Source organism: Vanellus vanellus (assembly GCF_965231255.1).
Source record: "Vanellus vanellus genome assembly, chromosome: 5".
Taxonomy (NCBI): Eukaryota; Metazoa; Chordata; class Aves; order Charadriiformes; family Charadriidae; genus Vanellus; species Vanellus vanellus.
Window position 1 is genome coordinate 56519453 of NC_138910.1, and position 288358 is coordinate 56807810.

The following is a 288358-nucleotide window of genomic DNA, read 5'->3' on the forward strand; positions in this document are numbered from 1 at the left end:
ATTCTTGAGATCCTGAAGAAAAGAGATGCCTCTGAAGAAGAACACAGGAGCTCTGACTTAGCGGAATTCAGTTCTCACCAGTAGCTGGTGATGAATGTCGATGATTTTCAAAGACATTAGAAGGATTTCCACAAATAAAGAGCATACAAGTATAAAACTTGTAAAAAGTACTGGACCCGGACAATTTATCTTAAAATAGAACCCCGTGTGGTAATAAAAATACTGAATATGTAGCCAATAAACAGTTTTATACTATCACAAGGACAGAGAGAACAACAGTGTTGAACTGGAAACATCAGCTTGGACTCTTATCTATTTGGTAACTGGTAATTCTGTTTAAATAAGGCACAAATACTAGCCTTTTTAAAAGATCACTGATAATAAGTGGAAAAAGATTCTGTAATATTACAGAGTTTAAAAAGTACCTACAGTTAAATTCAACATAGATATAAGACTAAATTGTTTCTGAACCCATACAAGGTTCAAAATCAAAAAAGACATACCATTTAATGACTGTAAACACCCTATGGGCTTTATAAATAGTAAGGAAACAATGTGGCATAAGCACAGTAACTAACATTTTGACTGAAATAAAAATAATTCTAAGTTGAACTTTACCTTCTGTCTTTTAGTTCATCTGTTTACTTCTTTTCAGGCTGCATTTTCACTCAGTGAAACAGTGAATTATAACCACAATGCCTCAATTTTGAAAGATTGTACTATTAAACTTTCGATTTTGTGATCCTTATAATAACCTCACATCTTCCATATTTTTTCCACAAAGGTGAGAATGGGACAATCCGTGTGCTAATAGTTCAGTGCCTAACTCTCATGTAAAGCCAGTAAGATTTGTTCTATCACAGAGCCGTTTTTGAAAACCACTTTCTGGCAGCATTCCTGGACTTAGGTGTTTGATGGTTTTGAAAGTAGCGATGGCCATAATTTCTGATTTTTTTCTCTTTTTCTCCTTAAGACATTAATACTGTTTATTAACTTTAATAAATGAAGAAAACAAAACATCATCTTAGATGGAACCGTGGAGAGAACCACCATGTTAGATGCAGAGGAAAAGAAAAGGTAAATCTTGAAATTCTCATCAACAAAATGCAAGGATATGAATGAGAACAAGTGAGAAGCACTACAAAAACACAGACCTTTGTGTTGCCTGTCTTCTCTTAGACACAGCAGCACGATATTTCGGTAATGTTTAGTACCAGCAAAGAAGAATGCCCTCTACCAAGTCATTAAAACCACCTCTAAACAACTATCCATGAGGTTGCTCTATAGCTTTCTCATCTGAACAGCACCTGAGCCACCTGGTCAGACCCACCTGGAAAGCTTATAGTGAAGATCTTAAATAATTTTTATGATACTTTTGGTTTTTAATAGTGTAAAATATTTTGCCAAATAACTTTTTTATGTTATTAAAAAAAATCCACAACATACCATGTTGATACACAAGAAGAAACCAAAGGATAGGTGAGTAGTTTGGAGCACAAATCTCTGGACATAGAACCTCTAACTCCGGAATACTGAGATTCTCCAGCAATGCAGATTGCAGATGCCCTCAGGAATGTTCACGCTTTAATGAGACACAGATATTTCTGTAAGATTTGCACTTTTACAACCTTTTGCCTTCATTGCACTGATTAAAAAAAGTAGTTCTGGAGGCTCATCCTCAATGACAAGTACTGGCCCAGCCCTTCTCATTCTGGAACAAGCTGAAACTTTTGCATTAACAAAGCCAAGGTCTCACCCTACTGCAGCTCTTTGGTCAAGCATCAAACATCGCCTCTGTAACGACATGAATCCATTCCCTTAGGTGAGCTGCCTTGTAACAAAGCAGTCAAAAAAGCCCTTCCCATTTGTGTTAGCTAGGAAAAATCATTCATAAATCTCAGTGTGGCAACTGATACTAAACTTTGCTACAAACTATTAAGATATTCAAGAGCAATGTGATCCAAATACCGACCTCAGTATGAAAGTGCTCACTCAGGCCTATTCTGAGATTAAGACTAACCATTCGTGCCAAAGAGGGAAAGAAAGAAAAAAGGTTTCTGACATGAGTTTAGAAGAGCAGGAGAGCATTCTTCACGGGCACAGTTCATTTTATACCCATGTGTTACTTCTGCCAACTCCATCACAGATTTCCTTCAAAGTTAACAATTCCAATCTGCTGAAATTTACTTCATGCCTTCCCTGTCCTGAGCTATTGTGGAGGACAACGTATGCATGGTAAGGTGGAGAGGTGGAAAAAGAAAAGGGGAGGAAAATTAAAAAAAATATATAAAAAAAATGAAAGAGCTGCTTCATGTAGCAGCAAGAATTTTCATACTTTAAATATCCAAACATTCCTCAGGAGCGCTGCCAGAAGGAGGACAAATGCTTGTTCTAAATGCAATATACATCAAGTCCTTTCATTCTCCTTCACTGAATTTAGAAAGAGATTATTGGTTGTTCAGCTTGGCTAAAATGAGAGTTGGATGTATGCAGTCTCAAGCTGAACCTGTAATTTTACTTTTCTAGTGTTACGAGTAATTTTCAGTCATGACTCTTTAATAATTTAACTAAATATGACTTCTAAGTAACAGCAATTCAATCTACCTTCCAAAAGGTAGCTACTAAAAATGGAAAGAATATACTTCAGAAGAGGCACAAATTAGTTTTCAAACACTATTAAACTGTAGAAAATAAAAAATAACAGAAATCTATCAATTCCACTTACACTTTCCTTTCTGAAAATTTTTAGGTGAAATAGTCTACCTAGGGAAACCGGATAATACGTCTTTAAAGTGTCTTAGTTGTAAACAGAAGTTAATAAACGTCACATTATAATTCAGCACTTCATGTACTTTACAAAAGAGAGAAAAGCATGTGCCATCTTTTCGAAGTCTGGAAGACAGGGCCACAGTTTTAGTTTGGAGTAAGTTCCGAGTTATATTCACAAGAAATTCCTTAATCTAAAAAAAAGTTTCCTTTCCCCCCGCTTTGCTGAAGCAAATTCTTGCCATGGAAAATCATTATTGCTGTTTTGTAGATTTGCATTCATCTTCTAAGATAGTTAAACCTCCTCTCAAAAGATTAAGGCAATTATTATTCATTACAAATATTAACATTTGTACATTTCAGACAAATCAGATTGCTCAGTTCTTTTCATGCTTAACGGGATTAATAGAGTACCTTCAAAACCTGGTTACCTGTTAGGTGATACCTTTCCTGCTGCTTAGAGGAAGCAAACGCTAGGAAGCACCATACACCTGCTGTATTTTTAACACAGACGCTAACTAGTACCTGATTTAAGAGTGCATTCATATATTTAGTTCCATTTTGTGGACCTAACTGCAGCCAACAAATGAACTGGGTAAACATAGAAGCAGATGTCCCAATGGCAGAAAATGCATATGCAACTGAAGAGAATTATTTTTATAATTGAAGACCTCTTATTCCTTTCTCATCTTTTGGTTATCATGTTATATGGAGTTATATGGAGTCCTGAGTAGTCTCCCTTTAACTTCTGATGGGAGTCAAGTTTCTCTTCTCATAGTTTTCTTACGTTTTATTTCCACTGCTACTGCTGGATAAGCTATCCTTTGAAATACTCAAACCATAGTGAAAAGCAGAATTCAGTTTGCACAATGACACCACTTCTTGAAGAAGCCCACCCTCTTCCGGAGTTTCATTTCCTTCCTTCCCATCTTTCTCCCAAGGGACCAGAATGGATGGATGTTGAGCAAGACTTGCTGGGAGCTGATCTTCTGAGGTATTGCTTAGTGTTTCATTCCGCTTTGCATACTTGTAAGGATAGCCTGCTTTGAAACTTTCTAGAGAAGCAAACTGGGCACTTGATTGTACTGGAGATGGGGATGTCATACTACTGGTGTCCACCTTGTTAGTAATAAAGGTTTTGTCACTACTTTCTTCTTCCAGCCTTGAGAGAGATTCTCTATGGCCACCAGAAGAAATTTGCTTTCTTGGCGATGGAGGGAGCTGCTTCCCGTGGAGGACACTGTCATCCTGACCGAGGTTCCACTCCGCTTGATCATTCGCACTGCTGCAGAGCAGGGTAAGGTTGCTCTCACTAGGTGCATTCGACTTGTTCTGAAAGAGAGAACATGTGTTTATAGTTAATGTCAGATGAAAGGTCCTGCACTGGCACTTTTGAAACAAAAATACTGTAATGGATTTTGTGTGTTCCTAAATCATGGATCCCCTTTGGGGTTCAATGTTACAAAACAACAATCCAAGAAACAATGTAAGAACAAGCGCTTTTACACTTCCTTGCCAGAACGCTCTCTTATGCTAAGGATTGCTTTTTGTACAAAGGAAGGATTTCTGTCTCCCCTGTCCATTCAGTCTTTGCACAAGCAGTTTTGACAGTGAACAAAGACACACTTCGCTGGTTTGTACCCATAATACGAGAAGGAGCTGGACTAAAACTAAAACCAGATGGCATTTCCTCTTTGCTTCAGTAATTAATTATACCAGCTTTCAATATTAAATTTTTTAGCCAAACAAACAAAAAAGAGGCATTTTATTAACGTGACCCCTGTGTGACACTCATAATATAAAACTTTACAAGCTTTTTAAACATTCGCATCAGAATTTGCTGTTCCAGCAACGAGTCTTCTACTATAGGATCCCTTTCAGCAAAAGTAAATGGTGGACAGCTGATAGGAGCTGGAATTCAAAACCACGACCGTTTTTTCAGCTAACATCACAGCAGTGCCTTGACGAGGGCTTTAAAGTTGTAGGCAAGCAGTTTGTTTACACTACAGGTCCTGTGCAACTTTACCTAAAAAATGACCAAGAAGCCCTCTTAGAAAGCTCTGGAGTACTGTTCTAGCAGTGTTTCAGGTGCAATTACCACATGGATCCCATGACTTAATCTAAGTGGAAAAATCACGATATCACTATGACCAGTTTAAGGATGCAAGGTGAAAATAGAAATAGGTGCCTTCTAAACCACATTTTAAAAAAAGAAAAGACTAAAATCAGCCTGCGAATACCAGATCGAACAGCTAAATACAATATTAAACCATTTGATTATGTAAATTATTATATTATTCACAGCTCTATACGTGGTTACTGTTATAAGGGAAAAATAATGTTCCAAGATGACAGAGTAAACTGGACAAAGGTGTAACCGATCTCTTGGCTGGTGAAAAACCACCATGCAGCGGCCAGCATGGGTGTACTGTCCTAGGAAGATACACCAGCAATTCTAAGGACTATGCTGCAGTGTCTGAGCTGCATGTTGTTGATCCCACAAGTGCAGGATGCCACTATAAAAGGATTGGGGTTGGTTTTCAAATTAAAGCAGAGCACTAACCGCAGTCTTGTAATCAATGTCATCCATTGACTTAAAGAAATCCAGGCTCTTTGCTCCTGAGAGCTTTCCTTGATCTGAACTGTGTGTGCTCAGCGTGTCCAAAATCTCCCCAAGCAAGTCCATTTCTCCTTGATGCTGAGGAGTTATTCCAGTTTCACCGGAATCATCACTATCATAAAAGTAAGCAGAAGTTTCTTCACTGTCTTCTGATGATAACCTGAAAACAAAAACTTTTTCATCAGCTAAGAACATAAAAAACATTTTATTACAGCCAATTCTGAAAGTAAGTCGGAGAATGCATTCAAAGACCTTTGAAAGGGAATGTTTATTTCTTTCTGCTCAAGAACTTTCTTAAACATACATGTATGATATCTATGGAGATGCTGTTACCATTAGCTGGTTTTTCTGTCTCCTGGCTCTTCCCCAACCACTATAACTGTTACTTCAAGTCACCCTTAATATGGCTTCCCACATCCTCCCTCCAAATTTTACAGTTATTCCAAAATTTGTTCCTCTTTTCCCTTGTCTACACCTTATATTTAGGTCAGTGTCGCTACACCTCTCCAACTGACCCAGCCACATGTTTTGTTCTAGTGGCAAGACTCTCATACCGCAACTCTGCCTCTCTCATATGACCAGATTTACTGGAGTATTGCCTATCTGCAAGTAGAACTGGCGCTTTTGTCTCTTATTTTCTCTTTCATTCATTGCAATACTCTTACCTCTGACCCCCATACTACTGCAGTCTTTCCCTGTCTCTGTCTATTCAGAAGACTACTACAAAGGGTATTTCCATGGCTCACCGTTTTGATTATATCCTTTGAACACTTCTGCAGCTCCCTCTTCCCTACTGCATCATGCTTAAGCTGCCTGACTTTGCTTTCAAGATCCTTCATGGTTTATATTCATACATTCATTTTAAAAAATCATCTCCTGAATTCAATCAGAGAATACTCCAATGTAGCTTAAGCCTCAACTTATGATTTTCCTTTAGTTCACACATATGAAGTTCTTGATATAAAACACACAAGGCAACATTTCTCTTTCAGACCCTTCAGAAAACTTTCCATTGTCATGACCACAACACAAGACTTAAAGAATAGATTAGCTGAGGTCACTGCCCACCATGTTGACAAACATTGTTTCGCTGCTTCTTTGTGTATGTATCTTTTTATCTTGATTCTGTGAAGACTCAGGATTATGTCAAGCTCTTCTAGACACTATAAATAATGAAAATATATAGTAGCCCATCCCTCTTTTTAAAAACAGATTTAATCCTAAAGCACTTGACCTCATTTAGATCAGTAATCAAGCTAGCTGCCTGGACAGGAGAAAAATATGTCACTTGAACTCAACTTTGCTGAATAACACTAGTTACCCTTTCTCTCATACGCACACACACATCCAAACATGCTTCTTACTTGCTCGTTCTCTCCACCTCATCATCATCGTCTTCATCCAAGGTAAAATCCTGGTTACTGAGACGCTGGTTGAAACGAGTCTGGAAGACAGAAAATTAACATTATAATTTTTGTTTATTTTTTCTATATCAGCATTACTTATTTGGAGTCTAGCTGCCACTTTACTCATTAAAACTTCCTGAACACTTGATGAGGAAAACGACATATCGATCAAGTCTTCTAAAAGTTGTTATAAGAGGATGCGAAGTCCTCAAGCATCACCAATTAAAGAGCAAGAGAACCATTTGTCTTCATGGCCTATGGAGGGCCTTATTATTTATGCAAAACCTGGAGTGCCTCGTTATTTATGCAAAGCCTCAATTAGCAGAAGACTAGCCATTGGAGGAAAAGCATCAGTCAAGTTTACTACTTACCCTTTCTTGCAAGTATATCACAAAAAGCACTGTGGTTTACTATTTTCTGATAGAAATATTTGCCAAGTTTTGGTTGATGTGATTTACTGAGCAGGAATAAAAATGGATTTTTGAAGTAGCAAATACAAAAGAAGTCAAGAGTGTCTTTACATAGCTATATTTGTGTCAGGGTGCTAAACAGATATGCAGAGGGAGGAGTATGCCAGCCCAAAAATGGCACTACAAATGCCTTTGTGCAGGATATTTTACTGTAAATTACAGTTAACTCAAAGTTAGCGTACACTCAGAGCATCCCATGGGGAGCTTGCTTAGAGTAGCTGGTGTGCTGTAAATTCACACGCTACTGTACTGAGTACTCACTAATCTGTTATACCACATTATTATTGAGCAAACAGAACCGGGCTAAAGATTTCTATTATACTAGAAAAAAAAAGTCTCTAGCTTGACTGGAACATTAAGTCAGGAATTGCAGTCTCTTGTGCTTCACAAATGACTGTGTTAAGGTCTGTGCATCAAAAACCTAAAAAGTTTAACTATGCAGGCAATCAATCCACTGAAGAGATTCTGAACCTTGGAAAACTGGCCATAATTTAAAGACATATGGATAGAATTTGTGCAAAGGGAAAACAGTGTTAGCTAACTTTAAAGAAAATCATACGCAAGTAAAAAGAAGGGCTACTGCCCACATCTCATCATGCAGTTCACCAAATGCCTAAACTTCCAACAAGCCCCTAATGGGGAAGAAATGTGGCCTTGATTTCAGACTACAAGGAACGTGGAAATCTTGTACTGTGAGGATTTCAGTACGTCCCCTATTATAGATGTTGTCAGTGTTCTACATGTACCAGGACACTCTCTGTAACCTTCTTTCCCATCATTACTGTGAGGAACGTCTCAGTGTTCACTCTTTGCAGACTGACACATTTTTTTTCTTGTTCAACAAGAGCAGATGTCATCAAACCAGCAAGTTTTGATAAAACTTTCCATAGTTCTTTGCCCAGAAAGAGGACACATGGTTCTTAATGTGTTAAACCAAGTAACAGTTGATAGAAAATAAGATAATTATTAGAGTATTAAAAACTATGAAAGAACCCAAACTAAGTTTCATACTGAGCAAAAGTTATAAGATGGAATGCAGAGAAACAAATTATTGATCCTTCTAACTCCTTCCCAGTTTTGCGAGTTCCTTGTGTCATTTCCATCAGTGTTGTAATCAATCATATCCCCACTTGTAACTAAAGGGAGGTTAACCACTCTGTCTTAACTGATATTGTTAATTGGTTATCTCACTGACTACTGCCACAGCCACAACCACAGTTTTCAGTTTAAGAGTTGCTGCTTTAAGTATTTATCTTCACTGGGACAATTAAAATACTTTGTTTCTATAACACTGCTAATTCACTACTTCTCCGAGAAAATTCTGACATGACATTCATTGTAATTACTGGAATGGGCTGCTCAGACAGGTTGCGGAGTCTTCTTCTTTGGAGACATTCAAAACCCACCTGGATGCGATCCTGTCCAACCTGCTCTAAGCGAACCTGCTCTGGCAGGGGGGTTGGACCAGATGATCTCCGACGGTCCCTTCCAACCCCTCCTATTCTGTGATTGTGTAAAGCACTAATCCTGGAACTGACTCTTGGAGGGTAAAACTCCATCTGTCTCACTTTTTTTTGGAATTCGAATCAGAATTAGATACTGCCATCACAGTTACTTCTACTAACGTAAAGACAAGATTTTGCAGGAAAGAAGGTTCATTCAAAGTGTTGAGAAATTAAAAAAAAAAAAAAACAAACCGAACTAAGCCCAACACTTATTCATCTCTAGATGGATTAATCTTGTCAATGGAATAAAATCCCGCAAGATAACACTCACTAATTTGTCAAAATAATAAATAATGTTTCAAAGAGCGTAGATGGCAAGTTAAAAAAAAAAGGAAAAAAGAAAAAAAAAGAAGAAGGTTGTGTCTTTGAAAAACAGGAACTGAACAAAATTAATTAGACTCAGCAGACACCACAGGCATAGCAGTGGCCCCTCAGAGCATCTACAAACAGTATTATGCAAGTGTGTTAGTGAAAGAAGAATAACATAATAAAGGAATATAATAGAGCATATGTTGATAAACCTAAAAAAAATAAAAAAACAACGCAAAACAAGAACTTCTAGTTCCTGATGGTCAGACTCTCTCTTTGAAAAAATAGTTGTGTTACCAATTTAAATGTTTAGGTTACAAAATTACACAGGAAGACTTTCAAAAATTAAAGCAAATAAAATGGGATTTCCATACAAAGAAAAAAAGCAAAAGGGGAAGGAAAGGAAAATATCTGGCTGTAAATAACAACATTCTCCAGAGTTTACAGCTCTGTGCGCTAGCCACAGAGACAACAAGCAACACATGTTTTTGAATAGGTGACTTTCCTCTAGGAGCTGTAATAAAAAAGACGTCAAGGGAGGGGTATGTCCAGACTACTTCGCAAAAAAAGAAAAAGAAAGAAACTCTTAATAAATTCCAAAAGGAGAACCGTAAATCTTTTTCAGTGCTCCACTACGCAAAGTGACATAGTACGTGCACCTGCAAAAGCTGTCAAAGTCATTTAAGAAGTCCTTCCATTACTGACGTACCCTGCTGTTTGCAGTTATTTAAGCTTTTAATTTCTGTCTTTTCTGCATTTTGAAGTGCGTAACCTTTTTTATCCCTTTTTATGAAAAAGGACAGACTTCTGTTTCCTTCCTGATCAGCATTCTAATAACAACCAGACCACTTAAATTTATTACCGCAAGAAATGATATGGTAACACTCCTTTCTTGCTGCACCAGAACTTTATAAAGTCTTAATAGACTGCTGTCATGTTTTTTTTCTATAAAATAAAGCAACAAACTCCTTTAAAGTACTCAATTGTTTTGCTTCTTCCAATTAGTTCTGCTTACGTAATAAATCTATTATTTAATGTATCTATTTGGTATCAAAACATGATTCAACTTTTTTGATTTCAAATTTTTCTCATCTTCAGGCACACTGCCCCGCAAGAACCCATCTCTCATCTCGCTCAGAATGTAAGAGTTCATCTACTTAAACACAACAGGCTCAGGGTCTCCACAAGCCACTGTTGAACCATCAAGCCTGTGTGTAAAGTACGGCACAGGAGCAACTGCAGAGGGCATGAGGATATATACCCTTTTTGTATACGTAGTATACATCCTCTTTCGTTTCTGCCCCACTTCAAAATCGCATTCTGCAAGTGGTCCGCTACCTGTACGCTTGTGGTAAATGCTGATCACTGAAAAAGAAGGTGCTGACAGTATAAATACAGGTAGAACTAAACAAAGTGAGAATAGGTCCTTAAACTGTTCTCCTCTGCTTGCTGGTAGCCTCACAAAATGTACTCCTTTGGCATAAAAATGTAAACAACATACACGAATGCTAAAGGATTTAAATGTAAGATGGTTACATTCTTGATTGGGCATGAAAGTCAATCTTTGAAATGTCAGCTTTTTATTCAACACTAGACCTTTCAGAAGCACAGCTTTCTGGAATGAGCGCTTATTGATCGATACTAAGGCAGGAAGTTTAACAAGACTGCTGCTATTAATTGTCCTCGAAGTGAGAAACAAATACTCTTTTGATAAATGGCAGCACACATATAATTTCACATTTACCGGCTACTCAATACATCAACACGTTTTAAATTTCAAGAAAAGAAAAATATCTACTATGGTTTAAATCTATGAAGTACTCTTTCCTTTTTCTTAAAAATTCAAAGATTATTCATTCAATACAAGAAAGCAAAATAAATACAAGTCCACTATTATTTATGATTCAGTATTTTATTTTACCTACCCTCCTATACAACGCCACGCCATCACAGACATAATTATGGCTTCACCTCCAGTAGGGAGGAAAAAGATCTCTCAATAGTTAAGCACAACCTGTTGCCTTCCTTTCCAGTTAAAGACTAAACTAAAGCAATGGATAATAAAATCACAGGAAAGTACTTCACATTACTCTCCAAAAGAGCTGAGACTGATGGGGGAAAAGGGAAAGAAGAGCACTAAAGTAGTACAGTTTCTAAATTTTCTCTTCTTCAATGCCCTTATTTTTCTGAGACATGGCAGAAACAACCACAAGCTTAAAACAGGACTAGGGATACCAATTAGCTGCATGGACACCAAACCAAGAGAGATGCAAGCAGTAATTCTAGATTAATTTCTAGAAATTATCCCTTCGAAATCACCATTTGTGTGTTTTTGCTTACAGAAAGTAACACAAAGTAACGGTGCCTCACAAAAATAACACTCTGATATCAGAAAAGTTGTCCTGGATATAAATTAGACAGATATTATCTAAGATACCATATTTGTTTTTTTTTTTTTTTTTTTAATTATAACACAGGACTCATGGATAATTTAAAAACTAACGTTAAATAAAAAAAAAAACCTTCATCCTCCCTAGCATAGAAACATTCTCTACTTGAAGAGATTCAGACTTATAGATGATGCATTTAGAAGAACACGAAGTGGTTGGAAACATCCACTGCTTTATGCCACGAGACAAAAGTGTCATCAATTCTGAGATCCTGTTAATTAAAATGACAGGGAAACAGAGATACACAAAAAAATAGGTTTCCAATGACAGAAAGAAATCCTTTTCTGTGACAATTAAGAGCCTGCAAGAGCAGGAAGTCCCCCCAAATCTGTTCAGACACATAGACAACCAGTGTAGATAAGAATATGGGCACAGTACTTTGGAATGACAAGTAACCTGTAAAGCAACAGAGATCTCCACTGACTTCTGTACAGTTAAAGGAACCATTAATATCTGCGCTGCGGTAGGATTTATTGTAAGTAAGGATGATAAATTCATTGAGATACTTAGTCATGGATGCCACGTTATAATTATTTACGTTCTGAATTACTTAGGTGAAAAATTCACAAACTCGAAGCTTCCTAACTTTTATGTACGCTATACTCCTGAACAAAGATAATATCTGAGAATTTTGTAACGCTGCTTTTGATTTTTAAGGATTAATGATGCTTCTGCAAATATTTTTCAGAAATAGTTACGATTTTCTCCAAAACAGCAAATAAACTTCCATTTTTTCTGATGAATTGCAGACTGTTTGTCCCTCGGGAAGCCTGTGCTACCTCCTGTCCGGCCGTTTTCAGCTGACACACTGTGGCACCATGCCACACATCAGTCTAGCTGCAAAGAGTGAACCATCCGAAGGCAGCCTGGCTTCACATTAATTGGCAACAAGCAGAAGCTTTAGTGTTTCAAAATAGGACATGGAGATTCTCAGGGCCATTTGCAACAACTACAGTGAGCAGCTCTTCTGTAAAGAAATATTCTTTACGGAATTTTTTTGGTGGATGATTTTAAGAATCGGATTCACCGGGGAGAATTTCCAGTTACAAAACTAAGAAAAATATCACTTATTTTCCCTTTCTGATGATTATTAATGCCTTAGGTTTACTCAATGATTAGAGGGAAGGGAAATGACAGAATGGAGGGTTGAGGGGGTCAAAGGAGAGAAGAGCAAGAAGATAAGGGGGAACGTGTGTCAGAAGGGAAAAACTAATCGGTGTTCATATGCACAAAGGCATGTGACTGTCCATACGCACAAAGCCAGAAAAGGGAACGTGCTTTTGAGGTAACAGGAAAGTCAAGAGACCCGGAAGTAACTCAAGTGTGTGACTTCAGTGAATCAGAATTGCTGTAAACCCAGTTTGTCTGGCTGGAACACGCTACCTGTTTGATAAAATTCCTAAGCAGGTAAAACACAGATTACTGGTTAATTGATCTTTCCATTAAAATGTGCATCATATCCATAGATCAGCATGGCAAAATCACTGCTGGAAGCACTGTTGGCAGATCGCGTGTGAGTTTTTCAAAGGAAAACTTACCAAAACCACTGAAGTTAAAATGTACAACGTGGATGCGATCCTAAACACAAACATCAAATACCTCTAGACTTCAAGATTTAATAGAAGACACCAAATGTCACAGAAATTGAGATGGATAAAACCTGAGCAGCAGTGAACTCAGACCTATGGACAGTGGAAGAACGTATTTGAGAGAAGCTCTGTATGATGCTTGAAAACAGACTAGTCACATTTGCAAGAAAAGACGACTATGCCCTAGAAACAGAAATACTGATTCCAAGCACATTTCTGTCTAAAGCTCCCGACCAGAAGGATTAGCATGGAGGAGTCCCTCCTCCTGTTTGCACCAGTAGGAGTCTTCTGCTCAACAAAGAAGGTCTTTCCCTGCAAGGTGCTAGGGAACATGGATGGCACTCAGCTTTGGATGCTATTCACTAATTTCAGATATTTTAGAGCCCAAATTAGACAATAAACAGCAGGAGAGAGGCATCATCACGATGCAATCTAGATTTTTAGGTGGGCTGAGTTGCCCTTTGGTCGTGCCCCTCTCTCTCCACTTACTGCAGAAAGAGCTTAGGGCAGCACTGCTGCTAACTTCAGCATTTCAGTCAGTAGTGTCTCAGATTAGATGGGTTGAATCTGGGCTTTCACATTCAGAGACGCCGAGATCCCTGCAGGAAAAGCTTTGCCCTTTTCTTCTATGTCTCCCTCCTTTGGGTCCCAGACAAACTGTATTCTTTAATTGAACTTCTTTATCCATTTTTTTCACTCTTTGGTACAGGACTAGAGAGAGAAAGAAAAGGTTAGGGAACATATAGTACTAGAGCTGAGCTTTAGACATAAGGTTGTGCTCTCCAAACTTTCAAGCCAGAAGGCAAAAGCAACATGGAAGTTGGGACGCAGGTCCCAACCGTTAGATGATGGTTCTTCTGGCTCCCTGCTTTGGCCAGGTGGAGCCAAAACACAACCCAGGGAAGATAGAAGATACACCGCAAACGAAAGCAGAAGATACCACTGTTACATTATCGTGTCAATAAATTCTCCTGATGAAAAAATTAATCTGTTTATTTCAATCAACTGCTAAGGACAGAAAGGTTCATCCAGTTTTGAAGATACTTTGTGAAGTAGCATTTTTCTTTCAGATCCTTCAGAAAAAAAGAAATCTTGGTAGACATACCAGTATGGTTCATTCGTTTGTAGAAGAGAGACCCTCAAAAAGGCTGCCTTTCTATTTGTTAAAAACCCAAAATAGGTGACAACAATAGCCAGAAAAAGCATCTGCAAACTTTTTGCTTGTCTAAATGTCTCTCTCAGGAGGATAAATCAGAAGTAGATGTGATGATGACTTCGACCTGAAAAACCATCATTCCACTAAAAGCCTACAGGGTAACAAAAAATTCCAGAGCGATTTCCTGACCGTTACTTGACCATCTTTCCATTCTTCTTTTTTATTTTTTTAATTGGCACCATGGTAATTAGTGAAGAGATTTCTCAAGTGATGTTTACTGCAAAACTCAAAGAAGAACAGGCAGCCACAAGATTTACGCTGGTTTATGGTTGCAGAATGAATGGCAGAACTCTGCTGTGGAGACTTGCAACAGTCCTTCGCTTAATAACACGGTAAGAAGAGATCGGGGCAGAGAAAAGAGGTCACACTAATAAAAATACTGAAATAATAATAATAAAAAAATCTTTACAAACTTATACTGCTTCTTTTTACTTTAAGTGTGTTCACTGACTAAATTAAAATCAGCCACCGCCACTGTTCAGAGGCACTACCTACTATCTTCTTGCGGGGAGGAGGTTTGAGCAATCTTGTAATTATACCTCTACTTGGTAGTGTACATTCCTGAAAATAAAATTATGCCTGACACATGAAAGCACCTAAATGTTTAAGTCGCACCAAACGCAGATAATCTTTCAGTTAAAAAAAAATAAAGGAAGTACCGCTTGATTTCTAAGAAGTCTTGTGTTGTAAAAAGCAAGGTTTGTAACAAGGCAAAGGATACATGTGTGCCTGTACTGCTTCGGAAAGGCATCAGAGCCACGAGAGGGCACTCTCGTAATCTACAATTTGGATTTTTGCTGCCTGGCTTTTTCATTTTTAATTAAAAGGAAATCTGACTGTTCTGCAGAATGAAGAGATCTTACTTGACACACCAAGACAAAAGATTTTTCTCCAAATTAAAGGAAGCGAATGATATCTACAATATTTTCAAAATGGCACCACATTAGCTAAAGAAATAGAATTTACTAATCGACCAAAGCTTAACTTCAAAACTATATTTTACAGAAACAAAACCTGATTCAAATTAAAAGCTAGCTGTTACCGTTTATGACATCTGTCAATTTGTAATATTTTAGTCAATGAGAGGAGACGATACCTCCAGCTATATAACCAACCAGTATTATCTGTGGATGCTAGGCATAGATGCGATCTCAAGCACATTATCTGAATCCAAATATAGGTAAAAAATCAGAGCTTTTACGTTTCTGAAATTATTGTGGAGTTGTCTGCAGGATTTCTTTTTTTTTTTTTTTTTTTTTTTTTTTTCCTTAAAGGGGTTCAGTCTCCTTGTACAGAATATGTATATTCAGCACTGGATTATCACAAGCATTTCCTCTCCTCTTTTATGTTCCCAGAAGAAAAAGTCTTCAGAATAGCCCAGTCTCACCACCTTTTTCAGGTTAGGAGGGTAATCAGTTACTGGAAGCCCTTTGTAGCTAATGATTATGTCATTTATTTTACCGGGCATTGTAGGGGTATTGATAAATGGGGCACTCCTGAAGGTGAGGTTATTCTGAACACATCTTGCTGCCTGACACTTGCTATCTTTGTTGAACAGAAGCCAAGTATACTTACTGCAAGCTGAATTACATATTGTCTAGTTACTAGGATATACTGCAATAAAAGTCTAAAAGCCACATTTACGATATGCTTTTAAGAAGAATAAAAAATGGTAATTGTTTTCTGTTCGAGAATACCGAGAAAAAAGTTTAGTTTAACTTGGCTCTTACTACCTTATGCAAAAGTATTTTTTAAACCTTCTTAGACACTGTATTTAAATCCTGCAAAGTCATGGGAAGTAGTTCACTTGGTTCCTTCGATATACGACCATTTAAGGTAGGGCTGACACACCGGGATTTCTGGTAAATCCACACTTAGGATCCAAATGCCAAATGCCCAAGTTTCCATTACGGCTGCAAAGCAGTGCATGCCTAAAGGTACAGGTATTACATACATTTCCTTAGAGACAAGGGGGCATTGCTAACTTACTAATTATAAAGTGAACTGGTAGTTCTTACCCGGTATTCTGCAAATCTTCAAGAATGTTTTATTAGCCAGTAAATACTATTGACATCCTGAAATGCTCCATTTTTAATAAGCTACCCCATCACCTGACATAACGGTAAAATTACAAAGATCATATTCATGAAATCGCACAGATCTTCCTTGGCATTCTATCCAGGCTCATAATAAACCCGCTCTCTTTTTAATTATATATTGATTTGGAACAACTTTATAGAGCTCTCACTGCATTTAGGTCCCTGTCTACCCAGAAATCTGCACTACCTGGGAGTATATAATGAAACAGAATTAAAATAGATTATGCAAAAACCGAATGCACAGTAGTCTAATACATGCACTACCGTACCCCACTCATCAATAGTTAAAGGAACTCGGCAATATCGTAGGCAAAACACCGCAGAGTTGAAGCAATCTCACGCTTGCATTAATTTTTATCTCAAAAATTTTAGCAGGTGATTTCTTATATCTTCGACATACCTAATTAATGTAGGAGATAAAACATACCAGAGCCGTATCACTAGATCTAGGCATGAAACAGTTAACAGCAGTGCACATGCCAAGGTTTTAATAAGGCTTAACAACAAAAAGCTTCAATCCTCCACTTTCACTAGATTTTGTTGTTGTGGTTTTCCCTTGCTTAGGGCAATCCATCTGTTAATGTTGACTTGCAATATAGTTAAGCTCGCACACGTATAAAAAGCCTAGAACAGCTAACCTAAGCAAGAGTAAGCTCAAATGAATATTACAGAGATAGAACAATTCATCTTAGGGAAAGATTAATTGTGTGCGCGCGCGCGCGTGCACACAGGCACGTATGAGTGCACTCCCGTTATTTATTATTTTTTTAGGAAAGACTTTCAAAATGCAAATTATAGGAGGGCAAGCTGATCACTATTTTGCAATAACACATTTAATTATTTATCCTCCGATTAGGTTTTGACAGCTATTTTACATGCTATAATTTGTTTTGATTTACTGTTATTTTTTTTTTTTAAGCCTATTGCCAATCTGGCAAAAAAAATATAATAAAACCACTATGACAGCAATGATAAAGCTTAGTAAATATTCATTGTTAAAAACGGCTCTGCACTGTGACCAGTGCTGGTATTCTCCCTGGGCCAAACTGGCCTTGTTTTCAATAAAACCAGAGAAGTATCCTTTCCCTTGAGCCCTGTTAGGCTGAGGCTGCAGTTGGAACTGTCATCTTCACACAAAAGCAAAGGGGTTGGGTTTTACAAACGCAAAGCCTAATTGGGAGATCTTCATGGCTGTACCCTTGACATTTATTAAAGCCTCATCAACAAAACAGGAAATAACTGTACTAATTAGCAGACCCACATACAAACTACTATTTGTTGGGGTAAAAGCAGATTCACTTCCTATTGTAAAGGAAACGTCCGCCCAGGCCCCAAAATCCTGTTATGAACCAATTATGAAAATGATCTTTTACACTGAAGCAAACTTTCATATCATACATAATGTTTTGAAGTAAATATGTTTCACAGCATCTCAGATAACTGCTGGCCAGTATTTGTGTTTAACTGTTTCCAAGAAGTGGAGAACGAAAACCTCAATGCATGAATCTAACATGACATAAAATATAACACCAAATTCATTACATTTACAAGCTTTAAAATGTTTCAGTATGGAAGAAAAGAAATAAAGGACAGAGGTTCCTCTCGTTTGGAAGCAAGATAACCATTAAAAGCAATCTCTCTCTTTTGTTTGTTGTTTTTTCAGGTTTTGGGGGCGATATTCGAATACACATTGCAACTTAGTCAATATATGATCCTTACTTTAAATTTACATCAAAATGCATGAAGTGCACATTAGCACTATCCTTATACTGCTATAGACACTCATGGGCACCATTTTAGAAATCTGGGTGGAAAGGTTCATTTGCAAGATAAAGAGTTACAGGGAAAAAAAACCTAAACCTGACAACAATAGCAATCTGTGAAACTAACTTCTTTGAAATGGCAAATTCGGTACTAGATCAAACATATACACATGCAATTGTGAATACAAATATTTATTTTTATTTGGACGTAAAGCTTAAAATCAGCACTTATTCATAAAGAACTTGCATTTATCTTATCTTATTCACATACTTACCACGATCAAAAATAAAAACCAGAGTAGCAACAGCAGACTATTATTTTTTAGAAATATTTCGGTTGGTTTGTTTTGGGGGATGAGGGAAAAGTGGGAATAGCTTGAGTGAGAGGTGAAGGAAACCGCACAGGACCAGAGTTCTTGGGGAGGCATTACCATTTGCTCCTTCCTGCCCACTGGGCTCAAGTGACATTTGGGACAAGAGCTGGGGAGAAGACACGGGATCTTCTGTCTGCAGCAGAGCAAAACTGCAGGGCTATTAGTTACAAGCTTTGCTAGTAAACAAATCCTATGTACATGTACGTGTATGTGTATGTGTGTGTATACATACATAAACACGTATATGTGCAAAGAAAACTATGGATTGATATGGACTCCTTCTGTCTTGTTTTCAAAACTAAAAGATGACTGGTAGAACCAGCAACAGTGATACTGAAGGATTTAACAGATTTCTTTAATATAAGCAGCCTATAAAAATTCACTGACTATATGGGTACATTCGTGTTTACGCAGATATACAATTCTAAATGTACAAGTATAGAGCTCTAACGTTAATAACATGAATAGTTCTTAAAATATTTGTTTCTAATAGATAACTGTAATTTTAATATATAGCAAATAATTTGATAATGTGAGGAACTAAAATGCTTTTAGTGCAGTATAAGCCAACATTCAGATAAGTGTAGCTGAATCTACAATTGTGTGTGTCTTCTCTTCTGATACTCACTGAAAAAAATAAAATCTACTGTACATGAGTTCCTAAAAGAAGGCAGGCAACATAGTTGCCTGTATATAAAAATATTCTGAGGGTACATAGTTGAACACTTTATCACTGGCTTTAAGAGATCAAGAAAACACGTACAAAGTAAAACCTGCCTAAATAATTAAAGCAGAAAATCTTTGTATTATTTATAACCCTACTAAAAATAATGACTTAATATTAACGTACAATTTCAATGGCGTTTAGCAATAACCTGCATCAGTTCTCTGTTAAGTTTCACTAACTTTCTATTTATTATGGATAAAAACTAATTCAAAATGAAATTGATTAAAGAGACAGTCCAGATTTTTATCATTGCAATATCTAATGTAGAAAACCAAATGTTGTTAGATCAGCTGGACTGAATTTCTATACTTCTTATCTGAGGAAGATACAGGCATTAAAAATCCATACATAAGCATTCATTATGTATATTAAAACCACACAATAACAATTTAATGTAAAAATATATGCCCACACATTAAAATATGTACTTATGCAGGCATTCATTCCCAGAAAATAGTGCTACAAAAACTATTTTATTGCTATCTTTGAAATAAAACTGTCAAAATGAATCCAAAGATACTAAAACACTTGCCAAAGTTGAGACATTACACCTGTTACTTCAAATCAAGACTAGAAAGGATTAGAGAACAAAAGGACAAGAGATTGGCACCGTATTAACTAGCTGACTTATTAATAACATAATAAATCGTAACTATCTGAGCAAGGTTAAAAGCCATACAACTGCCAAATCAATTTATTAGAAATGCAAAATTGATGTGCCCCACTATAAGAAACTAAAAAAAATAGCTTAAAACAGATCTGTGAATAGACCAGAATGTATTTGCTGTGAAAAGCCTTTATCAAAAACAGTATTTAAGAATGAAATCTCAGATTCATACTTATAAATCATCTGTTTTTTCCCCTCTCAACAGGGATGAAATATGAATAGTATTTTTCCTCCATTCAAGCACTATAGCAGTATTTCTATAAGTATAGCCTTCTAATCCCACTATGCAAACACACGGAGTAATCTTACACAGATTCCCTGATGCGTTACGGTAAGTAGCAAAAAATTTTCCTCCTGTGAGTGTGAGGAAGAAGACAAGTTTCAGGTGTCTTACCTGTGCCAGTCTCCGTTTTTCTGAGTTCGCTCTTTTCTCATAATGCAATGTGTAGACAGGACCAGCCTGTCCTGCGCCAGCGCTGCAAGTTCCATACTCTTCCTCATTCTCCTACAACAAACCAGATTTAAATTCCTTTATTTATGATCATTATCTGCAAACGTACCTTCCATATTATGCATGCAGAATGCATTCAAAATTATCTTGCCACAATCTATTACTGTCATGAAAATACCATCTGTAGTAAGAAAATCACGTTTAGCTTTTTAGGAAGCTGAATTATCAACATTGTCATTTAAAAGATGAATTGTTCAAGAGTCTAGGAAATATTTTTGAAAGTTGTCTTAAAATAGCATAAAATAGATCTAAAAAACGGTTCCTTCTCCCTACAGAAAAATCTTAAGTGGAAACAAAATTTTCAATGGGAAAAGCAGCTACAAAATGCCTAGAATATATTTTCTGATATTTCTGCAATATTGCTTTTGCAAAATGAAACTATTCCTTCGTTTTTAAACGTTGCCATTGTCCACATAGCTTACGAAGACAGAACAGACAACTACACCTTCTGAAATACACTGCACTGCAAGACTCTCCCATCTCAAATTCGCAGCTTGAAGCAAAGGCTTCGATTGTGATATCAAAGCAATCAACTTTATGAAAACATACATCCTGTTAATGTATCTTTGAAGACCTCTGTTGTTCTATGATAAAATATGCAAACAATAAAGAGATTATTCAGTGGATGCATAGAATGACAGATAGTTGCCAGAGGGCTCGTTATGAAAAATGTATTGTTGAACAAAGGGCTAAGCATATTTCAAAAGTCATTAAAAACACAAATCTCATGTGATTTGTAAAGTATAAGCTTCAAACTGATACAGGAAGCAAGGTAAGAAAGTAAAAAGTGTACCACATACCTTGTGTTTTAACTTACTCTTCACTTCTCTTATTCCTTGCCTTGCCTGATTTTTTGCCTAGAAAAATAAAAGGACTTAAGTAGCTCTGCAAGACACTGGCTGTAGTCATGAAACATGCTTCAAGATACCATACTTATTTTACCTTTTTTTTAAACACCTGGTGATATCAAGACGGACAGTAACCTTTATCACAAGTTTCATACATGCATTGTCAGCGTATTTAATACATTCATGCTTTGTCTGTTTATTTTAGGATTTTTTTCGGTACATGCATGCCAATGCTATGAAAACACACGTACTCAAAAATTCTCCAATATTACTAAGGACAGGCTGAAAATGGTTGCATGCATCACTCCTTTATTCAAAATGGTCCTTTAAATTTGAAATGGTATTTTAGCAGCGAGGCACGTTGGAAAAATGTTAAGATTTTCAAGATGACTGCTACAGTGTTCCAGTCTGGCAACTTGCAGGGCAACATCAATCTTAAGAAATGAAGTGATTTCATATGCAGATGGAGATTTTGCCCAGTGTTGCTGAACAGCATAGTGCTGCTATTTAGGGGAGAATTCTGTATGTATTAAAATAGGAAGCCAAGGATCACTGTTGCATGGAAAACAGAGCCAAGAATGTTCTTCAATAGAGAAATGAATTATCAATACAGAATACCATGTACTTATGCAGACAGAGACAGAGATAAGGAGGGGGAGTCGAAAAAAGAAAAGATGGAGGGAAGGAGGGGGGACCAAAACCGCTAACCCTAACAGAAGAAAGGGTATTTTTCCTATATGAATATTGGAAAAAACTATGGAAGTTTTCAAGGCTGTCCTGAAAATAGGACTTTTGAGAATATATTTAAAGGGCATAAATATGTGGAAAGCACCTATTTTCTATGGTTTTCTATACATGGAAATTCTGCAAAAAAAAATCATTTTCTTGAATCAAAAGGTCAGACAGTCTTTTTGATCCTTAAATCATACATCTATAAGCTCAATAGCAGCACAATGGGGTGCCGTGTAGCAGATGCTAACCTGAGAGCCACTTTAAACTGTCCAGATCATGCTCACAGCATTTGGATGAATTTTGGAGTGCTTTGTTCTAACTCAGAGGGATGGCACCAAGCACGTTACTCAGGGCTACCAATCAGTTTTCTCACAACTAAGAAACGCATATTTCCTTTCTCTAGTAGTAGGCTCCATAAAGGGCAACAACATTAGAAATTAAATGGGGTATAAATATGAATAGCTTATACACACAGATCCTCACAGAATTAACAGAAGTTCACTTTGAAGAACCTTTATTATCAAGCACATAATTATCAAAATTGAAGGCTGGGAGAAGATCAGGTAACCACAGTCTAAGCTAGTGCAAACTGAAGAAGAAGAATAATTTGCAGATCACCTGATAACGAACCATTTTTTTAAATTATAAATGAGTTCATGAATATAAAGTATATTTATTTACCTGTTTCTCTCCACGACTGCTGTGTTTTTCAACTGATGTAAAATTAGAGATTCTGTTTGAAAAGTTTACTTAAAATATACTAGCTTAGACTGATGTATTGATTTATTCAGGACTACTTATTATGCACCTAGCTAGTGAAACATTTGGAAAAGCAAAAAGGAAGCCAAAAGTCTTTTCCCATATATTAAAAATGCAACGTTAAAATACTTCCCGCTTCATTTTACACTATTGCTTTTTTTTCATACTGCTTGATACCGTATAATTTCACATGCTTTATTGGTTAGGCAGTCTTTTAAAACAAGATCTTCGAAGCTCAGAGGTATAAGCATTAAATCCAGTGCGAGTATTCTAGTATCATCTTTAAAAGAGCAGACGATAGGAAAGTTTTGCTGCACACATTACTGAAGCATTACCACATTTTTTCAATAGCGCAGCACTTAGTGCCAAAGTGAAATTGCATCTGTGTAAGCCAGGACTCCATTTGTCTAGCACGAACTGTATCTGTTCTGAATAGAGGAGACCTCTACATCATCTTAACACTATACTGTGTAACTGTTATTATAACACTGTATTTATATTACACATAAATGTAATATTTACAAACTGCTTTACGCTCATGTTAACTTTGCACTGCCTGTGTTGTGTTACAGCACCTCAGTGTAAATGAGAATTTCTATTTTCAAAGTCCATATTTTAATCATGCCGCCACCAGGCTAGGAAGAGTTTACAGCTGTGTACCAAATATCTAAACGATATTCAAATAAGCTTCTACTATGTATTAGGACTGAAACAAAACCAGCACACCGATGCTTTGAAAATGTCCGTTGTTACGTACAAGCTATCTGGAAGACTCCGAATCAACTCTAAATCCTAGTGCTATGCAAGAAATCAAGCAAAGCTAAAAATGTTCTACAAGCTGAAGTGTTTTTATGCAATGCATTTATAAAATGCTTCGGTTCGTAAGTATTCAGGAAGAATGAGAGGTTGTAGGAAGTTGCGGTATTTTTATGTATTATTTATTTGAAAGAGACGATCTTACAAATTTATATGCTGTTTTCACAGCCGGAGTGGCTTTGGTCATTGCTGTGTTGATCAGTGCACCACCTTTCTGAAATATACAAAAAAGGTACTTTAGTAACATTTTAACACAAGTCAGACCTTAAGACGACAGCACAGAAAAATAACCAGAGTGCCGCAAAGAAAAAGCAATCTTCCTTTTAAATCAGTAAGAATAAGCACAGCTGTGTTTCCTCCCCAACCTGCTGTCTGCAGCTACACAAGGGTTACAGTACGTCATTATCACAGCTGACACATTTATCAATGCATTCTAACAGAATGATGTATTTTCATTCTTCATTCATTGTTACCAGTTCAAAATCAATTTAGAAGTTACGGCTATTTTTCATGTGTTCCTATCATATTTATTATGCAACTTAAAAATACTTTGACCTGACAGAAAGAACTACCTCATTTAATCACAAAAGAATTCTCTTAATCTAAAATAATATATTTTACTAATCCTGCAGAATAACAAGGTTATACCAAGGGTCTTCTGCTAGCCAAACTGCACAAACCCATCTTGACAAAATTGCTATTTACTAGAAGTGATAAACTTTGTACCAAATTGTACTGTCACACCTAATTCACAGTTATGGAATGTAACATGATACAGAAAGCAGTGAAATCCCCGACTATACAGACAGAAAAACCTTGTGCATTTTGGCATTTGTTTTGTGTGTGGATTTGGTTTTTTTTAAATTGTCAAGCAAAAAACCGCAATATTATTGCATATACCATAGACGTGTTATTTATTATAGAATGTACTTATATTTTCTTTGCAAATGAATGAACTCTTACCATTAAATATATGTAAGGAAAAGGAAAAATATTTAAAGAGCAGAATGGCCAGTATAATTACTTAACCAAGTTTATACCTTCACTGTATGCATCCACTGTTGATAAGATCTTGAATTTCCTGAAATAGAAATGTAAAATGTAAGACAAACATAAATTTAACATTTTAAATGTTTCAACCTTCCTCACAATCTGCATTAAAAATTCCCTTAGAGGATTATTCATTAATTTCATTCTTCCCAGACAGGCAAGGAATGTAAAGATAAGAGTATGTGTACACTAAGAGAAAAACCCTAGGTATATCTTATTTCATATTTTCTGTTTTCTTTGTAAAAGCATATCTTTTCACCACACAGAGTTTTTAATTCCAATTGAGGTAGAAAGAGAAATTAGAAATATGATAAGGTAACATACTGCTAAAAAGGCTACAAAGAAAAACAGCAACTCGAAGCAAGGAGCAATATATAATGAACTGCATTCAAGCGTAATGATCCCACTGGGCAAACTTTCAAGTTCAAAAATGATATGGCCTATGGATGGCACCATCCCAAGGAAAAAGAGAAAGAGAAAAGTCTAAAGATTACGGCACAACTATATACTCCTGTGCAGGAAAAATCCTTTTAAATTATGAACTGTATCTACTTTCTTTCACAAAGCAAGTGAGAGCTATTTGGCTTCTGTAGGACTACCGAAGACTACGATGCTGCTAAGTTGGCCACGAAGGACAGAGTTAAATTCTACCGAGCACTTGATGAACAAATGAATACTATTTCCCCGAGGTGCTCCAGCTGAACACCAAAGACTGGGTCCTTGATTCCTGAGGAAGTTTTAGAGCCCATCAGTCACTTGAATACTCTGGACTGTGAGCTGTTACTAACCCCAGACAAGACATTCACATTGACAAGAATGATGGCGTTCCCGAGAATTTATCCATTTTGAAAGGACCATACCGATATATCCTTGACTTTACTGACTTTTAACAGGAGTTCTCAAAACTTCTTAAGCTTTGCAATAATCAATTAACTAAGGCCAGGGTGGAATTATTGCATTAGATAGTGGAAAGCCAAAACATTCTCCTAGAACATGTCTGAGAACTAACTGAATCACTGTAAAAGGCATTCCCAAGGTTCTCAATGAGGTGGAAAAACTGACTTGTTTTTACTCGTGTCGGGCACTTTCACCCATTCCAATAAATTCATTACAAGCAATTTTGAGACAGCCAAACCCTCAGGAATGATGGCACAAGTGAAAGCAATGCTCGCTTAGAAAGTGATGATCACTATGATCCTATCTCCAATAAGAACATCAAAGAGCAACCTAAAGCAAAAATGACTCATTTTTTACTGCTTCGATCTGGCTCCCTGGAACTACCAGAAAAGGCAGCAGGCAAATAACATGTAATAAGGTGAAATTTAGCCACTGGTAGTGTGTTAATGAAATTTCAATGAACCATAAGTACTTGCTCTAACAAGGTCTTCTGGGGACACCTTATAGCAGCCTTCCAGTGCCTAAAGGGGGCCTACTGGAAAGCTGGGGAGGGAATTTTTACAAGGGCATGTAGTGATAGGGTGAGGGGGAATGGCTTTAAACTGGAAGAGGGCAGGGTCAGATTAAACATTAGGAAGAAGTTTTTCACTCTGAGGGTGGTGAGGCACTGGAACAGGTTGCCCAGAGAAGCTGTGGAAGCTCCATCCCTGGAGGTGTTCAAGGCCAAGCTGGACGCGGCCTTGAGCAACCTGGTCTAGTGGGAGGTGTCCCTGCCCACGGCAGGGGGGTTGCAAATAGATGGTCTTCATGGACCCTTCCAACCTAAACCATTCTAAGATTCTACAACATTTCACAACTTCAAATTCTTATCAAAAATATTTATACGTCATCTGGTTTGTGGTGTCCTTAACAGTGACTCTTTCCACATCTGAGCTTTCTCTCTCACAGCCTATGACTTCAATCGCAGCCTATGAGATCAATTACTAGAGACAGTAAATGAGATCATAGAAAATCACCAAGAAGTTTGTCTTCTAGTTGTGTAGGGACCTCAGAGAAGGCAGTAAAGAAAACAGATAAATACTCATCTATAGAAAAGGCTGCATTAACACTGCATACCCTTAGCTAGAGTTGAACCTCCTGAAACTCTAGCAAGAAAATGTTGACTCCTTAAAATAAAATATTATTAAAAGAGGGGTTCAAAGGTTTTCACTTTTTCAGTTTTTCTTATACTACCACCATTGATATTAGACCAACTAAGAAAAAATGACCGCTGTAGTAAAATTCACGTGACTACAAATTACTTCAATGCATATATTCTAAAACAAATGCAGGTGCTAAGCCAATCAATCATCACTACATTCTTGTATTGAAAGTTACATAAAACTCTTGAGAACTAATACTTCCACAGAATAATACCTGTAACAGAAAATACAATTTTAAGTGCAGGCTGTAACAAAGATGGCTGACAGATTTCTTTTCACATGTAGTCACAGGGAAATAAGTTTTGACCACTTTACTGGAAAGAAAAAAAAATCCTAAAAAATAATGAAATTTAAGTTTTATTCTCCAATTTCCAGTTTAGTTTTCTGTGCTGGTTTAGTTACGCTCACGTATGTGGAAAAATGCAAATTAAAAAGACATTACTTAAAGAAACACTTTCCGTTTGATTCAGTAATTTTTAAATTATACTCTCTTTAGCTAAGAATATGTTCACCTGTCCTTTTAACAGCTTGTAGCTTACACTAACTTTCCATGACTTTGCTGAAGGCTGGTTTTCACCTGTTTTTTTGAAAAACCTTGGGCTTCCTGATAAAAGTTGATGGGAGTTAACTCGGCAAAGAGATCATAGTTCTACCCCATTAGTGTCACAAAATGTCACCTTCAATTGCATACATATTGTTAGCCCTGCACTTCATAACGATAATGAGACAGCAGTTATGTAAATACTGAATATGTGCCCTAAGCAATTTGTCCACAACCTGGCAATATACAGCTTGTCTGACTTGAAAAGTAAGCACTCGGTGCAATCTAAGAGAGAATTGCTGGCGAAGCTGAGCATTCCCTCCTGAGCAGAGCCAGGTGAGACATGGTTCACAGGCTGCCAGCGCGCAGCCAAGAAACACGCTTTATCTAACTTCTATTGCAGTTTTATTGCAGCCTCCTGACCCGCTAACTGCAGTCAGCGAATGAACTCGGAATACTGACACCACCTATCTGAATAATGGATGCTCAACGCCTAAAATCTGTTTACAGAGCAGCACAAGTTACCCCCAAAAGGCAGGAAAGACGTAAATCTCTGTATACCTAACCATACTTTAATCAAGAAAAAGAAAAAAGTATGTGACAGATCATAGCACAAGACACAGAGGGCAAGAGAAGGCGGTGAAAATCTCGAACAAAAGGATTTACGTACTCTGAGCATGAAAAAGGTATTTTACAGGAGGTGAAGATGGCTCTCCACAACTCAGTTTCTCTGTGGGGGCCAAATCCCTTCCTCTGTAAATATGCCCATTTAAGGGTAGTCTTGTAAAGGAAGACCGTCTACAGCTGCCAAATGCAACTCAGTGGATTTGCTCAAATCACATAACCTCCATTTACTGAGAAAGCTTCTACACTAAAGACCATAAAACAGTGTTTGTGCTGTGCCATGCACATTTTGATCCAATATTTTGATCACAAATGTGATACCTCAAATAACAGCGTAGCATTAATATTTATTAACAGCATAATAGGAAAGCGGTCAATAATCCTGTGATATTCAGCAATGGGTTCAGCATCCATTATATGGGTTAACTCTGTAAGCTAGCTAATGCGAAAAGTGTTGCCAGTGAATTGCCAGTGAACGTAACAGAGGGAAACAACACACGGAATAACATTTTTATTTATGAAGATGATAAACTTTCAATGTTCCATCTGAGATGATACATAAATTTTAAATTATCTCTCTTTTTTAGAGGAACGCATTTGCTGGAGAAAACAAATTTCTCTAAAAATTCAGGAAACCGCTCTGATTTCTGCACTTCAGAAATAATTAGATGTGAAAAAAGTGAAAGTGCTTATGGAAAACATAACTATCTAGAAAATGTTCAGCAGCACAAATTTTGAAGTTATTTTTAAAATACAGTTTACATGTAATGTATCACATTATCTAAACGTGCAGTTAAAATGTAAATAATATAGCAACACTTCATCATATATTGAAATCTAAGTATTATTTCACTGGATTAAAACAATGTATCCTTCATTCAATATACTGAGATAACTAGATACATAATAGTATGTGTCCCAGCAGTGATTTGTTAAAAGCTTTCCAAGAACGAATGGATACAATGAAGCAATAAGAAGATTCATGACTTCTAAAATTTACAGGACAACCTGAGACATATCATGTTGAACAGCTCCCAAAGAAGCATAATCACTGAGTACACTCAAATTAATTCTGTACCTCCAGAAAAGCCTCCTGCGGTGATTTCTTCTTCAAAAACATCTGAGAATCCTCTTCCTGCATTTAATTTTGATAGCCGGCCATCAATAAACTGAAAATAAAAAAAGTCACACTTTGTCGTGTTGGCCTTTCTATTACTATACAGTGTTATAGTTTGCAGTGTGTACATTATAATGGAATATCGATGTTCAAGAGAACATGCGGCTTATGGATAATAATATATTGCTTTTAGATGGATTTTGCAAGACCAGTTGCAACTATGAGCAGCAGAAATATCAGAGTACTTTATATATATATCAAGTAAATTATATGTATTATGCAAAATTTACAAATAGATTTTTAAATTTTTATAGTCAATGAAATTACATATCAGTTTGTTCAGAAATATTTTAAATGGCTTTCAAGCTCTTCTTGTTTTTCTAATGGCATGAAAATGTATTAACTTATTTCCTTACAAACGGTAACTTTGGATTTGTAATTATAATCAAATAAAGATCACTGAGTCACTCCCTGATGTTCTGTTTCATTATCGTAAGTTTACTTCGTATCCTCAACACAGGAACATAAACAAACTTCCCCATGGTATCCCTTTCCGGGTATACATCAATGGGTCCAAAGTAGAACTCTTTGTGCACAGAAAGTACCTGAACTGGTACTGCAAACATTTCACAACACCCAGTTCAAAGAAATGACAGACCACAATGTCTACGTGAGGCCCATTAAAAGTGTACGTGGTTTACACGAAAAACGACTCTGTAAGGACAGTATGGGGAGGGAAATTGTAGCAAAACCATCCACACTGAAACAGCAGAGGACGGCTGTGGCTTGGTTTCAGAACTGGTGGTAGCAGCAGGCTAGATTTGACTGGCAGCGTGCAAGCTGACTCGAAGGATGTTTAATTTCAGTGTATGGGAACGGGATGCGCAAAGTCCCAAAACAACGTGAGGCACGATGCCACGGCAGAGCCCTAAAACCCTCTCCACCCGACTTGAGCATGGTTCAGGGTTGACACCGCTGTATTTTTAAGTTCCAACGCATCTGCTTACCCTTTTCTTTTTTTTAACCACCAACGCTTATGTAGTTGCATCTACAGATGCATATTGCAACAGCTGTCCTTACGCAGATGTTACAGCTGCACGAGCACATGGATTTGCATCCACATATAAGTGTATATAGAAAGACTGAAATGATCCAAGCACATCAGAAAAAGTCCAACTAAGATAATTAATGATTAAACCTTTCAGAAGGAATGAGAATACATTCTTTTCAGGAATTACCAGGCTCCAAAGACGCACAACGAGCACATTATCTTAAAGGTTTAAAATTCTTTCAAGAAGCAACCCCTCCCTTTTTGTTTTGAAAAGGCTAACTCAAGTCTGAGAGATAAAATGAGAAAGCACTTTTCCAATTATACATGGTTCATCTTGTAGCAAGAATTATGAGTTATTCACTGGTACTAACGAGTACATAGGAACAAAATTAATTATTTGGCTATATCATATTTTACCGCAGATTATTCAAACAGTGTCAGTGACAATCGGATGCTTGTCAATGAACAGACTAGTGACGTCAAACAAATTACTTTCTCAGAGTACAAAAATTCCGGCCGCAAGAACAAGGCAAGCAAAAAGATAACCCTTTCTTTCTCTTTCTTGTCTAAATTCCTTATTTTTTCATTTTACTCCAAGTTGGCTTTTTTTCCAAATAGGTTGGTTCATGGTCAGACCACTATGGGATCACTGGATTATTTCACAGTAAGAAAAAGAGATAAGAGCATCTTTAGCTACTGCTGCGTTGGGGGGGGAACCACCACCGAAAAAACTACTCCCCCCACCTCCAGCCTTTGAACTGTAAGACATTATCTCTTTTGGGAAAGTTATGAATTCATCCCATACTATAAACTAACATAAGATTTATGGACATACTCATCATTTGGTAAAATTCTATCAACAGAAGGCTGAGACACTGACTGAACTTTAGTTTTTAGAGGATCAGTCCAACTGAGTACTTAATGTAAATACTGACAAACTGTTAGCAAAAGATATTGGAGACATTATTTAAAGGAAATTGTAAGTGGTAGTAGTGGTAGTAGTAGTTATTACTTTTGAGTAATTTACTGTTAATGGGTGCGCTTAAATTGCCACATGAAAAGAACAGCACGTGGAACCACACATATGCTTCCTGGTTTTCTTCTCCCATTTTTCAAACCCACACTGTCTCAAAAAATCTAGGCCTTCTATTTCCAGAAACGCATTCATCTTGAGATCCAGAGACCCCTTGATTGACCACCACTTTCAGTGAAAAACTAGTAATTCCAGTGCTATTGTTGGATTTTTAAGATGACTAAAGACAGAACTACCATAATTCTTAAATAATTTTGAATTCTAAAATCAAAATATAGACCATATCCACTTCAGAATATCTTGTTGCATAGGTGATAAAGGATAGAGGACAGGGGAAGAGAGATGTTGTTTCTGACCTAAACCCACTCATTTACTTAGTCAGGAGTAAAAACTCCAAGTCAATTCACTCATTTTTAAAAACAAGAAGTTGGTAGAAGCAAAGACAACATCATAAATATGATTTCCACACAATACCAACTCAATGGCTTGCAAGAAGAGAGCTCGACTCATGAAGCTTGTAAATGAAATTTGAAATTACTAATAATTTTCAAAGACTTATGATTCTTCAAGTCCTGATCCTGCATTCATTATTTATTTCTCTAGTTAGCACTTTCCACCTTTTTAAGAACAAATCCCAATAAATGTTACAGTTTACTTAAACAATTACATCATGTAACGAGATAGTCTGGCATTAGGCTTTATGCTAGTTCTAAGAATGAATTAATATTTTCCCTGGACACTCATCAGAACTATTTTTGACATTTAAGATGCAACTATTAATTGCTTATATTTGCAGCTTGAAACAAAGATTAGCTACCTTCCATGTTACCCTAATTAAAGGGGAGCCTTTCTAAGGCTCAGAAAAAAGCTAACAAATAAATAGCATATATAATAGTACAAATATCAAAGATGTGGGAAAAAAAAAAAAAAAAAAAACAAACAGTAAAAAAAGAAGTAACATAAGTATACAGTCTAAGAGAAAAAGCATCTAATCTGAATAAAATTGTCATATACAGAATATTTAATCAGGAATTAAGAATATTTAATATCTAAATAATAGTTATTTTCTTTTTAAGGAAAATTTTTTTATATGATTAAATATCTTAATAGTGTAAGAATAACAAGAACCAGGGTTCTTAAAATTAAATCCATTCAGGGCAGAAGACGGCTTCAGAAAACTAAAGCCAGTAAACTGCAGCAAATTGAATGTCATCCAGCCCTATAGTTGCGATCCGTATCAGGGCATTCACCATAAATTACTTCTATGAATTCACAGAAAATATATGTTTTGCATAAAGAGCTTGGTGTATTCTGTTTCACAGCAATATAAACAGTCCTTTCAACTTCCAAAAACATGAAGTCATCAACCTGATTTAAAAGACATCTCCATGATCCAGAAGTCCAAGAGAATGGTTTGAGGCTAAAAGAAAATCTAGGCATGGTCCCCACCAAAAATACCCTGTCTCAGTTTTCAGTAAAGACTACAATGCTGAATAAGGGAACAGAAATAAAAGTGTTAATGAAAATGAGGTACACAAATGGACGTTATGATAACTGAGAAATAAAATTTGAGTCAAAAAAAATCTCTGTTACATGACTCTAAGGAAACCAGCACATATAAGCGGAAGCAAAAAAGTTTTTATGAGTCTATCAAGGTAAAGGAAACACAGCTGAAGTGACGAATAACAGTACCATTACTCAGAAAAACCAAAGGTTGTGATAAGTGCTGGTCTGTCAGTTTACCCTTAACAATTTGATGAGGGGGCATTTTGGGTAAAAACGGTAGATGAGTAAATGGAAAGACACAACATGTGAGTTAAAACACTGGTTCTCACAGATTCTTTGACAATTAATTTTTTAGTAAAGGAAATGCAATTTATCTATACTGCAGAAAAGCCTCTTGCGCGTGCCTCAAAATATTAATTTAGATGAACCAAAAGCAGAGTACCTGAACACTACACCTGAACTTCAGGTTGGGTGAGGACCAGCCCGAAAAGGACATAACAGTTTGTAATGAGAGGAAGAGTGTTAGGCTGTAAGTGTCACCGGTCACGGCATTTAAGGGTAAGTGTTGTGACTGATCCTATTTACAGGTTAATGTTTTTGGTACAAAATACTGGCATGTGCTAATACATTTGGGGGTATCATTAACAGAAAGAACATCTAAATGTAATATAAAGCAAAACCAGATGATGTTGAAGATTCAAATAATCTGAATGGGAGTAACACAAAGAATTAATTCCACCATTTATTCCGACAGTGATTTCCTGGTATTTTGGTGAAAAGATACTACAAGTTCCAAACATAAAAGAGTGGTTGAATTAGAGGAACTAACATGTCTTAACGTAGGAGAGAGGGGGAGAAGATTAAAAACCTATGTAGAGAAAAGGACAGAGGAAGGATTTTATAAAATGGCACAAATAAAGCTTACTTGTCAATTATGGCAAAAAGGGTGCATTTAAAGTAGCTCTTTTTTGCTTGGTCTAGGTTTAAGGCTGCTTCTAAGAACTATTTTCTGCTTAAAAGATTTTCCAGAACAGAATAAAATACAGTTTAATCTTTTTGAACACAAACAACTTTGAAAACGGCTCATTTGTCAGTGGAAAAACTGGAGAAGATGCAGCTGGGCTGATGATTAGCTGAAAAAGTAGGAGTAACCTTCACAACAGAAATTACAGGAATGAAAAAACCTCAACTACTGCTACTATTAAACCACAGACATGATCAAAATTGTTACTATTTCCTAATCCTCTAAAATATATTATTTCCTTTAGTTGAAATAAAATTAAAACAAGCTATAAACAAATTGTAAACTGATTCTGTTTAATTGAATACATATTAAAATGTAATGGGTAACTACAGTGCCACACTGACAAGCCCATTCACTTCAGTGAAGTTAAAACTTTTTCTTATAGCTGAAGATCTTGCTTTAGTAGTAGCGTGACAACAATTTAGAAACATTGCTTGTAGGCAGTTTTCTATTAAGAAAGCTTCGTTCCAGCTTATCGCGCTGACATACGCAAATGTAAACAATACTGTTTACTCCGTTACTTCTTTCCATTTCAATCATATGTGCTGGATAATTCCAAAGGTTTCAGATTTCTTCCTTACTATTTTGTTTTTTTATTTACATTTTATTATCGTATAAAATAAAACACAGTAAAATTAAAGGAGCCCAGTTTTATGATCAGTATTTTCTTAACTTTTATACAATTAGGAGAAATATGTTTTCACAAGACTTCTACGAACTATCACCCTTGCATAAATCTTTACTTTAGACACCAGCCTCTGATTAACACCAAGTGTTTTTTTGAAAATGAGAGAATTCTACATATAATGAATTTCCCTTATCTACCATGGTAGTATATCTTCAAAGAAGTCCACCAGATTATTTAAACATGAACTCCCATGCCTCAATTATTCCAGATATTTGCAGGCAAATATATACTTTTATGAGTGTTCCGATTTCATTCAGATTTTCCTTGATTTTCCTAAAAATCTAGTTATAAGTTCCTTAACGCCCTTTTGATGCAATGGGGTCAAGGGATGAAAAGGAGAAAAAAAGAGTTACAGAATAAAATCAAAGAAAAAAATCATTTCAAAGACCGTAAAAAAACTATTACTGAGCTGTGCCAGACATTCAACAATTTGTTCACTATTAGTTCAAAATCTGCATTAACAGATCTCCTAGAATATTCTTCAGGCCACCCCTACAGCTCAGGTTTGTAACATTCTCCGTGTGCGTATTTCAAAAAGCCTAGCAATGAAAACTGCAATTACAGTATGAATCCAGTTTTTAAATAAAGCACCATCGAAGTCCAATTTAAGTAAGCACTATGCTGTTCAGGTTCTTTGGTCATGAGCCAAGAGAGCTGAAAATGAAGTTCAACCATCAAGCTGGGAGATCCATGATGTTTCTTGTTTAGATGAGTTGCTGATTGGCTCTGAAGAGATGCTGCACTGGCTCTGCACCCTGGGGTTATTTTTCTGTTGAGTTTCCCTACCACCGCCACTCTTTTTAACTAAAACTGAGTATTTAAAAATACAACAAAACAGGGATGACTGTCTGTACACAAAGTACTTGAACTTACATTTTATCCAAGAGTTTCATAAGCTGACAGAAAGGAAAACGCAATTAAGTATGGATATGTTTTAAGAGAAAATCATTAAACATGGGTCGTTTACCCTCTCATACCTGTTTAAACAGTTGAAGATTAACAGCAGTTTCCAGGAACTGCTTAGTAGTACTCGAACGATGCTTCACAAAACTATTCTCACAGAAAGTTATAGGCTCTCCCTAAAAAATTTAAACAGAAAAAGTTAGATGGTAACTAGAGTATACAAATATGCTGATTTATTTAAAATCCTCCACTACAAATGTATTTCTTAGTAGTCAATATATAAAAATATTCCCTTTCCAGCAATCTGCATAAACATGCATCCAATTAAACAGACGTAGATAACAACAAAAAAATCCCCAAACCTTTATACAATATTTAAATAGTTCTCAAAACACATGTTGCAATTGAACCTCTGGTTTATGAAGTCAGTCTACAAAATATACATTGCAAGGAAAAAGCAAGTGGTTTACAGTTGGTTCATGTTACCTTTATAGCACTCTTCATTACAAATTTCAAGGAAGTGGTTCAAATTTTGAAGAGCAGGTCTACTGCTTCAAATAATTTAACATGCATTATTGTTCAGTATTACTCCGATTCCATGGCATGCAAAACCGGCAATACTAGTAAACCAAAACTCTAACTCAGTCCAAAATGATGTATCTGCACAAAATTATTTTCATATGTATTCTACAAAAATAGGAGAAGATTGATAAACATACTGCTGATTCAACAGGAAGTTATTGAAATACACATCTATTTTATTCTTACACAAAACAAAAGCTACAAACTTTTTGGAAAATTGTTATGGAGGAAGCTTGAACAGATAAGATAAACATTTAATACAACAGTATTTCCCCAACATGGAAAAAGCACATAGTCTATTGTTACAAAAACCCTGCACCAAAACACTTTGAAAATGAAAGATGATAAACAACTATTCACTGAAAATTAAGTGTGTTGAAAAAATTATCACCGAAAACAGCACTCATTTAAAAATATAATATGCTAATAAGATTATTTATAAACAATCAGATTGACTCCTATGGTGTTCCCCATTTTCATTTAAAATTTGCTGTCTTCAGCATGCACAGACCACTGGACATTTCTGATGAGCATTCTCTCCAATTCTGTTATTCTTACTAATACTTTATGATAAATACTTGAAACTGTTTGACTTAACTGGATAGATACATTACAAACTTTGTGTAGTGATCAAGACACATGAACCGATTTCATCATAAAGCCAAAAGGCCTCTCACCCGAGTTTACAAAACTAAAATAATTACCAGGTTAGAAACAATCACCAAAGGTCTCAAAGACAGAATATTTAAAATCCAACAAAATGCCACACCTAAACGTACCACAGAATATTTTACTACCCAAAAGCTACCTATACAGTGCACTCCCACAACAGAATAAAAGACACCTCAGCCATTCAAAAGAAAAAAAGATCAAAAGCAGCCTCTATATTGATCTTCACAATAGCTCCAACTGTTAGGCACTTTAAAGACAAATTTATTCATGCCCATGATCACCACAGCTTTCTGCTTCTAACCCTGTTTAACTTTAACCGCACATGCTACTTCACATGTTTTCCTATCATTTTAGCTGACTGTGCAGTTATGGGCTTCCAGAATATTACAAACTATTTTCTGCGCATGACCTGGTGAGTTTGGTGGAGTAGCTCAAAATCATTTTCAGCTGCTTTTAACACCTTGCACTTTGTTTTTCACAGAATCACAGAATGGTCAGGGTTGGAAGGGACCTCTGGAGATCATCTAGTCCAACCCTCCTGCCAGAGCAGGGTCACCTACAGCAAGTGGCACAGGACAGCATCCAGGCGGGTTTAGAATGTCTCCATAGTTGGAGACTCCACAACCTCTCTGGGCAGCCCGTTCTAGTGCTCTGCCACCCTCAAAGTAAAGAAGTTCCTCCTCATGTCAAGATGGAACTTCCTATGTTCAATTTTGTGCCTGTTACCGCTTGTCCTGTCACTGGGCACCACTGAAAAAAGACTGTTCCCATACCCCTGACACCCTCCCTTTAAGTATTTAGAAGCATTGATAAGATCCCCCCTCAGTCTTCTTTTCTCTAGACTCAAAAGACCCAAGCCCCTCAGTCTTTCCTCATAAGAGAGTTGTTCTAATCCCCTAATCATCTTCGTAGCCCTTTGCTGGACCCTCTTCAGCAGATCCCTGTCCTTCTAGAACTGGGGAGCCCAGAACTGGACACAGTACTCCAGATGCGGCCTCACCAGGGAAGAGTAGAGGGGGAGGATGACCTCCCTCGACCTGCTGGCCACACTCTTCTTGATGCACTTCAGGATGCCATTGGCCTTTTTGGCCACCAGGGCACATTGCTGGCTCATGGTCATCCTGTTGTTCACCAGGACTCCCAGGTCCCTTTCCACAGAGCTGCTCTCCAGGAGGTCAGCCCCCAACCTGTACTGCTGCATGGGATTATTCCTCCCCAGGTGCAGTACCCTACACTTGCCCTTGTTGAATTTCATAAGGTATCTCTCTGCCCAACTCTTCAGCTTGTCCAGGTCACACTGTATGGTGGCACAGCCTTCTGGCGTGTCAGCCACTCCTCACAGTTTTGTGTCATCAGCAAACTTGCTGATGGTACACTCTCTCCCTTCATCCAGGTCATTGATGAATATATTGAACAGGACTGGAACCAGTACTGACCCCTGAGGGACACTTCTTGTTACTGACTGGAGGTCTAGACTCTGCACCACTAACCACAACCCTCTGAGCTCCATCTGTCAGCCAGTTCTCAATCCACTGCACTGTCCATCCATCTAACCCACACTTCCTAAGCTTGCCTGTGAGGATGATGTGGGAGACAGTGTCGAAAGCCTTGCCGAAGTCAAGGTAGACAACATCCACTGCCCTCCCCTCATCCACCCATCCAGTTGCATTTTTAAATGGTTCAAGTATGATCCAAGGAAACTCTGCAGTAAAAACACCGTGATGTCATTTTAAAATCCTATTCTTGTACTATCACAAGCTCCCCTCTTTTGAGGTCTCTCTTTTAAGAGGTCCAATTCTACTCAGCAAAGTACTTAAGTTCATGTTTAACTTGCTTTTAAGTTTTACATTCTTACTTCTTTATGGAACCTCTGATTTTAGAAATCTCACCGGAAGAGCTAGAATCTATACATTTACCTAACGTAATCCTTCCCATTTCACAGGGTAGCTGGAATGCTGTGATATGCAAACCCATCTCAGTACAATATGTAGCACTGTGTTGATCAAGTCTGCAAGAGAAGCACCCAACTTACTCCACCTACTACTTATCCCAAGATAACTGGTGAACACTGTACAGATGCAGGACATGCTGCAGTTGCCAAACAGCTTGAAATGTTTGTGGTACTTTAAATAGCACTGCCTTCCTGACCCACTTTGCATTAGCTATTCTTGAGCTCCTAAAGACTCTTGTCTTAAGAAGATGACCCCAAGCTACTCAGCAAATTCAAACTGCATCAAAACAAATGAAATAGTCTCCAGTGAGATACAGTGGTACAAGACATCGTGTTCCTGAGGGCAGAGTCTCTTCTCAGTTCTGTTGTTCTTCCGAAAAATTTCCAGGCAGCAAATTGTAACAACTCCTTTATATATATACATACACACACACGCACACACATATTATTTTTATTGTTGTTGTTGTTACACAAGGAAATGATTTCTGGAAATACAGAGGCTTTGTGGGATCGCAGAACTGACTAGATGATGGCTCATGACACACTACGAAACATTAAATTTAGGACCAAAAAGAGAAAATAGTATTTTCAAAATATACTACTTAGAAAAATAAAAACTAAGCTATGCCTCCACTGCCACTTTCCCAATTGCCTTGGGAAAGATGAAAGAGAAAAAGGAGAGTTTATCTCCTAGCAGAAGAGAAAACAGGCATGCTTGCTCTCCCTTCCCCATCAGCCTGGGAAGAGAGAGCAGTCAGATAGTTTTACTTGACGGCACGTCTCCTGCCCAAGCCATGTAACACCAAGAAATGGTAGTTCAATGCACATTTTTAGTGCATGGCTGTAATATTTTCCCAAATACTTTTCTTTAATCACTGGATGCTTCAGATACTTAGTAAGCACTCATGCATTGGTGCATCTGTTCCCTTATCAGTACAGTTCAGAGACAGAATGACCAACGCTATTCCTTAGCTGAAAATTTATTTAGATCTATGAAGAGTTCACATCCAAAAGTCATCTATGTTATTGGAACCTACCGATAGTAAGGTTGCTTTAAAAGTTTGAGCAGGTTTAAGGCTCCTACCTGTTCAGCACATGAAAATGAGAAAATCTGTCGAAACCTGTAGAAACTCCACACTGAAGTTTTCTCAGGGTATCTGCTGTAACTTTACTGAAATAGCATTAAATAATACAATTAACTCCTAGCTCTTTTATTTGTTCAAGGCTCTGAACAACAAAATTGTTTTCTAAATAAAACTTTTCCAAATCCTCAAGATTTTTACTGTAAACACAAAACCTTTTCAAGTGCTACTTAAAAAATAAATTATTGAATCAATATAAACAAAAATAGCTCTAGAAGTTTTTATACATAAAGCTTGTAACATTCTCGTTTCTGCAAATACAACCTGGTACCTTTAGAAACTGAGTTTTGGAGGAATGCTCCACTGATATTTAACTACTAGACCATCAAATGGCCCCTGTCGTATTGATCTACAATGTACTTTCAAAACAAGTTCGATCAAAACCCAGCGGGGACCTTATACTGAAAAGTAGACAGCTAATACTCAGACCAAACAGTCTATGCCCAAACAAGATACCTGTCCTTTTAACAACAGTTGCTGTAGAATTTTATTCCCCTTTCATAGCTTGCCACACAGCAGGAATTTCTTACTCGAAGCTATGTTCACATTTTAAGCAAGCTATTTATACAGACCTCAATGGAACGAGAAAACAGCAAGCTAAAACAGCGTGATCATTTTTAAAAGGAAAAATAATGTAGATTAGAAGGTATGCTTGTGCTTTCTAAATCTAGCGTTATTGAACTTGAATAAGAAGTACAAACATTTTAATTTTTTATTTCAGAAAACATTCATATTTCTCTAGCATAAGATGACTAATACCAACTCTTTGTACTATTGCTATAATTACTATCGTTTCATATGGTAGCTCTTGCTTATTACAGAAAGATTATATGGTACGTAGGTATGGACATAGCTTCTTTGGTTTTGTAGAATTTATTTAAAAAACAAACAGTCAAACAAAATTTTAAAAACCATTTTAGTTTTGATATTAAAATTCCTCTGTTTAAAATCAAGGAAGTACAAATTTCAGCTGTTGTCATGCCATTCGGAGATAAAGGCCAGGGGATAACTGACTATGACCCATGATACTACTCAGGAAGGTGCTATTTAAAATTACAAACAAATCTCTGCAAAATTTGCAAATTTCTTGCAATCTAGCCAAATAAAGATTCAGATGTGCTGATATTTCCTATAGTCACAACTAAAACCTACAACTCCTGTTAATACAATATCGACATTCAATAAAGGACAACTACGGTCTTTAAGACAAACCAAACAATATGGTTTTCAACATGTAAAATAAAATTCTTATGGAAGTCACATTCACAGTAGATATGACCCAGGGAGGGTCTGAATTTGAACACAAATTATGTTGTGGCATTTCGGTACTCTCTGTTTCTGCGCTCTGCTGTATTTTCCATGGCTAACTCTCAGGGGAAAGGTAGACAAGGCAATGCCCCTTTCAAGAGATACCTGTCCTCAAAAGGTTTCAATTTGAAACTCAGTTATAAGCAATCCTTACTTAAGCACGCTCAGGTATTCAGGTGCATTCTGAATCTTAAAATATCTTCCGTTTTTTCCTAATATAACATTTGACTGTGTTATTTTGCTTGATTATGTACTGAATACAATACCTGCATCTGCTGGAGAGCCGATGTCGCTACTTAAAATAGTGTCAATATTGGCCCAAAGCACTTCAGTTAGCATTCAATTAAAGTGAGGTCTGACAGGTTGTGCTATCTTCAAGCTGGAAGTTATCTCGGCACCCCTGGTGTGCTGATGAGACCATGAACTCCTACTGCTGAGCATTCCAGAGCAAGCCATTAGCCTTTGCTCTTCATTTCTTAATTTCTGATGAGTGATGTTACAACCATCATAACTTAAAACAAAGTTATCCTGGGTTTATTTCTTTTGTTGTAACATCAAGAGCTTTGAGGACTTTTTCCCCAAAAGAGGTGATTTTTTTCAACGACTTAAATACTTTGTTAGCTAATTCTTGAAAAAAAGCCAATTTTTCAAAGGCAGACAATACCTTATTGTTGCTTATATTCCATAACCTTTTAACAGATGTGTCATAAACTAAGAGGATTTATTTGAAATACGTTTGAAATGTATTTGTCTTGCCATGATGAATTACCTTTTTAAGAAATAAATAAATAAAAATCCCATCTATATATCCTCCTAATGTTTGCTGCCGAAGAGCAAACAGCTTTTCTGCTCTGCTTATTTTCCTGATGATGTTAAAATTAATCTCTATTAAGGTGAATACTTTTATACTCGTTATTTTTCTGCTCCTTCCTCATTCTCTTGCCTACTTTTCCTTCTCTAGACATAGATTTGTCAGTGGAAATATTGCCTGTTAAAGAATTCTTTACATCATATAGCATTTTATTAACTGACCACGCAATTAATGGAAAAAAAGTACTAGTCTTCGCTTTCATCTGCAAGATTTGCACACGTACAAGTGTAAGGCACATTTTCCCCAGCCACCACAGTGTTGTTGAAATGTTTGACTGGCGTTGCTCTGGCCTGTTATAAGGAAGGATGCCTAAAAATGACCCGTGGAGAATGGGCAAAGTAAAATAGCACTGCACATGCACCAATTAACGAAATGACACAAACTGCACAACTGTAATCTTTGTACCTAACTCCCACCTATGCACGCAATTCTCAAACACGGAACATGCAATCTGATTCCACAATAAATTTCCAAATGCTGGACTGCCTAAAGAAAACAGGAGGACAAAAGGTTCATGGCTATCTTGTGACCACCCAAAGTAAAGATAATTTGGATTTTTATATGCATTTACGTAGTATAAGAAGCACTTATGTCACAACACTGATCACTGCAATGCCTCAGCAGGGTTAGACTCTTGGGATCAAAACTGCTTGTGATCGCTGACATTGCGGATTGCACGACGGTTCATACAGCAGGTGCGAGCCGGGTGACCACTGCCCTCCTCTATGCCAGGGCTCCTTAGAGCAAGAGAGTCTGAATGGCCCCATTGCCACTGCTGTAGGTCTGCACTGCTGGAGACACACCACACACAACCCCTCAAAGTCCATGCACATCATCCTATCAAAATGGATTACAGTCCTCTACGTGAATAGGACTGTATACAAAAACATTCTAATTCGCTATTCCACTGACGACGATTTTGTTCTGGATTATTTTTTGGTCATTCATCAAGTGACAATGAAGTAAAGAAAGATGAAAACCTGCTTTATTTTCTTTTTCTCTTCACTGTGAGAATTTTGGAACGGTGACAAGATAGTAAAAGAGGTTGTATAAAGAATTTTTTCAATCATCCCCATCTACCTCACATTAACTGGATTCCTTCTGGATTAAACTAAACCAGAAGACAAGCTCCAGCTAGTCACGGGTATTCAGTACTCAACACCAAACTGAAATAAGAACCACAATAAAGCTAGAATGCACACTGTGCGGATGTCAAGTCCTTAACACCAACTGTACTGTTTTGCTCTACAGATCCACTCCTATTACGCAATATTTGCTAATGTAAAGTGTAGCATATTACAAAAATACTTTGGGCAGTTATATCCATTTGACTGATTTCTTTAATTCAGTATCCCGATTAAATCAGAAAAAACAACTATTTCCACTTTCCTTGGAAACTTTTACCGGGTTAAGATTTTTATTACCATTTATTACACAAAAAAATGTGATCACCATTATCTATTACATGTCATATTTCCTGTCTGTATTAGAGTAGTCAAATTTTCCATATGGTCTTTCGGAGTCCCGTGAACTCCTTCCAAGACCCCTGAAGTGTCCCATTTTCCCTTTCACCAATCATTTTTTTTCAATAATTGCTAGACGTTTGTTCAAGACATATTGCTACACTGAGGAGAATCTGTCCTAAGCCGAAAACAAACAGTTGCACAGAATGAGTGTTCAGTGTGATGAACAGGGTTTGGAGTGAAGAGAAGTGTTGGATGAGTACAGACACTATCAAAGCTGTTCTTTACTCAAAGTGAATATTAATGACAGTTGTTTCATGTTTCGAGTTGAAATCATACAGAACACACTGTCGCAAGGAAAATAGTTCACTTAAACGTATTTTTCAACTTACAAGCAATCGATAACTATCGAAACACATTATTTTATTTTTCATCAGGATGTTTGCAATCCTAAAAATGGTACGCCAAAACCTCTCAGCTCTTGATTCCGAAAATATGACAAGCTTATTTATAGATAAAGTATTTCAAATCTATATAGAAATTATTCTCATTTAAGTATACCCCTACAAAGTTTCTACATTTCTACATGAATACTACTTGCACTCCTGAAAGAACGTATATAAAGTCCATAGCTGTGGTTTAGATACCCTTATTAGATCTAGCACCATAGACTCCAAAACAAAGGGTAGTATTTTCTTTGCAATAACAATTCACAAGTTTTGACATTCCTCACAAATGGCCTAATGAAGTCAAATGTGATTTGATTTTGTGAACTTCCCAATTCACAATGCATTAAACTGAGTTCAAAAGGCTCATGTAAAATGAGCTGAACAATCATAGGACAACACCTCTTATTTTCTACTAATCCAGAGCAAATTCAGCTTCTAATACATTTTTTTCTATCACAACAAAAATTCTGTAAAATACTAAAATTAGTTGAAACAATATGAACACAGCTCAAAATAACAACTACATTTCTTTCTTTTTTTTTTTTTTTTTTTTTTAAATATGCTTTGTCTTTGGATAAGTTGATGCCTATCCAAGATATGCTGGTATTTGCCAGCAGACTTCTGCCTGTTAAGATATTCTGAAGTAACGTATCTTAAAAAAAAAAAAAAAAAAAAAAACACAAAACCATCAGGCCACAATGGTTTTATAAATATCTTCTTTTATATGCAATCAGTGGAGCCAAAAAAAAAAAAAAAAAAAAAAAGAAAAAACCACGAAAGAAATAAAGCAGAAAGAAAGACTGCAAAGGTCACTTTGACAAATGTTTGCCAGTTGAAATCATGCATGGTGCACTACTTCCAATACAGTGCAAATGTAAATATCTCGGGCACGCCAACAGATAAACTGAAATAAAATGGAAATTGGTTAAAAGGAGAGCTCATTTCAACAGAGATGCTAACCACAACGCTAAAGAACTTGCACACGAAGTTCAACAATCTTCCTAAACCAAAGGACTGACTGGAGCCTATTTCTGGTCAGAACAGAGGTAAGGACATCAACCAGACCAACACAATTCTGTTTGCATATATCAAAAGTAGATTAAGACACTTTTTGACTTAACAGCTCTTACTGCAAGCTGCCACGGTTTGACACAGCCCAGTGTCCTCACCTTTAGACTAAGGGAAAAATTAGATGACCCCTCCAGAAGCAATGTCAGGTAATGCCACTATGGAATAAACGACAACTAGTTGGAACTGTTTGTTTTAATGAAACTAGTACTGCATTGAATTCTAGCAATTTTGAAAACAGGTACAGTCATTTCAATATAGTATACAAACTGGCTTTCCATATCATAAGAAAACTATAATGACTGCTAAACAGAAATACTTGAACTAAACCTTTAAACGCTACTTCATTTCTGCATGGATTACTTTTCATCTCGGTAACAATTGTCGGCAGCGGCACAACAGCCAGCGTGTGAAAAACGCTCACGGCAAAAAACACTACCTGTAAGAGAACCACTTGGGTAGAAGGAAGACCCTGTCATTCTGTGTTTTGGTGTTTCCTCCAGGAAAAGGCCTCATCTGAAATGAATAACTATCCTATCCATTTCCACCAAGGAATATAACATCGCTCCTTACCCAACAACAGAATACGCCACTCTCCTCACCCCCAAACAACCATCCACCCATGCACCCACTCAACCACGAGTTTTACAAACTTGATGCCTCGGTGAAGGATGATTTTCTCCTATCAAATCTCAATATTTATCTGAATCCATCAGACCACCAAACATCATATACTTGGAATCTGATTCAGCCAACATCATCTCAAATGCATGTTATCAAACGGAACTACTATCAGTAGTTTGCAAATATCATAGGAAAAGAATGTGGACTGACAGATGAAATTAATCTCTAAGTCGTTTCTGACAAATGATTTTATCTCCAATAGGCTCGATATGTGCCACCCTTATAAGCTAGAAAGGATGAAAGCCCGTAACACATTAATTACTGAGTACCAGCATCAGAAATACAAATTCTGAAGTTCTGATAGGATGAAATTTCATTTCTCCTAACTTCTCAGTGGAACCAAGATAAGTGTATAATAGAAGAGACATACGTTTGACTCGTATCTGGATTCTGCTAAGAAATAAAAATCTTCTGACCTCAAACACAGCGAAGTCTCTGGACCAGTATAGTGAAAAATGACACCGTCTGAAAGGCACAGCCTCTTCAGTTCTTCTCCACATTAAAGGAGGTGAGCTGTGTGTAAGTAACTTCACTAATCCAATCTGATTTTATATTAAATAAATTACGAAAGTGATACAAATAAGAAAATAGCTGACTTTGGATGAGCACAACTCACCGTCAGGAGGTGGTAGTGTCTTCTAAATTGCCAACGTATCCTTAGCACAGAGTAAGATTTAAAACTTGTTCTTTGAAATGTTTCAGACTGGGATAAAACATTTCATATTTTCCTGTGCTCTTACAAATTAAGGAAAAAAAGAAGTAAAGAAGCAGCCTTACTGGTTTGTATCTTAGTGCATCTCTGTAGGATCCAAACAGTGTTGCCTGTGCCCGAAGAAAGGCCTTGGCTACTCCATCACCCGTAGCTGTAGACTGCTTTTTCAGTTTATTTTTCAAGGCCGAGACCTGCACGACAGAGTGGAACAGTTAAATTAACACCTCAGAAATTGGTACAGCGAGGTATGAACCCAATCAGCAGGCAAACCATGGTGTCTACAGGTCAGCCAAAAATTCATCCTCCTCCTTGATAGCTTATCTTTTTAACTGCAAAGAGCACCTGCTGATCTGTTAATTGAAATGAAAGCAGGGGATGATGGTAGAGTGCTAATGCAAATTGGCTTATGCTCTCTTTTTTTTCCCAAGGCCTCTTGACATAAATAAGCTTAATTATTTTCCAGTAAACTGCATGTGAGCCACTTTTCTGCAGATTTTTTTCTCAATCATAACATGTACCTACTTGTTCTGAATGAAAACCGTTGGATATTTTTTATTTATGCTATGAAGGCTTATTTTTAAGGACTCTTAATGGTAACTCACTATTCAGTTTCAGGGATTTTTTTTTTAAGTCAAATTACTATCTTACATCATTTCTCACTGTCAAATAGTTGAGAAAAGTTTGTGTAAATTCAGTGATGCACTGTCTTTAGGATTTTCCTAGAAGATAAAACATATGAAAGTGGAAACAAATAAGAATGATACTTAGGAGGCACCTGTAGTTTTGTGGTTTTTTTTTTTTTTTTTTTAAAAGACCATTCTTATTTTAGCGCTTGACTTTTTTTTTTTTTTTTTGGAGGTCTTTTCTTACTTGGCAAACAGCAATCACTGATTTTATAGAATTGGGAAAAAAATTAGAAATACTAATTTAGATGACGCTTACTTGGAGATACTATGGAGAAAAATCATATAATCATGGGATTATTTCAGTATTCTTTAAAGATATATAGAATTACACTCGGTTACAGTCTATAGTCTCCTCAGTTTCAACATGAGTGATATCTGGAGAAGTCAACTCAATACATGTTTCCACATCCCTTAGTGTTGCAAAATAAAAAAAGCAATATTTAAGTCACTAAAAAACTATACACAGTAACATTTACAGTTACTCTTTAAACAGAACATTATAAACACAAACTATCACCAAACCAGCTTTTATTTTTATAGAAATACACGCAAGAATTAGTATCTTTTTGTTTCTTTATGCAAGCAGTCCTGACTGCTCTTGTAGATGATGATTGTAATTGAAGTGTCAACCTAATTAACAACTAAACTTTGAATAATGCTAATGAGAACTGAACATGGCATCAGAGAAAAGACCAGCTCTACAGGTGATAAACCTTCACAGTAGTGACATTTTCCAGTGTAAAGTCACAGTTACTGTGATCTGATCAAAGAGAGAGACCCCCATTGGGTCCAATTATAACTATAGTTTTGAAAAAAAAAATTATTGAGTTATGATGTTCATAATCTATGCAGAAAGGCCTTTACAGTATAGGTCTTTTCCCCATAGCTGTGATCTTTTCAATTTATATCCAAGCTCCATAGATCTAGATAAAAGTTTAGAGCCTGATTCGTTTAGCCCATGGAAAGCACACACCAAGGCTCATTTACGTTTTTTCCTCAAAAGAAAAAAAGAAGTACAAGTCCGAGTACAAAAAACAGTTAAGCAGTTCAAGGTTGCAAAAATAAATGAATGTCTGTTTTGGTTTGGTTTTGGTTTTTGTTCAGTACTGCATGATCACATTAAATTTATTAAAAATAAGGTTTATTTCGTTCCAGGGGAAATTACTGTGTATATCCTTTGTATAAGGGAAATGCGCCCATCAACATTAGCTCAATTTCACTAAAACAAAAGTAGTAACATGAGATCAAAAAAAGAATTGTCAACCTTAAAATGTTGTCTCTGTCATGACAGACAAAGCACCTTCTAAATATAAGGCACGGAAAAAGTAGAAAATTCTCTACATTCTTTTAAATCTTCTAAATCATATCTTGTGAGTTTGGGGAAATAATGACAGACGACAAGACAGGGTCAGAGAAAAAAAGGGTAAAGATGATGTAGAGCAGAGGAATTACAGGAATTACAGGGGGTTGGACTAGATGATCTCCAGAGGTCCCTTCCAACCCTATGATTCTATGATTCTATGACAAAGTGGTAAATGTGAAGAAAAATTGTATTTTCTGATTTTCTCAGTTCTGGCAGGCCCCATGTACCCTAACATTAATCGATAAACAGGATGCTTTAGGCAAAAACGTGTTAAAAAGAACAATAGAAAGCAACAAATCTCCTGCTTCACTGTAGTATTGGTACATTATTAGTTCAACAATATTAAGAACATCCCAACGGGCTGGCAGTTTGAAGGCGGATTCTCCAGCAAAAAAAAAATGTATAAGTCAGATGCACAATTTTTGTGCTGCCATCCTGGAGGAAATTCTAGCTTCAAAAAGGCTATGCTGGAGTTCAAAGAAAGTTCTTCCAACTTCTGCTTCTCTCAGGAGGCTATCCTAAAAGGCAGGAAAAGCTCTATTAGAGTATTCTGCAGAAGTACTAGGAGCACAGTGATCTTAAGAAAAAACCTGCAGAGACTGTGTGCACCACAACCCCGATTTCCCAATCGTCACAAGCGGGGTCCTGGCTGAAGCACCCCTGAAACACCCTTGAGACCTGCCTAGGTTTCCCTCAAGCTGAGGTCAGCAAACGTGCATGCAGAGGGACAGTGCTTTCTCAGGGCTTATCCCACCACCGAGCGATGGCAAACCCAAGCTGCACTTTTGGATAGGCTGCTGGCAAATTCTCCCAGTTCCACAGTTTAATCAAAAATAGCACGATAAAGTAGTTATTACAGTCAATACAGTAGGTACAGATAAGAGACTGGGTACTTTGAACTACTGAGAAGGACTTGCTGCACAGCAGGATTGTGATTGCTTAGATCCATGAACCTAAAACCAAGGAAGTGTGAGACCCCATTGGGTGACATCATTAATAGCTCTTAAAATTTCAAAGAAAATCCACGCTTCTGGCAGCAAGCCAAAAACATACCAAGCAGCATCTTTATCAAAAATCTTTTCCTCATATACGCTTTAATCCTTCTGTCTATCTATGATTAAGAATGCCAAACTTTTTTTCTACCCTTCTTTGCATGTCTTAAAGTTTAAAAATAAAGAACTGCAAACAAACCAACCACAGGGGTTAGAATGCTGTTAAAATTTATTTCTGGAAGATACTAGTGATCCGTTTCAGAAATGGTATTATTAATTTACACTAGAAGCAAACTGGTTTTATCTTCTCCTAGCAACGGCTTCTCATAGGAAGGTGACTTCATTGGACTGCTAAACACCACTGATGAAGAGCAATCGGAGCTTCGGGAAGGTTTTAATCAATAGAATAGTTTTTCAGAGATTTAGAAAGTCATGAGATTGATATGTGATTTTTCTTTTGTATGTAAGTAAGTATAACTAAAATGTAGAAACATATTGTGCTGGTCATTAAAAAAAAGTTTTATTTTTTAAAATAGTCACCCTACGTCCTTTCTAAGATTCCTAAAATATAACTATCTGATCAGAAACAAAGCATGACTAATATCTCTTCCATATTCATGCGAGTAGAAGAATAGAACTGCACATAAAGTTAAAAAACAAATTAGTAAAATTAGGTAACTATTAATCAAAGCCTTTGCTCCGGCAAAAACTTAAGCACGCATATAAATTTAAGCACATATGGAAATATTCAAAACCTTTGTCGCCTGAGAAATGCAGAACCATGCACTGGGGCTCCCCATGACTAGTAGATCTCAAAAAAAAAAAAAAAAAAAGATATCCAGGTATTTATCTGGTATCAGTAAAAGCTGCTACGCTTTAAACTATTTTTTGGTGTTCCCCATCCAATCACGTCACTATAAAAGTAAGCCCACTCTCAACAGCAAGAAAGTGAGAGAAGATGGCAGAGGAGAGAAACGAAACCACAAAATGAAATCTGATGCGATTCAAATCAATATTGTTAATGAAAGGGCTTCTACATATTTGATATTATCTACACACACAGGATTTAGGCATCTCAGATAGCCCTCCAGCATTTAATCACAAATACTTGTTTAGACGAAAACAGTTACTTAAATGCAAATGTTTTCAAAACTAGCTGTACTTCTCAATCTCACATTCTAGCTTCTAAAACTATATCGAGGTTCAACACAATCTCAATGCTAAGAATTTATTAAAAATAAATAGTTGCCTCATAACACTGCAAACACTGCTGACTGCTCTGAGTTTCTAAAATATATTAGTAATATTTTTGGCTATTTTCTGATAGGAAGACTTAATAAGTTATGATATTTAGATTTAACAAAAAATCTTTTTAGTTGCACTGTTACATGTTGACCATAACTGCTTTATAAAACTACTAATCATTGTATTTTCAGAAATAATTTGCACTCCCAGTAATTGTTTCATAAAGTAACTATTTAATTTTCGATTTGAATTACAGCCTACTTCTCAAATGCTACTTTTAAAACAGTAGCGTTCACATGCCCAATTTACAGTGTTAAACTCCTGTGACTTTAGGAATCTCGAAACTAAAACTCTAAAAACCCATTTAGATTCTGTATTGCATCATAGTGTGTAGGCACCACACACTACAAAGGCTATGCATCTTTCAACAGCTCCATAGATTTTACGATTAACAATATTTAATGACCACAGAAGATGCTAAAAACCTACAAATCCTATTGTTTTCTGAAGATCATATTTATCAAAGTTCTGCTTAGTCTACAGAGAACCCAGTAAGACTTGGTTGCTAAACGTGATGTCCTCAACTCTCCAAGCTTTTTTTGAAAGTGTTCAAAACGGAGCAAAGGAGTAGTCTTTTTGTCAGAGTTAACTGCAAGCAGGTATTGCAGGATCAGGCCTAATGTTTATAAGTTTGTGTCTATGGTCTCCGCTAATTTCTATACATCACAAATGTTCTTTGTCTAACGTTTTACATTATTAAAGTGGTGATCTAAGTATTTTTGTATTAGGAAATTTACTCCCACAGAAGTAGCTCCTTATATTCTTATTTTTTTTTTTCAATTAAAAAATAACAGACAAATTCACAGTGAAATGATGAAACTGAAAAACAAGTGTTCTTGTCAGAAGAGAGGAAAAAGAGGGTTTTTTTTCCCCCCTCTAAGAAAACAAAGGATTCCTGAAAGTCTTGCACTGATTTATTTTTCCAATTTTAAATACCTTAGGAGTAGCGGAACTGCTACTGGCATGGTAGTATTTCTAACAGTCAATAAATCTAAAATATTATGTGTGAATATTGGAATGAAGCCATTAAGAAGATTACAGCATGCAACGCAGCAGAGGGTCCACATGAAAAAAGGACTGGTAATTCAGGACAACTGTGACCACTGACCTTTGCACAGTCAAGACCACTGGTCAGTTTGACAGAATAATAGAGTTCACATGCATAGAAAGTCACCTAGCCTGTAACTATAATTTAAATGCTTAAGTGAATGATTTAAAAATGCCTTTAAATCTCAGTTAATTTATTATACAGTTTATTAGACAATGCCATATAATAATGTTTTTTTCAATCTTAAATTTATCATGAAAAAAATCACACTCAGAGCATTTTTTAATAGACATATTACTTAAACATGGGTAAACTATTAAATACCTATGCTGTGAGGATATCATCAGGCTTATTGATCAAGAAAATAATTACTCCATTTCCTCTGGACACACAGTTTTAGAAATCTCTTTGAAAATACTGCATTTCTTTTGTTAGGCTGTTAACCAACCTGGAATCGATTTTTTGTAAGGGATAGTAGGACTAGAGCTTCCTATATATTTTCAGTTCTTCGTTCTATATTAACACCCTTCAGAGGTACTCATTGTATTTTTTCCTCAGAAGTTTTAGCTCCTTTGTATGTATGCTTATGCGGTTTATCTATATAGGTTAAAATGCTTCACATATATATGTATCTTTGACATTTGCCTTCATATTTTAAGTCTAACTTATCATTTGGACTCTACACTCCTACATCTTACACTTTTTCACCAAGATGTTAGCGGTCGCACTGCCCCTCATGAATGCAAAACGTGGACAAGCATTTTGTCGTTTTATGAGCCAAACACGGACGTTGTCCGTGCCTTTTGTTTCCAGTTTTTCCAACTATAATTATGTATGTTTTCCGTTAAATTGTTTAAAGTGCTTTACAGATAGTAGAGGAAGAAATGGGAACATTCAAATTAAAAGCTTCATTATAAAATTCTCAAATTCTGCAAGTATATTTTGCATAAAACAGTTGTTCTGATTTGTTCTGTATTAGACACAAATGAAGTATTTTGTCTACTGTATAGTCTACGCACTTGGATAACCTTCATTAACCTTAATAATAGTAAAATGCATATATGCTGGGGGAGAGTACACTTCTAAAAGTATGAAGATCTGTATCCCGATTTTCTTTATGCTAGCCTACTCATTTAGAGATCATTTTGATATGCATCTGTAAAATACATGAGAAGTCCCTCTCATTGCACAAATATTCATTTTTTTTCTGTTGGAAGGACCTCCATCTACAACTCCAGTATCTTACAGAACATGATGCCTAATTCTCTATTCTACATCTAGCTATTATTTGACAAGAGGTATGTACCTCCGTGACATTATAACCTCAACCTTACTCATTGAATGCAAGATCAGTTAAAATTACAGACACACCAGAAAATGACTCATTTTTCACTTAACTTGTTATGCTTTTCAACAGTACAGTCAAAATTACTATATATATATATGTATGTGTGTGTATACTTTTTCATACACTAACGTAAAATCACAAAACGTCAGAATAATTTTTATATCGTCTTTTACATTTCTGAACTATAGTTGATATTGAGTCAAAAGAAAGACTGACCAGATGATCTATAAAAAGTCTAGATTTTAACATCATTAAAATCAAAGGGAACTGACATTAATATAATCATCACGAATTTGATTTCTATTGTACCAAATATATACAAATTACCAAATATATACAAATTACCAACAAAACCAAAAGACATAGTATGTCAGTACAATGCCTTACTTTGATTAAGACAGTTTGTTTTTATGATTTACAATTTCAGAAAATGTAACTCTTTGATTTCACATTTTGATATAAAATTCTTTGTGCTGACAACCATTTGTGATAGCTTGAGCATCTGTAACTAAATAATCAAAACAGTGGTTTCACAATGATATTCTTTTAGAGCTCTACTGGGAAAAACAAGGTAAGTGAATTTTGTGACTATTTAAAATGATATACAGAATATGTTCCCCTATAGGCACTAAGAAAAAAAAGGGGGGGGGGGGGGGACGACACCCTCTGCAAGATCAAAGTCCAGAAAGAACTGGCACTTAATTTATCATCCTTTACAGACAAAAGACAGTTTTCGTCATTTCAAAAGGATCAGATGTCTTTTATGACAAACTGGGTTTGCAGTTTAATTTACAAATAGAATTCTAAGTAAGCAGTCTTTGCTCTGCCAAAGCAAATGACAAACAGTATAGGTTTTCATTCACGCAGCCCTCAGCAGGATAGAAGAGATTAAAATAAAACTGAAATAATTTAGAGAAAACAAATAAATGTTTCAGAAACTTGAAGAAGATCAAAGCCTGAATTTTCTGACCCCAACTGTACAAGCATTTCTTATTATATTGACCAGTGCCATCAGATCATTAATTAAAAGGAAAGCGCTGGCAGGTGGCAGGGAAGCAGAAGCCGATAATTGGCCCCCTTCTTCTTTTTGCCTTCAAAAACTCTCTCGTTCTTTTGCAAGACATGCCACTAGGCAGACAGAAATGCCTACTTTGTAATATAATGATTAAGATGAGATGAAGAGACTCTTGCGTTTAAAGCAGCTATGCCTAATGAATGCAGCTAGCTTTATAATTATGATCCTACTTTTACAATAAGGAATATGTTGTTCCATTCAACATCTCCTCAACTGTCAAAAAGGTAAAAATCTCAAATACAGGGGTCTATACTTGGTGCTTTTCACCCCCTAATTCCTTTTATAGCAGTTAGCAAAACCAGGCAAAAATAACTACTCGTAATTCAAGCATCTATATAAGAAAGAAAGAATGAAATATCTGTAAGACTCACCACTTCACCAGGTAGGTTGTTCAGGTCATTAAAAGGGGTTTCTAGAGTGTTTGTGTCAACATTAAGCAAAACCACATCCTCCAGTGATCTATTTTTTACTCTCTGTTAAAAGAAAAAAAAATATAGCGGAAAAGCATTCTCCTATGGCATTCTCCTGAAGTACACTTTTATTAAAATGTGCTAGAGTAGAAATGATGATTTTACAAAGGACAATAATAGCAAAGACAACATTTTGAGCTTTAGATCTAGGATTTGTGAATTAGGCACAGGATTCAGAGTACCTTTTAAAAACACTTCCTCTTCATCAAACACTAAGGTTATATTAATAATCTCCGATATACAAGCATATACAAGAAAACTTAAAAGCCGAGATTTACACAAAATACAGTTAAATATATTGGAACTATACATATCTTATAACAACATTTCATTCTCTCATATTTGTGAAAGATAGGGTGTTAATCACATAATTAGATTAAAAAAACAGAGAAAACTATGTAATTATTTGCAGATTTATGTAAGACCCCCGTATGTGACACCTACTAGTATTATAGAAGAATGGATGAAACAATTTTTCATCAACAGACTTGATGAGCAGCTATGAATTAAACAATTTGTTCCTTTCAGGATGTCCTGGTATCAGTGGAGACAGATTTCATTTCCCTCCTAGTAGCCGCTGTGGTTTGGACTTAGTATGAGAATAATGTTGATAACACATATTGTTTTAGTTGTTGCTAAATAACGTTTACAGTAAGTCAAGGACTTTTTCAGTTTCCCATAGAAGCTGAGAGGGAGCACAGACAGGACAAGCCGGCCAAAGGAATGTCCCATACCACAGACATCATGCTCAGTATATAAGTGGGGGTTGGCCAGGGGGGGCAGGGATCTGCGATGGCCGCATGGGATGGGATGGGCAATCTATCACCGAGTGGTGAGAGCAATTTGCATTGCATCACTTTATTTTGTATATTATTTTACAATTACTATTATTATTTTCCTCTTCCATTACTGTTCTATTAAGCTGTCTTAATCTCAACCCACAAGGTGGTTTTTTCCCCCTCTTCTCCCTACCCTACTGAGGGCAGGGGGAAATTGAGTGGACGGCTGCATGGTCCTAGTTGCCAGCTGGGGTTAAACCACAACCCAGGAAAAAATGATAGAACTCTTTTCTACATGATCCTACTATAATACATAATAGTGCAGCCCAGGAAATAATTCCAGAAGGAACTGAGTGACTTTTTTTCAGAGCAAGCCCTTCTGTTCCATTATTTTCTGATGGAATAAGGAAGAAGATCCTAGTCAAGATATTACGATCAATGTATGCAGATCAAAGAACTTGATTTGAGAGAACAGAAGGCTATGCCTAGAGTTAAGAAGCGTACATCATAGAAGGCTCTTTTTTGGAAACAAAAAAGTGCGAGTGGCTCAGACTGGGGGAGAACCCACCTCATCAGCTTAGTAAATGTGAATTGATCCTTAGGAACTGCGTTAGCAGAAGTGTAAATCAAATAAACTTCCCAAATCAATGATCTGCTCTGCATGATAATCAGACTACACGTACAGGCTAAACGGTGTCATCAAATGCTTATGGGAAGAGGCAAAGCTATTTATGACCCAGCTATTACTTACTGCTTCGGTGAGTTCTATCGTACTGTTGTGTGTTTAAATCTGAAAAGGCTACCTCTTGTTTTTTGGAAAAAAAAAACCCTCATTTCTAAAATGAATAGTTATGAATATTATGGGATAAATGTTAGACTCAGATTTTCAGCGGGACAGGAACGTAAATTATCTGGGAAATCAGAATGATGCTGAATTTTGATTGATGGCAACTCCAAAATAAATTGTTCTTATTACTGGGAAAAACTGTTGCTGAACCACTAGAAAAGGCAGGGAAAAAAGCTACCACTGAGCTATTAAATAGACACAGAAAAAAATCATGATGTAGCACTTACAGGTCTACATAAAACATTTCAAAACTAAGATTTCAAAGAGGGGCACTTTTTACTTTGTAAAGCATCCGAAGCTTTAATTTTTTAATTCTGTATGCTAAAAAACAGGGGTTATTTCTGAATCACTGTCATTATCATTTATGGCACACACACCTCATGCTTACCAGTATGCAAAAGAGTATAGTAAACTTACCTCTATTAAGCTTAAGTGGACGCCAATTAGATAAGGCATTGGTGCACTGAAGGAAAAGAGTGGAAAAGACCAAATTATTGTTTTAAGTACCAACTACCACAACATTTGTGGAGCAAAATATATATTTAAAATCTTGGCACATACAGTCCCTAGTTAACATTCATCGTTTAAGCCTGTATTAAATGTATACAGTTGCTACTGACATTTTTACTAGACAAAGGAAATTACAGATGTTTTTTTTTTAATCTGCAGTAAAGACAACCACAAAATAAAGGCTGCTGTCCCTAACTATGGAAGTATGAGCGAGAAGACCTGTAAGGCTTGCTAACTGGCTTGCCGTACCCTGTTTCAATAAGCAATCATACTGTACGGCAGAGCTCAGCCTAGCGGATGTTCCAAAAGTGGTCTGTCTCTAGAATTACAAGGGGTTTAAAACACCCTTCCGGAGAATATGGTACCAGTTAGCATCACCCCACTGCAACACAAGCATCATTAATGCCAGTTTCAGTTCTGAATGGGCTTCTGGAAGCTCTATAATATCCTATTTAACTCAAGATAGTAAACTTCTCATTTCCAATTTGAGTAAGTCAAGGAACTATATTCTTAAAATAAAACAAACACACAACGCCTCTGGAGCGAGACCTCCTGCACTATGCAAGCAAGAAACTGAATTAGTCAGGCTAATTTATCATGTTTTCCTATTATCTTCTGTTTCTTCCTCTAGCGCATGTGTTCTGGCACCATCTGACAAAGAATATACTCAGTATCCAGCGCTGAAGGGAAAAAACATCATCACGCTTTTGGGTACTGCAAGATCACTAAAAACATTCACTCCAGAGAAGCGAGCGATAGGTAGGCTGGTTTAAGCAACTCAGTGGGAAACAAAATACTAAGGGAGCAGAGAGAAAAACGAAATAAAAATCATCTCTGAAAAATAAAGGGAAGGTAAAATGACTTATACGAAGTTATACAGATAGCTGACATACAATAATTTCTCCCACTGTATTAATTCAATCGTAGATCTGAGCCACCGGCACCGACTGATTGCCGATTGACTTCCTGAGGTCTGGGGAGAGGCATCAGTTCACGTGGCCACATCAATTTGGTCCCAACTCTGAGAGCAAAAGTAGCAATTCTCACCTGCCTGCGACTGCAGCCAGTTTTAGAAAAATCTGTACGCACTATGGATTAGCCAATTGCTCTCATTAACAACGTCCCACAGGAGAGGATCGATGCCAAAAAGAAAAAACAACAAACAAACAAAAAAACCCCAAAACAACCACCCACCCAAAACCCAGACTGACTGAGGCCAAAACAAGCTTTCATCATGTTTATACCATCAAAATAAAGGTTTGCTGAAACTGCAAACTGTCGTGGCTTAAGGTTTCTGGGCAATGGGGCTTCCGAAAGGGGAAATGAAGACCCCTGTGTCCCCACACATCTTTTTCTTAGCCCAATACTGAAAAACTATAGTACCTCCTGACGACTTCATCCAGGCTAAGGCCTTTATGCCTTTGGGGACTAAACTCAAATTACGTGGAATCATAAATGGGTGTCCCTCCAGAGCAAACACGCATTTATATTCAGTGAGGAATCAGACAGCTTTAAAACACTACAATTTTAAGAACGCTTTATACTACAAAACATATTTAACCAAGCCAATGAGAATGACTGTGACTGACACGTAACTGAGGATTCTTCTGCTGAATATGCAGCAAAATAGATCCTCAGGTTCATCGCATCAGAGTTATCTTAATGTTACAAATAACATGAACTGGAGAAACTTCGGTGAAAAGAAGCGCTGTATCACGCATGTCTTTTATGCACGCTTGTTTTCTTGTACACCGACACTGTTCTAGCAGCTTCACCAGGCCTGTACTGACTTAAAATAGCTGATGATTTGCTCCATTAATAAATCTGTCATTGAGAAGGGTAGTGTGTAGCTCTTTTCTATAGAACAAAGCAACAGCTACACCATTTCAGTTTTGAGAAGTTAACAGAATAAAGGCGCAAAGCTAATTAGATAAGCACATCTTGGAAATGCACCAAATAAAAACTGCAGGTATGGAAAGTCAATTTGATCATTTTCAGCAAAGAATGAATTTTATTACTGCTGGATTCTGAAACCTTAACAGCAGAGGTTTGTAATATGTACGTGAAATTGCTTAGTATGATACTACTGGGAGCCTCTATATAGTTTTTCTCTTGCTTATGCATGTCATTACCAAAAATGTTATTAATCTACAACATCATTGCCAAAAATAATTACTATGTTATGCAAAACATGCAAGTTAATTGGAAAATAATTGTCCCATTCTCACGAAAACAGGCGTGCGTATATCCCAATTCAGAAGAGACCAAATCTCATAAAAAGACATGTTGCAATTGTAACTTGAATTTTCTAATTGCATTATATTCTTAGCAGAGCATCAGTAGAACAGATGCTTTATCATCCACAGACAAAACTGTCATACATTCTTTTATCAGTGACTCAGTTTGCCAAGAAATTACATTGAAATTTGATGAAATTAGCTGTCTCCTTTACAAAAATTAATGTTATTCAAATATAATTACTATATCAATGCTGAAACTTAATTTTTGTAAAAGCGTTCTTGAAAGCCATCCACCTACTGGGCTGAGTGCAACAATACCTTTTTGCTTACTGAATAGTAAAAAAGAAACAAAATCTTAAAAAAATATTCAGAAAACTCAATTTTTTAGTAACTGTGTTTTCTTCCTGTAGAGCTAAGCCAAAAGTTACTTTCACTGCCTAATATTTTGCTATCTTTTAGAAAAAGAGACTTATAATCTCTTCTTTTTTGGATGGTTGTTCCAGTTCTCATATTGGAGTTCCCATAATGGAATTTGAGGCCAAGATAAGCTACGTGGAGGAAATAAACACCCTGAAGTAAATAAATATACAGTATGTTCACACACTGGACCTTGCAAGTACTCATAACCCGGCCAACCCTGACAGCTTTACAGTCCACACTGACGCTCAGTATTGATGGGTTTGGACTACTTTAAGAACATCCATTACGTTATGTCTAAAACCAGTCTGTATATCAGGTTGCCCGATAGAACACAACAGGCTTTTTGATTAAAAAGGCAAGTAGAAGAATTTAAATATTATTTTAATATAAGTCCAACTGTTTTCCTTAAAGATACATTTTTCTTTTTTCATGCCCACAAGATGTACCAGCTAAGCAGTTTTTGTAATTTATCAAATTCTAATCCCCACAGAATTATATCATTTATCTGTATGAAATTTTGAAGATATATAGTCCAACTCATTAAACAAAAAATTGTGGATTTCTCTCAGAATATGTTGGACCATTAACATGTAAAGAAAAGTTGCAGTATCAGGGCCTAAATTTAAACTAGTTGATTCAAATGCATTTTATCTTTCTTTAAAAATGGCCTCACTCCCCTGGAACAAAGAAAATTATCAAACTGATAATCCCCTACTTCATTTATTTGAATATCATTTCAGAACAACACTAAAAAAATGAGAGTTCATAGGAGACATCCCAACAAAGTCCAGGTGAAGCAATGATGATGTAGTTTCTAGGTATGAAAATGCACGTTAAGCTAAAAGCAAAAAAGACACTTTTATAAAAAGAGATTTGTTCTATCAAAATGAAAACATAAAAGAGAATTAGAAAATTATTTTATTAATTTTAAATCGTCATGATCCTCTTGGACCGCACACTTGGTCTGGCCTACTATAAACTTTAACCTTATGAATTCATCAAGGTTTCCTAACTTGATATATTATATACCTATGAGGAAAATATTTATTCACTGTAATTAAGCGAAAACATGAGGAAACCTGAGTATTTATGTGTTTTTACCACACTATTCTAACCTGTCTAACAAAAGAACCATTTAAACCAGACATGAGCAGAGAAATGTAAATGAACGAAATTCTGAGTTAAAAGATCCGAATTATAGTTACTGTGGTAAATTCATCAATTGTGCATTTCCCTTCATGAACTTTATGTTTCCATTTGAACAACTCTAAAAAAGAGAAACTTTTTTTTTTCCCCCCGCTCTGTTGTACTACTGTGAAAAAGAAAAAGGGATATAAATGAGTTTTACAAGGTTAAGAAACTCCATGCTTCTTTTTAATGAGTAAAAAAAAAATCTCAGGTCAAGCCATAATGACCTAGTATCTCAACTATTATCATCACAAGCAGCTGTGTACAGCATCCAACATTATTATTTCTGGAAACATTATCTGTGCTTTGGAGGGGAAATAAAAAAATCTGCTAGTATTCAGGATGCACTCTGCAGGGTACAGCTTGAATAAAGGTGTTGATCTACCATCTGAGAACAGCATTTATGGATGATACTGAAGAAATTACAAAGCTTCTGGCAGTAAGCTCAAGTAATACAAAAACTAAACAAATACATCCAAGCTCTACCCCCATCTTGGTGCATTTTATCAAAGCCAGGAGGAAAAACAATTAGGACAGAGTTTCTTCAAAAGAAAACTATCATGAAAGATGAAAGACTTAGCTATAGTTGAAAGTAAAGGGACGAGTGGGAGAAGAACATTTGATTTCTTCTTAAAAACAATAAATTATATACATATGAACTACCACAGAAAAAGCTGTAATGTGGGCAAATAGTGCAAACTTGAGGAAAAACTATCAAAGTGACTTAAGGAAACATAGTGAGAATTTCTTTGAAAACAAGAAGTTCAATAGAGCATCGATATTTATAGGTTCCAGAAAAAAAAAAAAATAAAAAACCAAGTCCAGCAAACACACAAGCATAATTTATTTCTGTGAAGAAAAACATTAGCAACAGAAACTTAGACTTAGGTTGGTAGGTATCGGACTTGGCATTGGTTTTCATATCCAATAACAATATTCCTGATCTCTAGAATGGCTTTAAACGGTTCATTTTTCCACCACAGATCCATAGGATCTAGTTAAAAAGAAAATCTCCAGGGACGGATGGATACTCCCATTTTAGATGTTTAATGGAAACTCTCATTTGGTATCTCTGGTACTACTATGAATAAAAGAAAGTAGATGTCTTCTTAGCCTGAAATCTTAAAACACAGGCATGGGGAAACATCATCCATTGAAGGATCAGAAGTGACTCCAGAAGTAATTCTTTCTTGTTCAACTTAGAAGTTTGCCAAAACCACGAAGTCAGTCATGTGAGGAGAAACACATGAGGAGAAGCAGAATTCTCACAATAAAACTTTTGGAAGCATCAAAATACATAAGTAGTTAGTGTTTTCCACAGTTAGAATTACAAGACAGGTAAGAATCTCAGAAATGGGGATAACAGGTTAGCTGTCTTACCAGCAGTAGTCCAGAAGATGTGGAGGAAGCACTGGGATGTAAATGTGCTGCCAATACATTGGATATAACAATGCAGCTGACGCATGAACACAAGCAGTTAACTAAAAATAAAAATACATACACAGAATTGGCAAAAAAAATATGAATAAAAAGGAAATACAAAATCTTAAATTAACTTTTAGATACGTAAGAATCTTAACCTCCCCAAACCACCTATTGTAGCATTTCTAAATTAATTTTAACTGCTTAAACACATCTATGAAGGACTCTGATACATGTATACAAATACAACATTTGCAAGAAATCAGACTAACAAGTCAATTAAAAATTAGCCCTGTGCAGCAATTTCCTTGAAAAAAAGAAAATAAACATGCACTATTTGATGTTTATCAAATGAGGGTACTGCCACCAACACACAGAACTTGAGTGCACCCCAGCTGCACTCAGCTCTGCTGAGCGGGAAGGACTCAGGAGCTTTTTGGTCCACACTTCTGCTATTCGGAACAACTGGAATTGATCTCAACTTGCATGAAGCCACAGAAGAGCATTAAACTCAGGAGCAGGATTAATTTCTCTTTGTGTCACTGTCTTGATTTCCAAACTACCTTTAAAAAAAAATCTGAAGTGAATATTCCTTGTGACAGCAAAGCAAGTTTATTACAATTTTCCAAAACTCCCTTCCCAAAGCAGAGACTGGCAAGTCTGGCACTAGCATCACCAGAAAATGAAGGTCTCCTTGCCCAAGAAAGGAGGTGTTACGATCTGCTTACCATTCAAAACATGTTTTTCTAAAGCAAACAAACAAAAAAACACCACAAAGAAACCCCACCCACACCCCCCCAAAAAAATTTGTGGAATCGATTAGAAACGTAGTCTAGCTCACTTCTCAAGTCATCTGCAATGCCTAAAGAATTCAAATTTGATCAATCAAATACCACTTTGCCATCAGGGAGTCACTCAAATTCATTTATTTTATTATGCAGCCACAGAGTTACAACAGAATGAGACAACATCAAGATTGCGTTCAAAATGCGGTAGCCTATATCCACCAAATAAAACACTACAAACCTCATAAGATAAAGTAAAAAAAAAAAAAAATTTAAAAAGGGAATGCTCTACGTAGAAGACACCGAGTTTATGGAAAAAGACAAGACTGTCCTAATGTTTCTATCACAACGGAATTACTATCTGAGGTTAACTTGATAATAGCGCTGTTTATTAGACATGTACTCTTACAGTAACAAAACGAAGAGCTAAAAATAAAATGTAAATCCTGTGTATATAGCAAGCGCTAAAACTTTATGGATTTTAGGGGGGGGGGGGGGACGGGACCCAAACCTCTTTGTGGAAGAGATCAGCAGTTAAGGCTTTCACACCCTGGCTGTCTTAGACATTAAGACTTGTAAATAAAAATTACACTGCAATTTCGTACATGCATTTTTACACTAAAACCGAAAAAAAATTACAAGACTATCGCAGCAGAAATCACGGACAATTACAATTTGTGCAGCATAGTTTGCTCAGCACTCAGATTAATATAACACGATTAAATATGGAAAAGAAGAGGGTCTGAAAGCTCCTGAGGGATATCATTAGGGCAAATTGCCAAAGAATGAAACATGAGCCAGTCAGGAGAGTCTGGAAGCTGCAGTAGTACCAAGGGACTTGCATGTTCGACAGTTGGAGCTTCAGTAATGTGTGAACTGCAGGTTAAGGTATCAGGAGACTCTGTTCACTGACACACAGAATGTCACTATTGACCAGCGAACTGCCCAAGCCTGACAGCTACGCTACAGAAAGCCAAGTATATCATAATTCCGTATTTAAACTCTTCGTTGCAGATTAACACCTCTTTCTTAGCTTCACATCAAACCTCTGCAATCACTCTCATTTTAGACTTACAATAACGGCTATTTTAATAATTACTCCGTTGTTACTAAAATTAATTGATTTGGGGGAAGAAATAAATGGGTATCCTATCCCTTTTTTACACAGTGGGATTTATGAGTTTTATTTCTGTATTATCTCTCTCTGTAGTTAAACTAACACTACTGATAGCGCAGTCAAGCTGAGTATCATGTTTTTTCCTCTTTTACTCAAAATGGATACAGAATTACTATTATGTCCACATACTATTGTACATAGTATATAAATTTCAACTACCTATATAAAAATAAGCATTTCATATATTTCAATCACAGATTGAAATAAAGCTGAGCATACAGTTATACAGGATATCCCCCAATGTATACAGCCTCCTCCTCCTCCTCCTCTTAAAAGGCATTCTTAAATTATGAATTAAAATGACTATACGATTTGCATGAAGAATATTTTCCTATCTTACGTATATGTCTGTGTTATATTTTAGTTTCCACTTTAACAGAGGAAGTGCATAATTCCTTAAAAACATTTGACGTTTTATTAATGCTCTTGTTTTACAATCTATATTTCGGTGTGCACTTAGACTAGATGTTATTTACTTAACATCTGTAATTAAAAAATCTATTACTTTTTAGACATTTCTAGCAGGAAAGTAAAGATTTTATTACTTGCACGTCAAGGTTTTGCTGTGCTGCTCCTAGCTTTTCTATTTACTGGCATCTTAATGTATCATCTTATTTAAACATTTCCATCTATGCTGCTGCAGCAGGTTTCCAAACAGTTCAGTATGGCATGAATATGTTTTATAGTTTCCTGTTGTATACAGCCAGTAATACAAGCAGCTATGGGATTCTGTTGCTCTTCAAACTGTGTGACATTTAAATACTGTGCCAACTCTGCCTTTAAGCAAATACTGATAAGATAATTATGGATTTCATATTAAAAATTGCACACTTTCTGGCAAATTCCCTTTTTGCCTTTTTTACTGTTTCAACAGTGACTGCATTTCTCAAATGCATTAGCTATTTAAATAACTTACCACTTTAACTGACATATTCTTTTAATTCTTCTGAATAGAACGGGGACTACTGCAAATCTTGGAATAATGCTGCACGTCTTAAGTAACCAGACAGTTCAAGAGATCTGCAAAGCTTCCGGGGACCAGGTAGAGCCCAACTACATAGATCAGAACACAGAGGTCTATTAAGGAGACGCTAGATTTGGAGGGGTGTCTGACAGCATCTGCGCTTGGGACCAGAGCCAGGCAGAGCCCCGGCAGGCACCCTGCTGAACGCTGAAGTAGGAGACAGCGAGGCAGAAAGCACAGCAGAAGCTCCCAGATGCAGAAATGAGCATCTGTTGCTTGACCAAGTGGTGAAAACTTTTGCAGAAAACAATTCTTTATGCTATTTAGGGAAAAGGGTATTCGTATGGAGCCTGTCTGTTGATTGCTATCTATTCTAAAAGGAATTATCAAGATACATATTTAAAAATACATATATAAGAGGAGAAATGCCACAGATCAGAAAAATCTCTTTTTCAAGACAGGTAGTCATTATCCTAAATTATCTTGAAGTCATCTTCAAGGCTGTGTACAACCTAACCTGTTTTGCCTGGGACAACTGGAGACTACATCAACTGTGAACTGTGATCCCCTTTACAGATAAGCTTATGTGTATAAGGTAAAAGCATCTGTCCAATACACTGTGCTATATGGTTATGTATACACACAAATATATCATTGCTCAGATCCAGTTTGCTATAAAAATCTTAAATTATAGCAGTACAGTGCAAATCTGATAGTTTATCGCATATTTTGAGGCAACAAATGATGTTGAGACATCCTCCTGTAGTCCACTGCACTAGAAAAGACCTATCAGAGTTGTGATTCTATCCATAATAAAAAAGGTGGTCTGTCTTTAAGTAAAGTGTTGAAAAAGTAAGTAAATTAAGTAAAATGTTGAAACCCCCTTGTCAATATCGAACAGAAGTTTTACTATTTCTGCTTCCAACAATTTTGATTTTTCAGACTGTTTTTCTCCATTTCAAAGAATGTCTTCTAGTTTAAACAACTTCAATTTCAAAAACAAATCTAATTGGGGTTTTAAAATTTGTTTAAATAATGTGGTTTAAAATTACATAAACAACAGGAGTCAATTGACTTGAACTAGTTCAAAAACAACTTTTAACAAAAAAAATTCATTGTTCAACCCTCTAAAAATAGACAAGTTTAATTTGAAATCCCTAGCATTTGCATTGGACATGAAAAGAATTTTCCTGTCCCTTCTATCAGTAATGAAGTTACTAACATTACTGAGTACAACTGAAAGATTCAGTCTGTTTCTGACCTCTCCTGATAAGACACTGCAGCCAGCAACACCAGACAAGCTTTCATCACCCTGCAAGGAAAGTATGGGGTCTTTTCTCCAGAGTTTTGTAGTGATTCGCGTACAATAATTTTCTCTTTGTCTCATGGAAAAAAAAAAAACTAAAATGCTGGAACTATATGCCTGGTGATAATACAGTCTCTCCAAATAGCGGGAGACCATGTTACAAAGTTTGTTAGCAAAATTCATTACTGGGTGATAGTAAATTGATTACTACCAAATCCCCGTGAGACTGAAATAAAGCACAAATTCTAGACAATGATGAGTTACTTTCCACCTTATGGCAATAAGCAGCCACTTGGGAAGACTATCGTTCAAAATCTATGCACTGCTTAACAGAAATAGTCAGGAAAAGTTTTAGTTCAAGACTTGATCAAAGCAGGTTTACCTGCTCCTGGGAACATGAAGAGTGCAGCTCCTCCCTATCCCTTACGTGGATGCAGTAATTCTGATATGTATATCTGCTACCCCAGTGCTCACTGCTATCAATGAACCTTTCTACTATGGATTTCAATAGGGCTGGACCCTTTTCCTTTTCTTTTTTTTTTTTTTTTTTTTCCTAATTTTAGTTTTTGGTAAAACACTACGACATGTCTAGAGCCACACTACTTCGGCTAAAAGATTTTCTTCAGTCTCAAACATTATGCTTATTTGATACCTATTATTCACATAATTTCAATGAGTAACATGAAAATAATTATTCTGTATAACGCACAAAACTTACCTGGCAGTTATTTTCTATCTATATAAATTAATTTCTTCAAAGACTTTTCTATAACCAAAGGTTATAGAAAGAGAGGCAGAGCATAGGTGGCAAGATTTGCACACACAACACACAAACTAGAAAGACAGAAACTGATTAGCAGAATCTTGTCAGAAAGCCAAAAACAGCAACAGAAGTTCAACAAAACGCTGAAGTAAAATTAACCTGTGATACCACACAACCTTTCAAAATCTACTGTATGCAACTAAAGAACTACTGTGATAAAACCATTTCCTGAAAAACCCTCAAACACTGTCAATCTCTGTCAACACCACATCCAGAAATGGGTACTGGTGTGTGCTCTCCCTCCTCCCTCACAGTCCCATTGGGCCAAAGAATTGCTTCCCTCCCACTGCCTTGACCACACATATGTTGAAAGATGCCACAGATTCTCTTTAGTTATCTCTTCTACTTATTAATACCTATAGCAATAAATTGTAGGGGATGGGTCACCATTTCACCACAACTCCAGTAGCTACCATCAACCTGGACCAACTCTTATTGCTGTTACCCCAATAGTCCCAGTTCACGAGAATTACTGAGAAACCACTATCCGCTTCCTGAAAGGGGAACAGTGTACAGGTGAAAGGAAGCCTCTCCTCTATGTAATTACAACTCCTAAGGCTACCAGCTTTGTTAGAGGGGCATTCGTATTTAACTCTTGCTTGACCAGGAATAAGATCAGGTCCCAAACCCATAACAGATACTTAACAGTTGCTAAGACCTACCTTCCCACCCATTTCTTGAATGGGTGGGGAAAGACTGCTGGGGAATAAAAGTGGGAAGGGAGCCCTTGCTTTCACCAGTTTACAAGGGAGTGTAAATCCCTTCCCAGCTTTAAAGAATAAACAGTCAGACTAAATCATAAACTTAGTCCATTCTGCTGGCATTGGTGAGAATTCAGAAGCCACTGATGAAAAAAAAAAAATTCAGCAAAAAAAAAGAGAACAGAATATACTGCCCAAGCCATGATATCCAAAGCCACTTCTTATGTATTTCTTTAATTTAGCTCCTGGCTAATCGTTTGCTATCTGCCATCCCCATAATCTTAAAGAAGAAAAAGAAGCTGGACCTTAAATGAGCCATAATGCATTTTCCTCCAGTCGGCAAGATGAGACCCCCCCCAGCTCTCCTCTCTCACAGAAGGGAGAGAGGGGAACGGAAATATGTTTCCCATCCACAGATGAAAAATTTAACATTTTAACATAATAAAAATTTGCATTGTGAAAATTAAATGTGAAAAAGAAAACACTAATATAAAAAAATTACTGTCTTCTGGGTTTTTAGGGGTTGTCTTTTTTTTTTTTTTTAGTATTATCCACTTCATTTTATCATTTATTTCTAGGGAAAAGAAAGGGAAGAGAAGAGTGTTCTTCATGAATTTGACAGCACTTCATATACAATCAATTTCACTCTTTTCTTGCAATTCTTGATTCACAAAGCAGCATTATGGCATCATTCTTGTGCATTAGTTTGGAAGGGAAAAGAAAAGACTGCAGACATGGTTTGTTCCTTGCCTATGGCTCCAGGAGTGACATGTTTCCCAATAACGGAAGCTGAGCATAAAATCAAATTGAAGTGGTAGTAGACAGGTGAGTGCTCAACAAGGAATACCATTGGCATACTGTGCCTATACCAAGGACCTACACACACTTTTATAGATAATCAGAGATATCTATATAACAAAGTAGGTGTAGGTGGCATAGAAAAAGCCATGTAATTTGATTTAGTTACTCAATTTCTTCATCCCACAAAGATTTTCAGTATTTTTCATAGCTTGAAAATGAAACTTCTGGAAGTTAGCTTTTATCCTTAACACGTTACAGATTAGGTTACAGGTCTTTTCTGATATTTTTTTATCCTATAATAAACTAATTATACTTCTCTATATCATCTCTTCAATAATTTCCATTGCCTCATATTTCTTCATTTCAACTCTGTACATTCTTAAGAATTCGTTTATTCTCATTTTGACATTCATTTATTTCCTAGAGTTCCTTATCTCTTCCTCTCTCACAAAAACACAAAACACCACAAATGTATCCGTCTTTCTGCCCCTTTTCCTGACCATCTCCTGATTCCACCTTTCCTTCCTCCTTTACATTATGACCTGTCTCCATGGAGGAAGAGCTAGCCTCCCATGAAACAAGGGAGTTCTGCAAACTTCTGAAAGAAGAGTTTCCAGGAAAATAATTTTTATTAACATTTCCTCCCCCAGAGTAACTCCATGGTATGTTCTTCTGCCATACACTAATTAAGAAGCAGCAGGGAACAGCTTCCTTGTGAATAGCTGACAGACAACTTATTTACTGTGAGCAAGAGTAGAGATAACCACTGACTCTGTTACAGTTCATCTCGCCATTGGTGAATTTTGGAAAAAGAGTGATAAAGCAACAGTGACCATGAAAAGGGGAAAATCTCGCCACAACTGCACACCAGAACAGAGAGCTGGTATTACACTCATACACCCTTCAGTAACTCATCTTCCCATCTCAAGCTTCACATGATCACCAATTACTTCAGTGGTACTTTTTTTAGGGGGTGAGACAGTTCCGGTCAATAGAATACAGACTCTTTCACTTTCAGTTCTCATACAGCCCAACCACAAAGGACTCAGTACTTAAAGGCTTCTCTTAGATTACATATACTCACAGCAGCACCTGCACTGGCTCTACACAGCATTTTGTTCCGGCACTTTTTACTGAATTGCCAAAGTTTATATGAATTGGAAAAAGTAACAACTTTTGCCCTGGGTTATCTTACTCCTGGATTTGTTCTTTTTCCTGAAAGTGCTAATAAGCAAAAAGATTAATTTTGAAATGAATTTGTAGATCTGTCTTTCTGCCTACACTCTCTTCTTTTACAGCGTGGTTTTCATGTTTTCGTTTGTTTGGGGGTTGGGATTATTTATTTTTTTTTAAATAAAACCCAGTGATACAGGTCTTGATGTTTTACATAGATGGCAGGTAACAGCAATCAGACTTTTTATTGTTTTTTCCCCTCTCTCATTAAAAGAAAAAGAATTGTAATCATTTACTGACCACACATTTCAATTTCTTTTCATAAGTTCTTTCACAATTGCTTCTCCTACTATTATGCTGTGGCAATGGGAAAACTATTCTAAACTTCAAGACTGGGAGAGCTTTCCAGGTCTGGCTGTATTATCCTAACCACATTTTGATTCCATATTGACATTCTGCAGCTTCATTGCTAGAAGTACACTCCCTATGGCTGTCCCAGTGGGACCTTAACTGGACCCAAAACACACACCTCTGCCCAGTTTATCTTAGACTGCTTACACCTGAACTATAAAGAAAAAATAGAATTATTAACCACCACCCCTCATCTACTCCCAGACCAAATGGTCTAATTGACCTAGTATTCCAAAATGAATTTTAATTATGCTTCTGGGAGCTCAGTGAGTATCAGTGGAATATCTGCTCTGCCTTGCAAGTTAATGATAAATTCCTATCCAGTTCTTGTTTTCCAAGAACTAAATTTACCCCTTGCATATTTCCACCCACTATGTACTACGTCAGAGGAATCTGAGATACAAATTACATTTTAAATCTATCATTTTTTAAATTATTGGAACAGTATTATTTACAATGGATCTGCCATACACTTCATAAATACATTTGTAGATAGGATTGGGACTGTACTACAATGCACAATTAAAATAAATTAGGTGCCACAGTTCGTTTAATCAGAACTGGGAGCACCACCCGAGCACAAGGCAATGTGAGGACGTCACTAAGCCCTATGACAGCTCCCAGTGCCACTATTTTCTTCAACATGGAAGGCCTGTATGGAGCCAATTGTTCCACTGTCTTGGATCCTTAGTTTGCACCAGAGAAGCAGCTCCATAAATAGGCAGCTTTGAGCTCAGAAACAGAAAAATACAAAAGAGGAGCTTTCTGTCTTTCCAGGCTCCACGCTAACAAGCACTGTGCTCCAAAACCACATCCCAGCGATCTGGCCTAGTCACAAAGCGCTGCTTGGCAGTTTTTTTAACCAGATCCATGAATCTTCAACATGCAAACTGCAGAGAGATTTAAGTGAAGGGAGAGAAACAGACAACCGCCACAGTTGTTTTCTGATTCAGTTGACGATATTGCTGCTTTGGGACACGTGGATTTTGGAATAAACTCAATGTCGGATTTAGGGTTGGATGCAGGAAGAGCAAAGTGATTCACAAAGACACTGCGTTTCGAGTAAGGGGTGTTTCGCTTTCTCTAGCAGCTGGTGTTACATTCTCCAAGTGGCCTCCACATCTTCCCAGTGCCTGAGCAACCACGGATAGTGCGACCATATCTGAACGAGACAAGGAACACGAAGCCACCACTCACTCCAACTCATCACAGTGACTAAGGGCAACCGCAGAAAGCTCTCTTTGCGTAAGCAATGGTAAAAATGATTCCACAAATGTATGTTTGTGTGTAAATTTATATTCAGTGCTCCTTCACCACAAAAAAAAAAAAAAAAAAAAAAATCGGTATCTTTTATTGATGTACATATTTGTTTTTATAGGGATCACCAAAGAAACCTACAGCCAGTGTAAAGCAGACAGAACTTTGTAACCACCACGCTCTCAGACCCAGCAGACTTGTATTACCTGAAACAAATACTGGTCAAAATGGAGATAACGTTTAGACATTTGCTTTAAAGTGTAGCATCCTTTCCACCTGCCAGTGTAGGCCGCAGAAGATACACTCTAGTTAGCATATTACTGACAGGATGATGAGAAAGCTCCTGTCAGACACTGGCCAGCTGGGTGTTTGAGACAAAACGCACAGCCCCAGCTGACTAGTTAGGGAAAGACTGGTGAGGTACAATTACAGAGGCATATGACAAGCTTTCATGCTTGAGTGACTTGAGAACCGATGACATGGCTTTAAACAGCAATCCTTCCTACCTCCGGTCACAAAACAGCAATAAGTCAACTGATGCACTGTTGTAAAATCATGATTTATTCCTTTGCTTTGAATACATGAGAGTGTGGTATGATGTTCTGGTAGACTACCACAGCAGGTGCACTTGGGGCCGAAACATCTAGGGCCTGCCTCCAGCATGCATAAAATCAATGCTGTAGTTCAGCCTTCCTGGAAAAGCCATCCCCAGCACTTTAATAATTTATAGAAAGACTGAATTAAAAAATTATTTGTACTGAAACACGTAGAGCTCCACACAACTAATAAGAATACATGCAGATGCAGTGACACGTGAGAAAATGGTGCTGTGCGAGAACATACAGCATGACATTTAGGAAAGGTCCTCCTTTTACAGCTAGAGTGAAACAACTAACAGCCACCCCTGTGTATAGATCAATTCCTTTGTTTTATTCATCCTTTCATTTAAGCCAAAGCCATATAATTTGTTTCTCTTTCATAGTTTACTGTTCAAAAGCCAGAAATGGTAATTTTTGCTACAAACAGATCTTACAGAGCATAATCCTCAGGCTGGCTGAATCCATCTCACTCTAACACTAAGCCTGAAGCAAGCTGTGAGGCTGGTGATAATCACGTTATTAAAGTGGTTGGACAGTCAAGCTAATAAAAGAATCAACAGTTAGGGCAAATAATGACCCAGAAGCTACGACAGAAAGGAGTGGTGGGAAGTTTCCGCTTGTATCTTAGTAGTAATTGGTAGGGCAAGTAGACAAAGATCTCCACCAAAGGAGTCTTTAAGGAGGGTAAAACCACAGAAAACAAATTTAAAGAAAGATGCGAAAAATACATAACAATTGCAAAAATCAGAAGATATAAAACAAAGCATGCTTGGTGGAAATAAAATATAAGCTGACAACTGAAACACACCCTCAGGATAAAATGGTACTTATCTTTTTTAAAAAAAAAATTAAAAACTCTACTCAACAGCTTAAAACAGGCAACCTTCTTTCCTCTTTCTCTTTTTTCCCTCCAAAGTAAACCCTCTTTTTAAACACAGCATCATTTTCTCCCTTTCTCCATAACAGGACTGATCCTTTACTTGAGTATAACGAAAGCATGAAATTTATAGGGCAGAAATGCTAGACAAAGAATTCCTGTACATAAGTAAGTGTAGTTTTCCATTCCTGGCCCCCCACAAGAAGGGCAAGGAGAAAGTGAGCAAGGCCTTGAATTATGCCTTTTGTTATCAGTCACTGCCCTGAGATAGTGAACCGAAACAGAGCCGATAACTTGAAGGTGACATCACAACCCAGTCTTCATGAACTGACATAAACACTTGATATTCAGTTAACCCCAAAGATAAGGCACAACTCCCTTAACAGAAAGTTGTACTTGATAGCGCTATTTTTGAACAAATAATCTTTTCAAGTATCACGCTGTAATTTAGGAATATTAAAACATGACCTTTGCAACACGTAGTACCAGTCTGCTGTGTTTTGTACACAATAGTAAAACAGCACAAAAGTAGGAAATGTTAATGTCCAAATACACTCCATTTGATTATTTGTATTATATTTAGCACTCTAACATTTTAAAGAAGAGATATCTTATACCAAAACCACATTTAATCATTCTCGGCAATTCAGTTAAATTCTTACAGGAGACACTGAAAAGTGTTTAATTTACTTTTTAAACTATATTACTGTGTAAAGAAGCAAGCCTCGCATCACTCCTGCCCTGTAAAAGCAAGAGATTAGCAGGTAGCAGTTCTCGCTGAGGTTCCTGATAAGCCAGGTCTTTTTTTTTTTTAAACAGAACTCAGTAGTGCAAGTGAAAGTTAATCCAATCCTGTATCAAAAGTGGATCCAACATGATGTGGCAGTAATTTCATTTAGCTATGACTTAATGTTAGTAGCCTGAAAAAATAACCAGAAGAAAGTGAAATTGATGTGCTATCTCTTTTTGGACTTGATCTGCAATCTTCTATTTACATGCACAGCTTGGGGACGTTCTTCATGATATCATTCAGGACATCCAAACGCCAATACAAATGTCTGCTATTGCTACCTATCCTTGTCCAGGAGAATGATAGAAATTATTTTCAAGTGAGGACACCATCAAGATGACTATTACTTCATGAAAATGTTTGGAATGAACAATTGAATTCCGAACAAAGTTATATACAGCATATAATATTACTTGTTCTGTAATGACTTCCAAAGAGCTTGGAATCTGAACATGGAAATAAGGTGGTCTAGATCAGTGCAGTGTGATTCTGACAACCTCCTCTTCTCTTGTCATATCATAGCAACAGGGATCAGCTGAGATGTTCAGCCTAACAAAAACAAGTCTTAATAGGATCCAAATGTAAGCTGAGAGTGCAATTCAAAATCGTGTTAAGCAGACGGACACGTGTCCACCTGCAGAATGAATCTTCCACAGGCACAGAGCTGCCATCACGATTCCTATGTCCTCTCTACTGAAGCAGTAAAAGAGGTTTGACTGGGGCATCATTGGAACTGAGGTTTTTTTATGGTGGAGGGTTTTTTTTGAGTTTTGGAAGGGTTTTAGTTTGGGTTGGGGTTTTTTGGTTGTTTTGGTTTGGTTTGTTTTTTTGTTTTTTTTTAACTATAGCAAGCTGGGTCCCAGACTGGCAAACTGAAAAAATAAATAAAAAAAAAAAACATTCCATGGTTTTGCTACATCATATGAATTTCCACTAAGCCAGGTTCTTTGAAAGGCCTTTCCCTTCAAATTCTCTTTGACCATTTGGGTGGCCGTATTAGCGTGTTGTAACACCCAAATCTTCCCCTGGCCATTTCAGGGGCAGTGGGGGAAGGATGATGGGAGTGGCAGGGGGAAGGAAAAAGTGTGATAGAATAGGACGATTTCCTAAGATAAATTAAAATCTTTGGTGGTTAAAAAGTATAGCATAGACTAGTAATTTGAAGATTGCTTATATTTATTCACTATTTATTTTTCTGGGTTTCAGTTGTTCATGTGGCCTCTGCTTATATGACTCCACGTTTCCTTTACTCTCCAATCATCATGGACTTACTTAGCTCCATATTCTGCAAACTACTGCTAAAATGCTGTCTTTTGTGCATTTCCCTAACTGCAACGGTGATTGCAGATTCAGGGACCCAACACTGCGGCGTTTAAAAAAAAAAAAAAAGACGACAGTTATATAATTGCTACTACCACCCAGAACTGTAAAACCTGTCAGCCTTTTATGGTGATTCTAAATCTTCTCTATCTTCAATTTAATTTTGACTGAAAAGAATATAAAGGGGTTTTATCCACTATTTCTAATCCAAAATTCTCACTCCTTACATGCACACGTATGTACTGGAAATCAGCACCTGCAAGTCTTTGAAAATATTAATTTTTAGTACTATATCCAACCTTGTACCTATGTGTCGAAAATAGCTGTTCGTTTATTTGGTAGTACAATTAGTGTTCAGGAACATAAAGTTGATTTTCTGCCATAGAAAGCACATTAAACAAAATGTTTTATGCAGTACTGTTGAAAAAAAAAAAGAGGGTATTTTCAATTATATTGCTTAACAGGCTAAATATTCTGCATAACAAATATACTCTATGATGAAAGTTGGTTATAAAGTGACAATCATGTACTAATGTAAAATTAACCTTGGGAATATTTTAAAAATATATGGTATTTTAAAAACTCATAATATTCTGTTAAGAGTAAAACAAAATAACATCTGAATATTTAGGTATACTTTCAAAATTAAACACAACATTCTTTTATTAAGCAGTCTAAGCAGGCATAAGGGGAAGAAAAAAAAACATTTTAATATGGGCAGTAGCCTAAAACCTTTAATAAAAAAAATGCCATTTTGAGTTGTACATTATTATCATCAGTCTGAAGAGCTGCTCCAAATCAGAGCTATTACTGTATGCACTCCCAAACCACTCTAACAAAGATGAATCTACCTATTACCAGGTTAGGATAGCAGCTATTATTATGGACCCTTGATTTCTTTCAAGTAGCTCCAATGGAATAAGCCACAAGTGAATAATAAAGATCTTATAATAGCCCTTAAGAATTCTTTTTAGGTTATAGAAGGCACAGAAATGAACTCAGGAGAGTTAAAGAACTCTCATCTCCTGATAAGAAAAATAATTAACCTGACTTAATGTATCTGAGTAGGTCTTATATAAATCAGACTTTTGTACTTCAAGAGCCAGACTAAAACCATATATCAGAAAAGTATGTAGACATTGTCTTACAAGTACACATGGAACATATCTAAAACCACAAAAGTCTGCAGGTCATTTTGTGAAATGTTCAATATATTCTACTTAAAAGGAGATGTGTGAAGTACTTACAGTGCTTAGTTTGCTAGAGGTAATAATGATTCGTCTCTCATGCAACATACTGGCATAAAGTTGCAGCATGTTGTTCACATCCACAGCAACAAAATATTCAGTGAGGTTTCTCTGTTTAAATAAATAAGATGTTAACAGTAAAGCAACAGTAGTAGCTAGTGGAACATTTTACATATTACGCAAAAAATTTTGTCCAATTACTAGGTGGGGAAAAAAAACCAACTCAAAACTATGAAAGAAATCCCTTTGCATTAAAATTTGTATGCTTTAAGAATAATTGATTGAGTTTTAAAGGCAATGAAAAACTAACTGGTGTAAGTTATTAATATTTTGCTCATTTGATTATCCTTGTGAATTTAGATTTGCCCTTTTTTTTTCATTTGAAAAAAATATGAAATTTGGTACTATATCAGTAGCACCATATGATATTAAGATAACCATTACTTCCAACCCAGGAACTGATCTTCCACCACTGCAATAACTGTTCTTTGTAGCTCCAATAATAAAACCGTGCTATTTTGCCAGGTTCCCCCAAAGTCGACACAGTTTATTCTCCTTCAAGTACAGCAAAACAGCTTATTGAAAAACACCAAGTTTTTGCTTGAGCTGTATGCACCAGGACATCAAACGTCCAGCAGCACTGGCAGAAGGTACTGGGTCCTTCCTGCAGCCACCCTTTTTGCCCCTAATAAGAAATTACCCCTAATAAAAAACCCCTAATTAAACCCTGTGGGGTTTAATGAAAATCAAAATGAAATGAAAAAAAATTAAACCCTGTGGGGTTTAATGAAAATCAAAGTCACTAGCACCTCTTATTCATAGTTCAGACAACACGAAAGTAGGGGGGAAAAAAAGAGAGAAAAAAGTGGATTGGAGGGTGGAGGAGGATCTCTGTGTTCCACAGAACTTAACAGCATTTCTTCATGGCACAGTGCCAGAGACATACAAGTTCTGAATAAGCTAAAACAGCTACCAGCAAAAATGCCTAGGAAAACAGCAAAGTTTTGTAAATGTTAGAGAAAATGTATGAAAATATACTAATACACCCCACAATGTACAAAACGTTTAATTTCACACATTCATTATTGTACCTGCAACCAGAACTCTTAGTCATCTCTTCTCGGGAGCAACACATTACCGATCATTAATGTAGGATGTCTATCAACCACACGCCCCAACCCAAGGATGGAAATCTGAACAGTGGAACTGTTAGACTACACTGGATGTGGCCAACCCATGGCAGCAAGGTAACACACCCCTGAAAAAACAGCTAAGGCAAGACAAGTGGCAAAAGGCTTCAGGGTGTAAAGTCTTCAACGCCTGACTGCCAGCATCCCCCGTCCCCCCAGTGGGGACCAGGACACGGCAGCCGGCTGTGGCCTCTCCAGCTCATGGCTGTCTGCAGCCAGGGACCACGGCGTGGGGCAGAGCTGCTGATCACCAGCTGCTGGTTTACCTCCTTACAGGCTCTACTATATGAAAAGATAACTTTAGTTAAAGCCCAGATGATGATCAGAAGATTGACCTCCTTTTTGGATATACTGCAACGTTTAAAAAAAAAAAAAATGATATTGAAAAGACAAAGATCCAATCGATGATCCAGTTTCATGTAAATTCAGAAATGCATTATTAGTCCAAAGACAAGGAGTATAGAGTTACTCTTGGTCCATGCTGCAGAAAATTTTGGAAGACATAAAACCAAGAGCTTTAAGGCTACAAACACCCCATTTAGAAGGAAACTCTGGTCTTTCAAGTGCAACTTTTAACTGGTCGTCAGAGGCTGATGAACCATGATAATATGAGTCCAATTTACCTCAGACACCCTCTAACACAGGAGTTGATATGGTACACTGATTCTGTGTTGCAAAAGCTGTGGTAAAAAGAGTTTGCAATCGTATACAGACCGATATACCTTTGGGAAACAGCCAGTTATTTCTGCATTACATCTGAAAAGTTACTGCCCCTGAAATGTGTGAACCTTACAACAAAGAATAAGAAAATTCATTTTATTGCTAATTTACTGTAATTACCTCATCTCTTCTCTCCCTGCATGTTCTAAGTCTCCATTAGTACCATACTATTTTGATTCATACTGGAAGGATGAGACTTTTGTAAATGGAGTAAAAAATAATTATAGAAAGGCACCTTGAATATTACTTTTCCTTTCTCCCAACAAATCAGAAAAATAAATCCACAGTGGCACCTTTGCAAGATCCTCCACCAGCCAGAGACCCAGAGTGAACCTTACACACCTTCTAACCTCCAAAGCTACGTTGTATTAGAACCCCAAATAATAAGCTATAACAAGAGAATTCTTTAAAATAGAGGAATTCAACCCGTAGGGTGAAACAGGTGAAAATAAACATCTAAAAAATTAAGTCAAGTCCTGTCCTGCCCAAGGAGCCCTTGCAACAAAGGTCCTCTCTTTTACTCCTCTGTCCAGCAACTGCCTGTAGTTTTCTGGGTTGCGACAAGGGTCACACCATCTCCTCTGGGTCCCTGGTGCAGACTCCATCCTTTCCACCACCACAGAGGTACCCACAGGCCTCCTCGCCACTACGAGCACCCTACAAGCGCTCCTCTCCAGCCTAGCTTTCCTTCCCTCGCCCATCCCACACTGTGGCCCTGGGACACCACGGGCACCACCCTCCCTCCCAGTCACAGTGCGGCGGCAAGAAGCGGGCCAGCGGGACACCGTCCCCACCGCCCCTCGCCAATACACCACCACAGAGGCTGTGAGCACACTTCTGTTGCAGGTTCTGCACAAACACCACAATACCTACCAAGAACAAGTTCTGCGGTATTGCAGGATTTTGTGCTGTGGAGAACTTCCCAACAGCTTAACTTCCAGTTAGTATTTGAAAGTGTAAAACTGCACACCTATACATCCATATTCAATTCCAGATTTAAATGGAAGAGTGGAAAGCAGCAAGTTTCAAAGCTCTTTTATTAGATGTTATCCAGCTAAACACATCATAGAGAATGTGATCTGAGATTTCACATTTGCAATCTACCCACAGCACCATTAAGGATTTAGCATCTACAGATGCAAGTCTTCATAAAAAATAAATAAATAAAAAAAAGAAATAACAACCACCACCACCATTCCTGGTGCCTGGTTACCAGGCATGCCTTCTTCCACAAAAAATAACTGCATATCCTGATAGCTGAATTTGCAGCTTAGCAATGCAGTGCTTAAAAGGCAGATATTCAAATAACATGAGGTGCATAAGTAGAACGTATTTTACATAAATAATCCCAATAAATGCAAACAAGCCAAGTAATTATGAACAAAGGGTGGATACAGCAGTGGTCAAAAATGCCCTGTTAATGCTTTAAAATGGGTTAATGGTGAATGCAACAGTAACTACCGGCTAAAGGTTGTAACAATAGGCATTAATTATATTCTAAAAGCAGTCTTAGAAAAAAAAAATCTCCTATTGATAAAAGCAGAGCTCAGCCCCGCCCACAGAATGAGGTTGATACTTCTCCTAAATATTTAAAAAGGAAACTGCATACTTACGCTTTCAGGGATTGTTGGCAATCCAGTTATATCAGGAGTAATGAAATACGAGTGCTAATCAATGGGGAAAAATAATTAATAATTTATGCACATAGAAACCACAAATTCTTTTTTAAAAAATCCAGCATTTAGGATTTCCAACCCCATCTTTGTTTAAGCAAATAGCTGTTTTTTCAACAGCATTAATACCACTACTAGACAAAGAATTGAGCACATCACGACACAAAATGACAAGCTCTGGTTCAGCACACCACACAAACCAAGGGAACCAAACACTGGGTCAGTTTTGAAATAACACTGAAATTAAGCCAGTTTTAAATGTTGTCACAAGCCTGAAAGGAGCATCGATTAACTTAAGCATTGATTTAAAAATTGCAACCAAAGTGTTAAGGGACAAAATGTGAATTTAGAATGGAAAAGGCAAAATCATTCACGTGAGAAAATTCATTAGAATAGAAATATTATTACTTGATATGCATTCTCTTCTCTTTCCAAACATCCTTGAATCAAAAATGTGCTAACAGAAACGCAAGGTCTGAGAGCTTGAGATTCTGCAATCATTTATGAAATACATTAGCAATTTTATTCATCTTAGTTTGAGGCCTTCTAGGATATAAGTATAAAATGGATTAAACTAAAAACAGATATAATTTAAGTTATTCTCATTAATCCAGTACTTTTAGTCGTTATCAGACATGGATTTAGCTCAGTAATTTTAAGGCATTTTTGCATTAGTCTAAATCTTGAAGGACAAAAAACTTAAAGGGCATACTAAGTAAAAGTGATAATTGTTGACTTTTTAGCTTTTATTTTTAATGAAATTTTGACATTTTTCATAGACTTTGGTTTTATAGTGTACTTTAAAATTATAATTAACAACACAAAGACACGGTTTGTTTTCAAGTCAAACTTGAAAAAGATATACCAAAACATAAAGGAAATCTATAAGATATTAAATGTCTCGTGTTCAAGCAAAAAAAACATAATTATTAATACTATTAACTCTGTGTAGGGGACTTATTAAACCAGCTTGCTACATTTAATAGAAAATTTTCCCCACAGATTAGGTCATTTGGCAATAGTTAAAATTTTAAGAAAAAAAAATTGGCGTAATAAAGGCATCCCATAAACATCATAGCACTTGCACAATAAATAACCCGGGTTATTGTTTTGCATCAACAGCAAAAAAAAAAAAAAAACACTTGAGATTTTTTTTCTCTAGTCAAGAACAGGAAAATATTCAGATTAATGGAATGCCCACATTCTTCAGAAGTATAGCGAGAACAGAAAATTTCTTCCTATATGTAATAAGGTCACAGAATATTTATCAAAAGATTTCTAAGTAATGAAGTTAATAACTTAGAGAAGTAATTATTTATAATTAACAAAGTAATAATATTTCACTCATTAAACAGAAAAGAAAGCGAGAACTATGAGAAGCAAAGACCCATTACTGCAGTCATTAAAAGTCATAAAGCAGGAAAAATAATGTGGTATGGAGTCCTTGCACATCTTTGTGAACTCCCTTAGGAAGATGTACGACCTTGGAAGAGATACTGAATTAATAGTTGCTGTCCTGTATAAAGTTTTCTCTAAAAAGGACACTAGGCAAATGCAAGTTTTGTTCATCAATTTAAAGGGTTGATTTTGGTTGCGTTTTTCACGAAAGGATTATGATGCACTAACACAGAGCTTTGAAGTTAGATTGATTTAAACAGAATAGGTACATTAATATTAGACTGCTCTTTTAGGCTGAAGACAGCAGCAGAATTTCCCAAAGGACAGGTATAAATAAGCCTGAAATCAAAAGAGATATCCTATAGCAAGTAATTATTTCTTTAATTACAATAGGCTTTAGATAGTCAGTGCCTTTTAAACTCACCGATACAAGACAAGGCTGTTTTTTCAAAACTTGCTCACTTGCAAAAATCATCTCTTGGTTCTTATGCAAGATGAGAGAAAGATTGAACAATTGACTTTTTAGTTTTCCAACAAAAAGGCCAAACCTGACTTTAACGCTTGTAATATTCCATGTTTAAAATATGGGCTGAAAATATGTTTTATTCTTTGTATTCCTCCCCCATTTGAATTCAGACTTAGATAGCTTTTCCAACAAAAAAAAAAAAAAAAGGAAAAAAATAAGAAAAATCCCTTTTGTTAGCACTCTATGGGTAAAATAAAAGTGACCCAAATTATATTTAAGGTCAGGTTTCACAAATTTCAGCTGCAGAATATTTGTTACTGGGACCAACAGGCGAGACTACAACTTGGTCCCTAACTGGACCAAGGCATTGTGGTGTCCTCCTGACCAAGAATTACTGGAAACACTTCAATGCCTATAAGCCTTACCCTGCAAGCATACCTGAGTAAATGGGGGATCTTTTTAATTTTGCATCATGAAATGTAAACTAGACTCATCCGGGCACAATGAAAAGCCACCTCATGATGTCATTTCTACAATTATTTTTCCGACTGTAACTTCTTTTGAAGTTTTTTAAGTCTATTCCTACTGACGGTTCCAGTTGAGCTTATTTACCATCTAGGAAGAGCAAGAAAGGAACATCAATGCCAAAGACTAGGCACGCAAAGTTATGAGTTGAAAGTGGCTGTAAACGTTTCCCTGCTCCCTGCAGCACTGAGCATTACGAAAAAAAGAGAGGCGCCTGTAGATCCACCAGGCATTCTGATTCAGGCTAACCTATGCCTTCCTGCTCTGCCCCATCTGAACCCACAATATTTGCTCGACTGTACCTGCAGCCAACCATTTAGCTAATCATTGATCAGCTAAAAAGATTACAAAACTCTTTGACGTACCAAGCTACTGGGAACAAGAGACAATTGAGAAAAAAAAAATAATTCCCAAAGTCGGATAATACTGAAATAAAATCAGCAAGCATCAACTTCTTTGCAAGCAATTTCTCATCCCGGTGTTGCCAGCTGTATTCACCGCAACATCCGTTTCCAGTTCATCATAACGTTCCTTTCGAGGTAGGCAAGTGCTTTGCAAGACTAACTGCAACACCGATAGGAACAGGCAGCACCACTTTTAAAGATATCGTTCCTTGCATTTCTTGCAAACTTCTCTATGCTCCTCTGAAACACAGGAGGATTTTAAAGGACTTTATAAAGCGTTTTAGGCTTGCCAAATTAGAATTGGTTGTAACACTGCAATTAATGACAGCAAACTATTATTTGAGATACAGAGGTATTTTTGGCAAAGGTACTATGAACTGGAAAATAACTTGAAAATATTACACTGACAACAGAAAGAAAAAAAAACTTAGCAACAGAAACAATTGCGACTGCAGCCTCAAAAACCAGAATGTTGCTGTGGTGAAAAACACACAAGACTGGAAGGACTTTCAAATACAGTGGATTAGCACTGTTCAAGGGAAGAAAATATTAGGCCTCTAGAGCCTAGTGAAAAAAGTATAACAAGGAATCTGAAATACGACAAATTGAAATAAAATAAAGGCAGCAGTAGGCTAAGCAGCAAGGGTGAGTGACTACTGGAACAGAAGCGGTAGACTCCATTTCTGTACGCCTCCATCACAGGGCCAGATGCTTTTCTACAGTCTGTGCTTACTTTACTCAAAGTATTGGGCTCAATTCTAAAATAAATGAGTTATAAGTAACAGGAAGTGACACAAATAAGGTCAAGATAAGTAACCGAATGATCTTTCAGTATGTGGGTAAGGAAAGCCTTTACAAAATCACTTCTTTCTGTGCCCTGCAAACTGTAATAGTTCAATCAAGAGTTATTTGCACACAGTTACTTATGCGTGCAGTAATTGTACAGACACTGTGAACATGAACAATTTCTCGGAGACAGCAGAGGCTCTGTATTGGCTTTACATTTCATGCAGGCTCTACAAATGTATTTTAAAATGCGTCCGTTTCTGTTAAAAACTTCAGGAACTGTCACAGCAACAGGCTCCCTTTTCGATGTTTCTGCAGCATCACCACTTTGCCGTACTATCAATGTGCAGTCCCACATCAAAAAAAGTCAGAGCACCAAGGCAAGGTAGGCACGGACACGTTCTGTCACCTAGATGTGCTGAAAGTTTCGTGTAACGCAGTACGCTTCTCCTACCATCTTTCCTACAGCATTTTTGCATGATCAAGCAAAGCTAGGAAGAAGGGGAAGGAAGATGGGAAAGAAGCCAGCTTACACAGATTTTTGCCCAACCCTGCAAGTCTACCTACTCAGACATAAGAGGCAATAAAACAGAGTTAGCGTCTCCTGATTCACAGCAGGAGAAACCAAAATTATCTACATGAAACAGCTGGAAGCACAAAAAAGTAGTTCTAGCACTGCCAGATCCCACTGCAGTTTACTTTCTCATCCATAGAGCAAAACTCAAGTTTCTGCTTCTTTATGACTATGACTTTCAGAGAACAGCATGAGACAAACTCTATTCTGCACAGAGGGGGGAAAAAAAAAAAAAAAAGTTGTCTAAGCCAGTTAATGATGGGAAGCAACATAAGTTTACTCTTTACAAAAGGTAGGGTTTTTTTTGTTTCAACCTTATCTACTATTTTATAGCCAGTAATAGGAGTAGGAGTTAAACAGAGAATACTTACCACACTTAAACTGACTAAAGCGTTCGCCTTTGGCACAGGATGGCTATACAATGATTTTAACAAATCATTTGAGTCATTTTCCTATAGGGAATATTTTTAAAAGGTAATTATTGCATAAAAACAGACTAATTACCATTTACTACACATCAAACTATATATTAACAAAGATACATATATATATTTAATGAGAAAGACAATTGCAATTCAGAGGGAAGTATTTAAATATTAAGTATAAAATTCAGGGCAACTTTGCATCTCAAAAAATTATTGTATCTGCAAGCTAAGTCAGTCTCTTACATATTTCCGCACACACTCCTTAAATGAATCACATTATTTGCAACTGAAAATAGTGTTAACACATCTAGCTGGTCCGTGCATCTTGGACATCATCTTCCTAAAACTGTTAGCCATGATATTTGTCTATTCAAAGTTTTACCAAATACGCAGATACATAGCTATATTATATAATTTAAAAATTATTTATCAGAGCACATAAAACTGTTAATAAGGTTTACTAAAAAGTACATGCATCTACTGGGTTTAACTAGGATCCCCCACCTTGATCTCCGAGAGAGACATTTACTTGGGAAAGAGATGCAGCTGGAGTTTTTGTTTGGTTTAAGGTTTTCATTCAGTTTAGGGGGTTTGTTCATGGAGATTAAATTCTTTTTGTGGTCAAAGTAAAACCAAAAATGTCAGTGACAAGCCAGGGCCAGTTTTTAAACATATTGTCTGAGTCTGCAGGCAGCTTCCACCTCTCCCTGCAAGAATGATGATGTTACTGGATCTCATACTAGTAAACGGGACTTTGGGTCTAGCTCTTGGCAAGACAAAGAGTGCCTAAGACAGGATGGAGCGCTGTCCTCTAACAACCTCCTCAGCAACAGATATGGCACTAGGCAATAAAACAAAATACTGCCGTACACTGCTAAAACTTTCTGACCCACCAAAATAGTTTTCTCAGCACACACGACAACAAACTTGCAACCCAGCAACTTAAACTGGTTGCAGTAATAGCCGCAATGCCAGAACCAGTGATCAAGAAATGCAGAAGATAATCCCTACTCCTTCTGTCAAATACAAACTTAGTAACAATTTTTACAACAACAGTGAAATCAGGACCAAAACCAAAGTCTCATTATACCATTTATAAGACTTAAATGTATTCCACACTACTTTATTTAAACACAGCTAACGCCAAACTTTACTACGTTTTCATTTTACATAAAATATCATCATTCTCTATAGTCCATTTACTGTAATGCACAATAATTACTTATTCTATAGTTCATATATTCTTGAAATGTCAGCTTTTCCAGCTTGCAACATATGGCTATTGATGCTTTTTGTTTTAATTGCAACCTAGTGCACTAATATAGTTAAAGCAGAAAGGTATAGCTTTAATGTTCTCAGTAAAGACAGATGCCAGTATTTCCCTTCCTGCGTAATCCTGGAATATGTCTAATTGCTCATGAATATGCAAACTAAACTATCATGATTCTTCACCAAATGCTGCAAGTAATTTTGTCTTGCTAGCTGAGGTGACAGAATTACAAGAGTTAGTTTTTAGTTAATATAAAGGGTGAAACAGTACATCATATTTTATGCAGTTCTGAAAAAAAGTGTTTGCAACTGATAATCAGATAGTTCCAGAGAGCTACAGTTTACAATCAATACGTCATACAAATCTCCAGCGATGTGACACTTTGCTCACACTTCACCCAGGACTTGTTTATGCTAAGACTGACACTTTATAAAGGTATATTCTCAGCAGCTTTTTAAGATTAATGTGGGATTCAAGCGACAGTGGCAGCTGCATGTTCAAATTCTTTGCATTTCAATATGACGGATGTAAAAACTTACTTCTAAATTCCACTAAAATTTCAAACTTTTAAACAGTATAGAATCACTTTACAGCACTTCAAATGGTGACTATTATTTCAAGGAAAATATTTTACAGAAAGCAACAGAATATCTAAACTTACCTGTTCTTTAGCCAAATAATCTGCCAGCGTATTCAGGAGCTTGTAGTATACCTCAAACCACGGCAGGTAACTAAAACAGGAGGGGAAAAAGCATTTTAATAAAATATCAATGTATTTTTTTCCAGTGCTTATAAAAAATTACTATGAATAATCCAACTTGCATGTTTCTATAATATTCCTACATATAGATAAAATGCATATAAAACTTTTCACCACAAATTTAATGGTAAATCACTGATATATCGCAGCAAAACTACTTTTCTTTAAGCTGGACACCTGCTTGAAGTTCTGTTAAGTGTAGATTAGCTCTTAATACTCTAACTTCTAATTACTTTAAAGGCAGCAAAAAATCATTTGAAACATTGCTAAATCACATTCCCGTTATCTTTAATTATTATGGCTTTCAGGAGTTATGCTATTTGCAATTTTGAAATTCTACGTCCTGTTGTTCCTGGTGGACTACCAGAACTGCTGCTTCCCTGGAGACTGAAAAACAATTTTTCCTGGGCAGAGCAGGTACCCGTATTTGACAAGCGATGCAATGCTATGCAATAGCATAGATGTCACGTTATACGTAAGAACATTGGTCTCCCTCTAAAGTCATTTCTATAGATAGAATTAACTTCTAAAAGTAAGAGAGCATTCATTAATATTGCAAACACACGGCACATTAATACATGAATGCTTAATAGACTTTTAATACATCTGCAGCCCATATGCGTGCAATACTCTCAGTGAATTAAACAATCCAACATAAATAAGACGTAACTGAAGAGCATGAGAAAAGAAACTCAGACACAGTGGCATCAGTTCCATTCTTTTGTCATCCATGTACAGAACAGTTACCTTTAACAGTGACATCATCAGCGACTGCATACTACAGAACTTTCCATAATAACTGTTTAAGCCTATGATACAGATGTAATAAGTCTGGTAAACTAAAGAGTACCAGTACAAATTACTCCCCATTTACAAATTACACACCTTCTCACGTCTGTCAGAATTTTATTTCAAAGAACATTACTAAAATGGTAATAGTATGGTTAATATTAGTTGTTTGAGATTAGAAGGGGGGCTGGTTTTAGTACATTTCATACCCATATGTAACAATACTACACACTTTGTTATTCAGTGCAGTGTAAATCCACAGACATACTTTCAACGCATTTCTTAAAAGCTTTAGTGCGTGTTGCGGACAAACCTTAAATTTTCAAATTCATATATTTCAGGCAACATGCTAACTGCAACCGAAAAAGCCCAGTATGCAGAACCTAAATGTTTTCCCTGACAGGAAGCTGAAACCTGTTAGGAAACCCTGGCTGGTAGAGATGCCAACTCTACTTTTGTCCAGCAAAGGGTTACGTTTTCTTTGTAACACCTCTGTTCTCGGTACTCTTGCCAAGCCAATGAGACGCAGAGTTGATAACTTCTTTTAGAGCCACTGTATTAATGTCTTTAACACACTTTACATACACTGTACTGGCTATTAATCAAAACTACATCAACCTCTTAATGCTCGCGGACATTTCTAATGCTTGGTATTGTTGACAGTAGTTAAGGTGTGACATTATTGCATTTGCTACTCAATATATTCTTATATAATCGTAAAATGTACTTCATTGAACCTATGTAAGGCCACTGACTGCTTACAGGCATGAACACTGCACGCCCTTGTAAAAGACCCATCACTACAGCACCTAAAACATCTGATTTTTGACTTTTCTTCCACCTAAGACTCCTGTTCTATTATCTTCTGAAATCACGTTAACCTGGCTGTACACGTTGCTGAAACGCAGTGGGGATAGGCAAACGAAATCGTTCACCACAGCGTACAGAGGACCTGCCAATGCCAGAGCTATCGAGCAGTTTTACCAGCCTAGAATTACAGCAGGAACACTGTTCTAGCGTTCTGTCCGAGTCAAGGTACGAGGTAGATACATATCACAAAGTATTTTTGTAACACTGGCCACGCAAATGGGTTAGATTACCTAAAAGCTTTGCAGTTTTTTGCTATCACCTCGACATTAGTAGCGCACATCACCCCAGCGCACATCACCCCAGCATATTTAGCTGTAGAATACTCTAAAACCTTATCTGATCATTCGTTTTTCATAGTGAACATTTACGAACCGCATTCTATAAAATTAAATGCTCCTACTTCAATAAAATATTAACCGTATTTCTTTCTTGTATCTATGATCTCAACTCCCCTCTTACTGCGAAAAGAAAAATTAAATGCAATTTTTAAGTCTATGCATAAAAAGGTCAGATTCATTATTTGAAATTAATGAACCTTAGCAGAAAGCTAAGGGAGATTTTTCTTTCATATGGCAAAGCATGTCGACCAGACTACTCATACAAGAATTTCTTCCCTTAGCAAAATCAGGTTGATGATACACTTCCATGTCTTCATGTAACAAAACCGCAAAGAAAAACACTGTAAAAACAGACTACTTGAACACAGTTTAAAAACGCCAATTTCCTTTCTGAGCTGAAAGACTGGAAAAAGAATTGCTTTAAGCCTTACAACCACAGACACGAGGTTAATATAATTTCAGCATGCCTCTAAAACCTGAAAAATTAAGGAAATCAAAACAAGTATTCCATTACATTATATGGCATGAAACCAAAGGTCACCAAGACCTGTCCTCTGTTTCTTTTCCACATAATCTTCAGTTCTTCAAAAGCACAGTTTAATTGCAAAAGTTTTTGTTGGTATTTGTAATTATACTATTCTTACTGCAACAAAACATTACAAAGATCTTTTGGAAAGCAAAAAGGTTCCCTTTATATTTTTCTTTTATGTATTTGCTAATTGCTATTAATTCAGTATAATAAAGAATTGTTACATTTGTTGTTTTCATAAACAATAAAGAATGCATTTGTGTGTGCGCATATACAATGCATTTCTGCTTTCCAAAGGAAGCAAACACCGGCTGCGTTTGTTCCTAATGAAGACAGCTATCTGTTGGTATTTTAGATTCTCAATTCAAAGAGCAAGTATAAGTTCTTTTTATTTTGTAACTTCCTCAAGGCTGTAAAACAACATTTTTGTCCTCATATCACAGGCTGGTTTTGCAAGCACGTGTGTTAATAATCCTATTAATTTATTTGGACTACTCTAGTAAATAGATTTATTCACAGATGAACATCCCATGATATAGGCTTTACATCTTTATCCAGTACATCATATTGGATAAAGCGCTGTATATGGTACTTGTGTGTGCGATAGCTAAAACCCAGAAGCATTGCAGGTAGAAGAATCTTCTTCGTTCGTCCTGTTAGCAAATCTTGCAAAATTATTTAACCTTTGTTTAGCATAGAAGAACTACTCTAGGTACAGAAAAGTCATTCAGTACACAAACGTCCATCGACATCTGTTAGGTTGAGTAATAATTTTTTTTCAAGTCAGTACAGAAATGCACTGTCTGCAAAAAATAGTTTTGAAATGGCTGAATTTAACAGATCTGTAATTTATTACTCCTAACTCAAAACTGTCACACTAATATGTACCTTAACAACAGATAAAATCAAAATTAGTCCATTCTAGTCCATTACTAGGAAGACCTTACTGTCATACTTGTATTCATAAAATTATTTATGAGCAGCGCATTTCATAATTAATTAGCTATCTTACAAAAACGTCAAAAGGTTATCAATGAAGCCCCTTCACAGTAGATAAAACAGAGGAAAAATACAGCTTTAATTTTCAATTTCAACTTATTTAGAAGCCTAAACTTCAAATTAAAATAATTTAGGTTCGTAAACTATGAAACAATTATTGGTTTCTTCTTTATTTTTCTTTAATTGTACACATTGTCTTTGCATTCCTCACGTTACAATCAATAACTGCTTGAGAAACAAACATACAAGACAAACCTACAACAACCTCCAACAACATACAACAATTTCTCTAAAGCTGCTCCAAAATATTTTGCCCATAATAAAGAAAAATATCAAAACATATAGAATGTTGTTTTAATAAATATGCATTCCCTGCTTGAGAATACAGTGGTCTTTATTTAAAGGACAGCCACTGCCTGTCACAAAAGCAAGAGCCCAAGATATTTCATGGTTAATTAAAAACGTACTTAGCATTTTCTTTTAATCCAAATGAGCCACAAGGCAGGAGCTCAGACTTTTACTCAAAGTCAGGCATAACCCTTGTTGCCGTAAGTAGACTTCCACCTCACTGGTGCTCCTACCATAGCTCTGATAAAACTTTTACATTCGTGAGTCAAAGGTTAAATAAAGGAGAGGAAATGTTTTCTGTCAAATAGTCAGGTAACCACTAACAGTCCTGAACTATCAGCAGGAATCTAACTTCTAGTAATCAAATAAAACTAAGGAAACTGCCTTTCCGTAGCTAAATGTCTAATGTCTAGGGGCTACTTTTCTGTCTGGAAAATTGACACAAAATGTGTAAAATTGAAACATTCTGCTTCTAAGGGATTTGCCTAAAGGAAGAGCGAGAAAGCTTCAAGCGTGGTCTGAACTGAAGAACTACAAAGGCTTAGCACATAAACCTGTCTTCCTTATTAGAGCATTTCATTTGGAAATGTAGGTGACAATTTTACAGTCATAAAACTAATGAAATCGAAGACTGAGTATTTTAATGATGCATTTTGCGTTCCTCTGGATACATAAGGTCAAACTCAGATTCCATCAACAGTTTCAAGATTTTTAACAAAACAAATTTCAGTCAAATCATTTGCACTGTGTATTAAAACCGTTCAGGTAACTCAAAAACAATTTCATGTAAACCCAGAAAGTTTGTTCCTACTGCAAACAGCAGTGATATTTAGAAACAATACCCAGAAGAATTAAGTCTCCTTCTATTATTCAAAAGTGAATATTGACATTTCTACTGTTCCACTTCAAATTTCAACTGGCAAAATCACTATTTAAATTAAAATAGAAAAAGTAAAACTAGAAGAAAAGATCCAGTATAGCATATGAATTCAATGAGGTATATTACAATATTCCTACTGTGGTACCCCTCGTTCTTATGAGGCTGCATTAGCTCAACAGTTTGTGGGGAGGAGGAGGTGACACAGTAGGATTCATGAGAGCTTCACAAAGGAGCCGTGCTGTTTAAAGGAAAAACCAACCCAAAACTTGCAAAGGAATCACACAAAACTTCTGGAGAATAGACCAAGATTTATTTTCTCATCTTACTGTGGTTTTGCACTAACTGGCACTTTGAATTTGGCAACTGCAGTCAAGCTCTGCATGATCATTTTAGACAATACTGTATCACAATTAAATTCTTCAACCAAAAATGCCTGAGATAGCTACCTCAGGTAACTTTTATTTCACTGTATAAACATACAGAGAACTCAAACAGAACATTCCGATTAGGGAGAAAATCCTGTTTACACAATTCATATACATGCGTTTATAAAACGTAAAAAAAAACAACATAAAACCATAAAGAATTTTATATGTACAAGTGTATTCTCTGTTTCAAACTATCCAGTTTAAAGCAGGACCACGTGGCTGAAAATTCAGAGATTATTTCCTTTCATTGGTGGTTCAGATGAAGAATGAATGAATTGCAGAGAGAAGTCCCATCAACTAACTACAAGACTTCAATCTTAGAAGCTTCTTTAGGTTGTTGGTGTAAAACCTGAGGACAAGCAGTCTTTTCTTCAGTTTTCGGTTAAGAATCCCATTCAGCAGTTCAAATCCTATCGTTAGCTGCGCTGGCACAGGTTAACACATGGCCTGGTACCATCCACAAAAGACACTGACAAGAGAAAAATTGCTTCCTGTTCCCCAACCATCAGCCTACCCACATTTCTAGAGTATTTCCTTCTCATCACTTTGACTGGCTTGTTCCTGCTCTTCTTTTCAAAGACCCTTACTTAGATTTTAGTTATTTATGACCACTTCATTTAGTTAATTTTTCTGTATTTTACCTTCTCTAGTTGTCTCTGTTAAAGCCCCAGTCAGCGATCCTAATATATTCCTCTCGTTTCAGGTGATATACATGTATGTGCCTATGTAGTTGTGTAGTTAGACGTGGTATTTACATACGCCTCCATTTGTGTGTTTATATAAAAGTCTATGACTATTGTGTGGATATCTGTGACAGACAAGTAGTTTGAATTGCTCATACATCAGAGTCATTATGTGTATATACACACAGAGAATATAAATTTATGCTATTTTGATATAGCAGAAATTTGGAAGAGAGCGGGTGTGAACATGCATACACGCTCTTTATATATAAAGACAGCATTAATTTGTTAAGATTTTTTTTTATTTTGGTTAACTTAAGATCAACAAGCTTGTGCAAGGGAAAGCCAGACAGAATGCCAAAAGAAATCTGCTAGTGAGCCTTCTTTCACTTGGTCACTTCTAATGAATCTTGGGTTCAGAGCAGAAACCAGACTGGATACTAAAACACATCAGATAGAAATACTGATGCAGTCTCTCTGAGCTAAACACAACACACACACAAATCAGAGAGAAACAGACTATCAAGCTAGTAGTACAATGCTATGAAGCCAGTGCTGTTACACATTCAGCTATGCATTGTAAATCTGAAATCATCACAATAAAAACAATAAAGGCAACGCTTTGATTATGGTTTGGTGAAAAATTATAGCTTGCCACTTTTCATTTTTCTAGTTATTTCTACCAAGTAACAGCCTGTTGACTAGTCTTTAGCTGATGTACGTCTGTTGGGAAACATTAAAAGAAATACCCAAGTTTACACCAGCTGAGAATTTGCATCTTTTACTTTGCAGCTCTACATACAGCTTTTAAATGTGTGTACCTGAGTGCGCATAACTGATTAAACACTTGTTATTATAGCATTAGAAGCCAGACAGACAACATTAGGAGTACAAGTAAAAAATTTTGTTTCTAGCTTGATGAGGGAAGCAAAGATTAACTCAAAGAACTAAAAGCACTCACATACATATTCTCTCTTGGCCTTAACAAGATATGTCAACAAAAGGTATCACAGAGAAAAGAGTTAACGCTCCAAAAGCTTAAGAATTACGTATTTCTGAATATTATTAAAAAAGTATTGTCAGGATACAGAAAAATCAATTAATTTCCACAATACAATCTTATCCTTCTGCTATTTTCATTCTGTGGTAGTAAATTATTTCTTTGTAGTATTTATTGCAAATATTTACTTTTAAATTACTTGCCCAAAGAGGTCAACTTTACCGGCTCTCAACACTAGTTTGGAATCCGTTTAAAAGCTGACAGAAATCTTGATGTGATATTTCCTATAATTTTAAGCATTACTCCACAAGTTTCTATCGTTTAGTCTTTTTTTCCCCTCCGCGTGTTCTTTTACTGATATTCTTTCACAAGCCGATGCTGAGTTTGTCTCCCTAACTCATGTCGTCTATCCTAATGACACCTTCCGTGACTGCCTGACTTCCATGTTGTCCAAATACCTGATCTTCTGCTTTTCTCCATAAGCTTCCTAGCTTACTCTCCAAAATTCTCCAACTTGCCCCTCTGCTGCCAATGGGTTTGGGTCTTTTGCAACACATGGCTCCTCTTTCACCTTGTGTTTGGGGAGTCTCACTTTGAAGGCAATTATACTCCAATATTGTTCTTCTCATGTGCTGATGAACTGTGTGTTCCCCTTTCCTCTATGGACATTACGGGCTGCTAGGCTCTTAACTGAAGTGGCAAATTTGCCTTTTAATTAAAGCACTCTGCCTTTTGATTAATTTAATTAAAAGGGGTTTAGGACAGCTAAACAATTGGGTTTTTCATTACCAAAAACAATTATCTTATGGGAAAAGAAAGAAAAAGCAGAGGGAGAAGAAATATTTCGCTGGGGTCAATTTCTCCACCATCAATATCTCTTTTGCAACAAAGCGGCATGCTTTTTATTGAGAATTATCTGGCTCTGGTGTTTCTTGTATTAGATATAGTCTGCCCAAAGAACATGGAAGACACCCAAAAATCATATTTCCAAGGAGATGAATACACAATAGCGCACTTTATTGTTAAATTGACTGGATACTCGTCAAAGATCTCATTAGAAAGGAAAAATATGCACATAATATTCAAAGCCTCTAAAGCTGCGGTGTATTGTTCTCTGCTTTTAAGCAGAGATTTCATGTTATTTAAATAGACTTATTTAGCCTTACACAAAAACACCATCATGTGGGGCTTGGGACCACTTTTCATGTGAAATCAATGGTAACACTGTTTTAAAGAAGTGATACCATGATAGAGAAGTGTAACACATTATCAAAGGATTTGCAAGAGGTATTTTTTTCTTGTATTTTCCTTATATTCACTCCTTGACTCAATTTTTCTTATACCAACTTACCTTAGAATACAGAGGCAGACCTTGCCTCCTGATGTCAAACGGCAAAATCCAAATCTTTGCTTACTTTCAATGTCGGTGAGCACGAAGGTAAAATGCTGTCCTACTTGGTTTTGGGACACCCTGAAAAATTAGATACAGAGCATAAAACCACTAAATCACATAAAACACGAGCATTTAAGTCATTGGTCTCAAGCATTTTCATGCTCAAGCCTCGCTATCCTTCTTTCCCTTCCCACCCTCCAGGCTGCCTCCTGCACCCCAACTCCCTCCCCTCAGCACAGACGAGCCCAGGTCCTTCCTTCAGCCATGGCTCCCACTGCCGCCCTGACCCTGCACTCCAGCTGACGTGCTCCACAGGATCTGGCCCCCAGCCTAAATGAAAAGGGGCATTTTATAAGTCTTTTCCTAAGTATGGCCTAAGCAGAGCCAGTACAAGTCTGCCACAGCTTGTTGGCTTGAAGCACACCTCAACAATGGAAAATGGTAACCAAAACACAGGTTGCAAATTCTACAAATAATTATTAAATATTATAATACAGGCTTGGCTTAAGACAGCCGTTAGAAAATGAGCTTGCTTCCCCCCACCCCCTTCAGAATAGCTTCACTGATTAAACCCGTAGCGTTCCCAAGACCTACATACATCTTCCTCCCTTTTTTGCACTACACATTGCCCAACAAACAACTTTTTGCTAAGTTCATCTTCCAGTGCAAACTTGTTCGATTCTAGAAATGCAAAAGCCAGAAAACATCAATAACGAACACCATGAGAGCTAAAATAATAATTAAGAATATCTTCAAGACAGTATCAAAACATGTACCCACTTGAGACAGAGTAAGTTTACACAAAATGTGTAGATGTGGTGTTGGGGGATATGGTGTAGGGGAGAACTTTGTAGAGTAGGTTAGATGGTTGGACTCGATGATCCCAAGGGTCTCTTCCAACCTAGGCAATTCTATGATTCTAAAATTTCCCTGCCTCATGTTCCGACTCCTCTTAACCTCAAACTCTGCTCAGCCAGCGTTCCCTCAGGAGTGCAGGCTAATCCGTTTTGTTCTCAGTTTCTACCTCCCCACCGGTGTCACCTCTGACTCCTCGTACTCATACCCAGGTCCCAGTCCCAACCTCCATTCCTGACCCCTCCACTTTCTGCTTGACAGTACGAACCTTTTCCCTATTTCTTTTTAAGAAGAAATGGTGTCTTCACTGTCATGACGTGACTTCTCTCCCTTACGCTCTCAAGCCAGGCACCTTTCTCTCTTGTGCAATTTGTCAGCTGCAGACAGAGGATCACTGAGAGCACAGGACGGACCCGCTTTTCAATGTGGCCAAGCTTCAGTAATCTTTATGGGAATTGCAAAATATATTCCACGCAAGCATTTTAGAACACTAATAAACTGTATCTGAAGTTTACTCACAGAAATACCTATTGCACTTTTCCAAAATCTCCTGAAAAGAATCAGCTTTAGGTAGACTTGGCGTTTTCAGCCAGGAGAGGTAACGTGTGGCATAGAATGAATTATAGAATGGTTTGGGCTGGAAGGGACCTTTAAAGATTCAATTAAAAACCAAATGAAAACAAAGTTATGATGGGGAGTTCATGGAGATTTGAAAGCGTAAAATGTAGTGGTTCTGCCTGTAATACTATTGCTCCCTGTTCTTTTCGCGTTCTGACATCATCTTCTACAGCAGAATACCTAAGCACCTGCTAGTAAGCACTATGATTAACATGTGTCATGTGTGGTTCATTCTTAGATGCCAAGCTGAAAATGAATACCTGCAGAAGCTGAGAACCATCACAGATCTCACAGTCCTCCAATCTAAGAGCACAAAATATTTTTTTAATTTATCCCCTGCAATATGGGCTGGGTTTTTTGGTTGTGTTTTTCTTTTTTTAAATCTCTACCAAAATAAAATATTAAAATTTACCCTTAGGAAAGACGAAGGTAGAAGATGATCAACGGGCAAGAAAAGTTACATGGGACACATGGACATTATACTGCTTAATAAGTGCATGACAAATACTTAAAGATTAGTTAAGTGCTACCACTACCCACTCATTTCAATTTGGTCTAGTCCCTCGTGAACATCCAGTGACTAGGCTGAAACAAAAGCCTGTGCTAAGCATATACAACATTACAAGATACCTTTAGTCCAATATAACCATTGGAAACCCATGATAATTAATGGACTTTTTTTAGGTATGCAGTTCAACAAGGCCAAGTGCCAGATCCTGCACTTGGGTCACAACAACCCCATGCAGCACTACAGGATTGGGGCAGAGTGGCTGGAAAGCTGCACAGCAGAAAAGGACCCCGGGGTGTTGGTGGACAGCCGGCTGAATATGAGCCAGCAGTGTGCCCAGGTGGCCAAGGCGGCAAACAGCATCCTGGCCTGTATCAGGAATGGTGTGGTGAGCAGGGCTAGCGAAGTGATCATCCCCCTGTACTCGGCACTGGTGAGGCCCCACCTCGAGTACTGCATTCAGTTTTGGGCCCCTCACTACAAGAAGGACATTGAGGTGTTGGAGCGTGTCCAGCGAAGGGCTACAAAGCTGGTGAGGGGTCTGGAGGACAAATCTTATGAGGAATGACTGAGGGAACTGGAGTTGTTTAGCCTGGAGAAGAAGAGGCTGAGGGGAGACCTTATCACCCTCTACAGCTACCTGAAAGGAGGTTGTAGAGAGGTGGGGGCTGACCTCTTCTCCCTGGTGACAAGTGATAGGACGAGAGGAAATGGGTTTAAGTTATGTCAGGGGAGGTTTAGATTGAATATTAAGAAATGCTTTTTCGCTGAAAGGGTTATTAAACACTGGAATAGGCTGCCCAGGGAGGTCGTGGATTTGCCATCTGCGGAGGTGTTTAAAAAAAGGGTAGATGTGGTACTTAGGGACATGGTTTAGAAGTGGTTTTTGTCAGGTTAGGTTAATGGTTGGACTTGATGATCTTAAAGGTCCCTTCCAACCTCAGCAATTCTATGATTGTATGATTAAAACAAGCATTTTCCTCACTTGTCTTCAATAGACTGGAACAACCTAGTGTGCTCTTTAAACGCAGTAAACACGAAAAACGAAGGGCTGAGTGAAAGCCGTTTTAAGTTCTGGGTAGCTAGCATGCTCCCTCTTTGTTATGCCCGATACAGCAGAGAGCCATCAATAACAATCCGTTATTACTCCCCTGCCAATGATGCAATTTTCTATTTCACATCTTTGCATTTCCCTCTTTATTCCTCAGAGAAGATTGCCACTGAAACCTGCAGTATGGTTTCAATATCCCTGCACACACTGTGGCCGAGGGCTTACACAGTAATCCAGCAGTAGCTGGTCAGTCGGTAACACCGGTAACACACCACCCACAGCGACCTTGGCTGCCTCCTGCTCCCACACCCTCTCTGCTCTGCTGCATCCCACTGTCGGGTTTGGAGCTTTCTGCAGCCACAATCGGCTTTTTCTTACACCGCAAAACACCTGGCACGGCTAGGTTGGGGTCTCTGTGCACTCTCTTGCCCGAAGAGGTCATTGATAATTCACAAACAACAGTTGTTAACAGATGCCCATCTACGCAGGCGTTGCTTTTCATGTACTGCACACACATATGTCAGGCAAATTACCACTCCATGACTGCTCGAAAACAATTCCTTTGCCCAAACACCTCACATCAGTAAGGACCTCTGGCTTTCAGTTATTTGCCTCCTCCCTTCCCAAAACCATGGGATGGGAAAATAACCATTACTGCAATTAAATGATACATAAAAATGTCACTACACAAGACCACTTTAAAAATGAGATTTAAATCCTGATATTCTCTATTAAAAAAAAAAGCCCTGCCAAGTTACGACAGTTCAGTGGGAGGGAATTCCAATGCCATCTCACCACCTCCAACTCAACGTCTTCCTTTTGCTTCTTTAGGAGAGACAACTCCATGTTTCAACAGTCAGTGTAAAAGTGGCCCAGCTTGAAAACTGCTTCCCACAGAGTTTAAAAGGAGATGTAAGCAGCATGCTCCAGATTTTCAAACTGAGAAAACTCCGAGACTAAAACTGAATCTCCACAAAAATCCAAAAGTCAGCATTTGGTCCCATTTGCTCCAAAGGAACAGCTAACTGAAGTCAGTGACCATCCATCTGGATCACGTTTACTGATCAGAGTTTAAAATACTGAATTAATTCTGGGTTTCTAATTTGAGAATTCCACTTAAGATCTGGGGGCGGCAAGGATGCCTGGTTCTGTACTCCTCTTCACAGAACTAAAACTGACTATATGCAAGCCTTGCAGAAACAAAAAAAGGATGATTGGAGATTTTGATAGATAACTACTACGTATTAACCAGACACAAAACATTAAAAAAGTGCTAGCACTACAGTTTTAACACATATATTGCATGTACCATAATATGCCCAAATGTTAGCTATGTGACCTGAGGCTTGTGCCTCTCTGTTTCATTGTAGCACATTCAGGTTGCTCAGAAGTCAAGTCTCACCTTCAGAGGCGAGTGGCAGCTCCTGGCACTGCCACTGAACCATAGCAATGATGCCACTCAAGTTTTCCTTAACGTGAAAAATCAACACAGGTAAAATGCAATTATTACGCACTGGAATTCCCTACACAAGATGTTATCTAGACTTTCTATCAGAGTGCAGGATGATCAACTGGCTGATCCTCAAAAACTTTCTCCAAAATGCTGGTCTGGTCGGCTGCTTGAAGAGAGCGTGATCTCCTCACTTGTGCGGGGAGAGCAGGCACAAATTGATCCCAGCCATCACTGACCTCCTCACTCACTCCTCTGCCTTGCTTTTGACTTGAAAATTTTCAACTCCTGCCTCGTAGGCTTACATTTAATCTTAGTTTAACGATAATAAATCACTAATAGCAAAGAATGTGTGTAAACACTTATTAACCCTGCAGACTACAATGGGTTCTTTCAAGGTTGTTACAGTTCGCTATAGGAATAAAAGTTTTTTTAATTTTCTAAGTACGTATCTACAAAATGCAGAAAAGGCTCTTTGGTGCCCACAGAGTAGGTTAAGAATAATTTTAAAGATTTTTAGTTACACTATAGCCATTGTTCAGGCCTCATTTTAGGGCTGCCTTGAGAGAGCTGATTAAGGCAGGAATTAAATCTCTTCTTCAAATGAAAAACAGCATGTCTAATCATTAAATTTAACCCTTGTTCTCAATAAGAATTGCTCTTCTTCCAAATTAACCTGTTTAGGACACAGATGATGTTTAAAATTATTTTTTCTTCAAATTTTAGGAATTTTTAAATGGTTTTGAATTTCAGAAAGATTTTCCTGAGAGTTCATTTTTTCAGTGAGTTTCAAAAAATGAAAGACTTTTTGCATGGGAATACAGATTTTGATGACTTATTTTTAAAAGAAAACAAAGCAAGTGGTATCATTAATTATAAGGTGTCACATAAATATACTTGACCAATGTAACTGAGTATACAGTTCTGATTAAAGCCTTGGTGGCTGCTACCTAAACCTGAAGATTTCAAATGTATTTCATCTCCCAATCTGATGCTGAAAAGCAAACCCTAACCATCCTAACTCCCCAGATCAGAAAATAGATCAGAAACCCTTTCAAGTAGGAATTTGAAAACCAGATGTTAAGGTAGTAGTAGGAGCTGATGGAGAGACTGGGGAGACAGTAACCCTAGGTTACTGCTACCCCCAAATCTAAGCTTCAGGGCCTATTTTCTCCACCTCCAAGCCCACTCCATGATCCATGACTCCACAGCTCAGGCTCCTTATGCGGAGGGCTCCTCCGCTCCAACTGAGCTACCTGACTTGAGCTCTGCTTCCCAGAAACCCCAAGCTCTTACACATTGGAAAGAAAAGGATCAGGAAGAAAACTGCAGAAGATACGAAAATGTACAAAGCTAGCACCAAATATGGAAATTACCCCAAATAAAAAGCATAGTTAGCTTATAATGGGAATTATGCTTTCAAAACAAGAGAAGCATTAAAAGAAACCACAGCTACTTAGTGAAGAGTCTCATTGGGTGTACTTAAGTCACAGCAGAAGCCTGCTGGGCCCACGGGACCTGGCCACCGTACCCGGCACAGTGTCTCTTGGAGCACACTGTGGCTCCCTCAGCATGCCCAGGTTTCCTCTCAGATGGGTCCATTTCTGCACACGCATAGAAGCCAAATAACCCATGTTCGAAACCAAACGGTGCACAGTTCATGCTAGAACCTGTCCTTACAAAGACACCTTACACATATGTTTTTATATTACATACACACATATCATAACACAATGAGATAAAGGATGGAAAAAACTCAATTGTATAAAACTACTGCTTCATTTTTGAGTTCACAACTCATCTTGCAAACCGACTGGAATGACTGAAGTGTACAGGAAATGCTATAGTTTGTTGATCCTCATCTGTACAGCCTGAAATACATTTTCAGTTATTTACTTTTAATTCTCAACTATTTACTTTGAAGGCAAAAATTTTTGTGTAAGATATCTTATAATTGCCTTTCACAAGATCTCCAAATCAAATGATCTCTGCAGCCATTGTTTTACACTTGTCTTGCTCATAGCTGTGTTCCTGCACAGACTTTTACCAGAAATACCAACAGAAAGAGCATTAGTCACAAACAGGAGAGTGAAAGTGATGTCACTTGTGCCATCATTACTCATTGACTCTAATAGATTATGAGTTAAATAAAACGCACAGTAATTCCCATACTTGAGCAATATTCTGCTGCTAACGAGAAATCTTCTACAGCATCAGCAGGAGAGCCACTTCTTACACTCTAAAATACAACACTTCCCTCTGATCAGGCGAGTGCAGTAGGGGAAATTAGTGAGGTACATAACATTGTCCCCATGCTGATCCCACAGGCAGTTTCCAAGGGTCTTAGCTAAAAAGGGATGCATGCTACACATTCAGCAGAAGAAATGCATCCTGAAAGGGAAAAGACAGGGGAATGGAAGAAGAGAGGGGAAGTATTTGTGGCGGAGATAAATGAGAGAGATTCAAAGCACAGATAAAATTGAGAGGTCAAGCAGTGATGTAGCACAACTTAGGACTGAATTTGAAATTGGTCCAAAAGGAACAAGATGTGAAGTTGCATGCTCGCTAGTCATCAATAACTGATGGATGTAGAGATCGAGGTGTGGGCCCTCTGCAAAGTTATACCTGAGTTTTGGGTTGAGAGTGAAAATACGGAAGACCGCTAAGGGGAAAAAAAAAAAAAAAAAAAAGTGAAGAAAACCATGCAGAATTTCCATAAAGGATTCAAGGAACAAAAAAGAGGACAAGGTGCTTTTCCTGACTTATTAGTATTAGTTTAGCAACCATTAAAAAGAAATTAAAATCTCTACATTCTCAAATGTTAAAGCCTCCTATTGTCTATTAAAAGAAAGGAAGGAATTCTGCAGCAGAGAAAAGCAAACTTATTCATAAATATATACAAGCAGACTTTTAGATTGTTTTACAATTGTGCCATTTATTAAGCCTAAAATCATTTATTCAGACAAAAGAGACACAGGTTCTTGGAGCAAGTGCTCAAGAACTTCTATGACGCAATACATTTCTTAACCCCTTCAAAAGAAAATGTATGCCATAACCAGCAGTAACAAAATTATGTGCTTAGTTGTAATAAAAAATTATATATAAAAGTCAAAGTTTAAGTCATGGTCAAAACATTACACCATTGTGCCTTTTTTGGCTTGACTTTCAGTTTAAATTTAATGGGAGTTACCTATAGATTTTTAATTGCCATTCACAGTATGTATTTTAGATGATTAGAAAGAGTAGTGTACACCTATTTATAACAGCTGCATAAAAGATAAAGTAAGTATGTCTGGTGAGATGATGTAAGCAACATCAAATAATAACAACCAAATCTGGATCTCTGTAGCCAAGTGAATAAAACAAAATCAAATACATGTTCTCATTTCATTCACTTTTCAGTTCATTCACTAATTCATACAGGTGAGGCAGAGGAAAACAGGTGACAATAGTCTTACGTTGTGCTTTAAGAGTGCTTTAACTTTTCTATTTCCTTAATTTGCAGAATATAGATTTCCTACTGCAATGAGTTTTATTTAGCTAGTTCACAGAAAAACTCTCCATTCCCTCCAGCTCTGCTGTACAGTAGGAACCCAGAAGCAATCTATGCAAGAGAGTCACATTTTTTTTATTCTAGGCATCTTGATCAGTGGAAATTATCACTTTTGAACTGGCCGTTTCTAGCTCTTACTAGGATCAGATATTGCTTGAAGCGGTTTATATATGCATAGTACACTTAATACAGGTTGAGAAATTATGCTTGTTAAAGTACAGTATGCTCAATCAACAAATCAGATACTTTGTGTTTCACTTCAAAGCTTTCTGTACAGAAATTGACATCGAAACTGCCTGTAGAATACTTGGAGGTATTAGGTGTACGGTCTGTCATGATCCTCTATCCAAGAAAAAAAAAAAAATATCTATTTTAATACACACATATATTCACCAGACAAGTGAAAAGCACGTTTATAGCTAGACAAAAAAAAAACCAAAATGCTTGTCACACCTTAAGCGTTCATCAGGAAAAAAAAAAAAACCAAACATATAAAAACGAGCTACAGCAGTGTTTTTCTCAATACTTTTCTTTATCAGTCTAAATTTCAAAACAAAACATAAAACTGAGAAAGCAGAAGACAACTGAACAGTTTTCTTTAAAAAAAAAAAAAAAAAGTGGTAATATATGTTTACGCTACAGGAAATGCTTGAACTGAGTAGTAACTGGTACATGCACCGCACAGCTCGTAAGTTGTTCGCACAAATAGCTTGCCAGGAAGCAGTTGCCTGCTTTCTTGAATGAGCTTCCAGTATTTCTGTCCTGTTCCCTACAATAGCTCTGCCCCTCCTCCTTGTCCGTGCTCTTCTATACTCTCAGGATGTCTCATTACCTTTCGTTCTCCCACAAATCCCTAAAACTCAGCTCCCAGCTACACAAGAAGCTGCGAGTACAGTGGCTGATTTTAAAGATACCATGGTACCGCCCGAGCGGTCAGCAGGCCAGACCCAACACGTCAGTTTTGTTCCCCTCGTCAATCTAAGCTTCCGAGAACCTCTCCTTCCTCTGTCCAATTGCCAACTTTCATGAAATTTGTAGAAATTTTGCACCTTTGAGAGCACTGCTTTACAGTTGAGTACGAGGCCAAGAGTCAAAAAAGCACGTCTGGGAGGGAAGCACGAGAGGGTATTAACAGACAAACATAAAACAACCCATAACTTTTTCTTTTCTTTTTATGTTTTTTTTTTTTTCCCCCCTCTCTTTGGCCACTCAGCTAAAATGCATACCAAGCTATGCTATAAATTCATATATTCCCCCAGTTTATTGATGAAGTTTATCCACCTCATATAAGCAACTAAGCGTCTTTTGAATGGTTCAACAGAAATAGTTAACGCCAAGACGAGTTATTTGAAAATAATTATTGCCTGCCACTGATTATCTTCTTGCCACTGGATGGCAGCAACAGTACCTCACCTTTTTCTGTTATCCTCAAATTTTATTTCCATTATTCATCTTCATTACCAATTTTAAACAGAATTCTGTACATATCTTAAGCACATTAAAGACTTTAATGCTTTAAAGCCAACACTGACAACCGTATTAGTTAAGTCATTAAAACAGCTTAAAGGACAGTGAGCTTAACCAGTTCAAAACCCAAACAACTTAATTAAATTCAACTATAAAAGACTAAATGAATCTAGTTTACTTCAGGGAAGATGTGTTTAAGACGACCTTTATTTTGCCAGGGTGTTTTCCTGCAAAGCTGCTCTTCTTTCCTCTCTACACACCCCACCTTTTACTCCACAGATAGTAGCTTCTCACATCCGATAGATGCTTCTCATCTTTGAGTCTCCATCTACAACTGATGCCAACGTTGCTCTGAAACTGGCTCAGCCTGCCCACTACCTGGGTGTATCTTTCATTAATTATGCAAATCAAGCTTCTAATTCAATCTTTGCTGATTTGGACAATGAGTTTTCCAAACCGAGTGAGTACAATTGACTAAATTAATTACCATTAATCATTCTGACAAGCCTAAATAAATATTTTAATGTTTTATAATGTTTTATATTAACAAAAATGTTTTATATTAACAGTTTAAATAACTGTTGGCATTACATTGAAGCCTATAATAACTGATACCAGAAAGGTAAGGGCTAATTAATTATAAATAATGGTCCTGATTCTTCTCTGAGAAAAAAATCAATTTAGTTACTTCCATGCAATTAAAATCTTAATTTCTTTGAACTCAAACAACACGTTTTCAGTACTGCTCGGTGAGTTTTTATATCCTGGTACACCGTAACATTTTTTATGATGCTTGCTGTTTGAAGGATACTATGTTGTATCCTTGTATTAACACAGATGGTGTTTACAACTATAATGGACAAAACCGGGAGCCGAAACGTACCTCTATCTTGAAAGAGATATCCCTAAAATTCTGTAAAGGTTGCATTTTGCTGTGGTATTTTCATACTAGTGATTTCATACTTACTTGAACACAAAAGGACATATTCTTATCATCTGCAGGTGCAAATTTAGGGAGTACAATATGCTTTACTTTTCTTTAAATCTTTCCTTGCAATTATGCTAAATATCATTTCTATGAAATATTTTAAAATAAACAATAGCTAACACATACCTTTCAACGTCAAAAGGAAAGCAGAACTTTGGAACGCTATTCAGCACTTCCTGTAAATACAAGTAAAAGAAATAAAGTTAGGATTTTGAAAAGGCTTTTATCTGTAATTGCTAGCAAGCTAGCTTGCTTTAAAAAAAAAATACTCATAACAAATAATAAATTCAAGGAATATATGATTGCAAAAAATACAGCACACGTTCCTGGACTGAAATAATTGATTATTAAAAAGGAATTAAGTTTGTGCTTTGGCAGATTGCAAAGACAATGCCATAGAAGCCCCAGGAGGGAAAGGCCTGGCCTGAAGGGTATTAACACCCTTCACATCCCCGCTGGGATTCCCTTCAACAAGGCCATATGGATTTTACAAGAAGCACCACACCATATGGGTAAGCCACGTCTGCTGCTACTTGTACCACAGACTAGCCACAGGGACTTCTGACAGATCCTGGCTCAAAAATACAAATGTTGTTTCAATTAAAATGCAGGCAGAGAAAAGGGAATGAAGTTGGCAGCAGAATGAATTACAGAGAGGTATAACAACTCTATACATGTTCCACAGTCAAATGCTGAAAATGATGGAAGTCGTCTGCTGGCCCAAAGGAGAAATTTATATGATTAACCCTTTGGGTTTCACAAGCAAGGCTCGCTATTAATAAAGGGAAGGAGGGGGGAAACCACCGGATCTTCTTTCGTACCAGAATATGAAAGGATAATGTCACTCTTTCTTGCAGAATTTTATTTAAGAAGCTGTTTAGTGGCAAATAAAATGTGTTAATTAAAATATAAAAATGCTCTCAAAGTAGTCAACATTTTTCTTAAAAAAAAAAAAAAAAGTGAACTACCAGAGCAGTTAGCAGCAAATATTAAACAATGACCTTGCAAGATCCCAGAAAAGCAGGTTTTATTTCCTTGCTCCCAACTAGGAAAACAAACCCTCTGTGAAACGCTTCAGCTAAGAAGAGACAGTTGACGTCAACACAGTTGGTCAGCAAAGCTACAGAATTCCCTTTCCGCAGCAGACCAGCGGAGACAGGTATTTGGTATATACACGAGGTATCCCACAAGGTGTGTGTTTTCAGAAAAATGCATATTGATCGCAAATTTCCAGAGCTGCACATTGGGGTTTAAGAACTTGATCTAAGATGTTAGCACTCTCCAGCCTGAACTCTCTGTTTACTGCATATTGAACAGTCAACTCCCATTAGGGGAAATTATGTATTTAAATTCCTATACACCACAATGACTATTTACTTCAAACGTTTGCCTGGCTCAGTGGATAGTGTAAAACACGAAGAACCCATGCAAGTTAATCAGCAAGGGACAAATAGCTCAAGAAAAAGATGCCTCTGAATACAACGTGCATATGTTAGCTGCAGCATTTTAAAGGTATATGATGTGACCCAGTAACAGTACAAAATGGAAGAGTCAATTTTTCTAGAATTTCTAAGTCACGTAAGAGAGTTCAAGAAATCTTTGGCACTTTTAGTTTGTCAGCACCGATAAAGAGGAATCTGAAAGCCAGATATCGTGTCTTGAGAAAGGTTATTAACTTAATTATGAACTATAGCAGTACTTATAATATTTTCCAAAAGAAATTGCACAAGCACCATCCTGACCGCTGGGAGCGGCCACTGTGGAAGCATGAGGCACAACACACAAACAATGCGGGTAAACATTTTCATTTCTGTAGGCAGGAAACAAGCATACGTGATTCTGGTAGCAGTAACAGTAAACTTTAACAAAAGAATGCAAGCGCAACAGGCTAATCAAAAATTTTAAAGCAGGAATTTCCTAAACGTTTCCAATAGAGCTCCTAAAGCTTGTTTTTCCTGTTCCAAAGAAACAGTATTTTACACTATTTAAATTCTCTTTCCAAATCTGCACCTATTCTCACCCTATAGGAAGTCATTTTCTCCTTTAATACCAAGGATTTTAATTGCTGCCTGGCGAGCCTAGCACTGACTCAGAATTGGGTATGGAAATATATTCATTTATGTTCTCCATTGTATTCTTTCAGAATAAATTATCACACAAGAAAACAAAAACAAAACAAAACAAAACAAAACAAAAAAAACACCAAAAGGTATTAGCTCAATATTTTGACTAAACAACCTGAAAATTATGGGTATGTTTTGCAGCGTTTTCCAGGCTGAGCTGCAGGACAGCGTTTCCCCCAGCTCCGCTCCATCCCTCCCCCAGCCAGCACACGTGCACGCCAACTTCTGCAGAGCAGCCTCAGCTCGCTTCCCAACTGGCAGGAGCATCCCTCAGGGGACAAGTCTTTAAACCTCCGCACTCTTTAAAATTCAACCAGCCAGCAGGTCTATAGACTGGTGTATAAACAGTATAGACAAAAAAAAAAAAAAAAAAAAAAAAAATCCTCTCTCAGCTTATGTCAGTGACAAAGCAGCTCAGCAGTTGACTGCTGCTCCCCTGACAGCGTAAGCCGGGTTTACACAGATCAATAGATGGAAGTCCTACCTAGCTTCCAGGGCTCAGTTTTCTCCCTTAATTACAGGTGCTATTCAGATTTTTAAAATGGAAGAAAACAAGATGCCCCCAAGATGCTCCTAGACAAATTTAAAATGCAAATGACATTACATACGCATTCACACACACAGCCACTATTCGTGTACAATTACAGTTGATACTTTCAGTAACCACTCTATTGAATACAATTTGAGCTCCGTTTCCTAATGGGTCATCATTTTCAAGGATCCATAACTCAGCCAGGACTTCCTCTGGAGTCAACATAAGCACTCTCAGAAAAAGAGTAACGTATTTATTGTCTTTTATTTTCATAGCTTCACAAAAGTATGTGTTTCTTTCTCAAGACAAAGGGTTGTACAAGCATTCAGAAACTAAAATATCTTCGATTCACATGTCCCATGATTATTTCCTCCTCTGGTTTTCACAGTATTAGTGCTTTCAGAAATGGTCCCTGTGTCATAAAGGAAAGAAATTGTATGTAGGGGGGGAAAAGATAATGATGTTAAAAAAAAAAAAAGTTATCTATTTGTTTTCAAACACCAAGTAAACACCTACAGTTCAATACACAATTGAGTTTAATTGCTAAAAGTTAAAAGATAACTATCTCGCTCTTTATACAACCTCCAAGAGAAAGAAGAAAATCATAAAATTAATATCATGTGAACTGCAGCATGCTGCTTCCTTTGCAAAAAGCTTAAACAAAAATGGAAATGGTATTTAAGAAAGTATTTCCTTTATGCCTATAGCACAGCAGCGGAAACTTGCACTCTCACAGGCTCATGGTCCAGTGGTTTTATTAATTCACTTTCATCAATTGCACTACACAACTCCAGCCTGGCCTTGTCACGCTCACTGGCTCTACATTGAGATGATACTACAGAAGCCTAAAAAGTAAAAATTATTTAGCGTTCCTTGCTTATTTTGATACCCATACAGCTAATTCTGTGTACCATCATTTTATGAAGCTATGTAAATGTGGTAGAAGATGCTTCTGAACTTGTACACGTGAGTTTTCTGGAGAAAAGCTCCTGATAACTCACAATCTTGCCCTTCGGTGAAATTACTGGTTAGTCATTGTGGTTAGATTCAAGATATATATCATATTCCTTACTAACTAGAAAAAACAGGATTTTTTTTTTTATATAATATCACAGTCAATTGATACAAACATATGAAACCTTTATGGCTGTTCAGTATACGCTGTAGAGGACAGTGATTTGGGAGGATACTCGTTTCTTTTTCCACTTGAACAAGACACAATGGGATCTCACTACAGCTGGAAGAGGGTCCAGGAGCTGCTTCTACAGGAAAATTGCACCAGTTTTGATATATATTACAGAATCAGCTTATTAATGTATCTCTACACAGGTATGAGTGGGTTTTTTCACTTTAACTTATGCATTTCAACCAGTTACCTTTTTCTATGTGGATGAAGTCTGATGAATTGATAGAAATTAAGTTCATCACTTGATATTTTACATCACTGAAATAATTAAGTATTGAAGCTTAACCCGATTAATTTCAGAGGTTAGAAGGATGTGGTAACTACTCACCTCAGCATTTTTTTTTTTCTTATTGTAATATATTTTTCAGTTTGCATTTAAGTGGGGAGGGAAAAGAACCTGATTTTTTTCCAAGTGAATCCCTGTGAAAGGATTGAAAATCTTCCCTGATAGGAATATTTTAAGGTATCCAGAATACTGAGCCACTTCATAAATAGCGGTCTAGACACTGTTTTTTAAAAGAACGGCCTGTTGCTTCCAACTACTTCTGTGTTTATCTGCAGCATAAGACTGTTCCTCAAGCAAGGCAGGTGGGTTCTCCCCCAGGTCCATTCTACATATGGAAAGAGCATCTCAGGAGAAGAAAGGGAACAACCTTATACTGAGACACAGTGTCCATTCCAGAGACACATAAGGATACCTAGGGAAGAAATGGCCTAAATAAAATAGATAGTAACCAAGATATTTTCAGTTATTTAATTACATAATACAGACCAGGTTACCAAAATCATTCATATAAACTAGCACTCAAAAAACTATCTGCCTATCCTGATCTCTTTATTCTGTTTTGAGGCAGAAATAAGCCAAAGAAATAACAATTACAGGAGCGCAAACAAGCAGTCATCCACTTAGTTACAAAACGCTTTTGCACTTTTCCCCCCCATTATCCTTACTTCAACTGTTTTCTTTCTCAGTAACAATATTTTTCTAGCTTTTGTCTCTTATTTCTCTGCCTTATTTTTGTGAAGTCCTTTTCCCCCTGCACCTCTTCACTGGCGGGAAATTCTCTTTTTTGTCAGTCTTATCTTTATCATACCTACTTTATTAAACAGTCTCCTCTTTCTCTCCTTTTTGATAAAAGCTACTTGCCATTTTATTTTAGTATTTCATCTAATTGTCCTTCAAAACTCTTATTTTCTTCCTGCTAGGACTTCCTCTCCCTACTAAACTCTCTTTAAATGCCTTCTCTTGAAACACCCGACTGCGGGTCTCTTCTTCTGGTTCTTCTTACCAGTTTTTCCCTACTCAAACCTCCATCTCCAACTCCAATGTTCTCTCTTCTTCACTCTTAACCCAACTTGCTCTCTGATCTTTCCTCGAAGGGGACTCTATTTCACCATTCCTTACCATAGTTTTCAGTCATCCTGTGCCAGTCCAAACATACAAGAGATCTACTTGAGATTTAAGAGTGTCATGACAGGTATTTCTGACTCAAACCAGTGACTTCAGTGGGAATATTTAAATGCTTAAAGTTAAGCACAGATTTAGGTTCATTCCTAAATCAAAGCCAGGCTGCTTAGCATCTTGCAGCGTTAAGCCATTCATCATTGTGGCTCAACGAAGGTGAAATTCTAACGCTGCCACATAAAACAGCCGATGAAAAGGCAAGCTCTGTCCTCGCCACTGACTCTTCTTTTTCCTTCCTCTGAAGCTGCGCACACCCACAGCAGGGACTCATGCGAAGCCAGCAGCAGTAGTTATATTTCAAAGACTTAGCTCTTACCTCTGCTAAAAATCTCATCAGAAAATTGTAGCTACAATGAAGAAAGGCCCAAATGGTTTGAATAATAAAAAATTTTAATCTTAGATTACATTCAAAGAAAACCAAGGTCTAAAATATGGAAGTCATTATCAGGCCTCCATAACTCTTTTTATCCTCTATGTGCCTCTCTCAAAGTGCATCCATCACTCAGTGATTATCTAGTAGTTCTGCAGGGTAAAAAAAAAATAAAAAAAAATTATCAGCTGCTTTCTGAACATTTAAAGTAAAGAAGAACACAGAAATTAAATGCAAATGGTTTAGGGTGGAGATGCAAAGCTCTTAATAAATAAATAAATATCCACCTAAAGGTTAAAGAACTTCACTGTTGCAAGAATGAGCCATTAAATTACATGGCTTTTTTTTATTTTTTTAACCTTTTTTAAAAAGTCAGAAATGTCAAGTTTAAAATATGTTACCTATAATTTCCGTATTTGTTAAATAAAGTGTACATATAATTTAGAATTTTCATTTCAAGGCTACTTGTGTAGAAGAGACTGCAAAGCAGAAGCATACAACTATGTGACTCTAACAAGCTCTCTGCAACACAACCAACACCTTTCTTCAACCTTTATGAATCATTTGAAACAAAAAATTCTTCCAGACTTAGCAATGAGTCCCACTTTGTACACTAGAAAGAAACATAATCAGTAGTTAATTTTCTGTGGTTTTGCCTTCGGATATTTCAAATTTTCCTCTAGGTGTAAAGGCAAATTATGAAGAATTCACTGAAATTGTTCCAGAGAAATATTAATATTTAATAGCAATTACTAATTGGCTTGCTAGTCATATTTAAGGGGTAGTTCCACACAAGTCACATGCACATAGCACCATTTCATTTGCAGTACAACACCACAGGATGAATGCAGTCATGATATAAAATGGTGGGGGTAACACAACAACAGCATAACACAGGAATTTCAGTGCTGTGTGGATGGCCAAACACAGACCCATAGATGTGCCCACTAAGCTCTACCTGTTGCAATACTTCTGTTCCCAGAGGACAGAAAAGAATATTCGTGCAATACCTGCTCCCTCAAAACAGACCTCTTTTCATCTCACAATTTTCAGAGTAAGTTGTAGATAGCACTGTCTTTTCTGACACCTAATTCCATCTCAATACAGCTGACATGTAAGAGTTCATACATCACCGACAAACATATAAAGGGGAAGGTGATTCTGGACCATGTAGCAGAAGTTGTCACTAATGGATTCAAGAAAGATTAAAACTCCACTGAGCTGAGCTATGTGTACATTCCTACAATCATGGATCATTTTGACCCACAGAACACAAATTCTACTCCCCAGCTGAGGACAATTTTTGATCCTCTTTTAGCTGGCTCACACATAAACTACAACTGGAGAAGCCCTACAGCCTGCATCTGACATTCACAAGAATCAGGTTGCTCAGAAGGTTTAAACACCAAGCCTATTAGAAGGCTTGCTCTCTAGTAAGTGTCATGTTTTCATCTTTCTAAGGCTTATTCAGAGAAATATTTGTTGTCTGAAACAAATGAGAAGCTGAATACCTGCAAATGAGAAGGAGATTGCTTACAGAATTCCAATCAGAGTTAATTTTTCTTGTTCCTGCTCCCTATCTCTTCTCCACTTGGCCACCTCTCAGTTATGTGCCTCAGGGGAGAATGGAAGGCAGAAAAGTTTGCTTCACCTACCTGGCTCCTGCCAGACAAGCAGCTGAAGATTTTTGGTAGCTTAGCCTAGCTGCTCTGTGCTCTAAAGAGCAGTAAAGGCACAGTTAAATCATGAAGACAGAAGAGGTAGCAGGACAGATTCTAGACAACAAGTTAACAAGAAGATCTGGAGACCTTAAAGAAGGAAAATCACATAAGCAAGTAGCTATCATAGAGGTGGCCGTGGAGACCTGAAGGTCAGCGGTATCTGCTACTGAACTTATAGATGACTGTTGTAACATCACTTAGAACTAACAGTATGTTAAATACAGACTAAAATAAAAGAAAGAAAATTAATGCCTGGAACAGCGACATGACCAGGGTGCGGAACACTGACTGGAGGCACACTACAGGACGCTCTTGCCCTGTACAGCCAACTAAAGTTGGCATCCCAGGCAGTGCACATAAGACTTTACTGCTTTTAGAGCATCTTTTATAGGCACCTTTCAAGGAGAAAAGAACAAATGTATTAATTAACCCTGAGTACTTTAAAAGGCATTGTTAATCTCACTGTCCTGCAAGACTGAAGAATAAGGCTTCCTAAACAACCCCAGAGTAAGTTTAAAAATTACGAGATTTTTATTAAGTTACAAAAGGTTGGAGTCTCTATTTGTCTAATTATTCCTGAATCTCACCATGTAATCAGTTAAAAATAAAGCATATTTCAGCCACAGTTGTGTCCAGCATAGCACACAGGGATCCAGAGTTCATTGTCAAATAACAAGCTCAGTTACAAATAGCAGAATAGTTAAAACAATGTGAAGTTCAGCACAGGCTCATTTACCTGATTAAAAAAAAATCCCAACCTTCCTGGAACTCATAATAAAACCACAAAAATTGACAATGCTTTTATTCCCAAAGAATGTTGCCATTAGAATAAGCGTAGATTGAAATGTTACCATCTACTCCTATTACTTGCAGGGCAAACAAAACCAAGAGAAATAAGACTTCACCATACAGCTCTAAGCAAGCATATAACATTTGTATCCCACGCACCAATAAATAGTTTCCCCTTACTTCCCTGACTTATGTCAGGGAGACCATTATTCCCTAGGCAATATCAGAGCTGGGAAAAACAGGAAATATGCTCTTCTGACTCCACTCTTGAGATTACTATGTGGGCAATATTTAACTTTTAAGGTAGTATTTAATATCTTTAATAATTTCATTACATTTTGAACAAAAAAAAAAAAGACACAAGTATGACACAATTTTCTATCATCATGCAGTAGGGAAAAAGTGACTTTTTATTAATATACAATTTCAATGACAGCATCTCTAACATTATCTGGAAACTCAACAGAGAAATTGTCTTAAACTAGAGGTAAGGTAGACATCACTTTCAAAATCCAAAGATGTAAGTCTTTAGCCAGGTCAGAATCCACGTATCAACGTGCATAGCTAAGAGAGTGGCAATATGTGTTTCACTCAAGACGTCTTAAGATTTCCCACTGCTTACACCATCAGTTAAGATGTATCTTCGGCAGCAACACTGAGAACCTCCCGCACATCCTGTTCAGATGCTGTTTCTCCAGTGGTGAAAAAATAACCACCATGCAATAAAACACATATTAAAATTGGTTCTTATTGATTTGTTTTACCTGTTAGTTTTTTTTTCATTCCACCTTGGAATACGCTGATAGCTAAAGACAGAAATGAGCCTATTTGCAACATACCCAACTCTACCTATTCAATATATTGCTTTAAAGTGAAGTTTGCAGCCTCAGAAATGTCTGCAAAACAGTATCAAGCAATATTACAAGTAGAGCATAGTTGACAGTCAGGGCAAAAGGCTCCTATTTGCACGATTTTCTTCTTGATCATCAAGGAAAGAAATATTTAAAAGGAAAATTAACTGTAAAAGTATACTACATATAATAAATAGCTGAATTTCCATAAAACTAAAGATATACTGAAAAGAAGTCATAAAATTTCAAGCATGACAAACTGTTTCTTGATGACACTTGATACATTTCACATTCAACTCCAAGCTTATTTTGTTCTGAATATAGTCCAAATATTTGTTTTTCTCCATAATCCTAGCATTTCAGTGATAAGAGGTTGCCAAACTTTTAGATGTACAACCAGCAAACATTTTTGACAACTACTGAAATTCTTTCAAGTCACCAGTAAAAAAGTCAGGATTTTTCCACGCAACAGGTTTTTGCAGGCTGACAGGTAAAAAACTAACAAACAAAAAACTCCACCTTGTTTGAAATACCACTTCACACTTTCTGACTTCCTCAGTTTTCTAACCATTACGCTTTCAGCATAATTCAGCATATTTCAGAAGCAGAAGCAAACCAGCAAACATTATGACTACAACCATCAAATTGGGAACAGCAGCCTGAGCACGACATATGCAATTGCTCCTTTCTCTGAACTAAATCCTAAGCATAAATAAGAAGTCCTGCCTAAAAGACAAGTCCTGAAACAGAGAGTGTCTGCAAACAGTAGGATGTCATTCCTTGCCTAGAAAGCTTCTACTGAACAATTGGTCTGCCCAGTAAATATCCAGTACTGATGTACACAGAAACATCAGTAACAGATCTGCAGATTGCTTATATGCAAGAATTGGCCTGCTCAGGCTGGGGAGTGAAACAGTGTCTTATAATGCCAGGTGATGCTCTTCCAGAATAAGAACTTTGCACTGATTTGTTCATAGAACAGTCATACGGCATATGCCATGATGAAATGCCGATTTTGCTGGCAACTCAGAAACTTAAAAGTAGTTAATAAATTAGAGATCAAATAAGTTAATGAACAACTTGGGTGCCACGCCGAGAGAAAATACCTATAGTAGAGAGTGACTTATGCAGATAAATAAGGCAAAGACAGTCCAAAAGCTAAACCCTTGACTGGGCTCGTCCACCTCTAAATGTGCAGGCCTGTGGGGGAGAGGGCCAGCTCGCATGGCTGTATCAGTAGTAGGGGAAGTTGGGGAACCACAGTACGTTGTGAAGGGTAGTGAAACCGATTACATGTGTGGACTGAGTTTCCTGAGATAGAAGAATCTGTAGCCAAAAGAAAAGGAACTGAGAAAGGAAATCAGCTTCTAGGGAACCTGCTAGGATTATCATTTCGTAATTACAATTATTTTTTACATTTTTATAAAGGTAACGGTTGTTTCTTGTTTTACAAGCAGCATAGGTCAAATTCTAAGCCTTATCATAACATAGCTCAACAAGAATCACTTGTAGTAGTGTTTTTCAGTACTAAATTCAGATATTATCAACAGTGCTGAAAAATGGAAGAGAGATGAAACAACTTAGAGGGACAGAGAAGAAGCAAACAAGCATAATTTTAAAGTGCTAATGTATCCCTTGTGTTACCAGGTGCAGACAGATTACTAACTATCACAAAAAGCAAAATGCAACAGACACACAATTAAGATGTCTTTTTTGCCACACCATGTACATTCACTTTGCCTATGGCTGAGCCTGTCCAGACCTTCTGGCTCCCTGCTACAGCATCGTTACTAGAGGTTACTCTGCAAAGATTTCAGGTTGGTGTTTCTGCATGTGAGCATCCGTCAGTCACTTGAGCACAAAGTCAATCAGCTTAGCTTCGACCTCCAATATAGCATAAGCCAACTTTGAACAGCTCAGAGGAGGGGGAGGCAGCTTCCACCAGCAAGCTAGGCAGCACAAGCAGCTACAGCCAGGAAGATTTTCAGCTGCTTCACTTTGATCCAGAAGAATGAAACTGCCCATGCTCAGGGAAGACACAAATCTAAATGAAGTATTCACTGCACTTCCTGAAAATTAATAAATATCCTGTTCCTAAAGCAGGATTTCTCGATAAATTGAAAGAGGTCTTCCCTCTTCCTGACTTTAGGTCTAAAATTCAAGAACTGATGCAGAGTCTGCACTGGCCCAGTATGTTTTCTCTCATCGTGGCCATTAGTACCCAGTGAAAGACAAAGAACCGAGATAAGCATGCACTGTAACCTCAGAGACTGATTCCGCTTTTATTAATGACTGCAGACCGAAACTGACTTGCACAAAACCCCAAAACTTGACACCTCTGCATAGGAAAGAAGCAAATAGAGTCTACCAGCCAAGTACTTCACAATGCCTTGAAAACTTATACAGAAATAATGAGTATCAGAAATAATTACGTTCTCATGGATTAACGTGTTTCCCTTCCTGATCACCCACCTGGAGCTGCTTCACCTTCATTTATTCCTCATCCAAGATCCCAAACCATGTAGCCTGGATCACTCTGGCTGCAGCCCCCTAACCACCCTTGCCTTGCTTTTGCTGCTGGCAAAGTTCTCTGCTGCTCCAGTTCCTAATCTCAGTTCCATTAAGCCTCATTCTTTGGCACCAGAGTGCCCCGTTTCCTTGATTTAATCATACTTGGATTATGATACTTGATCCCAGTCCATTTCCTAACATAAGTAATATGTAAAATACAGTTATTTTATTTAACAAAATATAAACAAATTATTTGAAGTGACACTTCAAATACCTGTAGCAGTGAAAGTGAACCAATGTGCCCTCAAATGGTCTCCCAGTTCTGCAGAAAACTATCATCAAAAAAGGCAGAGAAAGAGCTAAGAATGAAACACAGAGTTCAGGAATACTGCATCCCGTACCAAACATAAAAAGCGGCTGAGCAAGTCAGGAGTTTCCTCAAAGAGCAGCCGTAAGCTTGAGACACAAGGGCAACGCTGAAAGTAAAACAGAGGTAACACATCAAAGATTAAAGTGGATGGAGGGTACTGAGCAAATAGATGAGAAAGTATAAGGTGGCACAGAATAAGGAATTAGGTGACATTAGACTGGAATATTCTGAGGGCAGTTGAGGTCAATCAACAACGACATCACACATTACAATTTGGCAGTCTTTCTGGAAGATGTTCCAAATGATTGTCATCACCGTTTCAGCCATCAGTTAATTTTTTCTTCTTTGGTTTGGCACATTGCTGAAGGCTGTAGGAATACGCCAAATCACTAACGGCTATTTTCAATAGGCTGATCCAGAATATCTGAAGGACAGTCAAATATTAATACTGTACTTATTTGAACAAACAGAGAAAGGAACATTTCTACAAAATGTAGTCCCCCAATATCACAGCTGTATGATTAATAAAAATGGCTAACATATGCATACAGTCTATTAAAATGCACATAATTTATTTGACTCAAAATGAAAACATATCTAACAAGTAATTCCATTCATCTGGCCCTTTTTCACCCAGCCTTAAGATATACAAATGCATGCCTTTTCACCAGAACACAGCAGCTGGGAATGAAAAGGAAAGCATTCAAATGATCATTTTCACATCATATTCCATCGTCTTTTCACCAGCTTCTCCCCAGTCTTTCTTTGAGTCCCATTCTGTTACAAGAGAGCTGCCTTTTAGATCAATTCATATTTCCATAATCCACACTGCTGTTTCTCCTCTCCTCCCCAGGGTGGACTAACCCCTGCATCCAGAACTATGGCTTACAACTGTCATTAAGACCTATAACAATAACAAGATAACAAAAGAGCTGGTAGAGATGAGGCTAGCCAGTACCATATGCTGATCAAGTTCAACATTTTTAACTTAAAAGCTCTATAAAACAAAACTGCCACAACTCTGAAAACAAGCGTATTTGATGTTGCCACCTGTCCTCAACATTTCAAGAAAGTTCCAAGTTTACAGTATTGGGCTTTTATGATTTTAAAAATAAAACTCTCCAAGATTTATTCTGTCTCTGTTGGGATGAATGAAAAAAAAATAATTGAGAATGCATCTTGGAATATTTACACCTCGAATGATGTAAGCGTTCAGTGATCCTGGGTGATCCCAGCATGTCTAGGTGGGCAGTTATTCCACAGAATATTTATCAGGACTAGACAGATCTTTTTTGCTCACACAGTGCAGTTTGCAACTATAAAATACAGCTCTGAATGTGTTCCTGCCAGTTGTGTATCAGCTATGATTCGCACAGACAGAAAGCATTGCTGCTTTACTCACACAGCATTCTTCAATAAAAACAGTATGTATTTCAAACACAAAGTGTCAGCAAATGATAGGAAACTATCTTAACCTGGTAAAGCTTACTCGCAATGCACAAAGTTGCCATCATCTCAGTTGGGTTAATTGTTTTCCTCAAAGTTAGACCAGGATTCAGGTTCCAAAATATCCTTAAACTAAACAATGACATGTAACATTTAGACAAACATACTCTTGAAAACTAGTAATCTCATTACATTGAGTCCTCCTTTGTCATACCAATGTACCCAAACACTAATCAAACTCATTAATACACAAGCAACAAAATCCCCAAACCCTTTTTAAGATTTACCGATAAAAACAAAAACACCAAAGCAAGCACCTATCTAGTTCGCATAAACATTTGAAACATGTATTTAATGCCTCATGTGAATAAAAGAACAAAGCCATCAAATGCAGAAAGCCTGAGATGTATCCCCTAACAGCATGCCTGCGGCCTTGAAAAGAGTGTAAACAGTCTCGTACCTCCTGGGCTCCTGCTGCTCTCTTAGCAGAGGACAGAGGAACACAGACTCACCACAACTGGCTTCCACAGATTATTTTGACCCAGACAACAGACTTTAGCTTGCTTCTTGAGATATTTTTTTTAAATAAAACTTGTGCTATTATTTAAATCTTAAAAAAAAAATAAAATAATATAACCTCTTTCATACTGACCTCATTATATAAATTGCTGCCATGATCCATGCAATTAAATATTCCATCCTGCAAGAAACTGAGCACTTTGACTCCAATCAGATATTCATTTAAGCCAGGCTTAACTTTCAATAGTTAATATACAAATTGAAAGTAAAGTGTGCAATTAGTGCTTTGCTGAGGAAGGCTAATGTATTAGTTCTTCATGGGATTTATCCCTTAAACAATTGATGTTCACAAACATGCATGTGTATCCATATGTTTTTATATATACAAATATTTTCACGTGAATCTGATAGATTTACATGTATAATATCAGGCTTTAGTAGTTGGATAAGGAGTTGGATATCATTACAGGATAAGGAGTAAGATTTATTGTTCACAATTCAGTGGTGACTTTTGCGTAATGTGATACATTAAAAATGAAACCCAGGTGTTATGATACAAAATTTGAGATAATAACACAAAAGGTGTTACAGTAACTTCATAGAAAACAGTAGAAATTCCTCACATGGGATGGCATATCCCTTACTGGTTACTCATCTGCAGGGTTTGGGAAAAGCCTGACATCAAAAGCAGATTGAGTCTGCTTGCCTTAGAAAGCAGAGAGCGAGAAAAGGTAAGATAAAATCTGCAACACAACTAACAATCTAATGCAGAGTCTCAATTCTTTCTCAACCCACACCTTCAGTCAACAACCCCTTGTCATATTTCATATCACTAAAGTGGCTTCTGGTAAGACCGTCTCTTGTCATATTAGCTATTTGCATCATCTTTCAGGTGAGATGTTTTTCGCCAGCAGAGAAATGGCAGATTAAAGAAAGAAATTATTATGTGATTAGAAGGGAGAATAATAATATCTATTCGATGATGGATCAGTTTTTCTACACAACATATACTCTGGGATCTATTGCAGATGGAAATCACTTTGGGCCAATAAGCAGTCAGATTTAGAAACACCGCAATTCTTACACAGCTAAAAATAATATCCAAAATAGTTGTAATCACTAACTTTGTAAGAAATATTAGACTTTGTATGATTCAAAGGTTAAGACAACACAGAAAGCAGCCCTGCCTTTGGCAGAGCCACTAACACCTGCTGGTGCTATCAGCAATGTGCTCTCATCCTTCCTTGTGCCAACACCGCTCCTTTGCCCAGGAATGTTTCAACCCTATGAAGTTTCCAAGAGCTTGAGTGGGTTTATTTCCAGAACAGCTAGGAATAGAGGCATCCTGGAGGCTTCTGGACACATCTGACATCAGTAGATCCTCACCACTGACTCCACAGCCAGCATCAGCAGATCTCAGTTCTGCTGGGTGACAGTAATTTCTGCAGATACACATTTTCGTTTTCAAGAGTTATGAAGTATTTCATTTTGGAAGCAAAAGTGTTGTTTTAATTTGGGTTGCTTCTCTGAAGCACTTAAAAAATACTTTATTTTTTAAAAATAACTACTGGATTTTTTTCCAGATACCATAGCGTTATTATTTTCTCCATATAGACTTCTGTTTGAAAATGAGCTTGTAGGGTTGAAATTAAACTCTAGCCTAACCAGTCTGATTAAACAAAATAAGAACTTCAAGATTAAAAACATATGCATCTTATCAGAAAAATCCCACTGAGCACAAGGGGAGTTTTGAACATACTACGAGACAGAGCCTCTAAGCACATACATCCAAACTATATTTTAAATAAAAATAATAGTCCATTAAATGGCTATAACCCATTCCTGATCCAAATATGAGCTTGTGAGGACAACCACAGAAGAGCTATATATGCTCAAATCAGGAATCTTCACATTTTTTTCTACAGTGCTTAGATTACTCGGAACTTTTTCAACATTGTCAAACTCACATTTATAGCATTAATGCCAGTACAATTGTAAATTGTAACTCTATGATGTCTCAAATGGATTAGCTCTTTCAGCTTTTGGGGTACTTTTAAATAAAGATATTCTTTGAAATGGTAGTGTGGTTCTTTGTACTTAGAATTCCAATATGAGTTCATTGTTTAATTGATAGTTTTGAGAGTCACTAAAAAGTGAATTACTCCCACCATCAAACAAACAAACAAACAAACAAAAAACAACAAAATCATGCAGCTTTCTGAAATACTGCTGGCAAAGAGAAGTATTTTTCATTTCCTGCCTTGAAGCATTACTTTTTTTTCTTTCCCCATTCGGTCTATTTCCCTTTTCCTTCTTATTTTGGCACCTGAAGAATTACCAGACAGAAAATAAGTGGTTCCCCTGCAGTCTTGGGAGATAAGAAAATCGACAATGAATCTTGAAAACTCTTTTGTGGTACCAAAACTGCACCTTAGTATTTCCTCTACTTAATGGACTGCGTGTGAGTAAGTGATTATGACAAATCACTAATCTTTTCTTTTTCCTGATCATCTGTAGTTTCTACATCCCATCCAAAACAGAAGGGATATTTCACAAAACAATATTTTGGAAAGTCAACATTTAAGAAAAAAGGAAACCAAAAGAAGAATACTGCCCAGCACAAAAGAAAATGGCAGGCCACAAGAATGAGAGAGAGGATTAGGGATGAGTAAGCATCGGAAAGTTCAGGCATACTGAGAGGACAAATGTGAGAAGGAGGAGGAATATATCAAAATGGCTTAGACAAGTTTTCTTTGCATTATGAAAGCAACAAAAAGGTGACATGATAAACTGTAGAAAAATTCAGGAAGAGAGGAAAATATTTTGCCCACTGTTATCACATCACTGTGCAAACAGACAGCCCTTAGATTTTAGGAAAGATGATTCTTTGGGATACATCCAAAAACTAACTCACACATTTTACATTTAAAATAGAAATGACTGGAAAATAGAATGGAGAATATTCTTTTTCTTTTTTTTCCTTTTTTTTTTTTTTTTTTAAATATTGTCCCCACAAACCTTAATTGAAATTAGCCTTGATAGTTTCAGTGAGATCTCATTTTTTAAAAAAATTAAATCTGGTAGATATTCAGGTCTCAAATCCAAACCTACAAAGTTCAACATGCGTGCACACACACACACACGCGCACAGAAGGTTTCTGCTGATTCAACTTGACTACTTGGCTCAGGGGGTTGCTACAGAAGCTGCTATACATTCTGTTCAAATCCAGTGGTTCTAATATGAAAATTTTCCTTGCAAGGATGAAGATTAAAACATGCTGTTTTCCAGGAACACAAGCAATCTACCTGAAACACTAGATTCCCTACACTGCTGAGATACAATGTGCAGGCATCGGTCTTTGAGAGCCCAAAGGCAGAGAGCTGCCTGAGGACTGGTTTTTATAGATTAGGTACGTCTATTGCATCCTTGTATGATCCCCCTCCAGTCTTTAGTAGGCTTCATCTTCTAATCATTTTTCTACACCAGCTGTTCTTTGAATAACCTTCGACTTACTGAATAAGCTCCCATTTTTCTTCATACATAATTTGTTTTTTTTTTTTCTTTTTTAAGCTCAAGTCTTTCTTAGGGAAAAGAAAAAGAACAAAACAAACTAGGAAAAAAAAAAGAATTTAAATGACAAAGATGATGATCATTCTGCAGCCAGGAAAATTATCAAAACTTGCTGCAAGTCTAGCTAAGAATATATAACAGCACACATTGCTCATGTACCATTTATCACTATCTTACAAGCTGCACATGTTTCTGACTGATGCTATTCCCTAACCAGACATCCTACCTTCTATGTTTGTATATTTATCCCTTTCATCATGAATCATGTTATAGCTGTCTTTATAGAACCTTGTATCATTGATTTAAAAAAAAAAAAAAAAATCAACAATTTATCAAGATCTACTGTACAAAAATATTTCCAGATCATCCATTGTGGTGGTATTATCAATGAAGAATATGTTTGACTCAGTATCGGTCTAAAAAGAAGAGCAAAGAGAGACACTGAGTCAGAGATATTTATTCTCTTTAGTGTTTTTATGTATTTTTGTTTATGAAAATAAAAATATTCCCATGAAGAAACTCATCTAAAAGTTGCTGAAATAATAAAATTTAATAGTTTCATCAGAATTTAATAACTCTAATTGAGTTAGTCCGGGGGGGAACTAACACACTAATTAATAGCTTAGCTATCACTACGAACAGTGAAATAATCGATCAGTCCTGTACATATAAACTTTCCTTTGAGGATTAATTATAGGTAGAGGCTAGGATTTTCATGCTTTCAAAATCAGTAAGTTTAGATCATTGTCTCTTACAAAGGTCTGAGGATTTTTTTTTCCCAAGCAAATAACCAGAGCATCTCTAAAATATTATTAAATAATTATATAAAATCTTGCATTGTAGAAGATTAAAGGAATGGGACGCACAGGTTCTGACATTAAGAGGACATGCACATGCAGCTCTTCAACTTTTTTGTTGACACAATTTATAACATCAACGTTTGGCAAAGTTTTGTTGACAAATTTTCCATGTTTTCAGTCCTACACCTGATAAAAACCCAACACTTCCAACAGAAACCGCTTATAAAGTTCTCCATATCAAAAACAAGCTGATAAAGAGAATTAGTATGATATACAGTGCTCTACAACTGCCATTGCATATTCCTGTCACAAACACATTCTAATCACCAAGCCACCAGTTGGGTGAAGACTTCCTCCCTGCTATCATTAGCATCTGCCTCTCCACAGCTGAACAGAGCTTTTTTATTATTATTCTAACATAAAAAAAAGTTCAATCTCATGTTTCCAACCTGGTCTCCAAAGTCCTCCGGGAACTTCCACAGTACCACTGGATCTGTAAATAATTGACAGACAGCATTAATCAGAGGCAAAGGAACAGAGTATTACAGTCAGAGTACATTAATATTAAAGAGAGGGTCAGCTTAGCGTCAAGCTTTGAGGCAAGTGCAAAAATGTATCTAAAAAACTAAGGAAGATATTGGATTATTAGAAAGACATTTCATATTTATGAAACTATGTTTATTGTTTTACATACAGTAGCAGGTTATAACGTACCAAACTACTTTCATATTCAACTCTTTCTTTTTAACCTTTGAGTACTTCAATTTTTAAGCATGTGTTAAATTTTCACATTTTAATTTAATTAAGAAATGAAGTGATATAAAACCTCTTTCCATCCAAGGAAAAAAAAGATGAAACATGATAAGAAGGGGAAACCACAGATCTCTATGAGGTATAGAAAAGTGTCATTTGTGATTTTAAAGATAGTACCAATGTAACCAGCACTCTCACGGAACAGTTTAGAAGAGCTAGCACATTAGAGTATTTTCTGTTCAGAGCCATTTATAAATAAACATTTCAATAATACAAAAAACGAATTATGGTCTCCATCCCCCCCAAAGCTTTTAATCTCCTGTGATACAAAACCTTCCCGAGGTGCTACTGTTAAACTGTATCACAAACACCCATGAAGCTTCACAGCGCTTCTATACAACAGATTAGCAGCAGCAGCATTTGTCCATGTGTTAAAAGAGAAATTACTTGTCTTCCTGCAAGGGATACCCCTGGTCGGTGCCAAATCCTGGACTAGAAGGAGAGCTCTCCAATTTCTGCTCGTGTCTCAGCCAATGTCAGGCAGATCCTCCCGCAGCTGACCACGTGGCCAACGACAGCTCTGGGTGCCAGAGGGCAGCGAAACGAATGGAGAAACCTGCCCGTAAGCGCTGGGGGACACCGCCTGATGAGAACTGCAACCTCCTTGGCTACCTCAGGAGCTGCTGGGACTCCTGTCTCCCGAGAAGCCAAGATCTGGGAAACGTATTTGGATTTCCACTTCAGTCTCTAATGCTAGCATTGTCTGATAAATCAGAAACTTCCATCTTACTGCTACGTTTTACATCAGAACTGTAGGGTTCTCCACTTTTGACAAAGTACAAAGGTTTCTACCCTTCTTCATCCTCCCGCATATGTTTGCTGCCGCAAATTAAAGGCTTAACGGAAGGGAAACACCATTGATGGTATTTTCATTCCCAGCTGCTGATTTCAAATCCTACCATTCAACATGCAGCTTCTGCGCCTGTGTTTGCCGCTGGCCCACTCACAAGGAGCTGGAGACTAAAGTCCGTATTCCTCCTTCACCCCAGGCCCAATGTTAAACCAACAGTGGAACATACATTTTGAATGCGTTGCAAAATTCAACTTGTCAATCAACTCAACCTAATTTAGACCTACTTTTAATTTAATTTAAATCTAATTGAGAGTTTAAACAAAAATCTGGCTATTTGACTCTTCTCATTTGACAAGCACATCTTCGCTCCTAAGAACATCTGCGGAGGGTTCTGCAACTATTTTTTATGAAAATGTATGTATTTTGCACAAGGAATCTTCCTCCATCTACTATGGGGAGCAAGAACTTTTGGAGGTGGACATGAAACAAGAGATAAGATGCTATGTTTACAAAAATATGAGAGCCAATTAATACAGTTACTTAAAACAGAGACCTTTCCCCTCCATCTATTTCCATGTATTTAAATCACAAATACATCTGTGTAACGACCACATACAAGAGGCGTTTGAGTGTCTCATTGCCTGTACTGTAAGGAACCTCTTATTTTTATTCCAGTTTCGAGTCATGAAAAAGAAAGTAATTATATATCAACAGCGATCTCTGATAAATTCAAGGAACAGCAAGCATGGTAATAGATATCAAATACTCAATGTTAAGTAATTCACAAATTACTTGCTAAAACCACTGGAAATTGTGCAGAATCCAAAAAAATACCTTAAACGAGCTTGCAAATCTAAGACCATATGTTCACAAACATATCAAGCATAAATTTCCCCGCAAACGAGCAATTCCTCTGTACTCCCACTACCGGCTACTTGTTGGTGATCCTGTACCATCCTCTCTCTCCTGCTGGTGCAGACTCTTCCATGGCTACACATAGAACTAGACGAGGGAACTGACCAAGATCAAACCAACTGTCCAGAGTTTTTCAGGTCAGCATCAACTAGATCAGTTCCCCAAAACCCTTGGGTTTGTGCCAGAAAAAAAGGAAGAAAAACCAGGGAATGGGGAGCTGTGGTGAGAAGAAAGCAGGACTGCTTCACCCGACAGCAATCTGGCTTTAGGCATTTGCTAGACCTCACGAAATACAAGCTGGTTACTAGCTGTGTCTAGTTCCGTTTCTTATCACCTATTTCGTGTTCAGAACTTCCCAAATCTTGTACCATTTATAGCTGCTTCTATTGCAAAACTCGAGAGCTACGGTCTGCGAGTAGGTGTGCGGAGCGTTCTGCAGTAAGGCAGGCAGACAGAGCATGGCCAGGGAGGAACGGACTTGGCAGGATCACCTCTTCGTTGCAATGAAACCGGGCAGATTATTTTGGCAGATGTGAAATACGGTTATATGAGAAACATTCAGTACATTGAATCTTTAGCAAGACAGTAACAAAATACAGGGGGTTTTGATACTTTGTAAAATGTTTAATGTATAAAATTCTAAATGGGAAGGAAATGTAACTTATTTCTTTCGCTGTTCTTAGTGGAAGTATAACCAGCAGGCTTCAAAAGAGGAAGCTGACAGCAATAGCAAAAAATCCAAGCGTAGTTTTACAAGGTCACAATCAGGAGCATAGTATAACCTCAGAATTAAGCAAAACTTGGCTCTAGGTAATTTGGGGGTCGGGGTCACAAAATGGGCAATATCTTCACATCTTAGTGATGTGCAATGGAGCTGCACAACATTTCACAGGACCACCCCTTCACAAGATCAACAGCTGCAATAACTTTTTTTGGTGTCCTGATATGCTAACGGATATAAAACCTGCAACTATAATTTTGTGTCCTGCTCAGTTTGCTATCGTCACTTCATATTATTAGGGCTCTCTCATATTACTTTGGTGTCATAATAAAAGCAACTCTAAAGTAAATTCCAGTTCGCTGAACTACAGGTATAACAACACTTATTTTCATATCATGAAAGGACATTAATATCGTGAGAGGATAATTAAATTCATGTGTTCTAAACAGGCAGAATAATGCTCTTAATACTCCTTCATGAAAACAAGAAAGAGCCAACATTTAAAAAAAACATTCCTAACTCAATTCAAGAGAAACAGTCAGTGCTACATTCAGCAAAAAATACACGTCTCCAAGACTCGTCCAACTGCTTTGAGCTGGGTTTTGCAGTTGTTATTACTGGCTTTTAACCGGTTATTTTAGTAGGTAGTCGCCATACATTTATTAAGTAAGAAAATCTGATGTGACTTGTGCTTCAAAAAGAAAGGTTACTATACTCTTTCTATGCCTTCACTTTCTGAAACCAAACCCTAACACCTATCAAAAGCCTTGGGATTTTATTATAATTATCCAAGTCAGGGATTGGGCTTTTTTCAAAAGATTATGTTTGTTTCTGCTTTTGGAGCTAGGCTCAGGCAGCATCTGACACATCTTTGTGGCAACTTCTCACAAGTGCAAAGGAAGAAACAAAAGGGAACTGATTTAGAAATAAAAAGAGAAAGTATAATCCGATTCGGCAACTTTATGCACTTTATCTTCAGATTTACAAAGACTGAATTTTCTTTTCCCTGAGGATTACTTGCCAGATACGCCATCTGATCTGGCAATGTTAGGTCAATTTTATGCTGATTTTATGGGTGAGAGGATGAGAATCACTCAAAAATAGCTGCTGCTATAGCCGGCTGAGGAACTACTGAGTTTCTCCTCATTTTCTTTTTCTAACAGACTTTTGGGGACAAACACTTTGCACCAATTCTAAGCAAATGTAATACTAAGAGGAAACTGTCAAGTGCACACGTAAAATAGTTTGTGCCATGCATGTGTAAATAGACACAAGCACATACAAGCAGGATGTCTCCTGCATCCAGGACAGACATTTCTTACACGAGTACCTCTTAGCACATCCCTGTAATGCTTGAAAATTCCTTTGCTAAATATCCTACAGCATTGGAAAGGATGTCTCCCAGGCGTGAATTTCACACCGCTGTGAGGCTGCAGCTCATGCACACATTGATAGACATAACTGGTGACATTTGATTTATCTGACTACTTTTGCACCATTTGCAATCATATAAGTCTGTCCATATGTATTTTAAAAGAAAGCTTTTTATAATAAGATTCAGAAAGAACCAGTTAAGCCCCTGAGCACCACAATTAGAAGCAGATGCAACTCTTGGTACAAGTCAGAAGAGAGACAAACACAGAAAGGTTTGTTGAGGGACCAAAACTTAGAGTACAGTATACTTGATACAAAAAGAAAAGTGAGTTACAAGCAATGCAAAAACAAAAGTATACAAAATGTTGCAATCTAGAACTGCTCCACATGAAAAATGTAGGCAAGTATGAAACATACTAAGAGAAGTGGAAAACGCACATATCCTCAAGGTAATTCCTCTCCAAAAATCTATTCCCATAGAGGTAAGTTCATGGAGCATGTCATCTGTATTTTTAGGAAAACCAGTTCTAACACATTTCAACTTTTGTAACAAATCTAAGAAAATATAAAAGCACTATTTCTCATGACAGAGTAGATTAGAGAAGTAGTACGTTCAGAACTATGAAAAAATAAAGAGAAAGCTTTCTGAGTGGTAACTTTCCCAAAAATTTAATACTTAAATATTCTCTAAAAATACTCTTCACAACCATTAAGCTTGCAGATTACAAACGTTACCCAAAAATCCAACAGTATAAGCTAATTAGCACACATTCAATTTGGTAATGGAACAGAAATTACAAACACATGCTGAGAAACGTCATCTCAGGTAATTCTCTTGATAGCAACAGAGAATAATTTCAGACAGAAAAACACAGCTAAGGTAAAATGAAACGGATTAATTAAGTAGTCCAATATTCTGCCTGGAAAGGAGGAATCTTCATCCCTGTGGGGTTTACGGAGCAGGATAGACAAAAAGACTGCCAAGCAGAGTTGGTCATGTCTTGGGACAGAGGAATGGACTAGATGACTGCTCAGGATCCCTTCAGCTATATTTTCTCTGATGCTGTAAAGATATTCATTGGAAAAAAGCTGTCAGTGCAGAGGGAAAAGAAGAGACTGGGGCCAGGAGTTACAGGGGTGGGGAAGAAACACAGTGAGGAAAAGGAAGGCAGCAAAGCAAAGCTTATTGCAGACAGTTCTTCTTTCTTGTCTGGGAAAAAAAAAAAAAAAAAAAAAAGAAGTTCCAGATTGTTTTTCTTACGTGAACACGAGAATGCGATTGATAAAGCTGAAATTATATATCATTATCTCAGGGAACAGCTTTATAAACACACATTTAAGCAATAAGCAGAATTGGGTTTGTTAGAATAAGTAGTTTTCAGCAATAAATATTCATTCTCTAAACCAAATTTATAATAATGCTATTGTTCAAAGGCAAAAATCTGCTACATACTTAAAATAATTTGACAGAAACCCACAACAGTAATTATAGTGATGCTTTTGTATCAATATAGTATTTTATTACTCCAACAGTGATTCAGAAACAAAACGAGAGATGAACCGTAACATGCAACCCAAGCATTTTCACAGATGAAATCATCTGATGAAAAAAACAGCATTCACACAAAAAGATCACTTCTTGAGAAAAAAAAAAAAAAAAAAGACTTCTGTATATCATATTAAAACCTGCTTGTTAACAGTTTCGTACATGAAATGCCAGAGGTGCAGTAGGGACGGGAGGCATTGCTGTCAGGAAGATCTGAGTGCAACAGTGGTCTTCAGCTCCCAGGTTTGGGGGGATCAAAGTGGAGCACCCGCCAGCAGCTGGAGGAAGAGCAAGATGCCACAGAAAAGGGGGAGAAGAAGGAAGTTACAGTGTTTTCCAAGCATCAGTAATCAAAAGAAAGAACAAGGACAAAATGCATTGAAGCAACTTCATAAAAAAAAGTGAAACTAAGGAACACTCGCTAACTTCTCTGGCACTTAAAACCTGTCAGATTAAAGACAATATGCAAATGAGGGTGCCACTGTAGAAAATACTTGAAAGTACACTTTTATGCAAATCTTGTAGTCCGCATATTTTTTTGCTCATCAAAGGAATACTGAAAGAAACTTCTCCAGGACGATTAAGTCTGTTCTTACTCTAACTGTTCCACAGAAAGCTTACTGCAGAATGCAACCAGACTCTTAGCCTTTTCATCAAAGCAAAAGAAAATGTATTAACAAAATTATATCAGATCTTAACATTCCAGCACCTCCTACTTCTTTACTCACATTTGACCCACTAATGTGCCTTCCTAAATTGCCACCAGTTTCACACAGTTGAAACTTCAGCAAATAGCAAGTGAACGCTAGGCAAAAAAACGCTGCACCAAAACGGGTAAGTTCTCCAGGAAAGCTGACTATTTCCAGCCAAAGACCAGTAACATTGAGGGCTTGACCACTGACAATTTTAAGAGTGAGATACTGACACTTTACAACCATGTCGGTTACAAAAAATGTTAACAAGTTTCAGGAATTACATTTGCCAGCTTTTCGTGCTATATATCACTACACTGAGACTTTTCCGAGTCTCCAGGTGCTTACACAGTAACCTCAGCAGCCCATTTGAGCGAGGTGCTGAACCTGGACTCACCTTTCAAAATAAGCCACAGCGTGGCCACAACGCAGGAGCCCGGTCTCTCTTGTCCCCTCTCTCTTCCCCACACCAGTGGCCTCTGATTGCAAAGCTTATACACCATTTTGAAAAATTATTTAGGGAGTGAAGGTACCTGACCCTCACTTGTATTGGAGAAGATATTTGGAAAGTGTGACTTACAACATTTTTCCATTTAACTTTTCTCATACAAACTAAAGTGTGAACTAAACAACAACAGTGTCAACAGCCGTGCACTAAACACTGCCCTTAGAAAAGGGAAAATGGAAAACAACGTTTTAGCAGCCTGCCTCAAGTGACAGTCACAGTAGCTGTCACCTGTAAGTCTTTGTGGTTGCACATTTGCAAATCAGAAATGCGATTTTTATATCAGTCGCTTTTCAGTCAGGTTCAGAAACATAATTGCAAAGACTGACTCCTCACAGGTAAGATGAAAACATCTTCCTCCCACAAGGAAACTTTTCCTAAAGAAACTGCTTTTAACTGCAGCTGAACAGAAGCTGGGCAGGCTTTCAAGTGAGCTGAAAACTCTATAACAATTTAAGCTAACTTCTGTAGGATTCATGCTTCAAAAATGCCCCAAATTACAAGTAACCCAAATTACTCATGGACTTACCAAGTGGCTCAGAAATTAATTGAATCTTTTCACAGAGATGTAAGTGGTTTCAGGATACCAGTGCTCATGCCACATTTGTGGAAATTCAGAATTTTGTTTCTAGTACATGGGAAAACAAAGACACAATCCACAATTGTAAGAGTCACTCGGCCTTTAAACAAAACACACATACACCACATTCTTCTCTACTCCACGCAAACACACCTTCCATTTGAAGTCAGTGGGTCCAACTCAGTCGCCACTTGCAGCATTACCCCACCACAGCAACTCCGGAGCTTTTACATGCAGGTCGGTACTACCCACCAAAGCATTAACAGCTCACGATCTGTATTGAAGTGTGCGAGTCTGACATGTTCACATAGCACTGTAAAGCCACATAATAGATTGACCGATTGCAAAGTTTACCTCAGAATTATCTTCACGTATTTCTACTCCTAACTTACATGATAACAGTTCCTCATAAAATTGAGAACATGAAAACAGCGTGCAAATATCGAAGCCCAAGCAACCACGTGCAAGGTTCGGCCTACCACATTGTAGAGATGCGGGGATTTGTCTGACAGCACTACAAGTTTGGGGCCTGACAGTTCCTCTGATTTTTCCAATTTCCCTGTCTGTAACAGACTCAAACTAGGCAATGAGTACCTTTTTCCTTTTATGAGCAAGTAGACAGTTAAAACTTCTAGCCACAACTTGCCATCTCCTTCAGAGCTGCAGGTCAATCCCTTTTTGCCCAAGAATTTGTTACCACTGAAGGACAGAGCAGTAAGTCATTTCAGCTAACTAGGGACAGAAAGAAAGGGTCCTTTTGGCTGCAATGCTATTAGCCATGCTTCAGGATAAAACCTTAATCGGGGTGAGAGTTCATTGCACAGATAGCGCACAGATAAAATGAATATGTTCGGCCTTCCTTTGGCCTCTTCGCAAGATAAGCAAGAGTTTCTTTTACCTGCTAAGTCTTTAGAATGAGCTTGTAAAGTGAGGCAACAATTGTATGCCTTTTGGAGCTGCAGTGTTATTTTTGATTTTCCTATTTTTGACTTGTAATCGTGAGTCAACTACAGCTCATGAAAATGAGGATCTAAGAACTAAGGTAGCAAAAGAACCAGCAAGTGAGCACCATATATGCCTTAAGTCATTGCTAATGTTTAAGGAAGGTTTACAAAACAAAATACTTCTGTTCTGCTCTCACTGGGTCTCTGGTTCAGTGCAGTGCTCTAATGAAATGAACAATAATGTGTGAAAGAGAATGAACGCAGTTGTACATTACAGAAGCGTAGTCTCAAATTCCCTGTCTTTGTCCTGCTTTCATTCTCCCATTACAATTAATATTGTCTATATGACATTCAAACCTTTCACATTTTGTGTACTAGCTGTGGAAGGAAGGGATGGAAGTAGAGCAGTACTAACAATCAGGACCTGGCCTGGCTGTTGCCTACTCCTCAGAACACCTACGGCACCACAACTGAAACATATCTGACTATGAAAGCTTTAACTATATCAGACAACACTTCATAATTTTATATACATACCAATCTGCTACAAATTAAATTAAAACAATAATAAACATTCTCAGTTACACAAAGCTCTAAAACAATAACAATCGCATTGATTAGCCATAGTCTACATATGTAGTCTGCTGTACGTGTAAACAGTTCAGAGATTTAAAATAATTAAAGTATCTTTTAAAAATATATAATTTCTAGCCTATTCAGATTCAGTGCTCATTTTTATCTTTGTTTTTCATGATACATTACACCAGAATAAAGATGAAGGAGCACTGATCGATAAGCACAAATCTTTTTTTGCCTTTGCTTTCCATCTTATACCAAATCCATTTTAATACCATTGGGGGGAAAAAATAAACTCATCAGTCACCTGATGGAGTAATTCAAAACTTAACCAAACAGGGCTAATGGGTGAGAATTGAATTGAAAACACCTTGACAAAGAAAGCAATTTCTTTTTTCGCACTACTCAGAAGCTGTGGGTGATCACTGTAATCGAACCATCAACAGCGAGGGGCCATCTGTCCCAAGGGCCCTCCATGTGAGCAAGAATCAGCAACAAAAAATTTTAGAGGCTGGCCCACATGCATTCAGACCCGATTTGTCTATGACAGGCAGCATGCAGCTGAAAATCAATGTTTTGACGTTTTTCACATACCAATCCTTAAAAGTCAACACTAAACTTTTGATAAGAACAAAACACAAGAGTAGGTTAAGAGGTTGCTTACAGAAAGATCAGTGTTACTCCAACAGCTAATAAACCTCTAATCAGCTGGGATTCTCACTCTATCATGAAGCACTCACGTTTCAGTATCCAATAGCCATGGTCAGGACAAAAAGAGTACATAAAACAACCTTTCCGCTAGCACTGATGTTTGGAGTACCCTCTAGTATTAGTCTGCGCAGCCACTGAAAATATTCTGGTCAGTCACCAAACCACTTATACAGAATTTTTTCCATAGAAAACAAAGAAAACATTAAGAAAGGGTCTCCCAGAAGTTTCCAAGCCAGTGACCGCACACAATGCGTGCTGAGAGCAAGGGGCTCGGGCTGACCCAGCAGAGGCACCATGGCTTTGGCACCTGACATCCCGGGAAACAGAGACCCTTCTGATCCCCACCAAGGGCCTCCCAGGGCAGGAGCACACTCCACGGCACATCCCTCCCAGGGATGCTCCCAAACCGGGCACTTTTCCCTCGCCAAGCCTTTCAAAGGGGAACGACACACACAGCAGAAGGTTAATCCAATTTATTTCTTTGGTGTTTTCCTACTGGAAAATATATTGATCTTTTAGTAAAACAAACTCTGACATAGCTGCACCTCTCTGCACCTTTCTCTCTAACTGCTTCAAAGCTCTGAACAGTCACAAAGTAGTTTGAGGGCAGCAAGAAAAAAAAAATTATACTCTTTTTTGTTCAGCTTCATTAATAGTATTTGTCCCTCATTGCTTCAGCAGAGCTAGAACGTGGACCCAGCCAGAAGCGCAACATGCCAGGAATTAGAAAACACATGCTCTGATTTTTCAGTCCTGGCAGTTACCTGCTGCGTGACCTCGAGTAAGTCATTCCAGGTTTCCAAATATCATGAGATCTTGGAAAAAAAAATAATTCTTTCGATTCAAAAGAACATTTACTTGCATAAAAAAGGACATTTCCACGCAAGCTCAGGTTTATTTATTTTAAAGCACAGGCCACACATACACATAAGACAAGTAAAAGCAAGTCGAAGACTTTTCTTGCAGGTGTTTACAGTTACTCAGGTCAAAATTCCCAATTATTGCCAAAGTGGCATCAGTAAAACAGGGGATGTAAAGAGCATCCCAATATATGTGATAAAACAGAAGAGCTACATTTCTCTACTGATTTCTAAAGTACTATTTATTCAGAACAGTAAAGTAAGAGGGTGATATAGATGCATTATTTCAATTTACATCCAACTACAAATTAACTGTGATGTGGTTAGAGCACAAAACTATTTTATGTTATGAAACCTCAATGCCTGATGCCTGCTTCACTCTGTGGAATCTCAAATAAATCGTGCACAAAATAGTGAAAATAAAATAATTTAACAGTATGATAATAGGAGACTATATTTCACCCTAATAGAAAAAGCTAAAGTTCAAAACAACATGCTGCACTCGCATGTCCCACGTGGGGTCAGAACTCAACACATCCTTTGTAAATCGAACCTTTCCAGAATGCAAGGTCAGAAACCTTCTTCTCCCATTTCAGCAGTCTGCATTCAAACTAGCTGTCCTAAAAGTACAAGAACGTATGCCAGAAACAGTTACATCAATGAAAGCACCCTGCAAGGTACACAGCAACTCTGCTGGGTGGGAGCCTGACCCAGGTCCGGCTGCCCCCCTGACCAGAAAGCTGGGGTACGCCAGCCGGGCTGTGGGCTCCAGCTGGTTGGTTGTCTGGTCACAGAGGCAAAGAAGTGGCCCTGAGAGCGGTTACTGCCACTCAGGGTAGAAAGAAGTGAGGAAACTGACCTACGCTCACTCAGAAAAGCAACAGGGTGTTTGGGGATGGGCAGATAAGGGCTAAAGGAAGGAAGACAGTATTACAGAAAGAGGGGCCATCCATACGTTTGAACGGAGTATTTCTGCCTCTGAAGTGATGAAGGTCTTCATTTCGCTTTCCAAAGAGCATTACAGCAGAAAGAAGTGAGATGAGAACAGGAAAACCACGAGTAATGCATGTGTACGCACCAGATATACAACAGTGAAAAATATTAGCAAGGGAAAAAAATTATTATTGATGTGAAAGAACAAGGAATGACTTATTAATAAATCAACAACAGCATAAATTAAGATTATGTCTCATCTGAAACATCAATTTATCAAATAAATCTGATGCTAATATTTCAGAATGCACCTATAAACCTGCACAAAAGTAACAGCCGCCAACACACAGAATGCATAAGAAGCTGAAATATACAACACTGCATGTAATATTGCATATTCTTTTACATTAATCTGTAAGAAATTTTTCATAAAAAGGTCTCCTCTCAACCACTGCCCTTCTCATTGCACAATTTCCCTCTGTTCAGTAGTTGCATGAAAGGATCAGATGCTATTATGTCTTCCACATGTTGGAGGGGCCGTATGTTTCTAGCATCCGTTTTGTATCTATTTCTCCAAATTCTTCCTTGATGGAGATCATTAGACAAACCTCAGGTTACCTACAAGCCCCACATCACTGCCCACGTCCAGTCATTTCACACCTGTGTTCTGTCCTTGCGTATGTATCTCCACCAGTAAAGCAGTACTGCTACCACAGCTGCGCGTTCAGCACAGCAAGGCCAACGAGGGTGCATAGCTGAAACCAATGCTAAAGACTAATGAGTTCTGATCTAAACACAAATTTAAGTCATGACCAGATGGGCTCCAAGAAAATACCATTGTCTCATTTGTCATTTATCAGGAAAACAGAAAAGCTATGAATACTAAGAATTAATCGCAGGTGCCAACTAGTCTTCATAAGGCATAAAAATGAATTTTCGAAGGAAGTATTAAAGTATTTTCAGGCAAGCAAATTCTCATGCTAAAATACACTGTGCTGCAGAAGAAACAAATCATTAACCACGCACGCGCACTTCTCATCAAGAACAGTTCAATATGCAGCTAGATAAAAGTTGCTTTGTTTTAAGATAACTAAGTCCATTTTTTTTTAATTAATGACGCCTAACTATAATCACCCATGCCGACAATTTCATTATCAATGGGATACGATGTATTTGTAAACTATGTCTGTATGAAGTAAGGTATCTCCTTACAGCACCTTTTTAATTAATTGTTTTGATAATTAGTATGAAAACATACAGGGTATGAAAACATTGCTGCACCTTTCAAGTAGAAAGACATAATTGTCTCTCAAGCAAGCCTCAGATAACTACTCTCTTATCTTGAGCCTTCCATCACTCTGATAAAAACAATCAGCACGCTTGCCAGAGTAGGGAAAATCCATTCATTTCTGAAAACTGAAAAGACTAAAAATAAATTTGAAGAATTACAGATGTGCAAATATCACATCTTAATTTTTAAAATTATCTCAGATGACTTTTTATTGCTAAAATTCTTCATTCCTATCAAGGGGACTGATTGGCTCTATGAAAAACAGGAGGCCAGTGAGCAGTGTGTCTTGTTTAAAAGCGCATTCAGGACAGAACTGGAATCGTCTGCCCATAGAGGATTTCTTTTCAGGGTAGGTAAATTCCACGGACTAACACTGTGTTTAGAACTGCAAAGCATACCCCCTTTCTTCAGGGAAAAGGGACCATTAAGAATCCAGGAATAAAATCCTGTTCTAGCTCAAGAAGATGCTCATTTGCCATTTGCTTCCCCACGACAAATATACCACCTTAAGATATGCAGGACTTAGATATGCAGGACTAAGATATGCAACTTTATTTTTGCCACAGAGAGTACTTTTTATCACAAAGTTTTCTACCGCCGTAACAATTCGTCAGAAAAAAAGAACTTAGCAAGGAGATACGAACTATGGACAGCAGTACCATTTTTTAACCCGTTTTTCTCCCGAAATAGGGATATGTTGCATGAGATACTACTCCAGAACATGACACCACCAGTCATCTTTCATAAGATATAGAAGAGGCTTAGATTGCTTTTAAAGATTCCAGAATAAATAATTACAGAGGAAAAACTGTATCTCTTGTTTTCCAAATTTAAATACAACATACTGAAAGGTCACCTACTCTAAAACACATAAACCTTTTAACGGATGCTTCCATAAGTGCAAACACATCACTCGTTTTGGTTGAGAACACCATTTTATCCCATCAAATTTGAAAAGCCTAAAACGTTACAATTCATATTGAACACTGCCCACTGAAAAAGTCACAAAATAGCCCATTGACAGCAAAGCAAATAGAGTATAATGAGTTATTCATTTTACTTTCACTTAATAATTATAGGAATCACCTGCACAGGTATGTCCAACAACAGCCAGAATCCTGTCTTTCATTTAAAAATGATTTATTAAACAACTCTGCAGATTGACAAGCTCTCCCCTAAAACACTGCATTCTGAAATCAGTAAACCCAAAAGGGTTTCTAAGGATTGTAAAGAGCATGAAGAACCTTCTCTCTCATTTGAAGATGCGTCAGATTGTGGAAGTACACTTAGTAATACCTTTCTGAGGAATTTACCCCTACATAATCAAAAAGAAGAAAGATGGATGTCTACATGAAATTGAGAAACAAAGAGTTAAGCTCAGCCAAGGGTCAGAGGGAGCATAACATCTGAGGTTGCGCACAAATAAAATCAAGCAACCAAAATACATTTCCTTGAGCGCTGACAAGTCCTGCCACTGGCTGGCAGGGGAATGCTGGTGGCTACTGATCACTTTTCTTAACGCAAGGGGCCTAAAGCTGCCCAGGTCATAAGCAAATGTTTGAAGATGTGACGCGTGAAGAGGGCCAACAACAAAGCCTAACTTTAATCCCTTTGTGTGAAGCAGGAAGAGGAATTTACCTCATATAACACACATCTCTGGCCAGTGAAGTATAAAACTGCCAGAGGTGCACAAGCAAGGCATTATGTCGTCTTTGCTTTTTTGCATGCTGGGAGAGATCGGGAGGGAGGAGAGCAGTGCTTCTCATGGGCTGGATGTAGTGCAGCACAAGGAACGGTTGTATGCCAGGCAGGGAGCTTTAACACACCAAGTATATTAATCGCTGTTGGTATCTTCTGCCAGCCTGAGTCAAGAGTAGCGTAACCAATTAATCCAAATGGGTGGACCTGAGAATATGGGAGGCTTAACTATCAGTTAACATAACTTCCATCATTTCTAATTGGATTGCGACTAAATTCCCAGCACTGATAATACCAAAATGAGATCAGAGGGGAAAGCCTCGATATTCCCTTTGCACAAAGATTGGAAACAGCTCTCCCCTGCTGTTGTACAATAGCACTGACCACCCAAAGACCTGTGGCATTAACTAAAGAGACCCATCTCACCGCCCATTGAACGCGTGAGAGGAGGTTATTACTGTGATGCTTCTTTATGAACTTCAAAAAAACAGTCCAGAAACAGTGGAAATAGTTAAAAGGCCAAACACTAAATGATGTTAATTTATGCAAGGAAAGATTAAAATAAATACATTTAAAAAAAAAAAAATTTAAAAAGATCAGATCTGGGCTGGGGAGGAGGACAGCAGAGTAACTGTACTTTTAAGTGTTGCTGAGAGTCAATTTTCATTTGGGGATCTCTTTACCAAGCGTTTGAGAATAGAGAACTACGCAAGCTCCAAACTCTAGCAACACACAGCTAAGCCATCACATATCTTCTTCAGACTCACTTGCGTCCCATCAGAACTCCTGTAACCATTCCTGACACTCATTTGCTTGACCCATTTTTGATAAACAAAGAATGGAGTACTTGAAGTATTTTTCCCCTTGTTCATCCCATTCTTCAGCAGTCTCTTATTTTATGGTCAGAGGTTAAACTGCTGACCTCTCACCTTCAAGGCAAGTTTTTCCCCCCTTCCATAAAAGGTTTTTCACAGTGTGCAGCATTCGGATTAGCCCCTATCCCCTTGAACAAAAGCTATGCCTTTGTACTACTGGTTTGGGCATGGAGTCCGTACATCAGAGGAAGCTGCTCCTACTTACCATTCACAATAACGATATTGTGAGGCCCCTCTAACGCCTCGTCTCTCAGTGTCTAGACTTTCACCCAACCAGCCAGCAAAAAGAAAATCCTGTAAAGCACTCAACTGAAAATTAACTATGGTACCCTGTTGTGAACCTGATGAAGACGTTATTTGAACATACGGTAAAACTTTCCATTGTTTAACATAAAGATAAGAGAAAAACTTTTAGAGCCCTAAGCTTTAAATAGTCATAGGGATCAATTCACTCATGGGTCAGTAAATGCATTTTCTTAGCAAGCAGCTATTGCTTATGTGTGTCTTCAAAATAATACACAGATTATTAAATTATACTCAAGCGCCTAGCATTCTGGATATCTAAAGAACATAACTTTATACTCACTAAGGATACACTAAGGCAAAGCTCAAGACATAGGAAAAGTCTATCTTCCAGAATTAATTTGAAGTATAGCATCAGTATTGCCCACTGTCCCAGTTATCTTCAGCAATTAAAATATAAGAAGTATGACAACAGAAATATTTTATGCTTTGCTGTGTAGAACAAGATGTGTAAGTGCTCAGCATCACTTGTCATCAAAAAAAGAGATTTCTGGGCAAGAAAGGGTATCTATAAAGTTAGAGTGCCAATAAACCATAGGGCTTTTTTTTGGGGGGGGAGGAGGAAGGGGGAAACAACAATAACTCCACACTGCAATGACTTGTATTTTGTTTATTTATAACACTTGCATTTCTATAGCATAAATATGCTATATTTGGCATAGCATAAGTAGCAAGAAAGTTTACTGAAGTGGACTAACATAATAAAAATATATTCTTTCATCTTGAGAAAACAAAATCCACAAGCAGGCCAGAAAAAAAAAAAAACACCTAGATCTGAGCAATATTTTAATGTTTGAATAAGCATACGATATATTGTGAATCACTGAAAATAAATTATTATTACAGACAAATAGATGTTTGCACCTTTGTGAAGTTCCTATGCCCGCTCTTGAGTACGTATTTTGGAAAGAGTTCCCAGAGCTTTATTAGGAGAATAAGCCACAGCTGAGGAAATGCATCTCTCACCAATTTCGCCAATCTGCTTTGAAAAGAGAGCCAGAGGAAAATGGATTGATGTTTGGCATAGGTTGCTTGAATGGGGGAACAAGAGGGTGTTTCCTTGCTTTCTGGGTTTTTTTGTTTGTTTGTTTGTTTTTTAAATTGTGTTTTGGGATGAAACAAGAAAGCCTGAAGTAGCGGGAAAAAAAAAAAACAACAAAAACCCCACACCAATGCACATTTAACCCTTACCAGCTACCCCACAGGGCCTAGTCACGGCAGCAGTATGTGGAAAGCAACAGGACTTGAGAGCCTGGAAACAAATGCTACCATAACTGCAACACCCCAGGATGGGAATAACAGCAACCTCAATTCTCTCAACAGGAAGAAAAGATTGGATTTGTGAAGGAGGCAGAAAAAAGGAGATAACCTTCTCTGTCTTCATGGGGTATCAGACATCAGGCACATGCCACCATCTCCCTCTGCCACACAGGACAGTCACGCTTAGGAAGCCTGAGTATTTAATGTTCCCTGTAATGCCCTTTTAAAAAAAAAAAAAAAAAAAAATCCCTCACAGGATAGCTGGGATAGAGATTGCTAGGTGTAAGTATCTTCAGCTACAAAAATAATTAAGTCAACCTCTGATGTGTTTGAGGCCCTGTGATCTTTCTAAGACTGACCGCTGGACCGCTTACCAAAGGGACATGTATTACACACTACAGCCGCTGGCAGCAACGCCTGCTGCACTACAGCAACAGCAAACACACCCTCGGGCTTGTACTGAACTACTTTTACTTGGAGTTATCAGACATAAACCCCACCATATTATCACTAATCTCCAGAAGTGATACAAAGAAATAGTAATAAAGAGGCATTTAGTATCATTAAATGGTACCAAAGAATGTGCTTGTTTATATATATTTACTGTGAAAATGATTCAACAAGATGCACATTTTCACACCTACATAGGCTGGTCTGAGAGAATATACCCAAACCGATTTTAGATAGACAAAAATCTGAGAAGGAACAAATCCAGAGCATTAACCCAAGAGTATGATAATAGAAACAGATTTATTTTCTCATGATTCATTACTATTTTTAGTTCTAAACCAGGTTACTGAGAAGGAAAAAAAAAATACTGATATGGGAGATTTTCAAATCAGAACACTTTGAAATTCTCCCTGTGGCTAGAAGTAAAAATCCAAGATTCTTCTTCCAATACTGAAAATACATTTTGGACCATTTTTATATTCCCTTCTCTGACCCCATATTTAGCACCATAGCATCATACCAAACAAGAAAAAAACCTGCACTACATGAGATCAGATGACTTGAAGCTTGAGAAACAGACACAGAACTCAAGAAGTTGTGGTTTAGGGGTGATGATGTTTGTTTTTACAACTCTATTCATAATCTCTTTATGAGAAAGAGTGGTAACAATGAACAGCACCTTTACCCTTCACCATGGGTAAAGGTGATGAAACGCTTCCAAACATGGAGCAAAAAAATATAATTTGTAAATCATCCCTCTGCCGCTATAGAAATCCATAACACAATGATACCTTGGATATTTCATGCAGTTTTGCCCACCCTCTCCCCCCCAAAAAAAACCAAAAAAGATTGAGAGAATACAAAAGGATATATCATAGATATGGAAAAGCAGGTACTCATGGTCAGGGCTCAACGAACGACATTCTTCAGGTTAGAGAGCCAGCTGTGGGGAAATAAATGATCACCCAAGTGAAGGTGTAAAGAGAACAATTACTCCCTCTTTCTTGTAATACAAAATGTATGAATCAACAGTAGTGGGTTTAAAATAAACAGAAGGAAACTCTGCTGGTAAACTCTGTGCTGCAGCCACAGACAGGACAGCCCCAGGATGCTGGAGAGGCCAAGGGTATCAAGGGAGCTCAAAACCAAGCATGCATGCACAAGACAGGCCCACAGTTGGCCAGGAGGAAAAAAAAAAAAAAAAAAAAAGATTTTTAACCAACTTCCAAACCTAAGCAGCTGACCACGGGTATGCACACCAGAGAAAAGAAGCTGGCATAGACCAAGGTGTGCTTGGGTAGTGACACGGATGAGGGAAAATGAACTCCTGCAAAACCTGCTCCCAGTTTTTCTTCTCTGCCTAAAAAGCTAGAATCTGTATTTTGACACATTTTCCATTTTTCTTTCAGTTAGAAATACAAGAATGGAGTGGCACCAGGAACGCAAGCGCAAGGAGCAGGTCCCAGGGAACAGCCCTCCAAACCCTTTCAGTCAGGCCCATCCCCTTTCATCCATGCTGAGGAAGGACAGAGCAGTTTTCAGGCAGGCAAAAGGGGGGTCTGACACTTTTGGAGACCACTAGGAATAGGTAACAGTTTAGTTTTGGATCCACACAGGAAAGAAGTTGCATCCAGCGCAGGAAAGGATTCATATTTTAGACCTGGGGTTTGGGTGTTTTGTTCCAAGGCGTTTTCAAAGATTGTACGCTGAGCTCTCTGCAGCTACATCAGACCTATTTTAAGCTGCCAGATCTGGAAAGCAGTTTAGCACATCTCAGAAGAAATTTTCTGGATAATTCAGCCAGATTCAGATCATGCTGGCCAGTATCCCCAAAGCGCTGAATCGCAACACCCGCTGTGGCTAACTTCAGCTGTTTTTATTAACCAGTGCTTTACCAGTTATGCGAAAGGGGACACACATGCCTTCACATAGAAATCACGTACGCATTAAACAACACACAACACACAGATAACTCATCTGCAGTAAAAAAACCACAGAATCTTTACTTGTCCTGACGATGAGAAACAACATCTTTCTTTTGCACAGAACTGCTGAAATATGAGTTTTCAAACACAGAAGTCTAATTGAAGAATACATTTCTGTTGTTCTTCAAATTACAAAGCATCTCCTTAACGAAAAACCTCAGTCACAGCTTCCTCCCACACACACTTGCACCCAAAATTAAAACCAAAAATGAGAAGACAGCAAAACAAGGAACCAACTCCACTATGATAAGGGGATACTTGATTAGGCTCCAAGCAAGATACTGAAATCTCATTTCTGATGTGCTAAGAAAAATCTCTCTTATAGACAGTTACAAACCAAACACACAAAAAATGTGATTAAGAATCACCCTGCACAGATGACTTGACCTACTTCGTCCTCTTCTTCATCTATATGCTATTGTTTACCATCTTGTTCTTTCTTAGAGACAAAATTACTTATATTGTTTTTTATTCTTGATCTACAAGCATATAATCAAATTAACATCTAAACAATTATGCAATATGCACCATCCTAGAAGCATCACATATAAGAAAGTAAACTACACACAATTGTACATCTAAACCCCTTCTTAACACTGACAGATACACAAAGAATTACTCATCTACCATTGCTTTTGGCTCTTTAATCATTTTAATCTCAGACAGTTACTAAAACTGCTTCAAAAAATGGGAATCATAGTTCTACACATACAAAGGGTGTAAGTTTTTAAGCCGTGGTACAACGCATGAGTCATTTCAAGTACCACAAAGCCCTGCAGCTAAATTTAAAAAGAAAAAGGTTACTGAACACAATCCTCCAGTAAAATTTGAAAACTACTTAAGAAAACTCTGACTACACACTGTTCTAAAAGGTTCTAATAAAGGGTAAATGAATACATCACTTATTTGTTTTGCTTTTGGAATGAAACTCTACAGCAGTTTTAAAACCCACGCTTTAGCGTTTGTTATTTCTTTGCTAAATATACAGGAAGGCTTTGATAACAAAAAGAAAGCATAGCAGATTCATGCATTTTTATAATTCTTTAAAATGTTGATCTATTTTTAAATCCTGTAGTTTACATAGAAAGCAATACTGATCTGGTATTAACAGAAGCAATTATCAGATGCTCTGAAACGCTAAAAACATATTATGAATGTGGCAAAAGTTTCAGCCTGAACTAACAAAACTGCATAGTCTCCTTCATTATTCTCTGCACATTAACCTAGCGTTTATTGAATAAAAATAAAGAAATCAAATAAACTCTGTTATCTTAAATGTAACACATCTGTGTGGTACCTTGCACTCTGAGAGCAGACTTCAGCAATATTCTCCCCTTTAAAAATGAGAACGTGAAGAGCAATGCTACGCGCCAGCGCGATCCTAATCTGCTCCCTCTCTTAAATCAGTCATTGCTCATTGCATTTTCTTTCCACGTTTCCTAGCTGCTCTCCGTATGCCACAGGGAGCCATTCACCATTAACAGTGACAGAAATCTACTAGCTTTGCTTGGCCAGCTTCTTACGCGGGATAAGTTTAGAGAAGCAAAACAACACTGGGACCGTAGTACGAGGTGACAGGAGTCCTTTCAGCTTCCCCTGCCGCAAAAGAGATCAAAAGAAAGAGGTGCCAAATCACACTTCTTTCTTGGCAAGGCATCCAAGCCCCTAAAGGTAAAAGCAGAAAGTGGGTACCATTCTCACGACTGCTATTCCTTGAAGAGCGACAAGGCAGTAAGCAACTAAGGATATGTTTGATGAGCTATGGGTAAAATAGCATTTAAACTATTAATTTACTGATTTGCCTGGATTATGAGCATCTTGAAACAACGTCTTGCTGTTGCATCAGGCAACATTAACAATGTTTTAATGAAGCTTTTGGTAAATTTCCTAATTGAATAAAGCCTAGAACAATTTTCTTTTTGAAGTTACAGGTGAGCAGGAAGTTGTAACTTTCACATAGATGTGCAGCTGAAGTGCAAAGGTATTAAGAATAGTCTTGTTTCATCTTTTCCATAGTAAGTACTACAGCGTTTCAAGGAGGTCACAATCACAGTCCCCTCATATTTCATGATACAATAGCTTATAAAGAGGCTTTTTTTTGAAAGCTGTCTACTGCTTAAATATGTTTAAAAGTTTATACAGTAAGTTTTCTACACTGCCTTACCCACCAAACTCAGATTATGGGAGGCGAAACTGTTGCTTAACCACAGACTTCACCCCCACTGGCTCCTGCTTGAAGGGGTGTTCACAAAAGGTTCTTTACCTACAGCTAAATAACTTAGGTCATTTTCTGATATTATAGAAATGGTAGTTAAAAACAAATTACTTTAGGCACAGAAACAGCTAAAACTTAGGAAAGACATATATTGTCTCTATAATGTACTTGTATCTTGATTTCCAGTAATGAGAACCAGCATACATACACCATTTTCTTTGTGGCAGTTTCAGGAGTGCTCTTCCCCTCACTATTGCTTCAAGTTACACCAACACAATTTGTGTGCAGCCGCACTACAACTAAGACAGCTTTTGCTTTCTGCTAGCTGCCCACGGAAAGACAGGCTGTAGAACAGAAGACAGTAATGCTTATCACTAGCGCCAGAAAACTACTACCAAGAAATGCACTGCGCTCAGTATTAGTCATTCATTTCAAACTCGAAGTGTCCATTTCCCGGAAAATGCTATTCAAAGACTTGGCTTTATTTGCAGAACTTGCCTCATGGATGCTTATAAGCAGTAAAGCTCATTGATATGGCCCACAGTAAGGCATCACTCAGGCTTTCAGCAATGTCATCCTGGCTTTCTTCACTCCCCTTCAAGGGTAACTGGTGGCTGCACTTCCTACGAACATACAGTATGTGTTTTACCTTTCTGCAAACATTTTTTTTTCCACAGTTGGGCTGAAGCTCAACATCAGCAAAGTCCAACACAAATCTAGGATTATGTCTGGCCCTTACAAAGTGGTTTTTTTTTTTTTTCATCCTTTTTCCTTAGTGCTGCTAAGGCAAATGAAAACATAAGCCTCACACATGCAAAGGAGGAAGCATGGACAATGACAGGAGACTCAAAAAAAAAAAAAATCTGGCCAGCTCTGTAAACATGTTCCAGAACTGAAAGATTTTGTATCCTATTAATAACTAATGAGCCATCTAGCCACAAGTTAGGAAGGTATTTTGTCTACTGTGTATAAAATGCTTTTCTTTGTTGGCTTACTACCATTCAAAACCACATTTGATTGGTACTCTGTATGATATTGTGTTTTGTATCGCCATACCTTTGGTGTATGTGATCAGCTTCTGGGCACAGGAATTTCTAGAGGGGAGGATTGCAGTTCATCATGCATAAAGCAGGTTTTATCCACGCACCTGCTCATTCTATCAATGCCCACAACTTGTAACACAGCTACACATGAAAAAAGCATTCTTGTTTCACTGCTCACCTATTTTATTTGATGATAACTAAGAATTATATTATAATGTCTGAGAATTTTAGATTTAAGGAGTCAATAGTGTTTCTCAACAAACCACCGCTTTCCATCCCTGCTGTATAGTAAACATTTTAACAAGAACCTGATGAAGTTGAAAACATTTATTTCAAATTCATCTCTGTCAGCCATTGGTGTTCAAAATAGATCTGAGAATAAAATCTGGCTCTCTGCCTAATCCTCCATACTTGCAATACTCACATCATTCCAGTATGTCTAGTTGATACACTGTAGAGTTAAACAAAATCCTCCAGAAATGTTGGTGAACGAAGTATGAATGTATTAGGGTAAATAAACTTTAGAACTATTGATTTATATTTCAAATGTGGTTTCTTTGGTTTCCAAGATGTATTATTTTCTTGTAAAGGATCAGTATTGCTGTTACAGGAATATTAATTTAAGATAACACACAGCATACACTATCATTTCTTTTTGTTTTACATATATGACATGACTTCTAATATTCCCATGAAATAGATTAATTGAATATATACTGCTGCGACTCAAAAAAATTGAGGTTCTGGAACATAAATCAATAGAAAGGCACTTTCGCACTTTCTGTAATACTTAACTGTTTCAACTTTTATCTCATATAAGGCAATTTGTATCTGTCCCACGATTTGCATTGTGTTCTGACCCACTAGCACAAAGCCACTATATTAACTGCCATGCTAAGTAATACATACTGTTCTACACATCCAAAGCAACATTAACTAAACACAGGCCTAAAAACAAAACAAACAAAAAAACCCAACCACCACCACTAAAATCACTTTGGTCTTGTTGCATACAAAGCACTTCAAAACATCACTTTGTTTGTAACTATTGTTTATGCTGTTCTGGCACTTTCTGTCCTAGCAAGGCTTTTTGTCTTGCTTACTGAAAGATGAATATTTCAAGATGTGCTGACAATTAAAACATACTGGTCATGCTTAGATGAATAATTTCTAGTGTCAAAATGCACAGGACCAGAACTCCAGTAGCAGAAGTACCCTAGTAGCATCCATCAGTATCAAGTTTCTCAGTTTATATTAAGATATAAGGAGAAGCGTATGTGGTGAGACACAAAACAAACAATGGACAATACCAGATTATAAAATTCCATTATGTTTTTAAGACACAATGTGAGCAATTCTGATTTGGCTCCACACACAGCCCAGTTATGTTCTCAGCAGGAATCCAGGAGAATCGCACATACTAAGGGTATATATTTACTTTACACAGATTGACTCTAAATCCATGTTACAATACAACCATGAGTGCCTCTGCAACTGTCCTAAGTTTAATTAATTTCAGACTCTTTTGACAAAGTCATTAATGATGATGTTAACTGGCGAGTGCACAGATCATTCTGCAATCCCAGGCCACAACTCACTAAAGTGACCGCATACAGAGACAAATTTTTGTCCTCGATACTCATGTCTCCCTTTAGATGGGCTATTGAGCATTTTAAAACTTGGACAGCGTATGAAGTACAGCCACTGTTCACCAGAAAGCCAGAATATCTACCAGGTACTCCTTTTGCAAAGAACGTCTTATAACAAGGTATCTTCATTTTCACACAGAGTATTTTTCAGTTTAAAAGAGTCAGGCAATCATAGAAAGCCTCACCAACCAAAACACCCAGGGAGAAGCCATACAGATGGGTTCTGTGAGAGCAAATACTGTTACCAAGAAGTTTTCTGGGAAATGCAAAGGAAAAGCAGCGTTTCAGAGCTGAGACACCTTCAGTCCCATGTTAGGAGAGTCAGGCAAGCCTACAGATTGAACTAAAGTAATTTAGGGCTGGAAGCAAAGTACTTTTTCTCATTCTCAAGCTTCAAAGCATGCTGCAATTTTAGATCTTTGTCATCTATTTAAAATGCACAAAGCAGATCGTATACAAGGAAACCAAGTTCATGTTCTCCAGCCACTTACAGAGCAAGTGGTCAGGCTTTGCCCATCCTCATGGATTTACTGGCTTCAAGAGCTCTGCTGTCCACAGCCAACAGGAATTCACCTACCTTTCTATTTCGAACCTTCATTCTATTTCACTTCCACTAAAAGTTCTGGTAGATTAATTTATTTTTATTATTTTTTTATTTGGTTTATCCTGTCCTTCATCATTTTCCCCAATAGTAGGAGCTGAAAGGATTTCTGCTTTGTTCACTGTTGAAACCACAACGCAAATTCCCTCCAAGGATTGCGAGGCCTGACAAGTGTTCTCAATGACAAAGTAGTTTGCTAAATCTGTCAGTGTCCAGCAACGTCACACAAAATTCGTTATTTAAAAAGAAGACAGTCACCATCACTAATTGCCAAAGAACTTAAGGGAAGCTTTAATTTATTATGGTTTTTATTGCCAGTGAAAGATGTTTTCAGCCAGGCACTTTAGAGGTGGTTATCTCAAGCATTTATTTTCTTTTGTCACGCATTTCCATAGCACTCATTTCTAACATCAGAACCAGAATGCAAAAAAAAATACTTTTCAAATTATTCTTTGTAAACTACAGCATATTACATCAAGACTGAGAAAGAGAATTCGCTTTTTAAATTGCTTACTTATTAATTACACATGCTAGTTTGATCTGACTTTTTTTCCTCTGGCTGACACTTGTACAAGCATTTTTAGACTAGACCTTGCAAGATGCTACAGGGCTCTGGCCCCAAGTAAAAGCAGATGTAAACATATACTTACATTGCATGCAACATGCCCATACTCAGAAACTAAAATGGGTTTACTCAGCTGCACCAATTAAAAATGCCTGATCGAAACTGCAATTGAATGCTCAAAACCTCACCTAACTCAGTTGCCAGTGTCAGAAAGCTTTACCTGTCCTGGCACGCAACCACTGTCATCACAGCTACCTGTGACATGACAGGGAAAGTTCATTAGTTTCAGCTAAAGAAGTAAGCAATTCATCTGCCGAGAGGGAACTGAAGTCCTTTTTTATCTGGCAATATTCTTAGCAGGGAGAAGATACCTAGAATATGAATTCCAGCAAAACTCTTTCCTGGACACAAAGTTTTTCAGAATTTCCCATGTTGTGTCACGATACTGTTAACTGTTTTCAGTTCTATGAATTACTGCATGATAACAATCTAGCATAGCTGTGCTCTTTAGACAGAATTTTGTTTACACAAAATGAAAATTTAATCTATCTCCAAATGCCCAATGCCTTAAAGTGACCGTGGGTGACAGGGATCTAACTTTGACCATTTGTGTTTTTCCTCAAGAGCTAAGTTTTACTATGTGAACAGAAAACTGGAAGGCACCAGCAAAGCTGTTGAACCCATTTCAAAAAGGAGAGGAGTTCAACATAACCCCGACACAATTCCAACACTCAGAGTACCCTACAAGCCCAGAAGCCATCAGGAAGATGACAGGACACAGTGAGGGCATCCCTAGTTATTTTCAGTTTCCTGAACTGGCAACACATTTATTTTAACAAATCCAAAAACTTGAAATTAATGGTCAGAGATGAAACAATAGCCTATGCTACATTGCATGGCATGAAAATCCCACCAGTTCCTCCTTATCAGACCTGCGTGAGAAACATTTCCTGTCAGCTCCAGAAGCAGCCCCACCAGCCGAACGGCGAGCGTACCCACAGAGCAAGCCTGCCAGGTGCCACCAGAAGCAGGAAGGATGCTTACCTCACACGCTGCTTTTAGCGGTGCTAGCTATTTGAAGTAAAACACAAACAAACAGTAAACAAACACAGTTTAGGAGCCAAATAGCCTCCAAAGGATAGGAAGAGGATGCATGAATGATCAGCTCTTGCTAGCAAGACTAAGTTCCAATAACTGTTTCCCTCTCGTCTTTGCAAAGACAGTGGTTTCACTGCATTATTTCAAACTCATTACAAACCTCCAGGTAAGTTTACAACTGTCACACAATCCTTGCCTCTTACCTCTATGCTGTTATTCTTTCTTATTCTGCATTTAAACAGAATATAAACACATTCACTGTTACACAAAACACTTTTACGTTTACTTTTTTATATTGCACCTTAAGCCAAGGATATAAAAATTATCATCATTCTTCAATAATGCAAATCCATTCCTGGAACCAGTTGCCTTAAAATGTTAAGCTTTCCTTTGCAACTTCCGAGGGAAATGATGCTGTGCCTTATAACAATCATCAGCACAGCTTCTCTGCGTCAAGTGCAACTCTTGTAACACAGTTAAATTCAACAGTTAGCATCAGTAGTTAAATACAAAGACAGCAGATTTTTCCATTTAGCTTGTCCAATAACAGAGCAAAAGAACTGCCTCCTCCCAAAAGCAAACATTTAACTCCATCTACACAATGACACCATAAATTTACAATATTTAGATGTGTTATAGAACAGGTTCAACTGGTAAGACAAATAAAACCCTTGATGTGAACAGCATCTAAAGTCAGATGAATAGGAATTTCTTGTTCTCTATTAGAAGGTAAGCAGAAGTATTAATCATTCTTTGTGTCACTCTTTCCCATTCCTAGTTTAAGGAAAAATGCAATGGTAACCAAGGTATTTTGCCATTATGCTTCTATGATGATTAAAACTTGGCATTAACTAAGAAAGTTTGTAAAATATGTCCTAAAATAAACACAGAAGCCCTAACTAATATGATATTTTCAGACACAACCTTGTAATTTTAGCTAGATTTTAATCTACATCTGAATACCCAACTCAAACATGTAAAGAAACCAGATCCAGATTCAAGCTCTAGGAAATGTAATCTAAGGGCGTTGTTCAAGCCTTATTTCTAATTAAGGATTTAATACTTGGACAGTACCTTCCAAACGAGGATTAAGAATTTTGCAAGGGAAGACAGTATGACTGTAAACTGCTGCCTTGGCTTTCCCAGCTCAGGAAATGCAGATACCACACCCAAAGTCTTGTTCAGGCCTTTTTTCTCTCACCACTTCTGCTTTTTCTCTTCTCTTTTCCATATAAAGTTCAGTATTAAGTTTTAATCTTTTCTCCTAAACCAGAATCATAAAATGTAAGAACTCTTTGTACACCCAAATTATTCAGTTCTAAACGTAGAGCTACAGTTCCAAGACACGTGGAAAAATGTCAAAGGCAAATACAAGAAGTTAAAGTTTTCACCATTCTAGTACTTTATCTGTCAGTCACGTAGCATCTTTCATCCTCAGTATGTGCCTGTAAATACAATGTTTCTACTTGGATCTTGGAGTTATCACATGTCAGCCTACCACAAAAAATACAGATTCTTAACACATCAGTTGCAAAGAGGTACTATGCTCAAATTGCTCTTACTGCTAAAAAAATATTTTAAGGAATAACAATAGCACTTTACTGGGAAAACTTACTTTGGCTTCAGGGGGTTTTAAGACTTCATGAACAGTTATATAACTTTGTAGCCCTGATCATGTTTTATTTTATTAATAAACAGAGGTATCTATCCCAACAGTTACATGATGAGCACATGCACCTACATGTATCTGCATCCCCAGATAATATCACCAGTGGCAAAGGAAGAAGAATTAAAAAGACTATTTCTGTGAACCAGACAGGAAACCCTACACTTCAGCCTCTTCAAGCCAGTGCAAGAGAGAGAAGTGTCTTATGGCTTTGCAAAAAGCATTTTAAACCTTGAAAGTTTAAACAGTTTTCAAAGCTTTTTAAGCAGATTTTAAATCTTCTGTACATTAAAGACAAGCTATTAAAACCCTATGAAGAGAGCTCGCAGAGTAACATCTCTCCTTAAAGAACGATAAACCTCTGTGTAAGATGGACTTTTCAGTGTGTGGGAGGGCAGAAGCAGGCTGACATTAGCTTAGAAAAATACGCAAACTCTTAACACTTCTGAATGCCAGCAATTTAAAAGCCCACAAACTATCCCCCAGGCAGCCATCTCAAACAGTTAAGTACTAAAACAAAACTAAAATTAAATTTGAAAAAAGCACAGGAACATCAACTTTCATGTGATTTCATGATACAGGTTGCTGTTTTCAGCTTCTATTTACTTATATTAATACTAGTAAGTTCATTCTACTGAATTTTATACAAAATTCTTTTTATAACAAGTTAATATTTTTATTAGTTAACTCATCAAGTTTTTCCCTTTTAATTTCACTGCCCAAAATCCAATCACACTGCTGAAAGCGGTATATGGCATTACATAAAAAAATGACACAGCCGGGCAAACGCCTGCAGGGGAATAATTCATCTCTACCAGCACTGATACCACAGCGCCTGCCCCCACATTACTACAGCTGGAATCTCTGGAGTAGAGCAGAGCCTGCTGCTCCTCCCAGGACTGTACACTGGCTGCTGGGGAGTAGGGTCATCCCTCCCCACCGAGGTCCCCTCTCCCCAGTAAGGATGCAGGGGAGATAGGAGAAAGGGCTTCCTTGACCTATTTCTCCAGCAGCTCTCACCCTTCCCCCTCCTACACGTACATATCTGCACCCACCCCCAAATTACATATACATCCAAGAATCTCTGTAGGTTGGTGAAAAAAAAAAAAAAAATCTGTAGGAAATGAGGCATTGAAAAGCAGCAATATTTTCCTCCACATTTTTACATCTGTGAAGAGAAGCTGAAAACTGGAATGACTAACCCTCCTTTTCTCTCCATTTCTCAGTCTCTGGAGAATGAAACGAAAAGGTAAAAAGCACCAAAATGCCAGTCTTTATCTTCAATGCAAAATCATAGTTGCCTAAATTATTTTTGTTGTTCTTAATTCTCCAACACCCACTCTTTGCTAGTGACTGTCCGAACACACAGAAGACAACATTCATACCCCGAGGAACTTTCCAATTAAATGAAAGATATTTGAATATAATGAAAACATTCATTTAGATACAACTGAAGGGTTTAAAGTTACACAAAAGTCTGTAATTTATGAAGGACTTAGAGGTACACTTGGTGCTGGTACACAAGAGAGCTTCAGACAAACTCTGGCTTATATTCCTTGGTTTTGTCAAAAAGGACAAAAGTGATGCACAGTCTCAGGCACTACCTGCTTTTGCCCTCAAAACTTTTACATAATCCTTAACAAAGGACTGTGAAATATTCTGCTCCTAATCAATCAATAATCCTGTAGAGCAACCAGGCTAGATTAAATGTCCTCTTCCAAGTTTTTTAGGTACCACCATTTGAAAATTTCAACAGAAAAAAACAAGAAACCTTTACAGGGAAGCAGCACTGACCTAAATAACAACACATGAGTGAATGAGTTGGGGCAGGGTAGGTGTTAAGCTTAATGAAACTTCAGAGGACTATGGAAAGAACGCCTTCATTTTTATACATAAAAACTGCATCTAAGACTATAATTAGCCCATGCTCTGAAACAGCATTGTACAAACTGAAAAAGCGCCTTTAACTTTTTATTGGTGTAAAATGAATTCTAATATGGTAACACAATATTTGAGACTAAAAATCTACAAATAAATATGGCTTGTAAGAAAGTTTATCTAGTTCATAGCAACATATAGTTGCTCTTCACAGTCACCTGAAGAACAGTGTGCTTTGAAAAGTTAGAGGTTAGAGAAGCCTAACTTTCTGTACTTATTTAGTATCCTTCCAGTTAAAACCAACAGTGAAAAAGGTTGGCAGTATATAAAGATTATATCAAAAGTTTTAATTGCTCTATAAAAAAAAAATCCTGCAGACTTCATGTATTACACTGATAGAATTATCTTTTTAATCAGGTTCAAGTGATGCTCTGCAAAAAAAAAGTACAGCAGAGGAAAAGAGTTATCTGATCAGCACGTCACACCCACAGGCTCAGTCTGCGGTTAATAAACAGCTCTCTACAACGAAGAAAAAAAAAAAAAAAAAGAAGAAAAAACAGTTTGCTCTGACCACAACCCTGAAAGCAGCTTTGGAAGACTCTTAATCAAAACCCTACCAAGGCCAGACAGGTTACCCATGGACAGAACTACCAACTACATTAAACTTTTTTCCAGAGTTTGGACCTTCATGGAACTACATATCTTATTAGTACCGTACAGACCACAATCAAACCTCATACAAAGAATTCTGCATTTCTGGCCTAATTCCTAGACTTAATTCATGTCGTTCTTAACTGCACTGATACACCATTAAACTGGTTTTCATGGCTTTTCCTTGAGAAATTAATGGAAAGATGACTCTTTGAAGAAAAGTAATTTAGAGATCATGCATCACTAAGATTTGTTATCATTCTGGAACAGGCAAGATAAACTACAGGAGTTATTAATGCAATTTAACTCAACCTATTAAACATCTTCTCTGAAAATCACATATCCTAGCCCTAGAGCTATAGAAGGCTTCCTAACATTCAAAGAGGAAATAGAGACAAAGCAATCAAATTTCAAAGCCTTGTTCAAACAATTATTCTTTGCTTGAACAGAAAATGAACTGCTATTTCAAAGGAGTTTTCAAGTAAAACTTGAGCAGTCAGGACTAAAGCAGTCCTAGGCCCAAACCACGACATTCAGTGGTTGAAGTTCCTGGATGTACCTGCACGTTCCGTGGAGCCCTTTTGCTGCTTTTCATATGCGCTATAATCAAAGAAAATGAAGGTGTAGCAGACAGCAACTCTCTTAACCACACAAACTGAAACCAATCTGAGTCATCTTCTTCTTGGGAAACTGTGGACTGAAATGCTGAAGACCTTATGTTCACAAAAGTTGTTGCACGTTGCCTTTCTACTGCTAGCTGCTAGATTTCCATTGCCTTTTGTGTCTGGACTCTGCAATCCAGTCTTAATAAAATCAATACAGGACGTATAGTTTATACAATGAGTTAAATTACCAACTGTATCTTTGCACATTTAACCAAAATCAAAAGTTCATACATACATGTGTGTATGCACATACGGTATATATTTATGTATGCATAGATAAGTATATACTCTTCACAAAGATTGCACTGGAACTGTTATTTTGGACATGTCTTGTGGAAGAGTTCAGAAACATGAACCTTCCAGAAATTCAGTTCACTTTTCATGATGGAAGGACTTGGATAGAAAAAAGGAAAAAAAAAAAAAAAGAAAGAAAAAAAAACCCAAACAACAAAAACCTGCAGACTGCTTTGGTTAGCCAATTTCTAGGCTCAAACATATCTTACAGCACCAGGTACAGTATAACCTCCAAGAGACAAGAGAGTGCCAGGAGAAAAGTAAAGTTGCTGTAGGTGCAGCTGTCGCACAGCACCAAAAGCACTCAGGACAACTGAAACACACCCTAGAAAAGGTATTAGCCCAAAGAGCAAAAAACTTCCATCTTTTTACCCTACATCTTAAGTGCAATGCTTATCCTTAAAGTAACACAACAGTTTTGATAATATTAGTATCTGCTATCAAGTTGTCCTCTGGGTCTGTAAGTGCAAATTTCATACAGAAGATGAGCTGATGATGTTGAAATGGGCAAAATTTTTTGCTATTTCTTTTATTTGCTCATCCATGAAGGAGTGACACAGTTGCAATTGCCTAGGAGGCAATGTAAAACCTTTTGCCATAAGGTGCTACTGATGCTGCAAGCCAAATTCACAACTAACAAACACTGGGCTGTTAGAATAGCTTAGCACTCATCTCCCAGTCGCTTAGCAAACTCTGAGATGAATTAACTTCTGTTCACCAAGGTTTTGCCAGAATCGGGTTATGAATTTTCCCAAGAAAAAATTGTCACACTACCTAGTTACTATGTTTCAACATATCATAGTGATTGATGCTTACCATTTTGACCATGCAGCAAAGGACTGGAAGTTATAACACAGGCTACAATCTCATTTTGGTCCTAAAGGGTTTTTTTCTGCTCTTTGGAATATATGCCTCAACTGTCTACATAAATACAGCTGAAACGCACCTTTCAAGGTAAAGTCATAGGTGATATCAAAAGCATCATTTAGTCTGAAAATACAGTAAGCAATATATTCTAAATTGTTGATGGAACCATATCCTGTTTTGTGCTAAAAGTAGGCATTAAGGCCTTCTAATAAAGAGAAGATTTATTTTTTTTAAACATAACCCGAGTGAAGAATAAACAAAGCTTGTTCAGCAACGGTAAAAAATGTTACAATTCATGCTATTAATTCAATGGAGCGAGTGCTCAATTACAAGAATATTTATGCAAAAAGTACCTTTTTCTCTCTCCTGCCCCAAAAATGAGAGAAGGGTTAGAAGATCACTATTCTAGCAATACTGTTGTGCACTCCTGTGGTTTTAAACAAACAGAGAGAGAGCAGCCCAAACGATTATCTACTCAGTCAACAACACAGTATTAAGAAATAAATATTCAAGTACGCAAGCTACTCTTAAATTACAAAAAAAAAAAAAAAAAAAAACAAAAAAAAAACAAAAAACAGGTATCCAATGGGAAAACAAAATTTTGATCCAGCTATAACTGAAGACATGTAACCAATTCAGGAGCTAGCTACCATACACGAAGCAGTAAGTTTATATTAACCTACATGAAACCTCTTAGGTGTTTACATTGAGTCGAACAAATTTAACAATACATATAGACCTTGCTGCACTTCATTTACGTATGATCCTTTATAGCTGGAACAGCCCTAGGACATTGTCAGATCAAAAAAAAAAAAATAACATTCCTCAAGAGCTATGCTATAACTAAGAAGTTACCTAAAAATACTTTTCCAAAGGCATAACAATTTTAGCAGCAAAATTTTTCATCATGTCACACTGTTGCAGGCACATAGCGTCTTCATAAAGAGATCTTATTAATAGCTACACATGCAGTAGGGCTACCTCAATTTTTATTTGTTAGAACAGTTACACGCTGGCACAGGAAAATTAAAATGCAGGAGAACATACACTACAGCTAATCTTGAAAAGAAAAAGCTTGAAGATACATAGGTCACATTAAGGTCTTCCTCTCTCCTAAGTCAGCTTCTCCTGCTGCTCACTCATGCAGGGAGATCATAATTTTGTGGCTGTGATATTTCCACGGCAACACTGGTGACAGTGATCTCACAAATTCAGCCCTGACATAGCTTCAGGATCAAGCACAAGGAGCAGATGGGATGCGAGGGAGAAAGCCCCTATTTAAACACAAATCTCTTTCATAAGAAAGAAAGAGGCATGAGCAAAGAAACAGGTGAATGGATCACGTTTTAAAGTATGATATATTCAAAAGATTATCCTAGCATGAAAATCTATTTAAAGGCAAGACCTACAATACAGGGTAACTGTCAAATTTGTTAGGCCTTACAATAAACCAACCTTGAAAGCTCCCTGTTTAGCATGACAAGCCCTGTGCTCCATTTCTAAAGTGGTGGTGAAGACAATACACTTTTGTCCCTTGTGAATTTCCTTTAAATAACTTTTACCATTCAGATATATTAATTTGATACATCACTGTACTCGTAATACTACATGTAAATATGATGTCAAGGCCTCACTGGAGTGAGTTTGTTATCTGAATTAGATATAACATGAAAGAAATTAAAACAAATCCCAGACAGATCACCAAGTACAGCAGGATGGTAACTGGAATATTCAGCCAGCGCAATTTGATTGGTAAAAGGGGACCGTACTTTTGTGCCAATCTGCAGACTCATGCAAGCATTAATACAACCTCCAGGCCAGCTGAGACACCCCTAAACCCCTCGCCAGTCACGCGCTGTGGACTCCAATGACTAGTTTCTGACCTCCTCTTTGCCTTTGGCCACCCCACGGGCGAACAGCAACTGTACTCACATGGGGTAGAAGAGATTATAGCAAATATTGGAATAGAAGAGGGTGCACCCACAATACAGTCACAAATACAGTCTCCACATTAACTCAGGTCACAGTTCAAGGAGATGCACAGATTTCTTAAAGACATTACTCTCCACAGAGGCCAACTGACAAACAGCACGAAATGCCCACCGAGGGAGACAAGGAAGTGACTACGATCAGAATTCAGGCGTAGGCGGTCATTCACAAAGCTGCAGGTAACGAGAAGTGGCTTCTTATGAGACTAGAGGTAGAAAGATGCAAAACAAAAATCAGAAGTCAAAAGGGAGACAAAAGGAATTAAAAGGATATAGATCCATGTTCTGATCACAGAAGAAAAAGCCCCACATCTTTCAAGATTTCAACACGAAGTCCTGAAAGGATTATCACCAGTAAAGCTCTCAGGAGGGACAGGAAGAAGGGAAATTGAATAAAATCTGCAGGTGGAAGCTGGGCCTAAGCCAAGTTGCGAATGGGCCCTCAAGAAGGGCTGTCAGGCGGAGGCAGAGACTAAATGCACAATGCAAGGAGGAACAGATCAGAAGTCAAGTAGCTAAGCAGGGCTCACAGATATTGTCTGTGAAATCACCAAGGTAAAAACTTCCACAGGAAGAGAACAGAAGGTAAAATGTGCCATGGTACAAACCACAACAATGACCAGAGAGGCAGGACAGCCCATCTGATTTCCCAAACCATGACTGTACCAACAGCAAATCAAAAAAGCAGCCAATAAACCGAAGGACACTGGCTGGTCACAAAAAAAAGTGAAAATACCCAAGGGCTGTACCAGGACCGAGATCTCATTCTACAACTAAATGAACAATTTTATGAAGAGGAGAAAAAACAAAAGGGGGGGGGGAGGGGGAGGGGAAAGCAAAGGAACTTATGATATCAATAATGGATAATATATAATACAACAGGTACAGAAACGCCTGTTGGGATTGGCAGGAAAAGACCTAAAAAACTACAATTGCTTAGCTTCAACAAAAATGCGTTTTTTTTAAACATAGTAGGCACGTACCTATGACACCACGAGCAGAAATGCTGGCTGAAACTAAAACAAAAAAAAGGAGTAGTTTGGGGCTATAAACTTCTACAGGTTTCTATACCTGTTAGAGTAGTAAACTCTGGAAACAGCATACATCCCCACAGCAGGATAAAAAGTATACTCAATTTTAAGATATAGTTTATTGTTTTTACAATTGTGATTAAGACATAGCTGTCGCAGACTAACATGACTACAGCACAACCCCAGCAAGACGATGTCTCTCCCTGTGTTTTAATAAGGCCAACAATCTTAGATGAGAACATCGAGTTCCCCCAATGGACTTTCTAGAGGTCACTTTAATTTCAGCACTGGAAATCCCATCTTCTTTTTACCCAAGGAGAAAAAAGCCTCTCTCAGATAACTCTTACACTACTACATCTCTTTTACCACGTGTTTATAGAGACGTGAAACTGATGGCTAATAGAAGCTCAAGTCAGAACTCATTGTTGTTTGTATCATGTATCAAACCAAAGCAGCTGCCAAACATCAGCTAGAAAGAAGGTCTCTTTCTGTTGTTCAAAAAAGAACCTACTTTCTCCCTTTGACACTGATCAAAATTAACATTCCACTGACAGACAGAAGTCAATTGTTTTGCTACATAAAATCAACATTTTAAGACTTAAGAACTGTAGAAGATACATTTCTACTCCAAGCTTTGCAAGTACTTCTCTCAGAACAAAAATATTTTTACAATAACCAAAATGAAAATATAACAATGAAAAAACAACTATGAAGTAACACATTAATAGGTTTTAAAAGGCAATAAAATAACCATAGTCACTTTCTAATATAATCCCAGTCCAACAGCAATTCAAACATAAGATGACACTGGATCAGGATGCAAACTATTTTTTTCCACCTCTCATTTCTATAAATAAATATCAGTAGGCACGGCATATTACCTTCATTTTCAGATGCTTGGCATTTTACTTTCAGTACCAAATCAAAGGTACGTTCTGGATTTTCCCTAGAAGAAGTAAACACAATCAATTAATCAACTATATGCTTCAGATAGAATGGAAAACATATGACACAGTAGAAACACTATTTTTAGAGAATAAAATATAAATAAATAAAAATTTCTTTAAAATAAAATTAGAAATCAGGTTAGTTTTAAGGAAGAACCAAAAAGTCAAATTTCCCTGTACAGTCTTAAAAAAAAAGGAAGATAAACAAGCTAAACTGTGATTTGTTTCAATGATACTGCCACTGCCTTATACATCAAATAGCTTTTAAGTCACTCCATCATACTACACCTAACAGTTGGAAAAAAGTGCTACTAAAATCCTTATCACTCAATCTGAAACATACTAATGGAGTCATGACCAGCCTTTTATAAAGCTACACTTTATTTCTACTTAATAGGAATAGCCTATCATCAGACTTTCATTTTAATTCCATGAATTTAGCCGCTATCTTTTAAATGCATACGATTACCACCACCTGAGAATCACTTAGCTTCCTCTTTCACAAGGTATTGATCATTGACTTTGACTTTAAAGGCTGAATCTCAGGCGTGATTCAGTGAATGAGAAAACATTAATGCAAGAACTAGGAATGGACGCAATCCCGAGCTAGCCAGGAAGACAGAGCCTCCATATCTGCAGCAGCAGCCATCGTGGTCAGCTCTGTGTGATGGCCAATGCCTCTTTCCCTTCCCCAGTAAATACACACCTGATAATAATGAACTGCATATGCTAACAGCAATTAACACTCAACCTGATCCCATACTAAATATTTATTAAAACAGTTCTAAATGCCATTACTGTACCACCCACCTCTCTCTGCCTACCAAGCACACTGCTATTTATATTAAAAAGAAGTGGTATAACCGCACCCATATCAATTATCTATTTAACCACATAAAAGGCTCACACTTGAACTCCCTTCTTGAGTAACGCTCACACTGAAGTCAGCTGGAGTTTTAGGCAAATTAAAAAAAAAAAAAATCCAAGACTTGATTCCAGGTTTCTAGAATGCTTCAAATAAAACATTCAGCAAATTAACACACTGTTGTTTCTTTAAAGAAAAAGTTTTGAATTAAATCCAAAGGCTGAGCTGGGGAAAATTTCAGCTGTCACAAATTAATTGATTCACTACATGCTTTCAGTGACCTCAGCACCACCATCAACTGAGATATGCAATTATAGTCTAATTCAGGTTATGGAGACATAACCTGCCCATATCACTGTCTTTCTTTGCATCGTATTTTAAAGCATTTAGTTGGGAAAATCCTGTATCTACTGATCCTGCGTGTAGGAGATCAAATTCTGCTCTGAGTTACAACAGCCTAAATCCAGGATATTGGAGATTTACTCTGGTATTAAAGTCTGTCCATTGTTCCTCTGGCTGGCAAGCAGGTTCAGAATGAAACTGATAAGGCTTGGCTTGGTTGAGCGACCTAGACAAGCAAACCACAAAAATCCTTCCTTTAAAAAAAGTGACATCTCCCCACGACCTGACTCTAGCTCAGGCACGGGGTTTATACTCTCAGGCCGTTTGCCCCTTCTGTTTCTTCCTACAACCCAGACCACGCAATGCTGGGTTTTTATTGTGAATCAGTTAAAGTGTTACAAACACCGAATGAGGGCTTCTAACTCAGCTCCTGGCTGAGATACCCTCATGAAGAAAGCTCTTTGAAGTAACACTGCCTTCCGTCTTTCACTATACCACTGCAAATCTGCTTTTGCAGAAAAAATGCTTCTAAGTTTACTCTTCACATCCCACTACGCTTAGAAGTGTCAAAAATGTGTCAAACTAATCTGAGAATTGTCAGACTGTCTCTCGTTTCCTTTACAGCTACCCGGTAGCAGCCTGCTTATTCATCGTATATTTACACACAGATTTTTGTCAATTTCTGAAACCCGTATTCAACATCTTGTCGGTTTCCAATGTCAGCGAGACCGGGCGGCAGCTCCCGACGGGTAAGGCTGGAGAGCAGTGCTTCCGAACACCTGAAAAAATCTCGTTGGCACCTGCCATGCCCTAATGGCAAAAAGCAGGTTTGTAATTACTGGAGGGAGAAGATATGTCGCAAACCTCTGCCCCCCCGGCTGCCGCAGGCAGGGTCACTGCAGGCAGCGGCGCTGCCCAGGCCTGAGGCAGGGAGCCGGGCCGGCGGGGCTGGGGCTGCGGCCGCCTCAGGGCCGAGCTGCCACCATTTCGCCATGCCCTTTCACCCGTCACAGGCCGACAGAGCGCAGGCACCGCTCCGCCCGCGCCCCACCGCCCCTGACCCGCCGCGGCCGGGGGCTGCCGGAGCGCCTTCTCCCCCTCCTTTGCCGCTGCGGGAGGGCGATATCAGGGCAGGCGCGTTGGGGCCGCCGCCGGGTCCGAGAGGCGGCGAGGGGCGGGGGAGCGGTCGGCGGCGCTGCAGCCGCCGTTGCCGCCGCCGCCTCCTCCTCCCCCTGCTCCGGGCCGGGGCGGGGGGCGCCGCCCCGCCGCTGTGCGCCTCCCGCTCCCCCCGGCCCGGCGAGGAGCGCAGCTCCCGGCCCTGCTGTCTCCCGCCCGCCCCGCTGTCACTCAGCGGCCGCGGCGCGCCCGGCCCCTCGCACGCTCCCGCCGGGTGGGCTCCCACTCCCCCTCCTCTCTCCCCTCCCTTCCTCTCTCCCTCCCTCCCTGCCTGGCGGGCCCGGCAGGCCGGGGCGGCTGCGAGGCCTACTCGCCGCCTGCCCGCCGCGGAGCTCAGCTCGGCCCGCCGCGCCTGACAGCCCCGCCGGTCGCCCCCTGTTCCCCCCCTCCACTCACTTGAACCTGCTGTCCATGGTCACATCGCGGGCCCCCGGCGGCTGCTCCAGCGCCCCCCAGGGAGAAGCGCCCCGCCCGGCAGGGGCGAGGGGGCAGCGCCGGCCCCTCTCCCTTGGGCGGCGGGGGCGGCTCAGCGCGGCGGCGGGCGGCGGCCCATGGCTGCTCCGCTCCCCCGGCTCGGGCCGCGACTGCAGCGGAGCGGCGGCACCGCCTCCTCCCCCTCGTCTCTCAGTTCCTGTTGCAGCCGCTCCGGCACCTTCTGGGAACCAGGAAGCTCCGCGGCGGCCCGAGGAGCCGCCGGGGCCGGTGTCACCTGAGCCCGGCGGGGGAGGGCCCGGGGACGAGCGGGAGGCGGCGGGGGGCCGCGGGGCCTGCCCCCGCCAGCGGCGGCGTACAGCCCCTGCCCGCTGCCGCAGGTGCGCCGGGGCCGGGCGGCCCCGCTGCGTCAGGCCAGGCCCGGCCCGGGGCGGCTGCAGCCCCTTCCCGGGGTTGGGGGAACGGTGCGGTGGGCCCGGGCCCGGGCCGAGGCCGCTCGTCGGTGGGGCAGCGCGTAGGTACGGCAGCATGGGCGGCCGTCGCGTTTCACCTCACGGACACCTTCAGCCGCTGCGAAATAGGCTCCTCGGATGAGTCCGGCGAGGGTGTTTAACTTGCACATCGTAACATCCCTTCTGCATTCTCTGTGCACAGCAGGGAAGTGGAGCTTTCCATGCTAAAGGTCATAAATGTTAATTTAACCTGCGGTAATCTGTTTAGCTTTGTGTTTTTATCGAGTGCTAAACAAACAGCCGCCCGAGCTGCTTCAGAGGTGGTGGGGCGGGGGCAGGCGCTGGAGCAAACGCGGTGACACCCGTAAACACGCGCGTAAAAACCTTTATACCCTCGAGTGTTTCCAGCGAGTTTGGAAAGGGAGAAAAAATAACACCGTCCTTGAGAGGCTTCCAAGTCTCATTCATCCGAGAGGCAGTGAGCCGCCAGACTCCCACCTACACCCAAGTTTCCCTCACCAGCGTAGTATCATTGCAGTGAGAAAACGCATAGATTCTGTGGTACTGGGCCAAAGAAAAAAAGTCTCTCTTTTCACTCTTCCTCCAGAAACTAATCATCATATCAGCAGTTAAAAAGAAGAAAAAAGTTCAAGCCAATTATATACTGAACACATAAAACAGCATTAGTGCGTTACCGAGGCTGAAAAATCAAATACTCAAAAGTCAGGAAATTACAAATACTAACTTTTCCAAAGCAATATCGTTTTGGCTTCATTACACATCCTACACACCTCACAGGATATAGATTAAATAATAATAAAACGTATAGATGTGCGCCGAAAGCGACTTGAGTGTTGCGGCAGAAACCTTAGCTTTGGGATTTTCTTGGGTTTCAAGTACTTACTTTCCCAGCCTTCATTTTGCAATAATTCTTGGCTGTGTTTTACCAGCCAGTATTTGCAACTCCCACTGAAGTAGATGAAATTGTTTGGGCCTTTGTGTCCTTAACGCGTAGCCCTGCGCTTCGTAGAGCTCAGGGTTTCTTTAGAAAAAAAATCATCAAATGTGTCTTTTTGTACACCATGAGAGGCCCCTTGAAGCAGGCAGCTTCAACTCGCCCGCTGTTAAATTCAACTTCTCTGGTAGGATTGGTCTGGACTGAAGGGGAGAGGGGAAGCAATGCCTGTCCCTGCTCCACCGGTGGCTGTGGGACGAGCAAGGCAGGGACCCTCCTGCCGCCCCCGGAGCTGCTCAGCTGCAGGACTGGGGGCAGAGCGGCTGCATCCTGCGTGCTGGGGTGTTGCAGAACCGAAAGGGCTTCAGCAGCCGCAGCAAAGTAAAGCTGGGTGCGCGAGAAAGCGCGTGTGGGGAGGGAGACGATCACAACCTTGCCTGTAGGTCTGTCTCTCTACCTCCCTTCCCCCTCCTCCATCTCTCCCCCCCCCCCCCACGTACAGTAAAGCACAACAGAATTTGAAACTCTCTGCTGCAAAAAAAATGGCCAAAAACTTAGCAAGATTGAATTTGGATTGGATGGTTACCCAAATATCAAGATGGTTTTATTTGTGGAAAAACTCCATTTGAAGCGTACCAGAAAGTGAAACAAAATAAAAAAAGAAAAAAAGCCGTGTTTCAGGATTTCAGTAAATCTGTATTTTGGATTATATTAAATATTTTATAAGCCTACTGTGAGTTTTTTTCTCTCTTCTCTTAAGCTGCTGATGCTTGCCACCTTCATAGGCAGAAGAGCAGTCTGGCAGCCTGTCAGGCTGATCTACTGTGGGATTCCAACCAGTTGCTTGGACTGGTGTCTTTCTTGGCAGATAGGACCACCAGGTCCCTTGGAGTTTACTTTATCGTAATTGGAGAAAAAATAGGTAAGGTTTCTTTCCCAAAGTAAACACGTGCCTTGTCACTACAGTAAATTGACTGGATGCAGCGACTACACCTTGCCTGCCTGGAAGAGCAGGGAGAGTAGAGAAAGTTCACGTTTAAAATAGAGGGCATACGAGAGAAAACCCTGTTGAGACGAGGCTCACATCTCTCAGAGCTATTATTTCAGTCCCTGGGAAAACTTAAGCCGCCATCTATGCCCAGGTTACACTTAGTTCATGTTTTTAAGACTGTTTTGCCACTGCAGCAGCTTTTAATGAAAGACGATGTTTTAGGAAAGATGCTAGTGTTCAAAACCACCTCTTGCTGCTGCCTTGCTTTCAGCCCTTCCTTGGGAAAGGGTTGAGGCAGAAAGAGAAACTGAAAGAAAAACCCAATAGACATGCAGAAAACATTTTCCTTTAGTATATTCTGAAGCTGGGGAAGTCTGGTTTGCTTTTCTTTACTCTTTGGTTTTCCTTTCCAGATTAGAACCATGAAGCAAATGATATTTGGGCTTTTCAGAGTCAGCTGTTCTGCTGGGTAATCGAGAAGACACAAAGCGTTTCTCTTTATGCTTTGCATAGCATGAAAATGGCTGAATTCTGCTTAAATTCTCTCTAAAAGGCTAGTGTAGGAACTGATACAAGAGGTTTTCCAGGGGGCGGGGGATGAACCTTTATTTCATAGATAAGAGCAACTAAAAAAACGGGTAATTCAAAGATGAAGATTCCTACTCAATCTTAATGGTACTTTGCCAGCAGTGAATACTCATTAATAACTTTTGTAGCACTGCAGTAATGTAAAGGCGCCTTAAAACTGATACAGATATTTGTAGACACTATTCAGCTCTTGTGTGCTGTCGGTAAAAGACGTCTCAATGTAAATTGCATTGGACCTACAAGTCTTAATTTTCTCCCGAACTAATTCATGCTTTGCAGTAAGCAGTTGCATGAAAAATACCCAAAAATCTACTTGATCTGAATCAGATAATAAGAGGGTGGAAGTGCTGTCAGGGCAGCTCCATCTCAAGGATCAACATAACAAAATGTGTAGCATGCTTTTTAGTTTACAACCAAATTCAATATGGAAACAACAGGAGATGTAGTTGAAAAACACCAAACAAAATCCAAAAACAAGCATCCGCATCCTTTCTAATATGGAGAAACCTGCCATTCTCTGCCAAATCAAAAGCATGTGGCGTTGGGTCTGTAAAAGTGATGCAGAGCAGGGTTAGGATCTCGAAAAGGGATATGAGAAACAGACAAGAATAAATGGCCACACATCGTGTTGCTTGGAAATGGTGGAGCCAGGGAGAGAAGTTCTGTGAGAATCCAATTGCCTTTTTAAAGTTGAAACCATTACATACACACATTTAGTGATTTTCTTTTGGCAGGGAGAAGATAAAAGGGACAGAGAGAAGGGAAAAGCAGAAAGCCTCTGAAAACAAGAAGTATTCTGTTAAGCATTTAGCATGGGGGAATCTGAATCCTCCCAACGCAAACCGCAAGCACGAATGCTTTGTGCGAGGGAATTCGTGGGGAGCGCAGGAAACAGAATCTACCCTACAAACAAAGGCGACCCTATGAAATAGCAGGGGGTTTAGGGGTCACTGACTGAATCCGTCTCTGTACAGGTCTAAGTCTCCCACTCCGACTAACTCCAGGAAAGCTTTTTTAATTTGCTGCCAGGTTCTGAGGTAGAAGAGAGCTCTCATCATCTCCGTAAGCCAGAGCACACGTATTGTGAATTGAGGGATCTTAAGTATTACAGAAGTCCTCCTTGGCCAGGTACATTCCATTTAATAGTAAAACATACTACTAATAAAAGTAGTCTTCCTCTTAAATACTGCTGAAACCCGTAAAGGGATTTCCTTCAGAAGACTGTTAGCAGAGCTTGCTGAAAAAGATGTTCTCCCCTGGGAACACCAACGGGTTTGTCAAAAATGAGAAAACAGAAAAAGATGCAATTTCCCATTGTATGGCGATAGCAAAACGTTTCTTGGAATACGTTCGTCTAACCAGCACTTTATACCTTGTACCAAGAATTACTTCTTCATTTGCCACTGAGAGTGTTTGTACTGGGATCGGTTTTAGTCCTCGTTCCTTCAAATAAGTTACAGTTGTTTTGTGTTATCTCAGCCACTATCAGTACATCTCCTAACAACGTAATCACCTTGTCAGACCTCACACACTTGGAAAGCACCTCTCAGAACGAAATATTGACCTCAATGAGGGCTTGCTGTTGTTTGTTTTAATGGGATTGGAGGGTATTTTTTTTTATCAATTTGTTTGAATCTTACACATATCCATCCCAAGTTGTAAATGATTGACGATGTAATCTCCCTATGCAAAGTTATCCAAATCCCCAAATTCACAAACGTCAATTTTCCATTAAACTTCTTAGCCATAATACTATCACAAGACAATATTTAAAAGAGAAAATACTTTACTTTTAAGAAACAACAGATACCTACATTAGGCCATTTCATAATTCAGCTTCTTTAAAGATAGTCATTGATTTAAAATAGATCTCCTTCAAGAAGCCCGTGAAGGTTATCAACTAAATATGTAGAGTAAATACAGGTCTACAAATATTCTACATACTTATTGACTCCTTGCATGATCCATCCAAACCTCCATTTTCATCTTACAGTGTTATTCATTCAAAAAAACAAGGTAAAAATCTTAAGTTTTCCTGCATAAGAACGGGTGATGGTTTAAGGAAAACATGAAGAAAGGTGACACCTTGCAAAGGTGGGCAGAACATTTATGTGAAAGTTATGCTATGCTATCATTAAAGTTTGGGGATCCAACACTCCAGTAGCTGCCATTGCCCCTTCAGCCATGCTACGTGCGAAGGCTAATCTGCCCAAACAGGCATGCACAGGTAAACACACTCATTAATTAATCAGTGAACTCCCGGGGAGAGATCGCCACTTAGATAGGAATGAGGATTCCCAGGCTTTCTAATCAATGTGTCCTACCAACCAGACTAAGCAGGTCTTCTTAATCAGGTTGGCATTAATTGCACGTTTAACAAAGGAGCTGGGGGAACTTTTATGAATGTAAGTTCAGACTACAGAGTTTTAAGAGCTAAGACACTCCAAAATTTAAATGTTTACAATATGGCTGTATTAGCTCAGCATTTGGTTCACTGGTAGTATTTGCAAATTCTCACAGTCTGATCTGTAGTACCTTTTGTTAGTTAGACTTGCACCGCAGTCTACAGAAGACGTGAAGTATGTGCCTAGTAAATATTTACAAGCCTTCCATGGTTTAGCCAGACATTTGCTTTACCTATGCGGTCCTAATGTGTTATCAGTGGTTTGGGTGTAAATTAATTTAGAAATCAAAGATAAATAATATTTCCATGCCTACTAACCTCAATTTGTAGACAATTTAGAAAATTATTTGGGTGGATTTCTAATTTATTCAGACATGACAGCTGGCAGAATTTAACAGTAGAATAAACTACCTTTCAGCTCTGCTGCCCAAATCCAGCCTTCAGCTTGTGAATACCAAGTGCTTTCCAGTGGATGTTGATTATTCATAAGAGTGTTTGAAAACAAGCGGTGGTCTTTGCCCAGTTTCAGTTTAGATGCGAGTCAGACACCTTGCAACCGGCCTCCCCGTTAGGAAGTTCAAAGAAATGAAAGACTGAAGAAAGAATCTGTTCTCTTCTTTGCATAAAAAAAAAATCCCTCCAAGAAAGGTTTGAGAAACATTGATGGCAACACTAAGGGAATATACCCAATTCTTTCTGACAGTTAGTGATTATTGTGGAGATTTTTTCAGCCCAGCAGATAGTTTTCTTAAGGATGAATTTTTTTAGTGAAGCAGCAGGGTCAGGTGGCATCTTTCTATACGTGTGGTAGAAGGAAATCAGTCATTCAAGTCATTTGCAAGTAAAAGTTTCTCACCAGATTGAATGCTTTCTTGCTGAATAAATTTAGTTCTATTTAGGCACGGATATTACTCCTCACACTTCTCAAATGTATACTTTAAATGCTGTGGGTTATAGGCTACCTGATGAATCTGGTACTCATTAAAACTACCATAGAGCAAGACTTTTTTTTTTGCCATATTTGGAAGTTGTTTTTAACAATTTCTATGCAAAGCAGTAAGAAATTGATTTATGCTATCAGCCGTAAAAAATTCATACTGATATAATCTTCTGAATGTGGACTTCTTGAGGTGAGGCCAAACATACATAAAATTAGGAACTGAACTTTATTAAAAGGAGGATGTGTTAAAAATCCGTAAGCTATTTTGGAAACTGTCTGCTGTGTCTACCAAAAAAGTTCCAAAGCAGTAAATCAAGCAATACTAAACATTAAAAGATGTTTCCAGCTGTTTATTCGCCATGGATTAAGGCCCTCTGTATGCACTGGCATCATTATGAAAGAGTAGAGACTGACAGATGTTTTGTATGGAAATTAGTTATACAAAAAAGCCTCTTTTCAGCTCTACAAACAGTATTTAATTTACAAATAGCCAATATAGGTGGTAAATGTTTATATTCACTTGCATAAAAAGATTAAAAAGCACCATACTGCTTCCCCTATCAGAATATCCTGCAGAATATCCTCAACTCATGTTCTGATGTTGTGGCTGACATAATGGGGAGCCCACAGTGCCAGCCTCTGAGGCCAGAGATTTGTCTTCATATTTTGTTTTGGATGCTTTGCTCCTAATTAATTGCAGCAGATAATTCAGCAATGTCAACCTTTCTTCTCAGGAAAAGGCAAATTTGCTCTAATATTAAATGGCTTTACTAATATTTTTTCTATAAAGGAAACCTACGTCTGTGCAACGTATGAATCCTAATATAGGTATAGCAAGGCTTTTGAAGAAGAATTCCCACTCTTCTCTTGCTATAAAACTTGGTTATGCAATTAGATCACAGGTAAATCACTGAAATATCAAACACATCTTCTGCAGGTTTCCTCATTCAAAGGTGTTAGGACAATTGACCCAGTTATCTTTGTGCTAAATACATACAAACAGTTCAGACAGATGGTTTTAGATCCCTACATGTATTTGCCATCGCTGACTCACCACTGGATCAGATACTGAAAGCACTAAACTGATTGGGAGATTCTGTCCACAACAGATGTGAGCATAATCTCCAGTAATTAACTAATATGGTCAACTGCCATAATTATTGGGATGCTTACTGAAGAAATTATTGAGTTGAATATCTGGCTAGAATAAGATTGGAAGAAGGAAGTGACAGCTCAAGAAAAGCCAGACCAGTGGGCTATCCTCGGGACAGTACAGCCCTACTACAGCCATGTATTATACAGCTGATGACTTTAATTACTGGAGCTAGTCCAGCTGCCTTACTCTAACCACTGGAGCTGTAGATCCAGTTTAAGAGCAGAGGAATGGTAGGACACCGTACTCTTTGGCATTTGAGACAAGGTGTTTTAAGAGAGCTCAGAAAGAGTTCAACAGCCACCCCGTGCAGTCACCTCACCATTTTATTTCAGGACTTCACTCCTCACTGGTGTAAAAGGGGACATAGGGTACTCGGCAATTCTCAAATGCTGCTGTAAGTCTGCCACAGGATCAGGCCATTTTGTTCTCAGTCCCAGGCAAATACAAAAATTAAAACATACTGATACTACTTATTTTGCACAGAATTCTCCATCTGTTGCTTTCCTCAATAGTTCCATTAGAAAGTTGTTTTGCCTTATACTCTGTTATATTATTAACAGATGTTGGAGCAGAATAATGCATACATGTTCCTGATAGAAGTGTTGCTAAGTGCAAACCTCCATGTGCTGTCCTAGGACTTGCGTTCTGACACTGCTCTGAAGAACCTTGCTGCCACGTGAAATCACACAGGTGGGAAGGGTCCTCCACAGGTCACCTCGTCCAGCCTCCTGCTCAGAGCAGGTCTCAGTGGAGCAGGCTGCTTGGGCTCTCGTGCAGGTTGGTTCTGAGTAACTCCAGGGGTGGAGGGTACTGCAGCCTCCCTGGGCAACCTGCTCGCTCCTGTGTTTGACCACCCTCTCAGTGAAAAATAAATTACTGTATCAAGTTGGAATTTCTCATGTTCCAACTCATCTTCGTTGCCTCTTGTACTTCCACTGCGCACCTCTGAGAAGAGTCTGGCACCATCTTCTCTGTGCCCTCCCCTGAGTAGCTGCATACAACAGGGGGGTTCCCCGTGAAGCCACCTCTCCTTAGGGCTGAACAAGCTCCTTCATCACAAGCTGCAACCACACAACGTCTTGGCAGCCCACCACTGGACTTGCTTCAGTATGTCAGTGTCTTTCTTGTGATGGGGAGCACAAAACTGGACAGAGTAAACAGAGGGACTAATGACTTCCCTTCAGCAGCTGTCTGTCCTTCTGCTAATAGAGCCTGGAGGGGCCATCAGCCTTTTTTTGCTGCAAGGGCATGTTGCTGCCTCACGTTCAGCTCGTTTTCCACCAGGTCCCCCAGGTTTTGTTCTGCAATACTGCTTTCTGGGCAGTGAATCCCCAGCCTGTATTGCATCAGGGCCTTGAGTGAACTCCCCTTTCCAGGATTTTAGTTGGTTCAGGACTGTAGTTGGCTAAGTTCAGGGTCAGCCTTTTTGCTGATCTGAACCGTTTGTGGGAAAAAAGCTGAAGGCAGCTTCATCAAGGGCCTGCCTGCCTCACTCTCCCTTGGGAGCTGCTTTCAAGCTGAGGCTCTTGCGCTTGGCCTCTGCTTGAGGCACACTGCAGCTGTGCTGCAGCTGTGTCAGTGCCCAGTCTTGTACCTCCCTGATACTGGCTCTGATCCTGACCTGCTGACTTGATTTCCCGGCTTGACCTTGAACCTGCTTCATCACAACAAACTTGTTGGGTGGTCACTGCATCGAGGCTGACACTGGTCACTGTTTCTAGGCATATGCACAAGAAGCCCTTCTTGTTGCCCTTCACATCCTTTGCTAATTTCAACTCAGCTGCACTCTGGATTTTGTAATTCCTTCTCTGCACGCTCAAGCAGCATCTCTGTATTCCTCCTGGGCAGCCATCACAGCTTCCTCATTCAGCATGCTTCCTTTCTGCATCTGAGCTCAGCCAGCAGCGCCCTCTTCATCCATGCTGCTATTCTGCCATGCTTTCTTTACTATCTGCATATTGCAATAGACTATTCTTATGCTCTAAGGATGGAAGATTGACCTGCTCTCCTGGGCCCTTTCTCGCTCTAGGTCTGTTTTCCATGGGAACTTGCCAAGTCTCACGGTCATTGCATCCAAGGCTGCCCTTGACCTTCACCTTTTTAACCAGTTCTTCCTCATTTGAGAGTAACAGGTCCAGCAGAGCATCTCCCCTAATCAGTTCGTTGATCAACTCCTTCAAGTAAATTTCTTCAATACACTCCAGAAACCTCCTGGATCGGTAGTGCATGGCCCTGTTACCATTCCAGCAGGTATCAGGATGTTTGAAGTTCTCTGTGAATGCCAGAGCCTGTGATAAAGAGGCACTCAAATACAACAGAACTAAACAGTAATTCAACATTGTGCATAAAACATATTTAGACTCCAAATATCCCTGCAAACACATTATGCGATACCAAAGAAAAACCTCATCATGCACGCTATACGGCTAGAGCTATAGTGCAACTGCAGTCGACATGACAACGTAGATTGACGTGATGAGACTGAGCTTCCAAGACAAGAGTTCGAGGTGTCAAGTAAGAGAGCATCATTCAAAGTCCTGAGTTTGGTGTTGACCCTGAAGAAGTAGAGATCACTACATCCTTATCACTATCACTTCTTGAAGCAGTTAATCTCTGAATGTTTCTATCCAAATACTGGCATGAGCAACACATGAGATCCGATGGAGTATATTGAAATTGAATCGTCTTGAAATCCTCCTTTCCAAGGATCAACTTCTTTATTTCTGTTGCAATCTCCTGAAAAACAAAGCAAAAATATTGTTCAAGGACCTTTTACACATTAGCATGTAATTGCACTATATCAAATAGTCCAAAGGCATGTTCTTTCTATTATCTCCCAAGTTTCTTTGATGCCAGCTGTTAAACATGGTATTTTGTTTCCAGGCTTCTATGGCAAAGCATTACTGATGTGCATTTCAAAAAGCGTTGGGAAAGCTGTTATCATTCAGCTCTTCACAGTTTGCGCATCTCATCTGGTATTGATTATTAACATTCAATTTTTTTATGTTAATCAGGGCTGGGGCTGTTCCACAGAGTACAAACCAGTCAATCTGAAATTTGCCAAGTGAAAATGTTTTGGAGCGCTTAATAAATATTCCTGGTACCAGCATTTAAACTTAACATAAGTATATCTATCATTGACACAATCAATTGCAATCATTTGTTCCACTGTTCCTACTAAATTACAAAATATTTTGCACAACATTTTTTTCCTCAAAAAATGTATAGTAAGCTTGGCAAGTGGGAAGACACAGGGAATAAGTTTTACAAAACAATATGTCATTTTTCTTTTTCACAGAACATATGTCAGCCACTAGTAGACTCAGGAGATCTAATCCATATGAGAGTTCCTCAAATGTGTTACAAAATACAGGCAGAATCTTGCAAAAGAAATTTCTTTCTTCAATTTATAAGCTTGGGATGACAATTAGGTCTAATCCATCATTCAATACAGTTAATTAAAAAAAAAAAAAAAAAGAAGAAAATTCCTTTATCTGTTTTCCGCAATAAAACTGTAGGGTATATGTAGGCACTAGTTAAGTGAATAAAACTTATTTTGAACCGTAGGACCTATTTAATAATCTCCTAGTTTAGCCTGGAGACATGGCATGCTGTGATTCTGATGTGTTGCAACTTATTTTCAGTTTTGTAATCTACAGAGTGTATTAAAATTATGTACAGCACAAAGTGTGCTATCAATCTACTCATGTCATAGAAGTCGTTCTTATAACAGACACAGTAAGAAGTGCTTGAAATAGTCTAACTGTAGTGCCCATGAACTTATCCAAATGCTTGTGATTCCCTCTGCTGTTTGTGCGAGACTGACGCTGTTAAATGTTATTAGTGAAAAATTTAGATTTCTCATCATGTGATCATCAACTTATAACAGCAGTAACCCAGAGAAATAATTTGGTAAAGTAATAATGTTATGCTTTATTGTACGAAGATTTCTGGCCTGCTGAGGAAGTCATGCAGTATTTTCAACAAATCTGGGCATTATCTGCAGAGTGCATCTTATTTGATCCCACAGTTATACAGCAGAGGAACATAGTCATCCACTGCCAGTGAATGTAAAGATATTTATCAAACCTATCTTCTTTTGGACCCTTTTAGAAACAAAGACAGCAAACTCTCTACACTTCTCAAACCAAATATTTGCAGGCTTTCACTTCCTGCAACAGCAGAATCAGTGCAAACTACCTTTAACGTATGCAACAAATCAGCATCCCTCTAGTCCATCTGCTGTATTCCACTACACGAGATGCGTAACTCAAAATAACCACTCAAGTATGGCAGTGCAGGGTTCTGCTACTATAGGCACTCTTGCTAAACTCATTCTGCAGTTAACATAACCACCCAGACTAAAACTAAGCGAATTAACTAGGGAGAAGCAAGGGTATTCAGGCAGTTGCCTCCCCTACTGCTTAGTGACTGTGCTCAGTTAAGCATCTAAGAGAAAGCATTTGCAGAACCAGGCCATGGAAATACCTGCCAACAGAGAATCTTTTCCTTGTTCCCGGAAAACCAAAATCTACAATCTCCTCACAGCTTTGGGAGAAGCTGTATTTAAAGCATGTGTCCTGCAGCTGCACTGCAAAGCAAATAGAATCCTAAACGACTGGGGCAAGCACTGGTTGACCTGCGACTTGTGAGGGAGTTTTCTCTGTGCTGCTTTGCTTCCTTTGCTGTTCATTTGCTGTCGTCTTCATCTAATATAGGGGATTTACCTCTGCAGAAACATCATGGAGCTAACAGGTGCTTGGGAAAAAGACAAAGTGTCCTAAAGGATAAGTACTAGTGGTGGAAAATTTCTCAAAGCTCTCTGACAAAAAGGTTGCACTTTCTTTTTTCCATATGAAGGAGCATGCTTTTATATGACAAGAAGCAACAATGATATATACACAGGAGTAGAAAAATATCTTCAATGCATTATGATTAATTTACTTTAAAAAAGGGTTTTCTCTGTCCTTTGCATTTCTTTAGATTTTACTGCCTATTCATTTGTATCTATAAAATAGATACAAATGAATAGGCAGTTATAAATGGATAGAGGTTATAAATGTTCTCTCTGTCTGTAATGTTCATAAATTACCCTGAGAATGTTAATTAGCATTTTATGTCTCCAAGAACATTCTCTTGATGTTCTCTGCAGTCCTTTTGGGGGTAAAAAGTTTATATTACTAAACCTTTTGTGCAATCTTCATGTTCAAAGAAGGAATCTTGATCCGAGTACATCCAGTTCAACCTTGTCTGTTCAAATATTTTCCCCAAATATTGTCAAAATCATTTTCCTTGGCATGTTTTTTTCTTCCACACTCCTATGTTGTCAAATTCTTTCTTTTTGCAGGTAGTTCCTTGTTTTCAGTTTCCAGCGCTCTGTGCAGTTCTGCTGCCACTTATTTATCAACTCCATCTTCTGTGCTTCTGCCATCAACTCTCTCCCTGTTGGACTGAGGCACACATATCAGAGAAAGCCTTGAGCACTGGGATGAAGTTGTGTTTTCCCACTAAAAAAAAAAAAAATAAAAAAAATCCTTCGTTCAATCTTTCAAAATCTTTCATTCCCTAGCTTGTATATAAACTCAAATTTGAGAATAATTGATCTTGAAATGTCTGGCTGAATATACAGCCTGCTGAAAAAAGAGCAGGAGAGCTCCCTCCATCTACTCCCATAGTTTATGTGAATCCATGTGGATCCAGCAGGAGACTGATTCAGTGTGTCAGGGGTAGGGGACTGAGACCTGTACATCAGTCCAAACAGAAACACAGGGTCCTCTGCTGTGTATGAGAGCATTTTCCGGGAAGAGAGAGGAGTGTGACGATGCTAAACCAAACAAGAGAGGAGAACACAAAGGTCCCTTTGTCAAGTTTCCAAGACACAGTTGCCTTCATCCTTTCTTGGTGCGCAGATTGCTTCCCCTGGCCTCCTAATGAAGCTGCCAAACACCCGCCCTCTTAATATTTCATGCATCATTTCACCGCATAGACCTTTCTGTCCTCGTCATTTGTCCCATATCAGTTTTTATCCACCGTGTCCTTACAGTCCTAGGGAGTGAGTAACTTCACTCATGGGGCTGCTGTTACAGAAAGCAGTGCTGCCTTTCCCGGTGAATCCAGGAAGGTTTTACACTGGGACTTCAGACTGTAAGAGTGAATCTATGATCTTTTTCGTGGGTGAAACTGTCTGATCAGATTCTGTCAGGAGGGAATCACAAACCAAGTTCACATTGGGGATCATTGCTGGTTTGTTTTCCAAGTGTCAGTATTAAAAAAAAAACCCAAAACTAAGAAGTCAACTGATAAGTTTGGCAACCTCCAAATCAGCTGTTTGTAACAGAATTATAAAGAGTAATCCAAACCAAAAAGTTATACACAGTTACAGCGTTTCCATCTATTGCTCCTTCAGGCCCAGAAGAGCGCTCCTTTGTGCAGCAGCAGAAAGCTCATTTTTTGCTCGTTCAGATGCACTTTGTTACCAAATGAGTCTCTGGGGTCTTTGTCTCTCTCCCAACACGAGGTATTTTGGGTTTGGTTTTTTTTATAGTTTTCACTTTGCATACGTGAACATTTTTAACATCCATTTGTAAAGTTCAATGTTATGTTGATAACATGTTTCCATTTTTCAGAACAGCCTCATGTTTTTTTGAAGTCCACTTAAATCCAAAATAACAGACTGTGCTTAAAGGCAGGGAATAGACATGTTGAAGGAGACAAATTACAGCCCAGATCATTAACATCAGTCCATCTTCACAAAAGTCAGGTAACTTATGCCAGCTGATGTTTTGGCTTTGCATTTTAAGCGTCCAATAAGAAATTACAAAAACAATACTGAGAGCAATTCAGAGAGTTATAAAAAAGCCTTGGAATTATTATTTTAAGATTTCATTTCTGCATTTTTGTATAAAACCCAAATGTTTACTAATGGGGTCAAGGCATGTGTCTATTCGGGAGCCATCACAGTATTGTTGAAGAATTTGGCAAAATTCTCAGATCTACTCTCGTTTATAGTGCTTATTGCCAGAATGCTCTGTCATTTTCCAAGAAATGTGTATTTCTTGGACTCGTTGTCCCAGCTGGTTTATTGATTTCATGGTTCTCCTTTCCAAATTGCCGTTCCAGCTCATTGATGATTCTATCCAGTGCCGGTTACACAAAATGTTGTTGAAAGTCATCTTTACTTTGAAAAGCCATGTGTTGACCAGTATTTTTAGTTGACAGATATACTTAGCCAGGATGACAATCTCCAAATTTTCTACTTCTGTGTTTTTTCCGCAGAAGGCAATGAGCTGTTTGCTGCAATAAACTCTTCTGGTTTGCCCATACTTATGGCCACAATCCATGCTCTAAATCACTGTCTACATTATTTTAACATAAATCCCCTTTCAAATACCCTTCTAATTCAATGGCATGCCATAAATCAAATACACACTATTATAACTGCCTTGAGACTCTACTGGAGCTCTTCAAATATACTCTTTAAAAGCATTGACTTTATGGCAAGCTTCAGGGTAAATTTACAGCATGATACACAAAGACTTAGTCACAGGATAAAATTCTGCATGCAGAGAAGCTTAATAGCTTGGTCTTCTCAAGCACAGGTGGTTCACTTTAGAAATATATATAGCCCCGCTGAAGTTAATGGAATTATGTGTATGCTTAAGGTTAAGTATATGCGTAAGTATTTTCAGGAATATTTCCAGTAGTCCCATTTACTGAAATAGCTACACACTTAAAATCTTACCTTTAGTAACTGGCTTTGTCTTCCAAAGCGCTTCATGTGCTTTTGGGGTGGCTGGCAAAACTTGCTAAAAAGAGTCTACTAGCTTAGATTGGCTCCAATTAGTCACACTTATTAAAACTGTTTCTAAGAAGTGGACCTGAGTGATAACAGTCAGATATGAACAGTCCACAGGGGCAAGTTTAAGGCCATCTCAGTTTGCTCTTACAGTTTAGGACGAGGAGGTATGTTTCGGGTTTGCAAAACTTTATTAAGCTAAACGAAACGTAGGCAAAGGCTATGCCACTGCCTTTCTTCCCCCGACCCCCAAGAAAAAAAAAAATAGAAACCTCAATGTGATCTCCATCCCTCGCTTTTGCTCCCCACTGACAGACGAGGCTACTTTTGCCAGGCAGCCTCGGAGTGCTTCTTTCTCTGCTGCGTATGTATGCCCGAGGCTTTAAACCCTTTCTACCCAGCTGATTAGAAAGGATATCAAGCTGACAGCCACGATGATGAAGACCAGGCACAGCATGAATAACAGTCCTCATGGTTTGGTATAAACTAATATATCAGATTTTTTCCAAGAGATTTCTACCACTGCCCAGCAGCTTCCATTTCGACCTGCAGCTGGTCTCTGGGTACACGAGCACATGAACGAACCAGGACTAGCCCTGAACAACTGTAACAAGGAACAAACAGTCTACACTTCAAACCCCAACTTTCTGATCATCTTGTCAGGAATAATAGGCTCTGTAAGTGACAGGACATATTGAAAATGCTAAAAAAGTTCAACTGGCTAATATTTGTACAGCAGTTTTTCTGTACGATAATCCAAGAGAAAATGTCTCAATGTACTCGCCTTCCAAAGCAGTCCCAAAGGAGGAGTCCAGATTGCAATTCACGTCTAGATTGTCTGATTTATGAAGCTCCTCATCTGCTGAATTCAGCAGCCTACAGAAACTAATCCCACCATGCTACCTTTATGAGAAAGCTAAATATTATTCTCTATTTCCCGGGCAGAGAAGTAAAAACTGGAAGATTAAACGATCCAGTGCATAGCACTGAGCAAGATATTGGCAACTACAGACCATGTCGATGCCATTTCTGCCCCAGTATTTCAGATCAGTGTCAAATACTATCATGACTGATTGCTTATTTTGTCTGAAAAACAGCTTCTTCCAACTCAAGAGAACTGAGGTAACAAACCATCCTTTTGCAGTCTCTTAGTCGTTGAATGGGCTCTTGCACAAGGTTGGTATTATAAAATAGTTAATTGTCACAGACAGTTTTATGCATTTTAAGGCCACCTCAGATCATAGGACAAGATTAATAGTACTAGCTGGAGGCCTGCTCTAACTACTTCACTCGCATAGATAACTTCTTGCACAGGCACAAGCACTTTGCACTCAGTGGGACAATGCATTTGACTGACCCACAGAAGTGTACTGTCCTGGAATCATGGCAGTGAGGCTTAACTGCTTGACAGATATCAAACATCCAAGTTATATGTAAGTTTCTGAGTAGTTTAAAATGGATGCCTACCTTTACTGTCATTTATATAATACAAGAAACCTGAACAGAAAAATTAAGAGAGAAACTTGCTAACGTGTGAGTGAACACAGATATTATACAGGTACTCAAAACCTAAGGAACATGTCAACCCTAACCCCAAGCCAGGTACCTACAGCTGGTGTTTAAGAAAAAAAGAAAGGCGTTTAAGAAAGAAAAATGTTACATGGAGGTAGAATTTTTTTATCAATGACGTGACAAACTATAACGAAATAAGCATGGACAGCACAGTTTAAAAAATAGTTCTGTTTAAAAATAATATGGAAGAAGCATGAGAAGAGAAGGTCTAGAGAGACCACCCCAGTAACCTACTATTGAAACCCAATCTCTTATTAGAAAGCTGAATACTAACAGGAATTCTATAATAAGAAATTTTAATTTTGCTTACATGAAGCAGTGTTTTCTACTAATGATTTGTCAAAGTTATTCCTGAACATGGCAGCTGACAGATTTCTTTATGAAATAATTATTGAACCAACAAACGAGGCTATTTTAGATTTTATTTTAGAAATGATGCTATAGAAGAGTTGCACATGCAAAATAAATTTGAATTGAGTAATCAGAAGTTGATTCCAGTGTAGTTAAATGGAAAAAGAAACAAATGTTGGTCTAACGCTAAGATTATTTTTTTTCCTAAAGGGCAAACTTTAAGGAAGGAAAACTGAGTAAAGTAAACTCTCCTGAAGAAATCAAGGATATGAACACTAAGGAGCCTTGGAATTTCCTTAAATGAAATGTGCTCAAAATATCTGGAACTGGTAAGAGGGGAGAATTGTAGGGAGAGGACTTCAGAAATAGCCAGATAATAACCATTTCCAAAACCATTTCAGGAATAAGCAAGGAAGCCAATACAAACTTGTAAGGCCAACATAGAAGTGGGTAAAAAGTGTCACACCACTGGTAGAAAGAAGCAAGTGAGTCAATCCAGTTTAGGAAAACAAATGCCGCAAGGGCAGTTGATCACAGTTTCCCCACTGTCCTGGAAGCTGCTGCTACCAAAAGTTATTAACTTAAGTTATAATACCAACAATGTAAACAACCACGTTTAAAAAAAAAAAAAAAAAAAACAACTCTTCACCAAGGTTTAAAGAGGAAATAAAGCTTCTTACCAGAAAAGTTTTGAAACAGCCTACTCATAGGGGCAGAGCAACAGAGACCTAACTAGTTTTACAGTAAATCATGGAAGGATAACGACAATGTAGCTGCTTGGGTTAGGGCAGCAAACGTTGACTTGAAAAGGTCATTCCAGACCTATAGCCCATGCTCCTATCTTTAGCCTATTGCTCTGCCCCGTTCTAAATACCCTAATAAGTAAATGCAATTTCTTGCGCTTTACCAAATTGTACAATACATCTTCAGGGAAAACAATAACCAAGTTCTGTGCATGTTTTTCCCAGAGCCAGGGACTGAAGCCATGGCATTTGGATGAAAAAATCTTTATTCTTGCCCAGTTTTCTTCTGTGGAGCCAAAGTGTCTGATTCTGTTGGCATCCAGTTTCAGTTCTGATTTCAGTCCAGTGAACCTGGTAACTCTGGACTGTGATCTTTTACACCACAAAATTTCTCACCGTCTTTGTAGCCAAGTTTATCATCATCACTTCTCACAATAAAGTAATGCTGCTGACTGTTTCAGATTGTTTCTCACTGTACTTTCTGGCCTTTCTATCCTGAAGTTCACAGAACTGACATGTAAACTGTTTTTCTCCTTTACTCCTTTCTTTCCCTGATTGTACAAAATTACTCTAAAGAATCATGTCATCTGTTTCAGTCATCTTTGCTTTTGGCAAGTAGTGTTTCGATATCCATTTCCTGATCCTATTCCTAAACAATCATAAATAGAAAAATCTGAATATAAATATGCCAGTATGGAGTCAATGCCAAATGATTCTTATGTCCCCAATGTCCCATATAATACCAATATAATCAACATTTCAAATCCTGCAAAAGGTATTTGTGTTTGCATTGTCACTGCAGGCTCCACGAAGCTGAAACTAGAGTGCCTTTGGTTCTGCAGAATCCCAGCTGAAAGAGCGCAGCTTTAGATTTTAGGCTCGAAAAACTACAAACCACCACCACCACATTTTGTAGATGGCACCAAACTGCAACATAGGCAAGTAAATACAAACCTCATGTAGATGAGCATGTCTTATCCCATGGTCTAACAGGAGAACAAGGGACGGACTCTCCTCTGACCTTGGGAGAAGTGTTGGTTTGCAAGAGCGTTTATAACGACTAAGACAGATGCAGATTTCTGCATCATTTGACAACTACATGCTCTTAATCTTTTTCTGTAAGTCTCGGTCTACTTTCTCTTTAGAGAGCAGCTGAGTGACCGCTTCCTTTTGTTATTGGCCAGAGAAAGCAGATTCCAGCATTTTCTTTCTCATCCGTTAACTGGAAAAAAGGCACATACCTAGCATATGCAGCTTGGCATTTCTCCAGGCCACCAGCAAACAGAAGTTAAAAGTTTTCACCAGCAAATTGCTGTTAATTCATATGGGCTCAAGGTATCAAGATCCTGATGGTTTAGTGGACACCTCTAGTTTTTACGGTGAAAGATCTGCACCACATTCAGCACATTTTTCCACTGATTTTAGAGGCCCAGATTTCATCTTTCATTCTCAAGGATTATTAGACCAATGCATAGGTCACAGTCCAGCAGCCTTATACACTGCTTTAGTAAGGAGTCCCATCTTGTTTTGGAAAAAAGGATGATTTTTATGAGTCTTGGCATATTCTCCAAATAATCTTTTCCCTTTAGGATAGAGGAAACTGGAACAACCATAAGTTTTGTTTTGCTGAAGACCGTGGACAGGCAATCAGCAGGAAAGTTGCCCATTCACCTTGTGCTGGCACCAGCATCCTGGTCAGGCAGTATCCTCCCAAGGGACAGGGAATTACACCTTTGCTAGCAGTAAATGAACATGCTCATCTGGAAGAAGCTTTAAAAAGGTTCCCAAGTTAATTTTCTGCCAATTCAGTGGTCTGAACCAGCCCCACAGACGGTGAGGCAATTTCCAGAGCTGGCAGAGGAGGAGTAGGATCACCTCTGGCCAGCGGCCACTCCAGCAACTCCACCTCTGAGGTGAAGCAGAGTTTTCCAGAGGAGCTGAAAGGGACCGTAACTCAGAACTGCAGGCTGAGAGTAAGGGGACAGTAGAAGGAGATTTCTTTATAAAACATTTAGCTTACGATTTGTCTGATGCAGCAGTTAACTCCTGTTCAAAGAGCACCTCATTTTGTGTTCTACTAAAACAATCTTTTCCACTATTGATCCCATGCGGTGTGGTCACTTTGAGGAAGAGCTACAGCCAGTCTCATCTCAATGCTCAGACGTTTGCTTTCACCACACAGATGCAGTTTCCCAAGCAGGGTGTGCGAGCACAGGGAAGCATCTGCCAGTGCGCAAGCAGGCATGCACTAAGGAGGAGCAGATACTGGCACAAACATCCCCTTTCAGAGCTACGCTGGGTCGCTCCAGTCACCCCCAGGCCAGGCATGGCTTTCTGGAAGCAACAGCCCCTCGGTCAATTAAAAGGGCCATTTGTTCCCAGTACTGTGGTCCTGCAGCAGCACAGCACTGGTGCTTAGGGGAGGCACCGAGCAGACGCTCTGGATTGCTGCTTGATGGCCTGGGCTCTGGGCATCGCTACGCTGTTCTGTACGTGTTCAATGCACTTCAAATCTGTACTTGCATCTATACCCAGCTGCCCAGCACGGTAACTCTGATACGGGCTGAGAACTGAAATAAGCAGAGCAGTAGTTAAGTCAGAAAGGAAGGTGGCCCCATTTCTTCCAGCGCAGAAACCAGCTCCAAATGTGAGTTCTCCCCAGTCACTGGAGCTGCTTCTCTCAGAGTAAGCCGGAGGCAACCCTCACAGCCAGGGCTGCCCCCACCCCCGCCACCGAGGCTTCAAGCTCCCAGCACTTTCAGAAGCAACACAGCTCCAGCAGTCACTCCCAAACATCTAGCTTTTGGGGAGAAAAACTTCTCATCCCCTCACTAATATCACCATTATGTGGTGCCATCTTACAGCCCAGCACCAGGATCTTGTTTCTGGCCTTGGAGGTATATTCACTTGCTTCAGCATCACTTTGCATATACTAAAAACAAACATGTGCTAATGCAACCAGCCACCCACAGCTTTGCTGTTCTGCATATGCACAATTACTTGCGCCGAGTCTCCAAATTAGTCTCCTGAGTCTAGATTAACTCACAAGGAAGAGTGCTTGTCACAGCTACCAGGGTGGATACACTGCTCTTCCAGCATGGACCTATGCCAGGTTCAGTTCAATCCCCAGCTGCAGAGCAATCCATGCTTCCCAAATGAAGGAGGACAAGTTTAGTGGATAACATAGCAAAGCAGAAAAAAACCTCTATTTCATGAGAGGTTTTGAAGTTTCTCCGTTTATTTTTGTTCCACTGCAGAACTGTCGCAGTCAGTTTCCCACAGCCCAGATGACTGACCAAACCGCTCAGGATCACAGAGCTACCCTGAGGGCAGTTTCTGGATTGTCATCAGGTACCAGAAAACTGTCATGTCAGGCTGTGTGTGACTTCGGATCTCTGGGTCTTGAATGCAAGTGTTAGACTAGCCTCCCTACTGAGGCTATGGATAAAGGGTGTTCAATGCCACTTAACTTGCGTTATAAACGTAACCGGTGATTTTTAGTTTGACAGTGAGGCAAGTAGAGATTTTTTTCCAAAATAGTCCATTACTGAGTTGCTGATTTTAATAGCGATGTCCACGTAAATGCTTAATTCAGACAACTTTTGATAAGTTCTCATTCAATTTTCTTATCAGAGCCCGAGCGCACCAACATGCTGTGCAGCCATTGTTGCCCCCACCGCTAAGGTCTTGGCCACCCCGGCTCAAAGCTGCCTGTGGTATAGTGTAGCTGCTCGATATGGGATCAGACTTGCATGGAAAAGCATTGTAAGAAACCCCACTCCTTCACTTGGGGAGTGGCGGGTTTTTTTGAGTAAAAATTTACTGCTAAAAATCTGTGTCATGAGAGTATCTAGCTATAAAAATAAAGTTCAGTTTCCTAAATTCTAGTAGTCTGTCAAATATTAAAATTGTGTTTGAAGAGTCCCTGCAACTATTACTTTTTAATGGTACAATATTTAATAAAAATGCTTCAAGGTTGTTGCTATGGAGTACCTAGATCACCTGAAGCTATAGGAATAAGCATCCTGTAATGTATAATGAATGCTGAGGCCCTACTTAGTTTTGCCCAGGGCTTGTTTTACCTTAAAATGTTGGGGTTTGTTTTGGGGTTGCTTGTTTCAGTAACATTTGTTTTAGTTTTAAAGAGCTTACCAATAGTCCAGGGAGAAATCTAGTGCTGGTGTTTTACATTTTATACAGTAAGTACTAAACTTTTTTGCATAGTTGATCTTCAACTCATCCAAGATCAGTTTTAGCAGGAAAAAATCACCGTTGTTTATAACATTATAGCTAGGACCACTGGTAGACAGGATAATGGGGAAGCAGACTGGTCCACCCTTCCCCAGGGACACAGAAGAAGTGGAAACGTTCCCCGTCCACTCCTAGCTTAGATGAGATGCTAACAAGAAGCAGGGAACCCTATACACTGTCAAGTCTCTATTTCAAAGGAATCAGGGCACTTACATTTTTATGAATAGTGCTGAGAGCCAAAGGTATTGGATAAACATACATAATTTCCGTGCAGTTTTATGAATCATTCTGTAGCACGTATTAATCCCAGATGGTATGGGAACATCACCTTTTAAATGAATACTGGTGTCTGAACCTTATTTACTTCTGACCAAAACAACCACAGCTCTATAATATCCACCTAGAAGGCATAGCTCCCTGTTCTCTCTCGTCTCTTGAGAGACAGCCTTCCTCCACCTAACCCATTAAAGTTAGTTTAGATGTTTCAAAAAGCTTAAGAGCTCATCAATTCCAGGCCTGCTGAACAGATTTTGTCAAACTTTTAGGTATTTGACAATACTAGGTTATTTTCATTGTACAGATGGAGAATGAAAGCACAGACAGGCATGCAGCGTTTGGTTTTTGAAGGCGCTTGGCTGCCTAGACATACAGGTAATTGCTCAGCACTTCTAGAAAGCACAAAAACAGAGGTGTGGGTACTTTTGAAAGCACTCATTTCCTTGATCATCATCTTTGTGGGAAGATCACCTAGGCCAAGTTTTCTTTACAGCAGCAGAAGTTACCATGCGTTTGATCATTCCTGGGATGAGTCTCCAGTTCAACTCCAGCTGCAACTCTTGAATTCCACTAGTCAAAACGTTCCAATTCTTGAAACGTTCAATAATTTCAAATAATTACTACAGTCCTTAAAGTGCAGTGTTTACTGAAGAAAGTAAACATCTACAGAGGCCTGCAAAAAAATGAAGTGGAGCTTCACTTCTTGAGTCACTTTTTCCAAGAGTGGCAATACTTCTGTGTGTACTTTAGTGGGGATTCAAGAAACTAATACATCCAGCCACAGCACTATTACCTCAGTCTAAAGCAAACCAGAGTCAGTTAATTCTGGATGACTAACTGCTCTGTGAAATCCCAGAGATCAATGACAAAATGGCTTGTGAGAGTCGATGGGATGAGGACTAAGACACACTGTAAATAAGCATTAACACCCAAATACAGGATCCTATTCACTAGTACTTTCTTTTGACATACAGGATCTATGAGCCAACACATCTCTGAAAGAAGTTTTAAATTCAGTAGATAAAATAGAGGTTCGTCCCATGAATGATCCCAGTGACATTTTCTCCACATCACATGTAATGGCAAAGTTCAAGATAGCATTTTTTAGAGCATCATCTCTAAATTATCACACCCTAGATTTTGTGAGCTGTTTGCTGAACACTAGGAACAGCATGCTATACTGAGGAACCTCAAAGCTCTTTACAAAATATGATCAGCCTTCACAAAGCTCCAATTCCTGGCATGCAGATAACCTTCAGAGACAAAAATTTTGTTTTTTAATTACTTCACAAAGCAATTCAACAGTAGTCTAGGTTAGATTAGTGTCATGGTTTAGTTACCTGTTCAAACACAAGACCCCATTGCTAAAATAAAGGGCAAAAGGGGCACAAGAAAGCTACCCGAAATCTCCGTTTTCTTGTCCATGTCTGAGAAAAGTACACTAAAATTGTTGAATCAGAATAACATACATTTTTACTGAGATAATACAAAAAACTTACCTTTTTTTCCATTAGCTAGAAATGTATTCTAGTAAATGCATTTTTCATTCCTGCACAAATCAGACAAATTATTCCATTATGAAATAAGAAAATATATTTTTTGACATGTCTTTTGCCATTTAAAATGATCCTATTCTTATGGGATTCAAGCAACTGTCCCTTAAAGCATGCCAGGGGCATGTGAATGATAATGCAAACAGAAGCAAGGTCTGAAAAGACTCATGTACAAAAATTCTCTTGAATTTTTAAACTTTTAAAAGCATGAGCTTATAACTGCAAACATGTATATAACTATTTGGTATTAAACCCTCTGAAATGAAGAGAAAGCATCAAAGCCATCTTTCCAATTGAGTTATTCTTCACTTTTTAGAAAAACTATTTAAAGTATATAATACTAAATAATGAAATCACATTTTTCTCATACGGCATGAGATCCACATATGTATTCAGGGGTTATATACTGGATCCACAATCCCCAAACTCTAACCCTATTTCAGGTCCCATCTTGTCTTCTGTAGAGAGCTCTTCCAGATTTGTAAAACAAATTGCAGTCTGTTACCATTTTCCAAGACTTTCAGTCACCCACAAGTGTTTGGAGAGAAAAAAAAAAAAAAAAAAAAATCAAGCCAGACAAAGAGCAAGAAGAGTCCATAGCATAGTGTAAAAAGTAACAAAACTGCAGCAAGCAAGGTAGGAAGAAATATTTACAGGCAGGCTGCACTTAATCAATGGAAAACATTTAATATATATGAATGCTTTCCAGCTGCCTAAAACCCAGTAATTCCTGCTAACTGGTTGCATGCATAATCCTTACAAGGAGCATTATAAGCTATTTCTTTGGCACAGAATTATTTTAACATTCTTATAGTTCATACCCCATTTACAACCTAGTTTCTGGTCACTGTATGTACTACAAAAGATTTTTCCTTTCCTCTGAGTTGCAGGAAAAGGAGACTGGTGCTGCTGTGCATGAGCTCCGGATACATTTCAGTTTGGGATATTTCTTTGACAGTAAAAGACATGATGAGAGCACAGACAACCCACAGTACTCCAATGAATTAACATCAGATGACTTTTCACAGTGGCTGTGACAAGCAATAATTTGAATCCAAACCATGTAGAAGGCCTAATTCTGTTCAGGCATAAATTGGAGCAACTCCACTGAAGCAAATCCAATTTACTGCAGAAGTAGCACAGGATGTGCACACTGCAGTTCTGGGCATTGGTGGTCCCAGCAAAGGACCCCATGAAGCTATGGAAATGCAAATAGACACACAGGCTCTGTTTTCTGTTGAAAACCTGGAGGTACATGAAAAAATTCACAAACACCTTTATCACAGGAATAGTACTACCCATGGTGACAAATACCAATCCCAACTGATTCCTCCACAGCAGCAACTTCTCTCTACAAAGACTGCAAGTTACAGCTGTAACCAAAAATTGCCCTGACACCTCTCAGAGCTCCTGTTTTAGGATCACTTCTCCAGCGTGGCAAAAAAGCTGCAACGCTTCTCTTTGAGATCCTCCATAGTGCTGCTGCAGGTGGACGTCCCCCTGCAGCACACAACACCCCGCTGCTCCATTTCCCACCTCTTCCCCCTCCTAAGTCAGTGCACAGCCAGGACTGATGGCAGGTTTGCCTCTATTTCTTTTTTTGCTCCATGGTTACAGCCTCATGGGACTCAGAGGTGGAATCTGGGTGAACCACCACCTCCATAAGCACACAAGGGAGGAAAAGTTCTGTGCTCACAGTCTTACAGCCTGATCAGCCACAGTGGGGGGAGTTTGCATAAGGACCACCGTCCCCAACAGCAACTCTCTTCTGTCCTGAATGTCTTCGCCATCCTTGCTCATTCCCTCTGGACGTGAGGAGCTGTGGACGCATGCGTTAACTTACCAAATGCAACAGGATACATTTACATTTTGGCAAAAACTTGAAGGCAGTTGTATTGTCACCTACGTCTGCTGTGACTACAAAGAAGTAATTGCATGTATAATTTGCATATGCAAATTATACCCCAGATTTCATTAATCTGTTCCTAAAAATGCTGCCAAGGAAGTGGGAGGTTTGTTTAAGGATAGATTCAAGAGGATAACTTAATTGTTATTTAACAGAGCAATTCTTCCATGTTTATTTAACAGTCTTCCCCTAGCCACTGGTGTGCCATTATCAGATTAAATAACATCTAATCAGGCTATCAGATTATTGTATTTTTGTATGAACCAACAAATGCTTAATGGGTTTTATTTTAGAAGCAAAAAGATTCATATTACAGGAGATTAATGCTATGAAAAAATATCTATATTAATATCTCTCAGCAATAAGGGATATGAATTAATGGATAGATGACCCAGTTACAAAAATGTGAGGGTTTTAAAAAATTCAATATGATGTATTTTTAAACCTCACACTGTTAAGTCTTTGAATATACTTCAACAAAGAAGCCTTCTGTTATGCAAAAATGTTGTACATCCTGGCACAGAAACATGAATTTGATTTTAATTGAAAGAAATCTTGACACCCTCTCACCTAGGAAGTAGGCTTATATTTAATAATGGAGCTAGCATTCAAAGTCTTGATGGGCAATATCCTCTGCTGCCTGCCTGAGTCTTAATCCAGCAGTAAGCAAAGGCACTCTGGTTATGGCCAAAAAGGTAAACTGCTTTTGACCATGACAGCCAATATTCCTTCAGTCTCCGGGCCACGATGCTGAGCAGCTGGTGCTGTCACCAAAAGGAAGAGTTTAACAGGAGCAAAGGGGGTCAGCATTCACCACCACCTCAGCAGAGCACTCCAAACACTTCGGTGACAGTGTCTTACAAAGAAAAGTCTTGGGGAAAAGAACATAATCTGCCTCCAAGTCCTCACCCAATCTACAATTCTATATGCAGTGTCTCTAGCTTCCGTATTGCATGTCTAAGCAGTTCTGTACTCTTTTTAAGAACTTAATTGAGCACAAATTTAGTCTTCAGTTCATTCTGAGAGTAAAAATACCCAAATTATGTCCTCTAATGAACAGCATTTTCTTCTCTCTTATTCCACAAGTTGTTCTGCTTGCTCACCCAATTATTCGTCCCTTCTCTATCCGGCTCCTACCACTCAGCTGCAAAGAAGCCAGTCATCACCTATTTTCTTCATTCCATCGCCAACAACTCCAACAACATCCAGCAAAAGTGCGTTGAATAAATCTTCAAAGCAAGATGTTCCAGATTAGAGGCACTTAGCTGAAGGTTGGACCCTGCAATATTATAGCAATAATGCCTCCAAAAATGACGTTGATACCATGTCAACTTCATAATTGTTAATGCTGTGTCTCATTCCAGGATGAAGAATTTTTGGAGAAGCTTGAAAGTAGACTGTGAAAAGAAAAATTGAAGGTTTTTTTAGTAGTTCCCTGTTTACCATGCCATCACAGTGAATCAGTAGCTCAGAGGCTTGTAAATACTGTCCTACCACATCTCTTTGGTTATTACTCAGCCAACCCTTTCTAAAATATTTAAGTAATCATTCTCTATCTCTATTAAAACAACAGATGGAATTCCCAACCTTCAATTTTATGTCGGGATTCTGCAGCAATTTATTAACAGCTTGAACTCTGTTCTCTTGAGGGTTTAACCTGATGGTTGAACCCAATTACATTACAGTCCTCTGTTCATCAAGGGACATATGTAATATGATATTAAATATGAAACAACTCATGCCTGAATAATGTAGTCTTTGTGATACAAATTAATGGAGTATGGAAGCCCAAATTTCAAGCACACAAACTGTTCTTAGTTCTGATCTTACATCACAAAAATTCAGGACTAATTCTACTGCTGTCAGCTGACTTACTAATGTAAAACTAGCATAAATTAGAGCTGAATCATGGTTTGTCTTTCTCTTGTATTATCATCGAGCCATTCTAAAGCTCTAGTCATGCAGCTCACAAACTGGGTTATGACTCCCAGAAACGAGTATGCATTTAAATCAGTATACGCCTTCTCCATCTCATATCAGTCCCATCAAACACAACCTAGGGGAACCCCTCCACACACACAGTACCCAGGCTATAATTTCATGCAGCTCAAATAGTGTTTCAACATAGTGTGGCAACCTCCCACACAGAGTGAGAAATCTTATACTTCGCTATGGCAGTTGTATTTGCCACTGTATTTTAAAAATCACTCCTTATGAGCTAACTTTGACAGGCTAACATATTGCTTTTTGCATTCTGAATCCTCCCTTCCTACCCTATTTTTTCCTCCTTGCCTCACGATGCAAGCCTTGAATGTTCATTACTGTGCTGCTTCCACAAATTGCTCCTAGTCCTATGCTTCATGGATGGCATGCCATTCCTGAGCTCATCCATCAGGCTCAGGCACTCCTGCTTTGTACCTGTGTTCCAGACACACTTCTTCTGCCAAGCTAAAGACACATAAAAAAACAATTAACAAGTTAGACCAATGAACACCTAATAACCAAGCAACCTTATAGGCAGAAAATGTCACCTGCTAAGGAGCTGTTGCTTATTTTGAGATAATTTACATTTTCGTTCTAAGGCTCAACATCCAGCTGAAACGTTGCTGTTGAACAGTTCCATAGTAACACAGGGAACCAAGTGCATTCATTTTTATGTTAAGTTATAATTACAGTAGCAAAGAAGCTTATTTCAAAACATCCAGCACACTTAAATTAGCAGGCTATCAGTATGCTTTGCACACAATAGGAGGTACAAGATGGGTGGAATTGCATCTCCTGGAATGGCAGATGTCAAAAACTCACCCCTGAAGTAGGACAGAGTCAGTCTATAGCCCGCAGAGGAAAAACAAGCACTTCAAAAGCATAAATAACTTTATCACAAGAGAAAAGTTTTGGAGGGATTAATGGTCCTTGAGAAGAATACAATAACTTGACTATAAGCAGAGTAACTAGCAGCTCAGGTACAGGTTCCTATGGTGTAAGTGTCTAAATACGGAATGAGTCATTCCCCACATCATACCTGAGGGGAACAAGCCTGAACGTAACCAGTTCCTCAGATTCTTTAGAACACCACCTACCCTAACTACAACGTCCTGCTTAAAATCATATTTAGTTGATACACTCCTTACATATTAAGTCTAGAGGTGGCCATGAAGACCAGATCTTTTTCTCTGCCAGATACCAGTCTACTACAAGAATTGTATTTTTACTGGCAATTCAGATAAAATGCAGTGTAAAGGCTGCAATTCTTTTTCTAACCCATGAAGTAGTTTTGCTGCCAGCTCTAAATTTTAAAACAAAGATGGGATTTTGAAATTATTTCATCAGAGAGCAATAACGCTTTCTTTATGGTTCACTTTACCATGTGTAATTGCCAGCGTTAATCTACACAGAAGTATTTTGAATCCCAGACCTGAAGAAATGCTAGTCCTCCAAGTTTTTGTTTCCTGGAGCCGAGTAAAAGTGAAGCACACAGCTGAGTATTTGAAGGAATTCTAGGAAGTTGTTAATCATTACCTTTCATATGGAGGGGTCCCTGTTTCTTTTAAGCTTTTATAAGCTAAGTTTGTTGTTTGCATCCCTTTGATTCTCAAAACTTGTCATATTTTTCAAGTATCTTTCTAGTACGAATTTAAAATCCAGTCAAAAAGCTCCATGACTGACTCCATCCCAAACCTCAGTACAGGAGGACTTCAACTGCGTTGTTGCAAGTGCCTCCATGTACCCAACAGTTCCCTTGGCCTGGAAAGAGAAGGGATTGTTTCAGAAAGTTAGTTCCTTCCAGTCAAATACCTGGCATACACAATAAAGCAAACCAAAACCAAGGATATTCTGTTTCTCCTGTCTTCATTCACCTCTAACACTCACGTATGTTGTAAGACAATCAACCTTTTTTCCCCCCCCTTCTACAAAGCATAAGGCAAACAGTTCTTCCCCCCCCCCCAAAAAAAAAGATATTTCACCTCTGAAAACTGAAAATCAGTCAGGATTTTTTTTTCCTTGCAGCTCCTCGTGCAATCTGAGTTGAACTAAGGGTGCTACTTTACACTGTTGTGCTTTTGGTGTTTAAGCAATTGTGCTTTACTGCAGAGACAGCTACATTCCAACAGCACATGCAAAGATCTCTTTGTAGGGTACATATCAATCTGCCACATGTTAAAGTAATAATAATTTAAGATTATTAAGAGAAACCTTGGGAGTCCTGCCCCAGGGTCAGGGTGTGTAGGCCTCAGTCAATCCCACTGCTGTGGCACATTACAACACAGAAGCAATGGCACCAAGTGCTCAACCAAACGAGTAGGAAATTTAGATCCAAAATTAAAGTTTTGCTTTTGTGACAGAGCAAGTATTATGTTGAGGGCTTCTTGAAGTGGCCTTTCCATCTTGTTTCACCAAAGCCTGTCAAGCCGGTGCCCCCTCCAGCTCCCAGCAGGTTGGGTGACACACTGCTGCAGCCTCTCCTTTCCACCTCTGTGGAAGTCTGATGCTCCTCGCTCACCCACACAGACCCCATCCCACCAGATAACAAGGCTGCACTCTATACTGGAGGTGACCTGCAGTTCACACAGGAACAAGTGAACTAGTTAAGAGCCTCCAGCTCTCAAAATGCTCACACATTTCAAGACTTCAGAGAACTGATTTTAGAAACACTCTATTAAGCCTTTGTCCCATTTGCTCCGTAGCAGGAACCAAAATCTCATCAAATATGAAGTCTGTCTCATTCTGCCAAACCTGCCTGTGGGGAGTGCTACAGCCCTCAGCGGAGGGGAGGTCAGCAAGCTCCGGTCCTCAGTCTCCTGAACTGCATAAACATCAGATTTTTTCCTGCTGGAAATATCTTCCCTTGTCATTATAAGCAGTGCAATATAGTAACACATTCCACAGTGTAACTGAGAATTATTATTTTTTTTTTTAAGATCATAAATATCTTTAGTTAGCAACACATGAACCAGAGGGCATCAGATAAGCCATCGTTCTACAAACATGGACCAGTCACAGTATCAAGGAAGACAATGAAACAGTTCATTGACTAACCTCTTTTAGTCACGGATAGTATTCATGACCAATGCAGGTCAAACGTCACGCTTCAGGGTAAAGTATATTTACCCTTTACAAAACAGATGCAAATAAACACTCTCATAATCCAAGATTTCTATGACTTCAGATTCTTACATATTTAAGCCATGTGCAGAGCCAGGATTATTACAAACTCAGCTTTGGTATGCTTTCTGTTGGACTATCATCAGCAAACGTGAAGTAAATTTGGATATAGTTTTTTAAATGCTCCAGGGATATTTTAAAATCACATTCTCTGTATAGAAACAAAAATAAAAGACATGTCTCGCTATTTATGAGCAATCTTGCATTACCAAAACATTAACCACACAACAGTGCTTAGCTACTGAACAGTTATCTGTAGGTGAAAAGTCAATTGGATCTTTAGAATTTAATTCTTCTGTAACATTTTCGTCATGTAAAAGTGGCACTGTCATACAGCTGAAGGGGCAGAAGCCAGGGAAAGGCATATCTGAAGTTCACACATAAAATCTTTGAGACCTCAGACCAGAACCTTGGTGTCTTGGCAGGCTGCTGTGCTATACCTGGTGTTGTCCTTCCTCACACAAGGCTACACTCAAACCCATTAAAGGCAATGAGGGTGATACCTTTGAAGAGTTGAAATTGAACCCTATATAAGGGGAATTTTACAGAAGTCACACTGGGTGGTAGGTGCTTTGTTTTTATTGACTGGGAAAACAGAAATAAACAGCTATTATCTTCTTAACCCTTGTCAGTTTTTTCATTGCAGCATAAGGAATAAAGTGACATTCTTATTTAATTGAATTTGTTGGGGTTTTTTTAATAATAAAAGAAAAAAGCAGAAAGGCTACAGATTAGTTATAAATGCAATACCGCTCCTTGGTAACCAATCAAACCAGATCTTAAACCTTTTCCTAGAGTCCAAGGTCTCTGTTAAACAGCTACCAACAGGCACAGGCCATCGGAAAGGTAGGAAAAAGGTCAGAGAGAGACTTTGTGCTTCTTGGGAAACACATTCATTTTGCAGTTAAAGATTTCTTTCCTATTTTGTTGTTATATGGTACTATTTATATACAAAACTATTGTGGTTTTTATCATATACATAGCAAGAGAGCTCATGATGCATACTACCCTGGAGCACTACCCCAAGGAGAGAAAAAAAAAAAAAAAAAAAAAAAAAAAGCATCTGTATCAAGCTGGCAGCATTCACATGAAATCCGTACTCTACTGGCAAATATTGATCCCTCTGAGCGAGTACTAAGTGAATTTCACTGATCCAGTCAGGCAGGTGGCTTATCATCCTGTAGGCAATGAGGGGAGGGAGAAAAGCTCTCTAGAGACAAGGATCCAGAACATAGACTGAAGTCGTTAAAAAGGACACTTGGCTATCCATGTTAAGAGTTGGGTTTTTTTAATTATCTATTTTATTTTTTAAACTGTTCTGTAAAGCTCTTGCCAGACACAGGTAGAATTCAGGGAAGAGGCAATTTCAAATCCTAGATCTCACAAGTTACCTACAACAGCAAATGGGAAAGTATTAACAGTACTACCAAAGTAATAGTAAAAGGAATCTGTAAACCACAAATAGACTCCTTCACACCAACTGTTGCTCTAGGTCCCTGAAGAGCAGAGTAAAACAAACCTCCAGAGCTCTCCTTTCAGTTTGCGTAAATTAAAAAAAAAAAAATTAAATCAATAAGACCTGTACTTTATTGCTTGCACCTGGGAATAGACTACTAAAAATCTTAATTAATGTTTATAGTAATCAGTTTAGATCATATGAAGACGATTGTTTACTTTGCTAAGTCATGACAAACAAATGCTGAACTGAGACTGTATTCAACAGCCTGCAGTACACATACAGGTGTTTGGCATAGGGCTGAATCAGGAGATCTACAAAAAAGGCTCCTTGTTTATTTTCCTAGTTTCTAAGGCTTTAGGAGTGGCATACCCTTCTAAAAAGGGATGTGTAAAAAACAAACAAAAAAACCCTACCACACAGTAGTTGCATCACCACCATATTATGATCCAATATCTGATCATGATCTCAAGGCATCCATTCTTAATTACCCATTATTTTAAAGCACAGAAAGGTTAAAGGAAGTATCCAGAGTAGATTAAGCCCTTAGCCAGGACCAGCAGCTGTATCCATACGTTGTGACAGGAACAGCGTGCCATACGTCCTCGGTGTGAGGCACAACCAACTCAGGCCTCAGGACAGCTTTGTGCCAACCACAGTCAACAGTTCGTACATCAGAACTGGCCTGTTTCAAACATCATCTAAGCTATTTTTTTCCTTCCTAGTGCCAGCAGAGATTAAGAGCTTGAATAATGGCATCGGAGTTACCGTAAGGGGAAAGGCAGTCTTGTAGGGCAGCTAAACCCCATTGAAAGAGAGCTAATTCCCTGCAATCGATTAGGGTACTCGCATGTCCAAAGCGGAAACTTGTCTTTAATGTTGAAGAAATACACACAAACTGTGCTACTCCATTAAAACCTACCACTGGACGCAGCAACTGAGAAAAAGGCTTAGGCTTTTGCTCAGATTAAAGTACCAACCCTAATGACTTTTGTCTGGGTTTACCAGCTTCTTTTGCATAAATCACCCAGCAGCCATGAGGCAGGGGTAGGTTGCCATTTTACCCGTTGCAGGAGAAGTCAGCTCTTGGTCCAACTGGTTATTGATGAAAATAAAACAGTTACACAATACTTTACTCCCTAAATGCTTCCCTCGTGAAAGAAAGCCACCAATACACATACTCTACTCCTCCAAATAAAAAAAAATCCACCAGAAATAAGGAAGGCCAGTAATTGCTGACATCCTTAATAGAGGAAATCTTGATGTGGTTCCTTCAGAATAATATTAGTTCTATCGCTCTCCTACTGAAAAAAATCCCTATCAGGTGTGTTCAACAGATAATCTGCTTTCAGGTTAAGGCGCAAACATAGACCCACTTTTGGACAATACCTGGTAGGGCACTGCAAAGGGCCAGCATCTCCCTGGGGAGCAAGGGGCCTCTCCTGGGTGCAGCAGGGCAGAATGTCACAGCCAGAGCTCATCCCACCACCCCAGCCAGGGAGCAGGTTGGGCTGGAGACTGTGGCCAGGCAGGACCCAGGTGATGAAGCAGGTCCAAAGTCAAACCAGGACATCAACTGATCAGTGGTAGCCACAGGCAGGGGAACAGCAGTGGTGCTTTGAAGACCACCATACCTACACACAGCCAGGACAGAGATAGACAGCCCCGGACTGAGCTTAAATAGAGCCCTGAACCCCACGGGCAGGGTGTGGGCACAGGTGAGGCTGCTCAGGGCATTAAGTCTTGTTGGTGCCCTTAGGGACTGGACAATTACTTCTGCCCCTTCCAGCTGTGAAACATATTTTATATTACCTTACTCAGGTGTAGGAGAAAGATGTATATATGTCCCATATAGGCAAACACAGAATAAAACCCTCTCGGCACTTTCTCCAGCACATTCCTACTGTTGAAATTAGCTAACCCACCTGTGTTTGCTCCTGTAGGAAAACCTTCACCACCTTGCTCAGTAAGTGCCTTCATCCAAATAATTGGGAATTTCTGCCATATAGTAACGTGAGGTGGTTTGTATCATTGGTTTGGGATAAAAACAAAATAGTAGAAATCCTCTTTTTTACTGGAGCTTCCACCAGTACCATCACCCCTTGAAGTATGCTACTGATAAAAATCTATTTCTCAGTGTCCATAGGGCGCAACAGAAGAAAGGTAATAAAACATTCGGTCCAGAGGCATGATAGGATACTCCCTCCTCCTACCTCTCAGGGATGAAAGGGATATGTGGACAAGCATGTGTATAATCTCTGTAGGCACCAGCAGAGTGGCTTCAACCAACAGATTCCAGATTACATGGATTATGCTTCTAATATGTGCACCACTAAATGCTCTTTCCAGCGTGCTCGAAATCAGTCCCAACAGAATTCCCTTATATCACAAATACAAGTGTATCTGTCTTTATTCGCCCATGTATTACATGTATACTGTTTTATGATGACTGCTACTTCAGGTCACAGATAAAGAGAACAAAAAGTTTAATGCTAGTTTGAAGTACACTGAATTAGCTTATTTTTAGCTTATTTTTTTTATGAGTTTAAATTGTTAGCTTGATTTATTTTGCTCTAGGAAAGACTATGAAACCTATGAAGCGCTCTATTTTTTCCTTACTGGAGCTAAAACTGTGTGATAACTGTAAGTGTTCTGCAAGTGCTCCCAAATATTTAATTTGTGTTTTCATTTACAATCCTTAAAAAAATAGTCTTAGAAGGTTATGATCTTTTTTTTTCTGTGAGAGAACATAACCTTCATCAAACTTGCAGAGGAAAGAGACACTTTTGCCAACTGGAGCCCTTTACATTCCTGTATTCTTTATACAAACAAAATTGCCTTGCAATGCTAATGCTAGTCCTTGCAATGGACTCCCTCCGTATGTGCTAGAGAAAAAGCAGTGAATCATAGGGGAAAACACAGGCTAAAGCAAATCAGCCCTTTCACATTAAATGCTACCATACAGAGCATTTCAATTAGTTGATATTTATACTATAATTTTGAATGTTGGTGATTGCATGTACAATACATAACAGCAAATTGCTGCAATCACCAACTGTTGAACGAGTGCTTCTGATTCATTAGCTACTCTTTGATCTAAAAATTATATTTTCCTATTAACAGTTAAGTACCATAAATGTATATTAATTTAAATGACAAGGGAGATAAGCTTACATAACACAAGAAAAAATGAGGAAAGGGAAAAGGTGCCACAGTGAGTAATCACCTATTTAATGGCAGTCTCCCCATTATGCTCTTTCCTGTTCTTGCTTGCTCGCTGTAAGAATCACAGTAGTTGTTACTGCTAAGAATTTGACACTACAAGAATTCCTTAGACCCGTGAGATCTCCCAGATACTGATGAGCATTTCAGATTGCTCCCCTTTCCCAGTTTCCTTGACCTCAAAATGCATTGTAGACATTGGGTAGTCTATCTTCCATGAAAAGATATGTGGAAGATTTACGTCTATATAGTTAGATGACCTGAGATTATATTCAAAATATCAGAAATTATATTTTGCTTAGATTGCCTTAAACCATGAGAAAGTAAAGCAGCATTAGCAGGCATCAGGTTCTCATAATTGCGTAACTGCCTGGTTTTTCTCTGGCTAAGAGTGCAATGGTGAAGTGAGGAGCACCAAGAGAGAAACCAGAGTCAGATAGTAGCAGAGATAATCAATCTTGAACAAAGCTAAGGTATGCATCAGCTGTATGCTCATTAATTACTTTGTCATTACTGTGCTCAGATGTTCCAATGGCACCATGCCATGTAGTAGAACACATACCAAAACAGATTCTTAACTAAAAGTAAATATGCTGTTTAGCATTATAATGTGCTTTTTAATATATCAGCATATAGAAAGTGAAAGCCTATTTTCCATTCTTTTTTTAAAAATACATGTCATTTCTAAGCTCACAGCTGACTGTATTATCTAGCGTAGACAGCTGAGAAGGTGAGAAGGTTCACTAAAAAACATTTCACAAAAATTTCTTATTCTCTTCAAAGAAAGGTTAGCCCATACCAAAAAGCAGAGTCTATTAAAAGACTCTCGATAAGATACATTGCATATTCTCCAAATGTCTGTCACAGATGGCTTTCTATCTGTAACTATGATTTGAAAAAATACAGAGCACAGGAAAAAATACGGAAGGAAATTAGTGCCAGCCACTAGAAAGGAGCAGGCTCTACTAAGTAAATTGCAACGCTGTAGGAAGAGCTTCTATTACTCAGGGTTGAAACTCTCCTAGCAGTCCAGAGACGAGGGCTGAATGATGTGCAACATGTCAACATGTCCTTATTTAGGGACTGCTGCGTTGGAAGGGCTGCCAAATAAGGGGAAAGCAATTGGACCACAAGAAAAATAGGTAAAAATGTTTAGTGCTATGGCTCACAAGCCGCATGTAAGGAAAGCCCATAAACAAGCACGAATTGGAGGATAACACAGCACGCCTCGTGACCGCGTAAACCGCACCATCAGCACTGAGAAATAACGGCATCCTGGGCTGCCAGTTCAAAGAATTTACTAAACCTTTCCTGGGACTATGTACTGCTCTAATGCCAGTTTTCTGTTTTTTGTGTGCGGAGGTACCAAGTGGCAAAGCAAGAAGATGGATTTCCATGAACATGCCCTAAAAGAGACTATGCAGAGGACACTCCTTTTGGCAGGCAACGCTCATTCCCACTGCTCCCAAAATGTGCTGTAAAGATATCGTGTTCTGCAACAGATCTAAGCTCAACATTTTTGTGTATATCAAAGCTTTGAAGATTTAATTCCCCACAGTCTTCTGAAAAATTCCCATGATCTGAGAGAACTAAATAGACTGCAACAGAAATTGTACTGTCTGACAGCCTCCCAACATACAACAGCTAATACGACTTTCTGTATGGGCCCCTTTTCAGCGCCCTAAACAATATCTCATCATGCACAGCCACTCAAAGCTAATGAAACATACTGCCACGTGAGAATAAATTTCAGCAGCATCTTTCCACTGAAATAAAGAGTTCAGATTCTTATTGTGACACTCCACCTTGAATTCAGTCGCTGAACCCAATTTCAAAATCCTTGTTACCGAAGCACTGTCCTCGGTGTGATTTTTAAAAAGGGCCTCAGAAAGGACATTTTTCCTTCACGTGTTCAGGGCCTCGTGTCTGTAACAAGCAAAGTCAGCACTGCTCAGTTGAAGCCTGCTCTGTATCTCAAGAACCTAGTTACCAGTTAATCTCTGAGAATAAGCAGTTTGCTCACACCTGCAGATATTTCTGGGCCAAATGGACCAGTACAGGCCTTACCTGCCAGTCCCTTTTTACTCCCTCAAAAAGTAAGGGTTGGTGGTTTGGAATAAATGAATAAAACTGGTTGCTCATTTTTATTCAAAATGTCTTTTCATTGAAAAATGAGGATTTGTCAAACTGCTACTGAAGTTAAATCCTACAAGGAGTACAGGACTGGGACCAACACCTGCAAAAACGAGCCTAGCTTTATTGCATTTAATTAACTGAACTATATGTCACCCACCTATAAAATAGGGTACTCAGCTGGGAAACCAACATATCTTCAGGTTTTGACATTTTGTTATACACATATTTTCTTATATAATTATTTGTTATTATTATGGTCAGAACTGCTAAACTGCATAATCCACCAACTCAATCTGTAAGGACAAAATGAGTAGCTGTCCTTCAACACTCCATCTACGCTCCCTGTACCAGATGCCTTCTCAATCTTCTCTTCATCATCCAAATTCAGCTGCAATACCTATCCTGAATACCACTTTTTTCTTTTTTTCAAATAAATTCAAATGTAATATAAGGTATAGATTTTAAGTTATTTGAGGACCAGTGTCTCTATGGCTGTTATGAACGAGGTGTGTGCACTGAACTTAGGTGCAGGATTTCCAAAAGGCAGCAGTGGAGCTGCAGTGTTGGTGACCCAGGTCTCTTCCATTGCGGTACATCAGAATTTACGTCAGTGAAGTCACTGAGTATTTAAACACAAAAGCGGTGATAGCACATTCATTTATAAATGAGGATGTAAATGTCAGGTGAATTAAGATTATATCATTGGTTTACCTGCTGATTTCCTTCATTATTTTTCTAGAGGTCAGTGATAGAGAAATAATTTTATGGAATGTGACCTCAGGTGGAAGGAGTATTTAAATGAACTAGACTGATGAGTATTATTATGAACTAGGCTGATGATGCATACATCAAACAAATAAAAACAGTCCCAGGAAAGAAAATAAACTTCTGGATTAGGCACAATGTTTGTACACATTTTTGGATCCTGCAAAGCACCACACAGAACATTACGTGAACTTATAAATGAAATCAAATGTTTGAAACAAATTTGATACAGTTACTCAATCCTAAAAAGAATTATTTAAAACTATTCACTGCTGCTGAACAACGTGCTTTTCACAAATTCATAGGTGGAGCCACTACCTCCCTATCTGTAAAGCTGCCCTCTATCTCACTTGTTTTCAGCTCCTTAGAACCATGCCACTTTAAATAAATTAAGCTCCTGTTTTCCAGGTTCCTCTTTGCTTTAGCGTGGATATTATGCAAAATTTTAGCCAGGAAAGATACAGCATTTTTTTTATAAGTCTATCAAAAACATATTGTATGCTGTTCACGAGTACTTCCAATAACTTTAGACAAGGCTTGTCTCCTCTGCTCTGGGGCAACAACATATTTGGCAGGATGGTAGTGTTCTAGGAGCTCTGTGTGTTGGGAACTTTACTTTTGCCAAATAAGTGAAAATGTATTCTCATTTGGCCAAGTCATAAACTGTAACAAGCCATGGTTTGCATCTACCCCTATATTCTGCTATACCTGCTGATTACACACAGCTAAATTCTCTGATGATTGTGTTTCAGTAGGAATGCTCAGATTCAGCATAAAGCATACTTTATCTGCAGTTTTTCTTCTGAACTGTTCCGGGATCTTCCCAGACTGTCTGGGTCTGGAAGCAGTGACAAAAAGCCTTTTCTCCGGTGCTGTCTGCAGTCCCTGCTGGCCTTAGAGCTTGTGGGAGAGGAAAGCGTCTGATTTACACACAGAACCAGCAAGGGTTTGACTTCAGTGGGAGAGAACAGAGGGAAGACTGGAACTGAGGCAATGAACAGACACTCAGCGTGGAGGAGGACATCTGATAAGCAGCTGTGTCCTCTGAGAAATGGCACGTTTGGGAAGGCAAAAAAGAAAGGGTAAAGAGGTGATCCCTACCCTGGAACAGCCAACGGGAGAGGAACCAGTAAGGAAGCTGGGTCACCTTGAGGACATGACTTGAGAAAAAGGACAAAATCTATGTGGGCAACTAGAAAAGGCTGAGCAAAAAGTTTGGGGACAATGGTTCAAGTGAAACAGCCCAGCAGCAAGGCTTCAATTCCACCAAGGCTCCTGAGCCCGAGCCTCTCAGTTCATGCTCTGGGCTTTTGGAGATACCCGGCTGTGGTGAAACTGATCCAGTGGGGCCAAGACTGAGAAGTCTGGGGCAGGGAAACCAGAAATGCTTCATCTCAGGCATTATGGTTGGAAATGGGACTGGGGCTGAAGGCTTGAGAAGGAGGTCTGAAAGGTAAGAAGAGCATGTCTCCTGAGAAACACCATATGCAACCTGAGATTGTGCTGAAAACCAGCATTGGACTCACCAAATAAATAGGTTAAGGAAGTAGGTATAGGGAAAAAGAAGCTACGTAACTGTACAATTTAAAGTGGTATGAAAATATATGGGCATAAAGACACAAATTATGGTTGCACAGACACTTATTTCTGGCATACCCCAAATGGGGAGTCCTCGCTAGCCATGGCTCCAGCAGATGCCTAGCGTTCAAGCATCCCAGGGGAGCACAGCTACCTCAGACACCCCCATCCCAAAAAAAAGCACCCGGATACCTAAAACACGGACACCGGCCCTACAGAGAGGAACAACCGGGACGGAGACGGCGGCACTTCCCGACTGCGCCGCCACGGGAGCCCCACGCAGCAGCCACAGCTCGGAGGAGGAACGGCGGGAGCTCCAGGGTGTGGGGTTTTTTTGGGGGGGGGAGGTGGGGGGGGGGCGGGGAACTTTGACGCATCTTTCGTCAAAGGAGAGGAGCGAAGGGCTGCGGGGTGAGGGGGGTGTCGCTCAGCTCAGCCGGGGGCGGCGGGGGAAAGGAGGGGACTGCAAAGAGCCCTTTTGGCCTTAGAGTTTGGAAACAAGAGGAGGAAGAAGAGCAGGTCACACGGGAGAGCCGGGGCCGCCCAGAAAACTTTGCTCGGGGCCGCTTGCCCCGAGCCCCGGCTCCCTTTGCAGCCCGCTGACCTCCGTTACGAAACGTATCGTTCGCAATGACGGGGGTTTTGATGTAATGCGTGAGCGCATGGTTTGCATTACGGAAGAAATGACCTGATAATCGCCCGGCAGCGGGCGTGCAGATGTGATAAGTGACTCCGCACCCGCGGCGAGCCCGGTGCCTCTCCCCGAGCCCCCGCAGCGGCCCGCTGACCGGCTCTCGGCATCCTCCCGGGGTGTCTCCATCCCCGTCCCCTGTCGTCCCCCCCCGGCATCTGGCTGCTGCCCCACCGGAGCAGAGGGGCAGAGCAGGCGGGTATTGAAGCCATCGCTCGCTCCCCGGCGCCTTTGCTGCTCCCCTGCTGGAAGCAGTGGCTCGGTAGCCCCGGGCTTGCAGTCGCCGGGCACCTCGTAGCGTGGAGGCTGGAGGGATAAACGTTGCTTTTGATCGAGGAGCTGTGAAAAGCAGTAAAATACGTCAAATGCTTTCCGATAAGTGCGTGAAATGTTTTACAAGTAAAATTCGAGGAGCTGAAATTTGGAAAGGGAAGAGGAAATGGGGGGGGGGGGGGGAGACGACACGTCCAAAGTGAAGGGAGTGTGAATGTTCCGTGGTCTCCCGCGGAGGCGCCGCTGCTGATCAGCCCGCTCCTCCCGCCGCCGACCAGCCCGGCCGGTCACACTCCTCCCGGTTCGGCCGCCACCGGGGCCGACAGCCCGTTACCGTCCCGCCGCACCGAAAGCTCGGGGTAATTTAGACACGGCGTATCGTGTCTCTGAGGGAGCGGGCGGGGAGTGGTGAAGCTGTGGCCGTGTTAAAAGGATAGTCGTAGGTACGCCGCATTCACTTCTGTAACATTTCCTCATCTATTTATTTGCTAAGTCTTTGTGAATAACAGACTATTATTTCCTTATAAACGCATTTAACCATGAATCACCTAGGAAGCCGGTTTCATTTAAGCAGAGGATAATATCAAACTCGCTTGCAATATGAAACCTCAAAGAGCTGAAGACTCCTCAGAGCTGAGGTTGGTTGTTTTCTGCTTTGAGGCTGGCCAGCAGACCTCTGTGGATCCAGTTACTGGTTATTTAGTGCTCTCCGAAGTTCCCACTTGCAGAGAGGTAAATGGCTCTGGCTCTGCATGCAGACATGTGAGTATGAAGCCTTGCCTTTCGGCATCAGCTTGTATGTTGTCTCCGGGACTTTGTAAAATCATTTTATGCTGGGGTAGCAAGAGTTGGCAACCCATCCTATGTGTTTTACCGTGACTTTAAACGAGTAAAGGACGTTTTAAGTCCAGGAAAGGTCGTCGACAGATTTTCTTAAAGTTAAAATAAAATATTGCAGCATTTCCCATTAGCATTATCTCTTGGAAATAACATAAAGAGCACTACACAGGAGTTATTTAATTGACTGTCGTTTTATAGAAGTTCTGTTCCCGTTGGCAAGTTCGTCGCGTCTAGGAAGAGAACCAGCATGCCAGAAAGTCTGTTTCCACCAAGCTTGCCTTAAAAAAAAAAAAAAAAGATGATAGGACCAAGATGGGTTTTGTCTCCGAGGTAGCTCAGTTTTTCAGCACTGTTTAAAACTTTAGAAATTATGTTTTATAGTGGATAGAGAAGTGACAAAAGGTGTGGGATTCGGTGGAAGGGAGGGTAATTTTCATGAAGCATCAGGATATGGTACTCCACCTAATGAGAAATAACAGTTTGTATTTTGTACATCCAAGAAACAGGTCTCCTGGTGGGAGCAAACAGAGGAAGTTTTATTGCTTTCAGTGGAGACGAGATCAAGGCCACAATAAGCCACTGGCCAAGCTCTTGTTGCTCTTCCAGTTGGTGCCTGAATCTTCACCCGGGTACCACATCAAGTGTGGTATATATGGCTATACCCACGGTGTGTTTAACTTAAAGATTACACTTTAAAGCGATGGAAAGGGTGGGTGAAAAAATGCCATAGAGAGCTCATATATGCACGGCTTGGTTCTGGGTCCGGTTTTAGCTTTTCCTTTTTAAAGTTTGTGTTGCTGTCTGGGTGGCGGCAGAGACTTGCTTTTTTGACGAAATCCCCTTTGGTACTTCTCTACGGAGACTTGTCAGGAGGCAAGGCTGTGAGGAAATAAAGTTCCAAATGATCGGGACGTATTTACAGGCGACACTGAGAGACTGGGATCATCTCGTCCTCCCTTCTGCTCCTGGTGTTGTGCGTACCCTTAGATGAGCTATTTTCGGAGCTCCGGTATGCAGAGCATTTTTGCAGTTACACACAAAATAAAGAAGTTTAAGAACAAAAGATCGTTCTGGACAGTCAAACTGGAATGAGTTGGAAGGATACATTTAGGAAGTGGTTTCTTGGACACTAATTAGGACCATTTGCCTGGGGTTGCCATTATTTTCCTTTTAGTCTGGAGGGCACAATAGATCAAATGATTTATATATCATTAACAATTCTTGTTAACCATAGGCAGGGCTGGGCTTTTCCATACTGATTACCGAGCAATGCAATAACGACTTGTTTTATGTCCTCTGCAGTGTCCATATGAGCAAGCTAACGTGAAAGACCGGTCCTAAAATAAGCGCTTCAACTCATTTTTTTTTTAATGTATGAGTATTAACGTCTTTCATTCTGCGAGAGCGGCTGCGAAACCGAAGCCCATCAGCTCTTTGTGGCCTCCACTGCTGGAATACTGGCATTTGCTGTACCTGATCCTGCCTCTCTGTGAATGCATTTTAATTGTAATAAAACACAAACTGAACCATATGTGCACGTGTGTTTTAGACGCCGCATTATTGATCCCCCTTTCCCTTTCTTTTGCGCTACAAGTAAGGGGTTACAATCCCATAATACAATTAATTTCACTTTAAAAGAAACTAAGAAAGCGAGCACATGCAATCATTAAAACCCCACGGTTTTATTTAACGTTACTTTTGTGTGCACCGTGATGTCCAAAAACTGTTGATGATTGTGGTACGCCTAGGAGTTTCGGCTGTTTGGAGGGAAGGAGGGAGGGAGGGGCAGGGAGGGACGACGTTGTGTTGTGTTGTGTTGTGTTGTGTTGTGTTGTGTTGTGTTGTGTTGTGTTGTGTTGTGAGCCCCGGCTGAAGGCGGGCGTTGCTCCTCACCAGCAGAGGCGGGTGCCCGGGCCGGCGGCCGCGCTCCCGCCGTGTACCCGGGGATAATCTGCCCTCTGGGATGAGCCCATCCCCTTCGGCTGCTCCGGGGGATGCTCCGACGTCTCTGTACAATGAGATCGGGGATGCCTGAGCACCAGCGCGGCGTCCGGCCCCGGAGCCCTCCCGAGGGGAGGCGGGGGAAGCCGCCGAGCCGGACCGGGCCGGGCCGAGGGGTTCTGCCGCGGGTCTCCGGCGGCGGCCGCCTGTTCCCCGCTACCGGCGCCGGGAGCTGATCCTGCCGCCTTGGGGCAGGGCCCAAGGAGGCTCCCTGACACACTCATTACCGGATTAAATCCCCGGCACCGAGATGGGGGATGGGAGAAAGAAAAGCTCAACAGAATCGCTTGGGTTCCTGAATAATTTAAATTCATTGTATTTGATACAACATCGGTCTGTTTGGTGTCGAAGTTTGTAAAAGCCTTTGAAAGACAAAAGAATTCTGTTTGCAAACATGATATGAAGTGTAAAGCACACTACAGATACTCATGAGCGCCCAGGAGGTACTGAGCACTCCGGTACGTTAGAGGCAACCTTGCCAAGAGCTCCTTCATCTTTGTTTCATGAACACGAAACTCCTCCTTTATTTCCTGCTAAAGTTATTGATATCCGGACTATTATATTTATTGTGTCCCACAGATCTTCATTAAGATTGAATGGCACTCGGATAATACGTCCTATCTTAGTGTCGATGAATTGCTGCGCCCAGAAAATCCTAAAAGAAGCCCAAACCCAGAGAGTGTCTCTGGGATGAAGCTGGTCTCCTCTCCCCGCTCCCCGCGGGGCGACCTGCAGGAGGTGGCCTTGGAGACACCCCGGTGCTACACAGCAGCTCCGAAATGGACCTTGAGTGGGAGGGTTTGGGGGACAGAAGGGACTGTGGTAAATGGAAAGGCATTTTTTCATTTGTGTACTTTCAAATGAAGCAGCTAGTTTCATTTAGACGGGAAACTATTGTCAGTTGCTTGGTGTCCCATTTTGATCCTTCCTCAGCTTTAGTTGAACGAAATATCTTGAAACCTATTCCAAAAAGATGCTCGTACAGGCTTCCAGATGCTAAGATTTAGATCATTTGAACGTCAGCGCAGCCTTCTGGTAACAAAAAAAAAAAAAATCCAAATGGGTTTCGTTTGTGTATTAACATCCGTCAGATGGGAGAGTAGCACAGTTTAGTGCTGAAGTCTGTTTTCATCGTTTTAGCAACTGGGTCCACATGAACATCTCGTCTGGCAAGTCAATAGGTTGAAGCTACATTGAACAGACTGAGTCCAAATATCTGAAATGACTTGGAATAGCTGTGCTAACAAACCGTGATTTAACGTATGACTGTTACTGGTGTTTATATAGCTTCGCCTGTGCATACAAATAGATGGGGGGGTTGGGGGTGTCATTGCGGGGAAAGACAGCTATAAACGCATGCTGTGAGCTATGCACCCCAAAGCTACGGACTGAACGCAGCGAGGTACCGCCAGAGGGTCCCGGTTCCGTGCGCGGGAACCGAGCATCCGTCGCTGAACGGCCACCAAGCCACCCCTTCCCCCGCCGGCGTGGCGGGGTCCTCCTCTCCCGGCTGTCGTCCTAGGTGGGGAATTTGTAACGCAAGGTCCGCTTATGTTGCCGCCGCGGCAGTAATAATGAAATAAAGCATAACATTAGTTAGGCGCGGCGCAGCAGGTGGCTTGTTATAAGCCTTGCATATTCTTCTGCCTCCTGCTCCCATTAGAGCGCCGGTAATTGGGGGAAAATATATATATATTTTAGGCGTTTTAGAGAGTAAGCGGAGGAGCGGGGAAGAGCCTACGGCTGCAGCCGGGGCCGGCCCAGGCTGGGCTCATCCCAGAGCCCCGGCAAGGCCCCGGTACCCTCCCTCAAATTGGCGGCAATAACAACTGTGGTGATTATGATAATAATAATAACAACAACAATAATTCCTATTATTGTACCTTGGCGCAGATGGCGGTTGCTATCTCAGGGAGATTCAGAAGGAAACAAGCCCCATGAAGGCACCTCTCCCTGCCCGGTGAGTGGCAGGCACAGGCTGACGGGTTCGGCTACTCCCGCCCGAGGGCAGCTCCCGCTTTTGCCCGGGGTGGCCTTAAACTTCCCGGTCGCCAGCGGGTTTAATAAAAACCTTACTTTAAAACTTCTCGCCATCCAGACCACGGGAGGAAGACAGACCTGCGTGGCCCCGGAGCCGGGAGAGCAAACCCTGCGTGCTCAAAGCTCACGGTCACCTGCTCCAAGCCCACTCCTCCTGCAGGGCTTTCTAGTTCTCCGCCAGAAGTACCCCCCACTGCCGCCCCCCCCCCGCCCCCCTCCCGCCTCGCCCCGACACCTCCCTGGCTGGTTTCTCCTGGGGAGCTGCGGTTAGGTGCGATGTGCTCTTTGCTCCACGTCCACGTTCACTGTGACCGCGGACACGAAGCCGCGGTGCCCTCCACGGAGCCGCGCGGCGCCCCGGGCTCCCCACTCTCTGCCCGCGGGGCGGGGAGGGGGGGGAGCGGGCGGGCGCGGTGCCGCCGTGGGGCCTCCCCCCGCCGGCCGGGACGAAGCCCGGGGCGGAGAGAAGCGGCTCCTCGTGCCACCGTGCTGCTGCCGAGGTCTCTCCCCGCCGGCAGCGGTTTTGTTGGCAGCTCCGGCGGCTGGCGGGGACCCGACCGCCCTGCCCCGGGGCGCACGGCCGGACCCCTGCCCGCCGGTGCGCACCTCGGCCGGGAGTAGAGCCCTGAGCCTCCTCCTCACGCCGCCGGGTCTCCTCTTCCTGGCAAACTCCAAGGAAGATCATTAGCATCCTTTGCTTGTCTTTTTTATTCTGTTGTGTTTTTTGGTTTTTTTTTTTGGTTTTTTTTTTTTTTTTCAATAGATTGCCAAGCTGGCCACCTAGACCTAAGGGTCACACAGCTCGGGGGAGAAAGACTGAAACTGTCACAGGAGTTAAGAGAAACAGGCAAACAAACAAAGCCAAAGCGAGAAGTCATCTGGTGTTCCTGCTCCAGAAACAGCTCCCCAGCCACAGGGTCCTTGCAGTAAGCCCCTTCCCGCCAGAGCCGCTCCGTAACAGGCGGCGAGAGGCGCGGCCGCAGCCCCCTCCGGAGCCCGGCCGGGAGCCGGCTCTGCCCCGCCGCCGGCTCCCTGCATCCCCCCCCGCCCCCCCGGGGAGGGAGACTCCGAGTACGAGAAATGACTCCCGACCCTATATCTTTCTATTGTTTTGAGCCGGTGGATCAATTGTCATCAGTACTGTCACCTAAGAAGCAATGATGCCGATTCATCTTGGCATCTGATTTTATTCTAATGGGTTAAATTGGGTTCACTTTTACAATTATCCCAGGTTTGACTGCGTAGTATTGCATGACAACTCACAGTTTCATCGGGTTTGGCAAAGCGAGGTTGCTCCATGAATCCGTATATCATATCACATCAGATCAGGCTGAAGTTTGCTGTTTAACGACTCCATTTGAGAGGGGTTTTATGAAAGTGGGAAGGGTTGATGCAGTCCGTGGCTGGTTCAGTGCCATTTGAAAAAAAAAAAAAAATGTGGAGAGATGGCAACAACACGGGGTTTGCTGCTCAGCTGTGAATAAGCACAGAACGAAAAAAACGACATGATGGGGAAACGCTCAGCTCGGTACAATATTTTTAGCAGCCTCTCAGTCCTCGCCTTTTTTTAATTTCCTAATATGTTCTTTGCTTTATTAGTTTTATTTACAACCAGCTCCCCATTAACACCTCACCTGATTACTGAGGAGCCGAGACAGCTAATCAAGAAAATCCAGCAAACCAGCCAAAATTGAGAGGTGGGATTTATTTTTGCTTTCATTCATTCTTCTTATTTATTTATTTATTTTGTTATGAAAAATATTTCGAAACAAACAGAAAATAAAAGGCAGGTATAAGTGTACGTTGGTGAGAGGTCAGAGGTTAGAAATTCACGTCAATTCTATATTAGAGTCTGGGGCGGGGGGGGGGGGGGGGAAGAGAGGGTAGAAAAAATCTTTCCACCAAGCAGCTTGTTTATTTTAATTAACATAGGGATCCTCTGCTAGGAACAAGGAACAACCTCCATCTACTGGCTAGATCATTGCGCCTCTTCTCCATCCAAAACCCATCCCTCATCACTCATTAAGGAGGGTACAATTTTGGAAGAAGCTTCTAAGGTCTCAAGGTAAGCTCCTGCATGAGTCCTTGCTAGCAATGCAGCTATTTAGACCTCACGGATGTCGTTTGCGGGGTGTTTCTTTGGCGTGGTGTTGTTTTTTTTTAAAACAAGACAGAATGGTCGTTTCCCCAGGTGTATTCGCAGACAACATTTGGTGCATCTGTGTTTTAATCTAGAAAGATAGCAGCCTGGAAAGACTGAGCCATTCAGCTCAATTAAAAAAAAAAAAAGCCCGTGGGTTTTTTCTTTCTCTCTCTTTTTTTTTTTTTTTTTTTTTTGGAATGGCTCCTTTCACCTGTCTGTGAATCTAGCCTGTAAGGGAGTCCTTTTCAAAAGCAGCAAAATATTATAATTTCCAATGGCTTAATTATAACCGGAGTGCAAATACGATTACGGTTTCTATCAGACAACTAAGAAACTAACAATGCTGAGGTCCTTGGCGGTGAACAGTTTTGTGTTAGACAATAATCTGCCTCTCCTGCTTTCTTCTGGCTCTGTGATCACTTGTTTGTGGCCAGTCACAGCGCTTGGCTATGGAGATATGTCTGGGATTTCTATGCAAAGTACCTAATTGTTTATTATTTAAATATCATCTCCTTAAGCAAATGATTCGTGGCTCAATTTACATGTTTTCAGATTACGGGGAGGTACAAGCACGTTGGAGGTTTGGGCTTTTTAATTCGATGGTGTTTACGGTTAAAGATCCCCTGCGCTTGTGTTACTCGCACCGCCAGCCTCCGCGCAGCCGGGCTGGGGAGGAGAGGGGCTGGTGCCCGAGCCCGGGCTACCGGGTACCGGCTCGCTCCGTTCCGGTAACACATAATCCCAAAGTTGGTCTGCGGTACACTCGAGAGGGCTCGAGGCAGGAGAAAGATAGTGATGGTAAAATATGTTGTTGCTGACACCCAAGTGGAATTTTAAAACAATGTCGGGCTTAAAAAAAACCCAAACAAACAAACAAAAAAAACCCGCTACCCACTACATTAGCTACATTTGATGGCACCGCCGAGAGATGTGACTCTGTTCAGATTTTCCTTCTTTGTGTCTAGATTGCTTGTGCTAGCCGCTGACTTCACAAAGAGATGAAGTTGATCATTAATAGCACTGTACTCCACCACAAGCTCTCAGAGCAGAAAAATAGCGTTGGGATTTAAAAATAGACCTGGCTTTAACCGCCCGACTCGCAGGCAACAGAAGCGTAATGCCGTTGCTGTTATTACAACTGCGCTTTAAATTTCTGGAAATGATTAAACTGGAAGTGTCCTGAAAAGTTCAGGTACCTGACGGGAACGGTGTGAAGTTTTGCTGCCCTTGTGCGGCGGGAGGCGGCCGACCCGGCGCCGTGCGGCGGGCAGCGCCCTGCGCCTGCAGTCGGGGACATGCGGTGGCCTTATCTAGGAGAGACGAAATCCAAACCATTTCTGCTTAAAGAACTCCCCCTCCTCCCCACCCCCACCCCCCGCCGCAATACCCTCCCCTTTCTTCTAATTATTGTTGGTCAATTATTAATTTGCATGTAGACCTTGCCCTAAATCCTCAGAACTGAACACAAGATCGTTCACGCTGTAATAGGCTTTAGACTGTAGCCCGTGGCCAAGAAGAATAAGGGCTCTATAGCAAAGCGGATCCCAGTGACCGCATGCTGAAATCTGTCCAGGGCACATGCTAATTACGAAGGTGGAAACGGCTCCAGCAAACGCCCGGAGAGCTCCGGGCCAGGGTTGCGGCCAAGGCGCGGGCTGCGGCCGGGACCGCTGCAGCCTGCTTTGGTCAGCGGGGAGGCGCAGGAGAACGTTTTACCTGCGGAAATCTCAAGAGCGATGTGTTTCCCCCTCATCCTCATTAGCTCGGGCAGTCTGGGGGTAGCCTTACAGAAAGGAAAAACCTGCGAGCGCCTGGCACATTGCTAAAATATTCTGAATATGGCACATCAGATCCCCTTCCCGAAACGTTGCGGCGAAAGGAGATAAAAGCACCCTGCGATGAGAAATTGCGTTCAGAGGCGAAGTGCTAATGCAGATGGATTCATAAGGGATAAACCGGTAGATTTGGGCTTTAGATTCCCTGTCGTGTTCTTTGTGAGCTTTTCTCTCCCCTCCCCGAGCAAACCAGTAAAACTATATGGAGACCCTCGTGCGATAATGGCAACCTCTCGCTACCAGCCTGCCTTAGAGCAGCGGAGTTTCAATTTGCAGCGAGGAATGAGATCTCAGGAACATTGAGATAGATTTACCTTGATCTCCTACAGGCCTTTTGGAAACGGAGAAGTCACGTTTGATGCTAGCAACAAACTTTTAGTGTCCCTTTAGGTAAGAAGTGGTCTGCCAACATTAGGATGTTAATCAGAAAACGCCTTGCAAACCCCTGGCCTCCTTTACTGGAGCAGCAGTAGCTTGTAGGGTATCCTTAACCGTACCTGATGGAGCAGAAAGAAAGGACCCTCTAATTAATTAAGTGTGCCCAACCGGAGGAGGTTTAGTCATTTCTGAGTTTTGTTATGAGTCTACCCAATTATTCCTAACGGCGCCGACGAGCTCAGGGAGAGATGGGAATTTAACAAACAATATTTTTGGTGTCTCTGGCTTGGACCGACTCTTTGCCACTGCACCTGCAGGTAATATTTCGGTGAACCCGAGACGGCAAATTTCAGACGAGCGGGAGGAGAGGGGAGCGGTGCCCGCACCCGGAGTGCCCGAGGAGGGGGCTGGGGGGGGCGGGGGGGGGGCAGCCTCCCCACTTTAGCCGCCCGGAGGGCGCTGGGCCCAGGCCCCCCCCGAGGGCTCCCCCCAAACCCCTCCTCTTCCCGCTCCCAGTGATGAATTTGTCCGTCCTCATCCGGGCAGGGACACGGTGGCGGCGGCGGCGGCGCTTCCGAGGGGGGTGCGCAGGGCCGGGCCGGGGCCGCGCAGAGCGGGCGGGCGGGTTTCGGCGGGTGTCTGTGTCTGGCACGGGCGGGGGGACCTTTGGCAACACGGGCGCCGTGGGGAATGCAGACCATTTCCAAGAGAGCAGACGCAACACTAAACTGAAGCAGGGTGAGTTACCCCTTGCAAAATATCTGGACGGGAATAAAGGAACATTTCGTTCAAAGGGAAAAAACAAACAAATAAACAAAACCCAACCAACCAGACCCTGGACGTGCTGGTAGAGTGGAAAGACTATATTGCAACAATCAGAAATAAACTCCTCTCTAGGTGAGCTTTTTTCACCTCTGTCGATAGCAACCACTGCGATCGCCCACGCCAGGTAGGCACACGCCTGCGGCCACTCGTGGGCGCAGGGCGTGCGGGGAGCGAACCCTCCTGCAGAGGGGTTAACCCCCCTCCCGAAGCGCGGCCGCCTCCCTCCCGAGCCCCGGCGCTGCCTCCCTCCCTCCCTCCCTCCCTCCTTCCCTCCCCAGGCGGCTTCGCGGCGCTCGGTAAAGCCGCCGTCCCCGCAACGGGTCTCGCTGGCTGGCCCGGGCGGCGCGGTCCCGCGTGGGCTGCCGGCCGTGCTCCCGCCCCCCCGGCGGGGTTTGGGACGAGAGGGAAGTAACTTCGCCCGTCTCCCGCAGCAATGGGGGCACCGCGGAGGCCCGAGGGGAAGGAGGGGGATCCCGAGCGAACAGCTCCCGTATCCCGGATTGAATCACCTTGTTTATTTTTTCCTGATGGCTTGTTGTGCTAATTGACTTGTTTTCTCCAAGGAAAGCCTGTCTCTCCCTCCTCCTTCCCCACACACAGATTTTTTTTCTCTCTTTTTTTTTTTTTTTTCTTCCTTTTTCCTTTTTTTTTTTTTTTTTTCCAGACCGGGAGTGCTCTGCAGGAGACTACGGCTTGTGGAGGGATCTACCCGTTTAAAGGGAGATTCCCTTACCCCTTTGAGTATCGTCGGTTTTATAGCTATTACTCTCTTATTAAAACACACACACACATACAACACATTGATTTCCATCCAAAAGGGCTAATTACATTACTTACAGTAAATAGCAGCCCTGCTGTCCAGGGTCTAGTGTGCCAACAGAGAAAAAAAATCCCGGCTTATTTCACTTGATTGACTTCATCTTTGTGTGAAATTGTGTTTTATGAGCTGTATTCTGGCACTCGGAGGAATGTAGCAACATTCAATCTGCAAATAACATCAATTTTAGCTACTTAGGGGGAAAGAGAAGGGAGGAAACTGGCTGCCTGAATCTTGGGTTACATGGAAGAGGTGACTCGAGGAGCCCCTGAGGATGTCTCTGGGATGCTTTGGAAAGGAAGTGGGGGCTGGGGTACTTCTTTCACTAGTCGCACTCGGGTTTGGTGTGGAGCGTCCCCCAGGGAACAGGGAGCGCAGAACTGCCGCCAGGAAGATCCTTCAGTAGGGATCGAGGTGTCAGGAAACAGCCGGCAGCTGTTCCAGGGAAAGGCAAGGAAGAGTGGTGTGAAAAGTAAGTAGGAAAAAGGGAAAAGGAGGGGAGGGGGAGCCGAGAGAGAGATCAGGCGGGTAGGAATGCATCGCCCAGTCCCCTGCACACAATGCTCGCTCGCAGCCCGCAGACGGGAAGCGGACGAGGGGAGAGAGCACGGGGAGAGCATCCCCGGGCCGCTCCTCCCCGCGCCCGCCCGCCCCGTGGGCGACCGGGGGTGGCCCCGCAATTTTCCCCCCGAAGGTGCCGGAGGTCCTACTGCGGGCCCGGGCGGGGTTCCCGCGGGGCTGATGCTCCCCGGCGGTAGCAGGGCGGGTAGAGCTCCGGTAAGCGCATGATCCGCCCGGGATCTAGGCGGGCGACGCCGTGCCCTCCTGTCTCCGAAGCCCCCGCCCGCCGTCCCGCCCAACCAGCCCCTCCGCGGCCGCGGGGAGCGGTCTGGCCGCTCCGTCCCGCCTCGGGTGCCCCACGACGGCGCTTCTCCTCCCTCTCCCCTTCCCGCGGCGAAGCCAGGAGCGGCGGTGCCAGCCCGAGGGGCCGCGGAACGGAACTTCCCCCGGCGCGCAGCGGCCCCGGGAGGAGCGGAGCCCCCGGGCCACCCTGCCCCTCGCCAGGCGCCGTCGCCGCCAACTCCCGGGACTCCGTGTTTGGGGGAGGTAATAAACCCCACCCCACCCACAGCCCCGACTGTAATGTTTGTCACTGCTTGCCCATCACTAGGGGTTGAGAGGAGTATGACAGGTCTTTGTTGTCTGAATAAAAATCAGTGGCAGCTCAAGGGAGAGAACTCCTCCTACTAAATTATCAAAAATGGGCTGGCTTTAGTCTCTTAACAAATTGGACAGAGCTCCGGAAAGCAGCAGTCCCAAATCCAACCTACAGGCACTGGGAACTTTAAAGCAACCAGGGACTGCTGAAAATAGCACTTCTTTTTGCTTTCTTTGTATTCAAAACTATATCCTTTCCCGACCGACTATATTGCCCCAGGTTCAAGTCTCTCCAGTCAGGAGCCCCAGCTCTCCAGAACAGTAACAGATCCTTTAGCTCGCTTTTATTATTTTATTTTTTAAATTAATTATTATTATTACATTTTCTCCCCCTTGTTTGTTTTCTGCACATCTTCAGGAAGCCCTCGGTGCTTGTGCAAAGAGAAGCTCCTATTGCAACCTCTCTCCCTGCGCTGTTGCGCCTCGGTGTAAACACTTCGGATGATCTAAAGACTCTGGGGTCTGTATATGGAAATAGTGGGGTGCAGAGCAGAAGAAAATACTTGTCCTTTCCGTCCCCCAGCCATGCTTTTCCACGGGATCTCCGGAGGCCATATCCAAGGAATCATGGAGGAGATGGAGAGGCGATCCAAGACCGAGTCCCGCCTGGCCAAGGGGGGACAGATGAACGGCCGAGAAACGGTAAGAAAGAAGCTGGCACTCTTTGAAAGGGAGTCCCTGCAAGCATGGACCCGCAGCGGGACAGACCCTGGCTTTGGGGAAGAGAAAGACGCTGCTTCCCCCTGTCCCTTCCCTGCCACCCCTTGCTCGTAGAGACCCTCCCTAGGCTCCCTGTAAACCTATCCGTAAGGCTGGGTGCTGTGCTGGCCAGGCTTATTTATTCATTTGTCTAATTAATGTTGTTGCGTGTGGTGTCTGGAGTAAGGGGGAAAAATATTTTAAATCGTAGCAGAGACGGGTTTACAGTCCTTAGAGCGAAGCAGCCTTTTGCCCCCTGCTCGGCCGTCTGCGGCCGCTCTGCCCCGTCCGAGCCGGGCTGCAGCTGGAGTTCCTGAGGTGTACTTTACTTTTTTTTGCACTCCTGGCACCTCCTAAATTAAACCGCAAACCGCGACCGCTTACTTTTCGTAACCATTTTTGGTCTGAAGTGTGGGATTGATACAAAGAGGCACCGCTCTCTCTGCATCTTAAGCCCGCCGACTACTTTGCGAGGAGCAACATCTCCTCTTTTCTTAGTCAAAGCACCAAAGTCTTCATAAATATACTAAGGGATGGCGGAGAAAACGAGTGTCACGCTGTGTTTTGTGCAAAGCGAGATCTCCCTTTCTCCAACTTGTAGGGCTTCCGCCGACCGCGCACAAGGCTCTGCACACAAAGTAACGGCCTGGAAAACTGCTTTAAGGCTTTGAGCTATAGGGTCCTTCCCCCCTTCTCTTAAATAAACTCCCGCTTTGTTGTATGAGGATTTGCAATGTAAATTCAACTCGCCTTTTCAATTGCTGGAAAAAAAAAAAAAAACAACAACAAACCAAAACCACAAAAACAAAACAAAAGAGGGCGAGGAATACAACTCCAGATTGGAAAGTGAATGCGGAGTTGCCACTTCAAAACAGTTGCGACTTTAGAACAAGTTGTTCCGGATTTTTTTTTTCTCCCGTTACTTTATCTGCAAACGCTGCCCCAAGTTTCACGGCAGAGCTTTTGTCTACGCCGTCCCTCCGACTCTCTTTGTCCCGAGCGACACTCCTCGTGGGGAGCAGATTAATGGGAACTTGCAGAAGTTTGCTCCTGAAAAGATACTAGTTTTATCTGAAACCAGCCTGTGCCACCTTTCTGTCCCTGTCCCTGGCCAGGGTGGCGAGCGTTCGTGCTCACTGCTCTTTACACCGTCCACCTGTCTCCTTTCTCTGACTTCTGTTTTAAATGGCCCGGCTTTCTTTAGAGACGGGGTTTTGGCTGGTGAAAATTTACCGGAAAATCGGCAGAAGCCTAAACCCTCTGCCATAAACTTTTGGTGCAGCAAAACGGGATTTTCCTACTTTAAAATGCCGTTCTTGTGGAGTGCTCTAAGATTAAAACGCCAAAGTAACGGGGAAGCTAGAAACTCTAACTTCGGGACCTCAGGAAAGAACGGGCTCTGCTTTTCTCGCTGAGGCCTAATCAGTTGCCTTCACATATTGAAATGACATTAGATCGTTAGGAGAGGTTTAATGGGATAAACGCGAAAGCTGAATTGCGGCAGATACTTTCCTAGTTGAGATGGTCCCGGTTCTCCCTCAAACTTCCCGCCGAGAGCAGAGGGTTTGGTCCCAGAGAGCAGTCTTTTTGTACGAGCCCCGGGCCCTGCGCAGGACCCCGTCCCCAGCCCGGAGTGCCAGCCTGTCTTTCTCTCCCTGTCTCATCCCCTTGTGGTGTGGTTGTTTTGCAGAACATGCCCCCAATGAGCCCCGAGAAGCCTGCTTTGTGTGCTGGTTGTGGAGGGAAGATCTCAGACAGATATTACCTGCTGGCTGTTGACAAACAATGGCACCTCAGGTGTCTTAAATGCTGTGAATGTAAACTGGCTTTGGAGTCAGAACTCACCTGCTTTGCCAAGGACGGCAGCATTTACTGCAAGGAGGATTACTACAGGTACAGCTATCAGTCCCCATGGGTTCAAAAGTACATCCCCTCACAAAGCATTATAAACCGAAACGCTTTTCTCCACACGGGCTTTCAAAGGTAGCTTTTCGCGGTCAGCGATTCCTTAATCCTGTAAACATGTCCCCTCCGAAAAGTGTCTCACGTTTAGAAGCTGAACGGACCGACCCGGGGACACGCCGACTGGGCACGTGTGGCCGTACACAAACAGGCGAAGGAGAATACCTCGGGTCTCCCGCTGCTCTGCGGTTTCCTTCCGCAAAGACCAGCGTTAAGACCCAACAAAAGTTTCCCTCTGCCCGTAGCTTGCCGTTTTTTCCGCGGGCCGGGAAGCGGGTCCTGGGGCCGGAGCGGCGGGGGGGGGGGGGGCGAGCGGCGGCGGAGCCCGCTGCCCCCAGCCCGGCTCCGCGGAGGGTGCCAGGCGGCCGGGCCCCGGGAGCAGACACTGTTCATCCGTGCGTTTCAGCTTTCCCGGGGTTCAGGTCGCCGCGGCTCTTTTCGTCTTTATACGAACGCCAGGAGAACGGGGACCGATTTCCCTCACCCCCGGGTCCGCCTTCCCTCATGCGCACGGGCAGCGGGAGGGCTTCTGCGAAAGTCCTAAGCGAACAGGTCAGCTTGGTGGAAAGCGCAAGGCGTTTACCCTGGGACCCCAGTGCTGGCTCCCCAGTGGTGTTCCTGACAAGCCGGAGAACCGACACCAGGCGGGCCAGGGGCCACAGCCGGCCAGAAGGGCCGTCCTGGGGCCGGGGAGGGCGCGACCCCGGCGGGGACGGGCTCCCTGCCGACCTCCCGTGGCCGGGAGGGAAGGTGGGCGGCACCGGGGCAAGGTCTGCCTTTGCCTTTCTAGTTGATGCCCACTTTTCTGTTTCCTTCAGAAGGTTCTCCGTGCAGAGATGTGCCCGCTGCCACCTTGGGATCTCAGCCTCTGAAATGGTCATGAGAGCCAGGGAGTCGGTTTATCACCTGAGCTGCTTCACCTGCACCACCTGCAACAAGACTCTGACCACAGGCGATCACTTTGGCATGAAGGACAACCTGGTTTACTGCAGGGCCCACTTCGAGTCCCTTTTGCAAGGAGAATATCCCCCTCAGCTGAGCTACACCGAGCTGGCTGCCAAGAGCGGAGGGCTGGCCCTGCCTTACTTCAACGGCACTGGCACAGTCCAGAAGGGGAGGCCCAGGAAAAGAAAGAGCCCTGCTTTGGGAGTGGACATCGTCAACTACAACTCAGGTGGGAAACACACACCGAACCTCCCTCCCGCTCCTCCGAAAAGAGCGTTCTCAGGCTTCCCCTCAGCTAGGCAGTGCGTGAGTAACTCAGCCAGGCCAAATCTTGCTTAACCATTGGAAAATCAAACAAACAGCCCTCTGAGGGTTGGAGCATTTGCAGGAAAGCTAACAGCAGCCTTCCTCAAAGGCTGTCTTTGCCTATTAATGTCAAACACCCAAACTTAGCCACTTCCCAGGGTAAAGACAAAAAAAAAAAAAAAAAAAGGAAAGGGGAAAAAAATCTCTACCCCAAAACCACAGCGTTCTTTCTCTACAGGAACCTCAGATACTGATATCATTATTTATATTTTATTAGCAGAAAACACTTCACCAGTTAGTCCTCAAATTAGAAGAAAAAAATAGAATAAAAGTTATAGTATATGGCTCCTACAATGCCAATGCAGTATGCATGTAACTCGATATAAATATTCATACTAATTAATTCTTCAGGCTAAAAAGTTCTGTTTTACTGGCACATAAACGATCAAACTGTACAAAAGGCCAACGAATAAATGTTGTTCCCTGTAACTAAGCCCTAACAAATGTAATTAAGGAGAACGGTTTCTGCTCTCTTAACGGTAGGAAAGGAACACGTATTGTCCCGTATTAAATAGCTTCCCTAACTACAGTCATTTAAGTACCCAAACCATGCCTAAACACATAGCGTTAAGGGCCAGAGATAAAGGAGTTTCAGGTATGATCAAGCAGATTAAGCGGCGTTTCATTAGATGGAAGAGGGAAGCAGTAAGGGTAAATCTGAACTAAAAAGCTACCGACTCCAAAAATTATTTTAGCGAAACTTAAGCTCCCCCTGGGCGGTAACGAGGGAAGAAGGGTGCGGGAAGCAAGAGTGGTGCAAGGTGTTTCCGTGTGAAGCGGGCAGCCGTTCCGGCCGGGGCAGCGAGCGGGGGGCTCCGGCCCCAGGGCTCCGGGCTGGGCCGCGGCGGAGCGCTGCCAACTGCTGGCCCCGCCGGGGAGCCGGGAGAGGGGTCAGGGCCTCCCCTTCCAACAAACGCAGGTCGATAAAAGTGCACCGATTTCGGCCCGGAGCTTTCTCCCCTGCGCCGCCATTGAGATTCATAAGCAATCCTCCACCGCCCCCCCGCAAACCCCCTCCCTCCCTCCCCCGGCACCTCCTCTGGGGCTGCTTGTGAACGGGCTTTAGCTGGGAACTGGGTAGCTGCAAGGCTATTTCATCTCCTCTGATGCGTAGACCTTGGAGCCAGGGTAATCACTGCGCTAATTGTTCCTTGTTAATTGAAGATGACATTGGAATCCCTGGCTACGGAGCGGTTTCCAATCAATCCTGAAAGCTGCTAAAGAAAAGGGAACCTGTAGCGCAGCCAGGATTCATTCAGTCCCGGCTTCGCGTGGTGGGTTTCCCGTACGCCCGCTCTTCGGTTTGCGCTACCTCCAATCCCCCACACCATCACCCAAATTCCCCAGATCCCTAAATGGAAATATTTCTAGGGACAATTTATCGTTAGAATTGGGACTAGAAATTAGGGAAAGATGAAAAGTTGTGGTTATGATTAAACAACCCCTAAACTTAAGGTCAGGGCTCAAGAGAGACATTATTTGCGAACGCCATCATACTTTTCGTTTGCTAGTCTTAAAGCTCTCCTTCTTTACAACAACGGGGCATATCAAATGCATCACTGACTCCAAATGCGATTAAAAAGCACTATCGATTATGAAAATACAACTCACTTCACTGAGATCTCTCCGGGCAATGGAGAGAGAAAAGAAAAATAACCAAAACCCTAACACGCTCGAATCTGGTACTTTGGACTCAGACTAGATGGCTGAGAAATATGATCTGTTAGAGCCGTGTTTGTTTTTTTTTTTTCTTTTCTTTTTTTTTTTTTTTTTTTTTTTAAGTATTATCTAGTAATGTCCAGGGTTGACACATGGTCTCGAGAAAATACAGTTTGCAGCCAAACTGTGCATCCGGTGCAAACGACTCCAGCCCGTTGACCCACTGCGCTCCAAATCCAGGGGGAGGAAAACGAATCTCTAACAGTTACGAAATGAGTTGCAGTAGATGAAATCGCTTCTGGAAAGAAAAAAACCCAATCTCTAAACAATTGGCAGTCACTTTCCTACACGCATTTTTCGTTCCCTGCCCTGTGATTCAGTAACTGGTCTTGCACGTAATCATTTACAAAGGGCAACGAGTCTGCAGAAAATTAAATGTTGGATACATGACTGCCGCCTTCAGAGGGAGAAGCGGGACACGGGTAAGAACCCATAACCCAGCCCGCAGGCGGGCCCTTTCTCCCGGGCATTCGCTGCGCTACGTGCTGCCCTCTGCCCGGCGGCCCAGCGGGCAGCCCCGGCGCAGCCTGCCCAGCGCGGGCCGGCACCGCGGGTTGGGCTTGCGAACCGGCGGGGGTGCGCGGAGCTGGCGGGGGTGCGCAGTCCTCCCCTCCTGGCCCGGCCTCCCCAGAATCCACCCCGGCTTGGAGAGGAGACCCGCAGGGCGCAGGCACAGCCCTGACCCCGTACGTCTCCTGTCTGCGCTAAAGCACACCCGGGCCGGCAGACAGTGCTCCCCCCCGGAGCAGACAACTTCTAAGTTCTGTCAAAAGTTTACTCCTGTCACTCGGTGTTCGGCGAGAACCACGAATTTAACTTCCCCAGTAAACCAAACCGGTATCCCACCAAAACAGTCATATCCTAGGGCGTCCACATCGATATGGCAAGCCATTATGGAAAATGAATCAGACTTTTAAAAACAAAACAGTGCACTAACTCTGATTAAGCTAACAACTTCACCAAGCTGAGCATAAAAATACGCATATTCACAAGCGATCTGGCAGTACCTAGCTCAGATTTGTGTGCGCATTTTGTTTTAGGGGAGCTGAGCACAGGGCCAGAATGGAAAATCAGATTCTGCTGCCGGATCTACAACAGCTTTTCTATTCTGTATTTTGTTTAGTAGTTTAATTTCTGTTTCTCAGCTCCTCGGTTGTAAAGTGGAAACACAACAATAAATAACTCAAAATGTTATGAGGTAAAAGCCATTCATACTTGCGAGCTGTCTGGAATTAATGTGAAAAATGGAAGAAACTATTCAAAAGTACTTAAAGCGTTCAAGTCTTTCTCTATATTACCTCTTATATCATAGAATTAATATGTATTTTGAGGGAAACTGTGTTGACTTACAGCCCACAGGATATAGAAATGAGATGGTGAAGAAGATTTCCCTAGGAAAATATTTCACACAGCTGTTGCCCAAAGAGCTGTTTACTTTATTTCATTATAGAAGTGTGTGTGTGTGTGTGTGTGTGTGAAAAATATGAAGAGTTCACTTGAAGAATTCTTGGCAATAAAAAGCAAACTGTTCTAGCTCTTTCCAAAGCAAAATTAAACAACCCCCTCAATCCCGCTGCAAAGAAATGAGCAATAACGTCTTGCCCGTTTTTTTTGCTTTCCCTTAGTTCTTCAGGCGATAGTGTAAAACTCTGCTCCATGATGTGGCCAAACCACATAACGCTGTGTCACCCACGTAAAACAGAGAGTGAGCTAACCATTGTATAAACTGGGATCATCTGAGGATGCTTGAGGCCCTCTTCCCATTTTCTTTTGAGAATAAAAGCCAAATGAAGTAGATTCCAGACAAAAAAGTAGATCACTGAAACAAGGGCAGTAAGCAGGACAGAGAAGCCCGAGGAAATTCGCGTCGCTGCTGCAAACCTGAGCGACCCAAGGAAAACAACACAAACAGCTTGCAACTGTCTGAAGTAAAACCTGAGGACTGAATTCTGGTACTCTGATTTATGTCAGCTCATAAATTACGGCCCACGTAGTTTGACTGAAGGCAGTGTGATTGCTTGTGAAAACAAGTAGTAAATACAATCCAAATCTGATCTTAAAATGTTTTTAAGGCAACTTTCAACTCCTGGTATTTTCAGAAGTGTCAACTTACTTTGTTTGAAAGTGCAGATATACTTCTTACCAAGACTAGAAGCAAATCTAGCTATAATTAAATATTCACCCGATTTTCTGTCAAAGCGTTGTCTTACCAGCATCTGTTCATGTTGACTTGTCTTATAATTCAAAAGAGAAAACACCTTCAAGAAGCTTTTTATTTTCTCCTGGTTTCAAGTTGCTTTGCCTCTGTTTTTAGCACTGTCAACATCAGTCTCCCTCTCTGTACTGTGTGCTTTCCCTCTTTCTCTTTCTTTCTCTTTTTTTTTGAGAAATAGGGATCAACTAGGCCTACTAACTAATCCAATAACTATTGGAAAGCAGTTCAAAGATTCAAATGAGCAACTAATGAAACTTGGTCTAGTTTACAGACATTCTGAGACATCTTTAATTAGCTGTTCTTTAATTAATATTCCCTGCTATGATGACATCATTAATTTTCTCCTGTGTAACTGAGCTATCTTTATATCCTTTTTTAAGCCGAAAAGTAAAATACAGACGGATGTCTGTCTGTTTTTTTTTTTCTTGCCAATACTGTCATTCCTTTCACCAATATGAAGTAATGATGCCACAGTTCCCAAACAGCTGCAACTCTTGTGTACAATTCACACTCATAAAAGTGTAATCTGAAACAAATCCATCATTCATACACACTTTGAAAATCCTGAATCAGGGAAACTCTTTTCAAGTTTTGAGCCACTAGCTGGTTGCTTATAGAAGTGTCCTAAATTGGTACCAACTAAGAGCTACTGCTGATTGGGGTTGAGATTGAGCGACTGAATCAAGCCTTGATGCAACGGCTTTCTAGACATCTTTTACAGATGAAGGTCTTCGAGCAGTTCATATAAACTCCCAGGCAGAGTCCAAAAGCATTTATTTTATCAGCAAAAACCTCCAGATTTTATACTTTCTTGATGAACTGTCATAACAAACTTTCCTGCTGTATATCTTTTTTTATAGGTGCTTGTGGTTTGGGGGAAAAGCTCAGGAACGTTCAAAATGCTGGTTTGACCTTTATACTTCTCTCAAGCTAAGAGTGTTTCAATGAGTGAGATTTCAAAATCTGAATGAGATTTCAAATGACTCTTTGAACGCCCAAAGCAAAACCATCACCACAGGGAAAAGGCTTGTTTGAAAATAAATGCCAAAGGAGAGAGAACTTTCTAAGTCTGCCCTTAGTAGGTACAGGCCTGGGGGATACAATGTGTTTTAAGAATAGGAGAAGGTCATCTTCTGGATCTTTTTTGTCTCATTTAATTACCACATCTGTACTTATCCTTGCACCATCTTAGCCCGCCCTTCCTTTCTTGCTTGTTTCCTTCCTTCCAAACAGTATGTGACTGAAGATTTTTGCCTTGATTCATTTATCCTGCATGATTCATGACCCCTAACTTCTTGTTTTGTTTTGTTTATTGAACAGGTTGTAATGAGAATGAGGCAGATCACTTGGACAGAGACCAGCAGCCTTATCCCCCATCCCAGAAGACAAAACGCATGCGCACCTCCTTCAAACACCACCAGCTTCGTACCATGAAGTCCTACTTTGCTATCAACCACAACCCAGATGCCAAGGACCTCAAGCAGCTTGCCCAGAAAACAGGCCTGACCAAGAGAGTTCTGCAGGTAAGAGGCCACACCACGGGCTTGACAGAATTTTCCCCTACCCCTGCCAGTCAATAGCATTTCCCTTATGTGCAACAATAGCAATATAAGCAGAAATGCTTTTGCTAGGTGTGTCCCTAGCGGGTGTGCAGAGGGGTATGTTATTACATGGCAGGAGTGCCAAATGTATGCCCTACCACCCCAAGGCAGTCAAATACTAAAATGTGATTTCTAATCAGTTGCATCCTCAACATGAGGAAACTGTCTCCAGAGTCTACCAACCCAGTAGATAACCTGGGATCTGTAGTGTCTCTGCGGTGACCTTATTAAGGGTAGAGGTAGCAAATCTACTCATTCTATACACACTGGGTGAAGCCTTTGGGCTCCCCTGAAGTAGTTAATGTAGCCCCTCAGTGAGCACATCCGCCGATATGTAGGAAGTAAGCTTTGAACAATATGATCCTCCAGGACCAGCTGACTCCCTCTCTCAATGCCTGTTAGACAACTGATACCATTAAGGGCCTACATAGTAAAAAGTCACTTCCCTGTGAAGGACAGCCCAGCAAATTCCTTGAAAAAAATATCCCTATATGGTGTGTGCTAGCTCAGTGAAGTTAAAGCAAGGTGTGTATTATATGCAGAGTGCCAAAGAAGGGCAGCGATCGAGGTAGAAGGAGAATCTATTAGCGGCAATTCCTTGTCTGTGTTACATGTCACCTAAAACATTTTCAGTGACCCTTACAGAACAGAAAGACTAGGTGACCCATATCAACAATCCCTATGATAGGGATGGTATAATTACCCCTCCTTCCTCTTCAGTCTTTCAGAATAGTCAAGACAAACTTTCAGCCTTGGCAAAAATCTGCTCATTCACCCTTCGCCTCAAATCTTTATCATGTGTCTTGACCCCAAACCTACCCAACCCACGAATACACCAGATGGATATCAAGAAAGTTGCTTTCCTTGGGTAAGTGAGCGAGCAGATTTTTCTTAAGGCTACTCTACGAGGTCTGCACGCTGGGCTGCAATGTTCCAGTGAGCGCCTGTAGTGCTGGGCTTTGTTGCTCAGGGGTCCCGCCTGTGAACGAGTCAGTACTACCAGTAGCAAGTGAAGCTGTAGCGTGACTTAGGCGATTTGCCACTCAAAAACAAACATCCAAAAAATGACTTAGCAAAAACAAAGACAAAAATAAGCAAAACAAAACAAGCATCGGTAAAGAAATCAATTGGGATTGGTTTGCAGGTTTGGTTTCAAAACGCAAGAGCCAAATTCAGAAGGAACCTTTTGCGGCAGGAGAATGGGGGTGTCGATAAAGCTGATGGCACCTCACTTCCGGCACCGCCCTCAGCAGACAGCGGCGCACTCACTCCACCCGGCACTGCGACCACTTTAACAGACCTGACCAATCCCACTATCACTGTAGTGACATCAGTGACCTCTAACTTGGACAGCCACGAATCCGGGAGCCCCTCACAAACTACCTTAACGAACCTTTTCTAACATTTCAGTTTTTTTTTTTTAATTCTTACTCTTCTTCTTTATTATTATTATAATAATTATTATTTTTATTATTTTCAAGACTTTTTTTTTTTTTTTAAATACAAACCCACAAAATATTTGGGAAAATAAACAGCTTGATGTGTAGCATCTGCAGCCACTTGGCAACTGAGTTTGAAGTAATATGTTGCTATAATAAATGAACATTTACTGTTGTTAAATTGTACTCATTTTTTTTAAATTCATTGAATAACTGAAGAGAAAGTTATGAATAATTCTAATAAGTGCCTCTTAAAATTGTATGTTACTTATTTCCATAACCTTGAAAAAAATGATTACTACCACAAAATAAAAAAAGAAGATTCTTTTCCCTCCTTGATAACCAGATAAAAAAGTTCAATTATAGCTGAAAGAATGCTGCTTCAGGATTGTGTGTTCACTTACAACATTTAAGAACCCCAAATTTCATTTTATTTTTATAATGCATCTAAAAGTTTTGTATGATTTATTTTTTAAATGTTGAAAAATAAATACAAAAAGAATTAAACTAATCTTTGAAATAGTCAGACTGTAAGTGCCAGTGCTTTTTTCTAATGCATTAGTCACAAGCATGACCCTCCCTGAGCACTGGGGAGTCTCACTGGGATAGCTAAACGCTCTTCTGCCAGTTCTTCACCCAGCTGGGACATCCTTGGCCACCACGGAAAGTTGTGCCGGGATGGAGGGCCTGGAGAGAGAGAGACGGGGATGAGAGTGCATGTGGGTGAGGATGGCAGGATCAGGCTGTTGGTCTCCAAATTTGTGTGCTACGCATGCAGGAAGCAAAATCTGGAAAACACTCTCCAGAATGAGCTCACTCCTATAGGGATATTATTAAGGTAAAAACAGCAGAATAACAACTTGAGTGAGGAGTCCTACTGATCTGAAATATCTCATAGGGAGGGTTTTTAATTTTTGTCTGTCAAGCAGTTCTGATTTGGAATTAAAAAAGAAATGGTGCAGTTTGCCACACAGCCTTGATGCCGTAGCATTAAAGCAAGCAGGAGGTTGCCCAGCTACTTTAGTGAGCACAAAAATAATTTCCAAGATGACGTATGTGTGTGTACTGTTAACATGAGTTTTTGATAAATCATACTTTTTCAGGGAAAATGGAAATAAGCAAAATATAATTTATTAAGATGTTTAAGGAAAATATTTCAGTAACATTTATTCATTACTATTTTGAATTTACTTTAGATGTTTCCTGAGATTGTATCAGACATTTTGTTTAACACATGAACTTAAAATCTTTAGTTCATTAATATCTCTAACATATACTTTAACTTTTTAAACTTTGTATAAAAGAAAAAAATGTAAGCAAAAATTCTAACAAAAATGGGAATTGGCAGTGAATAAAAGCAGATTAAAGCAGATAAACTCAGAAACCTTGTGGATGCTGATCTGAATACATTTCTTAGTTTACAATAGTGATCTTTCTTTTTTTAATTTTATTTAAGCTAAAAGTCTGAATGGTCTGGGCAGTGGTGAATGTTCATTTGTATCCTTTTATTGTAGTTGAACACCAATTAGATTGTGGAGAGTCTCAGAAGCAAAACTGAACAAAATCCAGTCAAGATCTATGTCTTGCTTTTAGTGGATTGTTAAGAATAACTTTGCACATATACCCCACTTTTTAGACACCATCAAATCTCTTTTTTGGTGGTCAAAGTGGCTATTTAATATATTTTAAAGGTGTCCTTTTTGGCTGTATAAATGTGTGGTTACATATTGACAGTTCACTGCCCACATTAAAGTGCATTATTGTAATTTTTGCTCAGGGTTTTTAGAAAATTAGCACAGAAAAGTAGCTTATTTTTAAAAAAAGATGACGGAAGAGATGTTAACACTGTAATAGAAGAAAGGTGTGTTTGCCATTATATATTTAGCAAGTATGGTTATCATCTTCTATGGATATTAAATCTTGACTTTTCCTATTTCTATTACCTTATGGGCATTTACCACTAACCAGACCAAACGACCTTGGTAAGGCTGAGATCTTTATTAATACACTTTTACAGGTAAAAATATTGATACTTATAAATTTTGTTCTTTGACAGAACAATATATGGTACTAGAGATCTACTTTATTAAGTAGACTAATTAAAACTCAGTTCTACTATGTGCCTTATGATATACCTTGGGAGTAAGTTTGTGAAAAATCAGGATATACGTGTTGTTTGTTAAATTAACTGTTTTAAGCCCTTTTGACACCTCACTAGTTTTGTACTGTTTTACCTCTTATTTCTGAAACTCTTTTTATGGTGTATCCTGTTAGAGGGGACAAACATGTCATAGAAAGCAGTTGTGCACTCTTTCAGATATAGTTGATAAAACCAATAATCTTATATATTGAGCTTCGTGTTTATAGTACAGTAAGTGGTCTAGCAAAATTGTCCATGTTTCTTTGTTTATTGATAAATGCATTGTATAGAAACTATTTCCCCTAAATATTTATGGACCAAACAATTGTGATATATCCTATTAAATTTGTGTGAATAAACCATTTTGAATCTAAGGAGTTTTATTTCCCATCAGTTTTTTTTGCTTGTTGTTTTTTTTTTTTTTTTTAATTTAAAGTCTACATGTATCAGTGCGTCTCTTTGCTTTTACGGTACCTGTGAACAATTGGTATTAAACACGGAAACACGGCCTTTTAAATATTTTCAAATACGGTTCCTTCTTAGGTTTTCAATTTCTTCATATTCAATGTATATGCTACTGCTGGTGCAATTTAGATTTTAGCCTTTTAACCCCCTTTTTTGAACGTGCAGAAGTAATGCCCCACTGATTTGATACTGAAACCCTGTCTTAGACTTCTAAAAAAGCCAGAAAACTAGCAGCTAAAGTAATTGCATGACAAATATAACCTAAATAATATGATGAAATGAATCAAGATTTAATGCTAGGTATATTGAAGACAAAATAGAATTGCAGACCCCGAAAAGCCAGGTTGCTCTGTAGTTTAATAAATTGTCACTATGATTTCTTTCAGGGAGAACAAATCATGGGGCATTACAGCCAAACATCCCGACGTTTGAAAATTCCCTAAAGTATTAAAAGAAGGGGAAAAGTTTGATCGGAAATCCACTGCAGTGAAGACAAAGACAATATTAGGTTATGATAATCATACATTTAAAAATCTATTGAGCCAAAAAATAAAAATAAAAGACTTGATGTCATTTCCTGAATGTTAACAAAACATATGTTATTTTATGGTGTCTAATTAACAGAACTGAAGGCTTCAACAAATTGTGTGGTATTAAAAACAAATTTAGAGAAACTATGTATTAAACCAGAGCAACCTGGCAGCAATCTACCCAGCCCATATTCGAAGAAAACTTTTCTTTAAAAAAAATCACATTTGTCAAGCACAAGTACTTGTAAAATAAAATCTGAGTGCATTCATTCCACTTGCTTGCTAATGTGTACTAGTCATATCTGTTAAATGGATTTTTGTAAATTCAAAGAGAGCTTTTCACTCATTTGAGATCATAGGAATCAAAACCCAGTAACTTTAGTACTATTGTTTCTGAATTCTTCTTTTTTTTAAATGAGACAAATCTGCATGCACTTTTCCATCTGTCACATATAGTGTACATTTCTGTATGATGAATTTCTCTTTGATGTTTCTTGTATAATAGCTTTCATTAATAAACATTTTATTTGATGCAAACATAGTTAACTTTATGTAAACGCATAGCTAATTGTTCCAACTAATTTAAACTTTTCTTTTGAAAAGAAGCAGTACAGTGCAGTTCCAATATGTTATATATATCTAAAATCACAAAGGATGAGGTAGCAATACAGTTGCACAGTGTAGAATTATTTCCTTTGGTGTTAACTTTTTAGTTTTTAACTTCTTGTATAAAACTGACATGTTTTTAAAAAAAATCCCATCAGCATCAACAATAAAACAATCCCCAAATTCTTCATCAATATAAGAAAACATAAGCAGTATAGTATGTAAAATCCTTAATGACTTTTAGAGTACAAGGATATAATTTGTGGATCCCTGAGCTGTTTACATGGTCACTATGCAATGAGCAAGTATGTTACAAAAAGTTGGTCCTAAGATTCCCAGTCCAAATCACAGATGATTTTTACAAGCCAACAAACAAGTGTAACAATAAACAATTCTTAGTAATGAGGTTTTGTAACTGCTAAGCAACTATTTGAAGAAAGTTTTTTTAAAATATATTCCTATTTAGCTGTATAGCCAAAGCATATGTTAAACAAATTAACATATAAAAGACTTGCCAGAAAATCTTTCATTAAGATGACATTTTTATTATATACTAATGAACCCTATGTAATCAATGTAACTTTTATGAATGATGGACATTAAATATTTCACTTACGTGTATCCTCAGCATTTTTCATGTTTTCTTAAACTTTTCCAGTTTCTGAATTCTAAAAAGAAAACCGTACAATTATTAACAACATAACACAAACTTACGTACAGATTACTGCAGCGATCTCTGGAAACCGGTAACCAAGAGTGTTCTAATGGCAATAAAAAGGTATCATTTATTGGTGGCAATTATGGGAAGCATTGTTTAAACAACAGTTTTATAGTACGTTGTAAAGTTCTACTGAAAAAGGTTAGCGTGGTAGACTTAATTCAAATCAGCTTGATCAGAAATTTAAGTATATTGTGAAATTCTTAAACTAAGCCTTATGTGTATTTATGACTGCAGAAAGTAAGTAAATGTAGGAAAGCAATTATTCGTGTCACAGCCATAATATTCTTTCGCCCCGTTGTCCATAGGAAAATATTACAAACCTTAATTATTCAAATCAGTAAAGAACTTGGAAGTGTTTAGGGCCAAGAAAAAAAATATGTACTATAACTTTTCTTTTGTAAGTCACTGAATTCTTTAATAAGTTGGATTCCTTCTTCCCCTGATTTAATACTTACAAGCATATTTCTAGTCTAAATTATTGTCCATGTGTTGTTTTTTCACCTGATTTAAACTAGAAAAATAAATTAATTAAATACTCCTGGTGAAATTCTAGCTCTACTAAAGTCAATGGCAAAATCATCACTGATTAATGTAAAACCAGGACAATTTTATTTCTCCATGTCTAATTAGAGACATTAAAGTTTGATTGTTCTTAATAACACTATTCTTTGTTTGGAGATAGTCCTGCACATTGTTCTCTGATTGACCTGACTAGTTGCACTAGACAATCCACATTTTTTGAAAGATAAAGAACTGTCTCCTGCATTAAGAGAGTAAACGTGTTGAGAGAGCAGCATTATATGAGAAGGAAAAGAAAGGAATAATTTCAGAAAGAATTTGAGAGAATGCAAGAGAAACTCAGGTTTTCAGAATTGTCGGAAGTAAGAAATGTGTTGGAGGTCTTTCTCATGGACACATATCCATGTGTAGAAGCAGCATTTCTTTGCACTCCTGGTCTTGAAAAAGAAGTCAAATTGTGCGGTCCTAGAACATCTTACTCAGAATTACTCATCAGAGAAATGGCTTGCAGGACCAGTTCAAATGACAGAAGGCTGACACCGCAGCCCACTGAAATTGGTGAATATTCTGTCTCTGATTCCGTGGGATTTGAGCCAGGAGCTGCATGAACATGGAGATTAAATTACTCTCTTGTCTCTAAAGAAATTGTAACCTTCAGAATGAGATAGAATATATAGGACAGCCATGCCACTCTGTGCTTTGGACTTCATTCTTCAGAGCTGCTAATACAAGCACCTGGCACATGCATTAAATTGACTTAAAAATATTCCTTCCTCCTTCACCCAAATACAGGACACAAATTATACTACTGGAATTTCCAGAAGCTACTATAGTGTCGGAGACTTTATTCAGTTATTCTGCAATGTTGAACAATTCTTCTGCACTTCTCACTTGACACAGACTTATCTCGACACATACCTATATACATATCCTTGTCTTGCCTTCAGATAACCAGTACTTTCATATTTATTTAAGTCATTCAAACCTAGAGGAAGCAACTCTCCATGCTTACGCATTCTAGCAAAAGCAGTTGTCACATTTTTTTTTCTGATACTCCTTTACAGTAAAAGATTTTTTCCGGAGTAGTTTTTATGTTATGAACTTGTACTTTAGTACGTTCTTTTTCTTTTCATAGCTTTGGACCAAAAAAATGTAGTGCTTGAAACATCCAAGTGTACAGAGTATTTTTCCAGCTTTTCCTGTAATATCTAGAAAAACAAATCTACTGGAATCATTGAATTCATGGCTTGCATGTAAGAGTATTCCTCTCTACAAATTGATTTTACCATAACAAATGATATCAAATACATTCAATTCTAATTTTAACTAATATGATTAATATTAGAAATGACAGCTTTTCAGCTGCACTCGTTTCTGGCTCAAGTGTGTTTCTGTTTTTTGGAAATGGGATTGCTAGCAAGCATCCTTTGAAATTGCTGGTATTTGCTACTGCTAGGAGCAGAGGGCTAGACAGAAGGTCTGATCTAGCTTGACAGAAATCAGTGTTATTTTCCAGTTTGCCCTCTTTTCAAATCGGACTTTAACAGAAGATAAAAATACTGTCAACAATTATTTTACTGCTAGAAAATAAAAATTAGATATGCTTCCCTTTTGCACTTCAATACAGATTTCTGAGTCTGAACAGATGCAGAGTATTTTGAATCTGTGAGACTGCTGCATATAGCAAATAAATAATAAGGGAAAGAACAAGCTAAGAAATGGTTATCAGACTGCAAATATAAGCAGTCACTGAGAGACGTGGTAGTTTTCTATTTATCATCATATGAATCTTTATTTCACCATTTTCCTTGAGGAATTTGGACTTACCTGAGAGCAAACGATCAAGTAGCTTGCTATTGCCACATGCATCTTGATCCCACAACTGAGATGCAATAGAGAACAATCTGTAACAAGAATTTTTTCAGGAATAATTATTTAGCAAAATAACAAAATGTTGTCCAATATCCTAAAATCAGTAAAATAAAATGCAACATCGGGAAACCTGAGAGTGCTGGTTAATACTGTATCTTAAGACATAAACATATATAGGTTCACGACTGCTATTTAATTCACAGAGGATAACTAACTTTACCAAACAAATACATATCCCATCACAACAAGGAGCCATGCGTGTAGTGTCAGTAAGGGCAATAAGATAAGTTTAGAAAGTAACCAATTTGATAACTTAGAGCTGAATATTTTTTATTTGCAAAGATACTTGCATAATTACTGCTCGGGCTGCAGCCCAAAATGTTAGAAAATACCTCTCGTTTTCTTTTCTGTCTGTCCAGCAGAGTATATTTTGACTTTGTAAGAAAAAGTGGGCTATAGAGAAGAAAGTTAAATGGACACTGTAAAGTACATGAATGAGATTGTGTGCCTTTTATGTTCCTGCTAGCACATTTGATATAAAATGTCGCTGTACTGAGGCTCTGAATATCAGTCTTAAAGAAGCTATTGCTTACTTTCTGCTTTTTTATTTGAAGATGCCTTGCTTCTTGAATACGAGGTTACATAGACAAGCTGTAACTACGTTAGCTGAAGTAATTTCCTACCCCATTTTGTCAAAACTTTTCTTAATAATCAAACCCTTGGACAGATATGTTTTTTTGTGAATCTGGCTGGAGCAAATTAAGACGTTAGAGCTGCTGCTGTTCATTATGAACTATTAGAAATAGTTTATCTGCCCAGGAGTGCTTTCTACATTCAACAATGTTAGAATTGTCCTGAGTGAATCCATTTCTTCTGCTATTTAATCTGCAACAGAGCACTAACATGACACAAAATACATAGTAAGCTGTAGTTCAAAACACTAATTTTAAACCACCACTGTTGTTGTGGACAGACCCAAATTGAGAAGCTCTCCAAATCACGATTTACCACTAAAACAGTAGCATTAGAAGACTGTATGACTTGAACTGCTCAGATCTTTTATAAATAACATCCAGATCCTGTGATCTTTTTGCCCCATTGTATTTTAACAGCAACAGATTAAAACTGGAGAACTCAAAAGTATGGTTGTGTCCTTGAACCTATTCAAACTGTCTAATTTCTACATATTTCCGGAATGGACCGTTGAATTCTGGCAAAATATGGAGCCTTTTGATTAAATTTCCTTGATTTCCTCATTTGGATCTGTCTGAAATAGAAAAATAGTCTTTAAATGGGCCATTAGACTTTCTAGTCTTTAGCAAAACTGAAAAATGAAGTAATGCATAACATCAGTGAAAAAACAATTTTACAGAACACAGATTCAGTTCAGAACAGTTCTAAAAATTTCCAGAGGTGTTTTTTTGTTGTTGTTATTTATTTGTTTGTTTGTTGGCTTTTAGAAGAGAAAAGCAACAGGGAAAAACATTTTTTGGAACTGTGGTCTCCAATAATTAGTTTCCAAAGGCCTCTCTCTTCAGCCTCTGAAGAATTTTGCCATTAAATTAAATAACATTTCATTAAAAAATCCTCTTACTTCAAGCAAGCTGAATCCTCCAGTTTCTTTTACTACTTTTTTTTCCAGTATCTTTGAAAATTTGTGTTTCCTCTGTATCATTTCTGCCTGTGTAAAGCCAATCCGTGCTTTGCACAGGCTGCCTCATCGGTGCAACCTGCATTCGTTTATGAGATCCTTGACTGGGTATACATCCTAGAACCAAACATACCTTATTCCCAGCTGCTTTCCTCAAGTAATTTTTATTTCTTTTATTACTTCTCGGGCCTACGTGGTCTATGTAGCACCAGCAAACAGGTTTGTCGGGCTGAGGGCACTAACAAACCCTGACCAGCCCCACCTGGGCCCTCACGGCCCATGGCCTGGGGCGCCATTTAAGCTGGGCCCTGAGGCCACTATTTCCCCCTGGGCTGTACCGTACCTCAGCCTGCCTCCAGTCCTGCCTCCAGCAGGGCTGCTGTGAGGCCCAGCTCCATCCCCAGGCAGCTTATGGATCCTCGGGCAAGGTGGGCTTTTGGTAAGAAAAGGAATACTTCATGATTCGGTCATTTTTTTTTTTCCTTCAAGGCTCCATTTTGCAGCTGGGGCTCTTCCACCCTTCCTCCCAGGACAGAGGAAAGGACACCTGCTAAAGCTGCTTAGAAAATAAAAGCTGAAAGAGGTTCCTGGCCCTCGAGGTCCTGGTCACCCTTTGTGCCACTCTCCCTGGCATGGCGCTGGGCCAGTCATGCTCAGGCTGGGCCTGTGCCCTGTGGGGCAGGTCTGTGTCAGCCATGCAAGAGGTGGCAGCTTCCACAGGGCCTGCAGGGACCTTCCCTCCCTTGTGCATCCCACCCTCCCGCAGCTTGATGCCACTTTTTGGGAGGGGAAGGTGTAGGCCTGGGAATCTTGGGTGGAGGAAGGAAAGGATGAAGCCTCTACCCCACCACTCGGAGCAAATGTGCTCTGGTTTCAGAGCTGTTAGGTGAAAAGAAAAATACTCACGTTTATGTGTACTGAGCCCGACCTGTGATGGTGTGCTGCAGGAATCCTGTAAGGCTGCCAGCCTCGCGCACTCCCATGCAACACACTGTAATGTTAATGGGCAGCAGAGCCCTGATAAGGAAAACTATTTTAAGCTCTTCTTTCTACTTCCCACTTGCATCCATAAGTTATGATCCTGGTTGTGGAAACGTTTATGGGCAGCAGAGCCCTGATAAGGAAAACCAGTTTAAGCTCTTCTTTCTACTTCCAACTTGCATCCGTATGTTATGATCCTGGTTGTGGAAACGTTTATGCATGTCTTTAACTTCCTTATCCTGTGCGATACCACTGAAATGTATTTAAATGGAATTATTTGCAGTACTGAACTTAACTGGAGGCATAAACCAATAAAATTGGAGTTTAGTGTATAATTTATACCAAATCTGTTGCCTTCTAAAAGGCTTTAAACATTTTTGGGTATGTTAGTAGACTACTAGTGAAATATCCCTATAGCTGCTGAATTTTGCCTTGTTTGTTGTTGGTTGCTTGTATTTGTTCAGGAATTATCATTAGAATGAATGGAAGCAGTTGGATTAATGGTCAAGAGTACAAATGGTCAAAGGATGAAACTATAATTGGAATATTTTGCAAATATGTCACTGCCATAGATGAAATACTTTCTGCACATATGTTATTATTTTGCTGACTGGCATGGAATGAAAAGGACTACTTTTGTTATTTCAGGTTACAACAGATGTTATTTCTTCTATGCTTCCAAATTATGATACTTAATATTCAGCACAACTTTAAAGTAGCTATATGAGAGACAGAGGTAGCAATAAAGCGTGCCCAGATTTGGGGGTTTTACTGCCAATGTATAAATACAAAGCACTGGATTTTTTAGTTTATTTCTGAGCCATGAAGGAGGATAAGCAAGAACCATCCTGGGTAGCTTTTAGAAAGCTGTGGAAAAAAAAGTTGTTTCAAACACAACCCAATATTTCTAGGGTTTTTTGACCCTGATTTCCTTGCTCACAAGTGAAAGTGGTTTTGTGCTCCTTCTCTTTAGGTAAAAACGTTCAGGCAACCCAAAGCCTGAAGAGGAAAGGGAAGCAGAGTCCAACAATGCTTTCATAACCATGCTAACAGCATTTAAAACCCAGTTCCACCCTCTGCACGCAGTTCCACATGGTCACCTCAGTAGGATAATAGTTTGCCCAGAGCATAAATCCCCGTGTGTGGTGACTGTCAATTGACTCCGACTGTAAAATGCAGCGAGAGCAAATGCAGTGGTGGGAACACATGCCGGTATCCGCATCGCTGCTCCCCTGCTCGGCGCTGATGCTGACATGTGTCAGAATGGAGGCTGCCTTTTCCTCTCTGGCTAATAGGGGAGTATGTCCTAGGGTGGTTCTTCACCTGTAGTGCTAATGGCAGTCCTGTTCAGAGAGGTTTCTTTTCAGATCCTCCAGAAAGCTGTTGTTATTCTCCCTCCTGAGTAACACTTTGGATAACTGACCAGTTACTCATGTCAGAAGGCAGAATAGTGGTATGGGCACATAAGATGTCACTTTATAATGTACTGTTTGCGCTGTGCCATGTACAGATGAAATTCAGAATATGCGGTTTGAATCCTCTTGCAGACTCAGTCTGGCCCTAATCAAAGGTAAACTTTGATCCTCTGTTATTTAATATCAAAAGGGAGAATAGCAATAGGAGACTGAACAGGTAAATATCTATGTCTTCCCCTGAAGGAAGTGCTATATGCTGTACATTTAAACTCAAACAATGCTATGTAACAAACTGAAGAGTTCATGGGCTCAGGTCCTTAGAAGATAGTGTTGTTCAATGTGCAAATTCTGTTGTGGTGAACATCACCTAACTGTGCCATGCCTGTCTTTAATGTAGTTAGGCAATGATTACACTTGAGCAACTTTCAAGACAAGCAGACATATAGACTCCAAACTGCAGAGTCTCTATGATCCTGATTCATGTGCACTGATCTTGCACTACATCTTGTTTAGAAGGGAAATAGGATCATAGGTGAGTATTTACCATTACACGCATGGAGCAAATGATTGGAATTAATCAATGTTATTTAGAGACCCTCAAGTCCAGCATCCTGTCAAAGGGAGTGCAACAGGCATCAATCAGGTGTCTGTGTATTGTCCTTAAGAGAAAGGAGTGGTGGCAGTACTTCCACGGATCCTGGGGAACACTTCCCTGCATGTAGGTATTTCTGTGCTGCTGCTGCTGCAGCACATGTATTATCATTAATTTGGCATTAGTGAAAGTGAAATCCAGTAGACAGCACGGGGAAATAGAGATCCAAAGTTTCTTAAAAATGCTTAATATGACAAATATAACACATACATAAAATTATTATTAGACTTATATGGTTTGTTCCCTGTGCATTGATATTGCACTATTGTTTTACATGACAGGAAGAGTCACTATGTAGATTCTGCAGTAAACGAGGGTGGCAGGCTGGTACACAGGTATGACATATGTACTCTAACCAGCTATCTAATAGTATCTTCTTTCCTTGGAGACTTTCTGCTGCAGCTCTGAATCTTGAAACACTTTTTCTTATTTTAACTTCACCTGTAATTGTATCACTTCAGTGAAGTTTTGCCCAAATTCACACTGGAATTGTGAACAGGATCAAAGCCTGTAGTGTAATTAAACCCATCCCACTCACAAGAATCCAATCTCTTTTCTGAAAGCTACTTCATATATATATAATGAGTTTGCTTGTGTGTACTAATGTCATCTGTTTCCCATTATCTATGCTGAGACCTATATATGAGGAAATATTAAGTAAAACATTTTTATTAGACATTTTAAAACTACATAAGAAAATTTAGAAAGTATTCAACAAGTAGGGCAGTAGGTTAAGTGAACTAGCTGTACCCAAGGCAGCATTTGCACCCTAGATCATATGGTGTGACAGTGAGGCTGCACAATTTCCAGCAATGACTGCATCCAGCTGTGTGGGAATAGGTTAAACTTTGACTTTGTAGCTAAAGAAGACAGATTTACTCTGGAGCCTAAACCTTGGGCCCCGTGACTGAGCTATTCTCTCTAAAAGTTTGTTTTCTCCGGAAGTCTTTCTGAAGACACCATTGATCACTCTATCTACAAAATGACACCGCAAATCTGTGCCAGTATTTTTGCAAAAATGCTACTGCATGCTTGGAATTAAAATAGTAGTGTTGGCATCATGTGCTGCATGGACTGCTAAACCCATTTTTCATCCTAATTCTATGATTTGGGCTTTCTGCATTTAGTGAATCTTAATGTTGCTCACATTCCTATGTAACCGCTCAATGATGCCAGTGTTTGGAGCAACCGTAAAGCCTTCATGCTTCTTATGGATGCTTCACAATCCCATAAATGTGGTTAGGTCCAAATTTTTCTGCACCTTACTGGGAGGATTTCTCATTTAAAACACCATTAGAATTTTTGGATGTAGCAAAAATACGGTAGCTTTCTGTACACTAATTTTCAGAAATATTTATCTTATATTAGCATGGGAAAAAAGTTCAACTGGCCAAACCTGGCTAAATTGCAAGAGACCAAAGTAAGAAAATGAAACATCATAGTGGGGAATGTAAACAATTAGAACAATGCATGATAATCTATACTTATTATTAATCAATTGAAAAATTACAGCTTAATGTGACATGGTAGAACTTTCTGATTATCAGCAACAACATATTTACAAGTAAGAAGTATTATTTTAAAAAACTTTTTAAGAATAGTAAAACTGTTCTAATAAATGTGCTAGCACACTGGCAAGTAAGCTACTGCTCCTTGTGGTTTTGTACTTTATATATCCTCCTCTAAAATATGGCCAAAGGCCTTTCTTCTTAATAAAACAAATTGCATTTGGAACTAATTTGTAGCTGATTAGTATCTCCAGAGTTCTTCATTCAGTCAATGGCTTCCTATGATTAACTACTGGAAATGCTACATATTTTCTTTGCAAAGAGTGAAGCTTTCTCTGTTCTGTTTTGGTCCAACTGTACATACCAGATAGCCATAACAAAGCTATCACCAACTTAAAATGATTCAGGGTTGAATTAATTCTGTTTCAAAAGCTCTAATCCTGTAAAGTACCAGATAAATTTCTGTGGGAGCCAAACTTACCCAATATTCCCCCCCCCGCCCTCCAAGCAGGATAGGAAATGTATTAAATTTTCATTTGATATCTGGCCAAGGTTCTATTTTCATAAAAAGATTGCTTTATAATTTTAAGTCTTTCTTGGACTTTCTGTTAGTCTTCAGGCAGTAGCATAATACTAATAATAATTGTGATGGCATAGGAAGGCTTAAATAGCAGTCATTTCTCATAACTGAAGGATCTCCAGAGGTGCTTCCAACCATGACTATTCTGTGATTCTGTGAGTACATCTGATCACACAACTACCCTTCGTTAGTACCTTTTTAATCATTTCAGTGCCTGCAGTTCAGCATATTTTGCATTGCTCCATTAGAAGCGATGGACCCATATTGAAGACAATGATCTGAAGCTTTATAAAAAAAATTTAAAAAAATCAGGTTTTTATCAGCTGGCTGTAAATAGGTTACACAGCCCACTTGACTTGAAAGAGGAAAAAAAATATCGATCTCCCATTTCTTCATCCATGAGAACTAAGGCCTCTCTGCCACTAGAGGGTGAGACAACTACAAACCAAATACTTAAGTCTTAGTCATTCCTGTAGAGGGTACAAATGCAAGTTAACATGCAGAAAGCACTTTACTTATTCATATTTAGGAGAGATAGATGCATACCGTGAGCATAGGGAGTACTCATATGCTTAAAGCCAGAGCTGTGAAGAAATATGGGAACAATCTGCAATAATGAATGACAGTGGAACAGAACTCACTATCTAGACAACAGATTTTTGGGCTTTGGGAACCATAGTTACAAAAAATAAATTCTGATCTTGATTCAAGTACTGAATAGAACTGTTCTGCTTCAAAAAAAGAACTACTTCTGGTTTAAAATGTATCCCTTTTAGCCAAAAATTTGAAAAAAGGTCTAGCTTCCTGCTTGCCTTTGATCTACACAATCTATACTGAAGATTTTCCTCATTGCTTTCTTGTAGTTCTTTGACTTTGCTACTATTTCTGTCCTTTTACTACAAGACGGTCTGATGCGGTTGCCCTGACATATCTTTCAAAACTGTGAATTAATTGTTTTGTGTAGTTTAGTATGGCAATGTGTCTTGTCCTGGCAGAAAGCACTAATTCCTGCTAACATGTCCAATGTTTCTTGACTAAACATTTTATAAATGAGTCATGTTTCGATGCTTGCAGAGTCTCTTAGAATATCCTTTTCTCTGAAGACTTCCCTAACTCACAAAGAAAATATGCCATTCACATTTCAATTTATAAAAGCTACTCTTAAATCAGAGATTTAACAAGTCAATATGCTGTTTCTTCAGGAACATTATTTTGCGATTTAAAACAAAAATCAAGTTCCACAGTGTACTGTAACATAAAGTAATTTCTTTCTTTTTTGTTCTTACAAAGGTCTCTGAAGAATTCTGTCTTTAAATATGTTTTGACAATGTCTGCTGCCTTGTCACTCTGTTGTTGCTTCATCATTCTGAAGGTCCGAATTCAACTTCCCTTTTTTCTGAAGAAAGAATTTGATATTGAGTTTGTAAACAAACAACCCCCCCCCCAAAAAAAAAAAACCACCCCAAAAAACCAACCCAAAAAACCAAACCTCCAAACAAACAACACCAAACCTACAAAGGGCACATATGGGGTCAGGAGAAACAAAACTATGTGTTGCTAAGTGGTAGTAAAAGAAGAGGCAAAAGAGAAGAAAATATTAAGTATAACAGAAGAAAATACTTAGTATCATAGACAGTTCTAAACTATTGCCCGGGAGGCTTTAGTAACTTATTCAAGTTACCTTAAATGAAAGACCATTGTGACAAGAGGTAGAGTGAAATCTTGAGATTCTAGTCTAGTTAGAAAAGGGCAGCATGTGCCTTTGTTCAGGGAGTTACAATTTCATGCTACAGAATGATCAGAATTTTATTGGAAGCTTTTAGTGTTTATCAACAGCATTTCATTTTCAGGGAAATTAACTGTTGAGTTTGAAGTTACATGTAGGATTTTGCATTTTCTGGCCTGAAAAATTTTCATGCCCAGGCTTAGCTGCATGCCCAGATTTTGTTGGCTGCATACTTAAAGCATAAAACCAGTTCTTGTTGAACCTTGTTGAAATAAATAGGGTTTAAGAACATATTAAGCTAATGTTAAATAGAAACTCACTCTGCTGTTTATGTTGGTTTACTTATGGTTCTTGTATAATATTTGCATAACATCAGAGAAGCTATAGAATCATTTTCCCTTTTTTAAAAAAAAGGTGTCATTAGAGCAATGAATGCTTCCTATTCTTTATTTTTTGAAGATTTTAACTGAAAGGAAACAAAGGATGGCATTCCCTTGTGCTGACATTAAAAATCCCTGGCCCCTTTCTATGGGCTCTTTTCTTTTAGTGCCCTAAATACCATAGAAGTAATAGAGCGTTTACAGTTGGAGGCAACGATTGCTTTCTTCATTTCAGAAGAAGAGATTTTGAACTCTATCAAATAATTTTAACCTTCAAACCATCCAAAAGCTTTACTGGGAGGTACAAGTGAAATCACACAGAAAAATCAGTTAGAATATTGTTTTGCTACTTTGAATATCACATGAAAGTATGAAATGTTAAAACTGGTTTTTATTATGTTAGCATATTTAGCGTAGTTCCTTATTCTACATCAGCTTTAGAATCTTTCTGCTTAGTGATTTCTATGGGATTTGCAGCTATACAAATGTATGTATTTGCAAGAATGCATCCCACACCATTTTTTTCTGGATAAGGGAACATAGCTTTTATAGTTGGGAAAACTGGAAATCTGTCCAGCTTTTACCTCCTTCAGTTACAGCAACAATACTAGTTGTTAGCTGCCTACTAGTTTCTAAGGCTTGGAGCCAGACCCAATGCCAAATTAAATGATTAAACTTACTATTAAATTCAATAACACTCATTATCAGTCTCAAACTACTCTTAGCAGGAAGGAACTTTCAGCTGAGGTGAAAGAGCCATGGTTTGATTTTAAAGGCAAAACTTGAGGTAAAAAGCCTGGACCCCGTTTCAGTTTCTAAGGCATTGCTTCTCTCTCCCTAGAATCAAAGTGCCAGAGGCTGCAAAAACACATCTGCATGACACCTGAAAATGGTGTTGGGGAGGGTTGGTGCTGTTTAACTCGATTAATAGAAAAACAATAACAAAATTCCTAGAAATGTTCATGTTAGCTGAAGGACTCATGCAAGAGAGAAGAGAATTCAGGCATGGCTTGTTCTCTTCCCATGATCTAATCTGGGTATTTGTGGTCCACTGTTGCACTCCTCACATGCGCCTACTTGTACCTGAACAGACTTGTGTTACTGCTGTAACAGAACTCTTCTCATCTAGGGTGAGCGATGGAGAGGCTTTGAGGCTACGGTAGAGGGAATGATCTCCCCAAGCTCAGGCCTGACTTTGTGAACACTCATCTTTTCACCATGGTGTGGTTGGTGGAACCATAAGTTTCTGCATTTTTTCCAACTTCCTTTAGACTAGTAACTAAATTAAAGCTGTCTGTATGTTTTCTTGCAGCACTTTTGCAGGCTAGCTGAGAGAGAGGACAACCATTTAAGTACCATTTTCCTTTCACTCGATGTCATCTACTGAGCAGAGAAGTTCATCAGGCTCTCTTGCAACAGAAGTGGTTGTTGCTTTGGTGTCACTTTCAGTGCTTTGGGATTTTGGAACTTTTCTTACCCTGTCTGAGTTCCTTCTCCTCTCTCTGTATGGCTTGGCTGCCAGCTTTAGCTGATCTGACATTCCTTCCCCCAGAAACATGAATACAAATGGCAGGGAGCAGCACAGTGGCTATCTGTTGCTTATTTCGAATGTGGCTGCCAGACAAAAGCCAAAAATGCTGTTTTGCAAATGGCACCTCCAGACAAGCTATTACAGGACTGAGCAAACAATCAGAAAAAAAAAAAAACCAACACCCTACCATCCATTTTCTGAGACCCTGAAAATAAGGGTAATTTTATTATACTTGTAGGGTTTGAAGGTATTTTTAGGCCTGAAGAACTCGGTGATAAACATTTGAATTCATCATTTTAACAGTTTTCAACATTCAAAGTAAATTATTTGTTTTAAAGGTTGAACATGTCACATGGTAATAGCATCTAACCAGCAGCTATGAAATGTCTAAGGAATCAGAGCAGATAGAGAAATCTCAGTAAGCAAAAGATAATGACTAGGACAGCGGAGTGCAAACAGTAAAAACAGACAAGATGGGGGGAGGAACTCCAAAACCTTATTTACTCTTAATCATATATTTTTGGATCATGTTATAAGATCACAAAGATCATGCTTGTCATATAAACTCAATCTGAAAAGATGTTTTAGTCAGACTTTGACTTATGGAAGGGCCAGAAGGAAATAGACTGTAAGACAATTCTGACCATGGTTGTGCATGATGAATTGGTAATAGGAAGTTTAAAATCTACTTTTACTCATTTGTTTTTTTGTGGTATGACACTAAAGCCCAAAGCTCAATTTTTTTGTGTTCTCATTCTATTTTTCTTTTTCCAGCCAGATCCAGCTCCAAGCAGAAGAAATGTTTAAATAAGATAGTTTAGTGAGAAGAAAGCTTCTAGAGGGAAACCCTCCTACTATGAATCTGACTCTTTTTTTTTATGGGAAAAGCATTATTTTTAAATTTAAGAAAACCCATCAGACTACTGACTATGAAATTTCTAACAAGAGTAAACAAGGTTTCTACAAGAGTAAATTTTTTGAAATACACGTGTAAGGAGCTGGTTTTATACTGCACTGTACCTTGGAGAACCATCTACTGTACAAGCTGAACTCAAACTTTAAAAATTTTACCATTGCAAACTGTCAAGTTTTATTTCCAGTTTTTGCTCACTTTGGAGGGAAAAAACCCCTAAAATTCTTCGTTATGTTGTAGGACACTGCACTGTAAGTAGAAAGTATATTCCTACAATACAGACTAAAAGAACAAGTCATATTAGCTTTGACACATGATGTGTTTAATGTCTGAGGTCTATTGTTACAGAATATATGGAATACTAAGGTATCTGCACCATGGTTATTGAAGCTCATAATAACATGCAGCATCACAGTGTTAATATAACTAATGAAATTATATATTAACCACTGTATACCCTATTATATACTTTATATAAGCCATTCATTTCAAAATAACTGCACTACTTAAGTATTTCTCAGTTTTTCCTGGAAACAGACTGCACCTAATTAGGACACTATGGATGAAATGTTATTGTTTACTAATGATACATTGTGGTGCATTTGGATAAGTCTTGTACTCTCCTTGCATATGAATGAAGATAAGATATAAACCACTTAGGAATATGGATAAGCAGGCTGTAAATACTAGATGCAGAGGAAGACTAGAAATGTTGAGGGGACACAGAGGTTAGAATGAACTCCCATCTACAAGTGAAGCAGTACTGATCAACTTAAAACCATTTTTTGTCCATAAATTGAGATAATTCTGTGAAACTTTTCATATATGCATTATCTATAGGTGAAATTAGACTCAGATCTTGTAAAGAAAAATGAATTATACTGCCAATTATTAATGTTGGCTATTTACTTATGAATGCCTTCATATTAACCTGAACTTCACTTGTTAATTAATGGGAGAAACACAAATCCAGTATCTGTTAGTGGTGCTAGGAGCTTGCAAATGTAACCGGTCTGAAGGTGCTTACTGAAGCCTCTTACTGGGAGCCGAATCTTCCCTTTTAGACATTCAGTGAGTATTTCTTGCTTTTGCATTTAACTATAGATGTTTTAATGTTCACTATGGCTTAATCCTAAAGAACTATAAAATATGAATATACCTTACACTGCATGTTTGTTTTAAAAAAAGTAATAGTACCTAAAAGTAACGCAGCACTTCCATACTCCGATCTCTCTAAAGGCACTTCTTAACAGGAAGCTTGAGCTTGCAATTAATTTAACAAGGAGCAGAACCAATGAATACTGTTTTCCTATGAACTTGTCTCATGACGTGCAATGAAGTACAAATGCTGTTCGAAACTGCTGAAGTGTTTCTTCCCTGTGTGGATTGGACTGGACTGCAGTTGATATGCTGTAGCTGCTTTTCCCACCAAAGGGGCTTCTACTCTATTCTATTACATGAAGCTAATATTACAACATTTACATATTATTAACAAGATTAAAGACTGCTTTTCTGCTGGGCAATGGATGCAAAAGTTACTAGGAGAGGGCAGGCAGATGACATAAATCTTGCTTCCTTAGAGAACTTGTCCCAGACATTTAAAATTCTATTAATCCTTTGTGATTCCTAATGGGTTTTATAACAACAAACTCTAGCAGATTCTTTATTCGTGAGGGTAGACCCTATTACCTACTCAGGGAAGGAGAAGTGCTAGCCCATTATTTTGGTTATTAACTATTACTATTTAGTAAACACTCCAAAGCACTGCAGGGAAATCAAGAGGTGCAGGCCCAGCCCCAAGGACTTTCCATACTCGGGTACTGAACTTTGGTGTTCAGTGTTTGGTACCAGCCAGATGGATGTAAACGACAGTATCTGACTCCAGCTGTTCTACAAGAGATGGCACTAGATTTTTCTGCAATTTAGCCCTTGGATTTTCCAAACAGCTAAGGCCACCTCTTGCCTTTATATGACGAGAGCATGATCTATTTTTCCATAAAAAGCAATGAGCTATATATGTCTCGTGCAGGGAAGGTAGCAAGGCCTGCGATAGATAATAAGGACCGGGAGGGAGGGAGAGAAGGAAAAGAAATGAAGGGTGGCAGAACACTGCTGTTTGTGGCATGACGAGCAAGGAAAGGAGCAAAACCTACAGATGGTAGCTAAGTCTGTCACTAGAGAAGCAAACTAAGTTGTTTCACCAGAGTAACGCCAGAGAGCAACTCTGAAAAGAATGGGGTTTTTTTTTGATACCCTAACATGTAACCAAATCAATCACTTAAATGAGATGTCTATTGCAGTGTATTGAGAAGGAACGATTTTTCCATAAGTCTTTGAAGTGTTGTTCTGTGCAAACCTTGGCAAAAGTTTCATCTGTGTAAAAGTATTATATGAATGCCTTTCTACAGTTTAGAAAAGCTTTCAGGTAAATGTGTTCAAGCTTCTTGCAGATACCTGCACTGATGCAGTGCACAGAGCTGCAGATAAGCTACAAAACGTAGCTTTTTTTACGCTGGGTAGAGATTGAGAGTTATAAATAAAAACTACTGGCAGATCATGAGATCTGGGATAGATATATTCTCTTCCATAACTACTAACAATTGGGAAAAACTAAACATAAAGATAAAATAGTAACTCAATTAATTGACTTCATTTTCATCTATGATTCATTCCGTTTTGTGACACTCTTCTACCAAATATGGGCATATTTGAGTTCTGTGTTTTAAAGGAAATGTAAACTGAGACAAATTTGTCATTTAAGTAACACTGAATGTTTAATTGCCAGATATTGACTTGTTCAAAAGGTGGCAGAAATTAAAGTTTTTGTACAGCAGAATAGTTTCATAATGAAAATGGAGATAAGATTTTTTTTTTTTGGGGGGGGGAGGAATGACTTTCAGGCCTCTGATGGGATAGGGAAAGAAAAGTATCATGGAGATGTTTGTAGGCTTCCCTTGCATCGTATCTTTCAAATGAATTAAGAAACACGTAAGATCTAATTTAGAATAAAAGGAGTTAAATATCTCAGAATAATGGAGTATTACTGGCAGCTTTCTGCTGTAGCCTACTGATGTCAAAGTAATGACTGAGGTATCATACCAGATTTTAGAAATGAATGAAGAAAGAGACAAACAAGTGGCAGCTGGAAATGATTACTTTAAAAAATAAAGGTAAGAAGGAACAAACTGATATAGCAGAAAAGTGTATGAAAAAAAAGAAAAGAAATTCTGAGGGAGTTTTAGTGGATCTGCTATTTCATAACTAGAAATATTAAGTTTGGTTAGGACTGTTTTCCTGTGTTAGGTGTCCTGGAATCCTTTTTTGGGAGGTGTAGACAGAGGTCATGGAAGTCATAACTGAATAGAACAAAATGGGAAGGAATAGTAGTACAGCAATCACCACTTTTAACTGCTGCGAAGTGTGCCCTGAATCTGTCAGCAGGATTTCTGTTTTTGTTTTTCAGAAGAAAAAGTATAGCAAAACAGATCAAACCTAACATTTTTTGTCTGGGTCCCCATCATTCACCAGAGGAAATGACAAACTCATTTTATGTGATTTTTATGGCTATCCCTTCCCCCTTCCCCTCAATTCTGTTTTATTCATTAATTGCAATTCTCAGGTTTTGTTCCAAGCTTCTTAAACTGGATTATCACCTTTTCATTCCAATATTCTCTCCTAGTTGCCTATACTTATCACTACCTTTTTATAAGGGTTGATTTCATAACCTTTTGATCTGTTTTAGTACTTCACTAACCGTACTTTATAACACAACCATAATTATTTTTCCTTATGAAGAAATTCAATTTTGTTTTCAAGCTCCTGCACATTTTTAATTTAAATGGCCTAAACATTCATTGAACTCTATTTATGGCCCATCTTACAAACACTCAGTTAACTGTAGTTAAACCCATTGTATTTTCAAGTTTCAAAATTAGATTTATAAAGGTTTATACAGAGAGAGTGACTGGTACAAGGTTGCAAATAGAAATTTCAAAGAAGGGGAATGTTTAAATGAAGAATCCCAGTTAAAAATATGCTAAATAATTTTGCAATTTAGAGCAGTAAAAAAAAATGTATCTATAAAGATATTAGCGCAATAGGAGCAAGACTGTGAAACATTAAAAAAAAAAAAAAAAGTCATGTCCTATTGTGGGTTCAAATGGCTGACGTGTGACCACACATCATCAGCATGGCTCTATTACTTGCTTCTTGGCTGTACCACAATGTGGAAGCTCAGTATAACTGAGCAGGAATCTGACTTCATTAAAGATGCTATTTCTCAGCAACCACAGTAGGTATTTCCTTTGTTAAGGTAAAAATCCATTTTAACTTAAATGATCCAGGCGCTATACTTGTTCATGTTTCACTCTTTCATTGTGTTTCAGGCCTTAATAATGTCTTAGACTAAATGTTCCCAACATTTTGGAGTAAGCATTCTTCTTTTTCCTCGCCCTTCTCCTTTCCCTTCCCCAAGCTGAATATGGCTGTCCTGTGATTTGGCTTTTTTAAACTGAAAAAAAGACAGTTTACAGTGGTACAAGATAGATTAAAGATCTTCAATAAATCACATTAATGTGATCATTATACCACCATTGCTCCTATCATATTAATGTGGGTTTTACAGTGAACTCCCAATAGAGGAATTAATGAACAGAAACTATTATTTTTAAGATTTAACTATTAAGTATGAATGATGCTTAGTCTTAGGACTAAAATTTGAGTTAGAAGATGTTCATGTTTCAATATAATATTGTCCTGATTAAGCCATATCATAGGTTGAATACTAAACTTTGAACTTGACAGAGCACACCTAAATCCTCACATCAACACTTGTCATTCATAGTATACAGTTTTTAAAGAAAAATACCACAGTAATCCATGGAAGACAGAGAAACATTTATCCAAAGAGACACTATACCAGCAACTCCAGGAAATGGCTTTCAAAATATAATTGCACCCAAAGGGAATAGACACATTCATTGGTACCTTATGCTTTATAAAGCCACGGGAGTTAACCATCAGATAATAGGTGCATTACCTGTCATGGCTTATTGCTTAATTATCATGTCTATTTGATACGGATTGGAATTACACACAAACAATAGTGAGTCTTAAATGCTCTTAAACTTGTGAGACAAAAGTGTAGATTATAATGTCAAGAACCTAGTTAAATATGATGAATATACAATACAGGCAAAGAAAGAATCATTTTGAAGAATGAATGCACTGAGATTTCCTTTAATGCACAAGCCTTTAAGAGGTGACAGGTGCACACTTACAGTCATGCACAATCCCTCTCACTTTTTCAGGTCTCTAGCTTGGTATTATGTCATACCAAGGGACATCGTATTGGCATTTGTTTGGTATAGAAATACATTTTCTTGCATAACCATATGTTTAAGGCCATTTGATTTCATGCTTAGGTGTAGCCAAAATTCTTTTCTGATCATTCAGTGTTGTAAAACCAAATGAAATGCTCCAAATGAGATACAGCAACTTCATGCAGCATCGCTATCTTTGTGATAAGGTTCTGGCTAAGCTACCCAGATACTAGCTGATGACTAAGTTAGTGTTAAATGTCTTTAGTACTAGATATGTTTAGGTCTGGTTTTCCATTTGGACTTTCTTGTGCTGCTGGGTTTTGATCTTAATTTTCCCTTAGAATACGTCTTTGTTTCTGATATATTTCCTAAAAATTAGGGCTGCAATACGTCATTTACTAGTTTAATTTTTTACCTTAACTCATGGACCATGTTGTCATTCAGGTAGTGAATAAAAATAAAGGCAACTTATGTCCTGGACCTACTTTTCTGTGCAAAATAGTAAAATAAAGGCAAACAAAAGAGGCAAATTGTCCTGAAAGAAACAACATCTGAATACTGATTTTTTAGAACACTGGTACTATCTGCAAGAATAGAAAAGAAAAACAGGAGTACTTTCTGAAGTCTTTAAAGAAGAGTTGCCTGGAAGATTTTTGGAAGCGAAAATTAAATTTGGCAGAAGATATGTAAGGCTCAGCTACCTGCTAAAACTTGTCAACTCTTAATTTTACATCTGTTGTTGATCACACCACAGGACTTGATAATATGTTTATGATCATGTCACTGCAATGGAAGAGGCAATGTTAAATTGTCATGTCTAGTCAAGTAGGGGGCTTGGTCTTTCATGTATATTTGATGACAAACAATCCCACTGAAGCATAGCTGGTGTATTGCAGTAGTACCTTTACAGGAAGGACTTGCATTTAGTTTTGTTATTCTTTGCTGCCTTAGGCATAAGCATCTATGATCTCTCAAGATATTTTAAACAAAGCAGAATTACAATTATGCGGACTTTAAACAAAAGAGTAGTTTCATCTGTAATCCTGGTTTTGTCTTAAGGGTTATCATTTTGCATTTTGTTTTGCAACTGAGTCGGAGAAGCCCTGCCAATAACTGCCAGGTACTGGCAAATAATTACTCAGTGTTCAGGTTAAGTAAAGATTTTGTGCATTATAAAACTATTTAGCAGTTAAATTTCAAAGTAGCATATGATCTATGCTGCTATCCTCAGGTTCCTTCCTTCTTCTTGCATGGTAAAACTTACTAAATTCCATTTAAAATGTACGTTTATCTTTCCCTTTTAAGTATTGGTCCTATTGATATTAGTACAGGAGAAGCTACCACACTGCAGTACCAAAATCTGAAAAGACTCCTCAAATCTAAATACATTAAATATGAAAACTCGTGATGAAACTTACTTTAATAAAAGACTTTTTGAATATTTGTTGAATTATTTTACACCTTGAAGAGAAACCAAATGTACGCACACATTTTGGTTGCATGCGATAGGACACTGTCACTTGCCCTTACTAAGCTATGCATGCTGTACCTCCCATCGGTTCAGTATATGCTTGTGCCATTAGCTCCCCAAAGATCTTCCTTGATTCTGTCTCGGGGGTGTCAGTCCTAGCCAGCAGGTTTGGAGCTAGAAAACTTCATGCTATAAAGATTTTTCTGCTGTATGTATTACAAATATAAATACACTTTTAAACTATTTTTGGTGGTGAGGAAATATTAGTCATATCTGTAGGTGTATTTTTGAATGACTTGATGAATTATTTCTGAGATCTTTTCTGTCATTTAATGAATCCCTTTAACAACAAGAACCACCTGATTAGGAAAATATATAGCCGAACTGCTGAGCAGATGAATTAACACAGTTAAGTATTCTTTTGGAGAGTCACCAGAAATGCTTCAGAGTCTTCCAAGATTTTGTTTCCTAGCTTGCTAGCAAATTTTCAATCTTGAGAAAGCATGTGGAGTTGTCATTAATTTTTACTGTGAAAATGTTTTTATAAAAATTGCTTTTGGAAAGTGAGAGCTGCACAAATAAGACTGGTGGAAGTTCCCTTTGTGCCAAAGTGATGACAATTCTTGTGTTAGAGTTGCAGCTTTACTAAAATATTTGAATGATAATTGTCCCGAATTTGTTGTCACAGGGATAGCATATAAGTGCAAATAAAGAAAAGTACACCTTTGCAAACCACTTGGCACTGATAACACAGCTAAGCAGCAAACTCAAAACCTGAGTGTCAGCTGCATATTCCCTGTTTGCCATTTTCTTCCCCAGAGGAGCTTCCAGGAGAAAGCAGTCAAATATTAGCGTTGAACTCTGCTAAGATACAGAACTTAGTTTTCTGATAATGCCTTTTATGCAGACTTTCACGCCTTTTGCAGCCTACTCCTGTCCCAGGGGTCAAGGAAATGCTTGGATTTGCTGACCACTGTCACTTGCTTTTAGAAATAGGGTACTTTGTTCTGGTAGCTCTGTGCTCGTCTTGGAGTTAAATACAGCCTTTTTCCCCCTTTAGAATCATAGAATAGAATCATCTAGGTTGGAAGGGACCTTTAAGATCGAGTCCAACCATTAACTTAACACTGCCAAGTCCACCACTAAACCGTGTCCCTAAGCACAATGTCTACCCATCCTTTAAATACCTCTAGGGGTGGTGACCCCACCACTTCCCTAGTCAGCCTGTTCCAATACTTGATAACCCTTTCTGTGAAGGAATTTTTCCTAATATCCATCCTAAACCTCCCCTGGCACAACTAGAGGCCATTTCCTCTTGTCCTATCACTTGTTACTTGGGAGAAGAGACCAACCCCCACCTCGCTACAACCTCCTTTCAGGTAGTTGTAGAGAGCAACAAGGTCTCCCTTCAGCCTCCTTTTTTCCAGGCTAAACACCCCCAGTTCCCTCAGCTGCTCTTCATAAGACTTGTGCTCTAGACCGTTCCCTAGCTTTGTTGCTCTTTGGACTCGCTCCAGAATCTCAATGTCTTTCTTGTAGTGAGGGCCCCAAAACTGCACTCGATCCCCTCACCCAGATCATTGATAAAGGTGTTAAATAGAACAGGCCCCAACACTGAGCCCTGGGGAATGCCACTTGTGACTGGCTGCCAACCGGATTTAACTCCGTTCCCCACAACTCTTTGGGCCCAGCCATCCAGCCAGTTTTTTACCCAGCAAAGTGTATGCCTGTCCAAGCCGTGAGCAGCCATTTTCTCCAGAAGAATGTTGTGGGAAACGGTGTCAAAGGCTTTACTAAAGTCCAGGTAGACAACATCCACAGCCTTGCCCTCCTCTGCTTAGCAGGTCACCTTCTCATAGAGGGAGAACAGGTTTGTCAAACAGGACCTGCCTTTCATGAACCCGTGCCGACTAGGCCTGATCACCTTTTATCTCCCCATCGTTTGCCTTGGAGTCTCTGGCACCTAACCAGAGACTGATTTCCCAGTCTTCTGGGAAAGCCCTTCCCTTTCTTTCCTTTGTGGAAAGATGATTCAACAGCTGTATCTGAAAGCTTTGAGGATGTGCTATGGAAGACCTTGGTTTCCTCCCAGGACATTTCCCCTTCACACCACAAGGTCTGAGCAAGCAATTAGCAAGCTATGCTTCTCTGCCCCTCTCCTGACAGCCTAGACATGCTCTAACTTCCCACAGACCTGTTTGTGGGGAAGGGAAACATCTATTTCATGTGGTGCAAGTCAGGGTGAGCCAATTGTTGGAGTCTTGACAGCACGTGTGTTTTAAAGCTAGTGTGAATATTTCACAGTAAAATATGAAAAGTCTACTTTGTGGTCTTTTAAAAATATTTCTGGCACAGCAAAACAAGTAAGATGGGAGACGGGCTTTTTGTACGGGATTACTTGGTGCTAGTGCAGCATTTTCTCCTTGCCAAGTTTTTGGTTAAGTAGGAAAGCGTATTTCCTTGATTATGATGAGGCGAGACACTCTTTAAATAGAAAATAAATTTTATCGCCATCTGCAGAGCAATCTGATGAATTAAATGAGGAGTTACAGAAATCTTCTGTTGGCTCTTTTTGAATAAGCAGGTTCATATGGACTTTATAAATCCAGAACTGAATTTTTAAATATGCCTCCCTCAAAATTTATCACAAAATAGCATGTTACACAGTGATAATCTTGGTCAGATTATGTATTCCTTTTTGATGCTTTGTCCTAATTTGAGATTTATTTAAAATACTCTGCCAGTCTTCTGTCCCGTGTCAATTATGGTAAATTGTGGTATTACATATCAACTTATTGAGTCCCTTTTGACCACATAATCAATACTATCTGAACATCTACAATGAATATGCAGTAGCAAAGATCTGAATCTAAACCCTAAAGTTTACTGGCCTAAATTATGCTATCAGAAGTGATGGGCAGACTGTAGCAAAGTGTCAGAAAACCAGACTGGTCTAGGCTAAGGCCCTGCCAGCACCCTGAAGAGCTGTGTTCAGTCTGCTCAGCTATGGTCTGCTGCGGGGTCATGGGCAAACTATTTGGTCTGTGCATGTCTCGGTTACTTGCCTATAAAATGGGAGAGGAGACTTCAGTTTTGTCTTCTGTTTAGTCTGTTGATGTAGAAGAAAATGCTTTTTCTAATGCCCATAGTACCTAGCACAATGAAGTCCTGATCTCTTTTCTAGACATATTATAACATGAACAAGATAAAATTATTCTGCTGTGTTGCTATGAGATTTTAAACCCATATATCTGCATTACTCATTTATTTTGAACAGTCTGACACACTTCAGGTGTTGGCATTCTTATATCAGCAATCAAATATAGCAAAAATCCCACTTTATCACCAGAAACCCTGTGTCTTACTCAGGTTTAACAAGTAACTTCACAAATTAAAACAAGAGCTTAGGTACGCCAGCAGCTATAAACATCTGTTTAAACATGTTAGGGATTATTAGGGCAGTACCTCAGCCTTGTTAACTTGAAGTGCGAGCCAGGTTTGCAGTCCAAAGCAAGCATAAGAACTGTGATGTAGCAAAAAGGGAAAAACCTTGTTCTTGCAGAGTGAAGATTAATTGGACATATACAATAAGTACACACAAGCCTTTAAACTTTCATTCAAATCTATTCCAGCCACAAAAACACAGCTGTTCAAGCTAACAAAGCATTATAGGTCTAGACCTGCAAATGAGCACATGAATGGTATTAGAAATTAAAACCTGCACTAAAAATCTTAGGCCACAGTTTGTCACATCTGTACACTGTCAGATCTCATTGAAAATAATGCCAAGTTCAGAGTCAGACTTTGGTGTTCATTATAAATGCACTCCAAAATTGTATGATTGAACAACAATCGGTCTTGGGTTCTCAAAATTCCAATATAATGCTGTGGGATTAGGGAAGCTGATCAACAACCAGTAAGAATGATTAGTTTCTCATGCAGAAAGATATCCATAAGTATTCGTTCTTTCTTTTTAGAAAAGATGAGCATAACATATCTATTTTACCCGAGTTCTTCTCCAGTAGACTTTTATGCCTTAACCTTTGCCAAAGCCTCTACTTCATCTGAGAAAAATCTCATGACTGGTGGTGTTATCCTTCTGAAAGTGGCATGTGCCCACCCTTTAAATCTTATTCTGCCTGGCCTCCGTGATTTTGTGCTTTCTAAGCTCTTTCTGTTAACCAGGCAACCTGTCCTTCAAGAATGGCTGCTGTGCAGATCCATCTTCTCACTCTTTCATCTTCACACCTGTTTCCCTCCACCCAAACTAAAGCTTTAGCTATTCTGACATGATCTTATGGTTGTTTGGATTGTAGTTCAGATGTAAGGTGGCTGAAACAAAGCCCTTAGTGTTTTCATCATGTTGTTTCTTTTCTCCTTTTTAATAATTGTGAACAAAATTAACCTTCGTCTGTCATTTATGCAGTAATCATTTCATCACCATTTCTTTGTGATCCCCACATCTAGGTGACACTCAAATTTTGCATAATTTTTCATAAATATTTGAGATTTCTCTTAATTCATTCTCACAACTGGAACTTATAATTAAATTACTTAATTGTGTCAATGTCCCTTTCAGTTCTGTCTTGTTTGTCTGCTCAATGTGCTGTTAAATGTTTTTTGTTCTCATTTTGTTCACATGGCTCAACTCTTTAAATTTATCTAACTTCATTTTCTTTCCTCACACCACATGTAAACTACTTCCATAACTTTCATGTTCCATCACTGATCAATCTTTGGGTAGTTCTCAGTTTCAAATGAGATGATGAAATTACTTTCTATGAAAAAGCAGCCTCTCAGTTACAGCCTAATATTGCATATAAATAAATATGTATACACTTCTATTTTATTAGATTTTTCTTCAGAGTCATGTTTTAGGGAACCTGGATGTTTTGCTGCACTGTAGTCTTCAAACATGGTGCATAGAATAATATGAAGAACAAATGAGGCAATCAAAAAAAGAAGGTGGATTATTAGAATACTTGGCAGTGAAAAACTGGTTGAATTTAAGAAATGGAAGGAAAACGGTACAAGCAAGTATTTCACACTTCTTTGTGTATGTTGTGATGATGAAGGAGCACAACAATCAGACACTTAAAAATGCTAGAAAGTGCCAGGGGAAAGAAAAAAGACAAATCACTGTCGCAGAAATATGATTAAGCAGTTTGCCAAGAAGCAAATTTTGCTGCAGAGTTCTTAAATGATTCAGTGTACCCTCTGGTTTGAGAGAATTACATTTTATCTTATTCCTGTGTCACGTTATCTATATAATTTCTTAAATGCATCCTTTTTTTTTTTTTAATTAGGAAAAAACAACTTCCTTAAGTTCTGGCAGAATGAACAGCTAACAGAATTGTCTGTTTTCTATATACATTGATTGTGAGGATGAGTATTTGAAAGGACCAGTATGGGGAAGACTTTTAGCAGTAACTGCCACTTTAAAAATTAAATTAGTAAATACAGAAACTGTCCTGGACTGTAATTCTTCATCATAGACTTCAACTTATGCATTTTTTACTATAGTGTTTCGAAAGAATGTGAGGCAATCCATGAAAACTGTATCTATCAACAAGTGATTTGGTGGAAGGTATGTGGAAGCTGTCAAAGATCTAATCATCTACTTTGCAACTCAATCTGTGAGTATGTCACCGCACTCATGAATGGGCTAATTTTCTACAAAAGACTACTTTGCCCTTCTTGTTTCTTTTGAAATATTAACGTTCATATTAGAAAACAAAACCAGACATATTCTGGTTTTATAAGTAAAAATGAATTACCCACTAGCAGTGGGGGTGATTAGCTTCCCTATTCTTCAGAAAAAAAATTAAAACAGTAAGCTTGATCAGACAGAAGAACACTGTAAGAAGTTTGTTTGAAAACAGATCTGTTCTCCAGTACAAATCTCATTTACCTTCAAGAATTCAGATACTAAAAATACCACAGAATCTTACAAATTGGTAAAGTGGTTATTCTAACACAACTGTCAGAAAATTGAAAGAGTGGTTACTCTCTACATAGTAGAATTGGGCCAGAAAATAAATACAGAAACAAATATCTGAATTGTATTTCAGCATCAGAAAAGTGATGTATTGTCACCTGCTGAATTTAGTAGTGGGATGCGGAGAACCCCTCTCGGCCTATACCATGCCTGAACAATGAGATTTGCTTGATTTGTGCCCATAAATTCCAGATAAAAGGGGAGTTTGGCTCCCTTAGAAAAACAAAGCAAAAAATGTGGTTGAACATTATTTAAGGACAGTATTAAAGGCAAACAGGAAAATTGCAAAAACAGTGCTGCTTATAGTGATGAATTTGACAATTCTGATTTTGACAGATTGAGTTGTTTTTTTTCAAGCACTTAATTCACTTCTTGCTTTGTTTTGAAATTTAATAGTCTAAGCATGTTTAAAAATTTAATGACAGCTCTTTTTTTATAGTCAAATTTAAATTCAGGAAAGCAATGACAAGTGCTCTAGTACAAAAATAACGCACCTAATTTCCACACCAAAAGTCAATGTAATGTCTAATGTATAAATTACAAGGTGTATGGTAGAATAATTCTTTCTGATATTGTTTTTGGTCATAGTAATACAAATTTTTGTAAAATTGTTTAAGTATGAAATTGGGAAAAAACCACAACAGATGATAAATTTTAACAGGAATAACAGAAAATTTTTCAGTATTAGACAGCAATTTTAGGAAAGTGTTGAATTTTGTCAATCCTATTCATTACTAAAAGTGGCAAATCCTGCCTTCTGATAACCCCACATGCATGTCCAACCACCAGCTAGCGTATTCAAACAATCGTTTTTGTGCCCTTAGGCGCCACCCTTCCTCAAACCTCTCCTTTACTGTGATACCTACAATAAATTTGCAAGTTATTAGTCTGCTGATACAGTGATATCACATACTATCTTGTGGCTCAATAGTCTATACTTTTTCTTCCAAGCATCTGTATCCTTCTCTTAGGATTTTTTTTTTAATTCACAGCGAGGACCATTTCTGTTTGGTACAGTCCCTTGCACAGTGGTCCACAGCAAGTACTTGTAGTTGCTATGGTAACATAATAGCTATCAAAGAATATTGCAGTCTAAAAAGCATGATTTAGAAAACATGTCATAACAACATAATGTAGATTTCCTTTCTTAGGGAACACTCCTCTGTTTTTTTGCTTCTGGTAGCCACCAACCTGATTATGTAGTAATCACAAATTCATCCTTGGACTTCAAATAGGACGGCACAGGTAGATGCTGACTGGGTGAATTAAGAGTGAATTCATGAAAAATAAGGAAAGCAAGACTTTCCTAGAAGCACGTATTGTGGTACTGAAGCTGTTGAAATGGACAGCAGTGGCTGTTGAGTGAAATAGAGCAACAGGTTGTTAAAGGAATCCTGAGTTTCTTAATTCTCATGTTAAGTAAAGGGGGAGAAGGAGAGACTTGCATGGAAGGAATCAGAGCCACAGTAAAGCAAGAAAAGAATAAAAGTAGGAAATTCCTCTTTGTATCAACAAATGTGCATTTTTTCCTTTTCTTTTATCGTACATGGGAGTTATTCTCCTCTGCCCCCCTGCAGAATGTTTGCTTATTTCACACTTTACTGTGGCCTGCTCAGGAAGTCATCTTTGAGGTTTGCAAATGAGTTTCATATGTTGCTGCCTACCTTCACAATTTCTACCCTTGTATACTTAAACCACTAAGCACATTTTCATTGTCAAACTCAGAATAGAGGCAGGCTACTGACATATATTCCCATATGCTGTGGTGCTGGGAGGAAGATACTTCATAGAGAAGACTTTAAAATGAATATAATGAGGAAGATACAGAGGAAAATATGGTGCATATTTACATTGCAGCTCCAACAACAAAGGAAAATTGAAAACAAAACAGAATGCACGTTTGCACTATGTCGCCCTAAAGGATATCTTTAAGTTGAAATAGTAAAAGCGTTCTCAGTAACAGCAGACTACACCAGTTTAAAACAAAGCCCAAATTTGTCATACCTCAACAGTTCAGAGTGGTGTATTCACAGCAATTCCAAACTACTTGAACGTCTTCTAAACCTGTGGTCTGCTTTTGTTTTTTTCCTTTTTCCTAACCTTTCCCCTTTTTTCTCTCTTCCCTCTTCCAAATGCCTCACATTGTCTGGGTTCCAATATATGATGTTGATCTATCTGAAGTGTGCCTAGTCAGGGGATAAGGAAAAAATGTTATGCCTCTTTTTCATGTATTTCTTTTATGATTAAAAATTACTTTTCTCTTTATAGAAGGCACGGGATTTAATCAAATATTTGGATAATTAAATATACCCTCCTAGCTATAAAATATTCTATTGCTTTGCTTTGAAATCATAATTTAAAAGATGCTTTATAGCTATAATTTGTTTACATTATAGCACCTAGAAACTGCAGTAGGGCCTTCACTGTGCTAAACAGTTTATGAATGCATAGAATTAAAACTTGGAAGGTTTAGAGCCTGGGAGTTTTACTGTTGACTGCAACACATCAAGGATTTCACCTGTGACGAAAAACATTTGCTGTCCCAAAAAACCCTTACACTCTTAATGAGCAAGACAGATTCGCAGAGGAGGAGAGAAAGGCAGAGTGGTTCGTGGTTCATGGTTATGAAGCAGATCTGCTACAGCGCAGAGAACGGGTCCTTCTGTCTCCTGTCACAGCACAGTGCCCTGGGCGTGCTGCCTCGACACATAATTAACTACTAAATCTTTCCAGCACCCTCTGAGAAACGGGGTAAATTAGCCTGCATTAAATAGTTTGCTGATTCCAATGCTGATATAGCTTGCTTAAGCTTTGCTTAAATATCTCTGTGCTATATTCCAGCCTGCCTGTATTCTTACTTCTGGGAATCTCTGCGGAGTTGCCTCTGTTTTGAAAAATGATTCCTGGAAGGAAGACTTGATTTGGACCCATGCTGGTGTAATGTCCTCTTCCCAAAGAAGGGAATAGAAGAAGAGAAAGGTAACTGTCTGCCTAATTTGCAGTGAAGAGTGCGGAGAGTGACGTTGATCACAAAGATTTGTAAGGATCTAGGAGGACAGAACTAACCTTTACTGCAGGGGAACTCTCATGTGCAGTGAGATCTGTTGCAAACTTCTCTTGGACCATCCATCCAGGCATCCCCACGCAGGAGAAATGCCGTGGAAGAAAAAGATACAGCATGCAATCTAAAGACGGATCCTAAGTGCTTCCAAGCTTGTTTTTACTGCACTGAAACCTATAAAAGTTACCACAAGAAACTGCTTCTGGAATTGATGTCCATTTCCTTTTTATTACAGAATTCTCAGAATCATGGTCTTGGCAATCAACAAATAAATTATAGGACATTTCCCCCTTTAAGTTATTTTCATGTTAAAAGTGTAAATACAAGGGAACACAAATGAAACTGGAAAAAAAAATGGGCCAAATTAATCTTTGGTGTCGCTGTGCTAGCTTCAGTCTGGGCTAGACTATGTTTTAGCCTCTTCAATCACTTTGGAAATACCCAGTCATGATATGAAGCACCAGTTATGGAAGGGCTATTGCACCAGGGTTTTTCAGGTAGACTGGAGTGCTGACAGTGATATAACCCTGGATTTTAGAGGAAGTAAAAAAATCAAAATGACTCAAAGTTTTAAAAGGTCTTTAGATATAACATCCAAAATGATAGTTTTGAGGAAGGCAAACTTGGCCACAGATTTCAGGATTTTTTTCCTTGAAAGTTTAAAACTCAGGAACAAATATTAAGAAAGTTGGTTTCATTTGTTCCTCTTTTTGGTAGAATGAACCCGTTTCTCAATTGCCCTTAGTTTCTGCCTTATTGCTAATTTATTTCCTATAATTTAGTTATGCAATTACTTCTAATATTAGAAATGTTTGAGCTATATATACATGATGTACTCTGGCTATTCCTTCTTCTCCCTTTCACTGTCCAGGAGGTGGAGTTTAGCAACATGCTTATGACCTACTTGCAGATTTCTGCCAGTGGCGTCTTGAGGTTGGGTGGATGAAATATTTCTTCTTAGGATAAGAGGATATCTGAACTCTTCAGAAATATTGCAAAGTAATCCATTAACCATGCATATTTCTGCAGAATTTGGGCTGGGACACTCTGTAAAGCTGCTCTGACTTAAAACATTGCTGTGTGTTGGCCCTGAAAGTGTCTGTGCCTGCTCTTAGCAAAGCAGTTTGACTTTAGTTTTCTTGATTTCTTTGGAAGAGATGCTACTTCAATTATCTATTTCCTATAGGCTAAGAAGATGCTCGTGGACAAGTATTGCAGCTCAGCTGACACAATAGTGGCTAAACTCTAGAAATCTGATCCTGGGCCTCTTTTTAACATTCCTTAAAATTACATTTTTTTATCTAGTCTCATTAACCCCTAATCTTTGCACGCTTTCAGCTGAACTTTTGCACTAACTTTTTGCACTTTTAACACGCCTCGACTGGTTAAAGTATCTATACTCCACTGTAGAACCGCAAATTTGCTGCTGTAGACCATGGAATGTAATTTTATATTTGTATCCATTTAAGTGCACGAAGTAGCTGGGACATGGTACAACTCCATAAAAGAAGTAAAATATAATGGCATATTGGAGCCATATAAACATTGTATCTGAGCAATATGGCAGAGAAGTACTTTGACATAGACTGTATTATTTGGAGGAAAAAATTAATTTACCCAAAATGAAAACTCAATAGCTTGATTGATGATCATTGCTGACTGCAAGTTTAGAAACTAGAGTTGTGGTGTGGTACCTTGCTAATTTAAGCTACTCCAATTTCAGTCAATGGTATCAAATTGCTTCCAGAGAAATTTAGCTTTTATTTCTTTGAATATTGAATATTTGTTTTTTCCTATAGTGCTTATATGGATAAATGATAGCCAGAAACAATATGTTGGATTAACTGCTGGCAAGATGACATTCAATTTCCAATTTAGAACCATTTAATGTACATGAAGATTACTGCAATATTATGATTATTTGCAACAGTGACATTAATTTCACTATTCAATTGCAGTTGAATTGTAGATGTCCAAATAAAAATGTATGTCAGATCCCTTTCTATGTGATATAAATGCAATACTTTAAATAACCAAAATCCTAAATTGTTTCTTAACACACAATAATGTGTCTCTATACTTGAGTGATCCAGGCATGGATTAATGCACTATAGGTAGTCTGGAATAACATGCTGTAGACACGCCCTCAGTTCTAAGAAAGCATAAGTATGCCATTTTCTTAAATTTTAGCTTAAATTATTTAATGTTTGGTATGCAAAATGAGAAGAGGAAACAAAGATTAAATTAAGTGAAATTTAGTCCTGCTCAGATTCAGTATGAAGATGTGACTAGTGTACCACCTATCTCCTGCATAAATCCTCCAAAAGTGATAAGCTGAAATGTCAGATATAATTACACTTTTATATAAAACTTTTCACTTTAATTACCATATTTTGTGCATGCTCATATGCTGTGTAGAAATCTGTAGGCTATTTTATCTGTTGGTTTGATGCAGAGGAATAATGTAAACAAGTTTATTTTTTTTAAAAAAGCCTGACTGGTAGTGCTACAATTTGCTTCACATTTCTTAACTCTTCTACATGCCTGAAGAAAAAAAAAAAAAACAAACCTCTTTGATTTAACAATGACATATTAGAAACCGAAGCATGTGAAACATACTGGTGTTTTGCAGAAATAATTCTCCTGAAAGTTACTCTGTGCTTATGCTGTCGTCAGTGCTAGGCAATTACACTTTCTTCTTTGTCTATGCAAATTCTACAGTGAGGTTTTATTTTCTTTCTTCTGTGCATTTTGCACTCATTTTCATATATCTGTCATCAGAGCATTAAAAAATCATAAAAAAGCTTGGTGTTATAAAAAGTCCTGACAGCACATTTTCAGCTTGCTTTATTTTTTTTTTCTTGTTCAATTCACAATCAATGTTTGGAAACATCAAAGTCTGTAGAAGAAGGTTCTTTTTTTTTTTTTTTTTTTTACCTAGACCTTTTATTTAGCGTGTTTCTAACAACTATTTGATAGCAACCTCCCTTCCCCCTCCTCCCACTGCAAACCCAAAAGATACGTCAAGTTCCTTCTTAGAGTTTGCAAAGAACAGCAAACAATTGGGTTATTGTCTCCGAGGTTCCTCCCAACTGTACAAACTCTAGGTTTGGGAGGCACCTCCCAGGCCATCCTTCAGGCACTCCAGCATATAATGGTGTTCATGTAATGATTGAGCTCCCCGTTAAAGGTAATTAGGCTTTTTGCCTTATTGTTTCATTGGGAAGCTGTTGCAGGCCTTCATGTCTGTAGTTCAGCAAAGAGGCCACATGGCTAATTCACATGGTTAATTAGTCTTTCCTCTGGCTTACAATCAGGACCCAGATGAAATGTTTATATGCAGTAGGTACAGTGCTTCTGAAAACATCTGTGCATAGATGTGTGCATGGATTAGTTCTCGAAAATGAGTGAGAAGCTTATTTACAGGACAAATAGAATTTGCATCATGTATCTGATTTGATAAGGATACGAAGAAATTAAGAAGATAAACTCCCTTGTTGTCTTGCCTAATCTTAGGCTACTCGGGCAACCCCATCCCACCAATCAGGTGGGTAAAGATGACATGAACCTTGCTCCTGCCTCTCCTGCTGTCTCTCTTGCCATTTCATATGGATTACCAGATGCAGCAACATGTCTTCTGTATGGCTAATCAATTACTGTTCTTGTTGGGAAAACGTACGGAAAGGAAATGAGTCCCTGGAAGTCTTGTATTCGTTTGTGCAACCTTTTACTATTATTTACTATTAACTGTAGAATACAATGGGGACTTCTGTGACCAAGAGAAGCCACCCAGAGTGGCCTTGGGTACATTACCAGGGCTCGCTTTTAATACCCGGACAAGACGTTTTTCAGGATGCTATTCTCTAGCTCCATAAGTCTTTCTAATTTGATGTTATTTGATGTGAATTGTGTGTAAGTAATGTTAATTATGCAATAGGTTTTGAAGAATATGTTTTGATTGTACAGTGGAAATGTCAGTCCCATTAACAATCATTATTACCTGTCAGAAAGTAGAAGCAGCTTTGAATGAATGCTAATTTTTTTTCTTGTATCTGTGCAGATGCATACCAATGTTTCATACGCTTTTTGTTTATTCGTACCCTGATCACTAAATCTTTTTCTCTTTCCAAGTTTTCTCTGCTTGGCCTAAGTCCAGAAAAGGGAGAAAGAGGCTCTAACTTCAGGCCTTCTGTGAGTCAGCTTGTATTGAATGTGTTTTTGAAATAAAGCTTTCAGTTTTCAGAAAGTGGTTCATCTGCTGAAGCATTTCCAAACCTTGCTCCCAGCAGTCTCTGGAATTTATTAAGGCAGTGGCAAGGGTTCAAGAGGATGGGAGTGGGGGTTTGGAGGCAGCAGCCCAAAAGGAAGAAACTTGTTCTGTTTTGCTTTGCTATATAGGCTAAGCTAGCTGATTTAATAACTACTTCTGACCATAGACCCTCTCAATATATTTTTTGTCTTTAGTATCATCCTCTCAATTCCGTGAATTTTTTGTGATCTTCTATGAATTCTGCCATAAGTTGTGAGGAAAGCCTACAACTATGAAGGGCTGTTTTTATTGACTCTGAGGTGACTGGTATAGGGTTCAAATAGACCACTTTTCATTCCAGTTCTGTTGCTGGCCTACCAAATTAAAATGGGGGAGACTTTCCCCGTTTCCCTGTCTCTTTTTTTTTTTTTTAACCAAAACCAAAAATTATGGTACTCTAATACTCATCTAATAATGTTAGCAGCTCCTCTCTGAATCTGGTTCAACGTGGATGAATGTTCCTTGAAAACAGATGACAAGAAATTGCTTAAAACATTCCACCTGAGATTGTATTAGCTTTGTAAAATGTTGTTGTTACAGTCTGAATATACAGCTCCCAATGTGTCCTATCATTGCCTTAAATGTCTCTGCACTACATCACGTTTTGTTGAGTCATTGTCATTCTGTAGTCAAGAAGCAGATGGATGTCCTTCTCCTCCTCAGATTTTTCCAAGAACAAAGTGCCAGCTCATACCAGAAGATTTTGTTATTCCCGAGGTTTATTACCTTCATTCAATGGTACTTCCATTCAACGCTACAATCCCTTTTTACTAAGCATGTGTAAAATTTCAACGGAACAAAAAATTATAATGTACGTTCTTGCGAGGAATATCGGCCGCAAACAGAAGTTTGCATAAAAAGAAACCTCAAAGAGCATTAGAGGGAACAAAAAATATTTTCTGTATCCCGCAGTTCTATAAAACTGTGTTATTTTATTAAAGGCTTTATTACAGTGTCTTTTTCACTGACAATCAGGACCTAGTCAGGATTATCAGATTTTCAGTACAAAATCATGTCCTCCTTTCATTCTATTATTGTAGAAGACCTAAAAGCTGAACATAAGGCTCATTCTTCCACACTTTTACTGTTGCTATTGAATTACCTGCATACCTTAAATTTTGCAAAATATATTAGTGGGAAACTGGGTGTCTTCTGTTGAGTTTATTAGATAAATAAAAAATGCTACCTGTATGTTTCCCTACATACTGCCTGTTTTCAGTAGGAATGAAGAGGTAGGCAGATTTTCATAATGCAGGCTGGCCGCAGTTAGAAATGAATGATATGGAAAAGAACAGGTATAGAAGATTCAAACTGCAATAATGCCAATTCCGAGTCATGTTTTTATAAGACAAAAACAACTGAATGAGTGCAACATTTTTTTTCTGAATTTATGGCTATTTGTTTTCACTTGTGTGAAATATTGACAATAGGAAAGTCTTTTCTGGGCAAATTAATGTACCCTGTTTGATATCTTTGGAGTTCTGTTCTTTGATGTTTGTTTAATTAAGGACTGATCCATGTATTTAAAGTCATATTTTAGTAATTTAATAGGCTACAATAGCTATCTCTGGTCACCTAACTTTTGTGGAATATTTAATTGTCAGCCTTTAGGAAATCAGATTGAGGAATGGATATGAGGAAAGACTGAGGGACTTGGGTCTTTTTAGTCTAGAGAAAATAAGACTGAGGGGGGATCTTATTAGTGTTTACAAATACTTAAAGGGAGGGTGCCAGGGGGATGGGAACAGTCTTTTTTTCAGTGGTGCCCGGTGATAGGACAAGAGGTAATGGGCACAAACTTGAACATAGGAAGTTCCATCTTAACATGAGGAGGAACTTCTTTACTTTGAGGGTGGCAGAGCACTGGAAAAGGCTGCCCAGAGAGGTGGTGGAGTCTTCCACTCTGGAGACATTCAAAACCTGCCTGGATGCCGTCCTTGCGGGTAGGTGACTCTGCTCTGGCGGGGGGGTTGGACTAGATGATCTCCAGAGGTCCCTTCCAACCCTGACCATTCTGTGATTCTGTGAGATGGAATAAGGAGTTAAAGAACAACATCTTTTGAACATTGGTGTCATTAGTGAACAGCAGAGGATAGTGTACCTGTACAGATTTCATTTGGCAGCTTGTGTTTAATTGAAATGACTTTTTACTAGGAAAAAAGTGGCAAGTGAGCAGCAACAGGAGTAGGAAAATCATTGTTGGTTCACTCTGATTTAATGTGAACTGGATATTCCAGAGCGGAGTTTCCATTCATATATATTTGCTTCTATTATTTTAGGAAGAGCAGTCCAGGACGCCTCCAAATTCAATTTCAGCTGTAGTGTCATGCCAGATGAAGCAGTAGTTTGTGGAAGTATCTGGGACAAAAACTATATATTCCATTTTTCACTCACAAATGAAACCCCACCAGATTCCTGTTTTCCATTGCATAAGGCATGCTTAAGAGAACAAATCAGAGAGATGGGGTGATTGATTAAATAGAAGAAACCTAAGGCACTAGGGATAGACCTTGAATATGTTTGTCCATACAACAGGGATGAAGTTTATAGAACAAAGAACGGTACATTTCTAGATATTTAATCACCATATTTAATAATAGTATATATGTTCATATTTTTGCATGCATGTTCTAAAAAATTTATTTTTAATAAGTTTGTCTGTGTAGGCTTATCTAATAACACTGCAGATGTAGCAGCATTATTCTACATTAAACCTATCATTAGTAAATAAAAGGAGGCACTTAACTTGCAGGTTCAGCTTGCAGATAGTAAAATATCACCCAGTTTCAATGCATCCAGTGTCAATGTTATCATTAAATTCCACTGTATCAGATTACCAAAACCGTGTCTGAACTGTATGTATGAATTCGGTGTACCTGACCACTGTTTCATAACACACTTGGTTACATTGTCACCTTGCTGCAGGTATTTCAATACATGGAAAATATAGGGTACAACGTTCAGTTTTAAAACAGGGCATTGGTTGCTTTCAGATCTTGTAACCCTAATATATCAGTGCTTAACAGAAGTCCTTGTGTGAGCATTTGCTCTGTGAACTCCAAAAATTAAGTATATAGCATGTAACACTATGAAACCATAGAATCAGCTATATAGGAAGTTACTAAAATAATACAAATGTAAACTCTAAAAGAATACAAGGCATTCATCTTAAAATATCTCCAAATTTACAGATTGTGAGAATGAAATATCTTGCAAGAAGCTTTGAGCTAAACAAGAGTATTTTTGAGTACACTAGGTATAACATACTTACAGAAGAGTGATTAATGCTGTTCCTCAGTGAGACTACACAAAAAAGGTGAAATTACTCCCACGCAGTAGCCTTGAGAGGTTCTAAAGTTTACAGCAGATGAGGAGATATAAAGATTTCAGTGTTTCAGATGCGAAATGGAGAACAAAGACTTGTTTAAAAGTCTAAAAGATTTGTTTGGTAAACAATACTGCCTTATGCAGTTGATGCTATGTTTTTTCAAGAGTCCAGAATTACAATAGCATAAGCATATTGATAATATTAATTAATAAGAAAATATTAACAAGCATAAGCATTAAAATTGCATAAGCTTCAGATCTGAAAAATGACTGATGGAAGATGTCTCCTAAATGTCAAGTAAACAGTGTTTGTTCCACTGCTGGAATATTATTTCAGGTAATTGCAGAAGAATAAGTAATTAGAGCAGGAAGCACGATGTTAGGTGGAAATTAAATCTTTGAAGGGAAATCCTGGTCATAGAGAAATGAATGAAAATTTCCATTAGCTTTAATGAGCCAAGATTTCACTTTTGAAATTTAAAGTTTTGTTTTCAGTATTTCTTGACCTGATGCAATACTTCTACTGTATTTATTTCTGATATGTTAATTACAATTATACATAGAATATTTTATATAAATATAAACAGATATATACACATGTATATCACACACACACACAAATACATATATATATATATATATATATATGCAAACAGATGCATACGTATAACGAACCAGAAACCTGTATTGTTCTGGAAGGTACATAAATCATGTGCCCAAATTAAACATGTGAATAGTGTAGTCCCATATAAATCAGATCCTTGACGCTACGTATGGTCTTACATACCCATACATTGGAGTTCCTCTGTGGACAGAATCAGGTGTGTGCAATCAATATTGTTCTCTCTAAAGTAAATCTAGATTTATAACAACAGTGCTCTGCAACAGAGGGATGTTCAGAACTCCATTGTAATTCTAAGAGCGCAGTGCTTTTTGCTGTGTTCATTCAAGAATGTAAGTATATTCACAAGAAAGGTCAAAAAAAGGTTTACTGTTGAAGCTGCGTCTGTCACCGCTTTTTTAGTACCTCTTATCAAAAAGATACACACAGCAAAACTGTGCAGCTTGCCTTTTGATCTTTTGTCTGATAAAAACTGTTGTGAACATATCTTGAAAGAGATCACAAAATAATGCCCTTACGTTGCCCTTTTAATTAACTATTAAATAATAAGACTCCACTGTTTTACAGTTCAATAACGTAGTTTTTCCGTGGATGGTGTGCTAGGCCGATTGCCAGCCATTCCAGCGTATTCAGACAAGCATCCTCCACCCAAGAGTTTGGGGAAGGGAACGCGAGAAATCTTTTAAAGTTCTCATTTAATAGTACATGCACTATGAAAAAAAGATGAAAAAAGTAGGCAGAGAAGGAAGAGATGCAAATTTTAAGGCGGGCATTGCTGTTAAACACAAATTATTTTTGGTTGTTTTAGTGTACGTTACGTGACAAATCAGAACCTGTTGAATACAGGTGCTCCACTGTTTCCTTAATGTTACATGCTTGAATAAGATCCTGCATTCCCTTAATCAGAATGACTGAGAAAAGGCAACGGTTTTGCTGGAGCTACTCTGTGGGCATGATACAGTGGGGTTAATTTACATGTCACAAAATAAAAGGAGTTATGATAACGGCAGGAATGAAAAGGGAAACTTCTTGCCTGTCTGTGTGTCTCTGGCTGTACAGCACTCTCCTTCACGCTCTGCTTTATAATGACAGTCAAGCAAGCAGCCACAAGCGTCCAAATAAAAAAACGTGTTTCTATTTTTCTGCAGGAAAAAAAGGCATTAAATAATTTCCTCATGCTGTAAGAACTGGAAGACTCCAAAAGAGAGGGGTGAATTCCACGCTCCGAGACTGGTGGTACCACAGAACTTTGCAAGAAGTTATGTAAGTTAGAGCTCTGCGACACAGAAGCTAATATCGGATTAATTGCAAATGAATAATTTGAAATATTTCCTTGTCTTTCCTAGAGTGCTTGAATATTCCCAAATAAATAATGAGCCTTGGAAGGTATTCATCTCCCCAAGAGAGACAAAAGTTTCTGTAAACTTGACTTTAAGAAGTATTGCTGCAGGCAATGAAATCTATACAAGCAAACAAAGCCCAGGAGATAGGTTGCCTTCTGGCAGACTATTAGAGAACATTTTTTTTAGCAACTTGCTACATTCTTCAAAATAAGAACAACTATTGTTTTTAAATGGAAATATTTTCTGTTTGAAATAGTATTTTAAAAAGTCTTGGGATCAGAACACACCAGAGTAAGTCTTATTGCTAGTCCTACTGGATGTGAATGCAGTATGGCTCAAATCTACAAGAACATAACCAGCCATAGCTTGGTTTTTACACTGTCTGAGCTTGAAAGTGGTTTGGGTTTGGGTTTGTGGTTTTTTTTTGGGAGGGTGGGGGGTGGGATGGGGTGTATAGATTCCACGAACTCTCAGCCCAACTTTTGTTCTGAAGGTCTGGGAGACTGCAGAGCTTTTCTCTGCTTCAGACCAGTTCATTCAATGCTCCTTTATTAATGGCCCTGCGAGTGGATATGGAGACAAGTCCTCCAAACTCTGTGGAAGGCAAATGGTGCTTTATTGCAGCATTCTCCTACAATGTTATCTTGACAAGACAACTGAATGCAACTTTTCTGCCAGGAGAATCCAATTAGAATGGTACAACACCTACCTCTAAGAAGAGGAGCTCTAAATATATGAAAACTATTTTATGAGTGGAACTACCTAATTCCACCCTACAGATGAGAGAAGATCTGGACACCAGAAAAGGGCTGGCTGTGGAGAAGCAAGAGGTGTTACGCTATACATGCCGTCCTGCTAGCTGACAGTCCACGGACAACTTGCAGTGGTCTATGCGAATTTGTAATTTTCAGATAATGTGAAGGAACTTGCAGACCTAGTTTCTTTAAAAGATGCTAAAATAAGCTTGGAACAGTAATTTGAAAGGTTGTATTCTGAAAACTGTGACTTGTAGATTGAAAAGAATTTATTATTCTAATAAACTGTCTAAATTTGTGAACTGGCCATCTGATTTCTAAAAATATATTTTCCCTCACCCTACAAAACCAATTATGCACTTGCCACTAAACAGCTGCCTAGTTCCAACATTCAACAGAGTCCAGAGTGAGGAATGTGCATCTGACGTGTAACATAGAAGATCTACAGGCAAAATTAAGGTTTCCTTGTGGAAATTATAAAATAGATTATGGCATGAAATCTAACAGTACCTATTTACAATCACATTAAGAAATTACTTGGCAGACTGTTAACTTCAGCCATTAAAATAATTATTCAATGTGAGAGAAACATGTAACAGTATTTAATGTTGGTTTGTCAGAACTTTCTCATTTATTCATTTCAGTGACAATCCCTTTAAGATTAAGATGATAGAGGAGTATCTCACCATGAAATACAGCAAGTGACAGCTTTACTTTAACCACAGATTTCTGTTTTCTTTAAATGAGTTACTAAAAATACTTTGCTATACCTTGTTAACTGCAGTGATTTAAAAAGTCTTACATTTTGATCCTCTACTCTTGGTGTAGGGAGTACAGTAACTTCAGGACTGAGTTCTAGACATCTCCTTTTGTAAATCCAATTTGAAATTAGTTACACAGGGAAACCTTCAGAAATTCAATAGAAGTTTTTGATGTGAAGTCCTGAGATCTTGTTTTGAGGGAAGTTTCTATTGTAGGGCCAAAATGCTCAACTACGGGGATTTAAGACCTGTGTCCCGCAGATTAGATCTCTCTACAAAGTAATAGCAAAAGAATGTGCTGCAATTATAAATAACATCTTAGACGTGACATAAGCAGCACGTATTTATTTTAGATGCAGCAAAGACTACAAATGAGTTTGCTAACAACTGGTATCCCAAAGTATTAAGTTTTCTATTTGGATGAAGTTTTCCCGTTATGTCTCATTATTTCAGACAGCATTAATGCTTTTATGCTTTTTTCTTTTTTTAGGAGGAATTCTACCAAAAATAAATAATTAAACCACAGATGAACTGTCAAAAGGGAACATTCATATTTTAACGCAACATTAACATTTTGGTAATTAACATGGCAGTTAATGCTTTTAGCAGATGTAACAACATTAGACTTGTAAATTTTAATTAAAGTTAATGGTTCACGATAGCTGTAGGGATCAGGCATCCTCTCTGGATACTGAAAACATGTCTAATGTGATTAGAAGTACTAATTGAAGAAAAAAGGACTGCAATAGTAATGACTGTACTTCTTTATCCTACTAAATTATTACAAACCTGCAGCAACTTTTAAAATATATTTGCAGGAGGAAACTTGAAGAGTCAAATGCTCCCCTTGAAGAAATTAAAGAGGGTCAAAAGAACATTGCAGGCATTTTCTGTGTGTTAGAAGAGGGAAAATCATTAACTGAAAGCCACTGCTCCTTCCTCATCCTCCTGAGACCATATTCCCAAGAAATACTATAAAGTTATTTGGTTACATTTCACGTCCCTTTTGGATTTAATTAGGAACTAATGTGTTAGTTTTAATTCCCTCAGAGGCTTTGAATTCCAATAGCAGGCAGAGAAACAGGACTGGCACTGGGAACTATGACTCAAGTGGACATTTCTCAGTTTTAGTGCAAGTTAAGAGATTGGTGGCGAGTCCCTTTCGCGGCTTGCTGATACATGAAACATTTTAATAAGCACAGGGAAAGGATTAGTTTTACTAAGGGTAATTACAAGCTGCTAGCCATCTATAAAATGCACTCCCATTTTATTGTAAAATGCCAACAATATTTATTTCACTTGTTCTGTAAATGTTCTTTTTCTCTAAACCTGGCTCCAAAGTCTGCTGAAGTAAGTAGAAAAATTCTGCAGTCCTTATTACAGCAAAATTGCCACTGAAAATCATGTTCTTTCTACTGGGAGTTCTGGCTAATAAAGATTAAACACTGGAAATTAAGCTTGCTTTCTTTGACTGACAATAGTTATTTTTACTATAAATGCAGTTATTCCCCACTAGCGCCGTTAGCTCTGTTTCTGTCAACACCCTTCCAACATCATCATAAATTATTATTCATTTGCATTGCAGCACAGGCATAGGCTCCATTCTACCAGGCGAAGTGCAAGGACATGGTGAGAGACAATTCTTGTTTGGAAGAGTTGCACTCTAACCTGTTGTGACATGGGCTAAGAGAAACGATGCTCGGAGAACGAATGCTGTTTTGTCTTCCTTTTATTTCTAGCTGAAAGGCTGGAACAAGAGATTAGGAAATTTGATCAAGCTTATACGGAAAGGCTGAATAAAGCTATCTGAGCGAGTAACACTGGGACTCCGAACATTTCCAAAGACTTACATTAGTCTCTGAGCAAAGAGCCTACACGCAACTTACATACATTTTATCTTGTATCGGGACTAAATGTAAACACTAAATGGCATTCAAGTAATCATGAACCTCAGGCTGCCTTTCTACAAAGGTGAATATTTTGTTGAATTCAGGTAAGAACACCTTGATTGTGCGTTTTGAATAGCTGTCCAATTGTGTCACCTGGTATGATACAGTGGATAACAGAATACATTTAAGTAGGCACCTCCATGAGCTCTATGGCTTCACGATGTGTGCTAAATAGCCAAGAAACGCATCTATCACTTTCCACTGGAAAATCCCAGTAGATTTTGCAAACTTTCTTCTAAATTTTACCTGTGTTACTACACAAGAATAGTAAGTTGCTTCTGTGGATTCTTCAGGGATTCAACACTGCGAGTTACAACAGTGTGGATGTCTGATCTACACAAGGATTTAGTCGGGTGGGAGGGGGAAATAAAAGTTATAATTAAGGTTTCGGTAAAATTTTTAGACACCAATTCTTCAATTCCTAGACACCACTGAAGCTAATGTGATTCTGCATATGGATCCATAAACATATTTATTGTATTTGTCTTAAAATATAACAGCCATAGATTTTCTTTAATAATTTACTGCATTTTTGTTTTGTAGTTTTATAGTAATAATGACCGAAGCATAACACAATTTCTGCTGATGGAAAGGACAAACTTGACTGAATTTCCTCTTGTTTTTTGGTTAAAATTCCCAGATCCAACAGCTAAGGCCCAAGTCTTCAGCTGTGTAAATCAGCATGACTCCACTGAAGTCTGAGCAGCTATGCTGACTTACAGTAGCTAAGAATCTGGACCTCAGTGACACCAAATATACAGTTTATAGGGTTTATTGGCAAGTACATGTTTATAGACTTGAAGGCAGTTTCTAATCCTGTGTCATATCGTAAACACTACTGCCTTGGACAAACAGACATAACAATTATTTGGAAGCGGAAAGGCTTACCTGCTTCTTTAAGACTTTCTTTTACATGAATAAGTTTCTGGGGGTTTTTGTGAAAGAACCTCATGTATGAAGGGTTATTGCCAGACACAAGTTAGATAATTTCTACCATTGGAAAAATGTACTAGTAGACAGATTCTGGCATTCAGAGACGGGTAATCAATTAACTGACAAGGTAGAAAATTAAAAATACATAAACTGAATGCTTTCCAGTCACTGATTAGAGGTTCACTGTCACAGAAGTCATGAGGCCAAGAAATTTGTGAGGTTCAAAATGGACGTAGAGGGTGTCCTAGCCCCCAAAAATATAAAATTTAAGAACGGTAGCTTGATGCCTAAGGGTTTATGAGAAATATTTGTTAAATATGAACAACTGAGGTGAGATGTAATACAGACAAGTACGTCTGTTGCTGGGTTCTTGCAGAGAGTCATTGTTATTGTGCGTAACTCTAGCATGGTACAAATATCTCTAAACTGAATTTGAACTTGCTACCTGGGTAGTCTGTTACCGAAGTTTCTAAAATGGGTGAGAGTAGCCCTGCCCTCAAGGAACATAGGGAATGCGAGGAATATGCTAGGACATACCGAGGGAAGATGTGCATGGGCCGGGATGTTACAAAACCCGAAGCCTGCTCATCCAGCTGCAGTGGAGTGGGATGGGCAGAATAGCCTGTCCTGGACTGAGATAAGCCCATGGTCAACCATCCTGCACCGAACTCTATTTTTCTTTATTACTAGTGCCCAAGCTAAGTTGGGCTCATTGTGATAACTATAGTAAAGATACAAATATTTTCTTCCTACAGAACAAAAATATTCCTACAGAATATTCCTACAGAACAAAAATGTTCCTTCCAACAAAAATATATGTGTTATGATAACACATGGAAATAACAGTGTGGTAGAGCGACGGAATATTTTGGAAAAGAGAAACACGTTTCAGAGCAATTATGTGTATAGCACAAAATTTGAGGAAAATGTATTGCAGAGGATGTTTTTTTTTTAAAATCACAATTTTTAAGAATAAAATTAAATCTTAAGGGGCTAGTTGTACCATCAGGCATTGCCTCGCCAAACATAACATTCAGGTTTAGAAAAGGATTTCAGGTTTCAGGCTGCTCATCACACAAAAGTTACACGGTCCGCACCGTGGCGGGAGTGCGTACTGCCCGTGCTACCGCTGCAGCAAAACTGGCGGCTAACTGGTAGAGCAAAACTGGCCTCGGCTCCTTGGGAATGACACTGCTGCATCCAGGTCTCATGGTGAGAGATCGTCACGAGTTCTGCTCTGAAGGGCAGCTCCTGGGAAAACACAACCGCCGCCTTCTGTCCAGCCGAGCGCTCTCCTGTGTGGGTATTATTTGGTAGAGAAACCACCAACCCCTCTGAGGTGCCATTTCGATGCCCCTTGCGCCCAATCCTGAATGCAGCTCCACAAATCGTGCAAGTTCTAAGGCATAATTATTAACTGTAATAATTTTTATCCAAACTGTGCCTTTTAGGCTTCCTGCTAGGCCTAGGTATGCTCGCTACGCTCACCAGTGCTGCTGCTGAAAATCCTCTTTTAAAGTTTGTTGTTTGAATCTCCTATACTTATGCCTTATTTTGTGTTATTTCAGTGATATTTGGCTGGATTAAGGTCTTTCGGATTTTATTTTGGCAGTTTTCAATCTGGAAGTAGGCTATAATTTTAAGTTTACTCCCACTTTTCGTGTCCATACTGTGTTTTTCATAAATTGCAAAAGTTTCCTGCGCGTGTCAAAAAATTGTGGCAGAATCAGGAAGCAGTACACTGTATTAATAACATTTTTGGGACCATAAATGAAAGAAGGACTAAAATATTTCTGTTTAAAAATATTTAACTACAAATTTAGAACAATCAGCTTTTTGAATAATTATTGTTGATGGTGTTAAATACACACAGTTAGTTACTTGTTCACTGACAGCATGATATGAATTACTTCTTAGTGAAATTTTACCATGGATTTGGTTCTCTTAAGCACAATATTTGTCATACTTTTCTATGCAGCTGTACCCCCCCCCCCCCCCCAGCAATGTTGCTGAGAGTTCAGGGCTCTCTGATGTCACTGAAAACTGAGCTGTCAGCCTTCAGGTTTAGAAGCTCTGGTTTAAATATGCAATTGCATAGTCAGTCTCCACAAGGTTTAAAATTGTCAATATTTATACAAAAAATATAAATCAGAACACAGTTCATCTCTGTAACATGGTGAACAAAATCACCTCTGGAAAAAAGTATAAAGAAGCAGTCTCATTCCTCAGTACTTGTTGTCCGAACACTAAAAAGACTTCAAGCTGGTGTTCAGACCTGTAACTTTATCATTTATGCTTTAAATGGTTATTGATGGTCTTTTCTGTGAAATGTTTTAACTCACTCGTACTTTTCACCTGCATAGTTTCAGTAGTCACCATGCAGAAAAGTGCTTTCATCTGTTTCATTTGAAACTTCTACCTGCTAATTTCATTTCGTGCCACCCAATTCTTACATTATAGGAGATAAGGTATAATTATTTTTTTATCAATATTAAACAATAAAACAATAAAAATCACAATTATCTTCCCTATGTCTTTTGTAAATTGACATATCCACCTTCTATCTCCCTTCAGTCATCTCACTTAGTCATCTTATGTTTAAGCTGAAGCTTTCCATGCATTTTTCCTCTTATAAAAGTTTTTGCTCACCATTAATTTCCCTTTTCATTCCTCCCACATTTTCAAATTCCATTTTTTTTTAATTATCCTGCATAATCTTGTACCACTTACAAACTTGGTCATCTTATTATCTCTTTTACTATTTATAGTGAGTACGTAAACAGCAATGGACATCGCTGTGAGATTCTAGTAGAAACCTCCCTCCACTGTGGAGAAGGATTATTTATTCCTACCTTTTTTCCTACCTGAAATCAGTTATTAGCTAAGTACCAGGTCCTTTCCTCTTATTGCAGGGCAGCTTAGTTTCTGCAAGAATCTTTAGTGAAGATTTTGTCAAAAAGATTTTTTAAAATACAAGAATCTTACATCATCCAAGCTCACTCTTTCCACGTACCTTTCCAAAAACTCTTCCAGGTTTGTGTGGTATAAAGGGCTCCTCTGTAAGAATCTCTCACAATATCTACCTAAGCAAACAATTTTTCTAGCCTTATCTTTGTTGAATCCTCCTGTCTTTAAATCATGGTCATTTATTGGCCCTGCAAAGTCTACAACAGCAGGCTTCCTGCTTCTGATGTCTTTGGAAGAGGTTTTACAATAAAGTTTTATACCATTACCAACATTTTCCTTCAAACGCTTTTGGTCTGCCTTTTACAGTTTTACATTTAGCTTGCCAGAGGTTTTGCTATTTTCTGTTTTCCTCATCTGAACATATTTTTTTTTTTTTTTTCAGAACGCCTTTCTGCTTTTAATACTATGCTTTATTCTTACGTGCAGCTCTGCTAGTCTTTCGGAGGTCCTCTTACTAGCTTTGATAAATGACAGATACTTACTCAGAAATTGTAATACAGGTCATTTTCCCCTTTGGCTATGCCTTTTAATTTACTTTTAACAAACTTCCTTGATTTTATGTAGTCCTCTTCAACATTCACTGTTGCTATGGTAAATTTATTTGGCCTTTCACTTCTACAAGGGTGTTGAATTTGAATATATTATGATCAAAATTCTGAAACGGTTCTTTGATACAGAAGTTCTGAAGAAGGTCTGGTGCCCTGCTTGGTCCACATGAGTTCTCCAAGCTCCTCTGATGAATTGCTCCATTTAATGATTTATGTTGTGTAAAAGCTAAAGTTCTGTATAAGGACCTATCATAATATTTATCCAGTCTGGATATAACTGATCGTTTTCTTTACTCCTGCCTTCACAGCCTTTCTGATTTCCCCTACCATGTCACAGGCAGCTATCCCAGCCTTTTTACTGTTAGCAACAAAGAACCAGGACAGAGGGAAAGTCGAAGCCTGAATTTTCAGGCTTCAAGGACTCAGAGCAGAGCAGTTGCTCCTTTTGATTAATTTCCTGTAGTTTATTGATTTGAAGAACCTAAAGAATTGTTAACCAGTGAGCTGTTATGTTATGCTCCTACCTCTGTGACCCCAAAGACATCTATTCCCATGCTCTGCTGTCCCAGTGAGCTCTTCTGCCTGAAAGTTTTAAAGTTTTGAAATCTGTATTTTTCCTGAGTCTGAAGTTTATTCTGTTAATGAACATCTCAAGAATCTAGATGTATGGAGGCCTGGATAATAGTGGAAAGCAAGTTAGAAATCATCCAGGGAGTAGGTCTAAACATTTGAGGTGACTTTTACGTTGTTACCTAATAGTCTCTAGCTGCTTTTAAGTCCAGTAGCTTAGTCCTGGCAAAGGACACCAATTTTTAGTTCAGTGAGAATTCAAGTGTAACATTGCCATTCCAACTAATATCCTCCATCATCATTTGATATTTTTTATATCTTTGAACCCTGACCATATTTATAGTTTTATATATTCAGAGAATTCAATGATCAGAAAAAGACTGGTGGGGCTTTCTTCAATTAATATTGATATGTAAATAGAGTTATAACAGCAAGGCTAGTGAAGAGCAGCATTGATTGACAAAGAGTGAGGTCCTCATTCCTTCTGCCTCAGGCCCGTTTGATTCCAGGTGTAGAGCATTTGCTGGCAATACCTTCAGAAGTTGGTAGGACTTAGGAAACAAGCCATGTTCTCCCTCCCGGATCCAGCACATCTTTGTCCATGTTCTCTAATCCTTTGCTAGCTGGTTAGGCAGTGTCCCCTCCGGCCTCCAAGACAAGCATTTACCAGAGATAAGCCTGCTCCTTAAACCCGAACGCTGCCAGATCTTCTGGAGCCTCTTCTGCCTTTCTGATTCTGTCTGATGTAAAGGCTCCATTACAGGGCATACTAGATGAATTTATTAAACTGAAAATGTGCACTGAAAAAGCAAAGAAAAACATCCTTCTATAAAGAAACATTTGTACAGCACAGGTCTCAAGACAATCTTGCATGGTACATGGAAGAATTGTCACTTTGCAAATTTAAAATTAATGGGCACACTGTAGTTACAGTTATATTAAAGGCTTTTTGCCTGATCATGATGATGGACTAATTAACTGAAGCAGCCTCTTCATTTTAGGTTTTCTGATTCTCAAGCATCAAAAAGGAAATGGAAGCAACCAACCTCTAAGAAGGGTAAGGTTGGAATAAGGGAACGAGAAGATGCTGCGGCAATTGGTAATATCAGCCTAAAGTAGCCGTTGGATTCGGGCAGCTAAACAGAGAAGTCCAAATATTATGGAAATATAGTAATGGCAGCTACAGTGAAATAACAGCATAGAGAAAATCAAAGAAAAAGAATGAAAGTAAGTGCAGTGAGCATAAAAATAGGATGAAAGAAAAAAAAAAACACCCAATACAGTCAGATTAAGCAAAGGAAGACAGTGAGAAACCTACTGGAAAAAAGGTAAGTAAGTTCTGGGTTGTTCTCTTTTAATGCATGAAGGTAGAGAAAGCTTCAAATGCTACCTACATTTCCCCTGGTGATTGTGAACTGCTCATTTTCCATCTGAGAGAATCTAGAAAAGAGCAATAGCTGGCTCTTATAATAGTAATTACCTTTACTTGCAAAAAAATGATACCTAATAAGACTTGATATTTTGTGTTCAGCTACATACCAAATATCAACCCCTCCTTTTTCCATCAGAGGTTTTGCAAACACATGACTGCCTCACACAACTAAATTTCTGGTTGAGACCAAAGGGACTTTTGGAGGTGGAAAACATTCAGTGGGATTGCTGATTGTAATTCTTTTGAGTAACTTCTTAACATTATATGGCAGATCTATCAAGTTTTCACTCTTTGGTATGTAGGGAAACCTGAAGTATTGCACTTTTTACAGGAAAACAATCCAGGGAATTCTTGTTCAAGAAACTTTTGGCAAGATAGCTTATCCATGAAAAAAAAAAAATCAGTCTTTTAATAATGATTCCAATTTATTCTTTTGGACTGTACTTTTTAAAGAAATACAAAATGTACTTCAAAGGGAAAGATTATAAGGTATATCTAAGTCCACAGGCAGAGCGGTCACCTTGTCACTGTACTTTGCTAGTGACATCAAATAACTCAATACCATAATAAAGAGGAAATGTGAAGAATGGCTAATAAACGTGTTAACATCAGGGAAATGAGAGGCAGTAAAAAAAAGTTTCCTTGCAAACTTCATTAGACTTTGTATCACTGAATACACTGCAGATTTCTCAAAGCTAAGTTTGCCTCAGAAGCAGACAGTGTAATTATGTACAGAGGGAGGTGAATAGACTTTTCCCAGACACACTGGCCCATTTCCTATTTATTCTGCAAGAGACTTAAACCAAGTATAGCTTTACCTGTTACAAGGGGAAAAAAAACCCCAACCCTTATGAGAACTGAAATGAGACTTTGCTTTGGAAAAAATAAAGTACGTCTGATTCAAGACAGTTTTAAATTACTGTTTTCTGACTGGAATGCCAGAGATCTGTCTTTTACAGAGGGTCTCCACACCTGACAAGGAAGCCATTTGATCACAATAATCCATAACCTTACTGGGGAAATTGTGGTCAATTTTCATAATTTTTCGCCCATCGTCGGTTCTTAAGATCTCTGTTCTGTCAAGTTAATTGCTTTTCCTCATCCTGAAAGAGGCTAAACTTTCAAGAACCTAAAAAACAGGAGTATTCTGGAATTCAGCATTTTTTATCTCTTAACCACAGTGCTGTTGCACAAGTAGGAGCTGGTAGGACAGGACTCATTGAGAGTCTGGTCTTTTTTTGTTCCTGTCACTTTTATTTCTCCAAGATAGCAAAAGGTAGTTTGTGTCACTTCCAACTGACATACTCAGTTGGTACCTAGGATTTTGTAGACTGAGTGTCCCAATTTATATACAAAATGAAAAGTATGTTGCTTGACATGCAGCGTTTTCCAAAGCAGACTGGGCCAAAGCCTTAGACCCACTGAACTGCAGAAGAACCAGCCCCCAGTTTCCCGAGGCCTGAACTTTTATTTCTCCCTCTCCTGTACAGTGCCGGTTTTGCCGGGGGAGCACCGCGCTTTCCCTAGTTTTATGCATTTATGTATTCCCTAATTTTTTTTGTATTACTGCAGCGCCAGCGCAGATGAAGGCCCCGTTGTGCCTGATAATATAAACACGCACCAGACGAACGGTCCCTGTCTCGAAACCTTGACAAGCCAAGTTATTTTCAACCGAGCTGACACATCCCCCCGCACACACCGCGGCGGCGGGAGCCGGCCGGCGCTGCCCGCCGCGGCACGCACGCTGCCTTCCTCGGCCGGTTGCCAGCCCAGCCCTCGGCGGCAGTCGCCGGCATTCCGGGCCACAGCCGTGCCCTGCAGCGCCGCTCACCCCGCGGGACGAGCCCCCCCCCAGCCCCCGCCGGCTGCCCAGCAACTCCTGCCGCCGCCCCGCTGCCTCACACCGCCCCTCAAGGCAGAGGTCCCGACGGGCAACGGGCCTTGCGGACCCCTCGCCGCCGGCCGGGAGGGGGGCGGCGGTGCGAGGCGGGGCCCGGCGGCCGCCCCGCCTCTCTCCTCGGGGATGCCGGGATGTTTACGGGCCCGGCAGGAGCAGCAGGGGGCGGAGAGGAGGTCGGGGCCGCTGCGGGTGTTCAAGCTACCCGTCAGGAGCTCCGCTAGGCGCCCGCAACCAGCTCCGGCTAGGCTCCGGGCCTGAGGCGCCGGAGAAGCTGGGGAGGAGAGGAGGCCGGTTGCGGGCCCCCGCGTCAGGAGAAGGCGGAGCCAGGCTTCCCGGTGAGCGGGGCGGCGGTGGTGGGGCTGCCGGGCGAGCGTGGGGCCGGGGCCGTGGCGGGGGTCCCGATGGCCGTGCCCGCTCTCTTGGAGGCGCCCCCCCCCCCCCCCGCCCGCTCCGCCCGGGCGACTGCCGGGGTCCCGCCTCCCACCTCTTCCTATTGGTCGCCGAGGCGCTTGCTCGCAGTGCCATTGGGCGCGGCAGCTGCCGCTCCGCCCGCCGCAGGGGGAGGGAGCGGTGCGGGTTTGGAAGCGAGAAACTTTCTGCGCCGCGCTGAGGGGGCGGGATGGCGGCCGCCGACCGTGGCGGGGTCGCGGCGGTGCCTGCGCCTCGCATATGGGTACCGCCGGCTGCCCGGCGACCCGCGGCCTGAGGGGCAGGGCCGGCCCGGCCCCGGATCTGTGGTGGCGGCGGTTGGGGAAGCGGCTTCTTGAGCGCTGTTGTGGCGGTTCGACCGGTGGCGGTCCTGCAAGGGCTGCCTCTGTCGAGAGGCGGGCAGGGACCCGGCCCGGCCACCTCAGCGCGCCTCAGGCTGCCTGCGGCCTGGCCGCCGTGCCGCTCGCCGCTGTCCCCCGTGCCTCTGCCCCTGGCTGAGCTCTTGGGGTTAATTCCGCAAGCGGAGCCGCTTTCCATCATGTTTTTCGTCGTTTCCGGCTGTTTCCCTCCAGGCTCCTCTGCCCTCCTCTCACCTGGGAGGTTGGTGGGCGCTCCCCGGGGGCGGCCGAGGGGGACAGCCCTGTCTGGAGGGTTTCACGCAGCACTGAGTGAAAAAAAAAAACAAAACAGCGTCGTCGGTGGGAGCCACGGCCCTGTGGTAGCGAGTCGAGAGAGCCCCGTCCCAGCGGGGAACCCGCTGCCTCTGCCCTGCTTCCTCCCGCCCGGGCGGCTGCCTCGGGCTGAGGGGAGCCGCGGCGGCCCCGGCACCAGCAGCGCCTGGGGCGGGCAGGGGGGCAGAGGGGGATGGCCTGGCGAGGGCCCCTTCTTGCCGGTGCCGGCGGTTTCCTCGTCTCTGCTCTTACCAGGCTGCCGGGTTTTGCCTTGCCTTGCCTCGCCTCGCCGGTTGGTGAGGCTCCCAGATGGTGGCAGCGCCAGTGGCTGTACCAGGCTGGGAGGAGCTGAGGCCTAGTGGGAAACGCTGGAAGTGAGGCATTCTCCATCTGTTGGGGTGTTTTTAATTTTTCTCCCACTCCCTGCTTCTATATTTACCCTACGTAGCACCTGATCTTGGTTATACTAGTACTGGTCCTGAATTCCATCTTGTGTCCATTCAAGCTATACCTGCTTTGCTTTAGGATTCAGGAGTTCAGAATGTTGTTCTTTGGGTGGAATGTGCTTTGGTTTTGCTGGGCATTTTGTGAGGCACATCACTTCTTGAATGATAAAACTACTTAGGATGTTAAACCTACTTCTGATAGAAGATGATGAGGTGTGTGTGCTATTAAATCACACAAATACTTGAATCTTGATATTGGAAAACACTTTTTTTTTTCCACTTCTTGCATCATCTGAATAGTAAACATTTGCCACCTTTGAGGTGATAGCACTGTTTTCTCAGATTGCAATGGTAGCATCACTTCTCAGGAAAGGTCACACGTGCATAGTAATTTTGCTGAATGTATCGGGTATATTTCCTGTATAAAGTTATATTACAAGCTTGAGATGCAGAAATTGCTGTCAATGATATGTTAATCTGTAAGGTAGACACTTTGGATGACTAGGTGTCAAGTGGATATTTGCAGCTCCACTAAATCAGGAAGAATGAAGTTTAAAAATGTTTTACTTTCAAGGCTGTCTAGGAGACAATTCAGTGTTGTAGAAATGTCTGTATTTGAAATTTTGGACTCGGGCTAAAATGCAGTATAAAACAATCATTAGTTCATGGGCTATGAAAAACCTAGGCAGAGGAAGGAAAACTGTTTTGTGTTGTGGAAAGAGGGAAACTTACAAGCCATGTCTGACAGCTTTAAGTAAGAACTTAAGGCTCTGCAGGTTTGTTTGCCTTTTTTTTTTTTTTTTTTCCTTTTTGATACTGGAAGAAAGAATATATTAAGAGCACTATTTTTTTAATTTCAAAACATAAAGATACTATATTTATAAATACCTGATGTTTGGGTAGATGACTTCTGAAAGCACACAGAGACTTTAACTGTAAGTGTAGATATACTGCCTTTTTCATGGATATCTTGTATTCAGCAAACCAATTCATCACTGGAGTAAAAAAATTACTTGAGAATAAATCAAGGAGTTCTAGCCAACTAAAAATCTTTTTTTGATTGACTTATCACAATGTCTTCCAGGGTTTATAAGAATTGGAGAAGTAGAATCGCCTCTCTACCATATCAACTTCTTTCCAAAGAAGAAAAAAAAATTGAACACTTTAGAGTTTGTCTGAATGCGTGTGAGTGTGTGAAAAACAGGGTACAAAAAGTCAGTTGCTCATTTTGCTGTGACTTGTGGTATCTTCTGAATTGTAAGGTAGAGCCATATAGCCCACCTATACCTTTCTTTTTTGTGCAACAGAGTTGAGCTCAGTTCCGCAAAACATAGCCAGTCCAGTATATTTGTCCACAGAGACAATGTGGTGAGGCAATTTGTTCATGCATGCAACCCCCCCCCCCCCGCATGTTTAATAAACTTTGTACAATATCCTGCATTTACACTAGCCCTACCTTCAGTTGTATTGCCATCGATGCCTTGTTGCCTTCTAAAGTTTGACATTGTTCCAAACATCTGTGCTGAATGGATGAGTTCACGTTAACTTGAAAAGTCTCCTGGGAAGAGTCAAGCTGCAATAACCTCTTGTCTACCTCCAAGGAAGTTTTTTTGATTATTTGGGGCTTATCCAAAAATCCCTTCTTATTCCCTTAGTAGTAGTAGTGCTTAGGAATGATGGGGAGGGGCGGGGGATTATTTTGTGCAGGTGAATACCATAGATAGTCATAGGAGTAAACTGATGAATTTCTAGAAAATCTGTTCAGTTTAGCTACATTCCATGTGCTTTGCAGCGGAGATGAAAATAACTGACCAAAATACCAAAGGGCAGCCTTTAGAGCACTGATTTGCTGTATTTATCACCATTTGACCCCCTTGGCCGCACGGTAAGAAACTCAGCCCTAGAGTTAAGTACAATAATACTACCTGTTGTTTGTTTGTTTGTTTTTTTTTTTTTTAAGTAAGTATTAAAAGGTTTCTTCCTGTCAGGTTGATTAACAAAGCTGAAGAGAAGCAATGCTATTAAAATTAGTTGCTTTTCTGGTGAAGATAATCCTGTGTGTTTGTCTCTGGCATATGAAACGCAACTGTGATTCAGTAGTGATTTCTGTAGCTAGAAAATAAGCAGTATATTTTAAGTGCCATTATTCCCTGTTGGGCAAACAGAACACATGCTTATGTAAGGGAATTTGTTATAAAATTTTAAACAAGGCATTAAAAAGAGGAATTTGTAAGAAAAATACTATGAACAATCATGTTAAAACCAGATTGCATGTAGTTAATCTTGTGGTATTAGTGACTTCTCGCTGTTGATTATAGGTGACAAAGTAAATAGACTATTTGCATCATCTGGCATTTGGGAGTTTGCATTCAAGCCTCTTTGCTTTAATCTACTTGGAATGATTTATAACAAAGTTATTGCTGTCTTATTTAATAGCTAGATCTGTGTTGGACCAGATTAATTACTTTACAATGTCATAAAAGTACATGTAAAGCTTGTAGATTAGATCCTTGCTGAAATCTTTGGGAGAGGTTTAAGTTAGGTGCTGTGAAGTGTGGATGAACCAGTCTTTTTCAGTTCATTTTAATATTCTGTTGTCAGTGTATGAAGTTTACAAAATTATTGATTCCTTGAAAGCTGGAAGGCAGAAATACCGCAGCTGAACTTAAAGTTAATTCTAAAATAAGTAAAAACTTGTGGTGGGAAAATGCATAGCATTCTGTCCTGTAGAGGCCCTTCTTCTGTACCCTTTTAGTCCTCATCTGAGAGCAGATCCAAAAAAGGAGTTCTCTTTGCAGCAGCGAACTTCCAGTTCTTGCCCTGACTGAAATTCTGAACTGTGTGTTAGGTACATGGGCTGCTTGTGAAGTTCATGGAGATAAGTAGGACTTCAGAAGAGGAGCAGCGAGCAGCCTGCAAACAGAGTGCCTAATGTACAGCTAGTCATTGAGGATACTCCAAAACCAGGAATGGATCTTGAGTGTTTTAGCCACTGGTGGTTTAATGTAAAATGTAGAAACAGCTGTGAACTTGAGTGTTGGCTTCTGAAGTGAGTATGCTGGTTGCTAGCTGCTTTTCACCTGGACCCAGGGATCCTGTATCACTTGCTACTGTCATGCATGGTTTCAGGATTCAAAGGTAATACTAGTCAGAGGATCATAAAAAGCCTGTAAAATATGTCTGGCACTTCTTTTCTGATTCTGTATCGTGCTTCATTGATTTTATCATCTTTAGGGTAGCGCAGATTTTAAACTATTTACTACAGATATAATTTTTTTTTTCAGTTTGTGAATGTGCATCTAACACGTGCAGTATGGTATCATAAGGTGTTGTCTTGCACTGGTTTCTAAGATATTTAGACATTTTTTTTAGAATTATGTGGAATTTATTGTTAAATGTGTTCTACTTCACCTGTAGCAATGTGGATGTTATCAGCCATGGTTGTGGCACAGTCGTATGCAGCCAGCCTTCCAAACTTGGGTGTGTTTTTACCCTGTGCTTAGCAGTAATGGGTTTATCTGACAATGCTTCCAGCCTTTTAATTTGTACTGCGTCTTTTTTAACTCCTGTGTGAAGTTCAGCTGTTTACACTCTTAGTAGATCTCTTTAGTGTCTTTTTATGAATAATTTATTTTTACATATGCATTTAAAACTATCCCTGGAGTTGTTCTGGTCCTGTCACAGCTTCGCTTTGCTTGGTTTCATCAAAGTCCATCCATCAGTAGTTTGGGTGATTCTTAATGTAGGACCATTGATATGGCAATTGTTGTAGTAATGACATACAGTGGCAGGGTTATTTAGCACTTAACATCATACAATTTGTTTTATGGCTATTCTCACCCAAAATAAGGCAAAACAGGTTGTCAGAAGGATTTGAACTAGTTTATTCCCGTTCTCAAAAACTTCTGCTGTTGCCCCATACAATGATGTTGTCAATGTACTGCAGGTGTTCTGGAGCTTCACCCTGTTCCAGTGCAGTCTGGATCAATCCGTGGCAAATGGTAGGGCTGTATTTC

The 288358-nt window shown here is 39.2% G+C and overlaps 2 protein-coding genes across 3 annotated transcripts; one reads left to right on the top strand and one right to left on the bottom strand.

The window, feature by feature from the left end:
• Positions 1-3549: 3549 nt before the first annotated feature.
• DENND1B (DENN domain containing 1B) lies at positions 3550-163147 on the bottom strand (the record flags this gene model as incomplete). The annotated part of the gene is made up of 22 exons (XM_082483579.1): positions 163044-163147; positions 160199-160263; positions 123731-123774; positions 105154-105203; positions 94496-94615; positions 86182-86251; positions 84197-84277; positions 79613-79666; positions 76090-76200; positions 61817-61917; positions 56496-56541; positions 54354-54455; positions 46231-46356; positions 35338-35439; positions 29020-29110; positions 24668-24708; positions 23773-23841; positions 21273-21329; positions 20356-20466; positions 6751-6830; positions 5330-5546; positions 3550-4098 (listed from the first exon to the last, which is right to left on the bottom strand). Exons 1-22 carry the CDS (start codon positions 163058-163060, stop codon positions 3550-3552), a joined length of 2304 nt encoding a protein of 767 aa, XP_082339705.1. The 5' UTR covers positions 163061-163147.
• Positions 163148-216861: 53714 nt separating this feature from the next.
• On the top strand, positions 216862-230481 carry LHX9 (LIM homeobox 9; the record flags this gene model as incomplete). Of its 2 annotated transcripts, none has more annotated exons than XM_082484272.1 (5): positions 216862-217035; positions 218783-218985; positions 219873-220228; positions 225620-225822; positions 230331-230481. In XM_082484272.1, 5 exons carry the CDS (start codon positions 216862-216864, stop codon positions 230385-230387), a joined length of 993 nt encoding a protein of 330 aa, XP_082340398.1. The 2 variants fall into 2 exon arrangements, with proteins under 2 accessions (XP_082340398.1, XP_082340397.1); XM_082484271.1 differs by lacking the exon at positions 230331-230481 and adding an exon at positions 227045-227302.
• Between the last annotated feature and the right edge of the window lie 57877 nt (positions 230482-288358).